Raw genomic sequence first — 288,358 nt, 5'->3', positions numbered from 1 at the left:
ACATCCTATCCAGATCCACCATCTCTATCCTGTTACCCTGCATTTCCCATGAATAATCCACTTAAGTCTGCACAATCCTGGATACTATGGGATGATTTAGCATGACCAATCTACCTAACCTGCATATCCCTAGAGTCTGGGAAGAAACTGGAGCAAGGCCACACAGACACGGGGAGAATGTGCAAACTAAACACAGACAGTCCCCCAAGGCTAGATTTGAATCCAGGTCCCTGGCTCTGTGAGGCAGTAGTGCTAACGACTGAGCCACCACGCTGCCCTCACTTTGTCTGTTCTGCATAATTCAGTGCTATTTGCACCATTCTTATTCCAGTTTGGCCTTTACATTCTTTTTCAGCTTCTCAGTTTTTGTTGCTAGCCTTCTTTTCTCCATTTTGACAGTACATGGAATATTCCCAGGCTTCCTAATACAGTATCAGTGCCAAAACTCCTGCTATCTCAGGAAGGCTGGAAATGATACTTTTCTGAGATCTTGAAGTTTTAAGGACTCTTTGGCTTGAAACAAGAGGAGTGCCAATTTTCTTGTACCAGCATCCATTCTGATTGATAAACAGGCATTGACATGTCGACCAGGTATCCTGGTCTGAACTTGTCCCTTTTGCCTGCATTTGGGCCAGATCCTTCTAAACCTTCCTGTTCATGTACCTACCCTTTAAATGTTGTAAATGTACCAGTCTCCACCACTTCCTCTGGCAGCTCATTCCATACACGCACCTCACTCTGCATGAAAAATTTGCCCTTAGATCACTTTTAAATCTTTCCCCTTTCACCTTAAACCTATGCCTTCTAATTTTGGACTCGCCTACCCTGGGGAAAAGACCTGGTCTATTTACCCTATCCACATCCCTCATGATTTTGTAAACTTCTATAAGGTCACCCGTTAGCCTCCAAAGTTCCAATTCAGTTTTAACAAAGCCCCAGCCAATTTGACATTTTTCTTTCTAATTTAAAAAAAAATTCTCCTTAGATGTTTCAAGTTATTAGTCTGAATGTTTTGAAAAGGAACATAATCTGTTGTGAAGAAGGGTCATTGGACCGAAACGTTAACTTATGACTTCTCTCCACAGATGCTGCTGGGCCTGTTGAGGTTTTCACACAACTTCTGTTTTTGGCTCTCGATTTAACCTGTTGGGGGTCAGGCTGAGGTTTTCCAGCAATTTGTGTTTTCACTTCATGATCTGAATGCTGACTGTCTTATTAAGATGAATAAAATGAATATTTTAGAACATGAAGTTCAGGGAAATTAGCAATGGTATGAATAAGGATTAAAGGCTTTAGCAGCGGATACCATGGTTTCCATTTGTCATGGGAATTATTTTCTAATCCCTGATTTATTAAACTGTAGACTATTAGCATGAAGATTTTGCATAATAAACAGTTGATGGTTTTATTACATTCAACAAGAACATTTTGTTGAATTGCACAGCAAGTCAGGGTGATTTACCTTTTCACTAGAGTTTTAGCTAGCCTGAGGTCAGCCCGGTTATTTTTGTGGCATGTAAAATAAGATGATTATGTGAGAAATTTCAAGTTAATTTTCAACAGGTTAACACTCAAGCAACATATACATTGTCTACCAAACACACTCAACATCCTTTGATCCCACTTTTTCAGCAAGATCTATTTATGTTAAAATGTGTCCATGGGCTTTCCTGTAGGGGCATTCAGCACTCCTTGGTATTTGTTGGCACCCCTAATGGTAAATGCATTTTGTTCCTCCCATCTTCATCAGACATAATCAGGATGGATTTACAAAAGGAAATTCATGCTTGATAAATCTACTGGAATTCTTTGAGGATGTAATTAGTAAAGTTGATCAGCTGGAGCCAAAAGATGTGTTTCATTTGGACTTTCAGAAGGCTTTCAACAAAGTCCAAAATCAGAGATTAATGTGTAAAATTAAAGAGCATGGGATAAGGGGTGGTGTATCAAAATGGATAGAAAATTGTCTAGCAGACGGGAAGCTAAGAGGAAGAATAAAAGAGTCTTTATGTGAATGAAAGTAGTGACTAGCGGAGCATTGCAGGGATCTGTGCTAGTGAGTGTGAGTGATTTAGATGAGAGAGCGAAATGTAATAACTCAAAATTTGCAGATGACACAAAGTTGGATGGGAGGGCGAACTGAGAGATGATGCAGAGATGTTTTAGTGTGATTTGGATGAGCTGAGTGAGAGGACTGATGCAGTGTAATGTGGACAAAAATAGGAAGGCAGACTATTACTTGAATGGCTATAAATTGAGAGACAGAAGTGTTCAATGAGACCTGGGTGTCCTTGTACACCAGTTTCTGAAAGTAAGTGTGCAGGTGTGGCAGGCACTAAATAAGGTACACTGTAGTTGACCTTCATAGCAACAGGATTCAAGTACAGGAACAATAATGCCTTACTGCAATTATACAGGACATAGGTGAGGCCACACCTAGAAATATAGCATGCATTTTTGGTCTCCTTATCTGACGAAGGATGCTCTGGCTACAGAGTAAGTGCAGTGAAGATTCACCTAATTGATGCCTGGGATGGCAGGACTAACATCTGAGTTAGCCAGTTTGGACTATATTCACTGGGCTTTGGAAAAATGAGAGGGAATCTCATGCAAATCTACAAAGTTCTAACAAGGCTATACAGGATAGATGCAGGAAGAATATTCCCGACGCAGAGTCTAGAACCAGGGGTCATAGTTAAAGGATATAGAGCAAATACTTTTGGACTGAGATGAGGAGAAATTTCTTCACCCAGAGAGTGGTGAGCCTGTGGAATTCACTGCCACATGAAGCAGTTGAGGCCAACATTAAGTTTCCAAGAAGGAGGTAGATCTAGCTCTTGAGGCATCATGAGGCATCTCTAGGCGCTCAAGCACTTTGTGGGAAAGGCAATGATCAGAATATTGAGCTCAATGATCGGCCATGATCATAATGAATGGCACAGGAGACTCAAAGGGTCGAATGGCCTACCCCTGCTCCTATCTTCTGTGTTTCTATGTTTCTCTTCTGTGTTTGATGCACAATTGGCTGAACTTTACAGGAAAAAGCATGTGCAGGACACACTAAAAGTTGGAATAGATGCTAATGGTATTACATGACAGATCGTTATATGTTCACCCCACAGGTTGTCCTTACGCAGTTCAGAACTGACCATCTCTTTGTAGCCCATGAATTAAAAAAATAGTTATGCTGTAGTTTGTTACCTTTGCTCATAAGAAGTTGCTTATTCATAGAATCCCTTCAGTGTGGAAACAGGCCCTTCGGCCCAACAAGTCCACACCGACCCTTGGAGCATCCCACCCAGTGCCATCCCTCTGTAACCCATCCCTGAACACTACGGGCAATTTAGCATGGACAATCCACCTAGCCTGTGCATCTTTGGATTGTGGGAGGAAACCGACACAGTCACGGGGAAAATGTGCAGGCTCCACACAGACAGTTGCTCAAGGGTGGAACTGAACCCAGGTCCCTGGTGCTGTGAGACAACAATGCTAGCCGCTGAGACACCTTATGGAGCTCCCAATCTATGCACTCAAAGGACGCTAGGTATATGTAGGACAGAGGAAGATCAGTTCACTCTCTCTCACTCACCCAAGCACACAGAAACAAGTTATACCTCTCCATATGAATTAACAAAATAGAAAAGAACAGGAATTCTTGCGTTAAATACGGATAATACCTGAACATCTGTTATTCAATTTCATGGTTGGTGTATTTTACTCCAGTTAAGTACAATCCAATGATTACAACCAAGTAATTGTTTGCCAATGTAATTTATATTGGATACTAAGAAATAAGGACAAGATTTATTGCAAGATAATTACAGATGAGAGAATCATTCAACCTTTCTTAATACATCCATCCAGAATATTTGAAAATCTTCATGTTTGCGTATGAAATTGGCTGATAATGTCTCCGTGGTTTTCGTCTTTCCCATTCTATCTGATAGCCTGCTTGACACTGATTTTTTTTTATGAGGAAACCTCACTGCTACCAGTTCTAAACATTCCCTTTTTCCAGTCAGAACCAGTATCATGTGTCCAGTTATATCTTAGTAATCTTTCACATTTCTCTTTCCATGCCTTTAACCATCTTGCCTAAGGTCACTTCTTAATTATTTCCCTACATGGCTGCATACCTTAACTTCTTTTGATCCATTCTCAGATCTCTAACACTTGGAGGGTGTTTTAGGTACCTTCATCTGGAAGAAATTGGATGGGATGAGTTTTAAGGTCAAAACTATACGTTCAAAACTTACCACTCATTTTTCAGTCCACAGCTATTTGACTATCAGTATTTTCTTCAGCAATTGAAAAATGCTGATCGATGTTGAAATGCCTTTTGCACTATTTCATGTGAAATGAATTCAAGTATCTAACCAGGTAAGTTGGGATCAAACTTAATTTACTTGGGGATAAATCTACTGTTCATCTATGTGGCCAAGCTCCCTTGTCATTTAAAATTGTAATAACGTACACAATCTGCAAGGTCTGGTTTCCAAGAGTTCTAGAGAAATATAATGATAGTGAGGCAGTTATAATGATAGAAGTTTGCTGGTGAGTTGAAAGATCCATCTATTTTGTGCAAAATTTGCATCTATCTTCAATAACATTAGCAACTGGATGTGAGTTTGCTCGCTGAGCTGGACGGTTAGTTTTCAGACGTTTCGTCACCATTCTAGGTAACATCATCAGTGAGCCTCCGACGAAGCCCTGGTGTTATGTCCTGCTTTCTATTTATCTGTTTAGGTTTCCTTGGGTTGGTGATGTCATTTCCTATGTTGGTGATGTCATTTCCTGTTCTTTTTGTCAGGGGATGGTAGATTGGCTCCAAATCAATGTGTTTGTGGATGGAGTTCTGGTTGGAATGCCATGCTTCTAGGAATTCTCGTGACAAACACTACATTGGACAAACAGGCAGAAAGCTAGCCACCAGGATACATGAACATCAACTAGCCACAAAACGACATGACCCACTATTACTCGTATCCTTACATACAGATGAGGAAGGACACCACTTTGATTGGGACAACACATCCATCCTAGGACAAGCCAAACAGAGACACGCACAAGAATTCCTAGAAGCATTGCATCCCAACCAGAACTCCATCAACAAACACATTGATTTGGAGCCAATCTACCATCCCCTGAGAAAAAGAACAGGAAATGACATCACCAATGCAGGAAATGACATCACCAACCCAAGGAAACCTAAACAGATAAATAGAAAGCGGGACATAACACCTTCGTCGGAGGCTCACTGATGATATTACCTAGAATGGTGACGAAACGTCTGAAAATTAACCTTCCAGCTCAGCAAGCAAACTCATATCCAGAACCTCAACCTGAGCTACAAATCTTCTCAAAACTCGCTAATATTAACAACAGTGCAGTATTTTCTGAAATTTGCACAACTTGGGTATGTATTTAAAACGAATCCAGAAAGTAATTAACTTAAGTCTTCCATCCATAAAACATATAAGCAGTGGTTTGAAAAATAGATAACTATGAAATTCTCATTCCATTTGTGGAAGCAATTTACTTCTTTCCTACGAGACATCATTCCGTAGCATGCACAGTGACAGATGAGCTTGTAGGTTACCAACTTTAAGGTGCTACCTTGAGTCCAGTATATATCTGCAAGGCTCTTTCCCATTCATCTGGTTTCTTTTCACCTCTCATTGAAGCGTCACCCTCTGAACCTTGTCTCCTCGGTCACAGTGGCTCAGAATGGGAAATCACATGCTGCCACTCTAAGGTTCAGTGTGTCAGTACTTTTAATGTGAAGAAATGTTATAACTAATCTGTACATTTAATCAGTTTACAAATCCTGAAAAAAAAAAGTGAATACTCCAAATCAGTTTTTATTGCGTAGATTTTAAGGCTTTATAAACCCCACTTGTCTACTTGAACTGCTAAAATAGCTTAAGATCTCTTTCCAGTTCTGATAGCCTGGAGCCTGCCAAAACTAAACTGCTTTAGGGGTAGTAAGAACTGCAGATGCTGGAGTCAGAGATAACACAGTGTGGAGCTAGAGGAACACATCAGGCCAGGCAGCATCAGAGGAACAGGAAAGTTGACGTTTTGGGTCAGGACCCATTTCTGAAAAAGGGTCCTGATCCAAAACATTAACTTTCCTGCTCCTCTAATGCTGACTGGTAAACTGCCCTATGGATCTTTACTTCTGAATCCGCTTCCAGCCTCTAGCTTCTCTTTCTATAGGTTATAAGAATTCAACTTGAGAAGCACTTCAGAAATTGTCACAATAGATAGCTTATCTAGTCATTTAGCTTATGTCACGTGATTTCTTGGGAATGCTGTTTTGAGTGACTGGATTCCTACCTTTCAAAGTAAACAAGTCTCCTTCACAGAACAAAAGAACTTTAAAAAGTACTTTATTTTATAACTCAAATTCCCAAACAATAATCATGTAAATTCTCCATCATCATGAAAGGAAGGCAGATCCTCAACCTCATAATAGGAGATTTCCAGGCCTTCTGCATTTACTGCTCTCAGCCCAACAAAGGAAAGCATCTAACATTCCATTGTACCATCACACAAATATCACCTGATTAATTCTGTATGTTTTTGTCCAGAAGAATACCATAAGGATGGAATAGAATTTTTTTCTAAAACAGTTTTCTTTCTTAGTCTTTATTCTGTCATTCAAGTAACAATCCAATTCAGTATATTTCAATCTGAAGTTATACAGGATTCAAATTAGATTAGAGCAGTAACTCCAAACAAACTGTAACCTACACCATCTAAAAATCTCGCCTGGAATATAATTTATTGAAATTATCTCTCTTAAATTTAGTGCAGTGTAAACCTTCTACTCTGAAATTTTACTTGCCTGACAATATTCCATTAAAAGGAGAGGAGTTTTCTGTTTGTAACTGCATTGGGATTTTGAATTGAATTACAAAGGCACACTGTAACTGAGATCATTATAATAAGCTGTCAGCAGCATTGTATTATATACACAATTCTTCCCACACCGATGCGCTAATCAACTGTTGTGTAATTTTGTGAAATTGTTTGGCTCAAACCTGCAATAATTCCTCATCTGAACAAAGACAAAATAGCTGGACTGCCAAACTGAAAGGGATCAATTGTACTTTATTTGTAAAAGATACATGGTCTTATTCCTTTGATTAATGAGCCACCTAGAACTGCAATGAACTAGACTTCAGGGGACCCATTTAAAAAGATTGAATGACTGAGGCTAGAAAATATATCAGCAAAGGTAAGCTGAAATCTAACTTGGTGCTGGCAATCTTTGAAATATTAGCACACAGTATTCCAGCCTCTTTTCGGGTGCCAATCTACCCATGAACTGCTGGTTAGTTTTGGCCAGGGGAGTAAACAGTTTTGTCTGTCTGCATCAAAATGCTACCATTTTTTGTGCATCATAACCAGATGAATGGAGGACTTAAAATTGAAGTGCAAATGGCCCCCTGTAGATGTGACATGAATTTTAGCAAAGTTCTGACATATTTATCAGTAATTACGAGAAGATTTCATAGCAGCAACCATCAGTGATACACTGCAGGCTGTGCAGAGTCACAATTAACAAATCTAACAGTGATTCTCAAAATAAAGTGAATCGGTTGACCAGATTTAATGACATGGAAAGTGATTAGTGAGACGATAATTTTGTTTTTGCCAGTAGTGAAAGACTGAAAGGATGTGTTCTCACTTCCCTGTCTAATTTCTGAACGTTTCATTTTAAGTAACCAGCTTCTAGCATGTACTCAAACACATTCTATAAGAGGAGATACAATCTTTGAATATGTCCAAAATGCTGGTTACATAGACTACACCATCTTGACATAATGGCACCTTCCCACTTTAACTCCATATCTAAAGCATTCAGTATAAGTAGGAACCTCATCTCAGTGAAAATATACAAAGGGACGAAGCACAAGAAGCAAAATGACAGACATCTTTGACTAAATAAGACATTTGAGCTCCTGTCAAACAAGTGATTAATATTTCCTTACCAAAACAATTATTGTAATTTAGTTTTACCCACTAAGCATTTTCATGAAATTTCACATTTAATTGGACAAATTGAGATGAATCTAACTTCTTTGCTGTTGTAATTATGGATTGCAGTTACCATTTTAACCTCTCATAATTACTGACATTTTGAAAGTATCATCATTCATTCTGCATTTCATTTAGTATTATTAGTTTGTAATATCTTACGAAGGAATTTACGATGTCAGGATGGGAGTAAGCACTGACAAAATAAATCAGGGCAGGCGCAATCTCTTGGGGTTATTTCTTTTCCACATGTTGTACTGTAAGAAACAATATAGCTATTAATTCAATAAGGCATTCTCTTTTAAATGCGCTGAAAATTTAAAATGCATCAAAATCACTTCCCGTAACTGAAGCAGTTTCATTTCAACAAAATTCAGAGTGGGTGCATGCAGATTATTTGTGAAATTATTCCATCAAAATGCAAAAGAGAGTTGTCTCTCCCTTGTCAGACCAAACTATAATACGTTTAGACGTAAATATAGTGAATAGTTCAGTAAACTCAATCTGATATATACAAGAACCACTGATAATTCATAAGAGTTTGACACCTTCCAACGTCCGGTTGATAAGGTGAGATCTTTGTACCTAAAACACATCGACTGAAGAAATGTTGTCACCTCTCTAATCGCCAATCCACCTCGATTCTAGATGTACAAAATGGAACTGTGTCATGTGTTGGAAGGTAATAAATCATGAGGCAGATGGCAGAAGAGTTTTCAGGATCAGAAAATAACAACAAGATGAAATTACTTCTTGTACTGATTCCACCAAATGTGTCAGTGGAAAGATTGCAGACCATGTATGAAATGCGCTTATGATCATTTAATCGTCTGTCATATGGAGCACAAGTGTTGGTGATCATATCCATCAGAGAGGATTTCATCTTCAGAGCTTTCAGAGTACCTTTTATGAGTCGATTTTGTAATGATTGTGTCCAAGTTACAGCAGGTAGAAATGCCAAGATCCACCATAATTTGAGAGCATAAAGGATATCAAAGCCTTATGAAAATAAGAACTTACATTTAGTTCTTACTGTGGCAATGATGGGGTGAATGGAATTGATAATCACATGACTCTGAGCTCAGTAAGAGCAGAAAAGACTGTTCAAAGTGAAGATGTGAAGAGTGTGGATTTAGAGATGACATTAGAGAGCTGCATTTGATAACAAACTGCCAACATAAATAAATGGGTTTTACTATAAATAAGGTGTTTAAAAGCCTTACTTGGTGATTAGGAGCAAACAGCCTCAGGAGCAATGGGGGTGCACAACCAGAGGTGCTCCATGTCAAATTCTCAATGCTCAAATAAAACTATTGGCTTAACGTACAAGGTAAAGCACTTATCACATCCTCAGAATATCTCTGAGTCCTCCTGGTCACCCAGTTACTATTTTCAGGGTGAAAAACTGTTCTGCAAGCAATGGTGATGTTAATTTGGGGATGGACTTTGGCCAGCCCACAATTAATCACCTTTCAAAAATTGCAACGGGACCATTACGTCCCAAGGCACGGTGGCTCAGTGGTTAGCACTGCAGCCTCACAGCGCCAGGGACCCGGGTTCAATTCCAGCCTTGGGAGACTGTCTGTGCGGAGCTTGCGCATTCTCCCCGTGTCTGCATGGGTTTCCTCCGGGTGCTCCGGTTTCCTCCCACAGTCCAAAGATGTGCAGGCTAGGTGCATTGGCCGTGGTAAATAGCCCGTAGTGTTCAGGGGTGTGTGGGTTATAGGGGGATGGGTCTGGGTGGGATGCTTCAAGAGGCGGTGTGGACTTGTTGGGCCGATGGGCCTGTTTCCACACTGTAGGGAATCTAATCTAAATGACTGGCATTCAAATGGTTCTGCTGAGTTCAGTTTTTTTTTAATCATCCATGGGATGTGTGCCTCCCTACTTACCCAAAGGACAGTCGAGGCACCATCACATTGGTGTGTGTCTGGAGCCACATGCAGGCCAGACCAGGAAAGGATGGCAGTTTCCCTGCCTAAAGGACACCAGATGGGAATTTCCCAACAATTGACAATGAATTCATCGTCAACATTAGATTCTCAATTCTAGATTTTTTTTTTGAATTCAAATTACACGATCTGCTACGGAGGGATTCGAACCTGGGTCCCCGGAAGGTTACCTGGGTTTCTGGATTAACATTCCAGTGATAATACTGCCAGGTAATCACTTTCCTGAATTCCCCACGACTGATTTGTACAATGGCCCTTCTACTCCATGGGAAAAATATAGCTTCCATCTGCTGGAAACAGAGTTGGGACTTCCACATCAAGTTCCCACCCACTTCTGGTCTTCCAGAGACATTGCTGGGTGAATTGACCCTTTTTATCACCCTTTGTGATTCTGCAACTGCTTTCAGAGATATGAACACAGTTCACAGCTCGGCAGATTGAGCACAAGATTTAGCTGTTAAAGCGAGGAGGGGAGACAGAGACAGTAGGGCAGCAGCTTCTCCTCAGTCCTCTTGCTACAATCAGCTGAAGCGGGTGTGAGTGCGCATGCAGAAGCTTGGTCTTTAAATGCCATTGCAAATTCAAAATTCCAGAGGACAGTGTCAGATAGCGCCAGTTTGCAATCATCTTGGCTGTGATTTTATGACACCAGGTCTCAATGTCCTCTTGTGAATTTTAAATCTTCATTTTTGATAGTGACATATTTTATTCATCTCCAGCAGGTTTACATAGAGAAGCAACTTGAGAGTCGTTTGGAATCTGATGAAGGGTCTATGTCCGAAACGTCAGCTTTTGTGCTCCTGAGATGCTGCTTGGCCTGCTGTGTTCATCCAGCTTCACACTTTGTTATCATGAATTTGAGGATTTGTTTTGGCCAAGTTCAAGCTTTGTCAGTTTATTTTGGCAGGTTTCTCAGAGCAATGATCACCAAGATTTCTCACTGTATCTTACCTAAGCTACCTCATTGATTTAACCCCGTACCCTGTGGCATCTTTCACATCTGATTTCCAGCCCACCTTACCACACACCGTTCCCAGAACAATTCTCCATCTCTAAACGCCAGTTTGTGTACCTGGACAGGTACTGTCAGTGCACAGCTACCCTGCATGCTTCCTCACATTTACCCGAGGCATGGCAGGCAGGGGAGAAAATTGGCGTCCCACTCTGTGGACAGAGATTTGGAGGACTGGATGGACCAACACAGGATTTCCACATCTCCCAGAGCCACTCAATGCCAGTTATCCCGTGAATGCGTTTTTTAAAAAACGATGTAGGTGCTAGGCCAACATTTATTGCCCATGCACAGTTTCCTAAAGAGAAAGTTCAGAGTCAACCACATTGCAGTGGGTCTGGAGTCACATGTAGGCCAGACCTGGTAAGGACAATAGTTTCCCTCCTGCAAGGACATTAGTGAACCAGATGGGTTCCTCCTGACAAATGGCAATGAATTCATGGTCATCATTAGACTCTTAATTCCAGATGTTTATTGAATTCAGACTCCACCATCTGTCATGGTAGGATTTGAACCCAGGTCCCCAGAATATTACAGCATCCAGGGATAGAAAGCAAGCTAATGTTTACAGTCTGGATGACTCTTTGTCAGAGCCCCATCAAGGATCATCTGTGAAAAGTCATCTAGACTCGAAACATTAGCTTGCTCTCCCTCCGTGGATGCTGTCCGACCCGCTGTGATCGCCAGCATTTTTTTGTTTTCAGCACAGGTTCCAGCATCTGCAGTAATTTTCTCTCCAGAATATGACCTGTGTTTCTGGATTAACAGCCGAGCAGTAATATCACTTGGCTATCACCTCCTCTCTTCTCTTTCGTGAGATGCTGCCAGGCCTGTTGAATTTCTCCAGTGTTTTTGGCTTTTGTTTCAGATTTCCAGCATTCGCGGATCTTTGTTGTATTTTAGATTGGAAATTGAATGGTCCTTTGCTACTGTGTAAATTTTGTAGACAGGACTGATTATTGGAGAATTGAAGGCAATGAGGAAGTAACTAGAGACAGAGAACAACTAATAAAAGCCTGGGAACCACGCAGGGAAGATAGGTGGATCCACAGTGCAATCAATTTAAAGACTAGACCGTCAGGGATGAAAACAGTATAGGATGAGGAGGAGGAGAGAGAACAACAAACTGTGACATTTCATGTAAATTGCAGGCACGCATCCTTCTCTGTCGAATCAAGTTTGTTCCAATAGTGTACTTCCTGTTCAATGGCTTGTAAAATATTGTGATAATATTATAGCGCTGCTAATGCCTTGGGGAAATAAATTTCAAAGGAAATACTTAAATTTTTAAACACAATGTAAGGTATAAACTTTGAATAACAGTAGTTATAAACAATTTAGGCTTTTCAATAAAATCGCAGATTGATGATTCAATGCGTAACTGATCACAGTAAACTTTTGAACAGTAAATAAGTCCATGAGCCCCCTAGTGCTCACTGGTGTAATCACACAGAGCCTCGATGTCACTGTTTGGGCACAGCAAATACTATTTTCTTTCATTACATAATTGCTCAGACTTATCTCAATTCTTTTTGTCTGGGTTTTAAAGGGTTTAAGAAGTTAATCCAGGAAAAATATTCAACTATATTTATTTTAACCTTAAATGCTGAGAAATAGTGTAATTAATTATTTAATTTTGGTTTGAAGCCCAGTTTCAAGCTCATGTTCAGGCTAAGTAAAAAAATCAAAAATTGCGAGAGAAACGCAGCAGCATCAGTGGACCCTTCAGTGCTAAAGATGGGTCAGTTGGCTTGAAACATTAACTTTTATTTACTTTGTTTGTTTGTAACTGATTCGAGAATATTACAGCTTAGTGGTTACATGTCTGGTCAGGATGTTTGATATTGGATTCTGAATAAAAAACATCTTACAGCTGAAATACACCATTTGGCCCCAAGCCTCCATGATGGACTGGTGCTATATGTAAGCCTGTAACAGCATGCAATTTATTGCTTCATGGGATGTGAGCATTGTTGAGCAAAATCAGCATTTGTTGGCCATCCCCAATGGCCCTGGAAGTGAGATGCTTGCTGGCACTTTATTGAGGACAGTTAAGAGTCAATCCACATTGCTGTGGATATGGCCTAACCAGGTAAACCCAGGAGATTTCCTTCCCTGAGAGAAGTGAGTTAACCAGATGAGATTTTTTTTTATGACTGCCAGTGTGAGTTGTCATGGTTCCCACAACTGAGACTATCTTTCAATTCCAGAATATGAATCGAATTTAAATTCCACCAGCTGGGATTTGAACCCACACCCCCAGAGCATTGATCTGGGCTTCAGGATTATTCATCACAGAAGTGTTACAGCACTAAAGCAGGCCATTCAGCCCATTGTCTGCCACCTGATCTTCAAATAAGTGTCAACACCTAGTGGCCGTCTCCTCCTTTTTCCCATAATCCTTTCACATTATTTTTCATCCCAGTAACCATCCCAGTTACCATCCAATGCTGGCTTGAATACCTCAATTGAATCAGCCTCCACTATCTCTCCAGTCAGTGCATTCCAGACCCTAGCTACTCACTGAATGAAGATGTTTTCCTCACTTCAACCTTTGCTTCTTTTACAAATCACACTAAACCTCTAGCAATGCAATCATCTCCCTTCAAAATGCCTGCGTTATCGCACTGCCACAGGTATTTCAGTGAACTATGAAAGACATGCAGAACTATGCCAGCAATCCGGGGGGCTGCTGACATAGCTGCATAGGACATCCAAACCTCGAAACCTTAAGATCTTACCAGACGAGCAAAGAGCGAAAATTTGACAGCATCTGCATGAAGTTTGCTATCTCAGTCATTGCTACACCACAGTTCTCTTTTTCCTAGGATGGGGGATTTCAAGGGGTAACATTTTTAAGGTGAGAAGAGAGATTTAAAATAGATATGAAGGGCAAGTATTTTACACAGAGGGTGGTTTGTGTGTGGAATGAACTTCCTGAAGAAGAGGTGGACGTGGGCACAATTACGACATTAAAAGGACATTTGGATAAGTACATGAATAGGAAAGGTTTGGAGGGATATGGGCCAGGAGCAGGCAGGTGGGACTAGCTTAGTTTGGGGTCATTTTTGGCACGGACTGTTTGGGCCGGAGGGTCTGTTTCCATGCTGTATGACTCTATGATTGTATGGCACAAGAATCATCTTAACATTGCATCTACATTTAGCAAGTTTTAAAATGAAAGGTTTCTGTAATCACAAAGTCCCCTTACACATTCTTTGTTAGTGTCCATTAACTCTGCCCTCACTGCAGAAATATTAGAGATAACAAGGTGTGGAGCTGGATGAACACAGCAAGCCAAGCAGCATCTTAGGAACAGGAAAGCTGACGTTTCAGGTCTAGACCTACCTCTTTTGCTCAATAGACACTCCCTCAGTCCTACTGTGTTGCATCTAACTGTCCTCTTATAGAATTCCTAGAGTGTGGAAGCCATTCTGCCCATCAAGACCATACTGACCCTCTGAAGAGCACCCCACCCCTGACCATATCCTGCCCTAGACACGACAGGCAATTTAGTGTGGCCAATCCACCTAACCAGCACATCTTTGGACTGTGAGTGGAAACTGGAAGGAACCCACAGAGACAGAGGGAGAACATGCAAACTCCACACGGACCGAGGGTGGAATTGAACCCAGGTTCCTGGTGCTGTGAGGCAGCTGTGCTAACCACTAAGCCACCATGCTGCCCTGCCTGAATGAGTACCAGGGTCCAGATATTGATTCATTGGAGGCAATTCAGAGAAGATTCACTGCAATGGTCCTGAGTGTCGAGGCAGGGTCTTCTGAGCAAAGCTTAAACAGTTTGGGTATCTGCTTCACAGGAATTGGGAAGAATGAGAGCTTATCTCATGGAGAAATTTAGAATTTTTAAGGGATTTGACAGGGTAAATGTTGAGTGTGATGTGTCTCCTCATGGGAGAGTCTACAATCAGAGGGGCATTGTCTCAGAATAAAGGAGTGTCAATTTAAGACTGAGAGGAGGAGAAATTTCTTCCTTTTCTCAGGCTTATCTGCGATCATATCTCAATGCTTCACCGTTACCCTTCAAAATAAATTATTTCATTGAAGTAAAAGAAGAAATTGCTGGAGAAACTCAGCAGGTCTGGCAGCATCAGTGGAGAGAAAGCAGAGAGAACACTTTGAGTCCAGTGACTCTTCTATAGCAGAGTTCCAGCATCAGTCTCTGTTTTATTTCAGTGAATATTGTGTTGTAAATTGCTACGGTCTATTCTGTATACTGGATTTGCAGATGCTCCCATCTCTTATGCAGCCCTTTAAAATGTTTGTGTTCAATGAAAATAATGCACAACATGTTCAGTAGATAACTTAATATTGACTATTCTAAGTTCTGGTTGTGTCGTTTGGAAACTGCAGCAAGGGAATGCTGCAATACTAAAATAGTTTCTAAAACAGTGTCCTTTAGTGTACAAGATGAATAATAAGTAATGTCTATTTTAAAATTTTGTTTCTGCATGCAGCTATAGCGGCGACCTGCTGGTAGAAGAAACTGAGTCTGCTTCAGCTATGCAGCCAATAGTTCTTAGGCTTGAAAAGATATCTTAGTTTCTTCAGCTCAATGATTTAAGGTACCAGTGAGGTAAAACAACAGAGCTGCAGCTGAAGCAAGGAAGGGAGAGAGAAGTTTGCTGATGTACGCTCTCTGTGCTATAACTCTGCCGATTAAGTTGCTGGGAGATTGTATGAAATCTGAAAAGAGAAATTTCAAGATAATAAAATGTGAGGCTGGATGAACACAGCAGGCCAAGCAGCATCTCAGGAGCACAAAAGCTGACGTTTCGGGCCTAGACCCTTCATCAGAGAGGGGGATGGGGGGAGGGAACTGGAATAAATAGGGAGAGAGGGGGAGGCGGACCGAAGATGGAGACAAGAGAGTTGCAACGGGAGAGAGATTCCCTGAGGTTGGTCCGGAGGGAGGAGGGTAACTTCTTCAGGTTAGGCATCCCTGGAAGAGACTTCGCAGTGAGGTTAAAATAGTATCAGAGATAATGGGAACTGCAGATGCTGGAGATTCCAAGATAATAAAATGTGAGGCTGGATGAACACAGCAGGCCAAGCAGCATCTCAGGAGCACAAAAGCTGACGTTTCGGGCCTAGACCCTTCATCAGAGAGGGGGATGGGGGGAGGGAACTGGAATAAATAGGGAGAGAGGGGGAGGCGGACCGAAGATGGAGACAATTGAGATGCTGCTTGGCCTGCTGTGTTCATCCAGCCTCACATTTTATTATCTTGGAATCTCCAGCATCTGCAGTTCCCATTATCTCTGATACTATTTTAACCTCACTGCGAAGCCTCTTCCAGGGATGCCTAACCTGAAGAAGTTACCCTCCTCCCTCCGGACCAACCTCAGGGAATCTCTCTCCCGTTGCAACTCTCTTGTCTCCATCTTCGGTCCGCCTCCCCCTCTCTCCCTATTTATTCCAGTTCCCTCCCCCCATCCCCCTCTCTGATGAAGGGTCTAGGCCCGAAACGTCAGCTTTTGTGCTCCTGAGATGCTGCTTGGCCTGCTGTGTTCATCCAGCCTCACATTTTATTATCTTGGAATCTCCAGCATCTGCAGTTCCCATTATCTCTGAGAAATTTCAATGTTTGGATTTCCAGAGAAACAAACCTGTGTTCATGGTGCCATCTAGTGGCCCGATGCTTAGTGTGCAGCCAGAAGCCCACGTCCCTGGAAATCTGAAATAAAGCCCGGAGATGTTAGAAATACCCAGAAGAAAAAGCTAACATTGCAAATTGTTAACCTGTTGTAGGTAATCTGTGATGGGAGGTCATCATTTTAGGATAAGGGGTGGCAAGTTTAAAACAGAGATGAGGAGAAATGACATCTCTCAGAGGGCCATGAATCTGATAAGTTCACTACTCTGGAGTGCAATGGATGCTGGGACACTGGATAAATTTACTGGATGAATTTATTTAGATTTTTAATTAACAATGTGTTGAAGGGTGATGGCCAGGGGGCGGGAAAGTGGAGTTGAGGCCAAGATGAGATCAGCTGTGATTGCATTAAATGACAGAGCAGGCCGGAGTCCAAATGACCTACCCTGCTCCTAGTTCTTATGTCCTGATGTGGAAGACATAGGATCAACTGAAATATTCAACACAGCATTGGATAATTATTTACAAGGTTATGGGGAAGAGGCAGGAGATTGGCAGTAGGTGACGAAGCTCATTAGAAGAGCTTGAACAAACACGATGGGCTGAAAGGTCTCTTGCTGCACCTAACAATTTGGTATCAATTCTGTGATAATATAAAAATGAGCATATGTATTTAATAACTTAAAGGATCAGCATTGTTTTACAATCACTCACCGATCACTTTAACTGCAACCATCACCTTGATTCAGAGTTGTCAATTGGAAACAAAAATATTAGTTAGATAGAGCTCACCTTTTGCAATTGAAAATGCGGTTTTCCAATTGTAGAGCCTTTCACCTTGGTGATTTTCTGCAGTGCATCCTGTAGATGGTGCACACAGCTGCTACTGAGGGTCGGTGGTGGAGGGAGTGGATGCTTGTAAATGTGGTGCCAATCAAGTGGGTTGCTTTGTCCTGTATCGTGTCAAGCTTCTGTGCTCCAGTGCAAAACACCACAGCCTATCTAGCTTCTCTTTATAACTCAAACCCTCCATTCCCAGCAATATCCTGGTAAATCTCTTCCAAGCCCTCTCCGGCTAGATAGTATCCTTCCTATAACTGGGTAACCAGAACTGGCTGGACTTCCACTCATCCGGGCAAATCACAATCCTGGCTTCTGCCTTGTAGAGGATGGACAGGCTTTGGGGAGGCAGGAGGTGAGTTACTCCCCGCAGAATTCCTAGCCTCTGATCTGCTGTTGGAGCCATAGAGTCATACAGCACAGAAACAAACCCTTTGGTCCAACTAGTCCACGCTGAACATAAACCCAAACAAAAATCGTCCCACTTGCCTGTTCCTGGCCCATATCCCTCCAAACTTCTCCTATTCATGCACTTAACCAAGTGTCTTTTAAGTATTGTAACTATACCTGTATTCACCACTTCCTCTGGAAGTTCATTCCACACTCTCTGAACTACTCTCTGTGTAAAAAAAGTGCCCATTACATTTTTTTAAATCTTTCTCCTCTCACCATAAAAATATGCCCCCTAGTTTTATAATCCCTCACCTTAGTGAATAAAATAACTACCATTCACCTTATCTATACACCTTATGACTTTCAAAATTTCTATATGTTCAACACCCCCCCCCATGCTCCAGTGAAAAACATGCCAGCCCACCCAGCTTCTCCATATAACTCAAACCCTCCATTCCCAGCAATATCCTGGTAAATCTCTTCTGAACCCTCTCCGGCTAGATAATATCCTTCCTATAACAGGGCAACCAGAACTGTGCACAGTACTCTGGAAGAGGCGTCACCAATATTCTGTACAACATCATCATAATTCCCAACTCCTATACTCAAAGGTTTGAGCAATGACGGCAAATGTGCCCTGTCTGTATGGGAGGCAAATTTCAAAGAATTACCAACATGAATCCTTCGGTCTCTGTTCTGCAGCACCAGACAGGGCCTACTTTTAATTGTATCAATCCTGGCCTTGTTTGTTTTACCAAAATACAATAAATCACATTTATCCCAATTAAACTCCATCTGCCGCTCCTCAGCCCATTGACCCAAGTGATCAAGATCCCTTTGTAATCTTAGATAACCTTCTTCACTGTCCACTATACCTCCAATCTTGGCGTCATCCACAAATTTACCAGCCAAGCCTTCTATATTCTCATCCAAATAATTTAGATAAGTGATAAACTAACGTGGATTCAGCACCATCCCTGCAGAACACCGCTGGTCATGGGCCCCCAGTCTGAATAAATCCCTCCACCACTGCTAAATAAAGGCCGAAAGAACTGCCGTTCAGGAGCAAAAACAGGAATTGCTGAAGAAGCTCAGCAGGTCCGGCAGCATCTGTGAAGAAAAAAACAGAGTTAACGTTTCGGATCCAGTGACCCTTCCTCAGAAGGCCAAGTTGTGGAAGGGTCACCGGATCTGAAACATTAACTCTGTTTTTGCCTTCACAGATGCTGCCGGACCTGCTGAGCTTTTCCAGCAACTTTATTTTTGATCCTGATTTTTCCCTCCACCATCGCTGCCCGTCTTGTGCTGTTAAACCAATCTTGTACCCAACAGGTAAGCTCACCCTGAGACCCTTGTGACCTAATTCTACTAATTAGTCTACAACACAGAACTTTTTCAAAGGCCTTACTAAAGTCCAAATAGATAATGTCTATTGCTGTGCCTCATCAACCTTCTTGGTTACTTCCTCAAAAAACTCATCCCTAAACTATGCCTAAACATTCCCTGCCTTTTCCAAGTACATATTAATCCTATCTTTCAGAATCACCTCCAACAATTTACCCACCACTGAAGTCAGACTCACAAACTCCCAGGCTTCTCCTTCCATCCCTTTTTAAACAAAGGCACAACATTAGCCACTCTCCAACCATCCAGTACATCATCCATGGTTGTAGTTAATACAAATATGGCCTGCAAGGGATCTCACAATTTCCTCCTTAACGTCCCACAAAATCCTGGGAAAAACAAGATCAGGTCTCAGAGATTTATCACACTTTATATTTTCCAAGGCCTCCGTCACTTCCTCTTCTGTAATGTGAACTGTTTTCAAAACATCAGTATTTATTTCCTCGAGTTTTCTCACGCCTATTTCTTTCTCCACAGTAAAAGCTACCCTTGTGGTAACTGTATTTACATGGCGAGTTCAGTTCGGTTTTTGGTCATTAGAACATAGAACATAGAACATAGAAAAGTACAGCACAGTACAGGCCCTTCGGCCCACGATGTTGTGCCGTGGAATAATCCTAATCCAAAAATAAAATAACCTAACCTACATTCCCCTCAATTCACTGCTATCCATGTGCATGCCCAGCAGTCGCTTAAATGTCACTAATGACTCCGCTTCCACGACTACCACTGGCAAACTATTCCATGCGCTCACAACTCTCTGGGTGAAGAACCTCCCCCTGACGTCTCCTCTATACCTTCCTCCTAACACCTTAAAACTATGACCCCTCGTGGCAGTCAATCCTGCCCTGGGGAAAGGTCTGGTAACCCCCCAGGATGTTGATTGTTGGGGATTCAGTGGTTATAACACTATTGACAATCACAGGGTGATGGATCATCTATTGTTGGAAATGGTCATAGCCTGGGACTTGTATGGTGCAAATGTTACTTGCCGCTTACCAGCTCAAGCCTGGATATTGTGCTGGTCTTGCTGCGTTTGGACATGGACAGGATGGACAGGAATATATAACAGGTGAAAGGCTTCAGAGCAGGTTCCGATGACATGCAGCAGATCAGAGGGGTCTGTGCAGGAAACATGACAAGAAAGCATCAGAAAATGTTTACAGGGATATGGGCCAAATATTGGAAAAAGGAACTAGATTAGGATATCTAGTCAGCAAGGACAAGTAGGACTGAAGGATCTGTTTCCGTACTGTACAACTCTATGATGAAATGAAAGGGAATGGGAATTGAATGAAATGGAATTTGAAACAACTCTACTGGAGCATTTTTAAAGTTAATAGCATTGGCTTTACTCAACACAAAGAAAAACAAGCTGTGGAATTTTCCCTTTCTTTTAGCTGAGCGATTGAAGTTTTACATCGCTCAGTCTGCTATCCATGGTGCTTTTTCTCTAACAGTCCTATGTACTTCATCTAACTGATTACGCCACCAGCCTCTTTGGTGTACATTTTGTAGAATCATACAACAGCAGAGCTGGAAGACTTCATTTTTCTGAAGAAGGGTCCAGACCCGAAACGTCAGCCTTCCTGCTCCTCTGATGCTGCTTGGCCTGCTGTGTCCATCCAGCTCTACGCCTTGTTATCTCAGACTCCAGCGTCGGCAGTTCCTGCTGTCTCTGAGACTTCATCACTGCTGGGTCTTGGGAACGTTCACACAATCGGCACTACACCAAAAGCCCAACTCCACAGCACTTCAGGTGCTACAATGCAAGAACTGCCCTCTACACTATGGTACTGCACCGTTATCCCTAAGGAAATGGTACAGGAAAGAAGGCCATTTCTTCATTTGGTGAACGGTTTGGTGGAGAAGTGAGGGCAGTGATGGAGCCTGCAGACGGGTAAAGGAACTTCTGACACTAGGTACGGCCAGTGTGCACTGAGATTGTGAGCCGGGCTCAGTGGTAGGTCCAAAGGTGAAGCAGAATGCCTAGCTCTGCAGGAAGAAGGTCAATGACCTTCTGCGCTCCCCAAGGGTAAGAGCCACCATCTTCTCTATTGCATACTCACTCTGACTGTGCCACATGCATCTTCCCAAGGCTCATCAACTGCAACATTCATTTTTGCTCGCATCATGTCCACTCAACTACTGTCACCCATATCATTCTCCCAAACTACTAACCCATCCTGCCCCCTGCACTTCACCTCAGCTCCCATCTGCCCTACACCTCCTTACTGTCATCATACTCAATCCAACCCTTCGCTAGCGAGTTTTGAGAAGATTTGTAGCTCAAGTTGAGATTCTGGATGTGAGTTTGCTCGCTGAGCTGGAAGGTTAGTTTTCAGACGTTTCGTCACCATTCTAGGTAACATCATCAGTGAGCCTCCGATGAAGCACTGGTGTTATGTCCCGCTTTCTATTTATCTGGTTAGGTTTCCTTGGGTTGGTGATGTCATTTCCTGTTCTTTTTCTCAGGGGATGGTAGATTGGCTCCAAATCAATGTGTTTGTTGATGGAGTTCCGGTTGGAATGCCATGCTTCTAGGAATTCTTGTGCATGTCTCTGTTTGGCCTGTCCTAGGATGGATGTGTTGTCCCAATCAAAGTGGTGTCCTTCCTTATCTGTATGTAAGGATACGAGTGATAGCGTTCATTAACATGAACATCAACTAGCCACAAAACGACATGACCCACTATCACTCGTATCCTTACATACAGATGAGGAAGGACACCACTTTGATTGGGACAACACATCCATCCTAGGACAAGCCAAACAGAGACATGCACGAGAGTTCCTAGAAGCATCGCATTCCAACCGGAACTCCATCAACAAACACATTGATTTGGAGCCAATCTACCATCCCCTGAGAAAAAAGTACAGGAAATGACATCACCAACGCAGGAAATGACATCACCAACCCAAGGAAATCTAACCAGATAAATAGAAAGCGGGACATAACACCAGCGCTTCGTCGGAGGCTCACTGATGATGTTACCTAGAATGGTGACAAAATGTCTGAAAACTAACCTTCCAGCTCAGCGAGCAAACTCACATCCAGAACCCCAACCCTTCGCCTCACTAGACCAATGTCGTTACAGTTGAAATACCCACAATCCCCGAACATGTTGCACTTGACCCTTAGGACTGACTGTGGCCAAATTGGGGGAATACAATGGCCTAGTCATGTTACCACTAGACTATTAATCCAGGTTCAAATCCCACCACAGCAGGTAGTGGAATTTGAATTCAATAAAAAGTATCTGGAATTTTAAGAGTCTAATGATATCCCATGGATCCATAGTCAATGGATGGAAAAACCCATCTGTCTCACTAATGTCCTTTAGGGAAGGAAACTGCCATCCTTACCTGGTCTGGCCTACATGTGACTCCAGACCCACGGGACTGTGGTTGACTCTTGACTGCCCTCTGGGCAACTAGGGATGAGTGAGGTTGCAGACTTGTTCACCGAGCCAGTGTGTTTGATTACAGGCACTTCCATCTCCCTGCTGGGTAACACAGTCAGTGCGCCTCCAGTGAAGCACTGGAGTTCTGATGGTTACTTATATACCTCGGTTTGCTGGGGCGGTTGGCATCACTTCCGGTTCTGTTTATCAGTGGCTTGTACATCGGGTCCAGTTCAATGTGTTTGTTAATGGAATTCCGGTTGGAATCTCTCCAGGAATTCCCTGGCATTGTCTACGTTTGGCTTGTGCTATTATGGATGTGCTGTCCCAGTGAAATGTGTGTCCTTCTTTGTCCATGTGTACTGAGACCAGTGAGAATTGGTCATGTCTCTCGGTGGCGCGTTGGTGTTCATGTATCCTTATTGTCAGTTTCCTCCCAGTTTGCCCTGCGTAATGTTTCTCACAGCCCTTGCATGGTATTTTGTATATTACATTAGTTTTATTGGTTGTGGGAAGAAAACTGCAGTAAGAATGGAGAAAAGGAGGAGGAGAGGGGACCTAATTGAGGTATACAAGATAATGAGAGGCATAGATAGAGTTGATAGCCAGAGACTATTTCCCAGGGCAGAAATGGCTAACACGAGGGGTCATAGTTTTAAGCTGGTTGGAGGAAAGTATAGAAGGGATGTCAGAGGCGGGTTCTTTACACAGAGAGTTGTGAGAGCATGGAATGCGTTGCCAGCAGCAGTTGTGGAAGCAAGGTCATTGGGGTCATTTAAGAGACTGCTGGACATGCATATGGTCACAGAAATTTGAGGGTGCATACATGAGGATCAATGGTTGGCACAACATCGTGGGCTGAAGGGCCTGTTCTGTGCTGTACTCTTCTATGTTCTATGTTCTAATACATGAACACTAACTCGCCACCAAGAGACACAACTAATTCTCTCTGATCTTAACGGCTAAAGAAGGACACAAATTCAACTGGGACAGCACATCTATAATAGCACAAGCCAAACAGAGACTAGCCAGGGAATTCCTTGAAGCCCAGCATTCCAACCGGAATTCCATTAACAAACACATTGAATTGGATCCCATGTACAAACCACTGATAAACAGACCCGGTAGTGATGCCAACCACCCCAGCAAACCGAGGTATATAAATAACAAGCGGGACAGAACACCAACGCCTCACCAGACGTGCACTGACAATTTTACCCAGCAGGGTGACATAAAGTCTGCAACCAAACACACCAGCTCGCCGAGAAGTCCACAACCTCATCCACAACCCAAGCTGCGAATCTTCTCAAAAAATGCTGATCTAGCCAGAGTTGCCCTCATTCAGTGATTGAATAAAAAGGAATCCCCTGACCAACACAGACCCACAGACACAGACAAGGGTGAAGAGTCTATTGGCTATGGCTAACCCTCGAATGTAATCAACGAGCCCCTTGACTGGCTGTGATTCCCCCAAAAAGCACACTAAGGACTGGTCCCTTTGACTTTCACACATGGATATTTCATTGACTTGCTATCAATGGGGGTGGGCATAAGGCACCATTTTATGTAATTATCACACCTTTTGATTGGACATTTGAGTGAAGCACATGCAACGCCTTAGCTGTGTAAGCAGCTGGTCTGAGTGAGTTAGTGTTAAGACCCACAGAGACGCATCAAATCCCAACAGTGCAGTAAGAAGCCATTTAGCCCATCGAGTTTGCACCAACCCTCCGAAGAGCATCCCACCCTGACACACCGCCTATCCCATCCCTGTAGCTTTGCATTCCTCATGGCTAACCCACCCTATCCTGCACATCTTTGGACTGTGGGAGGAAACCAGAGCACCCGGAGGAAACCCACGCAGACACGGGGAGAATGTGCAAACTCCACACAGACAGTCACCCGAGGCTGGAATCGAACCTGGGTCCCCGGCGCTGTGAGGCTGCAGTGAGGTATCACTGTGTCACCATGCCGTCCCCCAGATGCACAAAACGCACGTGCCCCTGTGGGCAAACTGACTCAGTGGAAGTATGCAGGTCGTAGATGTCCCTAAGCGTCAGAGTGAAGTCCTACAGGGCTGAAGCGGAGTGTGAGGCGTGTCCGAGAGCAAGCCTGATGTGGTGCAGTTGGCGATTTGCCAATGCAACAGACTTGGAGAAACCTGGAGGAGGAGGGTGGAACCTGCAGACATGTTGTGAAGAAGACAGAACTGAATGAAGGCCTAGACAAACAAATAGCAAGGCAAGGCAACATGTTGAGAATAGCCACCATTCAGTTTCTCAGGGAAGGAGCAGAAAATTGGAAGCCACTTAGGAATGACGGGGCTGTTATCATCATGTGGATGTAAAGGAATCAGTACTCAGTCACACAAAGATTGGCCAGATGCTTGACATAAGGGTGTTAGGTTATGAGAAGACATGGATGGGTTGATCAGATGGGGAGATCAATGGCAGGTGGAATTTAACCCTGAAGAGTGAGAGGTGATGCACTTTTGAAGAAGTAACGAGACAAGGGAGTACTCAATGAAAGATAGGACGCTAGGAAGCTCAGAGGAGCAGAGGGATCTTATATGCTTGTCCATAGATCCCTGAAGTTAGCTAATAAGGAGGTTCAGAAGGCAGATGAGACACTTGCCTTTATCAGTCACAGCATAGATACTAAGAGCAGAGAGATTATGTTGGAGATGCAGAGAACTTTGGTTAGGCCACAGCTGGAGTAGTGTGTGTGGTTCTGGTCACCATGTGGATGTGCTTGCACAGGACAGAGTGCAGGGAAGGTTCATGTTGCTGAGATGGAGCGCTTCAGCGATGGAGAGAGGCTGGAAAGACTCGGGTTGTTTTCTTTCGAGCAAAAAAGGCTGAGAGGAAATGCTGATGGAGGCGTACAAGACTATGGGCAGGGTTAACCGAAAACAGCTGTCCCCCCAGTCAAAGGGTCAATAACAAGGGGCATGATTTCAGGTTAAAAGCAGGAGGTTTAGCGGGGATTTCAGGAATAGCTTTTTAATCCAGTGGGTAGTGGGGGTTCGAGAATGCATTGCTAATGAGGGCAGTAGAAATTCACAACCTTTAAAAGGCTCTTGAATAAGTATTTGAAATATCATAATATTTAAGGCTGTGGGCCAAATGCTGGGAAGTGCGATTAATGTAGGTTAATGTAGGTGCAGATTTGATGGGCCGAACAAGCTCTTTGTATGTCTCTATTAGTGAGATTCTAAACTTGATGTTTAAACCCTAAGGTGAAAATTAGAAATCTTTGACATCGAGATTATGGATTTATTTTTGCATTTCCTCTGTTCTTTTCTCACAAATTTCTTGACTTTGCACAATTTACTCAAGGGAACAAAAATAAAATTGTCTAATATTTAGAATTATTACATTTCAATTCTACTCCCAGGAAATCAAAGTTAACTTAGATCTTGTTGTTACCTTTATTCAGTCAGTTGCAGGATGTTGGTTATATAGTTTTAAAAAATGCCCTAAACATAGCCTTTAATGTGCACCCCTCTGCTCCAATGAAAAAAGCCCCAGCCTATCGCCCCCTCTCCTTATAATTCTAACCCTCTAGCCCCAGAAAAATCCTTGTAAATCTTCTCTGAATTCTCTCCAATTTAATAACATGCTTCCTATAACAGGGCAACCAGAACTGTACACAATACTCCAAAAGTGGCCTCACCGATGTCCTGTACGACCTTAACAGGACATCCCAATTCCTATACTCAATGATCTGAGCATTGAAGGCAAGCATGTTAAATGTCTTTGTAACGACTTTTGACACAACTTTCAAAGAACCCCTGTACCTGAACCCCTAGGTCTCTCGGCTCAGGTGGGCATGTGGAATGCGCTGCCAGCAGTGGTTGTGGAGTCAGGTACTTTAGAGACTTTTAAGCAACTCCTGGATAGACACATGGAGGATAGTAAAATGCAGAGTATGCTGGTAGATTGAACTTAGTAGGATAATAGGTCAGCGCGACATCACGGGCCGAAGCGCCTGTACTGTGCTGTACTGTTCTACATTCTATGTTCAACCCTACCCAGGGCCCTACCATTAACTGCATAAATCTTTCACTTGTTTGTTTTACGAAAATGCAATTTTACCCAAATTGAACTCCCTCTGCCACTCCACAGCACCTGGCCCAATAAATCAAAATCCCTTTATGATCAAATAGTTTATAAATTAATAATTATAAAATCAAAGACAGGTGTAATGTGGAGGGTGCTTAATATTTTTGCTGTTTGTTAATAATTTCTTCATATCACCAAGATGATGGTATTTCAAAAATACTTAATTTGCTGAAAAGTACATTGAGGTTATTTTTCTTCCTCTCCATCATGTTCCTCGAATTGTGTCATTTCATTACAATCATATTGAGGTGTCACAGCAAGCGCTATTAAATAAAATTTCTGCTTGCTTCCCAATTGGCTAACAGGGATTTCAAAGAGCACGTCTTCCTTCTCAAAGCACCGCGAATCAGCTTTGAATATCTAGCCTGAGCTCCAACTTCATCATTGACATTAAAGTAATGTTTTTACATCTGGCCTGAGCGCAAGAGCAATGGACTGCTTCTTACGCTCCCTTTGTGTCTTTTTCCTCATTCACTCTAAATCCAATCTTTCTTCAGTTCTGAGGAAAGGTCGCTCGACCCAAAATGTTAAGTCAGATTTCTCTCTGCAGATGCTGCCAGACCTGCTGAGCTTTTCCAGCAACTTTGTTTTTGTTCCTGATTTGCAGCATCTGTAGTTCCTTCTGATTTTATTCAGTATTTAACTCACTGCCACTTCTCTCCTAGGCATGCCTACCTTGAAGAAGCTCTGCTCCTCTCTCCGACAAGATTTCCATTCCAAACCTTTCTCTAGCCCATCATCATTAATCTCATGGTCAATCCTGGTGTTTGACAAGGTATTTGCTAATACCTATTTATCCTCCCAGCCAGTTCCTCTGTATGTCCAGCTGTTCTTCTCTCTCTTTAATCTCTATTCACCTCTTATTGTTTAGTCTACACCTCAGCCCCCTCCCCTCACCCTACCTTCTGCATATAAATCGACATTTTCCTTGCTACCATCAATTCTGAGGAAGGTCTCTTGACCCAAAACGTTAACTCTGATTTCACTGATAACAAAATGTGAGGCTGGATGAACACAGCAGGCCAAGCAGCATCTCAGGAGCACAAAAGCTGACGTTTCGGGCCTAGACCCTTCATCAGAGAGGGGGATAGGGTGAGGGTTCTGGAATAAATAGGGAGAGAGGGGGAGGCGGACCGAAGATGGAGAGAAAAGAAGATAGGTGGAGAGGAGAGTATAGGTGAGGAGGTAGGGAGGGGATAGGTCAGTCCAGGGAAGACGGACAGGTCAAGGAGGTGGGATGAGGTTAGTAGGTAGATGGGGGTGCGGCTTGGGTGGGAGGAAGGGATGGGTGAGAGGAAGAACAGGTTAGGGAGGCAGAGACAGGTTGGACTGGTTTTGGGATGCAGTGGGTGGACGGGAAGAGCTGGGCTGGTTGTGTGGTGCAGTGGGGGGAGGGGATGAGCTGGGCTGGTTTTGGGATGCGGTGGGGGAAGGGGAGATTTTGAAACTGGTGAAGTCCACATTGATACCATATGGCTGCAGAGTTCCCAGGCAGAATATGAGTTGCTGTTCCTGCACCCTTCGGGTGGCATCATTGTGGCACTGCAGGAGGCCCATGATGGACATGTCATTTAAAGAATGGGAGGGGGGGTGGAAATGGTTTGCGACTGGGAGGTGCAGTTGTTTGTTGCGAACCGAGTGGAGGTGTTCTGCAAAGCGGTCCCCAAGCCTCCGCTTGGTTTCCCCAATGTAGAGGAAGCCACACCAGGTTCAGTGGATGCAGTACACCACATTGGCTTCCTCTACATTGGGGAAACCAAGCGGAGGCTTGGGGACCGCTTTGCAGAACACCTCCACTCGGTTCGCAACAAACAACTGCACCTCCCAGTCGCAAACCATTTCCACTCCCCCTCCCATTCTTTAGACGACATGTCCATCATGGGCCTCCTGCAGTGCCACAATGATGCCACCCGAAGGTTGCAGGAACAGCAACTCATATTCCGCTTGGGAACGCTGCAGCCTAATGGTATCAATGTGGACTTCACCAGCTTCAAAATCTCCCCTTCCCCCACCGCATCCCAAAACCAGCCCAGCTCATCCCCTCCCCCCACTGCACCACACAACCAGCCCAGCTCTTCCCCTCCACCCACTGCATCCCAAAACCAGTCCAACCTATCTCCGCCTCCCGAACCTGTTCTTCCTCTCACCCATCCCTTCCTCCCACCCCAAGCCGCACCTCCATTTCCTACCTACAAACCTCATCCCACCTCCTTGACCTGTCCGTCTTCCCTGGACTGACTTATCCCCTCCCTACCTCCCCACCTATACTCTCCTCTCCACCTATCTTCTTTTCTCTCCATCTTCGGTCCGCCTCCCCCTCTCTCCCTATTTATTCCAGAACCCTCTCCCCATCCCCCTCTCTGATGAAGGGTCTAGGCCCAAAAAGTCAGCTTTTGTGCTCCTGAGATGCTGCTTGGCCTGCTGTGTTCATCCAGCTCCACACTTTATTACCTTGGATTCTCCAGCATCTGCAGTTCCTATTATCTCTGATTTCTCTTCACAGATGCTGCTGGACCTGCTGAGCTTTTCTAGCAACTTCTGTTTTTGTTTCTGTTTTACAGCATCATTTTTACAGAGCTTTCCATTTTTGTTTCGTATCCAATCTTTCCTTCCATGTTTTATTTCACCTTCTATACCCAATTCAGTTCAAATTCATCACTTTTCCTATTTTGCTATCTTCACACAATACTGTTTAGCATGAATTTTAACAAAGGCTTGAAAGCAACAAAAAACTCTGTTAGAAAGAAAACATCGAAAGTATACCTGTTAATAATTTTTTAATGAATATTCATGATATTCTCTGATTAGTACTAATCTAGCTCCTAATTACTGGCATGTTAGGAAGACAAAAGGAAATGTAAACAATGCAAAGCAGTGTCTTATTAGTTGGAGAGCTGATTAAGGCACAAAGTACATTGAAGTGTATTAATTAGCTCTAAATCCTTACTCCAACACTGAGCATGATGGACCATTCATTACAGTCATTAGTTGGTACATCATCCCTTTATTCAAAATTTCAGACACATTTAGCACATACTGTGGCCTGTGGGCCCTTTGAGAAATCATATTGCATTGTTTCAACTGCAAAGCCCATTTATAAAATGGACAGTTTTAAAATGCATTGAAGGCTACTCCTCTGGAGAATATTGTAGATTAATGAGCAAAGCTAATTCGTTAAGTACAAATGACGTTTATAGATTAAATATCCTTTTTGCATGTAGCAAACTCTACTCCAAACACTGATAGTAATCATCATTTTGTCAATTTTTCCATTTAAACTTTTCCGAAACTCTCCGAAGAACACTTCGAGCAAACTATTTTATTCTTGCTCACGAAATCTAAATTGAGAGAAATTTGTTGCAATTACACCAGAATTCCCACAAGCTCTCGCTCAGCCTGTTTTACAGCTGAAAACAGATTTCACATTTGTAGGCACTTCAATTCTACATTAATGAAGGAACTCATACAGACTTTCGCGGTTCTACCTCAAAGCTGATTCTCCACTTGATATTTTCTTTCTCTTTCCCTCATGCTGCCTTTGCTCACAACCAGAGGTTATCTCTCTCATGATTGATGTTTTCATAGTTGTGTGGCCCCAGATCATGATGCCTCTGTGAATGTTATTGTTTTAGAGAGATACTTTGTAATTCGCCAACTTTAGGTACATTTCAGTCGTCATTGGATAAGCATATGGACGTACATGGAATAGTGTAGGTTAGATGGGCTTGAGATCGGTATGACAGGTCGGCACAACATCGAGGGCCGAAAGGCCTGTACTGTGCTGTAATGTTCTATGTTCTATGTTCTATGTTCTATGAATTCACCACTGTACTCCTGCTTATAATGTGAAGCAATAGATGTCTTTCTGGAGAAACTTGATTGGTGCCCAGAAGAGTACAGAACAGTTGCAAGTTGGTGGGATGCAATGATGGATGTGTGTGTGGAGCATGAACACTATCACAAATTAGCTGGGCTGACTGGCTTATTACTGTTTTAGTCACAGAAAGTAAGCATGCAGGTGCAGTACCCAGTGAAGGCATGGAGTGATATGTTGGCCTCAATTGCAAGAGGGTTTGAGTGCAGGAGCAAGGATATCCAGCTGCAGTTGTACAGGGCTATGCTGAGACCACACCTGGAGTATTGTGTGCAGTTTTAGACGCTTTAACTGAGGATGTTCTATCCACAGGGATAGGCATGATGCTTTATCAGACTGATTCCTGGGATGGCAGGATTGATGCATGAAGAGAGACTTGATTCAGTCGGGAGTATATTCTTTGGAATTTAAAAGAATGAAGGTGAATCTCATAGAAACCTGTAAAATTCAAACAGCATCAGACAGAATAAATGCAGAAAGGATGTTCTCAAAGAGCAGGGATTCCCGAACCAGGTGTAACAATCTAAGGATATGGGATAGGTCACTTAGAACAGAGATAAGGAGAAATATCTTCGCCCAGAGAGTGGTCAGCCTGTGGAATTTTTTGCCACATAACATGTTGCTGGCCAAAACATTGAATGTTTCCAAGAAGGAGTTAGAAATAGTTCTTGGGACTTAAGGGGTCAAAGGGCATGGGGAGAAAGCAGCAGCAGGGTCTTGAGTTGAATGGTCAGCTGTGATCATATTGTATGGCTGAGCTGGCATGAAGGGCCTCCATTTCTATGAGGCAGGTTGGGCTATTAAGTGAAATCTGAATGTACAGAAATAAGATAGTTAGCGCTCAATAGTGAGATTCTGAAATGAAGAGAAAGACCATAAAAAATGTTCTCAATGTCAAGGTTCTGAATTGTTTTTCATCTTTTACACATTTTCGCACATTTCTCACCTTACCCTCACCACGAGCGGAAAATTTGTCTTGTAGATGCTGTTTCTCTAGCTCCTCAGATGATGCATGATTTCTGTTTTGATCATCTGACTGGACTCACTGTCTGCTTACTCCTTCTTAGTGAGTAGCTTTCTTACCTCGCGCATGGAGTACTCTTGTTTTAATTTCTTCACCTGCTTCCCAAGAGCCATAGAGTTCTACAACGCGGAACCAGGCCCTTCGCTCCAACCAGTCCATACTGGACATAATCCCAAACTAAACGAATCCCACCTGCCTGTTCTTGCCCATATCCCTCCAAACACTTTCTATTCATATATCTATCCAAATGTCTTTTAAGTGTTGTAATTGTACCTGTACCACCATTTCATCAGGAAGTTCATTCCACACGCAAACCACCCTCTGTGTAAAAACATTGGTTGTTATGTTTTTTTTAAAATCTCTCTCCAGTCACCTTAAAAATGTTCCCCCTTGTTTTGAAATTCCCCATTTTAGGGTAAAGACAACTACCATCAACTCTATCTATACCTCTCATTATTTTATAAACTTCTATCAGGACACCTCTCAACCTCCTCTACTCCGGTCAAAAAAGTCCCAGCCTATCCAGTCTTTCCTCACAACTCAAACCTTCCATACCTGGCAACATCCTGGTGAATGTTCTCTGAACCCTCACCAGCTTGATAATATCTTTCCTATAACTGGGTGATCAGAACTGGGCACAGTATTCTGGAAGAGGCCTCATCAATGTCCTGTATAACCTCAACGTAATGTCACAACTCCTAAACTCAAAGGACTGAGCAATAAAGGTAAGTGTGCCAAACGTCTCATTAACCACCCTGTCTATTTGTGATGCAAACTTCAAAGAATTATGCACCTGCGCCCCAGGTCCCTTGTTCTACAACACTACCCAAGCCCCTACCATTAGTTGCATAAGCCCAACCCTTGTTTGTTGTACCAAAATGCAACACCTCGCATTTATCCAGATTGAACTCCATCTGCCATTTTTCAGCCCATTGACCCATTTGATCAAGATCCATTTGTAATCCTAGAAAACCTTCTTCACTGTCTACTGTGCCACCAATTTTGGTGTGATCTGTAAAGTTACTAACTATGCCTTCTATATTCTCACCCAAATCATTTATTTAGTTAAAAAAGGACCCAGAACTGATCCCTGTGGAACACCACTGATCACAGGCCTCCAGCCCAAAAAGCAACATTCCACCATTACTCCCTTTCTCCTGCCGTTAAGCCACTTACGTATCTAGTTGACAACGTCATCCTGAATCCCATGTGACCTAACTTTACTAATTAGTCTACCATGTGGAACCTCATCAAAGGCCCTAATGAAATCCAAATAAACAATGTCTACTGCTCTGCCATCTTGAACTTTTTTGGTAACTTCCTCAAAAAACTCTATCAAGTTTGTGAGACATAACATTCCTTGCACAAAACCATTCTGACTATCCTTAATCAATTTCTGCCTCTCTTAATGTGTATAAATCCCACCTTTTATAATCACCTCCAACAATTTACCCACAACCAAAGTCAGACTCACAGGTCTATAGTTCTCTGGTTTATCCTTGCAACCTTTCTTAAACAAAGGTGCAACATTAGCTCCCTCAGGTCATCAGGCACCTCACCCATAGTTATAGATGATGCAAATATTTCTGCAAGAGGTCTCTTACTTCCCTTACTTCCCACAACATTGAGGGACTGAAGAGCTGATGTATTGTTCAGGGATTCAGATTTTTGTACACTTGGAATGTCTTTTGGGATAGAAAAGAACTGTTCAAAATGGATGGGTCTAACCTAAACTGGAAAGGGACCAATATCTTAGCAGGGAGATTTGCTCATTCTATTAAGGGAGACTTTATAATGCTAGAGAAGATGAGTGGTGGAATTTTAAGTAGCAGTGTAAACGGAAGGATTGATGGGGTAGGTTCCAAATGTGGGGAGAGCTCATCAATTATAAAAGAAAGACAAGAAAGAGTCAGATTATGTGGTAATTCTAAAGAACTAAATTGCATTTATTTCAATGCAAGGGGTCTTACAGGTAAGGCTAATGAACTCAATGCACGTTTAAGAGCATGAGATTGGGAGATCATAGCTACTAGAGAAACGTGGCTGAGAGATGGACAAGACTGGCAGTTCCATCTTCCTGGTTTTAGAAGCTGTAAGAAGGATAGAAAAGGAGGCAAAAATGGAGAAGGGTGGTAGTGTTTTTGATTAAGGAATACATTTTTGCTGTAATTAGGGAAGATATTTCAGAAAAATCATCCAGTGAAAATATATGGGTAGAAATTACAAATAAGAAAGGGAAGATCACTTTGATGGGATTGTACTATAGGCTCCCCAATAGTAAGAGAAAATTGAGAAATAAACATGTGGGGCAATCTCAGATATATGTAAGCATATTAAGGCTGTTATAATGGGGGCTTTTAATTTCCCGACCATTGACTGGGACTACTATAGTGCTAAAGGTTTGGGTGGTGAGTTATTTGTCAAACATGCTTCGAAGGATTTTCTTCATCAATATGTGGATGCTTCTACTAGAAAAGGAGCAAAGCTGGACCTTCTTTTGGGCATAAGGCAGGGCAGGTGACCGAAGTAAAAGTGGGGGAATACTTTGGGTCTAGCGACCATAATTCCATTAGTTTCAAAATGGTTATGGAAAAGGATAAGCTTTCCATAAAAGTTATAAAGTTTTTAATTGGAGCAAGGCAAATTTTAATGGTTCAAGACAAGAACTTTCAAAAGTTGATTGGAGTAGATTGTTTGCAGGTAAAAGGACATCTGACAATTGAGAGGTTTTCAAGAGTGTGATGACAAGAGTTCAGAGCCATTTTGTTCCTGTTAGAGGGAAGGATAAAGCTGTTAAGATTAAGAAACAATGGATGGACAAAGATGCTGAGATTCTAGTCAAGAATAAAAGAGAATCTTATTTTAGATGTAGACAACTTGGTTCAATTGAGAGATAGTAGGAACTGCAGATGCTGGAGAATCTGAGATGACAAGTTCTAGAGCTGGATGAACACAGCAGGCCACGCGGCATCAGAGGAGCAGGAAAGCTGATGTTTCAGGCCTAAACCCTTCTTCAGAAATGAAGTTCTTTCCTGAAGAAGAGTCTAGGCCTGAAACATCAGCTTTCCTGATCCTCTGATGCCGCTTGGACTGATGTGTTCATCTAGCTCTACACCTTGTTATCCCTTGGTTCAACTGAATTTCTTAATCAACATGAAGAGTGTAGGGGACCTAGTCAATAATCTTTACACTGGATCATTTTGCTGACTGATCAGCTTTTTGCCCTGCCTTCACACATCAACAACTATATCCAGGGGGAGTCCCAGGAATTGTATCTGACCTTTAACAGAAGTAATATAATTCACTTGCCCTTTAAAAAGCAGCATTGATCACAACTACTTGAGGTATGAAAATGCCCAATACCATATTCAGGGCACATCAAAGACAACACTGTTATTTCGTAATGAGGACAGGGCTCTTGGCACATTCAAATCATGATTAAATTTTAAATAAATCAATCTCGACAGGAAAATACTTGCTGACAGTCCTCTTAGAAGGATAGCCAGCAAGGTAGAAATCAGCTTGAAACCAGTGAAATGGAAAAGTTACTGTAATGATTGTCTAATACCCTGCAGAGAAATCAGTTGTACGGGGGAGACAAATAGTCACAGAGCCATGCAGCACTCAAAAAGACTCTTCAGCCCATCATGTCACACTAGTAAAAATACTCACCTAAATATTCTAATGCTACTTTCCAGAACTTGGCCCATAGCCTTGGATACCTCGACATCACAATTGCCCATCTAAATAATTCTTAAATGGGATGAGGTTTTCTGTCTATCACCCTTCTAGGAAGTGAGTTCTAGATTCCCAATAACCCCTGAATGAAAAGGATTTTCCTCACATCCCCTCTAAACCTTCTGGCTCTTACCTTAAATCTGAGCCCCGCCCCAGTCATTGATCCCTCCACTAAGGGAAAATGTTTCTTCCTGTCTACCCCACATTTTCCCCTCATAATTTTGTCCATCTCAGTCATGTACCCTCTTAATCTCCTTTGTTCTAAAGAAAATAGCCCCATTCTCTTTGTAACTGAAACTCTCCAGCCCTGGTTAACATCCTAGTAAATCTCCTCTGCGTCCTCTGGAGTGCTATCACTTCTCTCCTGTGATGTGGATTCCCAGACAATATTCTAACTCTCATTTTAGTAGTCAGTTTACAAGGAAAAGAAATCAACCATTTTGTTTCTGTGATATGAGTCAAGTCACCACAGCCTTACCAGGCCATAGTGCTGCTCTCTCATTAGAGAGAGAGTGACAACTGGCAGTGATTTAACCCATGTGTCACCAAATGTCAGGGGCAAGGGAACAGGCTGAGAAGCAGAGCTCTTTAAAGGTAACCTCAGCCAGTGTGGGAATCAAACCCACACTGTCAGTTATCTCACTGCTTAACAAACCACCTGAGCTAAACCTACCCCCTGTGATTGGAGTACAGCAGTATTATATCAAATATTTCACTGTGATAGTTTTTTTTAACAGGTTTGAACCCTAGTCAAGGGGATATCATAGAATCCCTACAGTGTGGAAGTAGGCCATTTGGCCCATTGAGTCCACACCAACCCTCCAACAAGCATCCCAACTCCCTACCCTATCCCTATAAACCTGCATTTCCGGCTAATCCACCTAACTGAAACTTCTTTGGACTGTGGAAGGAAACTGGAACACTCAGAGTAAACACACGGGAAGACAGTGCAAACTCTACGCAGACAATAACTGGACGGTGGAATCCAACTCGGATCCCTGGCTCTGTGAGGGAGCAGTGCTAACAATTGAGCCACTGTGCCACCCAAAAACAATCTGAATCGGGATGGTTCACTCATAATTGATTGATTCCTGTTTCAAATATTTCTTATTGTGATTGTTCCAAGAGATATTTTATATGTACAATTGATTTTTTTAGAAATGTTGCTAATTAATCAATTCAGAGATGTTATTACATAACCCTCTAAAGCAGGTGAGACCTGAACGTGGATCTGCCTGGCTTAGAGGGAGTGATACTACCACCATGCCACTAAATCTTGCACCAAGATATTAAAAAGTTATTTGAAGGCATTTACATTTTATTCAAACCAGTTGCCTCCTCTCTAAATGTGGAACTTAGATCAAATGATATTGGATCCTCATTTCAACAACTGGAACCTAATATACCAGAATTACTCTGTTAACTGGTTCCCCATCAGGTTCTCCTTCCACAGCAATAATTTACTTTTAGAGTGCAGTCACTATTGTTATATAGGCCAATTGCACATGGTCATAATCTACAGAGGTCAAGGTGACAGACTAGAATCACTGCAGCATTGAAGAAGTTTATATGCCCCATCATGCTTTGCTCATTCTCTACAACAGCAATTCGACATTTCATTGTGTCATAGACCCATGCAGCATAGAAACACACCCTTTGGTCCAACCTCTGCTTGCTGCACATAATCCCAAACTAAATTAGTCCCACCTGCCAACTTCTGGCCCACTTCCGTCCCAGCAGTTCCTATTCATGTACTTATCCAAAGGCCTTTTAAATGTTGTCACTGTACCATTTCCTCAGGAAATTAATTCCACACACAAACCACCCAGATTGTAAAAATTCAACCCTCATGTCTTTTTAAAAACTCTCTCACCTCTCTGCTTTTTCACCATAGGCCTGCTATTTCGTTTTCTCTTCAGAAAATTATTCAGGAGTGTTTTTTGCAAGCCATGATTGTATCTGCCTCTACCTCGTTCTCCAGTATTCTGGATCCTAACCATTTTCTGCAGTTTCTTTCTTAATCGCATTAAATTAGTCATAGAATGATTCAGCATGGGAACAGACTCTCGATCCACCAGTCCATGCTAATCATGTTCCCAAATTAAACTAGTTCCACCTGCTTGCATTAGCCCCATTTGACTCTAAACCTTTCCTATTCATGTATTTATTCAAATGTCCTTTACACAATAGAACTGTACCTACGTCCACCATTTCCTCTGGCAGTACATGCCATATACACAAATCACACACTGTGTATAAAAGTTGACCCTCACGTACTTTTTAAATCTTTCTTCCCTCACCTTAAGAATATGCTCCCTAATTTTGAACTAGAGAAAAGGGAAAGCCCTTGCTATCCATCTTATATATGCTCCTCATGATTCTAAAAACATCTATAAGGTCACTCTCTAACCTCCTACATTCCAGTGAAAAAAGTCTCAGCCAATCCAGTTTATTTTTATAACTCAAACCCTCCATTCCCAGCAACATCCTGGTAAATCTCTTCTGAATCCTCTCCAATTTAATAGTATCTTTCCTATAGCAGGGTGACCAGAACTGGACACAGTACACCAAAAGGGGCCTCACCAATGTCCTGTACTACCTCAACATGACGTCCTAACACCTGCACTCAAATGAAGGCAAGTGTGCTACATGCCTTCTTAACCACTTGTCCACCTGTGATGCAAATTTCAAAGAATTATGTACCGTAACCTCTGGGTTTTACAACACTACCCTGGGCCCTACCATTAATTGCATAAGTACAATACCTAGTAATTCTTAATTGTTCCTCAAAATAGGAACATAGAAACAGAGTAGTCTCATTCAATGAGATTGTGGCTGATCTGTGACCTAACTTCATATACCTGCCTTTGGCCTATATCCCTTGACATCTTCGCTTGCTAAAAAGTTATCTATCTCAGATTTAAAGTTAACAATTGATCTAGCATCCACACTATTTGTGGAAGAGAGTTCCAAACATCTACCTTTGTGTGTAACGCCTAATTCTTCTCCTATGTCTAATGGTCTTACGATGCCCCCAGTTCTAGAATCCCAAAGCAGTGGAAATAGTTTATATTTATCTACCCAGTCTTTTCCTGTTAATTTTTTGAAGATTTCAAACAGATCACCCTATAAACTTCTAAATTCTCGAGAAAGCAGGCCTAATTTGTAAAAGCTCTCCACATAACCTAAACGCTGAGATCCAATGAGAACAGTTTCTCTCTATCCATCTTGTCTAGCCCCCTCATGATTTTGAACACCTCTATCAAATCTCCTCTGAACACTCTCTTCGAGAAGGAACCTAGATTCATCAGTCTATGTAAGTGAACTTGCTTATCCCTGGCTGGACTCTTGTGAAGCTTTTCTGCACCCACTTGAGTGCCTTCATATTCTCCATGAAAGTGTGGTGCCCAGAACTGAATGCAATACACCAGCTAAGGACAAATCAGCATTTTATACCATAACTTCTTTATGCCCCTATTTAAGAGCCTAGGGTGACATTAGCTTCATCAACCACTCACTGAACCTGACCTGGCATCTTCAATGATTTGTGCACAAAGATCACATGGATCACATGACCCACTGCTCCTGCAGTCCCTTTAGAATAATTCCCTTGATTTTATTTTGCTTCTTGTACTTTCTTACAAAATCACTTCACAATCCCTGTATTTAGTTTCATCTGCCCATTCTGCCAATCTCCCCTTGAAGTTTATCACTGCTCTCCTCACAATTCAGGATACCTACAAGTTTTGTGTCAAAACTTTGAAACTGCACCCTGCAGACCCAAGTCATTAACATATATCAGTAAAAGCAGGGATTCGAGCACAGAGCTTTGGGCAATAACATAGCATGCCTTCCTCTCGCGTGAAAAACAACTGTTAACCAGTACCCTCTGTTTCTGACTACTCAGATTATTTCATATCCAGGTTGATGTTGCTCCTTTTGTTTCATGACAATTTTCTGACAAACCTGTTTTATGACACTTCATCAAATGCTTTTAACAAGTCAATGCATACTGCATCAACCACATTACCTTTATCGATCCTCTGTCTCACCTCATCAAAAAACTCAACTCCGTTAGTTAAATGCAATTTAGCCTGACCAATTCCACGCTGGTTTTACTTTATTGTTCACATTTGTCCAAGTGACTATTAATTTTGACATCAGTTATTGTCCTACCACCAAAGATAAGCCTGTAGTTACTGGGTTTCTCCTTTCTTGAACAAGTGTGTGATATTTGCAATCTCCAATCTGAATGCCTCCAGGCATCCAGATGTAGTTTCCTGGCCGTACCCCACCATATCATACTGATGTCTGTGTTGAGTCACATGTATCAAATGCATACTGATGTTAAATTCCAAAATACCAGTTTATGGCTATATTAAAATTTGCTTTATTTTGTGTTGAATCATTTAATACAGAAACATGGACTAAGCACAACATGTCACATTTGCCAAATTCAATTTGAAGAATATTATCTCTTTGTAAAAACTTTATTCATATTTTACAGTCAACACATTTCCTAAAAACATTTTACCAGAATCGATGTTTAAAGGCTCCTGATAAATTGCATTGTCAGCATTATTATTGAATTGTTATATTTCATATAGCGATGTTGTAACAGCCAGAAAATGTCTCCAAACAAGTGCAAGTCCTCATAAGCACTGGGCAAAGCCAGAGACACAAACCACATGAAGTAGGTTATTAACATTGAGAATGCTTATTATTAGGGAACCTTTGGGAAATGGGTTCAGGTGTCTTTCTTGTGCTGTACAGAATCAGAATGCAGTGCTGTCTCTGACAACTCTTTCTTCACACTCGGCAGTCTGTTCTCAGTAGTCTGGCCATGTTGAGAAGTTGATGTAACTGCGACATATTTGTACATAGACGCTTGTCCCATGTGTGCTGCTTTTCTGTCAGGGATGTTTGGATTAGTGTCGTTCAGGTCAGAAGCCGAAACTGGTTTCGCTTGTAATGTTTGTTCAAACAAACATCCCTGTGTAAGCAGTTCTCTCTCCTTAGTATTTCTCCATTTCATTCTGCGGTTCTGGAACCATATTTTTACCTTTTGAGTTGAAAATGTCAATGACAGCATTACTATCGGTACTGCAAGTAGCAATGGGCAGCTAGCATTTGGCTGTTTAAAATTAAGCTGCATTTTGTACAGACAGTTTAAACAAAACAATAATAAAATTTCATCATTGGTAAGTATTAGGATGGAATGCTTTCTATTGAGAAGTCCGAAATGTCTCTATTAAGAAAGAAACAGATACAACTTTTCATTTTAAATACTGCATTTAAAACGAAGAACTAATTGTAACATATGACAGCATTATAAAATTATGTAGCATTACCCGGAAGAGCCCTTGAAATAGCTTTTGCTTCTGAGGGGTAATGTCATGAACTACAGTCACAAGTATTTCCCTCCATCAGAGATAGACAGAAGAGTTCTGAGGAAGGGTCACCCAACCTGAAACCTTAACTCAGTTTTTTCCTTCACAGATGCTGCCAGACCTGCTGAGCTTTTCCAGCAACTTCTGTTTTTGTTCCTGATTTACAGCATCCGCAGTTCTTTCAGTTTTTATAGACATAATCTTAATGGGCACTGCTCCTCAAGCATAGGGAAGATGAGGACATAGTTCTTCACGATTACAGCCTGTACAGGGATTGAGCCTACTCTTCATGAAGGTAACCAAGCTCATTGAGATCCAAAACTCCTCAATTATGCTCCATACTTCTGACTGACCCCTATAATTCTCACTGACACCCACAGTTTCTGACTGACACCTACAATTCTCACTGACACCCACAGTTTCTGACTGACATCTACAATTCTCACTGACACCCACAGTTTCTGACAGACCCCTATAATTCTCACTGACACCCACAGTTTCTGACTGACATCTACAATTCTCACTGACACCCACAGTTTCTGACAGACCCCTATAATTCTCACTGACACCCACAGTTTCTGACTGACATCTACAATTCTCACTGACACCCACAGTTTCTGACAGACCCCTACAATTCTCACTGACACCCACAGTTTCTGACTGACCCTTACAATGCTCACTGACACCCACAGTTTTTGACTAACCGCTATACACCTCATTGAAGCCACATTATCCTGACACAACATACACTCCTCACCGACCACCCACCACAACTACGGACTCACCCCCTCACTCCCACACTGACCCCACATCCTGACAGACCCCCACATACTTCAGACTGTGAGGGTTATTGTGCAAAGGCTAATTTTTGCTTTCCAAGCCATCTTCATTTTGTTTTGAGTAGAATTTATATTCAAGCAGTGGAAATAAGCATTATTTACTGTTATGAAAGTGAACAAAGATTCTTAAGATATAAATAAAACTCCTAATGTAACGTCATATGCAAATTTTGCTTAGACCATCAGAAAACAGAACTTTTCTACCAAATTCTTGGCAATATTCTTCTGTGATCTCACATCTAAGAGTAATCCATTTGAAGTTTAGCACTGGCAAGTTCTGCAATTTCCTTGCCTTGACTGGGTATCGTTTTCATCATTCGAATGGCTAAGCAAGTTATTGAGAAGTAATGACGCATTCCAGGGGAATTGTAACAATGACTGCTCAGTCCTCTAACCTAAATGAGGATGTTTTGAGGACAAGTTACTGAATGGAAACTAGTAGAGAGCAGAAAAAGTACATATGAAAACTGTAGTAATTATAACAAGGTCAGCCGGGTGAACATCATAGAATATGAGTTCCCTGGACACGAAACATTAACTCAGTTTCTTTTCCCACAGATGCTGCCAGACTTGCTGAGTTCCTCCAGCATGCTCTCTTTTTATTTCAGATCTGCAGCGTCTGCAGAATTTTAAGTTACAAACCAATTTGGTAGCACTGTAAACAGTTGCATACTCTGCAGTTTGGCTATATGATCTGTCGGTATACATTACAGCGGAGTCTTTCCTGTGATCTACGTCCCTGCTGGTTTTACCTTTGGATGTAATGTTTAGATGATATCTCAGTAAATAAGCTCCTTGTCTGCTTCACAATATTGATCAAAACAGAGCAGCTCAGAAATCCACTATTGTTCTCTCCCAGCCTTTTGTTGATTTTCCTTTCATGCTTTCACAATTGAAACTGATGTGAAAAAAATGCCTAGATTTTCCAATTAGGACAAATGTCAAATAAAGGCAGATTTGCACCCATTCTCAACACAGAATCCAATGTCAATATTATATTGGAGACTGACGTTCTGTCCTTCATTGAAATATTTTGCCACAGCGGGCGGCTGAAAAATGTCCATTTTCCCTCTGTATTTGCAGCACTCCCTTCATGATCGCTGAGCACAATGCCATTCTTGTCAAGAATACAAGCTATGACACTGAAATAAACATCTTCAACCACCTTCACAAAATCATCTTAAGGATATGAATGCAAGGCATCCACAGACAAGGGCTCTCCTTTCAATTACATACATACAGGCAAGTATATGTTAAACCAGCATGACTACCCTCCAGATGATGGTGAGGGAGTGAATGATACAGGAGCCAGTTGAGCACATTGTGAATTAGCCTTCAGGCAAGCCAAACCCGCAAAATCTAGCCACACTTTAATGTTCCACGTAATTAATATGAAAATGATCCTGCTGTACACTATTTCTATTGTAAACTTTGCACACGTGAAGTTATATCATGAGATGGAGTTTCCCCTCGTGGGAGAGTCCAGGGCCAAGAAGTCACAGTATCACATTAAGGGCTACCAGTTTAAAAACTGAGATGAGGAGGAATTTCTTTTCTTGGGGCATGCAATTCTTTGGAACTCCTTGTCACAGGGAATTGTGCAGCGGAGTCCTTGTGTATACTTAAGTCAAAAGTCACACGACGCCAGGTTATAGTCCATAGGTTAATTTTAAATCAAATTTGATATCAAATAAAGCTGTTTGACTATAACCTGGCATCATGTGACTTCTGACTTTGTCCACCCCAGTCTAACACTGGCACCTCCAAATAGTGTATATTTAAGGTTGAGATTGATTCTGATCAGTCAGGGAAACAAGGGTTACAGAGAAAGGGCAGCAAAGTGGGTGCGAGGAAAGTAAATCTGCCATGATCCTATTAAATGGAGGAGCAACTCGAGGGGGCAATTGTCCTATTATAGTCTTAAAATGCAAAAAATGACGATAAAGAAAATATCATGATATCAAAGTCATGAGAGGTCTGGGCAGGCTAGACAGGGCAAAGCAGTTTTTGCTTGCGAAAGAAAATAAGGACAAGAGGGCACAGACTCAAAGTGATGTGCAAATGAAACAAAGCTGATGTGGCAAAGAACTTTTTCACCCAGCGAGTAGTTAGGGTCTGGAATACGCTATGGTGGAAGTAGGTTCAACTGAGGCACTCAAGAGGGTCATTGACGGTCATTTGGACAGGAATGGTGCACAGGGAGTTGGAGAAGATATTGAGTTCAATGATCAAAAGCTTGGCCAAAGAGGTAGGTCTCAAGGAGTGCCTTAAAAAGGAATGTGAGGTAGAACAGAATGGTGTGTAGGCAGTGTGCCCCATGTCATGTTGTCTAACGATTGAAAGCCTGAGAAAGAACAATAAATGGGTTTCTGAGCTGCTCCATTTTGATCGATATTATGAATTAGGCAAGGTGCTTAATTACTGAGACATCATCAACGATGGTGGAACATTGATTAAAAGATATCGCAGTGGAAACTGTCACTAGGGACCAAAACTGGTATAGGCACAATGGAGCAAATGGCTCCTTCTGTGCCATAACAATTCTGTGGATCTGTGATATCTTTCAATTATTGCTCTTTCTCAGGCTTTCAATTGTTAGACAACATGACATGGGGCACACTGCCTATACACCACTCTGTTCTACCTTGCTTTCCTTTTTAAGGCACTCCTTGAGACCTACCTCTTTGACCAAGCTTTTGATCATTGAACTCAATGTCTCCTCAGGGAGCTCAGTGTCACATTTTCCTTCCTAATGCCCCTGTGAAGCACTTTGAGATGTTTGACAACCTCAAGGATGCTACAGAAACATTAGTTGTTGCTGCTGTAAGCTGCTCACCTGGCAGCGTAAGATGCTGAAATAAAGGTACTAGAACTCCAAAGGACTGGCCTCTCAGAGAAAGAGAGACATGCAACCAATGGTGAGTTTAACCTAAGGCTCGTCAAACTTGAGGCAAGGGGCAAGGTGAAGAAGGTGGGACCTTCAGTGGGAACTCCAGCTGGTCTGGGAGTTGACCCCATGCTATTGATGTCATTCTGCATTGCAAACCAATCAATTAAACAAACCCCATCAGAGCTGATATATCGTACCTGTGAATCTTTAAGGCCAAGGTGGGTGGCCAGTTTCTTCCTGTCTGTTTTACTGATGTACTTCTGTTTCTGAAAGGTTTTCTCCAATGCTTTCCTTTGTTCCTCAGAAAAGACCACTCTCCGTAGGATTCCTCTTCGCACTTTGCTGTGACTGACTTGGGGCCAAAGTGGGAATTCACAGCTCCTGAAAGAACTGCTAACTGAGGAGCAAAACATGTACATTTAGGGCTGTGGGAAATGTTCAGAACTGACCTGCCAAACTTGCACTTATTAGTTAATCGTCAATATTTGGGGGAGATGGCACAGTCACAATGCCACTGGTCTCGTAATGCAGAGGTCTAGGCTAATACTCTGGGGACACAGTAACTGGTGGAATTTATACTCAATAAAGTTCATCCCAGTAATGATGAAACAACTGTTCTAAAAATATACCTGGTTCACCAACCTGCGTTTACAAACGGAAATTTGTCATCCTTATCCATCTGGTCTACACATCGGTGTCCATGTACACAGATCCTTGAAAGTTGCCACCCAGGTTGTCAGGGCTGTTAAGAAGGCATACAGTGTTTTAGCTTTTATTAATAGAGGGATCGAGTTCCGGAACCAAGAGGTTATAGTGAAGCTGTACAAAACTCTGGTGCGGCCACACTTGGAGTATTGTGTACAGTTCTGCTCACCGCATTATAAGAAGGATGTGGAAGCTTTGGAAAGGGTGCAGAGGAGATTTACCAGGATGTTGCCTGGTCTGGAGGGAAGGTCTTACGAGGAAAGGCTGAGGGACTTGAGGCTGTTTTCATTAGAGAGAAGAAGGTTGAGAGGTGACTTAATTGAAACATATAAAATAATCAGAGGGTTACGTAGGGTGGATAGGGAGAGCCTTTTTCCTAGGATGGTGACGGCGAGCACGAGGGTGCATAGCTTTAAATTGAGGGGTGAAAGATATAGGACAGATGTCAGAGGTAGTTTCTTTTCTCAGAGAGTAGTAAGGGAATGGAACGCTTTGCCTGCAACGGTAGTAGATTCGCCAACTTTAGGTACGTTTAAGTCGTCATTGGATAAGCGTATGGACGTACATGGAATAGTGTAGGTTAGATGGGCTTGAGATCGGTATGACAGGTCGGCACAACATCGAGGGCCGAAGGGCCTGTACTGTGCTGTAATGTTCTATGTTCTATGTTCTATGACTCCAGATTCGTCACTACCTCTGAATTGATTTAGTTACTATTTCTTTCAAGGGCAGTTAGGGACATCAAAAAATGCTAGCTTTGCCAGCAACTTCCACATCTCATGGCAGAATAATAGCCTTATTCTTCAAACACCTCTTTCTCCAGAAACAGCTCCAGCTATATCTTGCTTTCCTTACCATTTCACTGGAGACTGCTCAGAGAAGGTTCACTACAATGACTCGCAGTACGGAGAGATTGACTTATGAACAAAGGTTAAACAGGTTGGGACTCTGTTCATTGGAGTTTAGAAGAATGAGAGGTGATCTCATTGAAGCCTATTGGATTCTTAAGAGGCTTGACAGGGCAAATGCTGAAAGGATGTTTCCCCTCATGGGAGAGTCTAGGACCAGAATCAAAGACAGCCAATTGAAGACTGAGATGAGGAGGGATTTTTTTTCTCTCACAGAGCTGTGGGGACAGAGTCTTCGTCTATATTTAAGGCTGAGGTAGATAGATTCCTGATCAATTGGGGAATCAAGAGTTGTGGGAAAGGGCAGGAAAGTGGATGTGAGGAATGTTGAATGGGCTATGATCCTATTGAATGGTGGAGCAGGTTCGCGGGACCGAACAGTCCACTCCTGTTCCTATTTCTCATGGCCTTACGGTCCTATGGTTTAAACAAATTCCATCAGGAGTAATTGATAATCCATAGTATTTATTGTAGGTAGCCAAGGCAAATTTAAGGGTTTAAAATTTATGAGAAATTGCAGTTTGTCATTTGTGTGCATCCAAGTTGGAATTTGCTTCATGTTCATTGGCTAAATCAACGCCTGTCTTTATTACTCAGTACGTCAGCCATTTGAAGCAACTGTTTTAGGTTCACATTTTGCATAGTCACCTGTTTAAAATAAAATCAATTTCAAAATAAATTCAGCAATGCACAGATGCAAGGTGACATTAAATATTGTGCTGGTGTTCTGTTTTGCAGGAAAATCCATGAACCTTTATAACAACATAAGAACCAGGAGCAGCTGTGAATAATTCAGCCATTCAAACCTGCCCTCTCATTTAAGATGATCATGGTTGATCTTATTCCAGCCTTGACTCCACTTTCCTGCCCATTCTTCATAACTCTTTAACACAATACTAATTAAAAATCTATCTACTTCCTCTTTATTGTTACTCAATGTCACTGAATCCACCGCAGGAGGTCATGAATTCCAAAGATTCACAGCCCTTTGACAGAAGTGATTTCTCCTCACCTCTGTTTTAAATCTGCTACCCCTTAGCCTAAAACTATGGCCTCTCATTCTAGATTGCCCCACCAAGGAAACATCCTTTCAACATCGATGTTATCAATTTTATTCAGCATTTTATAGACCTCAATTAGATCTCCTCTCATTCTTCTAAACTCCTCAATCCTAAACTGCTCAATCGCTCTTCATAAGACAAACCCCAAATCTCTGGAATAGTTGGTTGCATCCAATAATATTATTTAAAATTAATTTTCATATAATCATACAGTACATAAAAGACCCCTCACCCTATCTGCTACAGAAAAGCCTCTTCTGTTGCATGCAATTCTGGTCACCACATTACCAGAAGGATGTGAATATTTTGGAGAGGATTCAGGATGTTGCCTGGAATGGGGAATTTTAGCAATGAAGAAAGGTTGGATAGACTGGGTTTGTTTTCACTGGAAAGCAGGAGATTGAGGGACAACCTGATAGAAGTTTATAAGATTGTGAATGGCATGGATAGAGTGGGAAGTATGAGTCTTTTTCCCAGGGTGGAAGGGTCATATACTAGGGGGACACACGGTCAAGATGCAAGCGGGGGGAGTTTAAAAGAGATGTGTGAGGCAACTTTTTCACATAAAGGTTGGTGAGTGCCTGGAACACGTTGCCAGAGGAGCTGGTGGAAGCAGACACAATAGCAGCGTTCAGGAAGCACCTGGACAAATACATGAACAGGAAGGGAATCGAGGGATACAGATCCTGTAAGTGAAGCCCGTTTTAACATGGAAGGGCAAAATGTATTGGTACAGGCTTGGGGGTCCTATACCGTGTTGTTCTTTGTATCTTCACTCTATCAAGTCTGTGCCACCAAAAAATATACAACAACCTACACTAGTCCCATTTTCCCACATTAGGCCTTTGACCTTGAATGTTGTGACACTTCCAGTGCTCTTCCAAGTCCTTTTTAAAGGTTGTGAGGTTTCCTGCATCAACTACCCTCCCAGCTGGTGTATTCCATGCACCACCTCACCCTCTGGATGAAAATATTTGTCCTCAAATCCCCTCTCAGCCTCCTACCTTTCACCTTAAAATTGTGCCCCCTTGTTATTAACCCTTCAACTGTGGGCAAACCACTGCTTTCTATTCACCCTGTCTATGCCCCTCATAATTGCATACGCAAATTTTCTTCAAAATGCTTACTAACTTTGGGTTTTCAAAATTTGGATGAACTTCATGAATATAACATACCTGCTTACGGTTCATAAATTACTCATGGTTAAAGAACTAAAACATTTTCAATGGAACAATGTATCATTGCTTTAGTCTCTTAAAATACACACTGATTGATAGAATACACCACAACCATCTCTGATGAAGGGTCTAGGCCCGAAACGTCAGCTTTTGTGCTCCTGAGATGCTGCTTGGCCTGCTGTGTTCATCCAGCTCCACACTTGTTATCTTGGATTCTCCAGCATCTGCAGTTCCCATTATCACAACCATCTTTTTGTCTGGTTTCTGTTGGAAGCGATTCTTTTAGAATTATTTCTTTATGCAACATGATAATGTCTATAAATTTTTGACCTGTTCTTGCAGCCACTGTCTTTATACGGCTAGTTATGTTCAGGTTCTTGTCAATGGTAATATAGAACATAGAACAATACAGCGCAGAACAGGCCCTTCGGCCCTCCATGTTGCGCCGACCTGTGCACTAATCTAAGCCCCTCCCCCTATACTATCCCATCATTATCCATGTGCTTATCCAAGGACTGTTTAAATGCCCCTAATGTGGCTGAGTTAACTACATTGGCAGGCAGGGCGTTCCACACCCTTACCACTCTCTGAGTAAAGAACCTGCCTCTGACATCTGTCTTAAATCTATCACCCCTCAATTTGTAGCTATGCCCCCGCGTACAAGCTGAAGTCATCATCCTCGGGAAAAGACTCACTGTCCACCCTATCTAATCCTCTGATTATCTTGTATGTCTCTATTAAATCCCCTCTTAGCCTTCTTCTCTCCAATGAGAACAGACCCAAGTCCCTCAGCCTTTCTTCATAGGGCCTGCGCTCCAGACCAGGCAACATCCTGGTAAATCTCCTCTGCACCTTTTCCAATGCTTCCACATCCTTCTTGTAATGGGGTGACCAGAACTGCACACAATATTCCAAATGAGGCCGCACTAGCGTTTCTCCAGGATGTTGATATTGGGGGGATTCAGTGATGGTAACATCACTAAGTGTCGAGCGGCGGTGATTAGATCGTCTCTTATTGAAGTTGGTCATTGCTTGGCATTTGTGTGACATGAATGTTACTTGCCATTTGTGTATAATTGTCATGAACCATAAGGACAATCCAATCTTGACATTCAATGAAACCTCATTTAAGCATCTGTGCACAAATTAAATATTAATTAAAGCATGATGTGGTCTGCAGCATCAAGCAGATGGAAGTTTTAAATTAAAATATTTTAAGAATATCATAGAGAGATTAAACTTAAAAGAGAAGTTTGGAAAGTAGGTTAATTAGCTAATTGAATGCAAAATATGGATTTAAATAGTTCTTATTCATGAAATTAAGTTTAATATTACTGAAAGTCAAGGTGAAGCACATATTAAATTGTTATCATATTCATAAAGGACTTTAGGAATCATTTGTATGTAGTTATGTCATTACTGAACAGTATAACTAACGTATCCATCATATGTTTGACGTATCTGTATCAACTCTGCAGACAACCCCTAGATAGTCGTAAGTTTTGTAGTCACCTCTGCAATGTGAACATCGCTGACTGAACCAGCATTTAATGTTGAAGTTGGGGGTGAGGGTGGGCTGCCTTCTTGAACTGCTGCAGTCCACCTGCTTTAGGCTAACCCACAATGCCATGAGGACGGAATTCCAGAATTTTGACGGGGCAACAGCGGAGGAACAGCGATATATTTCCAAGTCAGAATAGTTAGTGGCTTGGAGGGGAACTAGCAGATGGTGGTGTTGCCATGTTTCTGCTGCCCGTGGTTTTGTAGTGGTTGTGGATTTGGAAGTTGTTTATTAAGAATCTTTAGTGAATTTCTGCAGTATACCTTGTAGATGGTACACACTGCTGCTACTGAGTGTCTGGTGAAGGGAGTTGATAGTTAGGGATGTGGTGGCAATCAAGTGGGTTGCTTTGTCCTGGATTATGTCAAGTTTCTTTAGTATTGTTGGGGCTGCACCCATCCAGGCAAGTGGGGAGTATTCCATCACACTCCTGACTTGTGCCTTGCAGACGGTGGACAGGCTTTGGGGAGTCAGGAGATGAATTACTCACCAAGGTATTCCCAGCCTCTGATCTGTTCTTGCAGGCACTGTCTTTATATGGCTAGTTAAGTTCGATTTCTTGATGATGGTAATCTCCAGGTTATTGATAGTTGGGGGATTCAGTGATGGTAACATCATTGAGTGTCAAAGGGTGGTGGTTAGATCGTGTCTTATTGAAGATGGTTATTACTTGGCATTTGTGTGACATGAATGTTACTTGCCCCTTGTCAGCCCAAGCCTGGATATTGTCCAGGTCTTGTTGCATTTGAATATGGGCTGTTTCAGTATTTGAGGAGTTGCAAATGGTGCTGAACATTGTGCAATCAGTGAACATCCCCACTTCTGACCTTATGATGAATCGCAGTTTATTGATGAGGCAGCTGAAAATCATTGGACTTCAGACACTACCCTGAGGAACTCAGGTTCATTCAACTACATTAATTTTTCCAAGTTTCATAAATGCAGAAAGATTGACAGTCAACAGAAGATCTTTACCATTCCTACAGCAGCTCTTTTAACAAACTGACCCAACGAGTCAGATTCACACCGCACAGAAACGGATTCTTCAGTCCAACTAGTCCATGCTGACCATAATCCCAAAATAAACTAGTCCCACCCTCCTGCGTCAGGCCCATATCCCTGCAAACATTTCTTAGTCGTGTACTTACCCAAATATAGAACATAGAACATAGAACATAGAACAGTACAGCACAGAACAGGCCCTTCAGCCTACAATGTTGTGCCGACCATTGATCCTCATGTATGCACCCTCAAATTTCTGTGACCATATGCATGTCCAGCAGTCTCTTAAATGACCCCAATGACCTTGCTTCCACAACTGCCGCTGGCAACGCATTCCATGCTCTCACAACTCTCTGCGTAAAGAACCTGCCTCTGACATCCCCTCTATACTTTCCACCAACCAGCTTAAAACTATGACCCCTCGTGCTAGCCATTTCTGCCCTGGGAAATAGTCTCTGGCTATCAACTCTATCTATGCCTCTCATTATCTTGTATACCTCAATTAGGTCCCCTCTCCTCCTCCTTTTCTCCAATGAAAAGAGACCGAGCTCAGTCAACCTCTCTTCATATGATAAGCCCTCCAGTCCAGGCAGCATCCTGGTAAACCTCCTCTGAACCCTCTCCAAAGCATCCACATCTTTCCTATAATAGGGCGCCCAGAACTGGATGCAGTATTCCAAGTGCGGTCTAACCAAAGTTTTATAGAGCTGCAACAAGATCTCACGACTCTTAAACTCAATCCCCCTGTTAATGAAAGCCAAAACACCATATGCTTTCTTAACAACCCTGTCCACTTGGGTGGCCATTTTAAGGGATCCATGTATCTGCACACCAAGATCCCTTTGTTCCTCCACGCTGCCAAGAATCCTATCCTTAATCCTGTACTCAGCTTTCAAATTCGACCTTCCAAAATGCATCACCTCGCATTTATCCAGGTTGAACTCCATCTGCCACCTCTCAGCCCATCTCTGCATCCTGTCAATGTCCCGCTGCAGCCTACAACAGCCCTCTACACTGTCAACGACACCTCCGACCTTTGTGTCGTCTGCAAACTTGCTGACCCATCCTTCAATTCCCTCGTCCAAGTCATTAATAAAAATTACAAACAGTAGTGGCCCAAGGACAGAGCCCTGTGGAACTCCACTCACCACTGACTTCCAGGCAGAATATTTTCCTTCTACTACCACTCGCTGTCTTCTGTTGGCCAGCCAATTCTGTATCCAAGCAGCTAAGTTCCCCTGTATCCCATTCCTCCTGACCTTCTGAATGAGCCTATCATGGGGAACCTTATCAAATGCCTTACTGAAGTCCATATACACCACATCCACAGCTCGACCCTCATCAACTTTTCTAGTCACATCCTCAAAAAACTCGATAAGGTTTGTAAGGCATGACCTACCCCTCACAAAGCCGTGTTGACTGTATTTGATCAAGCCATGCTCTTCCAGATGGTCATAAATCTTATCCCTCAGAATCCTTTCTAACACCTTGCAGACGACAGACGTGAGACTTACCGGTCTATAATTGCCGGGGATTTCCCTATTTCCTTTCTTGAAGAGAGGAATTACATTTGCCTCTCTCCAGTCCTCAGGTACGACTCCAGTGGAGAGCGAGGATGCAAAGATCTTCGCAAGTGGCGAAGCAATTGCATTTCTCGCTTCCAAAAGCAGCCGAGGACAAATCTGATCCAGGCCTGGCGACTTGTCAATCTTAATGTTTGACAAAATTTTCAGCACATCAGCTTCATCTATCTCTATCCATTCCAGCATGCACACCTGCTCTTCAAAGGTTTCATTCACTACAAAGTTGGTTTCTTTCGTAAAGACAGAAGCAAAAAACTCATTTAGGGCTTCCCCTACCTCCTCAGGCTCCACACACAAGTTCCCTATGCTATCCCTGATCGGCCCTACTCTTTCTTTGACCATTCTCTTATTCCTCACGTAAGTGTAAAATGCCTTTGTGTTTTCCCGGATTCCTTCTGCCAAGCCTTTCTCGTGCCCCCTCCTGGCTCTCCTCAGACCATTTTTGAGCTCCTTCCTTGCCTGCGTGTAATCCTCTCTAGCTGAACTTGACCCTAGCTTCCTCCACCTTATGTAAGCTACCTTCTTCCTTTCCACTAGAAGCTCCACCGCTCTCGTCATCCAAGGTTCCTTAATCTTATCCCTTCTTGCCTGTCTCAGAGGGACATATTTACTCATCACTCCCAACAACTGTTCCTTAAACCGTCTCCACATGTCTATAGTTCCCTTACCATGGAACAACTGCTCCCAGTCCATGCTTCCTAACTCATGTCTAATCGCATCATAGTTTCCTCTTCCCCAATTAAATATCCTCCCATTTTGCCTAATCCTCTCCTTCTCCATAGCTATGTAGAATGTGAGGCAGTTATGGTCACTATCACCAAAATGCTCTCCCACCACAAGATCTGATACCTGCCCAGGCTCGTCTCCGAGCACCAAGTCTAGAATGGCCTCTCCCCTCGTCGGCCTGTCAACGTACTGCGTTAGGAAACCCTCCTGAACACACCTTACAAAAACAGCTCCATTCAAATCTTCTGCTCGAAGGAGGTTCCAATCAATATTAGGAAAGTTAAAGTCACCCATTACAACAACCCTACTGCGTGCACACTTTTCCAAAATCTGTCGACCTATGCTTTCTTCAATCTCCCTGCTGCTATTGGGGGGCCTGTAGTAAACCCCTAACGAGGTGGCTACTCCCTTGCTGTTCCTAATTTCCACCCATACTGACTCGGTAGGCAGATCTTCCTCGACAATGGAAGCTTCTGTAGCTGTGATACCCTCTCTGATTAGTAGTGCTACACCCCCTCCTCTTTTTCCCCCCTCCCTTTTCTTTTTAAATGTTCTAAACCCTGGAACATCCAGCAACCATTCCTGCCCATGAGAAACCCATGTCTCTGTTATGGCCACAACATCATAGCACCAGGTACTGATCCATGCTCTAAGTTCTTCTAAACATTGTAACTGTATCCGCACCCACTACCCTCTGTGGTAGCCCCTAGTCTTGAAAACTCCACCCCAGGGAAAACACACCTACCATTCACCTTATGTCTGTCCCTCATGATTTTATAGACTTTGATAAGGTTGCCTCTCAACCGCCTACACTCCAGTGAGAAAAGTCCCAGCCTATCCAGCCTTTCCTTACAATTCAAACCTTCCATATCCAGCAACATCCTGGTAAATCTCTTCTGAACTCTCTCCATCTTGATGATATCCTTCCCTATAATTGGGTGATCAGAACTTGTCACAATACTACAGAAAACACCTCATTAACATTCTGTACAACCTCAACATGACTTCCATCTCCTATACTCAAATGAATGAGCAATAAAGACGAGAATGCCGAACACCCTTTTAATCACCCTCTCTGTATATGATGCAAACTTCAAAGAATTATGTACCCGCACCCCTAGATCCCTCTGTTCTTCAACATTGCCCAAGGTCCTACCATTAATTATATAAGCCCAACCCTTGCTTGTTGTACCAAAATACAACACCTCGCATTTATCTAGATTGAACTCCATTTGCCATTTTTCAACCCATTCATCCATTTGATCAAGATCCTTTTGTAATCTTAGAAAAACTTCTTCACTGTCTACAATGCTATCAATTTTGGTGTCGTCTGCAAACTTACTAACTATACCTGCTATATTCTCATCCAAATATTTATATAAATGACCAACAAAACAGGACCCAGAACCAATCCCCGTGGAACATCACTGGTTACAGGCCTGCAGTCTGAAAAGCAATGCTTCACCATTCCTCTCTGTCTCCTGCTTTTAAGGTATTTATGTATCCAATTGACAAGCTCATCCTGAATCCCATGTGACCTAACTTTACTAATTAGTCTACCATGTGGAATCTTGTCAAAGGCTTTACTAAAATCTAAATAAACAGCAATTACTGCTTGACCCTCATCAACCTTTTTGGTAACTTCTTCAAAAAACTCAATTAAGTTTGTGAGACATAACATTCCTTGCACAAAACCATTCTGACTATCCCTAATCAATTTCTGCCTCTCTAAATGTCCATGAATCCTACCTTTTATAATCACCTCCAACAAATTACTCACAACCAAAGTCAGACTCACAGGTCAATAGTCCCCCATTTATTCCTTACAACTTTTCCTGAACAAAGATACAACATTAGCCACCCTCCAGTCACCAGGCACCTCACCTGTTGTTCTAGATGATACAAATATTCCTGCAAGCGGTCTTGAAATTCCCCCCCTTCATTCCCACAACGTTCTGAGATTAGATCATTAGATCAGATCCTGGAAATTTATCCACCTTCACATTCTCTAAGAATGCCCGAACTTCCTCTTCTGTAATGTGAACTGTTTTTAAAACATTAACGTTTACTTCTTTGCATTCTCTAGACTCCATTTCTTTCTCCACAGTAAAAACTGATATGAAATATTCACTTAGTATCTCTCCCATCTCCTGGGGTTCAAGCACTACTCTGGTGTAGGTCGATTCTAGTTTCCCTGGCTTCCTTGCCAATCATTGGCACACCCTCTCTCCCTTCCCTTTGAAATTACCTCCTAAAATCCTTACCCATTACCTATGCCCATTCTGCTTTTAAGAGCCTGCTCAGCATTTCAACTAATCTTTTAATTCTACGCAATTCTACTTTTTCTTTCCACCCACTTTGTTTTAACTTTCCTCTGCTCCCTGTTATATGTTTGGAAGCATCTTTTCCATGTGAGGAGCCCAGCATAAAAGCAACCTGTTGTCGGGATAGGGGAGTGAGGGTTTTTGGCTGGGTGGAGATTTAATCATATAATCTGAAAAATTATTGATGTCTTTGCTTCTAAGCTCTGTTCAACCTCTGACTTCTATTCAGGTGGACAGAACGGTTTATCCAGACCAGCTAAAGGAAGTCTATAGAAGTTGATTTCATTTCTGTTTCAAAGAACTGGTCTCAATGTTTGTAGTTTGCAGAATTTCCCCAATGGAATGTGACAGACAGAAGCTAAGACTTGCAAACAGAGCTTTATTTATGGCACTACGAAAGGCTGCTTGACCCCCATCCAGTGCTTTCTTAATGTAGGCTGATTTGGAAAGTTCATCTGCACTGTGAAAAATAGTGACGAGGTCGCGTGTGGATGAAGAAAGTGAAAGTAACTATTGGTCATGGTCCTGTTGGCCATTGTATAACGGCCACAGCCATGTAAAACGCTCTGTGGGAAAGTGGCAGCCCCCTGAAAACATCTCAGAGAGTCTCAGCTCATTAAACAGCCAGAATTTGCTGCTTCACTTGTCAAGAAGCATTCAAATTGGCAACACTTCTTTTGAGTTTTTTTTTGAAAAGCCATTTAGCCACTGCAAATCTGAATTCACTTAACAGTCGTTTGATTTAAAGCCTTCAGAAAACCACACCATCACAAAACATATCACTAATGTGTTTAATTCATTTAAAACTTATCAGATATTAACTTTTCCTCTAATTTATTTGGAACGTTTTTGAGTTTAAATAATTTAAAGATAGATTATCTTTTACCCCTCCAGGTTAAATTGAGATATAATTACTAAAGCACAAACACTGGGCTAGACTAAAAGTTAAACAACACACAGGTTGTTTTCATACATTTTAAAAAGATAATGTTTTTGGAATATTACTGTAAGGAATGCACGTCTTCTGAATCAAAAATATCAAGGAGAAGACTGAGTTTTTAATACATTGGCACATTAATTGTGAAGCTGAAACGTGGCATTTGACTTGTAATCATTTTTCAGACCACATGAAATCGTATTGCTACGGTATACAAAACAAATCAAGCATTACTGATGCTGTACAAAAACTTACTCGGAAAAGCAGTGGGGGAGATCGGCTGTTGACAGGACCCACCGCAGCAAGCCAGAAAGACCTGGGGGAAAGTCGGCAGGAAACATTTGGGTAAAGCTATAAATATTAAAGCAGAACAAAACGAGATTAGCGATTTGTTCAGTGTACTTCAGCCAACTTAAATGGTAAAAGCTAAAAACATACTTCCCGAAATGATTAACAGGGAAATATTCTGCACAATTCTTTGTCCCAATATATGCTGTAAAACAAACAGCAAAATGATTTGAGTTTCTTGGCTGAGTTATACCAGGTTGCATTGTGGAAGCCTTTTCATTGTTGCGTGTTTGGTATTCTTAGCACAGATTATTTTTAGAATTAAAGAATGGCTCCAGCACAGAAAGAGACAATTTGACCAATAATGTCACCAGTCTTTTCTTGTAATCCCAGGAAACTGAAGTTCCTCACCCCGGTACCCTGTTTACAAATACTTTTTGCATCTACTCTAACATTTGAGTGTGATGCTCAAAATGAGGCACCACATCCATATTAAGGTAGAACTAGTGTTTTATATTCCAAATACTTTATTAACTTATTTTTATTTGATTTGATTTATTACTGTCACTTGTACCAAGGCACAGTGAAAAGTTTTGTTTTGTGTGCATATCATAATGCACGAAGATCATAGGGTGATTCAATGGAGTTTCTCTAATCCAACGTTCTCTCTATGATACACCGTTGCTCAGGCACTGTAGTTCAATATGCCAACGCATCATTTCTGGTTCTCAAAGTCACTGCCCACGCAGATAAAAGAGAACATTCCAGGCAGCACTGCTCTCAAACCACCCTGCCACTTCAATGATTTGGGCACATTTATCCCCAGGTCCCTTTACTACTGCAGTCTGTTCACAATTGTACCTTTTATTTTGTAGTTTATATCCTCTTTTCCCGTCATGATGCATCATTTCACATTTCTTTGCATTAAATTTTATCTGTCACTTGTCCACACAACCTACGTCCTTTTGAAATTTAACACATTCGTCGTCGCAGTCCTCAATACTTTCAAATATTGTCCCAATCTCAAACTTCGAAATTGTGCTCTATACACACGTCTAGGTCATTGACGTTTTCAGAAGAAGCAGAAATCCGAACGCCAATACACCGCACAACCCCACTATAAGCATCCCTCCAATCCAAACCAAACCATAACTTTTCACTGATATTGTCTAACTTCCCTCACTCAGTAAATTTTATATCCATTCTGTTATTGTTTCTTTTATTCCACAATCTCTAACCTTGTTCACCTTAAATGTATCTTAGAACTTCATGTGCATAACATCATTTACAACCATCCTTTCTCTATCACATCATCAAAAAACTCAAGCAAGTTATTAAACATAATTTGCCTTGGTGGCTTTCCTTAATTAAATCAGTATTCCCCCAACTAGTTGTCAATTCTGTCATAAATCACGATTTCTAAACATTTCTCTATCACCAAGCCAAGATAGAGTTGTTTATAGTTACTGGGTATACCTTTTTGACCCTTTATTGAATAAGGGTGTAACAATTGCAATTCTATAGTCTTCCAGCAGTGCACTGTATCCATTAATGATTGAAAAATTATGGTTGGTGCCTCCACATTTCTTCCCTCACCCTTTCTTCTCTCACTATCCTCGGATGCATCTTGTCTGGTGAATTGATACAGTGACCCACTTGTTTTGTTAATTGTAATGTTTAGCCAGATCTAACAAAACTGACTGAGTATAGAGCATCAGGGTCAGATGAATCCCTATCCATTGGGCTTGAATCTGGAAATTAAAAATTGAGTCCAGGCTCAAAGTAGGCGTCTTCAAAAAATTCAAAATATTTTTAAAGTATGTATAAAAAGTTCTAGAGCAATTAAAAGGTGTTCCCACATTAACTTCTAATTGTAAGAGTCTGATTGGTCTTATATTCCTCGAGGCAAAAGTGATAAATCTACTTATCTGAGGCCATTTGCCAAAGTGCACAGTACTCTTTCATGGGTTCCTTCTCAGAGATTCAGGTACAATCTCAGGGTTCTTTGCTTTTAATTCTTAATATTAAGGTTCTGGAAATGAGTTGAGAGCTGACAGGCTGCATTTCCCAACAAATAAAACTTTTCAATGAAAACTTTAAGAGCATGGGCCATCTTATTATTCTTTAATGTTTGTTCCAAAAAAACACTTGAAATGTGACATTTGAAAGCATTTGAAACCAATACATAATCAACTTGATGGGATCTGGCCCAACAGACAAAATCACTTCCTGTTTAACTTTAGACAACTTAGACCCATGTATTATCTCTTTGCAGCCATTGATGTGGAGTTTGCAGTTTAACTGCAGTCAATTATTCTTCATAATAAAGTTCATAATAAAGTAATCCACAACTTCATTTGAATGATACAGAGGAATATTCTCCTTGGATTGTTTACGGATATTGTACAAAAGATTAGATTAGATTCCCTACAGTGTGGAAACAGGCCCTTCGACCCAACAAGTCCACACCGCCCCTTGAAGCATCCCACCCAGAACCATCCCCCTATAACCCACACATCCCTGAACACTACGGGCAAATTAGCATGGCCGATCCACCTAACCTGCACATCTTTGGACTGTGGGAGGAAACTGGAGCATCCGGAAGAAACCCACACAGACACAGGGAGAACGTGCAAACTCCACACAGACAGTCACCCGAGGTGGGAATTGAACCTGGGTCCCTGGCACTGTGAGGCTGCAGTGCTAACCACTGAGCCACCATGCCGCCCCAAGAGAAGCACATGAAATACTTGAATTTATTGAAAAAGGAAGGCAGCACTGAAAATACACAACAAATTGATCAGTGTCTGGAAAGTTAATGTTTGACAGTAAGACAGCTGATAATGTCCAGCCTGTTATTGTTTCTGTATCTCAGATTTTCTTTATAATTTGTGATAGTGTTTCAATTTTTAGAAATATTTTAAAGCAAAATTTTCTTTAATTGTGAGGAAGAGAGAAGTTTACGCTTTGTAACATAGCTTGTTAATTATTACAAAAGCAACATTAACTAAACAACTTTTATCAGTTAAAGTCTAGTTCCAAGAGAAAGTTTACACTCTGTGTGGGAATGCTGGAGTTGTTTGAATATATTTGTATGAGTTTTCAAGCACCTTCAATGGGAATGATATTTTTAATACAATTTCTGTCCCATTTTTGGTAGAACCTCAGTGTCATTAGGCATTCTGCTCATTCATGTCCTTTTAAAGGTTCTCTAGACCACAAACATTAACTCTATTTCTCTTTCCACAGATGCTGCCAGGGCTGCTGAGTTCCTCCAGCATTCTCCATGTTTGTCTCCAATCTCCAGCATCCACAATATTCTGTTTTATCCGATCAGACATATCTGTGACTTGCAAAATGTACTTTGGAGTTGCTACAGATGGATCCAAGTTATACTGCTGGTTAAGGAAAATGGAGTTTTATGCAAGGGTACAAACAAGTGTCAAGTCTCTTCTCAGCTGAACTTCCATTTCCCCCTCCCAAAACATACTTCATTCATAATATTTATAAATGTCCATTACATGACCTTCCAAAGTTGACATAAAATTACAGAGTAAACCAATTCAGTTTCTTCGAACACTGCATGTTACTGGATTTACAATTACAATTAATGTTTATAATCTTCACTACATGAAACCATACAGCTGGAGCAATTTTACCAACTTTCCAGCCTCTCTGTCACTGAAAGGCCCCAGGAAAGTGGCTTTTCCCAATTTCCCTTTACCATCAGCTGTCCCACATTTTAATCCTTCTATGCATTGTTCCCGACCTTTGAATGTGCCAATCTGCAACACCCTGTTTCATTTATACATAGGTTACCTTAAAACAGAATCTTTCAAGCAGTTGGCTGAATTCCAATATACATTTAACCTCAAACATTGTTACAATGATGATCTTCACAAGGATGCCCTCACATCTCTTGGCGATGTCCCACAGTTTGCATTGATGTGAAGCTGAACATAGTTCTCCAAAACATATTCTTTAGGTAAAACATGTTAGATGCTTTATGTCCTTTTGGTTTCACATATTTTTGTGGTGGATCCAAAAGACATCAGATCAGCTATGTCATTTTAGAAACAAGTTTGAAATGCACAAAATCAAGTTTCAGTTGTGCTGCAGAATGTGACACTGTTGTAAGTCATAGTGACAGAGCTGAGCTCCCCAAGCAACTCATGGCTTAGAGATTATCCTGTTCAGAGAGGTTATTACACACCTCTGGAACCGGTGAGACTTAAACTGGGACCTCCTGGCCCAAAGATAGGGGTGCTACTATTGTGTCATAAAAGACTCCTAACCCATGTTTTGTACAATAACTGATAATGCCCCAGACACACAATAGATTATCCTGTACCTATGGAAATAACAGGTACGTCAATGTGCCAGAGGCACAAACAATACAGTCCCTGCCCTCACTATGGATGCGCTTTTTTAGAAGTTTATTTCTATTTGCAGAAACTACATTTTAATGTTGGGGCAGCCTGGAGTTTTAAATTGTCAGAGGAGGCTTGGCTTTGCGCTGCAATTATATTGCATTTGGCATGAAGACCAATTGGCATGTGCTATGGGATGGTTACCACTTGGATTTAGAATAATTCAACTTTGATTCATACCACTGCTTCTGTGTTAACATTTACCTGCTTCCCATTCAGAACCAAAATGCCAGAGTTTGCAATTTAGCTTTAATTTGTACTGTCAGCTTTAGGAAGTTTATATAGTATTCTTTCAATCTTAACCTGTAAGAACATTTAAACGGTCTGCAATAAAAATACATCAAGCTCTAGCTTAGAATGTGAAGTAAATTGCAAAATTGTCCACGGGTGATTTCCAATTATTATAAGTTAGCCGATTTCAAAGCTTTTTCAAAATTAAATAGCAGCAGCAATGTAAAACAGGGGCATCGGAGTATGGCACGTTTAGAGGTCAGATGCAAACGCAAGATTGAGTTCAGAAATGGCAGCACTGATCGATTGCAGTAACACTGCTGTGGCCTGTTGAATAAATGAAGTGAAATCTTACCTATTTCAGGGTAGGAGGCAGTTTGAGCGCTGAAGGTGGCTGGCGCAGGCGAGGGGTTAACGAGCTGCTGAAAGCAGGGTCTTGTTGGATGGGGACCTCCCGAGGGGCTGATTTGTTCCGCAGTTTGGGGTATTTTCACTGGAACAGGGCTTGCAGGGGTCGGTGCAAGCGGGCGACTCAGGGGGCCATTCACCCGAAGCAAATTGTCAATGAGGAAACTTCTGCCCAAGTTGTGGAACGCGGGCAGCTGTGGTGAGTTCAGAAAAGTGGATGAGGCCGATTCTTCCACTGACGGTGTTGGGATCAGACTGGGGAACATGATGGGGGTGAACTAACACAGGACAACCAGTGTGAACAGACTGCCTCTCCCTCTCACTCCAAGCAGCTACAGACTCAAATGCATCTAAAGGTGCGAGCGACAAGTGACTGTTAATGAATCTTGTAACTTTTTTGGGGGGAGAAAAGTCTGGAGGGAGTATGGCTTTTTCAACACAAACTGCAACGCAATTGGCCCGAAACTTTCCATGTGATTCTTTGGAAAACTATGACTAATGTCATTCTGACGGTCCGGAAGGTGTGTCCCTGTTACAAAGCAACATTTATAACCCAAAGAACGGACCGCTAATGCCTTCTCAAACTAGAAAGCCAACAGGTGACTCAAGTGCTGCTTTATTTGCCTTTTTAACGAACACAAATCTTTTTCTTCGCAAGTTTTGTCCCATCCTGAGGAACATATTTCTCAACAAATCGCGCAAAATAAAATAAAGAACTGCGGCTGCTGGAAATCTGAACTAAAAACAGAGAATTGCTGGAGAAACTCAGCAGGTCTGGCAGCATCAGTGGAGAGAGAAGGAGAGAGAACGCTCACGTCTAGAGTATGAAACAAAGAATGACTGGAGCCCGGAAACAAACCAAAACAGAAATTACTAGAGAAACTGAGCGGGTCTACACTGACACCTGACGAAGAGACTACAGACGCTGTCAAACCTGCTGAATTTCTCTAGTAATTTCTGGGGATTTGATGACGAATGTGGTTATGTATGTGTCACCAAGCAATTCTATGAATGTGCGCTATTTCATCTTCCTGGAAATACTTTATAGATTTGACACCGTGCACTGTAATTTCTGCTTTGGGTGCACTCAGCAAATTAGATTTTTTTAAAAAAAGTTGTTCAAATTGGATTATTTTCTGAAGGAAACTTTTGGTTCAAATTGCCATGCAATTTTATACACATTATCAGAAAACATTTTGTTAACCAGGGCGTATCGACTTACATTCTGAGGAAGGGTCGCCGGACCCGCAATGTCAACTCGGATTTCTCTGCAGAGATGCTGCCCGACCTGCGGAACTTTTCCAGCAATTTCTGTTATTGTTTCTGATTTTCGGTTTTTACCTGCAATAGATTTACGTCATTAGGTGTGATTTTTGAATTTTTTTAAATTTAAAAAAATCCCTTGATGTAACTGGTGCAGACTTATTAACCCAATTGAAAATGGAGTTACCTAAACACGTATTTTAAGGGGCATGTTTATTGTTCCTGTAAGGAGTTCAATTCTCCTCCGGGCTAATATGATAAAACGCCGAAAATGCCTTTAAAATGCCCATGAGGGTTTTTATGAATTTTATTGCAGTACAACAGTCTGTTTCTTTGTCCTTATTTTTAAATATTTAATCACTTTCAAAACGCGTCGACTGCAGACCAATAACAATTAGTTCGGCTGAAATCTTTCCCCAAGGGTATTTGCCAAACGACATTTATTATCAAATTGTGTTTGGCTGGATTCCTAACATCTTTGACGGGTTTATTTCCAGTTATATAGCTGAAACCATTTTCTGTTTGCTGATACGATTTGTAGCGATTAAAATATTAATAATAACGTTACAAACTGGAGTAGAATCCGAACGTTAACTCTCTGTGTGTCACACCGACGATGTTTTCTGTGTGAGCTCATGAAAGTGGATGTTATCTCTGGTGAAACTACACGCTGCCAGTCTGCACTTCAGTGACATTCCAAGCTCTGCTGAAGCGAGGCTCTAGTTATGTTTCGCCTCAAATCGTCACTCGTTCCGAAATCGTCTGAATCGCTGTTTTCGCCCAGTTTAACTGAGACCTCACCAGCCCCGTCAAAAGCCGAGATAACATAATGGGAACTGCAGTTGCTGGAGAATCCCAGATAATAAAATGGGAGGCTGGATGAACACAGCAGGCCCAGCAGCATCTCAGGAGCACAAAAGCTGACGTTTCGGGCCTAGACCCTTCTTCGGAGACATCACTTGTAGCTGGAAATTGGAAATGAAATCGGCTTTTAAGGGAGAATCGTGCATTAAGATATGGCCGGAATAATAACTAGCACAACATTTCGCTGCACGTTATTTCTCATTAAAGTCTCTGTGTATTCGCCTGCCGCACATACTAAAGAAACCGCGCTAATCCATTTGGAATGTTTGGGAAGTGATATCAGTGTTCGTATTATAATTTTTATCTTGGTGCATGACCTGAACGTACTGTCTTTGTATAATGTTTGCGAATAATTTAGTTATTTGAATGATTACAATTTAAAGGTATTTATTTATTCCTTAGGGCGAAAGGGATCAAGGGGTGTGGGGAGAAAGTGGACGGTGAGTTGAAAGATTAGACATCATTATCTTGCGTGGCTGGAGCAGATTTGAGGGGCCGAATGGTCATCTTCTCCTCCTATTTACTAGTTTTCAACTTCTCTACAGTATTCCTCGGGTTAAAGGCGTTCCAGGGTATGGGGAGAAAGTGGGAATAGGGTAATAAGGATGATTAACCATGATTATATTGACCGGCAGAAAGATTGGAGGGGCTGAATGGCCTATTTTCTCTGCAGATGCTTTACCTGATTGACCCACCTTCCTAATGGACTTTTTTTTGTTTGAAAAAGTCGATTTGTATTTTGAAAGATTATGGCGACACAATGCAATGTTATATTCTCCATGTGAATGCCAATTGTGAGAAATCAGAATTTTCTGAAGGGGCTCGACCCGAAACGTCAACTTTCCTGCTCCTCTGATGCTGTTCGATCTGCTGTGTTCATCCAGCTCTACACCTTGTTATCTGATTCTCCAGCATCGGCAGCTCCAACTATCTCAGTGAGAAATGGTGTTAAGTTGGAATAAGGAATCCAGCCTGACCCATCAGCTACTGATATTGCAATGCACTTCTCAGCGGGACGACAGTGGGGTACGGGATGTTATCAGTGCAGGATTCAGATAGTTGGTCAGTACGGGGCAATCCTTACATAACCGTGTTCTCGGCATTTGAACGACCTCTTTGTTTCGTTCAAACCTTCAATATTTGTATTAATTAAGGGAGTGGGCTGAAGGGGAAAACTCCAAAAACAGTGGCGACTTCCACGTCTTCATCACGATGTTTATTTGAACTGTTTTTATAACAAACAACGAAATAAAAAGGAAATCTTAGTAATCATCTTGAGGACCGATGGTCATTGCTACACTTTACGGTAAACCAGCTAGTCATTACTGGGTTTATATCTCCGGGAGAGATTTGGGTTAACTTATTTAAAAGAAAGCTTCACGTTACACAGACTGGAGAAGTGAGCTGACAGTGTATGCTATTTTCTGTTTGAGATTATTAGTCCTTCTGATCGGTTTTACATCGAAGCTAATGTTAATTTGGGATACAGAGCGATGCTATTTTGGGACAATTCACCTTTTATAAACGATGCAGCACCAGCGGGGATGCGTGGAGTTACTGGGGTGAGCACATACCCTTCAGAGAAATCTCACGCTCCCAGGAGCAGACGTTTGTGCCGGGTTGCTGTTTATTCTAGTCCATCCTTTCTAAATTGTCGATGTCAACATTAAACTCTAAGCCCGATAAAAGTGTTCGAGTCGATAGGAAACATTCCGAATATCTCCCAGAGGTAAATTTACCTAGCCAACAGAGTTAACCATTCCCTAAGGAGCAAGAGCAGGTAGTTTATACAGAGATATCCTTAAAATAAACTGATCCCAAGGTAATGTAATGTTCTAATGAGGGGTCAGAAATGTTAACTCTGTTTCTCTCTTCACACATGCTGCCAGACCTGCTGACTTTCTACTGCAATTTCTGTTTTTTTTTGTTTCTGACTTTCAACATCTACAGTTCTTCAGTTAATAACTGTTTTATTTGTTTTGTTAGGGGATAATTTTTAAGCCAGGGAACCAGGTGAACTTATTTGTTCTTTAACGAATAATTCCAAGATTCAGTGGGATTATTTTATGTGCATATGGATAGGTAGATAAAACATCAGTTTAACACTTCCTCTGAAAATTTGTATCTCTCAGTGCTATGTTCAATTAATAGGCTGGGTTTGTGCATTCAAATTATGGAGCGGGCTTGAATCCATAAGTTCCTGAATGAAGAGATTGGATAGCATGCAATGATATGAATGAACTGATAACCAGTATACTGTTGGAGTATATTCTAGTAGGAAATTTTGACAGAATTCCTCAGTTTATAAATATTGCTGCAGATTCAAATCATTTAACAATTCTTTACTGGAACATTACCTTAGTCAATGCAGTACAATACCAGAGCATCTATCTTGAATGTGGACAGTCTATTTCAGTGAGAAGATTGTTATGTAAATGTGTGCCATTTTCTATTCCTGTAGGTACTTCATAGTTTAGACATCATGCATTATAATTTCTGCTTTGGGTTCAATCAGCACATTAGAGGAAAATTGTTGTTCATATTGTATTGTTTTCTGAAGGAAAGTTTTGGTTCAAGTTACCACGCAAATTTATATGCATCGTCACGAACAGAAAACCTTTTGTTAACCAGGACAATGGACTTGCATAATTGAATGTGACGTATAAATTATTCTTGCAATGAAGAAAATCTTTGATGAAATTGGTGCAGGTTTACTAATCCAATGAAAATGGGGTTATCACAAGGGTCACTAGACATGAAACATTAACTCTGCTTTCTCTCCGCAGATGCTGGCAGACCTGTTGAGTTTTTCCAGCAGTTTCTATTTTTTGAAGGGGTGTTTATTGCTCCTGTAAGTGGGTGTAATTCTATTGTAGATAGATAATGCAATATTTAAACACTGAAAATGACTTTATAATTTATATAGAGCAACTTACTAATTTTGTTGGAGTACGTCAGTCTGTTTCTAGTGAATTTTTTTTAAACATCTAACTGTTTTTAAAATTCTATCCACTGTAGGCCAATAAAAATTAATTTAGTTTGAAGTCTCTTCTAAGACGGCCACACAAATGGAAAACTTTGCCTGATTCAGTATTCTGGTTTCAATATGTTGTCCAGGTTCATGGGCAGAACCAGGTTTCAGTCTGAAATTTTTGATGCCAGTATTAAAGATTGTGAAAACTTGATTAAAGCTTACCCCTTCTGAGGGGAGTCGACAGAGTAGATGCAGAGAGGTTGTTTCCCCTTATGGGGGAGCCCAGGACCAGAGGCATCATCTCAGAACAAGGGGTGGAACATTGAAGACAGAGTTTGACGAGGAGTTTCTTCTCTCAGAGGGCAGTGAATCTGTGTAATTCTTTACCACAGAGAGCCGTTAAGGCTAGATCATTGAGTATACCCAAGGCTGAGATAGACAGATTTTTAACCAATAAGAAAATCAAGGGTCAGGGTTTTCTGAGGTTAATGTGTGGCTCAGTTGGCAGTTAGGAGAGTGGTAGGAGAGGTCTTTGATAATGTTGGAGATAACACAGTGTGGACCCTAGGTCCCAACCTGAAACATCAGCTTTACTGCTCCTCTGATGCTGCCCAGCCTGCTGTGTTCCTCCAGCTCCTCACTGTGTTATCTCTGACTCCAGCATCTGCGATGCTTACTGCCTCTGCTCCTTCATCTCTCTTTTGAATGGGTGACAATTTATTTTTCACCTATGACGTGCTGTTCTAGCTTCTTCCACTAGACGAAACATCATTCCCACATCCACATGGCCAACCCCATCAGGACCTTATATGATTCAATTAGTCATTTCAGACTCTTGTAAACTCCAGAGGATTCAAGCCTAGCCTGCCTACCCTCTGAACTGCTTCCAGTAGTCTTTGGTTCTTTTCTTTACAACCATGTGGCAGGAGAGGTAGGACTGGGACCCTGTGGTGTACACGTTGCTGTTGCCATGGTAAAAGCCCTGCTGTCTACCACTTCAGATGCTGTAAGCCAGGAACTTCCTCTCGCTGCACTGCTGGAATATTATCACTGAGAACTTGGCTCACTAAGAAAGTTTCCCTAGCCAAGGACATGGAAGTGCTGGTGGACAGTGTGACAGAGAAGGGGAAGCATCCTTCATCCTGCTGACCATCACAGCTTACCACATCTCCATATATAGCCAGACCTGACCCAGAGAGCAGCCCAGGTCAGTGCTGTGCCTGGATTAAAAGGAACACCCAGCTGAGTGAATCAATTATCTTCCATGCTCTGGGGGTGTACGTACCACTGTCTTCTCCATGCTGCCTCGTGCTCACAGATGTGTTGCTCATTCTCATTTTGGCTCTGCAAACACACTTTTGCAAGACTAATGGTCCCACAACTGCATGCAGCAAGTCCTCTAACAGCTCTCACCCAATACATCCTCAAAAAATGTTAACTCTTTATGTCGTCCAAACTTGCTACTCACACTCTGGACACTCCTCAGCAGCTTTCCTACTCCTGTATCACCACTAACTGTTCTTGCATCCACTTCCACCATACTCAATCCCTCCCTTTGTCTCATTGACCCACCTGTAATCCCCAGGCTGAACAGATTTGATTTGGAAACGCCAGCTCTGGACTGGGGTGGACCAGGTCAGAAATCATACTACACCAGGTTGTAGTACAACAGGTTCATTTGAAAACACAAACTTTCAGAGACTCACCCCTTCTTCAGGTGTCAGACAAAGAGTGGTATCCAGCACAGAATTTATAAGCAAAAGGTCAAAGGGTCACACCACTAAACAGACCTAAGATGCTGTTAAATGTTTAATCAGTTAGAAGGTTTTAATTGATTAATATGTATATGCCAATCCCCAAATTCCTTTCGAGTTTCAGTCCTGAGAGAACTAAAGATTTTATCAATGTAGAGAAGAGGTGACATTTTAGGTCGGACAATGCTTGTTAGGTGTGAGGCCTTGTTTAGAAACTGTTTGTGTTTTGGTTTGGAGTTAGACTGGTTTTATTTCTAAAGTAGGAATTCATGAAATGCCCCATTGATTGACTGTCTATAAATTGTGTGCTTTTTGAACAAAATAGAAGATATCTACCATGACCCAATCCGCAGGTTGAAAGGCATGGTTTCTTTGGAAGGGGTGAGTCTCTGAAAGTTTGTGTTTTCAAATGAACCTGTTGTACTACAACCTGGTGTAGTATGATTTCTGACCTGGTCCACCCCAGTCCAGAGCTGGCGTTTCCAAATCAAATCTGTTCAGCCTGGGGATTACAGGTGGGTCAATGAGACAAAGGGAGGGATTGAGTATGGTGGAAGTGGATGCAAGAACAGTTAGTGGTGATACAGGAGTAGGAAAGCTGCTGAGGAGTGTCCAGAGTGTGAGTAGCAAGTTTGGACGACATAAAGAGTTAACATGGCCTGACTTACTGTAGCCAACACCCTGGACTGGAGTTGGACAGACCTCTGTGGCATTAACCCTGCATGACCTTTCACCCCACTAAAGAGTGCTCCCTTTCATACATGGTGATTTGGTTGAAGAACAGGCCTATGTGTAGGGTACATAAGCTGTTGGCTCTTGCTGTATGTGTGACATTGCTGTAGCCTGGTTCTGTACAGTGTCCGTCCCTTCAGTTCTCCTCAGCCACAAGTTGCCTGCCTCTTACTCCGCATTAAAGATCGATGCAAGATACAGCAGTGGTTGAAAAGCTGTAAGTCAATGAATGTATTTTACAAAAGCAAGCCAAGGCCCATCAGGTGTACCCTGTGTAGATAGGAGCATAAGATTTGGAGCAGAAGTGAGCCATTCATCCCATTGGGTCTGCTTCACTGTTCAATAAGATCATCACTGATCAGGTAGTTTGCAGCTCCATTTTCCTACTTTATCTCTGAAGCCCTTGATTCCCTCACTGATTAAAAAAATGTCTATCTCAGCCTCAAATATGCTTATTGATTTGCCCTCGATAGCCGTCCGCTGTAAAGAATTCCACGGTTTCACTACCCTCTCTGAAAGAAGAAATTCCTTCTCATCTCTGTCTTATAAGTGCTACCCTTCATTCTGAGACGATACCCTCTGGTCCTAGGCTCTCCCATAAAGGAAAACAACCTGTCCACATTGATCTGGTCAAGTTTCCTAAGAATCTTATATGTTTCCATAAGGTCACTCCTCATTCTATGTTCTAATGAGTGCAAGCCCAACCTACTCAACCTCAACTTGTTAGATAGTCACTCTGTCCCTGGTATCAACCAAGTGAACCATCTTTGGACTGTTTCCAATGCCAGTACATCTTTCCTTAGATAAAGGCCCTAAAACTGTTCACAGTATTCCAGAGATAGTGGGAACTGCAGTTGCTGGAGAATCCAAGATAACAAAATGTGAGGCTGGATGAACACAGCAGGCCAAGCAGCATCTCAGGAGCACAAAAGCTGACGTTTCAGGCCTAGACCCTTCATCAGAGAGGGGGATGGGGTGAGGGTTCTGGAATAAATAGGGAGAGAGGGGGAGGCGGACCGAAGATGGAGAGAAAAGAAGATAGGTGGAGAGAGTATAGGTGGGGAGGTAGGGAGGGGATAGGTCAGTCCAGGGAAGATGGACAGGTCAAGGAGGTGGGATGAGGTTAGTAGGTAGATGGGGGTGCGGCTTGGGGTGGGAGGAAGGGATGGGTGAGAGGAAGAACAGGTTGGGGAGGCAGAGACAGGTTGGACTGGTTTTGGGATGCAGTGGGTGGAGGGGAAGAGCTGGGCTGGTTGTGTGGTGCAGTGCGGGGAGGGGACGAACTGGGCTGGTTTAGGGATGCGGTGGGGGAAGGGGAGATTTTGAAGCTGGTGAAGTCCACATTGATACCATATGGCTGCAGGGTTCCCAAGCAGAATATGAGTTGCTGTTCCTGCAACCTTCGGGTGGCATCATTGTGGCACTGCAGGAGGCCCATGATGGACATGTCATCTAAAGAATGGGAGGCGGAGTGGAAATGGTTTGTGACTGGGAGGTGCAGTAGTTTGTTGCGAACTGAGCGGAGGTGTTCTGCAAAGCAGTCCCCAAGCCTCCGCTTGGTTTCCCCAATGTAGAGGAAGCCACACCGGGTACAGTGGATGCAGTATACCACATTGGCAGATGTGCAAGTGAACCTCTGCTTAATGTGGAATGTCATCTTGGGGCCTGGGATAGGGGTGAGGGAGGAGGTGTGGGGGCAAGTGTAGCATTTCCTGCGGTTGCAGGGGAAGGTCCCAGTATTCCAGCTGTGGTGTGACTAATGCGCTGTATAGTTTCAGTAAAACCTCCCCACATTTAGATTCCATTCTCATTGAAAGATTAACATTCCATTTGCCTTCTCTGGTTTTGGATGCCATGCACGAGGACTCCCAAATCCCTCTGTTCTTTCTGCAGTCCTTTTTCGTTTAAATTATATCCCACTCATTCATTTTTCCCGCCAAAGTGTAGCACCGCACATTTCTCTCATTATGTTCCACCGGCCAATTTTTTTTGCCAACTCGCTTCACCTGTCTACATCCCTCTGCAGACTCTTCATGCCATTCTTATCACTTGCCTTCCCACCTATTTTCATGTTATCCACAAATCTGGCTATTGTCCTCATATAGTCCTCCCTCATCTGAGTCAGTAATGTATACGCAATGCATGTGTCTCTCTGTGCAGAAAGTGACTTGGCACGAATACATCCATCTTCCATCCGCCTCCCTCTCTCTCCCTATTTATTTCAGAACCCCCTTCCCCTCCCCCATTTCTGAAGAAGGACCTAGGCCCGAAATCAGCTTTCCTGCTTCTCTGATGCTGCTTGGCCTGCTGTGTTCATCCAGCTCTACACCATGTTATCCATCAAGTATGCATGTTAGCTATCCGTGAGCTTCCAAAGTGAAGCCCTGAAGTGGTCTGAGAGTTGGTCCGTGATCTGGCATGGTAATCCAGCGAGGCTGGTGGTTTGCTGGTGCCAACTTGCATGAATGAAAGGCCCAGGTGGATGGTAACTATTGAGCATCCAGCAATATTGTTCTGAACACACAGATGATGGCCAAGCCAACAATTCAGCAAGTCACAGCTGCTGGGTACCCAGTACGACTTACGCATCAGGAATTTACACTCGACATAGTTTCTCGGGAAGTATTGGAAGTAATTAAAATGAATAGGGCTATCAGTGAGATGTAGATGTATGGAATTATCTACTAACATTCAATAGTGAGATTCTGAGGTTGCCCTTTAAAGCTTAAGGGAAAAATCAAAAACAAAATTCTCTGCATCAAAATTATGACCAGTTTCATTCTCACCATATTTTACTAACTTCCTTACCACTGTCCACACCAGGGGTGGCAAAATCTCAGGTCATGCCGCTGAGACAATCGGGTAGTGGTAATGTCACTGGGCTGGTAATCCAGAAACGTGGGTTAATGTTCTGAGGATGCGAGCTTGAAACCCCATCAGGCCAGGCAGTGATATTTGAATACTATTGTAAAGCTGGCCTGATTAGGAGTAGGAGTATGCAATACAGCCCATTGAACCCATCTTGCTATTTGATATCATCATGGCTGATCTTAATGCTACCTGTTCTCTATAACCGTTTAACCCATTACTAATTAGAAATCTATTCACCTCCTCAAATTCACTCCATGTCCCAACATCCATCACACACTGAGGCAGTAAATTCCACAGATTCATGACCCTTTCAAAGAAATGGTCAGGTCTTCAGCTCCATTTCAGAGATTAGAGATGGGCATCAAAAGGGCAACCCACCCATGAATGCAAAAAAATACTGTTCAACATCTTATCTTTCAAATACTGGTTTTTCTTGCAGTGTTCACAACCTGCTGTTTTGTCAGTTTGATATCATGATGCACTCATAGAGTCATATAGCACAGCCTGTCCATGCTGACCATATCCCAAACCAAATTAACCCCACCTGCCAGCACTTGGCCCATATCCGTCCAACACTTTTTATTTGTGTACTTATCCAAATGCCTTTTAAACATTGTAATTGTGCCCACATCCATCACTTCCTCTGAATGTTCATTCCACACACGAACCACAACCTGCAAAAAAAACCCCTCATATCTTTTTCAAATCCCTCTCCTCTCACCTTAAAAATATACCCCCTTGACTTGAAATTCCCCACCCTGTGGAAGAAACAGAAACCAAAAGAACTGTAGATGCTGTAAATCAGGAACAAAAACAGAAGTTGCTGGAAAAGCTCAGCAGGTCTGGCAACATCTGTGAAGGAGAAAAACAGAGTTAACGTTTCAGGTGCGGTGTTCTGAGGAAGGGTCACCGGACCCAAAACGTTAACTCTGATTTTCTCTTCACAGATGCTGCCAGACCTGCTAAGCTTTTCCAGCAACTTCTATTTTTGTTCCTAGGGAAAAGATTCCTGCCATTCACCTTATCTATACCGCTCATGATTTTATAAATCTCTATAAAGTCACCCCTCAACCTCGTACGCTCCAGTGAAAAAAGCCCCAGCCTATCCAGCACCTCCTTATAATGCTATCATCCAAGAAAAATCTCTTCTGAACACCCTCCACCTTAGTAGTAACTTTCCTATAACAGGGTGACCAGAACTGCACACAGTACACCAGGAGAGACCACAGCAACATTCCGTACAATCTCATCCTGACATCCCGACTCTCATACTCAAAGGTCTGCGCAATGAAGGCAAGGGAGCTAGATGCTTTCTTAACCACTCCCTGACAAATGCAAATAAATTTGATAATAAGGGATAATTTCCCTGAGATTTCATCAAAAAAATGCTTAAACGTTTCTCAACAAAAAATACATAGTATTATCATTCAAAGAAAAATTGGAAATCTGAAAGCAAAACAAAAAATCCTAAAACCACTGGGCAGGTCAGTTCAAATCTGTGGGGAGCAAAACTAAGTTAGCATTACAAGTTAATGAGCTTCCATTTTATGAAAAAAAGACTGAAATGTTTTTAGAGGCTTTCAAAATAATAAGAATCTTAAGCAACTCAAATCATAAGTAAACAGTTGGGGGAAAATAGATAGTTCTTGGATGATCTGGTGAAGGCACAATAAATTAAATATCCTTGTTCTTTTTGTGAAATCATCCTGCTGTGACATATTATGACACAAATATGGAGTGAAGGATATTGTTGCCGTAGTATAGGGCTACAGCGTCCATCGAGAGAATCCTGCAGCAGGACATCAGATCCGAACTTGACCGTCCACCAATGCTGGATGAGGTTCAACCTGCCATCTCTAAGCTGAAACTCCACAAAGCCCCTGGTATCGACGGAATCCCTGCAGAAGTATACAAATTAGGAGGAGCTTCGCTCCTGAATGAACTCACCAACCTATTTGCACTCTGTTGGGAACAAGGTGAGGTGCCACCTGATCTACGTGACTCTGTGATAGTCTCCCTGTATAAGAACAAAGGTGAGAAATCGGACTGTTCAAACTACAGAGGTGTCACTCTGCTGTCTACGGCCGGGAAGATTCTCTCCAGAATCCTTTTGGACAGACTGATCCCCACCATTGCGGAGGACAACCTGACAGAAAGTCAGTGTGGTTTTAGAGCGAACAGAGGCACATCCGACATGATCTTCGCACTACGCCAACTTCAGGAAAAATGCCGTGAGCAGAACGTTGGACTGTATGTGGCATTCATTGACCTCACCAAAGCCTTTGATACTGTCAGCCGCGACGGTCTATGGAAAATCCTGGCGAAGCTCGGATGCTCTCCTAAGTTCTTAACCATCCTACAGCAACTTCATGAAGGTCAGAGCGGCAAGGTGAAATACAACGGTGACCTATCACACCCGTTCCCCATGAGCAACGGCGTGAAGCAGGGCTGCGTCTTGGCACCAAAGCTCTTCGCCATCTTCTTCAACATGATGCTGTGGGAAGTGAAGGAGGGCATCATGAACAGCATCTACATTCGCTTCCGCCCAGACGGCAATATCTTCAATCTGCGCCGCTTCCTCGCTCGCACGAAGACAACATGGGAGCCCATCATGGGGCTGCTGTATGCGGACAACTGCGCCCTACTCACACACACAGAAGATGCGCTACAGACTGCAGTGATGTACTTCTCCGAAGCTGCAAAGGCTTTCGGGATAACGATCAGTCTGAAGAAGACGGAGATCCTGTGCCAGAAGCCACCATGCAGCACATACAACCCACCTCGAATCTCGATCAACAGCCACCCCCTCAACACGGTCGAACGCTTCACGTACCTGGGAAGCATAAACTCCAACGATGCTACAGTCACAGGAGACGTCGACAATTGCTTTGCGAAAGCAAGTCGCGCCTTCGGGCGACTGCGGAAGCGTATATGGGGAAACCACTCGATAAACATGTCGACGGAAATCCAGGTTTACAAGGCCGTGGTCATCATCATACTGCTCTACGGCTCCGAGCCTGGGTTCTGTATCGGAAACAGATGTGGCTGCTGGAACAATTCCACCAACGTTGCCTGCACTCTATATTGGGCATCACCTGGCAGGACCACATCTCTAACAACGAAGCGCTGGAAAAGGCCCGGCTCCCCAGCATCAAAGCGACCCTTCTCCTGAAGCAACTTCGATGGTCAGGTCACGTATCGCGGATGGACAACACCAGAATACCCAAGACAGTGTTCTTCGGGGAACTCTGCGATGGCAAAAGAAACCGCGGTGCCCCGCGCAAGCGCTACAAGGACCAACTGAAGCAACAGCTGTCTCAGGCCAGCATCGCCTCAACGGAATGGCAAAAGCTGGCCTCTGACAGGGATGCATGGCGGAAGAAAACTACGACAGCGACAGAGCAGTTCAAATGTTCGAGGAGAGCAGCTGCAGAGGACAGACGGAAACGCAGGAAGGAGCCCTCATCTTAAGCCCCGCTGTCTGGAACATTCCTCTGCCGACACTGCTCCAGGATCTGCAGGTCTAGGATAGGACTCTACAACCACCAACGGTTGTGCCAGTGAAATTGCTGACGAATCTCTTCCCAACTGATCTTCGTAAGCAAAGAATCTGCCATCACTCAGTATAGGGCTGCTCTCTCAATAGAGAGAGACTGGTGATGTGGGTCACCACACCTTATATGAGGGGAAAGGTTGAGAAGGTGGGACCTTCGTGGTAACGTCAGCTGGTGTGGGAATTGAACCCATAGGATTAGCATTGCTACCTCACAACGCCTGGGACCCAGCTTCAAGTTCACCCTTGGGTTACTCTCCATGCAGAGTTTGCAGATTCTACCCGTGTCTGCTTGGGTTTCCTCTGGATGCTCCAGTTTCCTGCCACAGTACAAAGGTGTGCAGGTTAGTTGGATTGGCCATGCTAAATTGCCCGTAGTGTCTGGGGATCAGCAGGCTAGACGATGGGAAACGCAGGATTACAGGGATAGGCTAAGGGGGGTGGGTCTGGGTGGGATGCTCTTCAGAGGATCAGCATGGACTCTATGGGCCAAATGGCTTGCTTCCACACTGTGGGGTTTCTATGATTCTATGATTCTGTTTGCTGACATTGTCCCACATTGCAAACCAGCTATCCGGCCAACTGCGCTAACCAGCCCTGTGGCAGGTGGAACTTGAACATTGGCTTTTTGACCCAGTGATAGAGACACTCCCACTATGCCACAAGACCCCTAATGCTCTTCTGTACTATTCTATAGTTCTATTTTGCTGTAGTAATTGTTGATGCTGCTGATTTATCTGTGGCCAGTGTGTTGATTATTTACTTAAGCGTGTGAATGAACGCTGGATAAAATAAAGTCTTGAAACTCAAAGGATCCAGAATTAATGACTCTTTTTCACAGGAGTCAGCCAAAATCAAAACTGTCCCAGGTGAAATGATGCAGCTCTGGGACTGGTGGAAAGCAGTAAAATTAATTGCAGGTGACACTGTAAACTCTGAAAGTAAAACTCCTGCAGTTTCTGGCCAATAACTGGCAATGAGACTTGATTTAAAAAACACTTTGTAATCACCGTAGGATATATCAACATTCCAAGTACATGCAATTTTAATTATAGATGTTCTTTAACAATGACTTTATGTGTCTTCGGTATCAGCAAGCAGCTGTCAGTGTGAATGGCTTTACCAATGCACTCGATGTCCCTGTGATGGTCACTGAACAGAACTAATGATTGTAATGTAATTAACACAAAGGTGTTAGGAAATGCCATTTAACTTTATACTCGGAAATGTTCTGTATGGTATCTTTTAAAAAGTATTATTTTTCAGTTTTATTTTTGTTTGAAAGTCAAAGAGAAGTGTAACAATTAATCACCTGAAAAATACCATACTCCTTTATTTGACTGGAAAAGTGAGAGAAAGCAGCTGTTCATATTGACATACCATCTTTCTTCACAACCTAAGCAATTTTTAAAGGGCTATCCTTAATTTGCATTACTGACCTAACTATTATTAAACCTCTGAAGAGCGCCATAAAAAATATAATTCAGCAATCTGTAGGATTAACCTACAACATATTCCATTTACCAGCTTCGATTCCACCCTTGGCAACTGCCTGTGTGGAGTTTCCACATTCTCTCCATGTCTGCGTGGGCTTCCTCCGAGAGCTCCGGTTTCCTCCCACATTCCAAAGATGTGCAGGCAAGAATGGATTAACCTTTCTAAATTGATTATATTGGCAGGGATGCACAGGCTAAGTGGATTAGCCATGGGAAATGTAGGGTTGTAGGGATGGGGTACCAGGATGGGTCTGAGTGAGATGCTGTTCAGAGGGTTGTTGGAGACCCGATGGCCTGAGTGGCCCACTTCCACACTGTAGGCTTTCTACGGTTCCAGGAGCAGAGGGAAATACCATTTTGTTCAGTGGATACTGTCACTGTCAGATGAATGCCATTGTCAATTGGAGGATGCCCTTATTTAAGTAGGCCGATTGGGCTCCCAGCTACCTGTCATATTTATCCCATTCACAAAACATCAGGGAGACAGGAAGGCATCAGTGATGTCACACCTTCTCACACTCCAGTTCCTTCTCTCAACATTTTGTTAGCCGCCCACCTCTGACTAGACTGATTCCTGGGATGGTAGGACTGGAACAGGAAGGCAGACCGGACCGATTAAGACCATATTCATTGGGCTTTAAAAGAATAAAGTGGTTGGGGGTCGGAGATCATATAGAGACCGAGAAAATTCTATCAGAACTAGACAAGGTCAATGCAGGAAGGATGTTCGCGATGACTGGGGATCCCAGAAGTAGGGGTCACATTATGAAGATATGGGGTAGGTTATTTAGGACTGAGACAAAGAAAAATTTCATTACCCAGTGAGTGGTGAGACTGTGGAGCTCTCTGTCACAGAAAGAGTTTGAGACCGTATTGTTGAATGTTTTCAAGAAGGAGTTAGTTATAGTTTCAAGGGCTAAAGAGATCAAAGGGTATTGGGAGAAAGTGGGACCAGGGGACTGAGTTGGATGGTCAGCCGAGATCATATTGAATTGTGAATGAAATAACTGCACAGATCCTGTTAACATGTTACCCTTTACTTCTATGTGCACTGTACATGGGCTGTAACCAGCCGGCTTAAAGCCAGTCCTTAGACTGAGGAGACTTTCTGAATCTCCTGATTATATCTGTTAGCTAGGGCTCCCTGATTGTCCCAGGTTAATAACCCCAATCAAGGATCTCATAGTCAATGGATCCAAATGGTCATGGTTCCAATCACAACAGTGGAACAGACTCAAAGAGCCAAATGGCCTGATCCTGCTCCTGCTTCTATATTCTATGTTATACCCATTGTCCTCAAAGGGCCCAGAAAATCCCACTGTCAGTTATCCTGCCATAGTGTCCACCTAATACGATGAACTGGATAATGTCTTATCTGTGTGCTGCATCAACTACAACATCTAAAAAACTAATACTTTCTGTTTATAATCTCTTAACTGTAAATGTGCCAAGTGATCTTATTTTTCTCTCCATTAAGTTCTTATTTTCATGCTTTGCTTTGCTGCTCTACTGGTCGAATCACCACACTTTACAGTTGCCATCAATGCTGTTCCTTCATAGGAGAAGCACTTTAGTGTGGGCGCTACAGTCTGGATCTCCCACCCTGCCCCCAGAGATCAAATTGTCTGTCAGGTGACCAAGACAGAGAGAAGTGAAATTGTCCAGCTTGAATATTTGACTGTGTTTGTCAATCAAGCCCTGGGTGATAGACCAAGATAATAAAATGTGAGGCTGGATGAACACAGCAGGCCAAGCAGCATCTCAGGAGCACAAAAGCTGACGTTTCGGGCCTAGACCCTTCATCAGAGAGGGGGATGGGGTGAGAGTTCTGGAATAAATAGGGAGAGAGGGGGAGGCGGACCGAAGATGGAGAGTAAAGAAGATAGGTGGAGAGAGTATAGGTGGGGAGGTAGGGAGAGGATAGGTCAGTCCAGGGAAGACGGACAGGTCAAGGAGGTGGGATGAGGTTAGTAGGGAGCTGGGGGTGCGGCTTGGGGTGGGAGGAAGGGATGGGTGAGAGGAAGAACCGGTTAGGGAGGCAGAGACAGGTTGGACTGGTTTTGGGATGCAGTGGGTGGGGGGGAAGAGCTGGGCTGGTTGTGTGGTGCAGTCGGGGGAGGGGACGAACTAGGCTGGTTTAGGGATGCAGTAGGGGAAGGGGAGATTTTGAAACTGGTGAAGTCCACATTGATACCATATGGCTGCAGGGTTCCCAGGCGGAATATGTGTTGCTGTTCCTGCAACCTGTCTCTGCCTCCCTAACCGGTTCTTCCTCTCACCCATCCCTTCCTCCCACCCCAAGCCGCACCCCCAGCTACCTACTAACCTCATCCCACCTCCTTGACCTGTCCGTCTTCCCTGGACTGACCTATCCCCTCCCTACCTCCCCACCTATACTCTCTCCACCTATCTTCTTTACTCTCCATCTTCGGTCCTCCTCCCCTTCTCTCCCTATTTATTCCAGTTCCCTCTCCCCATCCCCCTCTCTGATGAAGGGTCTAGGCCCGAAACGTCAGCTTTTGTGCTCCTGAGATGCTGCTTGGCCTGCTGTGTTCATCCAGCCTCACATTTTATTATCTTGGAATTCTCCAGCATCTGCAGTTCCCATTATCTCTGGGTGATAGACCCACTGTTTGAGATGCCAATTCTCACATAAGGCAAGTTCTGTTTTAAGTGATACATTAATAATGAAGAGATTCATATAATTTATTCGTTACAAAGTTTTATTTTTGTGATTCAGATTGCAAAACATTCATTTGATGCTGCATGAAACATGTATACTCTGCTTAATCTACAACTGGATTATTAATGGTGTTGTATGAACTGGGCAAATCTTTGTCCCATAGAAGTTTTGCCATGAGCAGCCAGTGGCCACATTGTATTGCGAAAAAAAATTGGAAACCACATGCTGTGTTGTAAAATTGTCCTTAACAAATTGCTCTATTGTTAAAGTGATAGGAAGCCAAAGGTTGCTTGTAGGCTCATTTAAAAGTTGCCCACAGCTAAAGATACTGAAAAAAAATAAAGTGACATTGCCCTGCCTAAATTTTTCAACAGGCTACTGCTAATGTGAAAAATCACTTTCCATGCCTATTGCCTGTGGTAGTGCAAGAAGATTTTCTATGGTGCTTTGTTCAGTGGGATCTGTCAGAGGAGTCTTTTTCTAGTGAATGGTGAGCAACTGAGCTCACTAAGTTTGCATCTGAGGCAGGAAAGTAATCATTCTTATTCTAAAAAGGGAAGAAACGGAAGTAAATGGAAACTATTAATTCAAGAAAATTGTAAAATGCACGCGACGCATAATAATTCATAACTGCAAAGTCTATATTATACAGATAAAGTTATTGCCTTTCAGAGTTACAAAGGTCAATGATGGCTAAGTGTGAAGATGTGAACCATAGGCTGGGCTTTCAAGAATAAAGGAATTGAATTGATTAAGACTATAATGTCTCAAAAAGAGTTTTTGTTTCAGATCACCGCTTGCACTTCAGAGAAGAATTTTAAATGGGAATTCATTAGTTTTCTGGCTTTGGCGATTTTAGTTGCATTCGATGTATATGTGTAACTGTTTCAAAAGCAACAAACATTTTTACTGCCAACAAAGAAAAACACATTATTCATTAATGTAAAATAAATTGGTTCACTTTTTGATTAGAATATGTTCAACTAGACTCATTTATTTAACCATATAAAATGTTATGTAAATAACCTGATACCACATCACACTGCCACGAGTATATGATTTCTAAATGAATGACATTTCATGGGATCATGGGGATTTTGCTGGTGTTCAGGACATTACAATCCATCATTCTGTCCCTTAGCTCCATGGAAATTGCACACCTGTGGCCTTTGATATTTCCAATGTTATCATCAACTATCAAAAACAAGTTTCAAACAACTACCCACAAAGCCCTTCTGATATTTTCAAAATATAGCAATGATGATGTATGCAATGGGAAAATAGAAACCCATGCTTCTGCATTTAAAGTCATCTCCTCAAGTCTGTGCCCCTTTCTTTTCTAGCTTATACACATTTGCTTCTGTTTCATCCCTAATTGGAGAGCAAAACGAACAAATTGCATCTGCCCTCTGAAAAAGTGATAATTTTATACCATTGAGTGTACAACACTTATCAACAGATCTGTCAGTCACTTGACTGGTTCACAGTGTGAGATTCAGTAATGGTGTATTGAATTCCCTGTGACACCAGGCTGTTAATCTGGTAAATATTCTCAAGTGTAAGCACTGATAATGTGCAAGTATTTATTGTGTTTAGATGGAGTTCCAATGAGCTCCGAGGGTGAGAGTGAAACCTCTTGCCTTTTCACACTGTGCTCAAGACCCCTGAACTTTATGCACATTCAGTCACAGACTGAGGGTAATGGAGCATGAGCTTAAGCTCAATAGACCTTGCATTAACACAAGGGATGAGAATGTCAGTAAACGCAAAGTTTTTTTAAAAAAAAGAAAACACAAGCATTACCCTGTTTTGGATGCAAACGTTATCCTTTTAGAAAAGGAACATTTCTATTATAACACAGATGACTCCTGTTATTGTCGCTTTCAATTTGCCAGTCAATAAAGAGTCAATAGGCATGAAGTGAAAATAAGAGGGACTCACTCCTATATGAGGCCACTATCCTCAGAGAAACATTCAAAGTAAACCATTTTGCAACATATATTTCATGCTCGCTGCGCTTATCATTAGTTGTCTCAAAATATTTTTAAAATGTAAAGTGGTTGACAGAAAAGTGAGACAATGGTGTAGGATACTATCTGCATGCTATTTCTGTGTAAATTAAGTGCGAATTGACAGTCAGCATGGTACTATAACAAACCAGGTGAATACGTAAAGTTGAGTGCTTAGAAAATGATAAAGTCAATGTGAAGTGCCAGTTTAATAGGGAGAATCTACTTCAAAGCAAAGAAGCACTGTCATACAGCGCAGAAAAAGAATGTCAGCCCGTCATACCCTCACTGGCTCTTTGAGCAAACTAATCACTTAATTCCATCACCTTCCTCTCCATCTGAGCCGTGCATTTCTTTTCCTCTTTTTAACTCTATTCCCCTTTGAGAGAGCTACTATTTAATGTCACCCAGTAGCCTTTCACATAATGGACTTCAGCTCAGCACAACCCGCTGAGTAAGAACATTTTCCTCTGTTCCCCTTTGATCCCTCTTATAACTACCTTGAAACTGATGGGTGACTGAGATTACAGATTATATATATGAGGTGCTGGATGAGAAATTAGACAAAATAACAGGAAACAGAGGGAACTACACAAGAGATATTTGTCCCGAAACGTCCGGGAAAATATAGGGTCACAGAGATGTGTAAAACAGGCCCTTCAGTCCAATTTATCGATGCCAACCACACAACCCAAATTAATCTAATTCCTTTTGCCAGCATTTGGCCCATATACCTCTGAACCCTTCGTATTCATGGCCCCATTCAGACACCTTTTGAATCTTGTAATTGTACCAGCTTCGATCACTTCCTCTGGCAGCTTATTCCATACATGCACCATCATCTGCATGAAAAAGTTGCCCCTTTGGTCCCTTTTAAACTTTTCCCCTCTCACCTTAAATGTATGCTCTCTAGTTTTGGTCTCCCCCACCCTGGGGCAAAGACCTTGTCTATTCACCCTATCCATGCCCCTCAAGATTTTATAAACTTCTACAATGTTACCCTGATGCCCCAGGGAATGTAGCTCCAGCCTATTCAGCCTCTACCTAAAATATAATAGACATATCTGTATTATAAAGTCTTACAGAATTGCTTCTGAGAAAACTGATTTATGCTGAAACATTCCCACACACAAATTTTCTCAATCGTTGGTGTCATGTCTAAGATATCTAACAAATTCCTTTATTTCTCATTCACACAGGTCTGCCTCAAAATATAACACCAGCCGATGAAAATTTCTTGGATTCTCTGAAAGTTATACAATCATGCACTGATTTGGATTTGTGCTCGACAGTCTAGGTGCATCACAGCCTGAAATGTCTGAGTATCAGCATGACTGATATCAAGTCCTTTTAAAAAAACATTCTGGCCAAGTCTTGTGTCGTACCTGACAGAAAGTCCTGTCCATCTCAGCACTTCCTCGACTTTTCCGAGCCTTTTTCTTCTTAAAAAGATGCAGCATTGTCTTTCCTCAGGATATATTCATGTCTTCCATGGAATAATGGAAGAGAAAGAGCTGGGGAGACAGAAGGCTCTGAGAATGAAGTGCCATATCAAAAGAATGCAGCCTGCTCTTCTTCTGATTCATTCATATGATGTGGGCTGCTTCTCCTTCACTGTTCTCGAGGTGCAGTAGTGAGTCCCTTGTTGAACTGTTGGATTTCACATGGTAAATGTATTCGCAGTGCTATTAACTAAGGAGAGATATATAAAGATATATCTGGACAGGTACATGGATAGGCAGGGAGCAAATGGACACAGACCGTTAGAAAATAGATGACAGGTTAGACAGAGGATCTTGATCGGCGCAGGCTTGGAGGGCCGAAGGGCCTGTTCCTGTGCTGTAGGTTTCTTTGTTTCTTTGAGAGAGTTTGGGAATTTTAACCTCACAATGATGAAGGGAAGGTGGCTGATTTTGACATCAGGATGATGTGTGACTTGGGGGAAACTTGTAGGTAAAGTTGTTTCCATTTCCAGATATTGCCATTTGCAAAATTGTGAGATGGAAATAACATAAGAATGCAAGAATTGGAGCAGGGATGTGCTGGCTGATGTGCTGCAGACTTCAACTCCTCTTTTATACCAATTCTCAAAACCCTCAAATCTCTAATATTTCAAGTCAGTCAGTCAGTCTGCCTGTCTATCTCTCTAGCATCGAACCAACCAACCAACCAACCAACCATGAAGCCTTGGTGAGCTGCTTCCCTGCTGCATGCTACACACTGAAACCACAAGGCGCCGATGGTGGAGGGACTGAGGAGATGTGATAGTGGTAGAGGGGATGTAACCACTGCTTTTTGTGGTGGGGCCTCCCAGTGAACCTGCTTGTGTAGTTACCGCTGTGGCGTTGCTACGTAACTTGTCGCCTGCAGTGTTTGATCGATCCTCCATGTGGTTCCCCCCGGTAATGGCAGAAGATGAGGGCACTTGTGTCTTATCTGAGTGTTGGGTCTACCCGCAACTGGTCACCTGTACGGGGCTGGTGGGGTGAGGTCTTTCAGACAGAGGTACAGGTCTTACTCAATACCCTGCCAGCAAATACAACCGGAGACAAGTTAAGAGGTGGCTGTCGACCCATGAGGCTCAGTGTAATGCCCATTAGTGGTGCCAGTGGGAAAAGTATAGAAAGGTTGACATTAGTCTCCCTAAATCCAATTGGGCCGGGGACCATATAAAAAGAAAGTTTACCAGTGGTGGTAGCTTGCCCAGAGAGTAGTAGCCACAATCAGAATAGCACTTCTGTTTCAACACAGACAGACCGTTTGAGGGCCATTGTTCCCTTCCCTATCTTGATCCCCAGATGCATGCTAATGAAGCCAGGCTGTAGGGAGATGATGAGAAGAATTTAGTTGTAAAAACAGCTAACAATGTTAGCCCACCCATTTGGTGAGATTACAATGCAAGTTTTTTATAACAGTAAACTTCAAGATATCAGAGCGCAGAGATGGTGAGAGTGGAGACACATCTGGTAATTATAGGATAGTTTGACCATCTAAGGTAAAGTGTCGAGTGGAGATAGTGCTTCAGTATCCTGTTGATATGCTTTTTTGTGGTAAGTGTCAGCTCACATGCCCCATAATGAGGGCATTACATTCTCATGCAAAGATAGCGCACAGTGTTAAAGCAATTCAGACTAGATGTTCGAAGTGTGGAAAGTTTCATGAGCATCATGCTGTCGCCTGCCATTATTCAAAGTGTAAAGAAGAGAACAAGGGGGATGTTAATGAGACGTTCGAATGCTTGATAAGTAAGTTGAAGTTCAGTACCAGAATAGGTTTGATAAAAAAACAAAAAAAAATGATTGTGGCATATAAGATTATTAAGGGATTGGGCACTCTGGAGGTAGGAAGCATGTTTCCGCTGATAGGTGAGCCCAGAACCAGAGGACACAGTTTAAAAATAAGGGGTAGGCCATTTAGAACAGAGTTGAGGAAAAACGTCTTCACCCAGAGAGTGGTGGATATATGGAATGCCCTGCCCCAGAAGGCAGTGGAGGTCAACTCTCTGGATACTTTCAAGAAAGAGATAGATAGAGCTCTTAAAAATAGTGGAATCAAGGGTTATGGGGATAAGGCAGGAACAGGGTACTGATTGTGGATGATCAGCCACGATCATAATGAATGTTGGTGCTGGCTCGAAGGGCCGAATGGCCTACTCCAGCACCTATTGTCTATTGATACAGTATGAATGATTAGATTCGATTAGATTCTCTACAGTGTGGAAACAGGGCCTTCGGCCCAACAAGTCCACACCGTCCCTTGAAGCATCCCCCCCAGACCCCTTCACCTCTCATCCACATACCCCTGAACACTACGGGCAATTTAGCACGGCCAATCCACCTAGCCTGCACATCTTTGGACGGTGGGAGGAAACCGGAGCACCCGGAAGAAACCCACGCATACATGGGGAGAATGTGCAAACTCCACACAGACAGTCGTCCGAGGCTGGAATTGAACCCGGGTCCCTGGAGCTGTGAGGCTGCAGTGCTAACCACTGAACTACCGTGCCGCCTGATACATGACATAGACATGCTGGGTTAAGGAACCAGCAACCGATAAAGATTATTAGGAAGGAGACAGATAGGAAAAATATGAGGAAAAGGAAAGGGGTTTGGTCAGAAGAAGTGATTAAATTATTGATTTAGTTAGAAGAGGTACATAAAGGAGATAATCAGACTAATAAAGAGATAGCAAGGGTTTTAACTTCTAAAATGCCTGATAAGCTGAGAGTTCTTCTTCAGAATAAGGATAAGGAAATGAGGCTGATCATTTCTGATGATTCCCAAGAAGAAGTGAAGGATATAAGGACTGATGTTAAGGTCATGTTAGATCTGCGATATGCACAAAGGGTGCAGAACAGGGTTGTTTCCCAGGAGGTAGAGCAATGTAGTACTGGGGAATTGTTGGATAAGCCTGAGGAATGCCTTAATAACAAGTAGGAACAAGAAGATTTTTAATTGGTGGATGCCATCACAGGGAGATTGTTCAGGAGGAAGGCGAAAGGGCAGTGTGCTGTTAGTAATAACGATAATAATGGAATTAGAAGGGAGGATAGTAATTAGAAAGGAAACAATAGATTGAAAGGAAGGAATAGAGTTGGGAAGGACAATGGGACGCAGAGGTGGCTTATAAGGAGGAAAGCAAATTTCCGAGCAGCCCAAGTGTAATGTAGAACAAATAGGAGGCAGCTTGAAGAGATTTGTTGGGGGCGCTGTCCAACTATTTATGCCCCTTGGTTGGGAAGAATTGTTCTTAGGATTTACAGAAAAACTTTCAGTGTCCAATGACAAAGCTAATAAAACTAGATTTTCACCATACAGGGGCATCAGACAGTTTGATTGTTTGATAGACCCAATTGGTAGTGAAGAGGTAAATGAGGCCATTAGGGAGGCAGATTCGAAAACGGCTGCAGGACCCATTGGTTGGGCACTGAGGGATGTGTAAGAAATCTATTGGAAGGATGTCACTTGACTCCCACGCTTGTTTACCGCATGGATCAGCGCAGGCATTGTCCCTGCTGTTCTGAAGATCAGTAGAATGGTGTTGTTACCACAGTCAGGCAATAAAGAAAGTTTGAAAGATATCGCCAATTGGCGATCTATTGCCACCAGGCCTTTTCTGCTACATATCTTCACTCAAATTTTGGTGAAGAGGCTTAGCAGGGTAGTGAGGCTAAATCCAAGGCAGAAGGGTTTCCTGGTGACATCATCAGGATGTAATGAGCGCACAATGATTCTCCAGAATATCATAAAGGGAGCTAAGAAACACAGGGTGGATTTGGCCATTGTCTTTGTTGATTTGGTGAAGGCATTTGACTAGGTTGGGCCTAAATTGCTTGCCAAGGCCTTACAAAAAGTGTCCCTACCAAAAGAATTTATTAGATTGGTAGTGAATATATATATGAGTAATTCAATAGTAATGAAGGGAAGCACTTTTAAAACAGTTATATAAAAGTAAGACGTGGTGTTAAGTAAGGGGATCCTCTGTCTCCCATGCTGTTTAACATTGCCATGGATTCTTTGATAGGCACACTGGAGGAAATTGGATCAGGAATGACAATGGGTCTGAATGGAGAGCCTGCCCAATGCATAGCCATGCTGTTTGTGGATGACATTTCCCTAGTAAGTGAATCCAACTCGGGGTGACCACAAACTTGAAAATTGTGCAATGTTTCTGTGAAAACACTGGCTTCACAACTAAAGTTAAGAAGACACTTTGAATGTAGAGGTAAAACATTTTTATACACTCGTTTGAAAGAATGGAGGCTCGGGGTCGGGGGGAGCGCTGTTTAATATAATCACCCCGGATCAGTTGGAGAGCAAGCTGGGTGCTCCAGTTGATCCATGGACAGGAATCAGGTTGGCCAAGTGGGAAAATAAACTCAAAGAATGGGCAGAAAATCTGAGAGGATCGGCTCTCCACCCAATGCAGAAAGTCAAAATTTTTCGGACTTATTGCCAGATTGCATTATCATTTGGTTCTGGCCGAGGTACTCTAAATATTTGATACAGTTTGGACTCTTTTACCCAGGGTTTTATCAAAGAAATTGTACATTTACCTCGTTATATATTTAATGGGGTGTTTTATGTTCGCAATAGAGATGGTGGGCTGGGAGCTTTGCATCCAGAGGTTCAAGTCCTGATAGCCATTTCGAAAAAAATGAACGGCACTGGATATGTCTGAAGATAAACTGTGCATCATTTCAGTCTTGTGACCAAAGTAATGTCCATGCAACTGGGGAATTGACAACACTACTGAAAGTTATGCAAGAAATCTCCTCCCCAGGGGAGGTGGATGTGGATCTCAAGAGCGAAATGGAAGTCCAGGAGAGGACAGAGGTGGTGGCCAGGCTGAGTTGGAATGATAGTGATTGGAGGGGAACAGATTGGGTGAGATGGATGTCTTCACAGTGCCAAGGATTGGGTGTGAAATATTTTAGAAATGACAAGATATCAAATGTGTGGGCCAAAATAGCAACCACCATGAAAACATCAAAGGTATTCAACATCTGCTATTGCGATGCAATATATATCCAACCAAAATGATGTTAACTCACAGAAGACCTTTCAATATTAAAACATGGTGAAAAAGATGTGACGTACACAAGACACTACCGCATATTTCTGGATGGTGTCTAGCTATGAAGAGGGCACAGATCAAAAGGTATAAAAAGATTGTGGAGGGATTATATCAATACGTGGGGAGGTTCAATTGGACAACTGTGGTAGAACCTCAGATAAAGGATGAGGCAGGTAAATTTGTGGAAACTGGATCTGAGTTTTCAAAAAGATCCAGAGGTAGTTGTTGTAGATGTAACGGTGAGATTTGAAATCGATGAAGAGGCCTTAGAAAAAACCTGGGTTGAGAAGACGATCAAGCATGAGAACCTGGCAGATAAGATTTTAGAGAATTAACAAAGCAAGATATGCCCAAGTTTTACGATTTTGTGATGAGTGCGAGAGGAAAATGAGCGACGACAAATAATAAGGTGATGAAATGTGTCAGGATTCGAAGGATTCGTTCTTTCGCTCAGGAATTATCTAGGTTAACTGTCTCATTAACTCTTGAAATGTTACAAATCTTCAAGTTATGATGCAACCCAATGGCTCCGAAAATAATTTTAAATCTTGCATATTTTGGTTTGTTTTAAGAGTTTTAGTGTGTGTTTTAAATTTTAGTGCATTTTAATGTCTTTTTTAGAATTTTCTCTCGGGTTTTTAATTATTAAAGTTGTTTGATTTTATTCACTTGTTAGGGTGGGGGGGTTATGGTGTTTTTGTAGTAAATCTTCATGCATTCACATCAGATGATGCTATAAGGGTGTGTGATTCCACATGCACTGTCCACACTCGGTGTTCTGCTCCATAACAAGAGGATCAGTTTCTCATCTCTGTCAAGTCTAGCTGGTTTAGCTACATAGAGGAGTCTGATGCTGTGTCGATGAGTGATGTTTATAACTCGGCATATGCACTGTTTATTTACTGCGCTTTCAAATAGACCATTCTGCATTGGGTTTTTGGATGTGGTTATCATGCAGGGAAGTAGAGAGTGTTCCATTACATTCCTGAAATATGCTTTGTAAACAGTGCACTTGTGGAAGTCACTTGTGTGTAGCATCTAACCTTCCACCATAGCCACAACATTTCTGAATGGCTTTTATGAATGATTTTGTATTGTCACATATATCTTGAAGATAAAGTGAAACATGTTTTATCACGATAATCCTGTGCAATCTTGAACTACAGAAAGAATAAAAACAAATTACTAAAGTAAGTTATTATTCAAATTGGTGTCTCAGGCATGGTTCCAGGGCTTCACAAGGTCTTTGGAAGATGTTCCAGTCATCATGGAGCCTCCACTCCAGGCACAGGAACAACAACGCTAATGCCCCAGGAGACCTGGCTCTGTTGCCATCTGACACCACCTGGAGACCAGGCCACAGGCCTACTGCCACCAAGATTCCAGGAGCTGGGTACCGCCACCAAAAATCCAGGAACTGGGCACCACCAGCAAGATTCCAGGAGCTGGGCATTGCCACCAAGAATCCAGGCACTGGGCACCACCACCAAGATTCCAGCAGCTGGGCACCACCAGCAAGATTCCAGGAGCTTGGCATTGCCACCAAGAATCCAGGCACTGGGCACCACCACCAAGATTCCAGCAGCTGGGCACCACCAGCAAGATTCCAGGAGCTGGGCATTGCCACCAAGAATCCAGGCACTGGGCACCACCACCAAGATTCCAGCAGCTGGGCACCACCAGCAAGATTCCAGGAGCTTGGCATTGCCACCAAGAATCCAGGCACTGGGCACCACCACCAAGATTCCAGCAGCTGGGCACCACCAGCAAGATTCCAGGAGCTTGGCATTGCCACCAAGAATCCAGGCACTGGGCACCACCAGCAAGATTCCAGCAGCTGGGCACCACCAGCAAGATTCCAGGAGCTTGGCATTGCCACCAAGAATCCAGGCACTGGGCACCACCAGCAAGATTCCAGCAGCTGGGCACCACCAGCAAGATTCCAGGAGCTGGGCATTGCCACCAAGAATCCAGGCACTGGGCACCACCAGCAAGATTCCAGGAGCTGGGCATTGCCACCAAGAATCCAGGCACTGGGCACCACCACCAAGATTCCAGCAGCTGGGCACCACCAGCAAGATTCCAGGAGCTGGGCACCACCAGCAAGATTCCAGGAGCTGGGCACCGCTGCTAGGAGACCTGATCCACGCCACTGATACTGCAGCCACCGCCCAGCCCCGAAAATGAAGAAAGAACAGAGAAAGAAATGTGTCTGGTACAGTTGAGTTTCTGGCAAATATCAATGCCCAGGTTATCGATGATGGACATTTGATTTTGTAAATACTGTTGAAAGTCACATGTAGGCAGAGAGGTTCACTGCATGACCTTTACGGGCAAGTGGCACCAGGTATCATGAAATGTAAATCACAACAGGCCTGGAGTACACCTCCGATAGAGATGACATTAACCTGAGGGTCAAAACACCTCAGACAAGGGTCAAGATTAAGACCTTGGGGCCCTCATGGTGTCTTAGCCACTACAGAAATTGAACCCAATCTGTTGGTATCACTCTGCATCACAAAATAGCTATTCAGATGACTGAGATAACCCACACCATTGAATGTTATCCCGACTTACCAAGAGCAGGTATAGTCCACTTCAATGGAGTTATGAGCTAAACTGAGCATTGTTACCAAAACATCCTGAGATGCTGCTGGGCCTGCTGTGTTCATCCAGCCTCACATTTTATTATCTTGGATTCTCCAGCATCTGCAGTTCCCATTATCACTGCTTACCTAGGATGCAGGAAATGTCATCGCTAAAGTAGCTGCAAATGATTGGCCTGGAGGCAGTCATATTCTAGGACTGAGTGGTTTGGAGTCCAACAATCACAGTCATCTTCCTTTGTGCTGGCTTTGATTCTAAGCCACCCAATTATTCCCCCATCATTCTTGATGCCATACTTGGTGAAATACTTGATGCTAAAGGCTGTAAGTCTTAACTGATCTCTGGAATATAGCTCTTTTATATATGTTTGTCTGTGGCTGTAATGAGGTGAGAAACTAAGTGATCTTTGCAAAACCCAAACTAAACATTGGTGAGTAGATTACTGATTGTATTTGGAGATTGGTTAGCTCACTTGGCTGGATGGCTGGTTAGCAACACAGAGTGACGCTGACAGTATGTTGAGGTTACTGTGAAGATTGCTATGAAGCTCTCTCCTTCACAACCTCTCCCCATCCAGTTGAGGGGACCTCAACCAGTGTGGGAATCAAAGCTATGCTGTTAGAATCGGTCTGTTTTGTTACTAACTCCCTGTATTTTTATGGGAAAACAATGGTAGATGAAATAATTTCTCTCATCTTAGTGTTTACTTGTTTCTTTTATGATACAGAGCAACAGCCATTCAAAGACCTGACAGTTCAATAAGATAATTATAACATCCAGCATTTCATAATTCACCTTTCGTAGTATTTTTGATTGTTCTCATTTCACCTCACAAACCCACAGCTCTACCACTGAGAAGAACAAGGGCAGCAGGCACATTGGAACAACACCACTGTTCAGCTTTTTCTCCAAGCCTCATGTCATTCTGACCTGGAACTATATTGCCATTACTCCATTGTAGTTGGGTTGAAAAAACTTTGGAATTCCTTTCCTGTTGGCACTGTGGATATAACTACACCCCAAGGACTATAGTGGTTCAAGAAAGTAGCTCATCACCAGCACTATCTGCAGGGCTATAATAGACAGACAAAGCAATACGGAGCAGGTGACGATGACTGATGAAGATTCTAAGCAAGGGAACTGGGATTGTTGTAATTTTGCAAATATCCTTGGATCCTGGAGAAATACCAGGGGATTGGAAAACTGCCAATGCGACACCCCTATTCAAAAAGGGATGGAGGCATAAAGCAAGTATAATTGGCCTAAAATCTATTGTTGGAGAAATGTTGAAGTCAATTATTAAGGAAGTAATAGCAAAACATTTGGAAAGCAGTAATCTAATCAAGCAGGAACAAAAACAAAGTTGCTGGAAAAGCTCAGCAGGTCTGGCAGCATCTGTGAAGGTAAAAACAGAGTTAATGTTTCAGGTCCGGTGACCCTTCCTCAGAACATTGTCCAGTGGGAGGGAACACAAGCACCCAGCAAAAAAAGATAACAAAGTGTGAAGCTGGATGAACACAGCAGGCCAAGCAGCATCTCAGGAGATGCTGCTTGGCCTGCTGTGTTCATCCAGCTTCACATTTTGTTATCTTGGATTTTCCAGCATCTGCAGTTCCCATTATCACCCAGCTAAAAAGGTATCTTTCGGGGAAGGAGGTCTTATGTACAGAAGGACCTGACAGACAAAGGATTCTTCAACCCAAGGTAAACCATCAGCCTCATTCCACGTAAATACTTCCCTATTTACCCTCAATTTACCTTCACGTTTGTATTGACATAATGTCAGTGGAATTTTTCTAATTCGTGTGATATGGGCATCACTGGTTGGCCAGAATTTATTGCCCATTCCGAGTAGCCCTTGAGAAGGTGGTGGTGAGTAGCCCTCTTGAATCAGTCCAGTCCTCCTGCTGTGGGTTGACTCACAATACTCTTAGGGAGCGAATTCCAGGATTTTAACCCAGCGACAGTGAAGGAACAGCGATATGTTTCCAAGTCAGGATGGTGTGTGGCTTGGAGGGGAACTTGGATGTGGTGACATTCCCATTTATCTGCTGCCCTTGTCCTTCCAGATGGAAGTGGTTGTGGGTTTGGAAGGTGCTGTTTGAGGATCTTTGGTGAATTTCTGCAGTGCACCTTGTAGTTAGTACACACTGCTGCTACTGAGTGTACTTGGTGGAGGAAGTGGGATGTTTGTGGATGCGGTGCCAATCAAGTGGGCTGCTTTGTCCTGGATGGTGTCAAGCTTCTTGAGTGTTGTTGGAGCTGCACTCATCCAGGCAAGTGGGGAGTATTCCATCACACTCCTGACATGTGCCTTGTAGATGATGGTCAGGCTTTGGTGAGTCAGGAGGTGAGTTACACACCACAGTATTCCCAGCTTATGACCTGCTCTTGTGATGAATGTGCCTATGTGGTGAATCCAGTTGAGCCCCTGGGCAATGGTAACCCCAAAAATATTGTCAGTGGGGTATTGAATGATGGTAACACTATTGAGTGTCAAGGGGCGGTCCCTAAATTGTGTTACTGGTGATAGTCATTGCCTGGAATTTGTGTGGCATTAATGTTACTTGCCATTTGTCAGCCCAAGCCTGGCTATTGTCTGGATCTTGTTGCATTTGAACACAGACTGCTTCAGTATCTGAGGAGTCATGAATACTGCTGAACATTGGCAAACATCCCTGCTTCTGCCCTTATGATGGAGGGAAGGTCATTGGTGAAGCAGCTGAAGATGGTTGGGCCTGTGATGACTGATCTCCAACAACCACAGCCAGATTCCTTGTGCCAGGTATGACTCCAATGTAGACAGCTTGTCTCTAATACCCGGTTTGGTCAGGTCTCCTTGATGCCGCACTCAGTCAAGTGTGGCCTTGATGTCAAGAGCTATAACTGTATCCTGACCTCTGGAATAACCCAACTGCTTCACTAATGTCCTTTAAGAAAGGAAACTGCCATCCTTGCCTGGTCTGGCTACACATGACTCCAGACCGTCAGCAATGTGGTTTACTCTTAACTGCCCTCTGGGGCAATTAGGAATTGGTAATAAACGATGGCCGAGACAGCAATGTCCAGATCCTGTGACTAAGCAAATAAAAAGATTTGTTAGAGCAGAGCCAATGTGCTGTAGTTAGTCTGGGGCTATGGGAAGTGTGTGCAGTGCCAACAAATCTTTGCAAAAACAATCCTCACTGCAGTGGAGTCTGGCAAAGCCGAGGAAACATGAGTCAAATTGAACTGGCATTGACCTCTGTGACCTTACACTAGTTGGGGGGGGGGGGGGGGGGTTGGGTGCGATGTGGAGCACATGTCTGCAGGGTCCTTCTATCCTGTGATCTAATTATCAACTCATCAAGTGAGTTTGATGAATAGGCCAAAGCTATAACTAATTAGCATTACATGTCCCTCTCTGCCCCAGGAGCAAGCTGCTCTTCTCAGCTTTCGCCAGACCATTCATACTGAGAAAAGATAACTGCTCTGTTAGCTGACAGTACACTAGGGAGGAATTAATCTCGGTGAAGAGCAGCAGTTTGTCCAAAACAGAAACAGGTGGAGGCAGGTGTATTAGAAAAACATTTAAAGTCTGAGATGCATTGGCAGCTGGGAATGACCAAAATGAAGAACATTTCCTGAATGTGTGTGTGTGTGTGTGTGTGTGTGTGTGTGTGTGTGTGTGTGTGTGTGTGTGTGTGTGTGTGTGTGTGTGTGTGTGTGTGTGTGTGTGTGTGTGTGTGTGTGTGTGTGTGTGTGAGAGAGAGAGAGAGAGAGAGAGAGAGAGAGAGAGAGAGAGAGAGAGAGAGAGAGAGAGAGTACTTCAAACACTCAGATTCCTCCTTTACATATTAAGAAGATGTTTGAGGAAACTTGGGAGCCAAAATAGTTTCAAAACGAGATATTGTTTTTACATCAAAACAAGCACTTCTAAAAAATCCGAGATAACAAGGTGGTGGATGTGAGTTTGCTCACTGAGCTGGAAGGTTAGTTTTCAGACCTTTCATCACTTGTTTTTAAATTTGAAAAAGTATATTTTATTCATAAGATAAAACAAAAAAAACATTTATACACCTACCCAGTCATGCAAGCCGCTCCGGGTTACCCAGGGGTACGTACACTAACCAAAAGGAAAAAAAAACAAAAAAAAGAAGAAAAAAACAAAAACACAGTAAATACCCCGGCAGTCGTCTCCCCGAACAGTCCCCGTTGGCCCCCTGACCCGTTGGGGAAGGCGCCAGCTGGGCCCAGTTACCAGATAGGGCCGTTTTTCCTATTCTGGATGGGGGGTTTCAGACGGTGGCCTTTCCCCAACGCGCCTTGGCGTCCCTCACAACATAGTCCTGGACCATAGGGTGCGCCAGTCTGCAACACTCGGTCGGGGTCAATTCTTTCAGCTGGCAGACCAGCAAGTTGCAGGCAGACCAAAGAGCGTCTTTCACCGCAATGATGGTCCTCTAGGCGCAGTTGATGTAGGTCTCGGTGTGCGTCCCGGGAAACAGCCCGTAGAGCACGGAGTCCCGTGTCACGGAGCTGCTTGGGACGAACCTCGACAAATACCACTGCATCCCCCTCCAGACCTCCTGCGCATAGGCACACTCCAGAAGGAGGTGATCAACAGTCTCGTCCGCCCCGCAGCCACCTCGAGGGCAGCGTGCGGTGGCGCAGAGATTCCGGGCATGCATAAAAGATCTCACTGGCAGAGCCCCTCTCACCGCCAGCCAAGCAATGTCCTTGTGCTTATTTGAAAGTTCTGGCAATGAGGCATTCTGCCAAATGACTTTGCAGTCTGCATGGGGAACCACACGACGGGATCCACCCTCTCCTTTTCCCAAAGGGTCCCGAGGATACTACGTGCTGACCACTGCCTGATGGCCTTGTGGTCAAAAGGTGTTTCCTTTCAAAAATTTCTCCACGAAGGACAGGTGGTACGGGACCATACAACTACTCTGAGCGTTCCGCGGCAACAAGGCCAGGCCCATGCTTCGCAACACCGGGGACAGGTAGAACCTCAGTAAGTAGTGACACTTGGTGTTTGCGTACTGAGGATCTACGCCCAGCTTGATGCAGCCGCACACAAAGGTAGCCATCAGGGCGAGGGTGGCGTTCGGTACGTCCTTTCCCCCATTTCCCAGGTCTTTCTACATGGTGTCCCTGCGGACCCGGTCCATCAACGACCCCCAAAATGAAGCAGAAGATGGCCCGGGTGACCGCAGCGGCACAGGTCCCGGGAATAGGCCAGGCCTGTGCCACATACAACAGCACCGAAAGCCCCTCGCACCTGACAACCAGGTTCTTAACCGCGATGGAGAGGGACCGGAGCGTCCACCTGCCCAGCTTCTGCTTCAGTTTGGTGATACACTCCTCCCAAGTCTTAGTGCACGCCCCAGCTCCACCAAACCAAACACCCAGCACCTTCAGGTAGTCTGTCCTGACGGTGAAGGGGATGAAGGACCGGTCGTCCGAGTTCCCGAAGAACATGACCTCGCTCTTACCCCTATTGACTTTCGCACCCGAGGCCAGTTCAAACTGGCCGCAGACGTCCAACAGCCTACTCACCGACCGATGATCGGTGCAGAAGACAGCGACGTCGTCCATGGAGAAGGAGGTCTTGACCTGAAGACCTGCACTGCCTGGGATAGTCACGCCTACCAGGCTCACGTCCTTCCTGGTGGATGCAAAGGGCTCTACACAGCACATGAATACGGCAGGAGAGAGCGGGCAGCCCTGCCTGATTCCAGATCTGACGGGAAGACTGTCTGATTCCCACCCGTTGATCGAGACTGCGCTAACGATGTTGGTGTAGAGCAGCCGGATCCAATTGCAGATGCCCTCCCCGAACCCCAATTTGGAGAGGACGTCCCTCATGTAAGCATGAGAGACCCTCTTGAAGGCCTTCTCCAGGTCCAGGCTGACGAGGCAGGTGTCCAGCCGCCTGTCTTGCACGTAGGCGATCGTATCCCTATGAGCTCGAGGCTCTTAGCGTTCTTCCTGCCCGGCACAACACAGGTTTGATCAGGGTGAATCACCGACTCCAGGACAGACCTGACCCGGTTGGCTATGACCTTGGTCAGGATTTTGTAGTCCACGTTCAATAGTGAAATGGGACGCCAATTCTTAATTTCTTCCCTCTTCCCCCTTCCTCTTGTAAATGAGGGTGATGATGCCCTTCCTCATGGACTTGCACATTTCCCCTGCCCGAAGCGCACTATTGTACACCTCCAGCAGGTCCTGGCCGACCAGGCCCCACAGAGCAGAATACAGCTCGACCGGTAAGCCGTTGCTCCCGGGAGTCCAATTCCTCTCAAAGGACTTGAGGGCTCAGGTCAGCTTGTCCAGGGATATCGGCAGCTCCAGCCACTCCCTCGTGCCGTCGTCTAAGACCTCCCTGATAGACGACAGGAACGACTCGGAGGCCGTGCTGTCCGTGGGCTTCGTGTCGTACAGTCCGGCATAGAATGACCTGCTGATCCTCAAAACGTCAGGCCGAGACGACGTCACCGAGCCGTCGTCCTCCTTCAGCCAGCTAAGCACAGAGCTCTGTGCACCTGCTGAAAGAAGAAACGCGAGCACGTCTCGTCCTGCTCCACGGAGCGGACCCTGGACCGGAAGATTATCCTGGAGGTCTCCGCGGCAAAGAGCGAGGCTTGCTGGCCCCTCACCTCGCGGAGGTCCTCCGTGACATCGACCCCCATCAACTGCAGAAGGAGCAGGTTCTGCACCCTTTTCTGGAGTCGCGACAGCTTTCCCCGCCTCTCTCTCTCACCTTCTGAACACCCTTGAGGACAAAGAACCTCTAGATGTTCTCCTTCACCGTCTCCCACCAGTCGCCCGGTGACTCAAAGAGGGGTTTCACAGTTCTCCAACCGGCGTACTCCCTCTTAAGCTCCTTTACGTTCTTTGGGGTCAACAGAGTCGTGTTGAGCTTCCACGTCCCCTTGCCGGCCGGCTGGTCGCCCTGTAAGTGACAGTCGGCCAGCAGGAGGCAGTGGTCAGAGAAGAACACCGGCTCGACGCCAGTGGACCTGACCGAGAACGCCCGTGACACAAACAGGAAGTCTATCCTTGAGCGACTAGACCTGTCTGGCCGCGACCAGGTGTACCTCCACCGCGCTCCGTCTGCAGGGGTGCTGAAGATGTCGAGCAGCTTGGCGTCCTTCACTGTGCCCACCAGGAGTCTGGACGTGACGTCCAGTTGAATCCCCCCACCCGCTGTCCACACGCCGGATCTTCCATCCGCATCAATGATGCAGTTGAAGTCTCCGCCTAGGATGACCGGCCTGGACGTAGCCAGCAGGGGTGGAAGCCGCTGCAGGACGTCCAACCGCTCACTCCGTACCGCTGGGGCGTACACGTTGATCAGCCTCAGGGGAGCATTCCTGTAGGTGATGTCAGCCACTAGGAGGCGCCCCCCCACCACCTCCTGAACTTGAGAGATGGTGAAGTTGTGCCCCCGCAGCAGAATAGCCAGGCCCGAGGAGCGACAGTCGTTACCCCCCGACCAGATCGGAGGCCCACAGGTCCCGGCGCCGGACCATTACCCGTACCTGCCGAGGTGCGGTATCCCGCACTCCTGCAGAAACAGGAGGTCCGCCTTGATGGTGGTCAGGTAGGCCAACGTGGACACACATCTCGCGGTTGACTTGACGCTGCGCACATTAATGCTCGCAATTCGTACCCCCATAGTGGGCAGTGACCGCAGTACCCTCCCCAAGTCCAAGGTCCAGCCCCTCCATCTGTCCCTTCATGCCCATTGCCCGGGCTAACTGCTGGACGCTCTCTGGGCTCAGGAAACCGTCCGTGCTGCCTTCCGGGTGGCATCCCCCCGTCAGGGGCGCGGAGGCTGGAGGGTCCGGCTCCGGGTCAGGCTGGGGATGTGCTGTTTCCTCCTTCCCGCCTGGAAGTTCCGGGGGGCCCTCCAGTGCTCCAGCGGCACTTGACTGGGTGTCGGAGTGAGCCTCAGGACGCCTCCCGTCACCTGGAAGCGGGGTGCTGCTTTCCTTCCCCCTAGAGACCTTTAACTTCTGCTTCGGGTGGGCCCTCTCCGAATCCTCCTCGTCAGAGGAGCTCTTATAGCCCCCCCCTGTAGCTGCTCTTCCCACCTGATTGTTGCGGTTCCTGGGCCCGTTGACGCACCTTCCTCCTCGCTTTCCGGACTGTTGTCCACTCCCCTGGGTCACCTGTCGCCGCCTCCATTGGCTCCGGGTTGTCGGGGGGGATCGGAGTCTGCAGGGGTGCTTTGCTGGTCTCGGGCCCATCCTGCAGGGCTGGGCCCTCCTGCACGGCCTGGCCCTCCTGCACATTAGTGGGGTCCTTGCTGGGCCCTGGTGCCGTCCTCTCCTCCGGGGGGGGCTGGCCCCGCATTTCCCCTGCCGGCGACCTGGGCGTAGGTGGTCCCCCGCCGCGGGCTTGCCCTATAGAAGTGGCCCGCTTCCCCGCAAAGGTTGCAGCTTTTCTCTTGTGGGCAATCCTTTGCCAGGTGTCCCTCCTCCCTGCAGTTCCTGCAGATGGTGGCTTTGCAGTCGGCCGCCATGTGACCTGACCTACCACAGGCATGGCAGACTTTAGGTTGCCCTGCATAGGTCAGGTAGCCCCTGCTCCCGCCGATCGCGAAGCTGGACGGTGGGTGTGCGACATTCCCGTCTGCGCCCATCCTCAGCGTCACCTTGACCTGCCTCTTACTCGTCCAGATGCCAAAGGGGTCCACGATGTCAGTTAGGTCCCCTTCCACCTTCACATACCTTCCGAGGAAGGTCAGGACATCAACTGCTGGCACATGCGGGTTGTACATGTGTACAGTCACCATACAGCTCCTCTGCGCTGGCATCACGAACAGCGGGACAGCGGTCAATACAGAGAGGGGGCCCTCCCCTCCTTTCTCCTTGAAAACCTCCAGGAAGCGCTCGCAAAGCTTGGCACTCCGGAAGGTCACATCGTAAAAACCTCCTCCGGGGAAATCCTGCAGGCAGTAAATGTCCGCAGCAGCAAACCCACAACAGTCCAACAGGGCCCTCTTCACGAAGACGGTGCGGTCCACAGGTGCACCTTCATCCACCTTCTTTACAGAAACACGGATGGTGTTCCGGACCCCCTGACCTGGGGCACGAGCACTTGCCGCAGCCATCGTTGCAGGTTGGCTGCTCCCCTGAACCAGCATTCGGCCATAGCCAGCATTAAGATCCACTGGTCGCAAGGGTGCACAGCCAACCCGACGTCCTCCTTTCACCTCCAAGATAGCACTCTCGTCCTCTCGGTCCACAAGAGAGTGGGTCTTTATTGTGTTCGAGATGTAAGCTGGTTCACTGAGCTGTAAGGTTTGTTCCCAGATGTTTTGCCACCATTCTAGGTAATATCAACAGTGAGCCTCCGATGAAGCACTGGTGCTATGTCCCGCTTTCTATTTATCTGTTGAGGGTTCCTTGGGTTGGTGATGTCATTTCCTGCATTGGTGATGTCATTTCCTGTTCTTTTTCTCAGGGGATGGTAGATTGATTTGGAGCCAATGTGTTTGTTGACGGAGTTCCGGTTGGAATGCCATACGTCTAGGAATTCTCGTGCGTGTCTCTGTTTGGCTTGTCCTAGGATGGATGTGTTGTCCGAATCAAAGTGGTGTCCTTCCTCAATCTACCATCCCCTGAGAAAAAAAACAGGAAATGACATCACCAATGCAGGAAATGACATCACCAACCCAAGGAAACCTCAACAGATAAATAGAAAGTGGGACATAACAACAGCACTTTTTTGGAGGCTCACTGTTGATGTTACCTAGAATGGTGACAAAACATCTGGGAACAAACCTTACAGCTCAGTGAACCAGCTTACATCTGGAACACAATAAAGACCCACTCTCTTGTGGACTGAGAGGACGAGAGTGCTGTCTTGGAGGTGGAAGGAAGACGTCGGGTTGGCTGTTCACCCTTGCGACCAGTGGATCTTAATGCTGGCTTCGGCCTAACAATGGTTCAGGGGAGCAGCCAACCTGCAACGATGGCTGCGGCAAGTGCTCGTGCCCCAGGTCAGGGGGTCCGGAACACCATCTGTGTTTCTGTAAAGAAGGTGGATGAAGGTGCACCTGTGGATCGCACCTTCTTCGTGAAGAGGGTCCTGTTGGACTGTTGTGGGTTTGCTCCTGCGGACATTTACTGCCTGCAGGATTTCCCCGGAGGGGGTTTTTACGATGTGACCTTCAGGAGTGCCAAGCTTTGCGAGCGCTTCCTGGAGGTTTTCAAGGAGAAAGGAGGGGAGGGCCCCCTCTCTGTATTGACCGCTGTCCCACTGTTTGTGATGCCAGCACAGAGGAGCCGTATGGTGACTGTACACATGTACAACCCGCATGTGCCAGCAGTTGATGTCCTGACCTTCCTCGGAAGGTATGTGAAGGTGGAAGGGGACCTAACTGACATCGTGGACCCCTTTGGCATCTGGACGAGTAAGAGGCAGGTCAAGGTGACGCTGAGGATGGGCGCAGACGGGAATGTCGCACACCCACCGTCCAGCTTCGCGATCGGCGGGAGCAGGGGCTACCTGACCTATTTTGGGCAACCTAAAGTCTGCCATGCCTGTGTCAGGTCACGTGGCGGCCGACTGCAAAGCCACCATCTGCAGGGAGGAGGGACACCTTGCAAAGGATTGCCCACGAGAGAGAAGCTGCAACCTTTGCGGGGAAGCGGGCCACTTCTATAGGGCATGCCCGCGGCGGGGTACCACCTACGCCCAGGTCGCCAGCAGGGGAAATGCGGGGCCAGCCCCCCCAGAGGAGAGGAAGGCACCAGGGCCAAGCAAGGACCCCACTAATGTGCAGGAGGGCCCAGCCCTGCAGGATGGGCCCGAGGCCAGCAAAGCACCCCTGCAGGCTCTGATTTTCCCCCCCGACAACCCGGAGCCAATGGAGGTGGCGACAGGCGACCCAGGGGAGCGGACAACAGTCCGGAAAGCGTGGAGGAAGGTGCGTCAACGGGCCCAGGGACCGCAACAATCAGGCGGGAAGAGGCAGCTACAGGGGGGCTATAAGAGCTCCTCTGACGAGGAGGATTCGGAGAGGGCCCACCCGAAGCAGAAGTTAAAGGTCTCGAGGGGGAAGGAAAGCAGCACCCCGCTTCCAGGTGACTGGAGGCGTCCTGAGGCTCACTCCGACACCCAGTCAAGTGCCGCTGGAGCACTGGAGGGCCCCCCGGAACTTCCAGGCAGGAAGGAGGAAACAGCGCGTCCCCAGCCTGACCCGGAGCCGGACCCTCCTGCCTCCGCACCCCTGACGGGGGGATGCCACCCGGAAGGCAGCACGGACGGTTTCCTGAGCACGGAGAGCGTCCAGCAGTTAGCCCGGGCAATGGGCATGAAGGGACAGATGGAGGGGCTGGACCTTGGACTTGGGGAGGGTACTGCGGTCACTGCCCACAATGGGGGTACGAGTTGCGGGCATTAATGTGCGCAGCGTCAAGTCCACCGCAAGATGTGTGTCCACGTTGGCCTACCTGACCACCATCAAGGTGGGCCTCCTGTTTCTGCAGGAGTGCGGGATACTGCACCTCGGCAGGTACGGGAAATGGTCCGGCGCCTGGACCTGTGGGCCTTCGATCTGGTCGGGGGGTAACGACTGTCGCTCCTCGGGCCTGGCTATTCTGCTGCGGGGGCACAACTTCACCATCTCTCAAGTTCAGGAGGTGGTGGGGGGGGCGCCTCCTAGTGGCTGACATCACCTACAGGAACGCTCCCCTGAGGCTGATCAACGTGTACGCCCCAGTGGTACGGAGTGAGCGGTTGGACGTCCTGCAGCGGCTTCCACCCCTGCTGGCTACGTCCAGGCCGGTCATCCTAGGCGGAGACTTCAACTGCATCATTGATGCAGATGGAAGATCCGGCGTGGGGACAGCGGGTGGGGGGATTCAACTGGACGTCACGTCCAGATTCCTGATGGGCACGGTGAAGGACGCCAAGCTGCTCGACGTCTTCAGCACCCCTGCAGGCGGAGCGCAGCAGAGGTACGCCTGGTCGCGGCCAGACGGGTCTATCCGCTCAAGGATAGACTTCCTGTTTGTGTCACGGACGTTCTCGGTCAGGTCCACCGGTGTCGAGCCGGTGTTCTTCTCTGACCACTGCCTCCTGTTGGCCAACTGTCACTTACAGGACGCCAGCCGGCCGGCAAGGGGACGTGGAAGCTCAACACGACTCTGTTGACCCCAGAGAACGTCGAGGAGCTTAAGAGGGAGTACGCCGGTTGGAGAACCGTGAAACCCCTCTTTGAGTCTCCAGGCGACTGGTGGGAGACGGTGAAGGAGAACATCAAGAGGTTCTTTGTCCTCAAGGGTGTTCAGAAGGCAAGAGAGAGGCGGGGAAAGCTGTCGCGACTCCAGAAAAGGGTGCAGAACCTGCTCCTTCTGCAGTTGATGGGGGTCGATGTCACGGAGGACCTCCGCGAGGTGAGGGGCCAGCAAGCCTCGCTCTTCGCCGCGGAGGCCTCCAGGATAATCTTCCGGTCCAGGGTCCGCTCCGTGGAGCAGGACGAGATGTGCTCGCGTTTCTTCCTTCAGAAGGTGCACAAAGAGAGCTCTGTGCTTAGCCGGCTGAAGGAGGACGACGGCTCGGTGACGTCGTCTCGGCCCGACGTTTTGAGGATCAGCAGGTCCTTCTATGCCGGACTGTACGACACGAAGCCCACGGACAGCACGGCCTCCGAGTCATTCCTGTCGTCTATCAGGGAGGTCTTAGACGACGGCACGAGGGAGTGGCTGGACCGGCCGATATCCCTGGACGAGCTGGCCAGAGCCCTCAAGTCCTTGCAGAGGAATAGGACTCCCGGAAGCGACGGCTTACCGGTCGAGCTGTATTCCGCTCTGTGGGGCCTGGTCGGCCAGGACCTGCTGGAGGTGTACGATAGTGCGCTTCGGGCAGGGGAAATGTGCAAGTCCATGAGGAAGGGCATCATCACCCTCATTTACAAGAGGAAGGGGGAGAGGGAAGAAATTAAGAATTGGCGTCCCATTTCACTTTTGAACGTGGACTACAAAATCCTGGCCAAGGTCATAGCCAACCGGGTCAGGTCTGTCCTGGAGTCAGTGATTCACCCTGACCAAACCTGTGCTGTGCCGGGCAGGAAGATCGCTGAGAGCCTTGTGCTCATCAGGGATACGATCGCCTACGTACAGGACAGGCGGCTGGACACCTGCCTCGTCAGCCTGGACCAGGAGAAGGCCTTCGACTTTGTCTCTCATGCCTCCATGAGGGACGTCCTCTCCAAATTGGGGTTCGGGGAGGGCATCCGCAATTGGATCCGGCTGCTCTACGCCAACATCGTTAGCGCAGTCTCGATCAACGGGTGGGAATCAGACAGTTTTCCTGTTAGATCTGGAGTCAGGCAGGGCTGCCCGCTCTCTCCTGCCTTGTTCGTGTGCTGTGTGGAGCCCTTCGCCGCCTCCATCAGGAAGGACGTGAGCCTGAAGGGCGTGACTATCCCACGCAGTGGAGGCCTTCAGGTCAAGACCTCCCTGTACATGGACGATGTCGCCGTCTTCTGCACCAATCGTCGGTCGGTGAGTAGGCTGTTGGACATCTGCGGCCAGGTTGAACTTGCCTCGGGTGCCAAAGTCAATAGGGGTAAGAGCGAGGTCATGTTCTTCGGGAACTGGGACGACCGCTCCTTTATCCCCTTCACCGTCAGCACAGACTACCTGAAGGTGCTGCGAGTTTGGTTTGGTGGAGCTGGGGCGTGCACTAAGACTTGGGAGGAGCGAATCACCAAACTGAAGCAGAAGCTGGGCAGATGGACGCTCCGGTCCCTCTCCATCGCGGGTAAGAACCTGGTTGTCAGGTGCGAGGGGCTTTCGGTGCTGTTGTATGTGGCGCAGGCCTGGCCTATTACCTGGATCTGCGCCGCTGCGGTCACCCGGGCCATCTTCCACTTCATTTGGGGGTCGAGGATGGACCGGGTCCGCAGAGACACCATGTACAAAGACCTGGAAAATGGGGGAAAGGACGTACCGAACGCCACCCTCGCCCTGACGGCTACCTTTGTGTGCGGCTGCATCAAGCTGTGCGTAGATCCTCAGTACGCAAACACCTAGTGTCACTACTTACTGAGGTTCTACCTGTCCCCGGTGTTGCGAAGGATGGGCCTGGCCTCGTTGCCACAGAACGCTCCGAGTAGTTGGACCGTCCCGTACCACCTGTCCTTCATGGAGAAATTTTTGAAGGGAAACACCTTTGACCACAAGGCCATCAGGCAGTGGTCAGCACATTGTATCCTCGAGACCCTTCAGGAAAAGGAGAGGGTGGATCCCGTCGTGTGGTTCCACACGCAGACTGCCAAATAACTTTGGCAGAATGCCACATCTCCAGAACTTTCAAACAAGCACAAGGACATTGCTTGGCTGGTGGTGAGAGGGGCTCTGCCAGTGAGATCCTTTATGCATGCCCGGAATCTCTGCGCCACTGCACGCTGCCCTCGAGGTGGCTGCGGGGTGGACGAGACTGTTGATCACCTCCTTCTGGAGTGTGCCTCTGCGCAGGAGGTCTGGAGGAGGATGCAGTGGTATTTGTCGAGGTTCGTCCCGAGCAGCTCCGTGACACGGGACTCCGTGCACTACGGGCTGTTTCCCGGGACGCACACCGAGACCAACATCAACTGCGCCTGGAGGACCATCAATGCGGTGAAAGACGCTCTTTGGTCTGCCTGCAACTTGCTGGTCTGCCAGCTGAAAGAATTGACCCCGACCGAGTGTTGCAGACTGGCGCACTCCAAGGTCCAGGACTACGTGCTGAGGGACGCGCTAAAGCTTGGGGCAGCCGCCGCCAAGGCGCGGTGGGGAAAGACCACGGTATGAAACGACTCGTCCAGAATAGAGAAAAGTGGCCCTATCTGGTAACTGGGCACAGCTGGCGCCTTCCCCAACTGGTCAGGGGGCCAAATGGGACTGTGCGGGGTGGCGACTGCCGGGGCGGTTTCTTTGCTTTGTTTTTTTTTCTCTGTTTTGTTTTTTTTCCTTTAGTTGGTGTACGTACCCCCTGGGTCACCCGGAGCAGCTTGCATGACTGAGTAGGTGTATAAATATGTTTTATTTTTTGTACATGTTATCAATAAAGTATATTTTTTCAAATTTAAAAAAGTGTCAAAACGTCTGAAAACTAACCTTCCAGCTCAGCGAGCAAACTCACATCCAGAACCTCAACCTGAGCTACAAATCTTCTCAAAACTCGATAACAAGGTGTGGAACTCAATGAACACAGCAGGCCAAGCAGCATCTTAGGAGCGGGAAAGCTGATGTTTCGGACCTAGACTCTGATGAAGGGTCTAGGCCCAAAATGTCAGCTTTCCTGCTCCTAAGATGCTGCTTGGCCTGCTGTGTTTATCCAGCTCTACACCTTGTTATCTCTGATTCTCCGACATCTGCAGTTCCTATTATCTCTGATATGACTTTTAAAAAAATCTCATTCAATTTGTGGTTCTGATTTCATCTAAGTGACTGTTTAACAACACTGTTGGTGTGTTGCCTTGCTGTTTACACGACTGCAGCAAACAACACTGTATGATTGACTGCACACACGTTAAATGGGAAAAATAACACATGTAGTGAGCGTTAAAGTTAGTTTATCCTTCATGCAGCCCTTGAAGATTTTTTCATCTAAAACAGAAATTCTATCCTCAGCATGCAAGCCAAACTTCTATCCACTAACTCCATCTATATTTGTCACTGCCTCAGGAAGGAAGCCAACATGATCAGAGACCACTCCTACCCTGGTTATAATCTCTTCCAACCTCTTCCATTGGGCAGAAGATACAAAAGCTTAAACAAATGTTCCAAAGATTCAAGAACAACTTCTTCCCCCTTGTTATTAGACTTCTGAACAGACCTATCAAATTTTAAATTTAATGTTGATCTTGCTCTTTGTGCGCCTCCTCTACAGCTGTAACATTGTATTCCTCACTCTGTTCGATCACCCTAATACACGTTGTATGGTATGATCTGCCCATACAGCACACAAATCTTTTCACAGTACCCAGGTACATGTGGTAATCATAACTCAAATCATGCCAATTACTGCCTACCCAGGAAAAAATTAAATGTTTCTAGACTTGACGGTACGAGCATGCTCCAGTATTCCCACACATGAAGAAGTGAAGTTTGGAGCAGGGATATCTTGCCACAATTGTACAGTGTTTTGGTAAGAACACACCTCAAGTAGTTGTGTAGTTTTGGTCTCTTCATCTAAGAATAAACCTACTGGCTTTGGAGAGAGTGCAACAAAGGTTTATCAGACTGATTCCTGGGACTGCAGGTATGAGGAGAGATTGGATCAGTTAGGACTATATTAACTGGAGTTTAGAAGAATAGTAGGGGGAATCTCATAGAAACATAAAAGCTTCTAATAGGGCCAGACTGCATAAATGCAAGAAGGATGTCTCCGGTGACTGAGCAGTCCAGAACCAATAGTCACAGTCTAAGGATGTGGGACAGGCCATTTAGGACTGAAATGAGGAGAAACGTCTTCACACAGAGAGTGGTGAGCCTGTGGAATTATCTATCACAGAAAGTGTGTGTGGGCAAAACATTGAATGTTTTCAGGAGGGAATAGTTCTTTGGGTTAAAGGGGTCATATGATATTGGGAGAAAGTGGGAACAGTGTAATAAGTTGGATGATTAGCCATGATCATATTGAATAATAGAACTGGCTCAAAGGGACAAATGATCGACTCTTATGCTATTTTCTAAGTGTCTCTGACTTGATGGAGGCGCACCATCACTTGATTTCACACCAGCCACCAACACAGAAAGTAGGATTGGATGTACGTTTAGCAAATAGCAAAGATGTAGGATTAGATACAGGGCACAAGTGGCCAGCAACAAGGGTAGAAACAGCAAGCAAGCAACAGAAATCAGAGAATGTGTATGGGTTCTTTACATTGTAAACAGTGAAGTGCCATAGGATTCAGCCCTCGAGCCCCAACAGTTTGCCATCTTTATTAATGGTTTTCATGTGGGAATAGAAGGTGCTAAAGCCAAATTTACAGATAACACTAAAATAGGTGGGAAAGTAAGTTGCAATGAAGAAACAAGAAATTGACAAATGGACATTTTTATGGCCCAGACCAAAACCCCTCAAAATATATTAAGAAGGTAGCCTAGACCCTACCTTTTTCTCATAATACCATCACCGCATCATAACATGTGACCTCAGGGCTTGAAGATATCAATCCCATCTTAGACCACTTGAAACATGATACTCTAATAAGAGCATACTCTGCTGTTGTAAACTACTAGCACAGACACTTGTGAGCCTGAAGAATGTAAATGTTGTATTTAATACTTCCTTGCTGTTGTTGTTAATAACGAGTATAATTGTCCACCTAGGAAATTCTGCACCAGTGGCCAAGGCTTCTGTTGACTCTTGCTTGTCTGATGAGCCTGATCCTAGAGCCACATCTCCAGTCACACATTTGGCAGGTGTTCCCTGGAGATGAATTTGAACCTTGGACTCGAGATTACTAGCATTGCTTTCTCCAGTTGCCTTTCCATACTTCCTCTTATTGAAGGATGACCTCAAAGAATTGTGCCCTTTTCATACAGGAAGTTCCTCCAAGTCAGTTTCTCCTGAGTGAGAGTCTCCCAGATGTAGACATCTGTGCTGCATTTCTTGAGGAAAACCTTCAGGGAGTCTTTAAACACTTCCATGATCCTTTTCTTATTTGAGTGTCTTCCTGGAGCTGGGCAAGGAGATTTGCTTTGGCAGTAGGAAGTCAGGCGTACTAGGTATGTGCTTGGCCCAGAGGAGTTGGTTTTGGATTATTACAGCCTGGTGCTTTGCCATTGGGTCCTTCAAGGATGCTGACGTTAATATGCTTGTCATCCAAGCTATTCAGAGAATCCATCTCAAACAACGTTGATGGTACTTCTCAAGGGTCTCGTGCTATGGACTAGACCAGACCACCTATAAATATTTTAAGAAAGTAGCCTAGCCCTTAACTTTTTTTTATTTTAAATGTAGATGTGAAGTGCCATGTTCCAATGTGAAGCACCAGTTATTTAAACACTGCTGTTAAAATACAAACGAAAGAAAGATGAATTTAGAAACTATTGGAAAACTTCACTGAATAATAGTTACAGTAACTCTTACTAATTAACTTACTAATATAGTAACATCCCATTAATGCGGGGTGATGCATAAATGCGAGGTGATGCATTTTGGAAGGTCGAATTTGAAAGCTGAGTACAGGATTAAGGATAGGATTCTTGGCACTGTGGAGGAACAGAGGGATCTTGGTGTGCAGATACGTAGATTCTTTAAAATGGCCACCCAAGTGGACAGGGTTGTTAAGAAAGCATATGGTGTTTTGGCTTTCATTAGCAGCGGGATTGAGTTTAAGAGTCGTGAGATCTTGTTGCAGCTCTATAAAACTTTGGTTAGACCGCACTTGGAATACTGCAGCCAGTTCTGGTCGCCCTATTATAGGAAAGATGTGGATGCTTTGGAGAGGGTTCAGAGGAGGTTTACCAGGATGCTGTCTGGACTGGAGGACTTATCTTATGAAGAGAGGTTGACTGAACTTGGACTTTTTTCATTGGAGAAAAGGAGGAGGAGAGGGGACCTAATTGAGGTATACAAGATAATGAGAGGCATAGATAGAGTTGATAGCCAGAGACTATTTCCCAGGGCAGAAATGGCTAACACGAGTGGTCATAGTTTTAAGCTGGTTGGAGGAAAGTATAGAGGGGATGTCAGAGGCGGGTTCTTTACACAGAGAATTGTGAGAGCATGGAATGCATTGCCAGCAGCAGTTGTGGAAGCAAGGTCATTGGGGACATTTAAGAGACTGCTGGACATGCATATGGTCACAGAAATTTGAGGGTGCATACATGAGGATCAATGGTCGGCACAACATTGTGGGCTGAAGGGCCTGTTCTGTGCTGTACTGTTCTATGTTCTATGTTCTATTAACATACCCTGTGGCAAAATGACAAATTCAGACAGATTCTTACATGCAGTGCTCCAACCCAGAAGGAAGATACATCAAGAGAAGGTTCAAAGAGAACAGCAGCTAGAAATCATTCACTGAAGCTCTTTTGAGACCCCAAAGGCTTCTGATGTTACTGAAAAAACCAAAACCCAGAAATCTGGATCTACAAGAGCTGGCCACACCCATTCAGACTGTTTCCATTGTTCCAATTTTTTTTTAAATCCTCAAGGCCTCACAAGTTATTTACTTAAGTCGCATTCAGTTGCCAATGTTGTACCCCTGCCTTGCAACCTGGCTTCAAAAAAAGACCAGAATAAAACAACCTTTTAAAGTGATAGCATTGTCACACTTGAAATAATATCTATACATAGTCCGGGTTCCAGAGTCAGAATGATGACTGCCTTATACACAGACTCTTTGTACCAGCACGGATGTAGTGGTCATTGAAAACTCTCATCCTTAGACACGCAAAGTTGGCACTCACAGATAAGATGCAGTGTCGTACCTCCACATCAATATCAGCCTTAGATTAGATTCCCTACAGTGTGGAAACAAGCCCTTCATCCCAAGTCCACACCGTCCCTTGAAGCATCCCACCCAGACCCATCCCCCTATAACCCACACACCCCTGAACACCACAGGCAATTTACCATGGCCGATCCACCTAGCATGCACATCTTTGGACTGTGGGAGGAAACCCAAGCACCCAGAGGAAACCCATGCAGACACGGGGAGAATGTGCAAACTCCGCACAGACGGTCGCCCGAGACTGGAATCAAACCCGGGTCCCTGGCTCTGTGAGGCTGCAGTGCTAACCAGTGGGCCATCGTGCCACCCGCAGATGGAAAGTGGTTCCGCAGGTAAGTGAAATGTTCCATTTTTGGGAGGGTTTCTCCATTCAAGTGAATTCGTTATATTTAGTTGCAATAAAATGTATGTTGGTTTCGTAAATGCCAAGATATCCACACCTGGTTTCACATGTTTCAGGAAGTAATATAAACATTGTTGTGTCAGGTATAACAGTCTGTTGGAGGGAGGCTCACATGAAGTATTGTATATTATATTGACCCAAGCCTATGTGATAGCTTACTATTTCCTTATCTACGACTATCATTCTTTGCACACCTTATTCTACTTTCCAATGTTAAATCCTGAATCCCATCTTCTAACAAATTAGTTGAATCTCTCCCCAACAAGCACTAACAAACTGTTCTGTGAAGTCATTAGTCCTGTCTCTTGAGGTACAAACTATGGGACCTACACAAGTCCCATTTGCCCCAGCATTGGTCCCAGTGTCACAGAGAACCAAAGTTTTTCCTCTTACATTATCTTTCAATTGTCATATTAATCTGCTACACCCTCCTGATTCTATACTCGCTAGTGTGTGATACTGAGAGAAATCTCAAAAAAGCCAAGTTATCCCATCTTGATAACATCCTACTTCTCAAGATGTTTTTGGAAGCCCTTCAGGATAATTTCCAAACTCCAGGCTCCCAGGCCTGAATGTTTACAGGTTAGATTTTTGCAATTGGAGAATTCCTTTCTCTCCAATCCTTTGCTACAAGTCTGAATTCTAATGCTTCTTTTCCAAGCCTTTCAAAGGTGGCTAGATAGTCAAGGCTGCAAGACATTCTGTGTCGAGAATTTATCCTCATTTGATGCCTTCATTTTGTCTGTCACTCCCTTTCTTCAACTCTTAAAATTCTCTCCTGATGATTGCGGAATGCAACTTGCGATTTCTGGAGAAAACCTCAAGAAGATGTCCAGAATATCAACATTTCCCAGCTGCTTTGTATCATATCATTTACTTTATATTTTTTTTTAAAAATGCCACTGCACGCTTAAATCTCTGTTTACTCTGGTTGTTTTACGGCACATTTTATTTACTTTGGTGCCACGTTGAGGTAGAATAAAAATTAGCAGCTTATGGAAAGGATGAACAATTAATTCTACTGAAGTGCCATGCAACCCATGTGACCAAGGTGAGAATGTACCCCAAAATTTACTGTGCCCCCTGTAACCCATCACTTTTACACTACTCATTTCATTGTTGAGTTTTTTTCTAGCTACACGTTTAAACATTCTTCTCCTTGCCCTTACTTTCTTATCTGACTTCTGATGAATCTGAAGATCTTTCTGCTTCTATCGACTCCTTTATTACCTATTTAAGCTGGGTCTTATGATACATTGATGTGGAGGTGCAGTGTTGGACTGGAGTGGACAAAGTCAGAAGTCATATATCTCAACGTTACAGTCCAACAAGTTTATTTGAAATCGTAAGCTTTTGAAGCACCACTCCTTTGTCAGATGATGAAGGAGCAGCACTCCAAAAGCTTATGATTTCAAGTAAACCTGTTGGACTCTAACCTCACGCTGTGTGACTTGTGGTCTTATTGTACATTCACAACTGACAGTATTAATTAGAGTTGTAGCTCATGTACCACATATCTAGAAGTTTTTTTCTTTTGTTCATTCACAGGACAAGGGTGTCGTTGGCTGAATCAGCATTTATTGCCCATCCCTAATTGCCCAGAGGGCAGTTAAGAGTCAACCGCACTGCTGTGGGTCTGGAGTCACATGTAGGCCAGTTGAGGTAAGGATGGCAGATTTCCTTCCTTGAAGGACATTAGTGAACCATATGGGTTTTTCCAGCAATTGACAATCGATTTATGGTCATCATTAGACACCCTATTCCAGATTTTTATTGAATTTAAATTCCATCATCTGCCATTGTGAAATTTGAATCCAGGCTCCTAGACATTAGCTGGGTGTCTGAATTAACAGCCAAGCGATAATACTATGAGGTCATGGCCATTCCAATGAGCAAGGTGCCGCTGCTTTTACAAGTTTTGTCCTTCTGATATCAGCTCATTAAACTATTTAATAATTCTCACCAAATCTATCTCCCTAAAGTTAAAAATCTTCAGCATACCTTATTTATCTATAAGGAATCTGAAGCCAACTCAATCCATAAAGATTTATTGGAAGAAGTGGGAGTTTTTTTATTCATTCATGGTATGAAGGCGTCACTGGCTAGGCAGCATTTATTGCCCATCCCTAATTGCCCAGGGGACAGTTAAGTGTCAACCACATTGCTGTTCCAAAATGTTAGCCAACATGAACTTTCTCAAATATTTTTGCTTTCGTTGTTCAAAAATCAAATCTTTTCTCCCTTCATATGCTCTCTAGTCCATTAAACCAAGGTCTCATCTAAGCTATGAGAATACAAAACATCTCATACTACAAATTGAAGAAAAGCTACAGAGTTCACCCACTGTAGAGTTCTGCACAACATTTCTCCCTCAACCCACAAGGCACCCTGGTTATTTATTCCATTGTTGTTTGTAGAAAACCAAAACGTGCAAATTGGCTGCTGTTTTCCCGGTACATAGCAGTGACTTCAAAAGTATAAATGAGCTTCACTGTTATGCAATCTTGAGATAATGGCACTCGAACACTAGAGGGGGTTTTTGATCTCACATTTTCCCAGACGACCAGAATTGCAAATGTTGTGATTAGTGGTTGCCTTGGATTGTGAAAAAGGGTTTGTAAAACTCGAGAGTTTACACACTATAAATATAGGGTATCATTACAAGTGCATGTAGCAAACACACTGGAATTATTCTTGATACTAATGTGGATATAACAGGACACAACCTTGAAGATACGGCTGTAGCACAAGTATCCATTAGTATTCGAATAAACATAAACAAGGGAATTCCAACATTATAGCAAAAAGACATGATGATGTCAATCAGACCAAAAGACCATAAGATAAAAGACCAAGTATAGGCTAATCAGCCCATTGAGCCTGCTCCACTATTCAATAGGATCATGTGTGATCCAACATTCCCCACATCCACTTTTCTGCATTTTCAGACTAATCAAGGATCTAATTCTGCCTAAAATATACAGGAGAACTCTGTTCCCACAGGCCTCTGTGGCCAGGAGCTCCAAAGACTCATGACCCTCTGAGAGAAGAAATTCCTCTTCACCTAATTCCCCTTTTAAATGGAGATCCTAGACAGAAGGATAACAATATTTATTGTTTTTACATCAGCAGGACTTAGGTGACAATCATGACAGGAATATTTTAAAGATGAAATATTAAACAAGACTGGAAGATGTTAAGCAAAAAATTTGGTGAATCTAAAGTGACACTAGAGATTAAAATATTTTCTTCTTTACATCCCAGCTAATCAAAATTCACATTAGCAAGTTTTGAGAAGATTTGTAGCGCAGGTTGAGGTTCTGGATGTGAGTTTGCTCGCTGAGCTGGAAGGTTAGTTTTCAGATGTTTTGTCACTTTTTTTATTTGAAAAAATATACTTTATTCATAAGCTGTACAAAAAACAAAACATATTTATACACCGACCCAGTCATGCAAGCCGCTCCGGGTTACCCAGCGGGTACGTACACCAACTAAAGGAAAAAAACAAAACAGAGGAAAAAAAAACAAAGCAAAGAAAATACCCCGGCAGTCGTCACCCCGCACAGTCCCATTTGGCCCCCTGACCAGTTGGGGAAGGCGCCAGCTGGGCCCAGTTACCAGGTAGGGCCCCTTTTCTCTATTCTGGACGAGTCGTTTCATACCGTGGTCTTTCCCCACTGCGCCTTGGCGGCGGCTGCCCCAAGCTTTAGCGCGTCCCTCAGCACGTAGTCCTGGACCTTGGAGTGTGCCAGTCTGCAACACTCGGTTGGGGTCAATTCTTTCAGCTGGCAGACCAGCAAGTTGCGGGCAGACCAAAGAGCATCTTTCACCGCATTGATGGTCCTCCAGGCGCAGTTGATGTTGGTCTCGGTGTGCGTCCCGGGAAACAGCCCGTAGAGCACGGAGTCCCGTGTCACGGAGCTGCTCGGGATGAACCTCGACAAATACCACTGCATCCCCCTCCAGACCTCCTGCGCATAGGCACACTCCAGAAGGAGGTGCTCAACAGTCTCGTCCGCCCCGCAGCCACCTCGAGGGCAGCGTGCGGTGGCGCAGAGATTCCAGGCATGCATAAAGGATCCCACTGGCAGAGCCCCTCTCACCGCCAGCCAAGCAATGTCCTTGTGCTTGTTTGAAAGTTCTGGCGATGAGGCATTCTGCCAAACGACTTTGGCAGTCTGCATGGGGAACCACACGACGGGATCCACCCTCTCCTTTTCCCGAAGGGTCTCCAGGATACTACATGCTGACCACTGCCTGACGGCCTTGTGGTCAAAGGTGTTTCCCTTCAAAAATTTCTCCACGAAGGACAGGTGGTATGGGACGGTCCAACTACTCAGAGCATTCCGCGGCAACAAGGCCAGGCCCATCCTTCGCAACACCGGGGACAGGTAGAACCTCAGTAAGTAGTGACACTTGGTGTTTGCGTACTGAGGATCTACGCACAGCTTGATGCAGCCACACACAAAGGTAGCCATCAGGGCGAGGGTAGCGTTCGGTACGTCCTTTCCCCCATTTTCCAGTTCTTTGTACATGGTGTCCCTGCGGACCCAGTCCATCCTCGACCCCCAAATGAAGTGGAAGATGGCCGTGCTGTCCGTGGGCTTCGCGTCGTACAGTCCAGCATAGAAGGATCTGATGACTCTCAAAATGTTGGGCCGAGACAACGTCACCGAGCCGTCGTCCTCCTTCAGCCGGCTAAGCACAGAGCTCTCTTTGTGCACCTTCTGAAAGAAGAAACGCAAGCACGTCTCGTCCTGCTCCACGGAGCGGACCCTGGACGGAAGATTATCCTGGAGGCCTCCGCGGTGAAGAGCGAGGCTTGCTGGACCCTCACCTCGTGGAGACTCTCCGTGACATCGACCCCCATCAACTGCAGAAGGAGCAGGTTCTGCTCCCTTTTCTGGAGTCGCGACAGCTTTCCCCGCCTCTCTCTTGCCTTCCGAACACGCTTGAGGACAAAGAACCTCTTGATGTTCTCCTTCACCATCTCCCACCAGTCGCCCGGAGACTCAAAGAGGGATTTCACGGTTCTCCAACCGGCGTACTCCCTCTTAAGCTCCTCGACGTTCTCTGGGGTCAACAGAGTCGTGTTGAGCTTCCACGTCCCCTTGCCGGCCGGCTGGTCCTCCTGTAAGTGACAGTCGGCCAGCAGGAGCCAGTGGACGGAGAAGAACACCGGCTCGACGCTGGTGGACTTGGCCGAGAACACCCGTGACACAAACAGGAAGTCTATCCTTGAGCGGATAGACCCATCTGGCCGCGACCAGGTGAATCTCCACTGCGCTCCGTCTGCAGGGGTGCTGAAGACGTCGAGCAGCTTGGCATCCTTCACCGTGCCCATCAGGAATCTGGACGTGACGTACAGTTGACTCCCCCAACCGGCTGTCCCCACGCCAGATCTTCCATCTGCGTTGATGATGCAGTTGAAGTCTCTGCCTAGGATGACCGGCCTGGACGTAGCCAGCAGGGGCGGAAGCCACTGCAGGACGGCCAACCGCTCACTCCATACCGCTGGGGCGTACACATTGATCAGCCTCAGGGGAGCATTCCTGTAGGTGACATCAGCCAATAGGAGGCGCCCCACACCACCTCCTGAACTTGAGAGATGGTGAAGTTGCGCCCCCGCAGCAGAATAGCCAGGCCCGAGGAGCAAAAGTCATTAACCCCCAACCAGATCGAAGGCCCACAGGTCCAGGCACCGGACCATTTCCCATACCTGCCGAGGTGCGGTATCCCACACTCCTGCAGAAACAGGAGGTCCGCCTTGACGGTGGTCAGGTAGGCCGACGTGGACACACATCTTGCGGTGGACTTGACGCTGCACACATTAAAGCTCGCAACTCATACCCCCATTGTGGGCAGTGACCACAGTACCCTCCCCAAGTCCAAGGTCCAGCCCCTCCCTGTGTCCCTTCATGCCCATTGCCCGGGCTAACTGCTGGACGCTCTCCGGGCTCAGGAAACTGTCCGTGCTGCCTTCCGGGTGGCATCCCCCCGTCAGGGGGTACGGAGGCAGGAGGGTCCGGCTCCGGGTCAGGCTGGGGACAGGCTGTTTTCTCCTTCACGCCTGTAAGTTCCGGGGGTCCCTCCAGGGCACCAGCAGCGCATGGCTGGGTGTTGGAGGGAGCCTCAGGACGCCTCCCGTCACCTAGAAGCGGGGTGCTGCTTTCCTTCTCCCTTGAGATTTTTAGCTTCTGCTTTGGGCGGTCATCCTCCGAATCTCCCTTGTCAGAGGAGCTCTTATAGCCCCCCTGTAGCTGCCTCTTCCCGCCTGATGGTTGCGGTGCCTGCACCTGCCGGCACGCCTTCCTCCTCGCTTTCCGAACCGTCGTCCACTCCCCTGTGTCACTTGTCGCCTCCTCCATCGACTCCGGGTTGTTGGGGGGTGGGAGGAATCAGAGCCTGCAGGGGCGCTTTGCTGGCCTTGGGTCTATCCTGCGGGGCTGGGCCCTCCTGCACGGCCTGGCCCTCCTGCACATTAGTGGGGTCCTTGCAGGGCCCTCGTGCCTTCCTCTCCTCCGGGGGGGGCCTTGCCGCGCATTGCCCCTGCTGGCGGCCTGGGCGTAGGTGGCCTCCTGCCGCGGGCATGCCCTATAGAGGTGGCCCGCTTTCCCACAAAGGTTGCAGCATTTTTCTTGTGGGCAATCCTTTGCAAGGTGTCCCTCCTCCCTACAGTTCCTGCATATGGTGGCTTTGCAGTCGGCCGCCACGTGACCTGACCTACCACAGGCATGGTACACTTTAGGTTGCCCTGCGTAGGTCAGGTAGCCCTTGCTCCCGCCGATCGCGAAGCTGGACGGTGGGTGTGTGATGTTCCCGTCCGCGCCCGTCTTCAGCGTCACCTTGACCTGCTTCTTACTTGTCCAGATCCCGAAGGGGTCCATAATGTCAGTTAGGTCCCCCTCCACCTTCACGTACCTTCTGCTGAAGGTCAGGACATCAACTGCTGGCACATGCGGTTTGTACATGTGTACAGTCACCATACGGCTCCTCTGTGCTGGCATCACGAACAGCGTGACAGCGGTCAATACCGAGAGGGGGCCCTCACCTCCTTTCTCCTTGAAAACCTCCAGGAAACGTTCACAAAGCTTGGCACTCCTGAAGGTTACATCGTAAAAACTGCCTCCGGGGAAATCCTGCAGGCAGTAAATGTCCGCAGCAGCGAACCCACAACAGTCCAACAGGACCCTCTTCACGAAGAAGGTGCGGTCCACAGATGCACCTTCATCCACCTTCTTCACGGAAATGCGGATGGTGTTCCGGACCCCCTGACCTGGGGAACGAGCACTCGCTGCAGCCATCGTTGCAGGTTGGCTGCTCCCCTGAACCAGTGTTAGGCCGAAGCCAGCATTAAGATTCTCCTGTTGCAAGGGTGCACAGCCAACCTGACATCTTCCTTCCACCTCCAACACAGTCGTGCTCTCCTCTTCTCGGTCCACAAAAGAGTGGGTCTTTATTTTGTTCCGGATGTAAGATGGATCACTGAGCCGGAATATTCGTTTTCAGATGTTTCGTCACCATTCTAGGTAACATCATCAGTGAGCCTCCGACGAATCGCTGGTGTTATGTCCCGCTGGTGTTATGACATCACCAACGCAGGAAATGACATCACCAACCCAAGGAACCCTTACCAGATAAATAGAAAGCGGGACATAACACCAGCACTTCATTGGAGGCTCACTGATGACGTTACCTAGAATGGTGACGAAACATCTGAAAACGAACCTTCTAGCTCAGCGAGCAAACTCATATCCAGAACCTCAACCTGAGCTACAAATCTTCTCAAAACTCGCTAGCTTTCCTTGGGTTGGTGATGTCATTTCCTGTTCTTTTTCTCAGAGGATGGTAGATTGGCTCCAAATCAATGTGTTTGTTGATGGAGTTCCGGTTGGAATGCCATGCTTCTAGGAATTCTTGTGCGTGTCTCTGTTTGGCTTGTCCTAGGATGGATGTGTTGTCCCAATGTGGTGTCCTTCCTCATCTGTATGTAAGGATGCTAGTGATAGTGGGTCATGTCGTTTTGTGGCTAGTTGATGTTCATGTATTCTGGTGGCTAGCTTTCTGCCTGTTTGTCCAACCTAGAATGGTGACGAAATGTCTGAAAACTAACCTTCCAGCTCAGCGAGTAAACTCACATCCAAAATTCACATTAACTAGGGCATAAGGGGCAGATATGGTTGGAGTTTTAGTTTAATCGTCCTGTCGTCTTACGCAGTGAAGTTCTCCAAGGTTAGACCTGATATACATTGTGGTTGTCGAGAGCAGGGAGTAATGCTCAGCATTTAAATGTGCTTGATTCTAACACTGCTTACCGGAAATGGAAAGCATGCCATTCCCCACAATCACCTTGATCTCTTTCTGATGTACCTCTGACCATAGATAACAAAGTGTGGAGCTGGATGAACACAGCAGGCCAAGCAGCATCTTAGGAGCACAAAAGCTGACGTTTCAGGCCTCGACCCTTCGTCAGAAAAGGGTTCACATTTCTACCTCTGACCACGCCAGCAGACTGCTAACCTGTTTTGGAGCGCCTTTGCATCTATTGTTTCTAAGGTTGCAATCCCAGGAAAATTTTATTTCAGTTAGCAGGATCACACACTGTACAGTTTATTGATGTACAGTCCTGACACAGAAATAAGAGAACAATATAATAGTGAAGACCTGAGGCAGAGGCAGCAATTTTTCTGCAACACAAAGTACAAAGATTCTAAATCTAAAAACCCTGCAGATTTTCAGCAATTCCACTTTAAACCAAATCCACAAGAAGTCTGAGAACCATAAGGAACAAGTTTTCCCTACTGTGTAGTAGCTGAAATGATCAACTCATCAGTATAAGTAGGCTGAGCAATAGGGCTTTAATGAGCTGTACCGTTTAGGATTTGATTATTATTCTTAAGTAAATTTTGATCTCCAGCAGTTTACCTTAATCAATGGTGCTGATATAGCATAAGCCAGGCATACTTGCCATAGTCATCCCAGACTCTTGGGCTGTTCTCTCACTAGAGAGAGATGACTAGTTGTGGTTTAACCAGAGGGTCACCATAGCTCAGGTGAGGGAAGGAAAGGACAGTGCTGGCGTGTGAATTAGACCCATGCAGTGCTTCACAGAAAGCTAATCAGCCAGCAGCATACACCAAGATATTAATGGATGTTAATATAAGCGGACAAAACCTATAAGCTATAAGGAATGTATTAAAGAAGGAGAGGAGGAAAAGTGCAAAGGTTTGAGGAGTGTAGGGATTAGGTGGCTTAAGGAAGCACAGTATGATTTGATTTACTATTGTCATGTGTGCCTAGGCACAGTGAAAAGTTTTGTTTTGCATACGGTACAGGCAGATCATACCAAGTGCATTATGGTATTAGAACAGAGCGAAGAATACAATGTTATGGCAGCAGAGAAGGTGCACAAAGAGTGAGATCAACATTTAAATTTAAAATTTGAAAGGTTCCTTCAGAAGTTGAATAATAGGGAAGAAACTGTTCTTGAATCTATTCATGCACTTTTACAAACTTTTATATTTTCTGCCTAATGGAAAAGGGTGGAAGAGACTATAACAGTGGTAGGAGAGGTCTTTGATAATGTTAGAGATAACACAGTCTGGACCCTAGTTCCCCACCTGAAACATCAACTTTCCTGCTCCTCTGATGCTGCCTGGCCTGTTGTGTTCCTCCAGCTCCACACTCTGTTATCTCTGACTCTAGCATTGGCAGTTCTTACTATCTCTTTGACAATGTTGGTTGTTTTGCCAAGGCAGTGGGGAGTACTGGTGGAGTCAATGGATGGAAAGCTGGTTTGCTTGATGAACTGTGTTCACAGTTCTGTACTTTCTGGCAGTCTTTGGAAGAGCAATTGCCTACCAAGCTGTGATGCATCCAGATAGGATGCTTTCCATGGTGCATTTATAAAAATTGGTAATATTAATTGTAGACATGCTGAATTTCCTCAGCCTCTTGAGGAAGTAGACAAGATTATTATGCCTTCATGAACACTGTGTTGACATTTGTGGACCAGGGCAGATTATTGGTGATCATCACTCCCAGGAACTTAATACTCTTGACCATCTCCAATTCAACACCATTAGCACAGAGAGAGGCATGCCCTCCACTCCACTTCCTGAAGTCAATGACCAGCTCCTTCATTTTGCTGACGTTGATGGAGAGATTAATGGAAACAGTAGTGGGTGGGGCAACCAGAAGGGGGATATGTGACAGGTAAAAGTGAAGGAATACAGAATTCTCCAAGGTTTGTGGGGCTATATGAACCAGTGTAAACTCAACAGCACTTGGTGAATATGGTCCTTTAATGTTTAAGTTTGGCAATGTACGTTCAACAGGGCCACTTTGGGGAAACAAGCAAACATTGTACTTTTTCCTGGGACGGTGCTAATAATATAACCAAGTGAAGTATAAAAGCATAAACAATGCCTAGTTATTTTGGAAATAGGGAGAGGCTAACAACTTAAGAATGTGAACAAAAATCATTTATTCTCATTTCCTATTCTACTAGAAATATGGTGGAGGCAGGTTTGACTGAATCATTCAAAGAAGCATTGAATGATTATTTGAATAAAAATTGTGTCCAAGGGTAGAGGATAAGAGCAGGAGATTTTCACTCAGTAATGATACTTGTTTGAAGAGATGGTGCAGTCACAACAAGTTGAATGACCTCCTTCTACACTGTAACAATTCTGTGATTGAACCAGTCCCTACAACCTGTAACTGTTAAACTAGAATACTCATTGCCATACTTATTACAGCTTCTCTCTCTTATGTTCCAGTCCGCCCAGGATACATAGAAAGGCAAAATGGTGAAATCTCGAAATGCTCAGGGTTAATTTTTCACACCTATCAGTTCAGAGAAACAGAGTGAATATTTCAAGTCCAGTATGACTCTTTTTCAGAACTAAATATTGAGCTGAACTTCAGTTCTGAATAAGAGTCATATTGGATTTGAAACATATAGCTTTGTTTCTCCCTCTCCACAGATGCTGCCAGACCTGTTGAGTTTCTCCAGTATTGTGTGTGTGTGTGTGTGTGTGTGTGTGTGTGTGTGTGTGTGTGTGTGTGGAACATAACTGTAGTTTGCTACAAGCTTATTGTAGCCCACCAAAAAGACCCCAGTTAACTCTCAAATGGACCCATGTGGAGTCATAGAGTCACAGAGGTATACAGCATGGAAGAAAGACTTTTTGGTCCAACTTGTCCATGCTGTCCAGATATTTTACATTAATCTAGGCCCATTTGCCCACATTTGCCTCATATCCATCTGAGCCCTTCCTGTTCTATATCCATCCAGTTGCCTTTTAAATGTTGTAATTGTACCAGCCTCCACCACCTCTTTCGGCAGCTCATTCAATACACCACCGTATCCATGAAAAAGTTGCCCCTCAGGTCCCTTTTAAATCATTTCCCTCTCACCTTAAACCTATGCTCCATGTCAGAAATCACACAACACCAAGTTATAATCCAACAGGGATTTATTTGAAATCACAAGCTCTTGGAGCCTCAGACCATTTTCAGGCGTTACTGAGAGTGGTAGTTTCAAACACAGAATTTATAAGTAAAAGATTAAAAGATCATACCACTGATGCGAATGTACTAAACAAACCTAAGATGCTGTTAAATCTTTAATCAGTTAGACGGTTTCAATTGATTAATACGTACATGTAAATCCCCAAATTCCTTTCAAGTCATGGTCCTGAGAGACCTAAAAGGTTTATCAGTGTAAAGAAGAGGTGACACTTTAGGTCAGACAATGCATATCAGGTGTGATTTTTCTGAAGAAGGGTCCAGACTCGAAACGTCAAGCTTTCCTGCTCCTCTGATGCTGCTTGGCCTGCTGTGTTCATCCAGCTTCACACCGTGTTATCTCAGATTCTCCAGCATCGGCAGTTCCTACTATCTCTCCCCAGATTCGAAACGTCAGCTTTCCTGCTCCTCTGATGCTGCCTGACCTGCTGTGTTCATCCAGCCCTATACCTTGTTATCTCAGACTCCAGCATCGGAGGATACTACTATCTCCTTTTAGGTGTGAGGCCTTAATTAGAATCTGCATGTGCTTTAGTTTGGAGTCAGACTGGCTCCATCTCCAAAGCAGGAATTTATAAAATGCCATATTGACTGACTGTCTATAAATTGTGTGATTTTTGAACAAAATAAAATGTATCTGCAAATATAAATTCACCCAATACATTTATTTGTGTCTGTTTGAGGGGGGATGAGAAAGTGTGTGTATATGTGTGTGAGTGTGAGAGAGAGAGAGAGAGAGAGTGAGGGGGGAGAGATAGTATGTATGATTGGGTGGGAGTGTGTGTGTGTGTGTGTGTGTGTGTGTGTGTGTGTGTGTGTGTGTGTGTGAGGGTTGTGGGTGACAGACCATGTATGTGCATGTGAGATAGAGTGAGGGGGAAAGAGAGAGTATCGGTGATGGGGGGAGGGGGTGTGTGTGTGATGGGGTGAGAGACAGAGTGTGTGTGAGAGTGTGTGAGCGTGTGTGTGTGAGAGTGTGTGTGCGTGTGTGCGTGCGTGTGCGAGAGGAAGAGAGTGGGAGAGAGAGTGTGTGTGTAACAAGGAGCAGAAGAAATTTGGCAACACCACCAGCAATAACCAAGTCTCCCTGGTGGTACCAACACAGGGAAAATCCAACATCAATGTATCTGACCACACCCATCAACCAGATGGGATCAAAGTTCTCAGCCGAGGACTCAATTTTTGCTCCATCAACAAAATGGGCCCCATTGGACTCGGGGCACACGCAGAAGAATTCATCAGACAAATGAGACTCTGGGAATTCATCCAAGATGTCAGCAACAAGCCCAATGAGACAACCAATGAACCGGATCTGTCGACAGAGAGATTCACGGAGGAGCAGGCACAGAAGGAGTTGGATTGAGCCCCTTTGAGGGCCATTGCCCAGGGTTTGACACGTATACTCAGGCCATCAGAGAAAGCATGAACACCAGATCCATCAGCCACACTCACAAGGTGGCACAAAACTTCACCCGGGCACAACGCAATGCCATCTGTGCACTCAAGACCAATTGCAACATTGTCGTCAAACCAGCAGACGAAGGAGGAGCCATTGTCATATAGAATAGAACAGGCTACTGCAAGAAAGTGTACCGACATCTGAACAACCAGGAACACCACAGACAACTACCTGTTGATCTGACCAAAGAACACACTCGTCAACTGAACAAACTGATCAAGACTTTTGATCCAGTCCTTCAGAGTAACTATACACTCTCATCCCCCATACTTCTCACGAGGGAACCTCTACTGCCTTCTGAAGATAATTAAAGCCAATACACCTGGATGTCCCATCGTATCAGGCAATGGGACCCTGTGTAAGAACCTCTCTGGCTATGTCAAAACGCATTGTATAAGGAACCCCCAGGCAAAACTATGCAGATGCTACGACAACGGATGAAGGGGCACCGTGCAACAATCACTAGACAGGGGCATTTCCCCCCCCAGTGGGGGAACACTTCAGTGGGTCAAGGACATTTGGTCTTGGATCTTCAGGTAAACATCCTTCAAGGTGGACTTCAAGATATACAACAACATAGTCACCAGGCAGAAGCTGATAGCAAAGTTCTATATCCTTCAGCAAAAACAAAGTTGCTGGAAAAGCTCAGCAGGTCTGGCAGCATCTGTGGAGGAGAAAAAAGAGTTAACGTTTCAGGTCCGGTGACCCTTCCTTAGAACTCATGGTGGCTGGGAAAACGTCAGTTTATATGCAGAAAATAGGGAGGTGGGTGGGGTAGGGAGTAAACGATACGATAGAGCCCAAAGACAGAGAAGGACAGTTGGACAGACAAAGGAGTTGCTAATGATCAGGTTGGGAGGGTGAATAGTTGTTAATGGGAACTGTTAGTGACTAATAACAGGGGGTGTGTAATGGCAGGCTACGTGGTAACAAGGCCTGGTGTGTGGGGTAGGGGGCTGAGACATGGGAGAGTTTAGGCCCTAAAATTATTGAACTTAACATTGAGTCCGGAGGACTGTAGGGACCCAAGTGGAAAATGAGGTGTTGTTCCTCCAGCTTGCACTGAGCTTCACTGGAACATTGTAGCAAGCTAGAGACAGAGATGTTGGCCAGGGAGCAGGGTGGTACATTGAAGTGGCAGGCAACAGGTAGTTCAGGGTCTTTTTTGCGAGGAGAACATAGGTGTTCTGCGAAGCGGTCACCAAGTCTGCGCTTCGTTTCCCCAATGTAGAGGAGACCACATTGTGAGCAGTGAATGCAGTAGACTAGATTCTTGGAAGTGCAGATAAAGTGCTGTTTCACCTGGAAGGTATGTTTGGGCCCTTGGATACTGGGGAGGGAGGAGGTAAATGGGCAGGTGTTACACCTTCAACGGTTACACGGGAAGCTGCCGCAGGGCTGTAGGTAGGTGTTGGGGGTGAAAGAGGAATGGACCAGGGTGTCCCAGAGGGAATGGTCCCTGTGGAAGGTGGACAAGGGAGGGGAGGGGAATACACGTCTGGTGGTGGCATCTTGCTGGAGGTGGTGGGAATGGCATCTGACGATCTTCTAGACATGGATGCTGGTGGGATGGTAGGTGAGGATAAGGGGGACCCTATGTGGGAGGGAAGAGAAGGGGTGAGGGCAGAAGTGCATGAGATGGGTCGGGCCTGATTGACCGTCCTGTCAAAAAAGACCCTGAACTACCTGTCGCCTGCCACTTCAATGCACCACCTTGCTCCCTGGCTAATATCTCTGTCTCCGGCTTGCTACAGTGTTCCAGTGAAGCCCAGCCCAGTTCTCCCAGGACCATGGCTTGAAAGGGATTTGGGAATTTACATACACATTTTAATCTAACTGATTAAAGATTTAACAGCATCTCAAGTTTATTTAGCACATCTTCATCAATGGTGTGAACCTTTAATACTTTACTTAGAAATTTCGTGTCTGATACTCCCTCTTGCACTAACATCTGAAGAAGGACTGAGGCTCCAAAAGCTGGTATTTTCAAATAAACCTGTTGGACTATAACCTAGTTTCATGTGATTTCTGACTTGTGCACCCCAGTCCATAACTAGCACCTCCACACTATGCCCTCTAGTTTTGCACTCCCCTACCCTGGGGAGAAAGACCTTGGCTATTCACTCTATAAATCTCTATAAGGTCACTCCCTCGGCCTCCCACAATACAGGGAAAATAGCCCCAACCTATTCAGCCTCTGGGTCAAACCCTCTAACCCTGTCAATCTGTGTAGATTGTAACAAGAACAAAGTTGCTGGAAAAGCTCAGCAGGTCCGGCAGCACCTGTGAAGGAGAAAACAGAGTTAGTGTTTCGGGTCCGGTGACTTCCTCAGAACGGTCCAGAAACATTAACTCTGTTTCCTCCTTCACAGGTGCTGCCGGACCTGCTGAGCTTTTCCAGCAACTTTGTTCTTGTTCCTGATTTACAGCATCGGCAGTTCTTTTGGTTTTTATTTGTGTAAGAGTGTAACCCTGGCAAACTGTGTACAGAGATGCTGCTTGGCCTGCTGTGTTCATCCAGCCTCACATTTTATTATCTTGGAATCTCCAGCATCTGCAGTTCCCATTATCTCTGAAACTGTGTACAGTGTGGATTCGGGGTTACCGTGAAAATGGCAGCTTCGCACTTTATTTTGTTCAAAAAGCACACAACTTATAGACCATCCTGCTCCTAAGATGCTGCTTGTTCATCCAGCTCTACACTTTGTTATCTCAGCTTCACATTGGCTCTGCACAAGACAAAAGTCAATGGGGAAGACCTGAAAAGAGCAAGTGACTCCCGGAGAGACACAGGAATCGTGCGAGGCTTCGGCTTTGGAGTCAGGGGACTATTCTCAGAAGGTTACTCTGTGTTTGCTCTGACGCTAAACTCTTTCCGTTGTTTTGTTGGTTCCTCACATGGGCGGATACAATGCGCGAAAGCAACGCCAAAGCTCAAGAGAAAAGCCACTCAGATGTAGGCAGCGCCTGAGAGATTCCCTCAAACTTGTTTGCGGAAGCTCCCGATCGCCTGAAATTCCTGGCGGAGTGGAACGAGCGAACGAACGGGGTGGGGTCTGGACTGAGTTTGTGTGTCCGCGCGGGGGCTCAGTGTTTTTGTCAGAGACTCTCCACAGAAAAAGAAAGAGAAAAAAGACAATATTATTATTTTAGAGATAGTTTTTTTTTGTTTTGCGGTCTCCCGTTGCTACCTGGAGACAGAAAGATTCCCTTCAGATCGCTTGCTGTCTGAAGGGAGGGAGGACGCTATTTTGGTGCTTGACTTTTTTTTAAAAAAAGAAAATTACTTTTAGCCCAAGCCAAGGACGGTATTTAACAAGAAAAGGAGATTTTTTTTAAAAAAAAGTGTTCAAGATGACGGATGTAGATTCAGACGAGGAACAATTGGAGATGGAAGAATTTCCTGACGGTGAGTCATCAAACATATTTTAAATATGGGGTTTCGTTTTTTTTAAAAAAAATAAAACTTCTGAACACTTAAACCCCAGAAATGATCCAGTTCGTGTCCAATTTTAATTTTTGTTGAGCCGCCTGCCCCCATGCATTTGCCATGTTGAGCCCTACTTGAACAGAATAGTGTTGGAATTTTTAAAAAAATTTACTCGCATTTAATGACTGAAGGTTTGCTTTCTTGTGTTTTGGTATTTTTTGTTCCCAGCCAAAAATCACTGGCTGCCGTTTTCTAAAATCTCCCTACACGATCGAAAAGCTTGACTTGATGAGGAAGTGGGTACTGTCCAACCAAACAGATTGAGAAACTTGGCTTATTAGTTTGTGCGTTTTTCATGAGCCGACCCGCCTTATTGTGTGTGTGTGTGTGTTTTAGAAGTGTCGTATAGAGACGTACAGCACGGGAACAGACCCTTCGGCCCAACTCTCATCCTGAATTAATGTAGTCCCATTTGCCAGCATTTGGCCCATATCTCTCTAAACCCAACCCTAGATGCCTGTTAAATGTTGTAATTGTACCAGCCTCCCGCCACTTCCTCTGGCAGCTCATTCCATGCATGTGCCACCCTCTGCATGGGAATGTTGCCCCTTTGGTTCCTTCTAAATCTTTTCCCTCTCACCTTAAATCCATGCCCTCTGATTTCAGACTCCCCTACCCTGGGGAGATGACCTGGAATATTCACCGTCTATTCTCCACATGATTTTATAAGCTGCCATAAGGCCACCCTTCAGCCTCTGACACTCCAGAGAAAACAGCCCAAGACTACTCAGCCTCTCCCTACAGCTCAACAGAAAATCATAGAAGACAGGAGCATGAGGCGGCCATTCGGCCCTTCGAGCCTGCTCCGTCATTCATCACGATCATGGCTGATCATCCAACTCAACAGCTTAACTCTGCTTTCACCCCATAACCTTTGATCCCATTCATCCAAGTGCTCTCTCGTGTTAAATACATTCAATATTTTGGCATCAACTATTTCCTGTGGTAAAGAATTCCACAGACTCAACATGCTTCAAATGAAGAAATGTCTCGTTATCTCCGTCCTAAATGGTCTACCCCGAATCCTCAGACTGTAACCCCTGGTTCTGGACACACCCACCATCAGGAATGACACAGTGTGGAGCCAGAGGATCGCAGTAGGCCAGGCAGCATCAGAGGAGCAGGAAAGCTGATGTTTTGGGTCTTGACCCTTCTTCAGAAATGGGGGAGGGGAAGGGGAAGGGGTCTCTGAAATAAATGGAGAGAGGAGAGGAGGGGTGGGGCTGGGGAAGGTAGGTGGGATGGTGATAGGCGAGTGCAGATGGGCGGTAGTGGGGATTGGTCAGTGAACATTTATCCTTCACCTGCACATCCGCTAATGTGGTCAACTGCATCCGCTGCTCCGTGTGTGGCCTCCTTTACATCGGTGAGAGGAAGCGGAGGCTTGGAAACTGCTTTGCAGAGCACCAGTGCTCTGTTCACCACAAATGACAACACATTCCAGTTGCGAACCACTTCATCTTCCCCTCCAACTCCCTGGACAATGTGTCCATCCTGGGCCTCCTCCAGCATCACAATGATGCCACCCAGAAACTGGAGGAACAGCACCTCAGATTCCACCTTGGAAGCCTACAACCCAATGGCCTCAATGTGGACTTTACTAGTTTCAAAATCTCCCCACCCTTGGCCTCATCCTGTGACCCTTGCTGTCATCCATGCCTCCTTCACCTGATACAACCTGTTAGTCTTCTCTCTCAATCTGCTCCTCCCACCTCACTGACCAATCTATGAACCACTGCCAACCTGCAATTCACCTAACACCATGCTACCTACTTTCCCCAGCCCCACCCCCTCTTCTTATTTATTTCAGAGCTCCTTTCCCCCTCCCCATTTCTGAAGAAGGGTCCTGACCCAAAAAGCCAGCATTCCTACTCTTCTGTAGCTGCCTGGCCTGCTGTGTTTCTCCAGCTCCACATTGTGTTATCTCTGACTCCAGCATCAGCAGTACTTACTACGGTCACCTTCAGGAACATCCTGCATCTACCCTGTCCAGTCCTGTTAGAATTCTATAAGTCTCTGAGATTTCCCTCATTCATCTGAACTCCAGCGAAAACAATCCTAACTTAACCAATCTCTCCTCGTACGTCAGACCTGCCATCCCCGGAATCAGCCCGGTAAACCTTTGCTGCACTTCCTCGCGAGCAAGAGTATCCTTCCTCAGAAAAGGAGAGAAAAACTGCATACAATATTCCAGGTGTGGCCTCACCAAAGCCAAGCCTTTGTTTGTTTTATTTCAGCACTTGCTTCTGACTGAATTCAGTTTCAGATTACAGAAATAAACCAGTTGGATAATGTTCAAGTGAAGTCCGTTCCACTTTCTGTGAGACTTCTTCAGTTGATTCCTCCCACTGAATGTCACTTAGTTTCTCCTTGCTCCTGGTTAAAGGGCTCAGCTGTCCAAAGAGGATCCAGCAATAATACCCACTAGGCCATCGCCTCCCACCTGTAGCTGCAGTATTTGGCTGGTCTAGTTCACTTTCGGCTTAATGATTACCCTCACTCAGGATATTGATTGTGGGGATTTGGCACTGGCAATGCCATTGACCATACAGGATGATAGTTAGGTTACCTCTTGTTAAGATTTATTGCTTTGCACTTGTGTGGCACAAACATTACTTACTGTGTATCTGCCCAAGCCTAGAGATTGTTCAGGTCTGATGAAGGGTCTAGGCCCGAAACGTCAGCTTTTGTGCTCCTGAGATGCTGCTTGGCCTGCTGTGTTCATCCAGTTTCACACTTTGTTATCTTGTTCAGGTCTTGTTGCATTTGGACAGACACTGCTTTTCTGACTGAGAAGTTACAAATAATTGTGCAATCATTGTGAATATCCCCCACTTCTGATGTTATAATGGAGGGAAAGTTATTGAAGCAGCTGAAAATGGTTTGCCCATGGACAATACCCAAAGGTGCTACAGGTATTGCGTGGTAATGTCCCTGCCTTTGAGTCAGGAGGCCTGGGTTCAAAACCTACCCGCTCCTGAAGTGTGTCTGAGCAAGTTGTTTTAAATTATCTGAAGGAACTACAGGGCTTGTGTGTCACCATGGCAGTGTCCCTACTGTTGTATTTAAATTGCCACAAGCTACCTTTAATTCAACTACTTAAAAAGAAATCTCAAATACTGAAACAATTATTTAAACGTTATTGTATGTAACAATCAAAATACAACCATTCAAGTACGCAAATTAAGCCTCACAACTCAACTTGGTCAGTACCTGATTGATAATGGAATTTAGCTACGATTCCAACCAATCTATCTCTGGATGTGCCCAGGGCTCAGTCCTCATGTAGTGTTGTTCTTTCAAAGTTCTCCTCCTAAGGAATCCTATTTTTACACAGTTTGTTTTGCCCTGCAAATTTGTGGTGTGACATTATTGACGATCCTTTCATCCACAGTTTTCCAATCCGCGACTTGCCTTCTTATCAAAAGGCTGTTTCTTGTTACATTCAGCATTGGCTTGTCTGTTTGTTTTCCTGCAGTTAACACCTTAAATTTTTCTGCCAGCCCACCAGTTGTCCTTGTGCCATAAGGTTGCTGTATCCAGAAGTTGTTAAAATAATTCTGTTTAGCTTCTATTCCCAGGCATGGCTAATTGCTTTCAATTTCTGTACAACAGTTTGTCTTTGTCGCTTGACATTTGTTCCAGACAGAGCTATTGCTGATTCTTTCGATCTATGAACCGTTATTGAAGTTTACACTAGCAGGCTATCTCTGTGCCAGAAGGCTTGGGTTCAATTCCCATCCAGCCCAGAAGTATGTAACCTCGAACAGTTTGATTGGAAATAAATATCTATACAATAAAACCCCTAAGAAACTTGGCGTTTTTGTGGTATAGTGATAGTGTCCCTTCCTATGTACCAAGCAGCCCAGGTTCGACTCCCACTTCCTCCAGGTGTGTGTCATTATGTCTAAACAGCTTGTTTAGGGAAAAAGTACCTACCAAATACCCACAACCATCACCATTCATGCTAGATATGACTGTAACATGTACAGTGCGGATTCCAATTCACATTAGTTTTGTTAGTGCTTTCGATAGCATGCCTGTTTCAAATTCATTCATAGGATGTGGCTGTCACTAACTAGTGCTGGGGTTTAATCATCTATTCCTAATTGTCCAGCGGTTTCATGGTCATCGTTAGACTCTTATTTTCCCAGCTGGTTATTGAATTCAAATTTTGCTGTGGCAGAGATTTGAACTGAAGTCCCACAGAACATTGCCCAATAGTCTTGTGATAATACCACTAGGCCATCCCTTACTCCTGGTTTGCTCAAGCTGTGAAGAGGCCAGGAGCTAACTGGAACTGGCAAAACCCAATTTGAGCATTTGTGTGCCGGATTTTGTTAAGTATTCCTTGACTGTGCTATCAATGATGTCTTCCATTGCTTTGCTAATGATTGACTGGTCGGCCAATTTGGATTTGTCTTGCCTTTTCTGGACAGAATGTATCTGGGAAATGTTTGGGTAGATATCAATGTTGGAACTGTCCTGGAACAGCTTGGCCAGAGGCAGGGCCAGCTCTGGAGGACAGGCCTGCAGGACCATTGCCCTATTTATACTCTCTTTAGATTGTAACGTACTCAGGAGAACTGTCGAACAAACGTTTGATAAAAGTTTGGCTGTGTTACTTTGCAATTCAGTTCTTGCAGAAATAAAACCTGGCACTTGATTTTTTTCATAGTTTTGTTAATCTATGTTGCTACTTTTTAAGGATTTATGTTTTCATTGAAGCAAAACAAAATTCTTTTAAAATTGGTGACAGTAATATTGTTTTGTGAATTAATGTGTGTATAGCAGTGAGGAACTGGTTGCATGTTAATAAAATGTGAGGCTCGATGAACACAGCAGGCCCAGCAGCATCTCAGGAGCACAAAAGATGCTGCTGGGCCTGCTGTGTTCATCCAGCCTCACATTTTATTATCTTGGATTCTCCAGCATCTGCAGTTCCCATTATCACTGATACAACTGGTTGCATGTGTTGTTTTAAGAAACCATCTATCTGAACAACATAATTGTTGAATAAACCAAAATCAATTGGCCTACCTGAAATCAATTTGGGTTAGGAATGCAATTGAGTAAACCCTGTAGTATAGATTCTCAATTTAGCTTCCAAATTAGAGTATTAAGGAATGACAACGTTAGTTCTCAAGATGTTTTTAAGTGATGTATTATTACATTTTTATTTAGCGAGCATGAGTTTGACTTTACGAGTACACACCTTTATTGCAGGCAAAATTATGCAAAATGTGTGTGAAGATACTGGCCCACAAGACTGCAAACAGGATGCTTACCTACTTTGCAAACTACCAAATGTGATCACTGAATCACAAATTTGACTCCAGTTAGCACTACTGTAAGCTGATTGGCTAATTGTATATGTCAGGCAAAGCAGCTGAACTTCTTGTAGGTACCTGCATGTTGCACATAACCAACTAAAAACACATTAGATAACTTGTTGATATTTCCCTAATTAACCTGTTCAGAGATGTTTCTACATGCCTTTGGAGCAGACAGGACTTCAACCCGAAATGTTTAGAAATCACAGGGCAATTAATTTGTTGATGACAGTTATCGATCAAAATCCTTAGTATAACTGAAAACATTTGTAAAAGTTAGAAACAAAATAAGGTGCAATTCTGTCACTTGCTGGTTACTTTCATGTATCTGTAGGAGACTTGAACCACATGTTTGTATGCAATGCCTTTGTATTTTACAAGAAACTAATACATCAAGTGATCAATACCAAATGTATTTACTAAAAAAACACAGTAACTTAACAGCTTTGAACATATTGCAAACAATTGGATTAAAAAAATTGTTAGTGGGATGTGTGTGTTGCTGGCATGACAGTATTTATTAGTGGTTTCTTCTGACTTTTCATAAGGTGTTTTCAGAAGTCACCTCTTGAACTACCGCAGTCCATATGCACTCACAATATCTTTATAAGTATGGAGTTCCAGAATTTTGATCCAGTGGTAGCAAAAGAGTAGTGTTGTATTTGTTGATGGTAGTACTCCCGTGTGCCTGGTGTTTTTCCAAATGTGGAAAACACCAAGAGTTGCTGTGGTGCAATTTTGTAGAGCATATACACTACTGTCACCATGTGTAGGTGATGGAGGGAGTGAATGTTTAAGGTGGTGGATGAAGTGCCGATTAAGTGGCAGCTTTGAAACAAAATCTCAAATTGCTGGAGAAAGCCAGCAGGTCTGGCAACATCTGTGAAGCGAAAGCAGAGTTAACATTTCGGGTCCTGTGACCCTTCTTCAGAACTACTGGTAGCTAGGAAAAACCTGGCATATGTGTTGAAAACAGAAGGTGGGTGTCAAGGGGTGGGAGCAATGGTAAAGGAATAAGCAATAGGTGGATCAGAGCCCAGAGACAGAGAATGAGTTAGGCAAATGAAAGGATTAATAATGGTAAGCCAGGAAGAACACGAAAGTGCTAACGGGGACCATAGGTAGATGAAAATGGTATGGCTATGCTGAAAGCAGCCTCTGTAATGATAAGGCCTAGGGTATGGAGATGGGTAACTGATTATGGAAGGAGGTGTTCAGGCCTTAAAATTGCTGAATTCAAAATTGAGCTCTTAAGCCGATAGAATCCTCAAGCAGAAAATAAGATATTGTTCTACCAGCTTGCACTTAGCTTTGTTGGAGCACTACAGCAAGCCTGGGACAGAGATGCTGGCCAGGGAGCATGGTGGTGTGTTGAAGTGGCAGGTAGCTGGAAGCTTGGGGGGTTTTTTTGCAGAACAGTAGGTTAGGTTATTTTATTTTTGGATTGGGATTATTCCACGGCACAACATCGTGGGCCGAAGGGCTTTTCTATGTTCTATTTATTTTCTGTCTGCAAAGTAGTCACCCAGTCTGCATTTCATCTAAGACGTGCAAGTTGGGTTGAGTGCCGTGCTAAATTGCAGGTAGTGCTGAGGGATGTGCAAGCTAGTGGATTAACCATGGAAAGTGCAGGTTTACAGAAATAATATGGAGGGGGGGGGTTAGGTCTAGTTGGGATACTCTTTGGACAGTCAAGTGGGCTCTGAGTTAAATGGCCTGCTTCCACACTGTCTGATTTCAATGATTGTATGTATTGTGAGCAGCGAATACAGTCGATTGGACCCTAAGTTGCCTTGGGGTAAGAGGTGGAGATGAGTGGGAGGAAGGACCGGTTAGGGATACGGGACGAGCTGGGCTGGTTTTGGTTTGCGGTCGTGGGAGAGCAGATTTTGAAGCTTGTGAAATCCACATTGATACCATTGGGCTACAGGGTTCCATGCATCCTGACTAAGAGGGCTCTTGTGGTATCTCTACCTCTGGGTCAGGAGACTCCGGGTAAAATCCCATCTCTCCTGGGCTGCATAATCATGTCTCTGAACCGTAAGGTTTAAATAAAAACCTGCTGTATCCTAAGCCAACACTTTCATGCTTTGTTGTTTCACAGAAACACTTTCTGTACTTTCTCCATCTGTGTTTTCAGCTTCAGTCTGCAAAAGCGCACTCTGTCTCTGCACTTTCAACTGGGTCAAATTCTCCATGTGGAAATGGCAGTCTAGATACCTAGCCCTATAAACACAACTTCTCAGCGCAATCTATCTGCTTGTCTAGGGAAATGAATATTTGGATAACAGTGAAATGGTAACGGGTGCGCTAATGTATTTTTCACCTCAGATACTCCTTCCTTAGTCATACATTACATGATATTCACATTTCTCTCTTCACAAGCTTGTATGATACAAGGCAGACAAAGTGCACTGGTCTATGTTTGCTTCCAAAGCTAGATTTACCTGGAACGGGTGTGCGAGCGATAGCCCTTCAAGAATTTGCGATGTTTTTGGATTTTAGTGGAACATAATGATAAACAATATACTCGAAAATATTATGCTTCAAGATTAATTACCAAATTGTTTCCACATGCCAAACAAAGCTTCAGGGTCACTTCACATCAAACATGGCTGACCAGGAGATTCTCCTCTTAACCCTGTCCTCAGTGGATTAGAGCAATTTTCAGGTTGATGCTCCATTTGTTTCGCTATTTAATGAAAGCACCTTTCTTGATCTTCAAGTCCTGGAGTGGGACTCAAACCTGGATTTTCTGCATTAGAGGCAAGGAGCTACACTCTGTGCCACAAGTCCTCCATCTGATATTCATATTGATGACCATCAAATCTACCTTTTCCTGTCTTTATCCTTTGCTCTTATTTCACCTGTACAGTCTTGATTATTGTGAAGCTAATTCAATCCTTTGTTTCTCCCCTTCAATACCACACCTTTGACTGCAAAAATGTTAGAGATGAGAGTAATCTCATCATCAGCATGTTCCTGGAATTTTGCATCCTGGCCTCTCTGTAAACCTTTGGCTTACTTCCTTCTGGGTCTTTGCTTTCTATAGTGTTGCCTCTCTCATGATAAAATTGTATGGAGACATCGATTTGTATGGAATACTTCATACTGTGTTACTCTTGGCGTTTCCAAATCTCCTCCCTCTTTTGAGAAGCTTCTTCCAATCTATCCTCTTGACAACACCTTTGTACCATGTGTCGCATCTTTTCCTCAAACTGTTCCCACAACCTTTGCAAAATGCCGTGCAAGAATTTACAAAGTTATCGGATTATCATCGCTGCTTTCAAAAATATTATGCTTCAAGATTAATTGCCAAATTGTTTACACATGTCAAACAAAAAACAAATTATTCTTTTAAATTTTATTTCCCATTATGTTAAGATGTTTATCTTTCCAAGTGGATATATTCAATAATCCTTCCACAAACAACACTCTCAATGTTGACCTATGAATTTTATGATAAATGTTCACGTGAGTTCATAGTTGTGGTGACCACACAGTTGTACCTTGGAATGGTGACAGCAAAATGTTTTTAATTTCTGAGTTTTCATTTGAACCAGTAGAGATGAAATTTCTTGACTAAGAGTTTCTAATAATACTAATGTCTCAGAATTATTATTGAGTAATCCACCCCTTCACTAAACGATGCGACTTAGCTTCTTTAGCAGGCTTTACAAATGTTTATAGTAGAGGAGTCAGGAAAGGGGGTAAAAGGAAGCTTTAATTTATGAAGTGAAACTTAGTCTCTTTGAAATGCACAAAAATGTCACAGACAGTGAATTACTTTTGAAATTCAGACATTATTGATATATAACCACCTTGCGAATAATAAAACCCTGCAGAGGACAGTGATAGGATTAGTTGCCTTAATGTTGGTAGTGGTAAGTCAAGAAGGAAATTTAAGCATGATCCCAGGAAATTTCCCAGACCTTTGAAAATATCATGGGACCTTCAATGGAAAGCTTCCTCAGAAGGATTTTTTAAAAATAATGTACTGAACTATAACAGCCATGGAGAAGAAGGAATCCATGTGAAAGTAGACTGTAGAGATAACAAAGTGTGGAGCTGGATGAAGAGGCTTCGCAGTGAGGTTAAAATTGAGAACTGCAGATACCAGAGAATCCGAGATAACAGTGTGGAGCTGGATGAACACAACAGGCCAAGCAGCATCTTAGGAGCACAAAAACTGATGTTTTGGGCTTAGACACTTCATCAGAAAAGGGGGATGGAGAGACGGTTCTGAAATAAACAGGGAGAGAGGGGAAGGAGGATCAAGGTGGATAGAGGAGAAGCAAGAGAGTTGCAGTGGGAGAGAAAACCCCTGAGGTTTGTCCGGAGGGAGGAGGGTAACGTCTTCACGTTAGGCAGCCTGGCAGAGGCTTCGCAGTGAGGTTAAAATTGTGTCAGAGATAATGGGAACTGCAGATGCTGGAAAATCCGAGATAACAAAGTGTGGAGTTGGATGAACACAACAGGCCAAACAGCATCTTAGGAGCACAAAAACTGATTTCCGGAGTAGACTGTATTTGTCTGTTAGTACAACTATTCGTCAAACGGTTCTGTAAAGTGCTTAAATACTGCGTTTTATCTATCATGCCGAATCAGAATCCTCTGTTTGCCTGAGTCCATTATATGCACTCATAGAAACAATACACTACTCCAGAGTCTAGGACTAAATCTTGTGTTATCTGAGGCTTTTTGTTCGGGGGGCTTGTCACCATGAAGTGGTCTAGTGAGGTGTGTCATTTTATTTTCTCAAACTGTTGTCATTAAGTAGCTACCAAATCCCTATGGTGTTCCTCACATCAGTTCCAACCCTACCTTACCATGTGCTGTTTCCAGCACACATCTCCACTCAGCTGATATCCTGGAACTCACTGGCATTTTTTGAACCCGCACCATCTTTAAAAGCTTCTTTTAAGTCTGGCGTTGCCCTGCACCATTCCTAACATTTGCCCTGGACAAAGCAGACATGGGAAAATCCTCATTAATAATGTGAACTGCAGATGCTGGAGAATCCAAGATAATAAAGTGTGAAGCTGGATGAACACAGCAGGCCAAGCAGCATCTCAGGAGCACAAAAGCTGACATTTCGGGCTTAGACCCTTCATCAGAGACTCCTCACTCCACTTTGAAGGGAATGTCCTGAAGCTCCTGTTGGACAGGGAGGTACAGGGGCAGGACTTTCACTTTTCCTCTTCTTCCCTGACCACCACCCACCCAGGACCAGTAGGTGAAAGCCACAACACCAGACAATGCCAACCCAGTATGAAATTGCACTGGCCTGGGATCCAATCTGATTCTCCCTGAAGGAAAGCCTGGCAGTTAACGATGAAGATCAATTTCCTCCTTCACTGTGCAAGGACAAGTACCATCATCTTCTCTCTGGTACCTCCCCATTGTTGCATCGGACTTCGACCAAGGCTCATGCTGCTTCACACTCTCTGTTGCCTTCAACATCTTCCCTCACTTGCTGTTACCACTCCAACCCCCGCCCACCAGCATCACCTAACCCTTGCATGCCTTCTGTGCTGCCTAAGCGCTCACTCAGAACACCTCACCACCTGCACCAACAGTGACAGCTTTGTCACCCACTTACATTTCCTTTAATACATGCCTGTCTCTCATTCCAAGAGGAAAGCAGCCCACAGTAGGGCAAAAAGAGTCAAGATGGGCATTGTATCCTTCCCAAAATTAGTCAAGAAAATCCACAAACCTGTCTGCCCTGGTCGACCCATAGCTTTTGTGCTCCTGAGATGCTGCTGGGCCTGCTGTGTTCATCCAGCCTCACATTTTATTATCTTGGATTCTCCAGCATCTGCAGTTCCCATTATCACTGACCCATTGTCTCAGCCTGTTCCTGCCCCACCGAACTCATCTCCACCTATCTGGACTCCATTTTCTCCCCTTTGGTCCAGGAACTCCCCACCTACGTCCGTGACACCACCCACGCCCTCCACCTCCTTCAGGACTTCCAATTCCCTGGCCCCCAACACCTCAGTTTCACCGTGGACATCCAGTCCCTATACACCTGTATTTCTCATGCAGATGGCCTCAAGGCCCTCCGCTTCTTCCAGTCCCGCAGGCCCAACCAATCCCCCCCACCGACACCCTCATCCGCCTAGCCGAACTCATCCTCACCTTCAACAACTTCTCTTTCGATTCCTCCCACTTCCTACAGACAAAGGGGATGGCCATGGGCACCCGCATGGGCCCCAGCTATGCCTGCCTCTTTGTAGGTTACGTGGAACAGTCCCTCTTCTGCACCTACACAGGCCCCAAACCCCACCTCTTCCTTTGTTACATTGATCGGCGACGCCTCTTGCTCCTCAGAGGAGCTCAAACAGTTCATCCACTTTACCAACGCCTTCCACCCCAACCTCAAGTTCACCTGGGCCATCTCCAACACATCCCTCACCTTCCTGGACACCTCAGTCTCCATCTCAGGTAACCAGCTAGAGATTGATGTCCATTTCAAGCACACTGACTCCCACAGCTACCTAGAATACACCTCCTCCCACCCACCCTCCTGCAAAAATTCCATCCCCTATTCCCAATTCCTCCACCTCCGCCGCATCTGCTCCCAGGATGAGGCATTCCATTCCCGCACATCCCAGATGTCCACGTTCTTCAAGGACCACAACTTTCCCCCTGCAGTGGTCGAGAACGCCCTTGACCACGTCTCCCACATTTCCCGCAACACATCCCTCACACCCCGCCCCCGCCATAACCGGCCCCAGAGGGTCCCCCTCGTTCTCACACACCACCCCACCAACCTCCGGATACAACGTATCATCCTCCGACACTTCCGCCATCTACAATCCAACCCCACCACCCAAGCTATTTTTCCATCCCCACCCTTGTCTGCCTGCCGGAGAGACCACTCTCTCCGCGACTCCCTTGTCCACTCCACACTCCCCTCCAACCCCACTACACCTGGCACCTTCCCCTGCAACTGCAGGAAGTGCGACATTTGCCCCCGCACCTCCTCCCTCACCCCTAACCCAGGCCTCAAGATGACCTTCCATATCACGCAGATGTTCACCTGCACATCTGCCAATGTGGTATATTGTATCCATTGCACCCGGTGTGGCTTCCTCTACATTGGGGAAACCAAGCAGAGGCTTGGGGACCACTTTGCAGAACACCTCCGCTCGGTTCGCAACGAACAACTGCACCTCCCAGTCGCGAACCATTTCAACTCCCCCTCCCATTCCTCAGACGACATGTCCATCATGGGCCTCCTGCAGTCCCACAATGATGCCACCCGAAGGTTGTTGGAACAGCAACTCTCATGCCGCTTGGGAACCCTGCAGCCCAATGGTATCAATGTGGACTTCACAAGCTTCAAAATCTCCCCTTCCCCCACCGCATCCCAAAACCAGCCCAGTTCTTCCCCTCCCCCCACTGCATCCCAAAACCAGCCCAGCCTGTCTCTGCTTCCCTAACCTGTTCTTCCTCTCACCCATCCCTTCCTCCCACCTCAAGCCGCACCTCCATTTCCTACCTCCCACCTCATCCCGCCTCCTTGACCTGTCCATCTTCCCTGGACTGACCTATCCCCTCCCTACCTCCTCACCTATACTCTCCTCTGTACCTATCTTGTTTTCTCTCCATCTTCGGTCTGCCTCCCCCTCTCTCCCTATTTATTCCAGTTCCCTCTCCCCGTCCCCCTCTCTGATGAAGGGTCTAGGCCCGAAACGTCAGCTTTTGTGCTCCTGAGATGCTGTTTGGCCTGCTGTGTTCATCCAGCTCCACACTTTGTTATCCAATATGGGCATTGTTGGCTTTCTGCCTGGAGAGGCTCCTGAATCTGATTGTGGGAAATGGAGGCTACATTTGACTTACTGTGCTGGCATCTATCAAGTAAAGGCTATACCCTCTTGTCTTAATCAAGGCTGCTGACAAATACTTATGTTTCTGTGTTAAATGCTGAAATAAGCGTAAATAGTATGAGCCTGTTGTCACTGATGGAGGAGCCAAAGAACAAAAAGGTTAAGACAGTGCAATGCAAGGCAGGGATGCTGTAAGCATCCAGTAGGGTTCAGAGGAAGTGTGTGCTATATGACAGCAAGTGAGGAGCCAGGAGATGCAGCCTGCTCCACTCCATGAGTGGGGTGCGTGTCGCTGAGAGCACAGTGTTTTCGCTGCAGCACTAAAACAATAATTCCTGATACAACCCGATGTGTGGCATTGAAATGCAGAAGCATCTTACAGGTGGATCAAGATGTGCCATGAGGATTGTTAGAGGCTAGCCTGTGTCCAGTGCCCTTGAATGTGGGCTGCGTGTGCCCTGAGATGTTGATGTCCAATTTCCAACATGAAGATTGTTCAGAGCAAGCAGCAAACTGAACCTTGCTTATGGCTTTGGTCTCCCTGTTGAACTGATTTTACAAGATGTTAAGATAGTAGGCTGAAAATTAATGAGCCAAGTTTGGTTGTTAACAAAACATTTAACAGCCAACAATGACCACCCATTTGCAACTTAATTCCTACTGAGAATCTCACTATATCACTTGTGAAAAGCACAAAAGGTGGGATGAGTTGGCCCTGATGTTGAGGTGGGGCTCATTGTATTGTGCAGGCAGGTGCAGTTTAATCCCTCTCGTGAAAAGCCTGGCATTTTAGGATGAAGATCAATTTCTTTGCCCACTCTGCCAGGATAAGCACCACTATCTTCTCTCTGCAGCCTCACATTCACTCTGCCTCTACTACTGAACCCACCTCTCACCAAGGCTCATTCTCCATCGCTCTCTTTGTTGCCTTCAACATCTTCCTTCACTCGCTGTCATCTCACCGTAGCCCATGTCGCTCTGACTCCTGTAAGATTCTGACCAATGCGCGTTAGAAAGATACACCTGGCCTGCCATATGGAGCAGCCTCATGGTATAAGTGTATGTTCTGAATTCTGGGAACATAAAATTTGCAACTGCAGTACAACACTGTATTGATGTTAAGTGAAAATATCCCCATGAGATATTACAAAGCTTTTCTGCCACATTCTTCAGCTGTGGAATTTTTTTGTAACCTTTTCTGTTCTAAGGAGCTCCGTCCTCTGATATATGCAACGGTTTATTTACAAAATGAGCTAGCCATTGTTTAATGGGCCACAATTCCTGAGTGATCTAGTAAAGGATGATGCAGTAGACCTTGTGTGTTGAAACCGTAATAAATTTCCTGCATGTCTTTCTCTGCTTAGAAGATCCATAAGCTTTGAAACATTTTTCCCTGTTGTTGTGGAACTTGAAATTATGTTCCCTATTGTCACTATTCTACGCAACATGCTCAATAATAAACAAAATGCTCCAATCGAGAAGAGATTTCTTTTCTTTGAAAAGTTTAAAAATCAGCTTATTTTTACAGCGAGTACTTTGTGTTAAGTGTCTAACATTGTGAAGTTTTGTGATTTGAGCTTTGCAGCCACGCCTTGGCCCAACATTGTAAAGGGAAGTTTCACAATAGATTACACATCTGGAATGATTTAAGCAATGTAACTATCATATTACAAAATCCTTAAGCATTTGCAAACTGCTTTATTGTGGAGTTAAAATGTACTTCGCAATTAATTAGCTGTGCACTCTGAATGCCTTTTGTAATTTTGGGAAGTGAGTTATATGCTACATGTAGTCATGTAGCTTATTTTATTTTACTAATCAACAGTTTTGCTGTGGCAGCCAGAAAAAAATGTCTGTCTTCTCTGGACACTTATGTGGAAAGTTTTTGAATGCACTGGTCATATGACTTATTAGTATTAAGCTCAAGCCATTTGTGATGTTACGTACTTTAATTAATTCCATATTGCTGGAGGATCCAACAAAAGTATTTACTAGTTGGTAACTGTAAACACCCTATCCGCAGTAACTTAGCGTGACAATATTATTAACTATTTGGATTCCTCCCTCAATTAATTATATGTCCTTACTTTAATATCAGGTTAAGTTGCCATAGTCCCAAACTCTTATCTCAGTCTGCGATAACTTGTGATTTAGCTTGAGGGTTACCATGCATCACTCTGCATTGCAAACTAACTATCCAGCCAACTGACCTAAAGGACCCTCCTTTTAATATAGCTTTTTGTGCATTCACAAATAAATTTCCGGCACTATTTCTTGTCCTATAAATTTTGGATCTCCCATAGGTATGTTGAGCTTGTCTGGCCGCTTTTTAAACTGAACATTACATTTGATTTATGCATAGAATATTGAACGCTGTAGTGGAATATGCTGATTGTTTGCTGTTTCAGAGCCATTTTATTCAATGAAGGAATAAGTGATCTGTTTTTAAATAGTCTTTTAGTGGTCCAGAAGGCAGGAAAGTCGACGATTAGGTTCTGGACCCTTCTGGTCCCCGTTCTCTAGGAGTGGGTGGCACGGTGGCTCAGTAGATAGCACTGCAGCCTCACAGCACCAGGGACCCAGGTTCGATTCCAGCCTCGGGTGACTGTCTGTGCGGAGTTTGAACATTCTCCCCGTGTCTGCATGGGTTTCATCCTGGTGCTCCGCTTTTCTCCCACAGTCCAAAGATGTGCAGGCTAGGTGGATCGGCCGTGCTAAATTTCCCGTAGTGTTCAGGGATGTGTGGGTTATGGGGGAATGGGTCTGGGTGGGATGCTTCAAGGGGCGGTGTAGACTTGTTGGGCTGAAGGGCCTGTTTCCAAACTATACGGATTCTAAAAATCTATAAAAAATTTGAACATGGCTGAAAAAATTACATTTTGTTAAAGCTTTTTGCCTTTCATTCCTTGGGATATTCACCAAGAAAACCCAAGGTACTACCAATATTTAATCTGCATGGGAGGAGACTGCGATTGGTTGGCTAATCTGATTGATAGAATTTTGCTATGGAGAGTGCACCAGTTATATGATAAGTGACAGTTAACTGGGAAAATGGGCAAATCTTAAGCCAGGCAGGCAGACTGATTTGTCAAGACATTACCTAGAGAAATGAAACAACATGCTTTGGGTTGAAACAGGCATAGTGTGTGTACAGAGATAATGGGAACTGCAGATGCTGGAGAATCCGAGAAAACAAAGTGTGGGGCTGGATGAACACAGCAGGCCAAGCAGCATCTTAGGAGCACAAAAGCTGACGTTTCGGGCTCTTTCCGTCTACAAACATTTTAGGGCAGCATGATGGCTCATTGGTTAGCACTGCATCCTCACAGCGCCGGGAACCCGGGTTCAATTCCATCCTTGGGTGACCATATGGAGTTAGTACATTCTTCCCATGTCTGCGTGGGTTTCCTCTGGTGCTCTAGTTTCCACCCACAATCCAAAAAGATGTGCTGGTTAGGGTAGATTGGTCATGCTGAATTGCATTACTGTTCAGGGATTTGTAAGTAAGATGGATTCGCCATGGGAATGCAGGGTTACAGGGATAAGTCTGCATAGGATACTCTTTGGAGAGTCAGTATGGACCTGTTGGGCCAAATGGCCTGTTGCCATACTGCAGGGATTCTATGATTTGTATTAACAAAAGTAGCTTCCAGGATGTGAAAGTGCACCACACTCCCAGCCCAAATGACAATCCTTAGTTGGGTGTCAGAGTGATTGTTTGCACATTTGGGATCATCCAGCAAATGTTGTCCAATTGCAGAATGGCATCTTATGTTTGAATTCTGTAAGCATGAGCTGGTTGGATATTTCTAGAAAGCATTCAGTGTTCTACGTCAAACATAATGTTCAGACTGAAGAGAGGTGAGACAAAGTCAGGTGCTGCAAACGACTGAAGGAATATACTGCGTGATATGGTCTTTAGGATTTAAGGATGATTCACCCAGAATCACTGACATTCACATGCTAGGTTACTCGTTTATAGGATGATAAGTCATTTTGACTTGTTCACAGTGTCCTGTTATCGACAGACAGAACTGTTGTTTGTAATATGTACATAAATGATTAGGAGGAGAATTATGTGGTCTGACTATGTTCACCAATTTAATAAAGATTTGGGGCGTTGCAGACAGTGAGGAGGATTGCCACAGGATACGTAGATAAATTGGAAGGTCAGGCAGAGAAATTGCAAATATTCCAGATAAACGAGAAGTGATGCATTTTTAAAGGTCTAATGCAGGAAAGTATACAGTAAATGACAGAACCCTTAGAAGCATTAACACCCAGGGGGATCTTGGCGTACAGACCCACAGTTCCCTGAGAAAGTGGCAACACAAGTGGTTAAGGTGGCCAAGAAGGCGAATGGTATGCTTGCCTTTATCATTCAGAGCACAGAGTGTAAAAATTGGCAAGCCATGTTGCAACTGTATAGAACTTTCAGTTAGGCCACGTTTGGAGTTCTGTTCGGGACTCAATAGGAAGTATGTAGAGGCTTTGGAGAGAGTGCAGAAAAGGTTTGCCAGGATATTTGCCTGGTTTGGATTGTATTAGCTACGAGAGAAATTGGACAAACTTAGTTTCCTTTCACTTGAACGTCAAAGGCCGAGGGGAGACCTGATGGAACTTTACAAAATTAAGAGAGGCATGGATAGGATGGATAGTTGGAGTCTTTTCCCATGGTGGAAATGTCAATTACCAGGGGACGCAGGTTTAACGTAAAAGGGGGAAAGTTTAAAGGAGATGTGAGAGACTGGTTTTTTTCACATAAAGGATGGTAAATGCCTGTAATGTGCTGCCAGAGGTGGATAGAATTGGAATGTTTAAGAGACATTTTGACAGATTCATGAATAGACAGAGAATAGAGGCCTGCGTAGGGGCAAAACGTTTTTAGTTTATAAAGGAATCATGTGTTGGCGCAGACTTAGTCCTAAGAAGGTAGCTCCCCACCACCTTCATATTTCAGTCAGACTCCGTAACCTTCTACAGGACTGCTAAAAACGTAACTAACTAAGGTTAAACTTTAAATAAAAATTGTAGTGTCCGCCTTGCGGTACTGCAAGTGTTAATGGCGTGAACCAGAGAAAGCAGTAACCCGCATCCAATTTTTTTCATTGCCAGCCATTCAGCAAAATCACACATTAAAACACCATCGGAAATTGCTGAAAAAGCTCAGCATGTATGGCAGCATCTGTAGAAGCTGTTCTTTGTACTGCAGTGACTTGCTCAGGCTCCTTTAGCAGCACCTTCCAAATCTGCCTCAATTGTTTTTTATTAAATTCACTCATGAGTCTGAGGTATCACTGGCTGGACCAGCATTTATCGCTTGTCAGAAGATGGTGATGGTGGTCTTCTTGAACTAATGCAGTCCATGTGCTGAAGCCTTAATGTCCTCTGAAGTGTTTGTGTGCATTTTGTTGTTTTGATTGTGATCTTCAATTCCAAGTTGTTGTGCGTCACAATTTCTGTGAAGTACCTTGGGATAGTTGGCTGTGTTAAAGGTGCTACATCAATTCATATTATTGTTATATCAACTGATTGGAATGCTGGTTAAACTACAGCCGTACAGAGATGATTGATTTGGCTGAGTGTACACCATTTTGCCATGAACAGATCTCAGTGTGATGTAAGAAAGATCTAGGTTAGCATTTAATTGTGTGTCCAAGAGATAGATCATGAAGGTTAAGATAATTCTTGGTTGCAGCACTCTCTTTATCACATCACATCACATCAGTGGCACACCACTAATGTTAGCTCTGTTTCCTGTTGACTTAAAAGGGTAGTTTCACAACGGAAATGAGATACTTTACCGTTGTCAATAAATAGAAAACCAGGCATTCAAGGTGTGGTTACATTTTCTAGCATACGTTCCAACATGGACAAGGCTCTTGTGGTGCAATGGTAGTGTCCCTATTCCTGAGCCAGGAGTCCTGCCGACTCCAGAGCTGAGTACTGACACCCCTGAAACAGGTTGACTAGAAAATAATTCCAATCCAGTTTTAACCAGATAAAACCATGAAGGTCACCAGACCCAAAATGTTAACTCTGAATTCTTTCTACAGATGCTGCCAGGCATGCTGAACTTTTTCAGCAATTTCCGATGATGTTATAATGTGTGATTTTGCTGAATGGCTGGCAATGAAAAAAATTGGATGCGGGTTACTGCTTTCTCTGGTTCACGCCATTAACACTTGCAGTACCGCAAGCCGGACACTACAATTTTTATTTAAAGTTTAACCTTAGTTAGTTACGTTTTTAGCAGTCCTGTAGAAGGTTAAGGAGTGTGACTGAAATATGTATCACATCAAAATTTGGTTCAGTTACATAATGTGGCACAAATCCATTCTTAATAAGGTGACTACCAAGTTAAATGCTGTCTGCTGTTTTTCACACAAAGATAAGAAATTGATGACCTTTCATTTACTTTTTCTAGTTGCCTTGTGGGATGTGGACATCGCTAACTGGTCACATTTGTAGTGCCCATCCTTAGTTGCCTTTGAGAAGGTAGTGAGGAGCTACCTTTTTGCACCACTGCAGTCCACATGTTGTAGGTTGACCCCACAATTCCTCGAGGGTGGAAATTCTGGGAAAGGTACTTAATATTGTTACTACTAAGTATTTTAATATTTAATGTTTCAGATGTCAGCTGTGACTCTTTTGGTGGCTCTCTCATCTCTGAATCACAAAGTTCTGAGTTCCAGTCCCATTCTAGGGTTTAGACTTTGTCAAGACTACACCCGTGTGTTAGTGTTAAAGGAGTACCGCATTGTTGAGTCACTGTGCTGAGGCCCTATCTGCCTTGTTGTGGAGATGTAAAAGATACCATGGCTGTATGTTGGAGAAATTTAGGAGATGTATTGGCCAGGATGACAGGAATATTTGTACCTCAATTAGTGTTGCAAAATCAGATTTCCTGGTTGTTATTGTAAAAGTGTTTCAGCCTATAAGGGGGCCAGTTGGCCCATTGTGCTGTAACCAGCTCTTCAGGTGAGTATCATTAACATGTATCAATCTGCTACCTTTCCCTTTCCCATTGCACCTTTTATCCAAATAATCCTCCAAGTTCCCTCCTGAACACCTCAGCTGAACCTGCCTCAACCTTTCCCAACAATGCATTCTAGTGTCTGTCACTGTTGGAAAAAGTCTTTCACACATCTCTTTAAATCAATGCTGCCTTGTTCTTGTTCCTTTTACAAGTGGGAGCAGATTTTTGTTTTATTTTGTGGTGGGTTATTGTACACAAAGTGGCAGCCACATTTCCTAGACTGCAGTGGTGAGTGCACTTCAAAAATACTGCATTGACTGTGAAGTGCTTTGAGATATCCTGATGGTTATGAAACGGTCCAAGTAAATGTAAGTCTTTTTAAGTATCATCTCAAAGGAACGCAGTGTTCCTGTAATATAAATAGGAAAAAGAGTTTTATCCAGTTTCAAGTAACAACAATTATTGCTGGTTATGCACAAAAGCTGTTATCAGAACAAGATGAAATATGAGGATGGATTTAGCAACTTAAATATTTAATGTTACAATTTGTTTTCCTTCATTTATGAGTGTATTGACTACTCAAGGCAAACAAGTACAAGAATTCATTAAAAGCTGAGGCTAGACAGATGATTATTTTTCATTTATCTATCATGTAACAGAGGTGGGGCTAGACAGAAAACACAGTTTTACTCCTCCATGGTTAACCCCATTCATTGTCCCCACTTCTGTTACATGATAGATAAATGAAAAATAATCATCTGTTATGATTATAGCTAAAGTCAATACTGGACAAGATAGATCTTAAGAGTGAAACCTGTCCTGAAAGAGTGTAAGTTTATTTTTTACAGTTGGTAAATTTACCATGATTAGCCTCTGAACAATTCACACAAGGTTTCTAATGTTCCTAAACATGAGTGCACATTTATTACAAAAAAACTGTAAGCATGACAGTGTAGAAAGATCTTAACATTAACAGCAAGACAAAATTTCAATCTGTTTCTTGGCAATATCCTTTACAGTTACTCAACCTCAATGAAGTGTCATTTACATCTTAGTTCGTCAGTTTCTTACTTAACAGATTCTTCCCAGATTTGATGGTCTGGAAACCCGTTTAGCATCCTCACAGCTTGAAACCGTCTATTCATCTATATCTCTGCCATCTCACAGCTTGGAGAACATACAAACTTAACTGTTCTGCTAGCATGAAACTGAACTGAAAAACTGATCATATTGCTAGGGTGAAACCTGAAACCTATTTCTTGTGAAGTGAGTTCATACTAAATTACTAGTGTCCGTTGACCCTTTTTTTCCTGTGTGTCATACACTCAGCAGTGTAAACACTTCTTCAGTTAACATGAAAGGTATCTGGATATTTGCTTACTAAGTCACATGCCATCTTGGAAACTTTGTGTGTAAGTCATTTTTACAAATGATATTCTGACCTCAATTGAAAAAAACTTCTCAGAACTGTAACCTAAACCTATCTGCCTCTATTTTTAAAAAACTCTCATTAAAATAAGATTGCTTATCTTTTCTCTTGTTACATTTGTGACAATACTGTGCCTTTAAGAGATGCATTCTGTCCTGTTTCTCTTGCAGAGGTGTGTTGCCACAGTGGTACTGAAGTGTCTCCTTCAAACAGGTAGTTGGTAAACAGGTTTGCTTTCTCCCTGGTGAATCATGAATGGTGGGTCACACAGGAGCCTGAAAGGATTGTAGTTTTCCTTTCAGTTAGTTAAAGGGTTTGGTCGGTTGTTGGAGCTGAAGTTCTCTGCTGCTTGAGTGAAGTCTTAGACAGAGAGGCTTCCTCTTTAAAAAATCAGAAGGGGCAGATTGTTTATTTCAGTGTTTCTTTCTACTGGACTTGAAAGAGACAAAACGTGAGAATAATAGAGATAATGGGAACTGCAGATGCTGGAGAATCGAAGATAACAAAGTGTGAAGGTGGATGAACACAGCAGGCCAAGCAGCATCTCAGGAGCACAAAAGCTGACGGTTCGGGCCTAGACCCTTCATCACATTACTGTGCCCTGCAAGGGAAGTAGAATATCAAAGTATGAATGTTGTGATGAAGCTGCACCAGGCATTAGCTAGAGCACATCTGGAGTACCATGAGATAACAAGGTGTGGAGCAGGATGAACACAGCAGGCCAAGCAGCATCAGAGGGGCAGGAAAGCTGACGTTTCGGGCCTAGACCCTTCATCAGAGAGGGGGATGGGGAGAAGGTTCTGAAATAAATAGGGAGAGAGGGGTTGCACCTCCCAGTCGCAAACCATTTTAACTCCCCCTCCCATTCCTTAAACGACATGTCCATCATGGGCTTCCTGCAGTGCCACAATGATGCCACCCAAAGGTTGCGGGAACAGCAACTCATATTCCGCTTTGATACCACTGGGCTGCAGGGTTCCCATGTGGACTTCACAAGCTTCAAAATCCCCCCCTCCCCCACTGCATCCTAAAACCAACCCAGCTCGTCCCCGCCTCCCTAACCTGTTCTTCCTCTCACCTATCCCCTCCTCCCATCTCATGCCGCACCTCCATTTCCCACCTACCAACCTCATCCCACCTCCTTGACCTGTCCGTCCTCCCCGGACTGACCTATCCCCTCCCCACCTATACTCGCCTCTGCACCTAGCTTCTCCTCTGTCCATCTTCAGACCGCTTCCCCCTCTCTCCCTATTTATTTCAGAACCCTCTCCCCATCCCCGTCTCTGATGATGGGTCTGGGACTGAAATGTCAGCTTCTGTCCTCCTGAGATGCTGCTTGGCCTGCTGTGTTCATCCAGCCTCACATTTTGTTATGTTATGTGAGAATAATAACTGCGTTGCTGAATTGCCTTTGCCAAGAGTGTGTTTACGGATGCTGCCTATATTGCTACAGTTGATGATACATTATAACCTCAACACTACATGTTAAGTATTTCAGTAAAGTAAAGTTATGCCAGTTCTTCTTATTGTTACATTTTAATGGTTTTGTAAGAATAAGGTGTGCTTTGATTGAAACTTATTGCAGGACAAATCAAATTATATCTGGAGCACAATGCCTTAATATACTTGTTTTTCTAGGCTATCTTCATAATACACTTTGGGGCATGATCTGGCCCATTATATTTTTTTGCTGTTTCTTAGATCTTTTGATTAGAGTGGTTTTAGGTACAGGATCTAAAGTACAGTTGGCCTGGGGGTCACTGTGATTAAGTTTCTGCTCAGCATTGAGACAGGATTCATACTAACCGTATGGGGAACCTTGATTGAACATATCTTTATATCAAAAAGTACTCAACTTGTTGGTATTTCACATAGAACTGAATCAGAATCTGAGTGGAAATGGGAAGCAATGTTAGGAAGATGAAGACTTTAGGTTTTGAGGAGACTTTTGCATTTGGAAGAGATGTAACAAGGAGAGACGTTTGGGGAGGGAATTCCAAATGACAGTGATATGGTGGAGCAATTTTGTGCTAATGTTGTCACAGGAGAGGGAGACTTAGTAGACGAGGGTTTTTGGGAGCAATGGGTTAGAATGTGATCTGTGGGTCATGGATTGAGCAAGCATATATTGAATTTTTAAGTGAGAAATAAGATTGTTTTAAAAAAACAAAAGTAGCTTGTTAGTAAAACAAAATGTAACAAAATGTCCTAAAGGTGTTTTCCAGGAGCATTAGCAAACAATGTGATTGACTCTTAACTGCCCTCTGGGCAAGTAGAGTTGGACAATAAATGCTGGTCTAGCCAGTGATGCCCTCATCCTGTGAATGAGTTTAAAAAAGAATTGACAAGGGTCTAGGCCCAAAACATCAGCTTTTGTGCTCATAAGATGCTGCTTGGCCTGCTGTGTTCATCCAGCTCCACACTTTGTTATCTCGGATTCTCCAGCATCTGCAGTTCCCATTATCTCTTGACAGTTGGTCATGTTGGGACAGGGGGAAAAAACGGAGTTTTAAAGCATCCTAGAGCATAAAAGCACACTTGGAAGACTGAGTGGTGTCGGGGGAATTTCAGATTTTGAGATCTAGGTCGCTGAAGGCATAGCTGCCAAATAGTAGAGTCATTAAAATTGATAATACAGACAAACCCAGAAAGGAAGGAGCAGGGAATCCCTGGTAGATGTAGAGCTGAGAAGTTCCTAGATTAATGTTGGGCTGGGGAGTAAAGATGGAGGATGGATGAATAGGATCTGGTAGGATGCAGGTATCTGAGTTCTGAATGAGGTACAACTTGTGAAGTTTGCCTGAACAGATGTTGGAAAGGGTCTGCCTAATATGATTTTAGAGGCTGATGGTTTTTATTTTAGCCACAATAGATGAGATAGTAACAAGATGGGGTCGAGGTCTATTGTCAAAAATAGGCAGTGTTGGTAATAAGACTGGCTGTGGGGTTAAGGTGCAATAATTTCACACAATTGGGTTCAGCCTGCATAAGCAACTTGGCAGGAAATTAATCAGGATTAAAATTAGAATTTCAGGCCTAGAACAAAATGATATTAACAAGGAACAAGAGTCAGCCACTTACCTCATTGAGCCTGCCCTCCCATTCAAAAAGATGCTGGCTGACCTGATTTTAACCTCAACACTACATTCCTGTGTATTCCCCATAATCTTTAGTCCCCTTTAAACACCAAGAATCCATTTACCTGTGTCTTAAAAATATCTAATGATGTTCATGTAATGAGTTGAAACTGGTTTTCTGCTTCCTCTTACTTCTGCTGACTATCTCCATGAAAAATAAACAAATTAATATCTGTATCTAACGTTTAAAATTGGAAGTAATACACTGAAATGGATAGGAATAGACACAATTTTCACTTGGGGTACACTGAAAAGTTGTCAATTATTAAAATCTCGAGGACATTGTTATGCTTGTGACAACTGCAAAGGTGATGGAATTAATACAGTGTGCATTCCAGTATAACAATGAGAATGTGTGTTGATGATTCCACGCTTTGAGTCTCCCTTAAATATATCAGAACGCTGCTGGATGACGATGTCACCATCACTCTAAGCTCTCTGAGAGCAGCACACAGCTCTGAACAAGTCGCCAGACTCTAACCTGCATGTAAGTCCTGCTCTTCTGATGCTGCCTGGCCTGCTGTGTTCCTCCAGCTCCACAAATGTGTTATCTCAGACTCCAGCATTAGCAGTTCTTACCATCTCTAATCTACATGTTCCTCCTTGCTCACCACCTATCCACCAATTACAAGTTGCAAGTAAGGAGTGTGATGAAATACTTGCCTAGATGAATGCAGCTCCAGCAACATTCAAGAAGCTTCTCAGCATCCAGGACAAAACTTCCTGTTAGATTGGCTGGCACCCTACTTCTCTCCTTCAATGTTCACTCATTTCAGCATAATTGCGTAGTGGCAAGTGTGTACCTTCGACAAGATTCTTTGTAATAACTCACCAATTGTCCTTTGTCATCAGCTTCCAAAACCAATTGCTACAACTTCTACCACTTGGACAGACAAGGGCAGCAGATGCATGAGAACGTGAGCTGCTAAAGATCCCCTCCAAACCACATACTTTGCTGGCTTTTAAAAAAAAAGCCTTTCTTCACAGTCCAGAAGCCCCTTTGCAATAGGCTTATGGGTGCACCTACAGATCAGGAGTTTAGTATCTCAGAAAGGTAGATGTTCATCAACACATCCAGAGCAGTTCGGCATCAGTCGTAAATAATAGCCACCAATCCTCACAGCCCAAGAATAAATAGAAAAAAACCTGAATGGTTTTCTAACTTAAGCAGTTTCACATGGTTGAATTAGCGAGATAACACTGGAAAAAAAAATCCATTTCCTATGAACAGCTTGCACAGTGGAAGCTTAAACTTTCTTTGGCAGAAGTTCACATTTTCTACCAAAGTCAAATACTTGGCAGAAAGCGTTGACCTATATTCCAGTTTCCGTTGTTGTCTTTTACTCTTGTTTTTATACAATATTGTTGCAGAAATGTGCAACATTTTGTGAATTAAGCAGAAGATTAGATCAGTAAAATTGATTTAGATGGTGAGGCTGCATGGAACATAGGCAAAGAGAGTGCAAAAAGTAATACAGGAGTGATAAAGCTGAAGACGAGATTATTTTTTCTTTTTGAGGGCATTGCTGGCTGGGCAACATTTATTGCCCATCTGTAATTGCCCAGAGGGCAGATAAGAGTCAACCACAATGCTGTGGGTCTGGAGTCACACGTAGGCCAGACCATGTAAGGATGGCAGTTTCCATCCCTAAAGGACTTTAGCGAACTGTGGGTTTTTCCCAACAATTGGCAATAAATTCATAGTCATCATTAGACTGCTAATTCCAGATATTTATTGAATTCAAATTCCACCATCTGCCATGGCAGGATTCGAACCCAGGTATCCAGAACATCAGCTGGGTCTCTCGATTAACAGCCCAGCGATAATACCACTAGGCCATTGCTAATAACAGAAAATAGGTTGGCTCTGCTGGAAGCAAATCTGTGCTAACAAGACATGGGGTAAGGGGGAAGGAAGTGTACACTTTGCAGCGTAGAGTGTTGAAGTTGTTGAATTCAATGTTGAGTCCTAAGGGCAGTAAGAAGAACAGATGCATAGACTGTTTTCTAAATCAGACAATGCTTCAGAGATCTGTAACACAAAGAGACTTGGGAATCCTAGTTCAGGATTCTCTTAAGGTCAACATTCAGTTTCTGTTGACAGTTATGGCTACAATACAAGAGCAAAAATTTACTGCTGAGCCTGTACAAGGTTCTGGTCAGATCACATTTGGAATATTATGAGCAGTTTTAGGTGTCATATCTAAGGAAGGATGCACTGGCATTAGAGGGGGTGCAGAGGAGGTTGACAAGAATGATCCTGGGCATGAAGGACTTGTCATATGAGGAGCAATTGAGGACTCTGCATCTGTATCAGTGGAGTTCAGAAGGATGAGGGCAGACCTGATTGAAACACTCAGCCTCAGAGTGAAGGGATGAACCTTTAGAACCGAGATGAGAAGGAATTTCTTCAAACAAAGCATGGTGAATCTATGAAACTCTTTGCCACAGAGGGCTGTGGAGGCCAAGTCATTGAGTGAATTTAAGACAGAGATAGATAGATTCTTGATTGGTCAGGGGATCAGGGTCACAGGGAGAAGGCAGGATAATGAGGTTGAGAAATGTACCTGCCGTTATCGAAGAGTTGGGCAGACTCAGCGGGCCGAATGGCTTAATTCTGCTGTATCTCTAGGTCTAATGGAGGAACAGAGAGTGTTGCAGAGAGAACAGTCAGTGTGGGATGCTGACAAGGGAGTTGAGAGGAAGATGTATTTAGTGCTGGTATCTGACTGGAGGTAGCAGAAATGGCGAGGATGATCCTTCAGATAGAGAGGACGGGGTTGGGTGAAAAGTGAGGATAGGAAGGGAACGGGGTAAAGGGGTGAGGGTGCTGAAATGTAGGAAATGTGTTGGACATTCATAAGATTCCTATCAAACAGGGGAAGGAGGGCATGTCAGATGCACCCCTGTGGAAAATGGCATCATCAGAGCAGATGCAGCAGCAACTGAGAGACTGAGAGAAAGGAAGGGAGTTCTTGCAGGGACCAGAGCATGAGAAAATGTAGTCATGGTAACTGTGGGAGTCAGTGGGTTTGAATTGGATGTTGGTGAACAGCCTATCCCCAGAAATGGAAACAGAGAAGTCAGAGAAGGAAAGGCAAGAAACCAAAACCAACATTGTTGGACAAACGCAGCAGGTCTGGCAGCATCTTTGGGAACAAAACAGCGTTAATGTTTAGAATCTGGTGACATTTCATCAGAAGAGCCTCATCTGATGGAGAGTCACAGTCTCATCTGATGAAGTGCCACCGTTCTCAAACCTTAACTTTGGTTTCTTCCAACAGATGCTGCCAGACCTGCTGAATTTCTCCAGCAATTTTCTGTTTTTGTTTCAGGTCTCTGGCTTCCGCAGTTTTTTGTTTTATTTATATAAGGAAAAGGAAAAGTCAGAGATGGACCAGGTGAAGAGGAAAAAGAATGAAATTGGAAACAAAACTGATTTAATTTGTCAAACTCTAGGTGAGATTAGGAAGGAGCAACAATGATGTAACTGTAGTCCTGGCGAAAGAGTTATGGGAGGTGGCTGGAGTAGGACTGAATCAGGAAATGCTCCACGTACACCCCCCACCCCACCCCCCCACCCCAAAAGAGACAGGAATAACTGGGACTTGTAATGCTGCACATAACCACACTTGGCACCTGGAGAAAGTGAGAGGACTTAAAAGATGTTCAGTGATGGTTTCATGAGCCATGGGTAGAAGGGATGAAGTGTCTCTGATTTGGTGCTCAGTCTTTGTGATCTGGAGGTCAGCATGTCAGATGACAACAGCGCCACCAGACAAGCAGTGAAGCCTAGTAACTGCGATCATTTTTTTCTTAAATTCACTACGAAATGTGGATGTCACTGAGAATGCCAGCACTTCTTATCAATCCCTAAAAACTCGGGAAAAGGTAATGCCGAACTGTTTTGTTAAAACATAGTCAGTAGGACTATAGGTATGCCCACAGTGCTATTATTAATGGAAATATATAAGGCTATCCACGTGTGGATTTAATCTAATAATTTCTGTTACTGCACACTTCTGATTCAGGTGGACTTCAGTCTGGGCCTCCTGTTTCAGTGGTAGGGGTGCTGCCACTGTTCCACAAGAGCTCTTTGCTATCAATTTTGTACAATCGTTTATGAGAAATAGACTTCACTGGCACAACAAACATTTGTTGCTTCTTCCTAGTTGATTTTGAGACAATGTAGCTGAGCTGCTCTCTTGAATTACAGTAAAACCATCTCTCCATCTTTGGTCCGCCTCCCCCTCTCTCCCTATTTATTCCAGAACCCTCACCCCATCCCCCTCTCTGATGAAGGGTCTAGGCCCAAAACATCAGCTTTTGTGCTCCTGAGATGCTGCTGGGCCTGCTGTGTTCATCCAGCCTCACATTTTATTATCTTGGATTCTCCAGCATCTGCAGTTCCCATTATCACTGCTACAGGCATGCCCACAGTGTTGTTAGCAGTGAAGCACCAGGACCCAGTGGCAGTGAAGGAACTGCAAGAAGTTTCTCTTAGAATGGCGAGTGGCTTGTAGGAGAACTTTCAGGTGGTGATGCCCCACACATCTGCCCTTAACCTTCGAGGTGGTAGAGCTTGTCTGCGAAGCCTTGGTGTGTTGTTGCAGTGAATCTTGTAAATAGTACATGCTGTCGCTACTGTGTATTGGTGCTGGAGTGTTTATGCTTGGCGTTGTCTATAGTAATTTGCTTCCTATTATCTCGTCATGTTATTCTTCTATTATTAACTCAGACAGATACTATATAGAAATTTGATAAGAGGTATCACTGGAAATGTAAAGTATTCAGGAGAGCTCAGTTTCATTTTAGTGGGAGTTTTTCAGTACTGATTTTGTAACTCCAATTATGCCACCTCTTGTTTTATAAATACATTTTGAAAGTTGTGTTAGCAAATGTCCAGTGTTGTCAGTAATTAAGAACTGCACCAGCTTTCATATTAGCAGACACGCAATTTGTGAATGTAGTCACTAGTAACTATGTGGTGTGACCTTAAGGACAAACATTCAGGAAGTTAATACAACATATAAAATAAGAAGTAATAGTCAGGGACAGGGAGCAGATGTAGCCCCATGCAGTCATTAAGCCTGCTCTGCTATTAAATGAGATCATGGTTGATCTGATAATCCTCAACTCTACTTTCCTGCCTTGTTGCCCATAACCCTTGATTTCCTCTCTAATTAAAAATCTATCTCTGCCTTGAATTTACTTAATAAGACAGCCTCTACAGCCCTTTGTGGAAAAGGATTCCACTGATTCACTACTCTGAGAGAAGAAATTAGTCCTAATCTCTGCCTCAAATATGCAACTAGCCCTGAGATTATGCTTGTCCTACACTGTCCCGTAAGAGGAAAGAGCCTTTCTGCGTCTATCCTGTCAAGTCCCTAAGAATCTAGTGTGTTTCAAAAAAGTTGCATCTCTTCCTTCTAAATTCCAATATGTAAAGGCTCAACCTAATCAACATCTCCTGTTAAGACATACCTGGTATCAGCCTTGTGAGCGTTCTCGGAACTCCCTCCAATGCCAGTATATCTAGCCTTAGACAAGGGGTCAGAACTGTTCATAATATTCTAGCTGCTTTGCCAACAGCCAGAACTGATTGCTTAAGCTTTCAGAATTACGCACTTAAAACTGACAGTAAAAGGGTTAATCCTCATGTTTCTCTGAGTATTCAATCAACTCATTAGAACTACATCGCTGCAATTCACAGAATTGTCCTTGAATCATCAATTAATTTAATTGTGTGCGAAGCGAATTTAAGGTTTGCAGTTTAAACTAAGATAAAAGTATGCCCGATCACAGGATGCTTGAACTGCCAGATAACAACCCACAATAAAAGAAAGGCACTGAATGCTGGAAAACTGCAGGAAAAAGAAAGTGCTGGAGTAACTCAACAGGTGTGGCAGCATCTGTTGAAAGAGAAACAGAGTTAAAGATTCGGGCATGATATGGCTCTTCAGAAGTCAAGTCAAACTTGAAATGTTAACTTTTTTTCTCTCTTCACAAATAACAATCTGTATTTGGTCATAGTGCATATAGACTTTTAAGTCTATATTTATAAAAATCGAGATTGATCTAATAATATCATCTACGATTAAGTTGCCGTATACTTTCTACCTTCTGTTCTAAATGTCAATCTTTGCCTGTAACATTCAGACAAGCAAAGATGACAAGTTGTTTACTTGGCACAACTTTACATTTCCTGTAGTACATTTATAATTTTGATCAATTTATTAGATCAACTTGACAGAGTAACAATTCGCTCAGTAACATGTGGTAACAAGCTTTCATTTTATTGTTAGTGATAATTAAAGGGTTTTTAAAATGGGATCTGCATCATTATACCTGAACAGAAAGATGAAAATTTACCTCAGTGAGGTAAATACAGGTTGCTGCATGGTTTTATCAAAAGAACAATCTTCCCTTGGTCTTGTTCAGGTTTTGACCAACACACGAATACACAAGAATAAACCTGTACAGACAAATCAACTGTTTAATACTGTGTTTATATGAAAGCAATAATCCGTCATTGATGTTGAAGTCTGATAATCCAACGTGAAAAACTGTTAGCTGCAGTAAAACTCTGAGCTGGATTCAATCTACTTTACGTTTATTAGTGATTAACATATGCCCTATTTAGAGCCAAACCCTAATGCTATGAGGAAGTAGTAACATTTTCTGTTACAACAAGCCATCCTCTCTGCGTTGCCTCCTATTTCCATGCTTTCCCCACGTGCAATGTTCTGAGGATGAACGTTATTTAAATGTGCCTACTCCCTATTTCACCGAGAGCTAATCACAGCACCAGTTTTATACCTTCAAAATCCATCACGTATGTCGACTGAAATCACAACACGTTTGAAAACATTTTGCTGAAAAGCTTCAGGAGGAATCCTTCACAAACTAGTACAAAGCAAACCCAAAACAAAACAGAAATTGCTGGAGTCATTCAGCAGGTCGGGCAGCATCTGTGAAGAGAAAAAACAGTCCCATGACCTTTCCTCAGAACAAAGCAAATCCGTAAGGGCAAATCATCTCTCTTGTAATTTTGCCGTAACACTTGCCCTCCCCTCCCTCCATCCTCTCCAATGCCCAAAACCTCTTTGTTTCTGTTTATTTTGCTATTGTTATTTGATATTTCTTTTATATAAGCTAGAGAGGGTTCAGAGAGATTTACAAGGATGTTGCTGGGCATGGAAGGTTGTAAAATCATGAGGCGTATTGAGAGGGTTAATGGTAGGTGTCTTTTCCGTAGAATGGGCGATTTCAAGACTAGGAGACATATTTTTACGGTGAGAGGAGAGAAGTTTAAAAAAGACATGACAGGAAAATGTTTTACACAGAAGATGATTCATATGTAGAACGAAGTTTCTGAGGAAGTGGTGGATGCAGGCACAGTTATGTTTACAAGACATTTAGATAAGTACGTGAATAGGGAAGATTTGGAGGGATATGTGCCTGGAGCGGGCCGTGGGACTAGTTTAGTTTGGGATAGTGGCCAACAGGGACGGAAGGTTTTGTTTCCATCCTGTAGGACTGCATGCACCCCTTAGTTTATTCTCTGTGTCAGGTTTACAGTGATCAGTGCACCCAAGTCTCTATTTTCTTGTCTTTGTCTCTGTCTTTCTAATAGTTATACTGAAAGAGATTTGTCATTTCAAGAAGCATTTTAATTCAGTTTTGATCTTTCCTGAAATGAAGATCAATGGGCAGTCAGTTTAACTGTGATCTAGCTGGAGTTGTGTCAGGACTGTGCAGAATCTTTGGGAATTGACTGAGAAGTTGACAAGTCTGATGGACAGTTCCACTGTGTCTGGAGCCCTCTGAAAATGTCCACGAAAGTCAGAAAATTTGGAGGGTTCCACTCCTATTTAGCTGATATAGTTACTTTAGGATAGCTAGAGGACTTAAACAAACCCAGGGCAGGATCTAATAGAGCCCTGAATGATGTGGGATACAGCGGGAAACTTGGGAGAATGCTGCTGTACTTCACAGCTGCAGTTCGGGATACACGAGAAACCAGCAATGAAATGTAGCTGCAAGGACACTCAGTGAGCAGGGACAGGCTTGGGAAGGTTGCAGCTCAGGGCTGCTCGCTTGCTGTCTTTTTGCTCACTCACCTAGAGCCTGCCTGGATATTCACAGCATCCCTTAACTCTGACAGCAGTCACAGAGTCAGGCAGCTTGTCAGTGCTGGTCAGCTGGCCTCAGTCAAGGGGTCAGGTGGCACATTCGAACATCAGTCTCACTGCAGCATGTGCAGCAAGGAAATGACCACGCCTCAAAGTCTAAGTGGAACAGACCCCAGTGAGGAATCAGTCAGTCAGGGGACTGCAGGACAGCAGGTCTAAGGTGGCCTCCAATTCCAGTGCAACAGCTTGGCAACAATCAAGTGTCTTGTTTGGGGTGATCTTGGTCAAGGGGTCTGTACCTCTGCCATATGGTGAGTGGGTCATGCTCAAGCCTGTGGCTCCATAGTGACCATTCTGGAGGTTAGCGCGAGCACAGTCTGGGATTTGTCTGTGTGTCAGTCAGGGGTCTGAGCATTTCTCCTCTTGGGACTCAGGTTACTGAAGGACGATTGGGCCTTGATCAGTCCCTTAGGTCTGTCCAGTAAAAGCAAAGGCTAGAGGGGAGAGTGAGGAGAAAATGTGCTGCAGCTGCTGCTGCAGGAGGGAGGCCAGGGAACCCCTTCATGGGGATTAGGAGCTGCAGGCTGTCTATCTAAGAGGGGGGATAATGCAGTGAAGCATGGAAGGAGATGATATCATGTGGGAGAGGTGTGTTTGTCCACAGTAAGGATCATCCTAGCTTCCATGGAGAACAGTGTGTGATCACATCTGTCATGATCACTTCAGATGTTGGGACTCAATGGGAAAGCTGGGTTAGGTACAGGCTCATACAGACAGGTCAGGTAGGGACCTGAAGAGGTGCAAAGTCTATTGGTTTGAAGAAGATTTTAATGTTTGAGACTTCCCCAACACTTAAAGGCAGAGCCTGGAAATTACTGTCCAAGGCTTTGTCACCATCCATCGTCCTGGAAGTTGCACCTGTACACTGGTAAAGAAAGTGACCACAGCCACATGCAGAGTGCTTTGATTTGTGAGGGAAGGGGCTGTATATTCAGCCAAGTGAAGTCCTTCAGGGGTAGCAACCCTCTGTACAGACCCTTTCATTGCAGGAACACACACCTGCCACTCCCAATCCCATGGTGACCCTTATACTTCCCCTCACTGCGTGTAGTACACCTCCTAGCTCCAAACATTGCTAATGCAAGACCAATGCATTTGGCCAGTGACGCCATTCTAATGTCTGCTCCAACACGGAGAAGTTGTGTCTAGTTGCTGGAGTCCCATCTAAATGTGATGTTCACCTTGTCCATACTGAGTGCAGCAACATCTCAAATTAGACATTGCTCGATGGAACCTGATTTCTAACCTCACTGCGCAACAATTACCGGAGGGATAACCAGGTGTAGAGCTGGATGAACACAGCAGACCAAACAGCATCAGAGGAGCAGGAAAGCTGATGTTTCAGGCCTAGACCCTTCTACAGAGGCACAAATAAATAGATTTAGTGGCATTGTGAGCAAGTTTAAACAAATGTGAAACTTTATTTGCAGTGAAATGTCACCAATATGCTTTTCAGACTTTTTTCCTTCCTTTCCCATCACATCTAAATGCAATCCTAGAATGAAAGAGAATGAGTGAGATGAAAGTGGGTGGGCACAGCTGTTAGTGCTGGTGCAGGAGGGCGAAAGCTGGTGGGTTGTCATTGAGGGTGTGAGTAGGCAGCGCAGAGGGTTGGGTTGTTGAGGTGGATGAAGGAAGATGTTGCATGCCACACTGAGAGTGGGAGAGCATTAATCTTGTTGGGGGGTAGGTACAATAAGCAGAGATGGTGAGAGTGTCAGGTAGCCAAGTCTCATGGAGAGAAACCTTCCATGAAACTGATCCTTAATCAAAATATGACATAATTCACCTCTTAGCCTAACCCCTGGGTAACTGTGAATCTGATTCTTCCAATTATCAATTGACCCCTTCCTACAAAATTCCACTCATTTCCACTGCCTGGGACCCAACAACCCGACTGAATCTTAGATCTGATTCCCCTTCCTTCCCGTCCTGGCCTGACCATCTCCCCTGTTGCCGGAATTGACAATCTCCTCTAACTTAATCTGAGCACACCATCATTTTCTTGGTTCTTTACACATTAGGCACCCTAACCATCTGGAAGCCTATCCCCTGAACCAACTGTTACCCTCACTGCACACTTAGCAACATTCTGACCCTTTTACGGGAGCTATCAATGTGAAGCTGGACACTAAATCACAGATTGTGGCATGTACTGCTGTGGGAAAGGGAGCATGGTTTGACTTTCCTCCACTTACCCTGCACTACAAGGGAACCTGTGGATTTTGGGTATGCTGTATATTTCCGAAAGAGCTAGGATCAGTATTGTTCATCAGAAATGCAGAGGTCAGTTCTCAGGCAATAAAAGTAGGAATGGAGTGGCAATCTGACTTTGAAAAATCCAGTTAGCCAAACCCATAATTCCTACCACACCGTGAAACACGAGCTCACTCATGGTAATAGGGCCATAGAGATGTACAGCACAGAAACAGACCCTTTGGTCCAACTCGTGCATACCAACCAGTTTTCATAAATTACTCTAGTCCCATGCTTCTGCATTTGGCCCCTATCTCTCTTAAACCTTTCCTATTCATACACCCATCCAGATGCCTTTAAATATTGTAATTATACCAGTCTACACTACTTCCTCTGGCAGTTTATTCCATAGATGCAGTTCTGTCTGTGTGAAAATGGTACCCCTTAGCTCACTTTTAAATCTTGTCCCTCTCACCTTAAACCTGTGCCCTTTAGTTTTGGACTCCCCCACCCTGGGGAAAAGACTTTGCCTACCACCCTATCCATTCCCCTCATGATTTTATAAGCTTCTATAAGGTCACCCCTCAGCCTCTGACACTCCAGGGAAAATAGGTCCAGCCCTTTCAGCCCCTCCCTGTAGCTCAAACCGTCCACCCTTGGCAACATCCTTGTAAATCGTTTCCAAACCCTTTCAAGTTTAACGACTTCTTTCCAATAGCTGGGAGACCAGGATTGCACGCAGTATTTCCAGAAGTGGCCTAAACAGTGTCCTGTACAGCCGCAACATGACCTTCCTACTGCTATACATAATACACTGACCAATAAAGGCAAATGTTCCAAATAACTTCTTCATTTCCCTGTCTACCTGAAACTCCACTTTCAAGGAAATATGAACCTGCACTTCAAGGTCTCTTTGTTAGGCGACACAGCCCAGGACCTTACCGTTAAGTGTATTAGTCCTGCCCTGTTTTGCCTTTCCAAAATGTAGCACCTCGCATTTACCTGGACCTTGAAAGCTAAGAATTTTATGGATTGTAACATGGCAATATTGTTGCAAAATTACACCAAAATGCAACAAAAATGAACAGGGGACCACTTGCAGTTCAATAATCCACTGTTTTGCAAATGCGTGAGTAATGTGCATCTGATATCAATTACTCTCGTTAGAAAGTCCCATGTAGTCTGCGTTGTTTTTCTACAATGAGCTTGGAATTATCCCAATAAAACAAAATTGGAACTGTTTTCTCAACATCCCTGTAGTTAAACAATGTCCTGTAGAAAAAAACTGGAAACTAGAGGATTAATATTCGAAGGTCCCTTGCCCTAAAGAATGTCCTCAACAAAGTTAGTTACATTGCTTTGGAAATAATCAACTACTTGTGTTAATTAGTTCTGAAATTCCAGTGGGCAGTGTCAGCTTTCTCGCCATTTTTGCTGTGCAGGACTGGACAAAGAGAGGTTCAGATAATGTGTCTATATTCCTCTGCTTCAGCCATCATCCAAATCAATTTTTTTTACCAAATCCACAGCAAACAATGAGACTTTGGCTCAGATTTTGTAGTTGGCTGCAGTTATGCTCGCTGTTGTCCACAGACATTTTGTAGCATTTGCTCTGGTGTTTTGTGGTAATTAGGAACCCATTTCTACATGGCCAGTTTACAGGATCAATGGGATTCCTGAGGAAGACAGGCAACCTGAAGAACATACCCACCCGCCCCCTTGTTAATGCCATGTATACTTGCTTTATTCTTTCACTGAATGTGGGTGTCACTTGGCTGGACCAGCATTTATTACCCACCCCTAATGGCCTTTGAGATGGCTGTGGTGAACTAGCCTCTTGATACCTGCAATCCATATGATGCAGGACTCACCGACAATTTGGGTCTAGACCCAAAACGTCAGCCTTCCTGCTCCTCTGATGCTGCTTGGCCTGCTGTGTTCATCCAGCCCCACGCTTTATTACCTCGGATTCTCCAGCATCTGCAATTCCCATTATCTCTGACACCAACAATGCTGTTGGGAGAGAGATAGGAACTGCAGATGCTGGAGAATCTGAGATAACAAGGTGTAGAGCCAGATGAACACAGCAGGCCAGGCAGCATCAGAGGAGCAGGAAGGCTGACGTTTCGGGCCTAGACCCTTCTTCAGAAAAATGCTGTTAGGAAGTGAGTTCCAGGATTTTCCCAGAGTGTCTCAGAATTGTCACAGTGCAAACAGGAGGCCATTCAGCCATTGTTCCTGCACCATGAATCTTCAAATGAGCTGCATTTTGATGCAGCTACACTGAAGGAATAACAACACATAGTATAATGATATGTGATTTGGACAGGACTTGCAAGTGGTTGTGCTCCTATGCTTTTAATCAAAAATTTCTTGCATAAAATGGGCAGGTCTGAAACCCTGTCTGTTAGGGAGTGCTCCATCAGGGATCCTGTAGTTGTGTTGTTAGGAAGTGAGATGAGTTTAGATCTGATTCTGTCTTATCCCCATCTCCCTGCTGTGAGGAGGATAGAGTTAGCTGATATGGAAGAAAACTAGTTTAGTCAGCTGAAGGGAAACATGGATTCATAGAACCCTTGCAGTGTGAAAACAGGCCTCTCGGCCCAACAACTCCATACTGGCTCTCTGAGGAGCATCCGACCCAGACTCACTCTACTAACCTAATTTGTATGCCTCTGGCTAATCCACTTACAGTACACATCCCTAGACAATATGGGCAATTTTTAAGTATGGCCAATCCAACTAGTTTGCAAATCTTTTGACCTTGGGAGGAATCACGCACAGACATGGGGAGAATGTGCAAACACCACACAGACAGTTGCCCGAGGCTGGAATTGAGCCTGGGTCCCTGACGCTGTGAGGTAGCAGTGCTAACCACTGAGCCACCGGATGCCAGAGGCTTGCACTTGTTTTTTGATCTTTCACATTTTCCATTTTGACCAACCTCCAAGCTCACGAGGGATTAGAATTACACCTCTTCCTCCAGAGTCTGAACTAGCAAGTGTGAGTTAGCAGGTTTAATTCAAAGAAAACTCATGCCCAGGAAACAGAGGGAGAGAAAGAAGAGATTAAATAGGGCTAAGAGTCAGAAAAAAGTTGTTTGTTAATAAGCATGGGGGCTTAAGGTTTGCAGTGTTCACTTACAGTTGAATTATCAATTTCTATTTTTTCTGATGTGTTTAATACAAATTTACACCTTTCACGCTTTTGAATGCTGAGTGCCTCAGTGATATTTGATTTGAGTTCCAATGCTTCATAATAAAGGCTTGCATATAGGGTACTCATTTTCAATCACTCTTGGCTACGCTGCAGCTGGAGTATTGTGTTCAGTTCTGGAATCGGCATTATGGGAGGGATGTGTTTTCATTGAAGATAATGCAGGGCAAATTCAACCAGAACCTTGCCTGGCCTGGAGAACTTCAGTTATGAAATGAGATAGGCTTTTGTTTTCCTTGCAGCAAAGGAGCTAGGAGTGGGGTGGGGAGAGTAGGGTCACAATTGATTTCATCCAGAGGGTGGTGGATATCTGGAATTCACTGTCTGTTAGGGTGGTAGAGGCAGAACTGCTCAGCACATTGAAGAAGTATTTAGATGAGCACTTAGAATGCCAAGTCATACAAGGCTGTGGACCAAGTGGTGGTAAATGGGATCAGAACAGTTTTGGTTGTTTTTGAACAGCACGGATGCAGTGGGAGGAACGGCCTTTTTCCGTGCTGTAGATCTCTATGACACACTCGCTGTATTAACATTTCCGGTAATTTTGTTTCAGATTATCATTGTTATTATTTCACCATGACAAATGTTTGCACTTCTTCCACAGGGTAATCCCGAAGTGTCAACTTTATATTTCATAATTTGTCACAGTAAATCTGTGAACACTGAGAAGACCGTTCTCGAATACATGGACGGAATTATAGTAAATCTGTGCTGAAAAATGTAGGGTCATAGCCATTTACAATGATGTTTACTAGTCATCATGACACAAATTTAAAATAAAATTGTTTAATGTTGTTGTGGGCACAAAAAAATGTTTCTTGTTAGTTGTAAATTGCAGTGCTTAAAAAAAAATTCTTGCTGTAACCAGTCCACATCTGTACATATGAATTTTGGTGTACATACAATAATAGCTGGTTTACCCTAGTGTAGGAATTACTTTGACCAATGTAGCTAAACTGTATAATTTTTAAACCACATTAACAAAGATTTAGCCATAATTTGCAAGAGTTTGGTTTGTTCTTTTGATACAGTGGAACTTTATTTTACAGGGACTTGCCTTGCTCCAATTCCTGATCCTTATTTAGACCCACTACTTACTGTCCATGTGTGTTTTCTATCCCTCTGTTCACTTACTATTTGGGTGTCCATTGAGATAACCTTAAACATTACTAACATGCCTGCTTCCACCACCTCCACTGGCAGTACATTCCGTGCACCCAACACCCTCTGAGTGCACAAATGATCCTTACCCTCCACCTTTCCAGTGAAAACCATCTGAGTTTATCCAAGCTCTCCTCATAACTAAAAGCCTCCAGACCCGGCAACGTCCTGGTAAACCTTCTCTGAACCCTCTCCAAACCATCCATGACCTTCTGGTGGTGTGGTGACCAAAACTGCACACGATGTTTCAAAGATGGCTTTCCTAAAGTTTTATACAGTTGCAACGTAACTTCACCACATTTATATTTAATGCCCCAGCCGAAAGAATTCTAACAGATTTGTCAGGCATGACCTCCCCTTGATGAAGCTGTGCTGACTCATTCCCATTTTACCATGCATTTCCAACTACTCCAGTAATTCATCCCTTCATAATAGACTCCAGAAACTTACCAAGACCAAGGCCAGGCTAACTGTCCTATTGTTTCCTGTCTTTTGCCCCTCTCCCTTCTTAAACAGAGGTGTTACGTTAGACATTTCCCAGTTCTCTTCGACCCTCCCTGAGATTCCTGAAAGATCACCACCAATGCCTCTGCAATCTCCTCAACTATCTCCTTCAGAACTCTGGGGTGTAGTCCATCTGGCCCTAGTGGTTTATCTGTCTTTAAACCTTCCCCAGAACCATCTCCTTATTGATGGCCACTACACTCATCTCTGCCTTCTGACTCTTGTGAAGTAATATTATGCTGCTTGTATCTTTCATTGTGAAAACTGATGTAATGTACATATTCAGTTCCTCTACCATTTCTAACTTAACCATTCCGATTTCTCCAGCCTTGTTTTCCAGTGGTCCAATGTCCAGACTTGCCTGTCTCCTACCTTTTAACATATCTTAGCCCTACTAATTGTCTTTAATATTACAAACACTCTTACTCTCAGATTTAACCTTCTTCCCCCTTATTGCTTTTTTAACTGTCCTCTGCTTGTTTTTAAAGACCTCCCAATCCTTTGGCTTCCCACTAATCTTCACCATATTGGATGCTTTTTCCTTTGCTTTTATGCTGTGCCTGATTTCCCCTGTCAGCCATGGTTGTCTCATCGTCCCCTTAGTTTGCTTCTTCCTTGGGATGAATTTCTGCTGTACCTCCTGAATTATCCCCAGAAACGCATAGAGCCATACAGTCAGACATCACTAAAACAGATCTCAGTCCAACTAGTCCATGCCGACCAAGTTTCCCAAACTAAACTTGTTCCATTTGCCTGTGTTTGGCCCGTAGCCCTCTAAACTTTTCCTGTTCATGTATCTATCTAAATGTCTTTTAAGTATTGTAACTGTATCTGCATCTATCACTTTCACTGGCAGTTCCTTCCATGTGTGAAAAAATTGCCCCTCAGGCTCCTTTTTAAATTTTTCTCCGCTCACCTTAAAAATATGCCCTCCATTTTGAACTCCCCCAATCCAGGGGAAAAAAACCTTTGCTATTTACCTTATCTAAGCTCCTCATGAATCTCAAACTCGTTAGACAAACTCAAGGGCTGAGGCTGTTTTAACACTACCTTCTGGACCCTCCTACCTGCTTTGCTCGTCATTATACCCTCCTAACCCTGGCCGTTAACCAAATTTGAAGTAGTTAATCTAAGAGAAACCAAAGGAACTGCCAATGCTGTAAATCAGGAACAAAAACAGAAGTTGCTGGAAAAGCTCAGCAAGTCTGGTAGCATCTGTGAAGAAAAATAAGAGTTAACATTTTGGGTCAGAACTGAGGAAGGATCACTGGAGCCGAAATGTTAACTCTTTCTTTTTCGTCACAGATGCTGCCAGACCTGCTGAGCTTTTCCAGCAACTTCTGTTTTGGTAGCTAATCTAAGGGTTTGACTACCTCTTGAAATACAGTGTCCAGGTTATTCTCCCTGTCCTTGCTGAGTCACAATGTTCAAAGCTCAGACTGCAGCTCGTCAGCTCTAAGCCAGAATTCCTTAAGCAACCAACACTTCCCGCACATGCGGTCACTATGAACCACAGTGGTGTCCACCAGCTCCCATTACTATGCAGTACAGCACATCGCTTGGCCTGGCATCTCGATATTAATTACTTGATTCTTAATTTGATATTTAAAAATTTTGTACTGGTCTTTCAGTTTGTAGCTTGCAAAATTCTCCTATTTACCTTCAATCTGAAAGTAACCTGTAATGTACGGTCAGATTAGTAGTAATAACCAGCCAATGGACTAGCAGTTTACCTGTGATGTCACTCACTTGTGCTGGGCCCCCAATCCTGGGCTTTAAAATTATGAGCCAAAAGAACATGCGAAAAGCACCCCTTCCCCCCCTACACCGAAATCCAACACTGCCTCAAAATTCCCTGAACAATATGTTCATTCAAGCTGCATTTCACTCTGGATGTGATGTCTCCTTCCAGTCCACGTGAAGCTTGCTGATCAAGTTAACATTGATCACACCGTTATTTGTGTATGGTTACACATGAGCTTGTAGTAGTCTCAAATACTATTTATCCCTAAGTGAATGCATAAGTTGAATAATTACAACATTTAGTTCATTCCTTGAGCTGGCAAGGTAGATTAACTATCAGTAGGATTGAGGACTTCATTAATATGCTGCCTTTGTTTTATTTGTTAGGAGATGAGGAGCTTTTTCAACAAGCCTGCATCCCCAACTATGGAACAATACCAGGCGAGCAAGAACATCTAGCAACTGAGTTGGTAAGTCCGCTTAGAGTCTGTTCGTAGAAATGACGATTGAGTCCCTGGATTTGATTCCATTACTTTAGTGAAGATTTAGTGAAGTACGCTAAACAAAACCTGTACATTTTAAAATAATGTGCAGATATCTTAATCATTCTGGTCTTAACTGCCTCTTTTTAAAATTGGGTTTCAATGTGTGCTCCTCATAAATGTGAGGAGCTCCCCAACATTGGCTCTCGACTGATAAATGGAGACCCTCACAAGGAAACCAGTTAACCCAGCAAGCAGATCTGTTTTCATTTTATCACAGGTGTAATATCAACGCAGAACTCAATTTCTTCTGTTTTTCAATCCCAAGAAAAATGAGCCACTGGTGTGTTTCCACTCCTATTCCAGTAAGTAATTGCAGATGGATACTATTGGAAATGGGTAAAAGGGATAATGTGAACATCGTATATGCAATTTCCTACTTCCCAAAATTCTAGATGGATTGATGCTAATATTATCTCCTCTGCAAAAGCACTTGGCAGGTTTCCAACATCTGTGAACTGGAGAAGAAAAGAGTGAATGTGAATCTTTTTTTACAATATGCTAAAGAAATGGCCTATGTCCCTCCCAGTGCATAATTTTTAATTTTTGTTTTTAAAGACCTCTGCAGTATTTAAAGGCTCTTTGATGGATATTTATGAATATCACCTGCAAAGACAATGATACACTTTTTTTCACTCTTGGTAATTCTTCTCAGATTTACAACAATGTGAATCTTAAAATTATCTATGGTTAAATTTAAGGAGGTTTTATGGTATCCATATCAAATAAAAATGTACATGAATCAGCAGAATATGAGCAGTACTGTTTAATGAACAGTGTGTGGTCTTGCAGTTGTTAGTTTGCTCACCGAGCCAGTTGTTCTGTGATGTGGTAGATGTTTTGTTACTGTTCCAGACAACAACATCGGTGCAACCTCGAGTTGATACGTTGGTTTTCTGCTCTGTTCCCAATTTATACAATCCTCTGTGTTGGGTGTCTTTTCACTTCCGCTACTGTTTTTTCAGCAGCGATCTGTATTTCTACGTGCTTGTTAATGGCTCCCCGTGTTGAGAAACATGCATCCAGAAATTCCTTTGCATGCCTGTTGTTAGCTTGCTAGAGAGATCACTAGCACCAGAATGAAACCTGATGGCTCAAACACCACCCCCCAGCTTCTACGGACTCACCAAGGTACACGATCCCACTCATACCAATAGTCTCCTTACCAGACACACCCACACATAAGCTAGCAAGGGAATTACAACAGAGACTTAAATTTCTGATTAGCAGATCCTTATACTCAATCCGTTTGGCCCAAGAATTTCTCACACAGCTCAGGGTCGCAGAAATTGACAAGAACAAAATTATAATCTCCTTCGGTGTTATAGCACCATTTACATCCATTGACATGACATTAGCAAGAGAAAGACTAGCTGTACTACTAGAAAGACTGGCAGCACTGACCCTGAACACCGGCAACAACGTCAGCAAGGACAGCTTACTGAAACTACTAGATTTATGGCTCACAACAGGCTTCACATTTAATGGACAGATATACAAATAAATCAACAACACACCGATGGGGTCACCCATCTCAGGTCTCATTGCAGAAGCAGTGATGCAGAGACTGGAACACACAGCCCTTCCTATAATCCAGCCGAAACTGTAGATCAGATATGTGGACAACCCGTTCAGTACAAAAGTAGGAAAAAAACCCACCAACTTGTTAACAATACCTTCGCAAGCATTAAATTCACTAGAGAAGAAGAAAACAGCTCCCATTCTTGGACTTAATAGTAGAGAGAAGGACAAACGGCAAATTCCAGACCCGAGTGTACAGGAAGGCCACACAAATGGACCGGTTTTTAACTTTAATAGCAACCACCCCAGCATACACAAACAGAGCTGCACTAAAACACTATTTAAATGAGCCATATCACATTGCAACATCCCAGAACTTTGGACAATGGAAGAGGAGCATCTGTGCAAATTATTTACTGACAGCGGATACCCGAGAAATTTCGAACGCCGATGCATACCAAACAAATGGCAGTCAGAGGACACAGTACAACAGAAGATACTGGAGACACTACCCTACATCAAAAATGTATCAGAAATGACAACCAGATTCCTTGGACTGCATAAGATCATGATTGCACACAAACCTGTGTTTGTGTGCAGTCAAAGATTAAAGACCCCATACCGACAGGATTAAATACCATGCTGTAAGTGCAATAGACATCACATTGGACAAATGGGAAGAAAAACCGACGACCAGGATACACAAATGCCAGCTGGCAGTACAAAAACACAACTAATATCCACTTATATTGATACATCCAGACAGTGAGGACCATCAATTTGACTGGGATGACGTGACTATACTGGGACAAGCGAACAACAAACAAGGGAATCTCTGGAGGCCTGGTTCTCAACACGGGACTCCATTAACACACTCATAGAAATAGACCCCGTATACAGACCTCTGCTGAAAAACAGAACCAGAAGTGTTAAGACCTACTACACCAGAGGATTGTACAAAGTTCGAAATGAAGCAGAACACCAACATTTCGATTAGAGATCGCACTGATGATGTTGCCTAGAATGGGAACAAAACATCTGCACACCATGGAACAACCACATCGGTGAGAAAACAAACAACTGCATCCACAGCCCAAGCTATGAATTTTTGCTAAGACCTTAAAAAGTGTGTAATAATGTTTTTAGTAATGTTTTGATGTAATTGATGAATCCATGTAACCTTTCCATTACCATTAACAGAGTCCGTATAGAAAAGAGGCAACTTACTTATTTGGTCCATTGTCTAGGGTAAGATGGTGCAACATACACACAAATCGTAGGGTGGAAGTTTCTGGGGAATGGTGTCCTTGGTTGCACAATAGATTACACACTGAATCCACATATCCCGGTGTGCTAAGCAGTTGCAAAGCAAACACTGTGCTTACTGAAAATTCCCAATTGGCCTTTTGCTCTGCCATTCAATACGGTCATGGCTGATCATCCAACTCTCCACCTTTCTCCTGCTTTCTTCTCATGTTCTTCGACCCCTTTAGCCCTCAGAACTATATCTAGCTTCTTCTTGAAAACATTCAATGTTTTGGCCTTAACCGCTTTCTGGGGCAGAGAGTTCCACAGCCCCATACACTCGAGGTGAAAAAATTTCTTCTCATCTCAATCCTAAATGAACCCCCCATATCCTTCGACTGTGACTCCACAGATTGACTCCCTGGTCATTGGAGCACCATGGATTCACCACACCTAGTCCTTTGAGAATTTTATAGGTTTCCTCGAGATCTGATTTCTGATTGCCTGTGTCAGATGTTGTACCTAGAAACAAACCGATTGCTCCCAGCAATAATTCTGTATTCTGAAGAAGTTGAATAAAACAAACAATCAAAGACAGAGTAGCAGACTTAATCAACTTCCACCATTTGTTCATCCCAGAAAAATACCAGTGTTTAGGATCAGCCTGACCACCAGTTGAGAGGAAAGATTTCTTTCTTTTTTTTTCAAGTGAAATCTTCAATCTACACACAAACAGTAAAAAGAGAAAATTTTACCTCTGCATTTCAAACTTGTGATAAAAGACTGCTGAATTGGTTGACACCACTTCAGTATTGCAGATCCTGCATCCAAGATAAGCTACAGTGCTTCAGAAGTAAGAAAATATGATATTTTCTGAAAAATTTGAAAATAATTTGTTGACACTCTACAGTTTCAACCAGGCTGAGTCAACCAGTCTTAGATGAGCAGAGAGAAAGGGCACCTAATCCTGCTTTCATGAGATAGGGAGTGGAGAAGTAAGAGATTCCCCTCCTAATTTGCTATCAAGTCATTCCTAATGGACATGTTGTTCTGTCAAAGTAGAGTCATCATTGTCCTACGAGACCAGAGGGCTGGTCTCTCATTAAAGAGAGACACCTGGTGGTGGGTTCACATGAGGACCACTTGTGCAGACTCCTTTACAACATAAGTATTCTCTTTGGCTTTTGCTTTGGGCACCTTGCCATCTGTTCAACTCACTCCTCCTCCTCCTCTGTCAACAATTTAAAAACAACCATTTTCCAGCCCCTTTCATTTCTGAAGAAGTTATATTGGATTCAAAATGTCAACTTTATTTTTACCACCAGACCTGCTGAGTTTCTCCAGCATTTTCTATTTTTGCTTTGGATTGCCAGCATCTACAGGATTTTGGTTTTATTTCATTTACAACATGGTGTACTGCAGAGTGATATCAGCTGAGCAAGTACAGAAGTACATTTATCTTAATTGTAATGTTTGCTTCCATTAGATGGGCACGGTGTGACTAAACCTTAACTGATCCATCCTAAATGTGCAAATAAACCCACAACGGTTTAGTTCTGTTTCTCAGAGTTTGGCATCCAATCCCAGCATGTCCACATTTAGGCTGCTTTGTGACACAGATGAGTAATTCCACAGGAGTGTACAGTACAGTTCCTTTATAACTACATGAAAGAAAACTCAGGCACTGTTATCTACAGCATAAGTGAAGTAGCATCAACAACTGACAGAGTAATTGTGCAGTCTAATTGAACTCCATCAGAAGCCTGAGTCCCTCAGCAATTCCACCCCTCCCCCTTAATTTTATAAAAAACCCACTTCTATTTAAAAATGTTTTTGTTAACACTGCAAGATGGATCAGAACCACGTAATTGGCGGTTTAATAATATTAATTAGATCTCTTGACTAAATTCCCATGACTTGTGATTCTTGAACACTGGACACAAAGATTTGACATTTTACATAGACCAGATGCTTACACTATGTTCAGTTACCTGTTCCTGCGAATATGAAATATTTACCAGATCCTTTCCTGAACTACTAAGTTTCTTAACGCAGCATTTCACAAAATGTGCCTTCCAACATTGACAAAATCAAAGGCGACTGATGCCAACATTGCATGCCAATTTCCCACAACAGCTGCATTTACCACGAAGGGCTCTCTCCTTCTCAAACTCTCCCTTCATCTGAGGCATGGTGACCCTCAGGTTAAACCACTCCTAATCATCCCTTTCTGTAATGAGAGAGCAGCCCTATGGGACTATGGCATTAATGTTTTACTGCAGATGCTGGAAATTTGAAATAAACATAGAAAATATTGGAAATGAACTTATTTGAAAAACTTTACAGGCTGTTTCAAAAGGAAATGGAAAGCAACAAGAAGCACAGAGCTCTGATGTGTTAATGAAGTTTAATTTTAATATTAAACTAAAAGAATTTTAAATATGTTAAAGACTTGTGTATAACTATGCACATGGGACCCTTCAAAGTGCAGTCTTGATTTGCTTAGCAACTGCTATGCTTCAGCACCCTGGTAATGCATCGAGGAAATTGTAAAATAGTAATGAGCGAAACCTGTTACAAATGAAAATCAACGAAATGCATGAAAATTATTGTGTAAGAATCATTCGCCTTCAAAAATGTATGAAGGACTTGACCACTTCACCAATTTTGCAATGGAATGTACAATTTTGCCAGAAGTCTTTAGGCCATCAAAAATATCACATTGCAACCTTAGACTCTAGCTTAATGTAATAAAATGCACACAGAATGATACAGTCATGGGTACCTTATTCCCAAGACAAGGTCATCTTTTGAGGGAATTTATAGCACTTGCTGAAATTTTGCCAATGTGATTTTGTTTACATTCACATCTGGTTCAATGCAGAAAACCTAGAAACATCGAAGGAATAGGAAAAAAAATGTCATGTAAATAAGGAAATGTTCCAATTGCATTATCATCTGAAAAACTCACCTGCAATTTTGTGCTATAGGGCTGTGGTTGAATCATTTTAGCCCAGAATTATAACAGTACAATTATTATGAATTTATGTTTAAAACAAAAAATAATAACTGTGACACCTGCCTTAATGAAAATATTAGGAGGAAGAGGACCCTGCTGGCCTAAACTGTATTTTAAAAATGAATTGCACAGTTAACACTAATCAATTTCTCTCATCTGAAAAGTCTCAATCACAGAGAACGGCGAAAATAGTCAGTGAAGCCTTTTCTTGAAGGGAGGGTCCATCGAAAGGTCCAGCAACTGTAAAATGTTTCTCAAATAAATCTGCAGAGTTTCAACAAACCATTAGATCATTTTGTCTTCCTGTCACTATAACAGATCCTCCTCATTGTGTGCTGTAGTTACGCTCTTCATTCTTTCCTCTTTCATCCCAGGAGTGTCTTTTTGATGTTCGTACCCAGTCTCTGTCCAAGTTACAACATGATATTGTTGTTCTCCTATTTTGTCTTTTTTTTAGTGCAAGAGATTACAGCACACAAAATATTAGATGTCAAGGCAGAAACATTTCACTCTTAAATGAATGACCTCAAGGCAAGAAATAAGCAGATTTTTATACTTCCTGTTGTCCTGTTTCATGGGCACTGTAACATCGCCTTATTTAAATGAGCTTTACTGAAAGAAATGTATTTACTGAGTTGCTGCTGACCTTATCAGACAGAACATGGGGTTAGGGTAAAGTTTGAAAAGTGGTGAGGAGTCAGTTCTTAATGTTCTAAATATTGTAGCTTGGTGATTTGGGATCTTATGTCAGCTGATGTACTTAATTATGGCAACTTTCCAGTGATCTTTTAGGCTTAGTTTTTTTTCCCTTCCCACTATTACTTTAACTGTGTCTGGGGTGGCACGTGGCTTAGTGGTTAACACTGCTGCCTCAGAGGACTAGGGACCCAGGTTCAATTCCACCCTCAGGGTGTTCAGGGGTTATAGGGGAATGGGTTTGGGTGAAACGCTCTGAGGGTCGGTGTGGCCTTCTAGGGAATTTATGCTTAGGAAGGGACTGCACTTCATCTTTTCCTCCTCCTCCTCCCAGTTTCCCATCGGCCAGTACCTCAGGGATGTGTGTGTGTGTGTGTGTGTGTGACTGAACACACCCATGTTCAAAACAGATCATGTCACATGAAGAACTAAATGAGACAAATATAGTGTTGGCATCCAGCTACATGGATCAATGAGAAAGGCTTCCGGGAACTGGTTGATGTGAGATCTGTACAAACATTCCACCAGCTGTGCATGAGTCCCACTGTTTCCAGTGGCCAGATACTCATTATTTCAGTGGAGAAGGGCCTGAAAGAGCCATAGAGTCGTGCAGCGTCTGAACAGGCCCTTCGGCCCAACCCATGCTGACCAGATGTCCTAGATTAGTATATTCCCATTTGCCAGCATTTGGCCCATTATCCCTCTAAACCCTCCCTATTCACGTACGCATCCAGTTGCCTTTTAAATGTTGTAATTGTACCAGCTCCCACCACTTCCTCTGGCAGCTTATACCATGCATGTGCCACCCTCTGTGTGGGAATGTTGCCCCTTCAGTCCCTTCTAAATCTTTTCCCTCTCATCTTAAATCTATGCCCTTTAGTTTTAGACTCCCCTACCCTGGCTTTTTGCCCTATCTATACTCCTCATTACCTTATAAACTTCTATGAAGTCATCCCTCAGTGTTGGACACACGAGGGAAAATTGATTACAGTCCCATTGTACTCTGAGGTAGCCTTTTTCACTGTCCATTTTTGGTGCTGTCTGCAGACATGCTAGCCATGCCCCCATTGTTCACATCCAAATTACTTATATAAATGATAAAAGGCAGTGGACCAACACTGATTGTTGCAGCATACTGCTGGTCACTGCTTGTGTAGGAGATCCTGCAGACTCTGAACACATTGCCTGGAAAATTAAAGGTTCCCCTTATCAATTTTTCTATGCCTGGAGTCTTTCAAAGTACTCCTTTTCAGTCTGAGAACTCAGAGGGTTCCAATGAAATTAAATACGTTCTTCCTCATGAAAAGTCACACTATTAAATATATAGTTTGACTGTTGAGTAACTATTCAAGTTACCCCATACTTATCTCACTAACCCCAAATGTGCTTTACTCCAGACTATTTAGCTGACACACCCAGGATCCACAGCCCTCCTCTCCTGCTCCAAACTTGACTTCCCTACATTCCTGACTTGCCATCAACTCCTGGGACCTGATCTCTCTGCAGATCTGACTCCTCTACACTCCTGGGATACACCGTCTTTCGCTTCCCGTGCTCAGGACCCGATCTGTCTCCACCTCCCCTGGGATTTAGCCCCTTTGGCCCGCTTGGATCCTTCTGCATCTGCCCACCGTAGTACCTGCCCATCTGGCACCTGCCCCATGGTATTTGCATACAGCCTACCCGGCACTCTAACCTCACGGTAATGTGTGTGCCATTTGACAGCAACTGTCAAAGTGTCAGTGGTTTTGGAAAATACAACAGCTGACTGCTGTGAAAAGAGAGTGTGGTTTGCCATCCTCTGCCAGTTCTGCATGGCAAGAGGAGTCTCAGAACAGAAGTAGGACTCCATATTTCTGAAGGAACCCTGGTCAGAACCATATTGCAGGAAATTGCCACTCCTTGGAAAATCTAGCCAATTAAAATACTTACAACTATACCGTCTTCTGATGACGTGACTTTCCTGCATCTCCCTACTTGCTCAACTGAATGATAAAGCCCATTTCCCACATGTAGCTCACACACCAGCTTAGAAAATAAGTTCCAAATGAACTGGGCATATCAGAAACAAATAAATGGTCCACTGCAATCAAGTGAAGGTTCAGAGAGCGCTAGCTAGCATTTGATGAATTCAAGTACTCACTAAGACATTTCAGGGAGAACAGTTGAAATTTTTATCCTAAGGACATGCAGGATTCAAAATTAAATAAAAATATGTGCGTAGATCTCATTACTGGGAACCAGATCCTTCTCATATCCTTTCATTGCTTTTGTTTGCAAATTAGATTTCCTAATGTATCAGTTCACATGTCACACATGTGCTGAATACAATCTCATGTGCACTGGTAAGTAGCAGTGTACTAAACAACCAGTGATTGTTCAAAACGAAATGTTTATCAGTTGATACTATGTCAGAACTGCAGTATGCATCCTGAATGAGCCATAATAAGGAAAACAATTAATATGCGGAATTGGATGTAGGCACTGCTGCGTACCTAAGACACTGGATGGTATAACCACACGTCTCCAGGTGTGGATATACATAACAGCTCAAAAATACAAACATGTTGCAAAATTACGGCTGTACAGTACTTTGGTTTGGCCACTTTTGGAACATAAGTGTCGGAGGCTGAGATAGAGGTTTGTAAAGTCATGAGGGGCATGGATAGGGTAAATAGTCAAGCTGTTTTCTCTGGTGTGGGGGAGTCCAAAAATAGAAGGCATAGGTTTTAAGTGAGAGAGGAAAGATATAAAAGGGACCTAAGGGGCAATTTTGTCACACAGAGGGTGTTGCATATGTGGAATGAGCTGCCAGAGAAAGTAGTGGAGGCTAGTACAGTTAAAAGGCATCTGGGTAGGTATATAAGTAGGAAGGATTTAGAGGAATATCGGCTAAATGCTGGCAAATGGGACTAGATTAATGTAGGATATCTGGTCAACATGGACAAATTGGACCGAAGGGTCTGTTTCTGTGAAATATGTCTCTATGACTCTATAAAAATTTAAAACGCTCTGAAGTAAATTCAAAACATACAACCCATTAAACATAACCTCTGCTTTTAAAATAATATAAGCTGCTATTCCGAAAGCCACTTTATTAAAATAAATTGGATTTGATAAACCACAAAATTACAGCATAATTATGGACAGGAAGACCATTTAACTTTTCTTTCTTCATTCACACAATGTGGGTATCACGGGCTAAGCCAACATTTATTGTTGATCCTTAATTGCCAAGGGAGCAGTCAAGTGTCAACCACCTTGCTTGCATCTGGAGTCATGTATAGTCCAGGTCAGGCATCTCCCTTCCCTAAAGGGCATTGGTGAGCCAGATGTTTTGTTTCTCCCAACAATTAGCAATGGTTTCATGATTGTCATTGGAGAGCTAATTCCAAATTTATATCAAAATCAAATTTGGCCATTCGCTGAGGTGTGATTGATACTTGGGTCCCCAGACCAATACTGACGTCTCTGAATTAATAATCTGGGGATGGTGTCACTAGGCCATTGCCTCTTCACATTATTGACAACGTTAACTAAGTGAAATGGAAATTTTTGTCTGATTCAATGCAAATACCAGAAACTCAAAAGGAGTGTGCATAAAACCTGTTCAACCTGATAACTACTCTGGAGTGCTTTTATTTTAAGTTTTAATTTAAACAGGAAGATTAATGAAGGGCCTAGGCCCGAAATGTCAGCTTTTCTGCTCCTAAGATGCTGCTTGGCCTGCTGTGTTCATCCAGCTCCACACTTTGTTAATGCCTATGACAGAAATTTGGAGTAATTGCAATAAATTGGCAAGGTGGTCAAAAACTACACATGAGCTAACAATACAAGAAATCATAATTACTCATTCAGATAAGGCCAGATAAAATTTGTCAACCTTCATGGAGCAGTGAGGAAAAGAGTCACTGTAAGATATGGAACACTGCCCATGGTTAACAAGTATTTCTGTTTATGCTATTTGACCATAGTTAAACTGCTTTAAGAGCAGTGATAATGACTGCCTAAGTTCTAGTGTATGCTATTGCAAATTTAGAGAAAATTTAAATAACGCTGCAGTAGACACTGTAGAACTGAGAAATTTTTAAGATATATCTGGCCTTATTCTATTTCTTGTGATCAGTACTAACCAGTTTCTTCTAAACCATAGTCTGATTACTCTTGAGCTGTTTATTGGTTTACTTACTATCCTTGAAAGATGTGAAGAAAAATGTAAAAGTCACTTAGCTGCAGATTGTATCTTGTTTTGTGTAAATACCAAAAATTTGGTCAACTTTGTGCTTCTAAATGTTTTGATATTAAAAGCTAATGCATCATCTCTAATGTATAAAAATGCGTTTCATTAATGGTCTGCAAACCTGATGTAGCAACAATTTGTTCATATCTTGCAAGCCAGAACTGAGCTGTTCTATTTAAAAATCAGAAGTATTGTCCAAGTTTTGACTTGTTGCCGGTTCTGGAGCACTTTCTGAATGAAAATCCTCTGTTGACAGATGGAATGGAATGCTGTTTGTTTCCATGTTTTCTGATAATCTGTTTCTAACTATCCCACAGCTGCTCACTGCGAATGGTGCAGGATTTATGAGCAAATTCATGGTATGCTGCTGACTGCTGAGAGAATTGACCTTCAACTTGTAATTTCTGTTTGCTTGATGCCATAATTGAAGCTTTAATGGTGTCTCCTGTTGTTTACAGCCATTTGCGTTGCCTTTGGAAGGAAATGTAAATGTTGAGGTTTAGTTGGTAATCATCTAAAGTGGCTTACCTAATTAAATTAATCTGTGCAAAAGATACAGGTGAAGTAAAGATAAAGTAATAAGCCTGCAAGTGACCAGCAAACTCTTTCTGCTAAAACTGTACAAGGCACTAGTTGGTACGCTGCTGGAAAACTGTGAAGTTTTGAGGCACCTCTATAAGGAAAGACATACTGGCATTGGAGACAGCCCAGAGAAGGTTCACTAGGCTAATACAGGGTATGGAGAGACTGTACTGTGAGGAAAAGTTGAATACATTGAGCCTGTACTCATTTGAATTTAGAAGAATGATAGGCAGCCTTATTGAAACACAAAAGATTCCTATAGAACTTAAGCGGGTAGGTGCGCAGAAGTTATTTTTCCTTGTGGGAGTATCTAGGATCAGAAGGCCCTCAAAAGAAGGGGATTCTAAGTCAGAAATGAGGAAGAATTTCTTCTCAGAGGGTAATGAGCTATGAAATTCTTTATTGCTGAAGTTGGGTCGTTAAATTTATGCAAGGCTGACATAGACGTATGTAAATATTTGTTATATTACACTAATGTTGCAAACTTATGCTGTACTGAGAGAAATATTGCTGAAAGCGATGATACCACTAGGCCATAACCTCCCTGAGAGTGTTGAAAATTTGTCAGCTGAAAACAAATTTTAAGGGCACACCAGTCCACTCTGTTCACTGTTAATTTACAAAGTGATCCACTTCATAATTCTGACTTACCTTCATTGATAAGTATAACAGTGTGAGGAAAATAACAACCTTTAAAGCATAATTTCTCACACGAACATTTATGTATTCAAATATAAATGTCAACGTGAAAGGAGTAAATTAGCTATATTGGTCAGCAACAACAGTTCCCCTAAGAGCATTTAAACAGTTGCAACTTGCCAAAATTGTAGTGTCGTAGCAAGGTAAATGTTTTTGGTTTTTGTTAGTAGGTGTGCTAGGAAGCTTGAACCCACTTTGAGAAAGAGATAAATGTCTGTTTCCTGTAGCTTATTATGACTTACTCTGTGGTAATTACGAAATGCAGCTCAGTAGTGATATAACAGCTTGTATTGGTGGTGCTATGCATTTCTATTCTCAGAGTAAACTGCTGGCCGCTCCCTCCATCAACTGAGAATTTATGCATGGCATCAGGCCATTTGAAATCTTGGTGTCCTCTGAATCCCCAAAAAGAATGGGTGGAAGTTTCTTCATTTGAGATTACGTGTGGAGGCAGGCATAAAAGTGATAGGAACCTTTGTTTGGGGGTTGTTTGGAAGTGTGTTCCCATGTTATTATGTTCTTCTCAGCTTATTACATAATAGTGGGAACATTGGTGCAAAGAAACAACTTACTAATGGAGGAACTGAAGAAGTGGGTACTTTGCAGAGCTGGGTCAAGGAAGTCTAGATCACCGTGTACTTGCCTCATCTGTATATTTGGTTCTGGAAACATGTTTCCCATTTTTGCCCAGCAAGATTCTGCCAGTGAATATAATTCCAAAGGGCAGAGCTGTTAATTCATATTTATGATAGGCTAATAAATACAAAACGAGTTACTGACCATGAATGTTGGGGACCTGAAAGTATGAGAACTTAATTGTAAAACTTGAACTTGCTGACCAAATAAGATCAGCCACCTTCCTTTCTGCAAGAGTCAGTCACGCCTGGATAGATATGTCCAAAATATCTGCCCCTCCTTCAATCTCTCCACCACTAGGACTCCATGCTGATTTAGTCATCTTGAGTTCATTTGCACCAACACTCTTCCTTATGCCTTCATCATTTTTGAACAACACAATTACATCAGGTCTCTGACAAAGTTCATCGCACTAACCCATTATTCTCAACAACACTGGGCTCTCAACATGATTTATTGAAGAAACCTCTCCCTCAGCTTCAGACTTATTTAGATATTACCATACCTTATTTCTGCAACTACTCCACCCTAATATCTCCTGCTGTACCTTTTCGTTTATTGACATTGCACATTTATAAAATCTCCACTCCACTTTCTTCACCAATTGTAAGATCTTCTTCACCATGTAACTTCTCACGCTTCATTTTTCTCCTGTTTCAGAAACATTCTCCAACCCATCTTTTTGACTCAGTTTTTGGTCAATCTTTGTAAATTCCCATGGGCCGACCACTAACACAATATTTTCTTGCTTTTCATCCTACTCATACTCACCCTTAGAATAGTCTGTTTTATGAGTTGCTTCAAAGACTTTACTCCTTATCTTAGGACAACTCTGGACATAGCATTGTTTGCAGTAGAGTCATAGAGTTGTACAGCATGGAAACACACCCTTATCCATGCCAACCAGATATCCTAAATTAATCTAGTCCAATTTGCCAGAATTTGGCCCATATCCCTCTATTCATGTACACATCCAGACACCTTTAAATGTTGTAATTGTATCAGCTTCTACCACTTCCTCTGGAACTACATATTAACTTTGTGGGTCTACCTACAGCGCATGGACTGCAGTGATTCAAGAAGGCAGTTTACTCAAGGCACAACTAGGGATGGGCAATAAATGCTGTCCCAGCCTGCGTCATCCATGTACCACAAGTGAATTAAAAAAGAAACTATTTCCCATGGACTTTTAGGACTCATTCGTTGTTGGCTACCGTCTCAAATATACATTTTTGTTTGATTTGGAAATCTATTAAATGTACAATTCCTTTCAAAATATCTTTCAACCACTCTATTTTTATATGGTAGCCATGATTAGAGCCTCCTTACACTCTGAGTTTCAGTAATCATGGAATCTTACATTCTCCATATCACAGCAGAGCTGCTGACATGTCCTGTTTGTTACCTAAAAAGGATTGTCTCTCTAAAAAAATTTTGTGGCAGCAACCATGTTTACAAAAAGTGAGTCATTGCTTCAAGATTGAAGACCTGTTAAAACCAAAAGTCTGTCCATTAGCAAGATTTCTGTTCAATATAATTATTTAAATGGGAGTGCAAACTCCAGAATTTCTAGATTGAATTTCTTTGGCCTTTTATAATCTTTCAAACTCCTAGATAAGTTCTTCCATGGATTGATTGCCATGTTGTTAAATTTCTCAAATTTTGACTAGGCCTTGGTGATTTCCAACATCCTTTTAGTAAATTAAACCCATAATTGTATCAGAATATAAAATCCTACTTTGATATTTAGGTCTGTTACATTCTATTGGAAAAAAAAACTTTATTTCTAATTTTACTCCTTCCTGGTAAGGATAAAGCTAAAGCCATACCTTGCTTGTCTTCTGCATCAGGTGAGATTTGAACCTGGTGATCCTACTGGCTTGAAGGTAGGAACACTGCCACTGCACCATGAGAACCCAAAATTTACAAGTTGATAGTCAACTTTGATTGGCCATCAACTCTTGATGTGGAGCTTGAACCTAGAGATTCTGGCTTACAGCCAAGAATGGAACCACTGCACCACATGACCTTTGTGAATTTTTAAATTTATCCATTGAGACAGTTCTAAGGCAGGTGGGAATTGAACACAGACCTTCTCATAAGAGGTGGGATTATTGCCCTTTCACCACCTGATTCTTCCACGAATGCAGCTCTTAAATATACAAACCCAATGAGCATTGCTTATTCTCAGTCAACTCGGGACTTCACCTGTTTGAGCTTTAGTCTGCATTTCTAAGTGAAAACCTGCATTTCCAGCCCTGACATGCTTGGGTACCTGAAGAGTCACAAATAGTGCTGATCGTCGTGCAAACATTAGTGAATGTCCCCATTTCTGACCATGTTTTGGGGGGAAGTTATCAATGAAGCAGCTGACCTGCAAACGCAAGTTACACCATAATTCCTTAATTCTGCACCACTTTGCTTATCAGCAGTACTTGATTTAGCATGGCAGACCAAAGGCTAGCTACCAGGCAACAATGATTATCCACTTTTAGTGTATCTGGCTCAGAACCAATGCACAAAGGAAGACCAAGCCTCCAAGGAGGGGAATGCATCCTCAAGGTTCTACAGACTGTACCAAAAACAACAAAGTGTAGAGCTGGATGAACACAGCAGGCCAAGCAGCATCCCAGGAGCACAAAAGCTGACGTTTCGGGCCTAGACCCTTCATCAGATTTTTCAGCTTTTGTGCTCCTGTGATGTTGCTTGGCCTGCTGTGTTCATCCAGCTCTATACTTTGTTGTCTCGGATTCTCCAGCATCTGCAGTTCCCATTATCCCTGTACCAAAAACAAAGTTGCTGGAAAAGCTCAGCAGGTCTGGCAGCATCTGTGGAGGAGAAAACAGAGTTAACATTTCGGGTCCGGTGACCCTTCCTCAGAAATGATGGTGGCTGGGAAAATGTCAGTTTATATGCAGAAATATATGCAGTTTACATACAGACTGTACCATTCTGGTCAAGCTCTCTGGTACTCAGCTGAGTTGGGATCGATCATTGTGACATAATGCTGGAACAACCTTTGTCACCCGAGGTGGAAGGTGCTAAAGAACGTTTTTAGTTGTTACTTTCCCTTCCTCCACTGATCATTTTGATGTCAGTTCTCGGGAACAAAAGGTGAATGAGTAGCACAAGAGTTGGGGATGGGAGAGAAGGAAGTAAGAAGTGCATGTTCACACCCACTTCACCTTCTCATTCAAAACACATTAAAGGATGAGGTAGAAGTGCAGTAAGAGGAGGAGGGTAAGGTATGCCTATACTCCTATCATTATCTTTCTCACTGCAATGAATGACCACAGGTTCAACAATACCCTTCACCTTAAAGAAAAAACAAAAGAATTGTGGATGCTGTAAATCAGGAACAAAAACAGAAGTTGCATTTCAAGTCTCTTCTGCAGGTTTCGCAGCATCTGTGAAGAAAAAAGTCAGAGTTAACGTTTTAGGTCTGGTGGTCTTTCCTCAGATCTGAACCTTGGTGGCTAGCAGTGTCTCCTCCATGAGGATTAAAAGATACAGACACTTGACTGTGCAGCTCTTTCCTGTTGTTTGCTAACATGTACTACCTTTTGCAAGAGAGAGGGAAATACTTCATTGAATGTGTTGCTATATGTCTTGTTGTGGTTCTCCTGGTTGGATAGTTTCCAGTTTGTGGTGGGTGTGAAGTTGCAACAGTGCTAAGTCTTGTGAGTGCAAAGGAATGTGATGCTTGAGACCTGATTCATTGATATTGTTCAAAAACAAAAGTCATTGGAAAAGCTCCGCAGGCCTGACAGCATCTGTGAAGAAAAATGAGATTTCATGTTTCAGGTCCAGTGGCTCTTCCTCAGAATACATATTGTTATGGGTGAGTGATGGAGGTGTGGTGAATTGAGCCACGGTGAGCCTCTTGGTCCAGATTGTAAAATATGCCATGAGCAGTTGAACTTGAAAGTCTTCACAGCGCACACAAGGCCGTTAAATTCTTTCAACACTGCATTCACATTTGAGAAGTATGCACCTGAGGTGGAAGTCCCTCCGGGCACTTCCCACTGCCTCCTGAGCCTGTACCCGGAGGGTCCTTCGGCAACCACTACAACCCCGTCATGGACACAGGATATCTGTCCATCCTTCCACCAACACTTCCACAAACCATGTTGGAAAAACTGTTTGTGCTCAGCCACAATTCACACTTTTGCTGGATAAAGGCACTTCTGAGACAATTCCAGTCACTTTTCCAGCCACGCAGTAGCTCCCTTTCAGAGGTGTAGGCGTCCTGTAAGTAATCCTAGGCTTTTGTGAGGTTGGGCTCCCAGCCGCAGCTGCCTGCAGTGCAGACAGTAAGCTGTGCACAGCAGTCATTAACGCAGCAAGTGACATAAATTTGACATACTTCCCGCACCACAGTAAACTGTTAGGGGTGAGAAGCACTTTGGGAACCCTGTGCCCGTTTTTGGAGTTTGTACAATATATTTTCACCAACAGCAAAATCTTTCTGTCATTTTGAGCTATTGTTTGCAGAGCTGGAGACTCTATGACCAGAGCCACAAAACGTTGCTCTACTTAGCGCCAGGTCTGCAGCATAAATTTTTGATTCCCCAGTTGATGTACAAGATTACATCATGAGATAATGGCATCGTTTAGTGTGCAGAGTACTCAATTGCAAGATATTGATCCAGATTTTCCCATTTCCATACAGTTGAAAACTGGATGCACTGTGAAAGATGTACATTAGGGTCCCTTGGAAGTCCTGAAACACTGACTGCACAGTAATTGCCTAGAAAGTTTAAACTTCAGATAAACAATTGTTTTCTCTAGAACTATCTGAAAAGGTCTAAAACTCCGAGCTAGAGTCACACAATTCAAAGGGTTCTAACTTACTTAACTTGACACCTACCCAGGAAAAGTTAGGGAAATTAAAAACCTGTTCCAACTTCTTGGTGACTATGAACTGCACCCCTATATTCCTCTACAATCCAACCACCCTCCCCTGATCCGACATACCCCTCCACCCCAACTCATCCTTAAACTGCCACCCACTTCTTTGTAGCTGGACTTACCCACCTGCCACCCATTTGCCACCTTAGTCTCCTACCCACCTACCTGCCGTCTTACTCCCCACCCCCCCCTTCATTTATCTTAACTCCATGCCAACGCTCCAGACCTTAAACCCCAGTATATTGCAGCTACTGCCTTGCCCTCCAGTACTGTTCCTACAGCTGGAAGGTGTTCCTGGACAGGAAAGCTTTGGGTTTCACGAGGCACAGATCAGACCAGAAATATAGAGCTCTGAGATAGGGGAAGTGAAAAGAGCAAAGCTACAATCTGACTATGATCACTATTCCTCGAAATATTGGGCCAAAATGTGATATTTTAATGGATTGAAAAACCGTTACTTTTCTCTGCACTGAAGAATACTCAACCTTATCTTGTGGAGCTCAATTGAGATAACTCGGGGGGAAATAAATGTTTTTAACACCAAAGGAATAAAAGTAAGAGGTTTCTCAAAATAAATATGTACACGGATCACACTTATTAATCTGCACCCTTGTTCCATATCAGTCCATATGTAGCTTACTGTTAAATGTTGCAAAACATAATTGGGAAATAAGACATTATTGCAATGTATCTTTATATGCTAATCTGTAATTTCAAAAATATTTTCTCACCTATCAAGTGTGTGGCAAAGATCTAGAGATGAAGTAAACATATAATAAAATGAGATTGCAGTTATTTGTGTGCAGTGTGGTTTGCATTGCTTAAGAGCACTTTGGTTCAGCACTCCTAAAACTAGTCACACTTCCTCCTGTTCTAAGAACAGAATATTGTGTTTTAAGTCTCTTCTGTGGGTCTAGCTGTAAAAGTGTGAGCTGTGTTAAATCAACAGTAACATAAGCAAAAACGGTTTCATTACAGCACTCATGGTGAACCAACATCACTACTAGCCTCCATTGTGAAGCTTGTACAATGATTGAGAGTCAAGCAAATGCACCAAGACAGGCAGTGAATATTCCCCAGGAGACAGTAGAAACTGCAGATGCTGGAGAATCTGAGATAACAAGGTGTAGAGCTGGATGAACACAGCAGGCCAAGCAGCATCAGAGGAGCAGGAAAGCTGACGTTTCAGGCCTAGATCCTTCTTCAGAAAAGACGAAGGGTCTAGGCCCAAAATGTCAGCTTTCCTGCTCCTCTGATGCTGCTTGGCCTGCTGTGTTCATCCAGCTCTACACCTTGTTATCTCATTATTCCCCAGGAATTGGCTACAGCATCAACTCCGAGGTGACTTCTGCTTTATTATCCTTTTTATCAGTTATAGCTCGATAGTGGAGCCTGGGTCACTGTCAAAATTGAAATGGGCTTATTTTGATGTTGTTCTTTGCTGTGCAATATCCTGTCCAAGAACAGTATTTTAAAATCACTTGTCCCTGGGATGTGAACAATGCTGGCTAGGCCAGAATATGTTGACCATTTCTGGCTACCCTGGAGAAGGTGGTGATGAACTGTCTTCTTAAATCACTGTGGCCCAGATTTACTGTTAGAAAGAGAATACCAGGATTTTGACCCAGCAATACTGAAGGAATAGCAACATACTGCTATCCCAGTACCTACTGCCCTTCTACTTCAAAGTGGGAGCGGCGTGGCTTTAGAAGTTGCTGCTAAAGCTGTTTAATGGAAATAATAATTATCTTTCCTTCATTTTTCAACCAATGTGTCTTTTCTTATTAAAACATTTCCTAAATCTGCTAAAAGTACAGTTACTTTTCTAATAGCTTGAGGAAAGCAAACTCCTTATCCCTGTGCTGTTCAGTAGAGCTGGGATTGGACCTCACCCTCTGTTGTTTTCTAGATATTTTAATCAACCTGGTCAGAGGCATTCTGACACACCTCTGGAGCAGAACGGACTTAACCCCAAGCCTCCTGGCCAAGAATAGAATTGAATGGAATAGCCTTTATTGTCATCTGCAGTGGAATAAATGCAGTGAAACGTTTGTAATGTTGTCTCTTGGTGCCATGTTAAGTACAGAGTACTGAGGTACAGCTATTTTAAGGGTTATCACTGTATTGAAATAGTAAAAAAAAGATTAACATGGGAAAGCAGAGATTAGAAAAAGGCCAGAATGAAAATAAAATGTTACTATATAGGTTCTGGTCCTTTTCCAACATGAATCCGTGCCTGCCAGGCTTCAGAACATGAGGCCACACTGCCTCCACGCGCTGGTCTCCATCCACCACTCGCTGTGCTGCCACTCTGGGACCGGGCCCGTGCTCGCCCCGCTCCCGCCCCGGGACCGGGCCCGTGCTCGCCCCGCTCCCGCTCCGGGACCGAGCCCGCGCTCGCCCCGCTCCCGCTCCGAGACTAGGACCATGTGTTTTGCTGCTGCACCCGCTCTGGCTGTGATTCGATCTGCTCTCTGGTCCAGGAGTTGAGGTAGGGACCCTACCACAATGCCACATGAGCCTCTGTTGTGTAAGATCTTGGGTTGTCCCTGCTACTCATATCTACTGCTGCTCACTTATGCTGGGTATCTCACTCCTCTGTGTCACTAGTTTTCCCATGGAGAGAGCTACAGACAGTTGAGAAGGATAAATTTCTTCTCAGTAGAATTGTCTTGATGTAATGTTTTGCTGTGTTCTGTTGTCTACTCGTTACGCACAATGACTATTCAACTTCTAAGCAAGAGTTGCACAGTTAGCAGGTCCAAGCTGGTTGTTCCTTGATATATTCTGTGCATACAAGACTGACCATTAAATTTCCTTTGGCTTCATCTTTGGTTTTGAAAGACAAGAAGTCAGAAAATTGTGAAGCTTAACACATTCATGATGATAATTGCTCTATCTCAGATTCTTAAGTGCTTCAACAAGATAATTTCAAAAGAGTTGAGTATTTATTGGTCCTCTAGCCAAACTGAAATAGTTTAATATTAGAAAAAAGATCTTATATCTGTGCTGTAGAACATTCCAAAGTGCTTTGCTGCCAACAAATTTCAGCAAACAGTTTAAACACAGGCCAACCTGACAAATAGAAAAGGACGAAATGATTCTCTAATGTCATTGCGAGGGGCAACACAGAGAAGATATATGAAGAAGTTCTAAAGAAGTCATACCAGTCTTGAAAAGTTGACACTGTTTCTGCCTTCACAGATGCTCCCAGAGTCTTGCTGAGTTTCTCCACCGTACTCTGAATTTGTTTCACATTTCCAACATCTGCAGTATTTTGCTTTTGTATGGGGACGTTGCCAGGAATAGAGAATGTTAGCTGTGAGGAGAATTAGATAAAGTGGGGTTATTTCCTTTGGAACAGGGGGTTCTGAGGGAAAATTCACTTGAACTGTTTGAGGGACCTAGATAAACTGGATCGAGGTCTCAGTTTCCCATAGAGTAGACTGAATAAATTTAACGTAAGTGGCAGAAGTATTAGCAGGAAATTGAGAAATATACTCTGAAAGAAATCAAATGGTGCTTCTTGTTTCGTTATACAACCAGCGAGTAATTTTCTGATGTAAAAGTGCCCGAAGACATAAAATATGACGTATTTCATTCAATATCATTTTTAACATTGCAATGAAAAGCAACTAGCTGTTTGGGATTCGACAAAGCAATTAACAGAGTCCTGATGTAGCTAATTCAAGCATAAAGGAAAATTGGCCATTTCTGCATTCAAATTGCACCTATAATCTATAAAAATCATAAATAAATTGCAGTTGCAGTAACAATTAATTAACAATGCAACATTTAGGGCATATCGTTCCAACATATAGTCATCTCGTAGCTCTTACTTTGTTTTAGGTGGACCAACTTAGCATTGTAGTGAACCAGCCAGAGAACCTGGAAATTCACAAGTCAGCTCATTATATACCAATTCTTTTGATCTATTAATGGGATGTGGGCTTTGCTACCTGGACCATCATTTAATGTCCAACCGATATTGCCCTGGAGAAAGTCACAGTGAACTACATTCTTGAATGTCACGGGGCAATGGTTAGATTATTTCTTGTTGGAGATGGCCATTGCCTCATATTTGTGTAGCTCAAATATGATTTGCTGCTTGATATTGTCCAGGCATTTGGACATGGACTACTTCAGTATTGTGTTTGATGCTGAATGAACATGGTGCAGTCATTGGTGGACATCCCCACTTAAGATCTTATGATAGAGAGTACGTCTCAAATGAACTTACATTGAATCTTCTGTACAATGAAGCTCTTGGGAATTCTGGTGAGTGAGCATCCTGCAGACACATTAGCAGATCAGCAATTTATCAGTGTCAGAATAGGTGCAAAACCCAGTAAGTATTGGAAGTAGCAATTTTCTAGCAGCCATTGTAAAATTAGTTAGAACACATAGACTATAATGGATTGTCTCAAATGTGAAAATAATTACAATTCTATCTAAATATACATAAAAATAATTGTAAACTTTTCAGCCTTTCTCTGTAGAGAGATATTCTATCATAAGAAGCAACTGTGAACTTTTAATCAAAAGTCTTCATCTTTCAAAGGAATGTTTACAAGCTAAAGTTCTCTAAGTTCAGGGAAGATTATGGGTTTTGTAATTTGGGAAAGCTGAGAGAAAATGTGTTAGAGTGTCATTTCATTCGGATTCATGTTATGTCACAACTTAGCATTAACACTTCAGGCCATACCACATTTGTTTCTAAGGTATTAACATTCCTGTTTTCTAAATGGTGAGAGGATGCTTGTGATCTGTCCTTTACAAAGATACTAAAAGTAACCTACATAGATAGAACATAGAACATAGAACAGTACAGCACAGAACAGGCCCTTCAGCCCACAATGTTGTGCCGACCATTGATCCTCATGTATGCACCCTCAAATTTCTGTGACCATATACATGTCCAGCAGTCTCTTAAATGACCCCAATGACCTTGCTTCCACAACTGCTGCTGGCAACGCATTCCATGCTCTCACAACTCTCTGCGTAAAGAACCTGCCTCTGACATCCCCTCTATACTTTCCTGTACCTTAAAAGTGCATCCTGTTGTATGGCTGTTTAATAGTTGTAAAGTAACCACAAGAAATGGGCTTGTACACACAAAAATTGGTTGTGCATGTATATGTAGATTCAAGTACGTTGCCTGCCCCAGTATGTCTCATGTCGGAAAATCTGTTGCTTGAACAGGAGGCCAGTAAATGAGAAAACTGAAGTGGCTGTACATACTCCTGGCAGGTATACCCCTTCATAAAATGTTAATAAAGTGATATAAGAGAAGGAATATGTCACAAACTGTTATGATTTTTAATGCTTTCATCACCACCTGTTAATTTCCTGTAGATTAACTCAGACACCGATAAAGCACCTTCCATAATGTTGCATATCTTGAAAAGCTGAAGTGAAGAAATTCATGGTTAACACAACATTTATTGAGCTATTTTTGCTGTAGACTTTCCAATATGATTAAAAACTGAAAGGACTTCGGATGCTGTACTCCAGGAACAGTAGGATTTTCAACTTGATTATTTGGCCAAGTACTTTTTTCTAATTATCAATTGGACCTCTTGGGTGTTCACAACGTAGTATGGGAGGCTCAATATTTTTACATTAATTTCTCTGGTATGTGAAACCATAAACCAGATATTCCTGACCGTGAGATGATTGCATTGCTCATGCTTAACCATTTGCTGCCTCTGTTGTTGTGCTTTCTTTCTTGCAAAGTCCAAAAGTCATTGTTGTGCATTTGGGATTGCAAGACCTCTCCCTGCCCTTTACATGTATTGTTATCATAGGAAAGCAAAAAAAAAAAGAAAAGCTTTGAATTGAAATATGCTTGGTTTATTCAACACAGGTTGAGTTTGATGGGAATGAAGACTCTGTCTTTTTTGCTGATGGCCAACGTCGAATCGATTTTGTGTTGGTTTACGAGGAGGAGCACAGAAAACCGGGAGACAAAAAGAGAATGAGATCAATTCTAAGCAGAAAGGTATTATCTGTTAATGCATTAGATATTTTCCTTCGGATTCAGATGCAGGATGATTCTAATTTTCCTCGATTCTTTAGTGAATAGTGATGTGGAGAGTTGGAATAGTTCTTGCATAAACAGCATTGTTCGTCAACCTCTTTACTGCAGTTTATGACAGTTTCTGCCCCTGCTTAAATCTGAATGCAGCCTCCTGTACTTCCTCATTTTTAGAGTGACTCACCATAAGAAAAAATAGCTGCCATTCTGATAGGAAGATCTGCTATTTCTTTACATTTAATGCCATCCTGGTGCTGTAAGATTTGAAGATTGATGTGAGAATTGATCAATAAAAAATTGGACTTGAGCACTTCCAAAAAAAACACAAGATAATTGGGAAGAGTCGGCATGGTTTTAGAAACATCAAAAATAGGAGCAGGAGTAGGCATTTGGCCTTTCAAATCTGCTCCACCATTCAAAATGATCATGGCTGATCATCCAACTTTATACCCGTTTCCACTTTCTCCCCATATCCTTTGGGTTCCTTTAGCCCCAAGAACTATATCTAACTCCTCCTTGAAAATATTTAATGCTTTGGCTTCAACTACTTTCTGTGGAAAAGAATTCCATAAGCTTATAACTTTGGGTGTAGAAGTTTATCTTCATCTTAGTCCAGTTGGGGTACCCCCCATTCTTAGATCGCAACCCCTGGTTCTGGACTGCTTTGTAATCAGGAACATCCTGTTAGAATTTTATCGATCTCTATGAGATCACCCCACATTCTCCTAAACCAGCCCCGATCTAGTGTCTCCTCATGTATCAATCTTGCTATCCCAGGAATCAATCTGGTAAATGCTTTGCTGCATTCCCTCAGTAGCCAGAACTTACCTCCTAAGAACTGAACTGCATACAATATTCCAGTTGTGGTCTCACCAAGGCCCTGTATAACTGCAGCAAGACATCCCTGCTCCTGTATTCCAATCCTCTTGAAATGAAGGCCAACATACAATTTGCCTCCTTCATAGACAGCTGCAGCTGCACCCAGATCTCATCGCATCTTCTCCTTTTCCAAATCTCTATCACAATTTAGATAAAAATCTGTCTTCCTCTTTTTGCTACCAAAGTGGGTAATATCACATTTACCCACATTACATTTCATCTGATATGCATTTGCCTGCTCACTGTACATATCCAGATCACATTTACAGCGTCTCTACATCCTTCTCACAGTTCGCCCTCCCACCCACTTTGTATCATCTAAAAACTTGGGAGATATTACATTTAGTTTCCTCATCTGAATGATGAATGTAAATTGTGGACAACTGGGCTCCAATCTGTGATCTCTGCAGTACCACACTAGTCATTGCCTGCCACTTGGAAAAGTACTTTTTTTAAACCCCCTATCTGCCATCCAATTCCCTATCCATGTCTGTACACCACCTTCCACCTCATGCACTTTAATTTTAATTGCTAACCTCTTAAGTGGGATCTTACTGAAAACATTCTGTAAGTGCGGTGGTATTAGATCTTTTATAATGGTCTCCAGCATTTCCCCAATTACCGATGTCGGGCTAACTAATCTATAATTCCCTGTTTTCACTTTACCTCCTTTTTTAAAATCGTGGGGTTACATTAACTACTCACCAATCTATATGAACTGATCTGGAGTCTATAAATTCTTGTAAAATGACATATCTATGCATCCACTATGTCTACAGCCATTTCCTTATGTGCTCTAGGATGTAGTTTTTCAGGCACTGAGGATTTATTTGCCTTTAATCCCATCAATATTCCCAACATCATTTCCGTACTAATACTGATTTCCTTCACTTAAGACCAAAAGATACGGGAGCAGCATAATGCCACTTGACCCATTGAATCTGCTCCACCATTCAATCATGGCTGATAGATTTTCTCAATTCTGTTCTCCTGCCTTCACGCAGTAACCCTGATTCCCTTACTGATCAGAAACCTATCTATCTCTGTCTCTTGTATTCTAGCTCTTTTGAAATGATTGCTAAATTGCATTTGCTTCCTAACTGCCAACTGAGCCTGCATGTTAACCTTAAGAGAATCCTAAACTAGCACTCCCAAGTCCTTTTGTGCTTCAGATTTCTGCAGCCTTTCCCCGTTTAGAAAATAGTTTATGTCTCTATTCTTCTGACCAAGGTGCGTAAAAAACACTTTCCCAAATTTTTTTCCATCTGCCACTTTGCCCATTCTACTGGCCTGTCCAAAACCTTCTGCTTTCTTAACATTGCCTGTGCCTCCAACTATCTTTGTGTTATCTGCAAACATAGCAGCAGTGCTCTAAATTCCTTCATCCAGATCATGAATATATGAGGTGAATAGTTGAGGTCGCAGCACTGAACAGAAATCCACTAGTCACTGACTGTTTCCAATCTCTTTCTCTGTAAACCATTCATTTCCCAACATTTTTGGGATGTTATTTGTGTCTTCTTTTGTGAAAACAAAATTGAAATATGTACTTGAGAGATAATGGGAACTGCAGATGCTGGAGAATCCAAGGCAACAAAATGTGAGGCTGGATGAACACAGCAGGCCCAGCAGCATCTCAGGAGCACAAAAGCTGACATTTCAGGCCTAGACCCTTCATCAGAGAGCTGTATGTACTTAATTGGTTTGCCATCACTTTCTCCCCCATTAAAGCTTCCCCTATTTCTGATTGTAAAGGACCTACATTTGTCTTCACTAAATTTTTTCTCTTCACATACCTACAGTAGCTCTTCATAAGAGTTTGCACGTTTCCCACAAGTTTACTCTTATACTGTATTTCCCTCCACTGTCGTCTTTGCTGAAATCTAAATTGCTGCCAATTCTCAGATCTGCTGAGTTTTGTTGGCCAATTTTTATGGCTGTTCCTTGGATCCAATGCAGTTCCTAATTTCCTTTATTAGTCATGGTCAGGTTACCTTTCCTGTTTGATTTTTGTGCCACTCAGGAATGACCAATCGGTGCAATTTTTAAAAAATGCTTCCATTTATTATGGTTCCTTACCTTGTTTTAACGACTTTGGCAGAGGCCTGTTCCCCTGAACCAGGCTCAGCGATGAGATGGCTTCCTGAGGCCCAGAACAGTGGTGTACACCTGGCACCTGGTGGGGTCATCTCTGGGTGTGACGGTCTTGACCTGGCATGGTGGTCTTGACCTAGCATGGAGGTCTTCGATGCCTTTGGGGTATTCCAGCAGTCTAGTGTGGAGGTATCATCTCAGCCCTGTTTTCCAGCATATACCAAACCCGTGAAGTTCTTTCTTTGTCTTCTTACTGATGATTTCTGTCATTAATTTAGGTGTCATGGTATGATGAATTATAAAACTTAAAAGTACACAGTAATAAATTACTCTTCCACAATTGCCCTTGAATTCTCTGATTTTTCTTATTTCCCATTCTGTCTTTTTATTTTGCCATGTTTCCCTCTTTTCTATCTCTCTCTACATGTAGACCTATTCCTCTTCTCCCATGCAGCAGAGCCAATTGTGCTGCTACAAATTTTGTTATTGCTACTTTCCTCTGGGAGATTATGCTCCCTTGCAGAGTCCAAAACTGTTTTGCAGGGGACTCATGCCCTGCATCCCTAGTCCCCTTACAGTGCTTGTTGGCTATCTAGACCCTTGCTGACTCTGTGGTCTAAACGTGTGGAGTGACCACTTCTTTTAACATACTATCCACTAGTCTCTTAGCCCCATTGGCTCTCCAGCTCAGAAACTTGGGTTTCTAGGAGCAACAGCTAGAGACACTTCCTGCACACATTCTGGTCCTGGGCATTGGAAGAGTATCAAGTATTAGGAGTGACTGCACTAAAAGCATCTGAAAGTTCATTCTTCAGCACAGGACAATATATTCTTATTTTCAATTTCTTTGCTCAGGTTTGTGTGAAGATAGAAATTGAAGGTAGATATTTTAAAGCTGAGCCTAAGTGTGTAGTTCAGTCTGGAATCAGTTAAGAATATTGTCTTTTTTTCTAAAGCTGTCTCTTAAAATTTCTTTATTTGGCATGCAGAGAAAAAGAGCATTCTTTCAAGAAAACTTAATGAAAGAAGGCGTACAGATTGAAGCAACAAAATCGGTGAGTGCATTTTTTGACCTTTATGTACTTTCCATTGATCAGTTAATGTTGTAGAAATCTGGTCAAAGTTATTGTAATCAGACTGTGTGTCATCCAATGTCCAATTTTTAACTTCAAATCTCTTCAATACTGTTCCAAATTCTTGAGGCATAAATTCCTGCAACCAAACAAATATTAGTTCTTCTTAATCATTTTCCTTTAGGAATTTCCTTCTGTTTCTTGTCCGCACCTCAGCTAAAAGCAGCATTGTTCCTGTGGCATAATTTCATGCAATTCATTGTCCTCCACTATCAGGCTTTTCAATCCTCACGTGTAACCTTAAAAGAGTAAATGATAGCACACTGATCTGTCGTGAGGTGCCAAATCCAGAATACATATCCATTCTGCAACACAGGGCATATGGCAATGGCCAACAGTGGGAGAATGGATTAATAGTAGTGGTATCTGGAGCAAAATCTAAGTGCTATGCCATGGAAAGGATCAATTTCACGAACAAACCTTTTATCCTCATAATAGCAAATATTGCAGATCCACCTGGACTGTTTCAGTGTACCAACTGATGTAGCTCAAGCCCACCTTTGTCGCATATTATGCTTCGTGGTCAAGCTAGCTTGTTTTACCCCTGGGGTATTTTTATTTGTGATCAACACTAAATCTCCTACAGCTGTCTATGGACTTCTAAATGCCTCCTCAGTGACATGTTCTCCATTCCATTGATGTGCCTTGTTACTTACCGAATGGGGAGAAACTTGTATTTTTACTCTTTGAAATTGGAATTTATAAGGTCTTTACATTACTTTAGCATGTAAAATGCCTGTTTTCTGTGATTCTAGGATGTCAATGCAAACTTTGTAGTAGATTCCTTCAACAATGATAACGCTACAAGGAAGTAAATGGAAAAAGGCTGAAGATGGATGAGCATGAAGGGAGGTAGAGCATCAGTTCAAGGGACAGCAAAGCATAAGGAGGAAAGCTTTGGGGATCTGAAATGAATTTATTGGAGCAGTAATAATGGAATTGGAAGGCAGAAGGACAATTGTAAATTGAAGCAAAAGAAGTCAAGCAATGAAAAGATATTTGGGGAAGCCTAACAGACACAAAAGAGATTAAACAAAGGAAGGATGGGGAGATCATCAATAAAATTGAAACAGTCTCTATGACTCTGTATAGGTACATGGATAGGAATGATTTGGAGAGATATGGGCCAAATGCAGGCAAATGGGACTAGTTCAGCTTAGGAAACTTCATTAGCATGGACGAGTTGGATCACAGTGTCTATTTCCATGCTGTATGACTCTATGCAGGAACAGAAAAGTACATCATAAATGCCTACCAGAGTTTAAAGTGAAATAGACGGCCCATATTTTGTGGTGTTGTCAGAATTCTGCATAGTTATTCCACTGAAATTGACAGTAACTTCACGAATCCGTGCTGGGAAAGTATAATTTCAGGTATTGCTATCAGTGATTCGGCACTCCTTCAGGGATGCGCTGTTGCAGTGTAACAGGTTTTTAATGGCATTCTAAGTTCATAATTACTGTTAAATAGCCTTGCCGGCCTGAAAAACTAATTCTATTTCTGGAAAATTTCAGACATCTCCATCATTACAAAATCCACATTTTGAAGTAGTGTTTTTAGAATCATTTATAATATTTTATCTCTTAAGTTAAACCATCATTGTCATTTATTTTGCTATCTGAGAAGTACAAAGTGAAGTGATTCAAGGCATTAATCATTCTCGTTTGCAGTCTGAAAATAATTCAGTGTGATTGAGCATTGTGCTGGCTGATATCTGATCATAATGAACAAGGACCAGAAATAGGCCGTTTAGCCCCTTGAGCCTGCTCAGCTAAGCACTGAGCTTATGGGTGATCTATTAGTGTTTCAAATTCTATATTTACCATCTAGACTTTGGTAACCTTTTATCCCATTGCTTAACAACAGTTTATCTACATCCGCCTTATAAATATTCAGTGCCTACGCTGCTTTCTGATTCCAAGAATTATAAAGTTGCACAGCCATATAAGAGAAAAGAATTTTTCTCAAACTCTGTTCTAAAAGAGCAATCCCTAATCTTTAAATAGTGCCTATTAGCCCTGGGCTCCCCAGAAGAGGTTACACCCTTTCCATTTCCACTTTGTCGAGACCATTCAGGATTTTGTGTTTTTCAATCTAGTCACTCCTCACCTTTCTAAACATCTCAGAAACAAGCCCAGTCTGTCCAATCATTCCTCAAATGACACCCATTCATTCCAGATATCAAACCAGTGAATCTTCCCTGAACTGCCTCCACTGTTTCTTAAATTAGGTGATCAGTACTCCACACAGTGTCCCAGATGTAGTGTCATCAGTGCCCTCAATCATAGAACATAGAAAATTACAGCACAGTACAGGCTCTGTGGCCTTCGATGTTGAGCCGACCTGTCATACCAACCTGAAGCCCATCTAACCTACACTATTCCATGTACGTCCATATGCGTGTCCAATGACAACTTAAATGTACCTAAAGTTGGCGAATCTACTACCGTTGCAGGCCAAGCATTCCATTCCCTTACTACTCTCTGAGTAAAGAAACTACTTCTGACATCTGTCCTGTATCTTTCACCCCTCAATTTAAAGCTATGCCCCCTCGTGCTTGCCGTCACCATCCTAGGAAAAAGGCTCTCCCTATCCACCCTATGTAACCCTCTGATTATTTTATATGTTTCAGTTAAGTCACCTCTCAAACTTCTTCTCTCTAACGAAAACAGCCTCAAGTCCCTCAGCCTTTCCTCGTAAGACCTTCCCTCCATACCAGGCAACATCCTGGTAAATCTCCCCTGCACCCTTTCCAAAGCTTCCACATCCTTCTTATAATGCGGTGAGCAGAACTGTACACAATACTCCAAGTGCGGCCACACCAGAGTTTTGTACAGCTGCAGCATAATCACATCTCATCAATTATATTACTGACATAAACATCCTTAATTTGTGTTCATTTCCTCTCATAATAGAGGATGCCGCCTTAATTACTTGCTGTGCAAGTATATTAACTTTTAGTGGCTCGTGCAGTAGAACACTTAGATCTCTCTCTGCACTTCAGAACCTGCAGACATTTTCCATTTAAAAAAACACTTTATTCCTCCTGCCAACATGAACATCACTGCTGCTGAACACCTGGAGATCCCCTTAACCATGTGCCGGATTTAAATTGCCACTGGGGAAAGAGCAGTGCATGCCACAGAGATTGCTAAACTGTTGTGGGCAGTGGTGAACTGCACTTCGCTGCCGATTTCAAAATCCAGTCAGTCTGCTGGATGCAAAAGAACATTGCAAAATAAGCATGGAAAAACCAGACATCAAACACCAGAGGACCTGCCACAATGAAGTAGAAAGAAAGTAGAAGTGGACAGTAAAAGTACAGCAAAAAAGGGAAATGTAACATTCTGATCAACAATATGAATGGGTCAGCATATATGTTGTTCAGTATACTGTTGGCAGTAACTCTATGATGATGTATTAGCTATCTCCTGCTTTCAAACACACAATGAATGCACACTTCCTACAATACTTCCCTTATCAGAGGTATCCTGTATCTAAAATGACACCAAAGCAACAATATTATAAACTTTTCACTGCACCCATTCAGATGGATATGACAATAAAGCCAATTCAAATTCTAATTCTGATCTTAATAAATCATTTATTGGAAGAATGCAAATTTTTGACTCATTACAATTAACGCAACTGGGGATTGTTCTCTTTATATAAAAGCCTTAATTGTTGCTTTCGTTTATGTTTACGCTACATGATGAAATGTGTCACTGGAAGCTGTAATGTTTCTTGTTATTTGTTACAATTAACAGTCACAGTATATTTCCATGCTTTAGAGGGGAAAGATTTAGAAGGGACCTAAGCAGCAATTTTTGAGAAGGTGGTGCATGTATGGAATGAACTGCCAGAGGAAGTGGTGGAGGCTGGTACAATGACAACATTTAAAAGGCATCTTGGTGGGTACATGAATAGGAAGGGTTTAGAGGGATGTGGGCCAAATGCTGGCAAATGGGACCAAGTTAATTTAGGATATTTGGGTAGCTTGGATGAGTTGGACTAAAGGATCTGTTACCATGCTGTACATCTCTATGTTTAAACTATGGTAATATGCCTTAAGCTTTTGGTTACTTTATCATTCAATATCAGCTTTTATTTTTTGGTAGATTGCCCATGACGTGTAGTCCCTTCTAAGACAGACTTCTTCAACTGTTAGACATTTCTGTGAAATAGTGCAGCACTCTGCTATAATTGCTACAGTGGGCAAAATATTCTTGTGCTAGATTTTGTGGTCAGCAGTGAAGCAATGGAACATGCTGTCAATCTCAAAAAAAAATCAACCAATCTCCTTAGTGTGAATTTCCTTTTCCTGATACCAGTTCACATCTGGATGACAGGGTTTATAGAAGCATTGATGCCTGCAAACAGAGCATGGAGGTACTAACACTGGAGTATTCTCCCAGACATCAAATCAGAAAATTAAAAATACTTGTGTCTTCAAATTTTAAACTTTCAGATAGTAATATTAATTATCAAGGTACAGGTTATAGTACCATAAGCAAACCATGAAAACAATTAAAAGTGTGTGGAATTTATCATGATTAAAAGAAATTGACATTGCGCAAAGATAAAATTAGATTGGGACCAATGAGCGGGTTCAGCAATGATTATAAATATAGGACTCTGTTTAAAATAAAAACAAGTTAAACCCTAATTGAACAAAGTACAACATTTTAAATTAACAGCGAGACAGAGTAAAATGAAACTTTTTGTCAGTTCACTAATTGCTTCAGGATTAAACTCTGAGGGATCGTCAACAGTGCAGTTTGTGGAAGAGCATAGTATTACTGATAGCAACTGCTATCTGTGGTATTTTGCACATGTACGGACTTGTAAAGTCACTGCCAGTTTCATTAGAGTAAAGATTATAAATGCGGGCAGTTTTGCTGTTATCATCAGTACCTGGTGAACAGTGTTGCCCCTGAAAATTGCAAAATGTGGCTAGCTGCTTTCCTTCTGTGTTATCCTTCAACATGAAAGCAGAAGTTTGCACTTATTGTCCACCTGTATTTCATAAATTTACTATAATTACATATTAATTATCAATTAGATGGGACTAGATTAATTCAGGATATCTGGTCAGCATGGACAAGTTGGACTGAAGGGCCTGTTTCCAAGTGTACACGTCTGACTCTTTGACTGTAAACCTGCACAGATAGCTAAATCTAGTGACTAACAGCACAGGTACCGTCAATAATTTATCACTTACTGCCACTCAAATTCCAGAAGTTAACAATTAAAGCCTTTTTCCTGTAAGTTAGAATTTTTAAATATATGTCAAGTATGGATGAGTTTGCTTGCTGAGCTGGAAGGTTAGTTTTCAGACGTTTCATCACTTTTTTTTAATTTGAAAAAAATACTTTATTCATAGAATGTACAAAACAATAAAAAATTTATACACCTACCCAGTCATGCAAGCTGCTCTGGGTTACCCAGGGGGTACGTACACCAACTAAAGGAAAAAAACAAGACAAAGAAAAATAAAACAAAGCAAAGAAAATACTCCGGCAGTCGTCACCCCGCACAGTCCCAGTTGGCCCCCTGACCAGTTGGGGAAGGCGCCAGCTGGGCCCAGTTACCAGATAGGGCCCTTTTTTCTATTCTGGACTAGGGATTTCATACGGTGGTCTTTCCCCACCGCGCCTTGGCGGCAGCTGCCCCAACCCTTAGTGCGTCCTTCAGCACGTAGTCCTGGACCTTGGAGTGCGCCAGTCTGCAACACTCATTCGGGGTCAGTTCTTTCAGCTGGCAGACCAGCAAGTTTCGGGCAGACCAAAGAGCGTCTTTCACCGCATTGATGGTCCTCCAGGCGCAGTTGATGTTGGTCTTCATGTGCTTCCCGGGAAACAGCCCGTATAGCACAGAGCTGCTCGGGACGAACCTCGACAGATACCGCTGCATCCCTCTCCAGACCTCCTGCGCATAGGCACACTCGAGAAGGAGGTGATCGACAGTCTCGACCCCCCACAGCCGCCTCGAGGGCAGCGTGCGGTGGCGCAGAGATTCCGGGTGTGCATAAAGGATCTCACTGGCAAAGCCCCTCTCCCCACCAGCCAAGCAATGTCCTTGTGATTGTTTGAAAGTTCTGGCGATGAGGCATTCTGCCAAACGACTTTGGCAGTCTGCGTGGGGAACCACACAATGGGATCCACCCTCTCCTTTTCCCGAAGGGTCTCGAGGATACTACGTGCTGACCACTGCCTGATGGCCTTGTGGTCAAAAGTGTTTCCCTTCAAAAATTTCTCCACGAAGGACAGGTGGTACGGGACCGTCCAACTACTCGGAACGTTCTGTGGCAACGAGGCCAGGCCCATCCTTCGCAACACCGGGGACAGGTAGAACCTCAGTAAGTAGTGACACTTGGTGTTTGCGTACTGAGGATCTACGCACAGCTTGATGCAGCCGCACACAAAGGTAGCCACCAGGGCGAGGGTGGCGTTCGGTACGCCCTTTTCCCCCATTTTCCAGGTCTTTGTACATGGTGTCCCTGCGGACCCGGTCCATCCTCGACCCCCAAATGAAGTGGAAGATGGCCCAGGTGACCGCAGTGGTGCAGGTCCAGGGAATAGGCCAGGCCTGCGCCACATACAACAGTACCAAAAGCCCCTCACACCTGACAACCAGGTTCTTAACCGCGATGGAGAGGGTCCAGACCATCCACCTGCCCAGCTTCTGCTTCAGTTTGGTGATACGCTCCTCCCAAGTCTTAGTGCATGCCCCAGCTCCACCGAACCAAACACCCAGCACTTTCAGGTAGTCTGTCCTGAAGGTGAAGGGGATGAAGGAGCGGTCATCCCAGTTCCCAAAGAATATGGCCACGCTCTTACCCCTATTGACTTGGGCATCCGAGGCCAGTTCAAACTGGCCGCAGATCTCCAACAGCCTACTCACCGACCGACGATCGGTGCAGAAGACGGCGACGTCGTCCATGTACAGGGAGGTCTTGACCTGCAGGCCTGCACTGCCTGGGATAGTCACGCCCTTCAGGCTCACGTCCTTCCTGATGGATGCGGTGAAGGGCTCCATACAGCACATGAACAAGGCAGGAGAGAGTGGGCAGCCCTGTCTGACTCCAGATCTGACGGGAAAACTGTCCGATTCCCACCCGTTGATCGAGACTGCGCTAACGATGTTGGTGTAGTGCAGCCGGATCCTATTGCGGATGCCCTCCCCGAACCCCAATTTGGAGAGGACGTCCCTCATGTAAGCATGAGAGACCCTGTCGAAGGCCGTCTCCTGGTCCAGGGTGACGAGGCAGGCGTCCACCCTCCTGTCCTGCACATAGGCGATCGTATCCCTGATAAGCGCAAGGCTCTCAGTGATCTTCCTGCCCGGCACAACACAGGTCTGGTCAGGGTGAATCACCGACTCCAGGACAGACCTGACCCGTGTGGCTATGACCTTGGTCAGGATTGTGTAGTCCATGTTCAATAATGAAATGGGACGCCAATTCTTAATTTCTTCCCTCTCCCCCTTCCTCTTGTAAATGAGGGTGATGATGCCCTTCCTCATGGACTTGCATGTTTCCCCTGCCCGAAGCGCACTATCGGGTGGGGGAGCGGAGTCTGCAGAGGCACTTTGCTGGCCTCGGGTCCATCCTGCAGGCCTGGGCCCTCCTGCACGACAAGGCCCTCCTAAACACTAGGGGACTCCTTGTAGGGGCCTTGTGCCTTCCTCTCCTCCGGGGGGGCTTGCCCCGCATTGCCCCTGCCGGCGACCTGGGTGTAGGTGGTCCCCCGCTGCGGGCATGCCCTATAGAGGTGGCCCACTTCCCCGCAAAGGTTGCAGCTTTTTTCTTTTGGGCAATCCTTTGCAAGGTGTCCCTCCTCCCTGCAGTTCCTGCAGATGGTGGCTTTGCAGTCGGCCGCCACATGACCTGACCTACCACAGGCATGGCAGACTTTGGGTTGCCCTGCGTAGGTCAGGTAGCCCTTGCTCCCGCCGATCGCAAAGCTGGACAGTGGGTGTACAATGTTCCCGTCCGCGCTCGTCCTCAGCGTCACCCTGACCTGCCTCTTACTGGTCCAGATCCCGAAGGGGTCCATGATGTTGGTTAGGTCCCCCTCCACCTTCACGTACCTTCCGCTGAAGGTCAGGACATCAACTGCTGGCACATGCGGGTTGTACATGTGTACAGTCACCATACGGCTCCTCTGTGCTGGCATCACGAACAGCGGGACAGCGGTCAATACAGAGAGGGGGCCCTCACCTCCTTTTTCCTTGAAAACCTCCAGGAAGCGCCCACAAAGCTTGGCACTCCTGAAGGTTACATCGTAAAATCCTCCTCCGGGGAAATCCTGCAGGCAGTAAATGTCCGCAGCAGCGAACCCACAACAGTCCAACAAGACCCTCTTCACGAAGAAGGTGCGGTCCACAGGTGCACCTTCATCCACCTTCATCACGGAAACACGGATGGTGTTCCGGACCCCCTGACCTGGGGCACGAGCACTTGCCGCAGCCATCGTTGCAGGTTGGCTGCTCCCCTGAACCAGCGTTAGGCCGAAGCCAGCATTAAGATCCACCGGTTGCAAGGGTGCGCAGCCAACTCGACGTCTTCCTTCCACCTCCAACACAGCGCTGTCCTCCTCTCAGTCCACTGAAGAGTGTGTCTTTATTTTGTTCCAGATGTAAGCTGGTTCACTGAGCTGGAAGGTTTGTTCCCAGACGTTTCGTCACCATTCTAGGTAACATCATCAGTGAGCCTCCGACGAAGCGCTGGTGTTATGTCTCGCTTTCTATTTATCTGTTGAGGTTTCCTTGGGTTGGTGATGTCATTTCCTGTTCTTTTTCTCAGAGGATGGTAGATTGGCTCCAAATCAATGTGTTTGTTGATGGAGTTCCGGTTGGAATGCCATGCTTCTAGGAATTCTTGCGTGTGTCTCTGTTTGGCTTGTCCTACGATGGATGTGTTGTCCCAATCAAAGTGGTGTCCTTCCTCATCTGTATGTAAGGGTACGAGTGATAGTGGGTCATGTCGTTTTGTGGCTAGTTGATTGTCATGTATACTAGTGGCTAGCTTTCTGTCTGTTTGTCCAATGTAGTGTTTGTCACAGTTCTTGCAAGGTATTTTGTAGATGACGTTCATTTTGCTTGTTGTCTGTATAGGGTCGTTTAAGTTCATTAGCTGCTGTTTTAGTGTGTTGGTGGGTTTATGGGCTACCTCTTGGCATCAGCGTAGCCCACAAAAGTGACAAACACTAGGTTGGACAAACAGGCAGAAAGCTAGCCACCAGGATACATGAACATCAACTAGCCACAAAAAGACATGACCCACTATCACTAGCATCCTTACATACAGACGAGGAAGGACACCACTTTGATTGGGACAACACATCCATCCTAGGACAAGCCAAACAGAGACACGCACGAGAATTCCTAGAAGCATGGCATTCCAACCGGAACTCCGTCAACAAACACATTGATTTGGAGCCCATCTACCATCCCCTGAGAAAAAGAACAGGAAATGACATCACCAACCCAAGGAAACCTAAACAGATAAATAGAAAGCGGGACATAACACCAGCGCTTCATCGGAGGCTCACTGATGATGTTACCTAGAATGGTGACGAAACGTCTGAAAACTAACCTTCCAGCTCAGCGAGCAAACTCGCATCCAGAACCTCAACCTGAGCTACAAATCTTCTCAAAACTCGATATGTCAAGTATAGCAAAATATTAATAACAAAATGAAAGTCAGACTTGCCCGTAGGACTAATGATATGCAAATGCATTGGTGTTAATTTTCCAAAGTCTACTGGATGCTGGAAGATCTCCATTAGATTAGAAGGAAGCAAAAAAATCCATTTATTTAAGAAGGAAGGGAGGCAGAAAACAGGAACTATAAGCCAGTTAGCTTGATACCTGCTATTGAAAAGTTTTTAGAATTGATCATTAGGGAAGTTACAAGCAGGCATTTGAAAAACCTCAAAGTGATTGAAGAGACAGTATGGGTTGAGAAAGCGATATCCTGTTTAACCAACTTATTAGAATCTTTGAAGGAGTAATATGTGGATAAAGGGGAACCTACTGATGTACTTGGATTTCCAGAAGGTATTTGACCAGGTTCCACAAAAACGGTTACAAAACAAAGTCAGAGCTTGTGATGTAGTGGGTTACATACAAGCATGAACAGTGGATTAGCTGACAGGAATCAGATTGTACAGAAATGAGCCCTTTTTCTGGACTGATGTGACAAATAGGGTCCTTCAAGGTTCTGCACTGAGCCGTCAACTTCTCAACAATTCATATCAATGTCTTAAGTGAGATTAAAAAAGGCACGATAGCTGAATTTGCAGATGGCACAAAGATAGGTAAGAAAGTATGTTGTGATAGTAACACAACAAAGATTGCAGACCGACATGGGTAAGTGAATGGGCTAAAATCTGGAAGTTGGATTGTGATGTGGGAAAATGTAAAGTTGTTCAGTTTGGCAGGAAAAATTGAGTAGCAGTATATTATTTAAACAAAGAACAAATGCAGAATTCTGAGGTGCAGAGTGACTTCAATATTGTGACGCATGAATCATTAAAACTGAGTACGCAGATAAAGCAGATGACCAGGAAGGCTGAGTTCACAAGAGAAAGGGATGATTTGATTGTCATTTATAAGATCCTTGAATGGTCTTGACAAGCCAGACATGGTAAGGCTGTTTTCTCTTGTGGATGAGTCCTGATCTAGGGGCATACTCTGTAGGATAGAGATTGAAGGGTTTTTTCCCCTGAGGTTGCACACTTTTGGCCCTCTCCACCTCTGAAGATGGTGGAGATAGTGTCAGCAGGTATTTTAAAGTAGAGGTAGATTCTTCTTAGGCAAGGGTCTCAAAGGTTACTGGGGATAGATGGGAATGTGCAATTTGAAATGTGAACAGATCAAGGATGATTTATTGAATGATGGAACAGGCTTGAAGTACCAAATAGCTTATTTCTGTTCCTAATTCATATGTTCTTCATGTTAATATTCCTCTTAATTCAATGTCTCTCTCTCTCCTGTCATTCCCTTCCTCTACCTTTTCACATTGACTTTGCTCACTTTAATTCATCTTCCGTGTCCATTGGCTCAGTGGCTCAGTGGTTAGCATCGCTGCCTCACAGCACCAGGAATCTGGGATTGTTTCCACCCTCAAGTGACTGTCTGATGTGTAGATTAGGTGGATTGGTCATGCTGAACTGCCCATAGCATCCAGTGATGTGCAGGTCAAGTAGGTTGGCCGTTGGGGTTACAGGAATAGAGTAGGGGATTGGTCTGGGTAGGATGCTCTTTGGAGGGTCAGAGTGGACTTGATGAACTGCTTCCATACCATTCATTTTGCAGTCCTTCTAGCTGATTTCTTAAGGAGATGTACTGAAGGGGTCATTGTTCACCGAGATCACAAGTGTCTTATAATCCTTGCTGTGCTTACATTTAAAGGACAAATTAATCCTATAGAGAGAGAAAGACAGTTAATATTTCAGGATGATGACTCCAAGGTTTAATTCTGTTTCTCCCTACACAGGTGCAGCCTTCTGGCCTAGTATTAACATTTTCCATTTTTATTTCAGATTTCCAGCCTTCATGAAATTTTGCTTTTGTATTATTCAAAAAGTGTAATTGTCACAACTTTTCTCATTGTAAAATTATATTTATAGGTTATGGATCGCAACCTTATTTTTCTGAAACTCCACGCACCGTGGGAACTGCTCTGTCGTTATGCTGAACTCCTTCATATCAAACTGCCTCTACATTCCAATGACATGAAACAGAAACCCTCCACATTCAACTGCATCACTAAGATTTTCTCAGTGGATGAAGACAAAATTCCACCAGAGCCTGAATATTTCACTGCGCCTTTTGAGATGGATCGTATTAAAAGTTTCCAAATTGACGATCGTGATTCTTTCTTCCCACCAGCTACTCGAAGCAGAATAGTAAGATAATATCAGACTACGTTACTACTCTCTTTTGGACTGTATTGGTATTAAGATATAGCGAGAGTGATTAAGTACAGAATGAATGTATCTCTCTTATGACCAGATGAGGAGGCGCAGAACAGTTTCTCTTTATGCCCACTTCTTTACAGAATCCCTACAGTGTGGAAGCAGGCCATTCAGCCCACACTGACCCTCAAAAGAGCATCTCACCCTATAACACTGTATCCCCTATGGCTAATCCACCTAGCCTACACTTCCCTGGACACTACAGCAATTTAATATGGCCAGTCCCTCTGATGTACACAGGTTTGGACTGTGGGCGGAAACCCACATAGATACAGGAAGAGTGTGCAACCTCCACAGAGACAGTCACCCAAAGGTGGAATTGAACCCAGGTCCCTGGCGCTGCAAGAAAATTGTGCCAACCACTGAGCCACCATGCCACCCCAACTGTGAAAGTTATGCATGGTCAGGTTTACCTCCAGTTTTTCTTTTATGAATAGTTTATATAAATAATAAAGAAAAAGAATTTTTAACTGGGTCTGAGTACATTAGGTATTTTTCAGGAAAAGCTCCAGCTTTCTCTCCCTCTGTTCTGTCTTTCTCAGGTGCACGCACACTGTCCATCATAATGCACACATACGTTCACAGTTCTCTCTCTCTCTCTCTCATACAATCACATGCAACCACAAAGAGATTAAACTGTGCTGATATGGATGAAGCAGCTTAAAGTCCAGTAATGTTAAAGGGCTTAAAGATGCTGGAGGTTGGTGGCCTGACTGCCTTCAGGATGAAGTAGGTGGTTTTCCTGAATTCACTGTTGAGGGTGATCACTCTGTGCATCATTTATTATTATCACATTTCCAAAGACAGCCACAGCTAGATTGTTCAGTCACTGTCTGCAAACATAAGAACAGTCCGACACCAGCCAACATTCTCAACCTGTGGAGTGAAAAGTAACTAACTCTGGGCTTTAGAGACAATAAGAACTGCAGATGCTGGAGAATCCAAGATAACAAGGTGTGGAGCTGGATGAACACAGCAGGCCAAGCAGCATCACAGGCTGATGTTTTGGGCCAAGACAGGCTTTGCTTCTTCACTTGTTTTAGCCAGTTTGTAGAAGAAACAGATGCCTAAACACAAGAGTTAGCTAGATTATCACATGACCCTCTCCCTTCAACGATCCATTGACCAAAATATGTTCTTGGGCTACTTGATTATTGTTTTTCTGGGTTATATGACTAGAATATACATGGGCACAATCCTTTCATAGAGTCATGCTGTCCAAATAATTAAATCTAATGGATTTATTTAATTTCTAATACCACAGGCTCAGGCTAGAAAGTGGTTCCTGTAATAGTTTGATTTCTAAAACTTAGTTTCCAATCTTTGCATCAACTCGTCAGCTCTTCGTGCTTTCTGCTTCACGAGATCTGTTGCACTCCCTGTAATGCAACTTGAAGCTTGTCCCTTTCCATACCTGTAAATCTGCAAACTCGATAAAACTGAGTGACTTTTGTGCAGGGAAGAAGGGGCTATTAGGTTTATCTCTATGTCCTCCCACTTGTTTCTATTTAAGTTTTTGTTTTGTATGTGTTTATTAAGAGTATTTTCATCCCTTGTTTGGAAATTGAACTTCCATGTGGTGAGTGAGGCTTGTTATCTGCAAAAATACAGGCGAGTGAACTGTTAACCTTTATTTCAAGGGGAATAGAGTACGAGAGTAGGGAAGTCTGATGAATGCTATGTAAGGCACAAGCCAGACTATAAATGGAAAATAGTGAGCAGTTTTGATCCCCTTGGCTAAGGAAGGAAAATTGATGTAGTAGGCAGTCCAAATTGGCCTGCGGTGTTCATCCAGCTCTACTCCATGTCATCTCAGATTCTGCAGCATCTGCAGTTCTTACTATCTCTGAAACAATTTTAACCCCATTGCGAAGCCCCTCCTAAGGATGCCTACCTTTAAGAAGTTACCCTCCTGCATCTGGATTTCAGAACCCCCTTCCCCTCCCCCATTTCTGAAGAAGGGTCTCGGCCCGAAACATCAGCCTTCCTGCTCCTCTGATGCTGCTTGGCCTGCTGTGTTCATCCAGCTCTACACTTTATTATCTCAGATTCTCCAACATCTGCAGTTCCTACTATCTCTGCACTAAGTTCATCCTGGGTATGAAGGGATTTTCTTAAGCAGAGTGATTGAAAAGGCACAGTTTGTACTTATTGGTCTTTAGAAGAATGCGAGGAGACCATATTGAAACATAGGAGATGTTTAGGAACTTGACAGGAGGTTGTTTCTCCTTGTGGGAGAGCCTTTGACCAGAGGGCGTCACGGTGGAATAAGGCACCACACAATTTAGACTGAGATGAGGAGGATTTTTATTTGCAGGATAGTGATTCAGAAACAGAAATTGCTGGAGACATGCAGCAGGTCTTTCTTGTCCAACCTTTCTAAATAGCTAATTCACTTCAATCCAGGCAATATCCTGGTAAACCTCTTCTGCCCCTTCTGCAAAGCCTCAACATCCTTCCTGAAGTTTGACGACCAGAACTGCACACAAAACTCCAAATGTGGCCTAACAAAAGCTTTATACAGCTGCAACATGTTGCTAACTTTTAAACTCAGTGCCCCAAGACAAGTATACCCTAGGCTGCCTTAACACCTATCCACTTGTGTTGCCACTTTCAGAGAGCTATGGACTTGGTCCCAAGATCCCGCTGCACATTAATACACCTGAGAGTCCTGCCATTTACTACATACTTCCTGTTGCATTTGACCTTCCATAATGTATCTCCTCGCACTTGTCCATATTGAATTCTGTCTGCCATTTCTCAGCACAACTTTCCAGCTGAACTATATCCTGCTGTATCCACACTATTCCTCACTATTCACACCTCTATCAATTTTTGTGTTGTTTGAAAACTTCCTAATCTGGATCAGAATCTCTTTGCATACGTAAAGAAACTTTTACAATTAATTTGCACGTTTCCCATATATTTACTATTGTACTCTATTTTCCCTCTCTTAATTAACCCCTTTGTCCTCCTTTTCTGAAATCTAAACTCCCAATCCTCATGTCCACTGCTTTTTATTTTGGCCAATTTGTATGGCATTTCTTTGATCTAATACACGCTCTAAGGTACCTTGTTCACCACAGCTGAGCTGCATTTCCCATTTTACTTTTGCGTCAGACAGGAATAAACAATAGTTGCAGTTCCTTCATGCAACCTTTGAATGCTTGCCATTCCTTATCCACCGTCATCCCTTTGAGTAATGTTCTACAATCGATCATAGCCAACTGTGCCTCAAACTATCACAGTTTCCTTTAATTAGATTCAGAATCAACTACACCACTCTTAATGAAGAATTTTGTCATGTTGTAGTTATTCATCTTGCATGGGCTTCACACAGCTAGTTTACCAATTATTCCTTTCTTAACTCCTTTGCAATTTTAAATTGAACACTGTCTTTATGAGTAATCACTTTTTAATGTTTTTCTGCAGGTCAAGTACATTTTGAATCGCTGCGAATATAAAAGAGGAAGTCCAAACAAATTTGGCATTACCAAACTTTTGGACTCAAAGACATACAGTGCAGCTTACACTCTCCATGACGTAAGTATCATAGAATGTTAATTGGTCCTTGAAACTTGCCAAGCAATAATTACTGGATGAGGTGAATATATAAATATTATAAAGAGAAAATATTGTTAAGCAACATTAGACACTTATTTTGTGGACAGAATAGAGGTGGTTCTGTTGCCGTAAAGAGGTATAGGGTAGATTTAGTGTGGCCAGTGCAGCATCAAGTATTGCACCTAGGTCCACCTCACCTGTGAGAGATATCACAAGTTAGTTTTCCAGCAGTGGGAAATCCTGAAGTGATTAAGCTGTGGGTGAGAAGTTGCTAATCTTGCACAAGTAACAGATGCCTTTGGTTTGTTTGTTGGATCGAGTCAAACACGCATTTTTTTTGTTTCCTTGATATGCTACTGGACAGAATGGAGCTGTTTGTGACTATATATATTTATGACTAAAGTATATTTTTGAAATAAAATGTTGTCAATTAAGCTCATTATTGATATCAGCTAACCCAGAGCCTGCCAGAATTTAATGGTGCTCACATATTAGGTGTAATTGATGCAGCCCTCCTGTGTTTGCAGAAGGTCACCAGCCACTGCAGCTTTCCTGGAAATGGGGCTGGTCCCTTCATTGAGCAACATTTAGAGTCTGCCTAAGGAATCTGCCATTCAGCAGGGACTAGCTACCTCCTAACTTTGCCACTGATTACCCCTTCCCCCACCACACAGTCCTGCGAACCCAATCCCATGAGCTCCATTCTGCCGTCACTCACTTCTGGTATAGTGACGCTCCAAGATCCTGCCTAGCAGATGCATTACCAGCAGCCATCGTTGCCCCCACTAACAACATTGAGAAGCTGCTAGCTTTAGATGGGCTGGGAGCTCTGGGTGCGTTGGATTTTTAATCCCCGGATCCTGTGAGCTGAGTAGGGCCAAAAGGTTGCTGGTTAAGGGCAATTAAATCCACTGGGCTTCTTTTGACAGCTGTTCAAATTCAGTTCACCAATCAATAACCACAACCTCTTTACCATTAAAACATAGGAACAGATGTAGGTCATTCACCCCATTGACCCATCATTCAATGAGATCATGGATGTTCTCTGCAACTCCACTTCCATGCCTTTTCCCCATAACCCTTAATTCCCCTATTGATTAAAAATCCCTCTATCTAGAATGAGAGATGATCTAATTGAAACCTACTGGATTCTTAAGGGGCCAGACAGGGTAGATGCCGAGAAAATGTTTCCTCTCATGGGAGATCCCAGGGCCAAACAACGTCAATTTAAGACTGAGATGAGGACAAGTTCCTTCTGTCAAAGGATTGAGAGTCTTTGGAACTCCTTGTCACAGAGAGCTGTGGGGCAGAGTCCTTGTGTACATTTAATGCTGAGATAGATTCATGAAGAGTCATTGGAATTAAGGGTTGTAGGGAAAGGGCAGGAAAGTGGACATGAGGAACGTTGGAACAACCATGATCCTATTGAATGGCAAACCAGGCTTGAAGGGCTGAATAGCCTACTCCTATTCCTAGTTCTTAAGATCTTAAAGAATTGAGTGATTGAAATGTAAGGGTTTTTCTAAGATACCTTAATTATTTTAAAATTGTAGGCATTTAGAGATATTTATTTTAACAAAAGAAACACTCATTTTGTCCCTTCTTGTAAAAATACTGGCAGCTATTGGGATACTGTTCTTCCCTCATGCAAGAGACCTAAGTATCTGTTGTTAATATGTTAACTAGATAATAAGGGTGATTTTTATCTAACACTTGGATGTGAATATGCAGTTGTACAGTCCAAAAGCAGAAATTGCTGGAGAAACCCAGCAGGTCTGACATTATCTATGGGACAAAAGCAGAGTTAATGTTTTGAGTCTGGTGACTGTTTAGAACTATTTCGCGGGGAATTTCTGTTCAGCTTCAGGTCTCCAGCATCTGCAGTTCTTTGTTTTGCAGTCGTACAGTGCACATAGAAGTCAGTGATTTGGTGGTTGAGAGGTTAAGATGATGTGCTGCTGATCCATTGAGTTCTGCACACAACTACTGTTGCAATGCAATGTTAGTGTCCCTATCCCTATGCTAGGAGACCCAAATTCAAGTCCCACTGCTCCAGAGGCATGTAAATGCATCACTGGACAGGCTGATTGCAAAATGTATAGTTATTTGCCAATAGAAGTGTTCTCCCCATTATCTGTCAATTAAAGTCTGTCCTTAAATATCAGCAAGGAATTTAACAGTGGACCACTATCGTCTGGCCAATCCCATTCTTGTACAGTTGGATATCATGCAGAAAATTTCAGAAGAATGTGACCACAAACTCGACAGAATATAAATTCTGGTATATGAATAAAGTCTGATATTTACCTGTCTCTTTTTCAGTGTAAATTCAATCAGAAATCATCAGATCCATTATGCCCCAATGAGAGATACCTTCTGTATGAGGAGTGGGGTCACCCCAAGAATTTTTACAAGCTGCAGCCTCTGGATCTCATCAGGTACTACTTATAATAATTCAGTCATGCTCACCAGCTAACTCCCCCTAATTTCCATATGCTGTGCATAACCCAGTTGATGCATACAACACAAAAGTGTGAGCATGGTCTGTTTGGCCCCTGCGCAAACGATTGCAAATTGAAATGAATTTTACTCACTAGGAACTGTTCCGAAGCTGTTCAAATTGAATTTGTGCAATAAAGAAAGAAAACAAGGACTCAAAGCTGAAGGAGCAATCTGCTTTTGGTGCTTTCTCCACAGATTATTGCTATCACATACATCCAGGGTTCTGCATCAGTTGATTCCAGAATTGAGGGGGTTGGATTATGAAGAGAGACTGAATAGACTGGGATTCTACTCACTGGAATTCAGAAGAATGAGAGGAGATCTTAGAGAATCATATAAGATTATGAAGGGAATAGATAAGGTGGAGGCAGGAAGGTTGTTTCTGCTAGCAGGTGAAACTAGGACTAGAGGGCATCGCCTCAAAATAAAGGAAAGCAGATGTAGGACTGAGGTCAAGAGGAACTTCTTCACCCAAAAGGTTGTGAATCTGTATAATTCCCTGCCCAGTGAAGCGGTTGAAGCTATCTCACTGAATGTTTTTAAGGCAAGGCTAGATAAATTTTTGGACAGTAAAGGAAGTAAGGATTATGGTGAATAGGCAGGTAAGTGGAGCTGAGTCTCAAAAAGATCAGCCACGATCTTATTAAATGGCGGGGCAGGCTCAAAGGACCAGATGGCCTACGCCTGCTCCTAGTTCTTACGTTCTTATCACATGTAACCGTTATCAGTACAATATTTGGACTTATGCACGAATGTCTGGAATTGGATTCATCTGCCATCATCACTTACATATCCATTGGCTTGATAGGATGCGACATCATTGTTTGTTAAATTAAGTGCAATGTAGTGCCTGTGTTAAATCGAGGAGTTTGTACGACATTTTAGTATAGTGGAGAGAGATAAAAATCTTAGGGAAAATCACAAGACTTCTAATATGAGCAAGAGAAAAAAAAATCAAAGCCTAATCTGTGGCTTCTACCATAGTTCATTCCTAATAACATGAGATCCAGGTTTGGGATGAGACTTTGCGACCGGATTGGCAACATATAATCTGAGGTATTTGCATTGATATGAGTTGGTCATTGGTTTACCTGAAAATTCAAGACTAGCTAATTTTTGATATAAATTTAAGAATGAAAATGCAGCGCTTCACTATTTTATGGAAATTTAAATATATTCATGTTCGACTCATGTTACATTTCAACAAGTTTTAGCACACTAATTAAGAATATGGGAAACTTGAGTGCATGTGAGTTATGTAATTAATTTTTTTCTAAGCTACGAAAGATTTTCAGAGCTTCCCAGCACTGCTTCCTGGAAATCACCAGGAACCACCCCTACATTTCTTCATTCTCATTTGTCACTCTTTAGCTCTTAGATGTGGCGGACTCTGCTTACTCCTAAAATGCTGCTTGGCCGGCTGTGTTCATCCAGCACCACACTTTGTTATCTCTGTTTAACACCTTCCTGCTGAGATGATGACTCAGAGAGTGAAACTGTGGGCACACTCACCACAGCGTTGAAAAGCCTCAGTGGGAAAAAAAACTTGTTTGACCTGTTTCAATGGGGAGGAAGAATTTAAGCCCACCCAGAATGAGCCAGAGAGGATTAACAATGTAAACTAAAAAAAAGAGTGCCAATCTCCTCTGTACTTTCTAGCTGCTATATTTGAGAAATAAGTTGGGAAACTTATTTGTAAATTTAATGCCCATTGGGCTGAATTTCCCAGGACTTGTAAAACCACTGGCTGACTTTAATAGGCCTGCAGGAGCAAGATAGGAAACAGGATATGCCTGAAAATCAGGAGAGGGTACAGTTTTTGTGGGCCCCTGATATCTGCAATTTGCAACTATCAGGAAAGATAGTAGACTGCTTAGCAAGGTTAGATCACACGGAATACAGAGAGAACTAACCATTTGGATACAGAACTACCTCAAAAGTAGAAGACAGGGGTTGGTGGTGGAGGGTTGCTTTTCATACTGGAGGCGTGTGGCCAATGGTGTACCACAAGGATTGGTGCTAGGTCCACTGCTTTATCATTTATATAAACGATTTGGATGTGAACATAGGAGGTACGTTTAGTAAGTTTGCAGATGACACTAAAGTTGGAGATGTAGTTGACAGCAAGGAAGATGACCTCAAAGTACAATGAGATCTTGATCAGATAAGCCAATGGGCTGAGGAGTGGCAGATGGAGTTTAACTTAGATAAATGTGAGGTGCTGTTTTTTAGAAAGACACACCAGGGCAGGACTTCTACACTTAATGGTAAGATCCTGGGGAGTGCTGCTGAACGAAGAGACCTTGGAGTGCATGTTCATAGTTCTTTGAAAATGGAGTCACAGGTAGATAGGATTGTGAAGAAGGCGTTTGGTATGTTTGCCTTTATTGGTCAGTGCATTGAGTATAGGACATGGGAGGTCATGTTGTGGATGTGCATGACATTGGTTCATCCACTTTTGAAGTATTGTCTGCAATTCTGCTCTCCTGCTTTTAGGAGTGACTGAGGGTGCTGAGAAAGGGTCACTAGACCCAAAACGTTAACTCTGATTTCTCTCTACAGATGCTGCCAGGCCTGCTGAGCTTTTCCAGCAATTTTTGTTTTTGTTGTTAATTAAACTTGTTGATAAAGTTATTAAGGTGAGTTTTGTTGCAACCAAATGCAATTTTACGCTGATGTTTGAATTCAACAAATGACATGTGCGGCCTTTGATTCTGCAAAATGGTTAAATCTATCGTCAGTGAAACGAGGTCACCATGCTGCCCCTGGAGTTCACTTATTGCGAGATTGTTCATTGGCTTAAAAAGTGGAGAGTTGTGGCAGAGGTTATTGCTAGCCAGTGGTAGAAGACTTCAAACACTGGAGCTGCCGAGGGTCCAGGGCTATTTGTAAGGGAGAAAAGAGCCATCAGTGGGGAGTAGCAAAGGAAATGTTCTGCTTCTACTTTTAACGTCATTTACTCATCTCATTTCTAATGATATGCTGGGTCTTAAAATCAAGTTAGTGACTGACCGTTTATCTGCTTTTTTTATCCCATCGCATTATCCCACAACATTTCATCATTTTAAAACACAAACAAACTTCACTTCTTTGCTTACTTTTATACACAGTAGTCTTAAAACTGTAAATCTATGTCTGTTGTGCATTTAGTTTTATGCTGTACTATCTCTGAGCCTTTTCCACACAAGAAAATTTTTTTAGTTATTTACTCCTGTATGTATTGCAAAAAATATTACAGTTCTGTTTAATTCCCCTCAGCTATGGTTGTTCTAAGAGGTAGAAGTTTATTTTACAGTTTCTTGTATGTGGAATCCTCCGTCCCTTGCTATGAGTACATGTTCCGATTATTCTTACAACCCTTGCAAGATAAAAGAAGCGTAGCAAATAGGAGCAGAAGTAGGCCATTCAGCCCTTCGAGTCTTCTCCATCATTCAGTATAGTTGTCTTTGATCCAATTTCGTAACTGCTCCAGCTTTCTCCCCATTCCTTTTGATCCCTTTCGTCCTAAAAATCATAACTAACTCCTTTTCGAAAAAGTAAATGTTTTGGCTTTAACTGCTTCCTTTATCAGAGAATTCTACAGGCTCCCCACTCACTGGGTGAAGAAATAACACCTCATCTGAGTCCTAAATGGCCTACCCCATATCCTTGGACTGTGACCCCCTGGTCTGGACTTCCCAGTCATTGGGAACATTATTCCAGCAATTACCCTGTCTAACCCTGGTAGAATTTTATAGGATCCTACTTTGTTTGTCTTTAAACTCCAGCGAATATAGCCTTGACCTATCCAGTCTCTCTTCATATGCTGGTTCTGCCAATCCAGGGATCAGTCTGGTACACTTTTGTTGCAATCCCTCCGTAGCCATCCTTCCTCAGATAAGAGAGCCAAAATGGCATACAGTACTCCAGGTGTGGTCTCACCAAAGCCTTGTACAATTGCAACAATACATCCCTGCTCCTGTACGCAAATCTTTTCACGGTGAAGGCCAACATATCATTTAACTTCCTCACCAATCCTAATAAATAAGAATCTAACCATATCCCAGTGACAGATATTAAGTTAACTGTGTATATCTTTCTGCTTTTTTTTTCTAGAACATAGGTGTTACATGTGTGATGTTTCAATAATCTGCTTGCATGTTGCCAGATTATACCAGTTCATTCATTATCTTGGCAGCTACTTGCTGTTAAGACCCAGGAGGCATCAAGCTCAGGAAACATGTCAAGCTTAAATCAATGGGAATAGTACTGTGACTTATCTCTAGTCTATCAGTGCCCCAATACTGCTTTGCTGACTGGCACAGACATTTTTGAGGCCACTTGAAGAAAAATGATCATAGTTCAAGTCTTTTGGCAGAATATTCAATATTCACCATACTAATATCAAAATCAGTAGTGCTTTGACAATAAATGATATTGTAAATATTTTAGGACTATTGCTTAATAGGAGACTAATTAAAGGAACAGACTTCGTGCTCCTTCAGCCTGTGTCTAACAATCTGTTGAATAACCTTAGTAATTGGGAAATTCAGAATTCACGTGATTACACAAAGAATCTGCAGAGGGATATAGAAAGGTTAAGTGAGTGGGTAAAAACTCGGCAGATAGAATATAATGTGGGAAAATGTGAGATTACACACTTTGGCAAGAACAATAGAAAACTAGTGAGTGCTAATTAATTATTATCAATAATGAATGTTATTTAAATGGAGAAAGACTACAGAAGGTTACAACACAGAAGGATTTGGGATTTCTGCAAAAATCACTAAAAGGTAGGACACAATTTCAGCAGGTGTAATAGGGATTACAAAGGAAATGGGTTATAAACGCAGAGAGGTCTTGCTAAAACTACACAAGGCACTAGTCAGACCACAACTGGAATAATGGAACAGTTTTGGGTCCCTTATCTAAGTTAAGAAATATTGGCATTGATGCAATCCAGACGAGATTTAGTAGGATAATCTCAGGTGTGGAGGGATTGCCCTGTGAGGAGAGGTTAAGTGGGTTGAGTTTGTACTCATTGGAATTTAGAAGATTGAGAGGTGAATTTGAAACGTACAAGATTTTTAGGGGACTTACAAGGATAATTGCAGACAGGTTGTTTTCTCTTTTTGAACTAGAGGACATAATCTCAAACTAAGGAGTTGCATATTTAGAACAGAGATGAGGAGGAATTTCTTCCCTCAGAGGGTAGAGGATCTATCGAATTCTTTACCATAGAGCCTTGTGGAGTCTGGAGCATTACACATATTCAACGCCGAGACAGAAAATTTTAATCAGTAAGGGAGTCAAGAGTAATGGGGAAATGGCAGGAAAGTGGAGTTGAGGATGATCAGATCAGCCGTGATCTCATTGAATGGTGTAGAAGGCTCAATGGGCTGAATAGTCTACATATGCCCCTGCATCTTATGGTCTTAATCTCCAGGCCCAGAACTATATCATTGCGTGATCACGCTGTGAATTAGAACGAGCAAAATCTACCATTACAAATTCTAGTTCCACCATTTTGTCAAATACTTTTTGCAATATTTATAATTGGTAAGTTGCCTTTGTAATTTTGAACATTGTTATCTTTGCCAAAAGTTGTTTTTCATTTCAATTTCACATTGCAGGAGGTATTTTGGTGAGAAGATTGGAATCTACTTTGCTTGGCTTGGCTTCTATACGGGAATGCTGGCCATTGCTGGATTTGCAGGACTCGTCTGTTTTATTTTTGGAATACTGACTCTGGATTACAACACATGGAGGTATGTGGAAAAATATAACATGCCACCTCAGTGACATCCAAATAACTCCTCATACTGATGTGTGCAGTGTTCTCATCAGTGCATAGATTGCAACTTTCTGCTGGCACACCCATTTCATGACCCATTTGCAGCCTGCGCAGTGACTCCGTGGTTATCATTGCTGCCTCACAGTGCCAGGGACCAGATTCAATCCCAGCCTCGAGTGACAGTCTGTATGGAGTTTTCCTGTTCTCCCCGTGTCTGCATGGGTTTACTCTGGGTGCTCTGGTTTCCTCCCACAGTCCAAAGATGTGCAGGTTAGGTGGATTGGCTGTGCTAAGTTGTCCACAGTGTCAAGGGATGTACAAGCTAGGGTTAGCCATGGGAAATGCAGAGTTATGCGGGTGGATCTGGAAGGAGCGCTCTTCGGAGGTTTGGTGTGGACTCAGTGGGCTAAATGACCTGCTTCTACGCTGTAGGGATTCTGTGACTATTGTCAAAGCATTTTCACAAATTTATTCTGTAGTGAACATTTCGAATCCAACCCTCATCTTTTGCTGTGCTAGTGACTAGAGCCTGATCACCTGTAAATCTCACCAGATTAACTGATTGACCTCCTACTTTGATAGCTTTCTGTACCTGTTTGAGGTGCTTCTTCCAACTTGGCTCCTGCAGAGATGTTAGCAATAGTGATAACAGGCAATGATGTCTCACCCTATGCCTGATTGCAAAAGTTACGTTTCACCAGATACCGTTCAGATTCAAGCAGTCTATCCTGCACAGAGCAATTATGCACAGGATGGTAAAGGAGTAAAGGTGATTAGTGTGTTTCTTCAAGGAACAACAAGAAGGTTGGACTGCCTGTATTATTTTAAGGCATGACAATTTTGTTAAATGAAATTGTTGAAGGAAGAATTGAGGGGTGTAGGCCAAGAAGAAGAGAGAGAAAATAATTGTTAGACGTCATGAAATTGAAAATACGAGGCTCCTACAGCAATTGAGCAGGAAAATACAAGGCTGAAAAGTATTGGAGAAATGAGCTGAGAAAATGAGAAATGAGCCTTGGGTAGATCACCACTTCCACTGGCAGTAACATCGAATAAAATCTAACAGGGATCTGAGTGATGGGGAGATGTGTGGCAGAGTCGGACATCTCAGTGTCAGGAGCATAGTACAGAGAGATTCTCACTAAGCAGCAGCAATAACTAGTGATAATGGGAACTGCAGATACTGGAGAATCCAAGATAATGAAATGTGAGGCTGGATCACAGCAGGCCCAGCAGCAATAACTAATTGTGCCTTGCTGGTGGCACAACTCACCTCATCAGTATTCAGCTTTCTAACTGACTTTACAAGCTAGACATCAAGAAAACTCAACATGGAAAGTATAGGGTGTGGCTGCATACACACACACACACACACACACACACACACACACACACACACACACACACACACACACACACACACACACACACACACGACATTGGCGTGTGACTTGTGCCTGCCCCTAATACAGCTCATGGCATATTTTCAATCCACCTACATTCCTGTATTCAGTGCTGCATCTTGGACTGCACCAGTTTGAAACTATAACCTGGTATCGTGTGACTTATGACTTTGTCAACATCAACACCTCTACCACTTGGACTGCATCAGCAGGTATTACTGTAATGCTGCAGCAAGGACACACTCAGCTCAGGGCTATTCCAAGCTATTCACTCAACCTATACCTGGATGCTCCCGGCCATGCATTGCCTTGCCCTTTTGTGCTTTGCCCCCTCGACCTGAGATACCAGGCTCCCATTACTTCTCTCTTACCATGCCGTTTAGCGCAAACATAAAAGAAAGGAGCTTGCCATTATTGTCAGCAGGTCTCAGTCAAAACAGGGGAGATACCTTACAGTAGTGGGTACCGGCACACAAAGCCAAGGATAGCCTCTGATACCAGTAGCTTGGGCATGGTAAGTCAATCACTCAGGGTGGTCAGAGTCAAGATCCTGTCCTCTCTGCTTGTTAGGCAGATCACTTTTCGCAACCTTGTGTCTTTCTGGCCTCATGCAGGCTGTTTTGCTGCTGGAATGAGAAAGGGGCAGGTATTGCAGGAGATGAAAGTGGGTGATAGAGCTGTTATTTATGATGCAGGTGGAGAGTTGACCTGAGTGAGTGAGTAGGCAGTGCAGAGGGCATGCAGGGTTAGTGGTGTCAGGGTCTCGAGCGGGTGACAGACAGTGACGGAACACATTTCAGGCGTAGTGAGAATGGTGGAGCATAAGCCTTGGTGCAAGGTGGGTGCAGTAACAGAGAAAGAGAGAGTGAGTGTGAGACATCAGAGAGAAAATAGTGGAACGTATCCTGACTGTGAAGAAGGTCATTGACCTCCTCCCTACACTCCCAGACATTCCCCCAGATGGCTGAGACTGTTCCAACCTGGATGGCAACTTGAACAAGTCTGGCCTGCTCTGGTCTCATGGCCTCTACAGCTGGTCCTAGGGGAGGAGGAAATCTCACATTTGCATCACCTTGTCCAGCAGGACCTCCAGGCCACCATTCACCCTACCTGCCGTGTCCAGGGCAAACATCAGAAACAGTGCAGGGCACCTTTGAATGGACAGTGTTCGTCTGGGTGCACAACAAGCTTTCAAAGATGGCACGGGGTCGAGGGATACCAGTGAATTCCAGCATATCCATTGAGTGATGAGTTGCTCCAGGAAATGGGAAGTGGTAAGATGGGACCAGAATCGTATATGACGACTATCAAAGGGGCTGGGTAAGTAGAAGTAGAATTAGCTTTATTAGCCCACATACTCAAACGAGTTGAGCAAAAAGTTTACAAGTCACCATGGCACCATCTTAGGTACAAATTCTTAAGTACAAATGGTTAGGGGGAAAGAAATTGGAAAAAAAAAGAAATAAAAAGCCCAGCTTTACAGATCATGGAATAAATTAGAAAAATAAAGAAATTGAAAGTTCAAAATAACAGTCCTTTCAATTCAGTCTGCTCTGGCTGCTCGACACCAGGCCATGACTCCAGACTGTGGTGGGCTTCACTTAAGGTTTTCAAGGCCAGGAGACTGCTCTAGAATCACTGTGAGTCTGGAAGCCCATGCTGAGACCACACCAGGGCCACGGTGAGACCGCTATGTCGGGACGAGAGATCCGGATCCACGCTGAGGCCGAGAGCCCAAGTCTGCACCAGGGCCGGTAGTTCAGGACATCGCCAAGAACAAAGACAGAGAGAAAAACATGAGAGGGAAAGAAAGCAAAGAACCGGACGGAGTGGAAAAGCTGGGGCCGAGGACTCCTGCCCCGCTGCCATTTTGGATCTGATTACTGAGTGATTATTGAGGTGACAGAGACAGAAGTCGCTGAGAAAGCTCAGCAGGTTGGGCAACATCTGTGAAGCAAAGTCAAGAGTTAGTGTTTCAGGTCCAGCTCTGAGGAAGGGTCACCGGACCTGAAACATTAACTCTGAATTTTCTTCACAGATGTTCTGAACCTCCTGAACTTTTCCAGCAACGTTTGTTTATGTTCCTGATTTACATCATCTGCAGTTCTTTCGATTATTGAGGTGAGTTTGGTATGACATAGTGAAAACAAATGCTGGGTCTCACACTAAAAAAAATCCAAAAATCTCGCCACCACTTGGATTTAGTCAAAAGACATAAGATTGAGTCCATTGAAATAGCTACAAATTCATTAACTGTAATCCTGCAGCTAAACTTAATTGTTCAATGGTGGATTAGCCTTATTGTGTTGCTGCTGATTGACTAGTCTGGCAGTAATTTTTTTTATCCATCATTATAAATATAGTTTAAAGATTTAAGATGTTATGAGACCACAATGTGCTGAATTTTACCATAAGTCAGTTTCGTGTGAATTTCAGAGCGTTTCACCAGGATTTATGTCTGTGAGCCTTAACAAATTTGCTCAAACAATTCTCCACAACTCACTTTATTATGTATGCACCATACCTCTACAGAATGCTATTCATTGCAATTGTGCACTCAAAATTGATTGAAAGAAAAAAACCCTGTGGATGTTGGAGGTCTGGACTGAAAATAAGAAGAGTTATAAAAACTCAAGTCTGACAGTATCTGCAGAGGAAGAATTAAGGTTTTGAGTTCAATATAACTCTACTCATAACTTCATCTACGTCTGGACAAATTGAAATGTTAACTCTGTCTCACTCTCTCCAGAAATGCTGTCAGACCTGCTGAGTTTTTTTCTAGCGCTTTCTATTTTTATTTACAAAAAATCAAACTCTCCTGACCGTGGCTTTGGGCAGACACTGCAATCTCTACTTTACAGCTGCTTTGGGCATTGGTTGAACATCTCTGCCATTTATTTCAATTCAGCTTTTGGTCAAGTTTGTGACCTCTTCAAAGTGTCAAAAGTGAAAGGTTTGTTGAATTTTATAGTAATTCATGATTTTTAGAATCACTTGTAGCAATTCACGTGTGGTTAGATTAGATTAGATTCCCTACAGTGTGGAAACAGGCCCTTTGGCCCAACAAGTTTACATTGCTCCTTGAAGCATCCCACCCAGACCCATCCCCCTATAACCCACACACCCCTGAGCACTACAGGCAATTTAGCATGGCCGACCCACCTAACCTGCACATCTTTGGACTGTGGGAGGAAACTGGAGCACCTGGAGGAAACCCATGCAGACATGGGGAGAATGTGCAAACTCTACACAGACAGGTTGCCTGAGGCTGGAATTGAACCCAGATCCCTGGTGCTGTGAGGCTGCAGTGCTAACCACTGAGCCACTGTGCCGCTCCATTATGTCACCACTTCACTTACTATATTATCACAGTTCATCATCAGACAGAATACATGAAATTATAAGCTTTCATGTTGCAAATAACTACATTGCAGCTAAGTTGTTGGACTATATTACAACAATTACAATTTTGCTTTCATTTTACAGTCAGGAAGTGTGTGATCCTGAGATTGGAGGTCGTATGATCATGTGTCCCCAGTGTGACCGAGATTGTACTTATTGGAGACTCAATGTTACATGTGAATCATCAAGGGTAAGTGCACCAAAGTGTATATATTATACGCAGTCACACAGCACAGAAGAGGCCCTTTGGCCCATCAGGCCTGTGCCAACGTATCTACACTAATCCCACTTTCCAGCGCCTGCCCCATGGGCTTAAATGTTACGACATTTCAAGTCTTCATCACATACATTTTAAAGCTTGTGTTGTTTCCTGGCTCACCATCCTCCCAGGCAATGCATTCCAGATCCCCAGCACTCTGTGATTTTGCTTCAGAGTGACGATAACACATGACCTATCCTGGACTTCCCATGTAAATGCAACAGTTAAGCAGTTACAACAATGCCCCTTCTTCCTCAGGCAGCTCAGGAAATTTGGCATGTCCATAAGGTCCCTCACCAACTTCTGCAGATGCACCATTCAAAGTATACTGCCCACGTGCATAACGGCCTGGTACGACAACTGCTCTGCCCAGGACTGTAAGAAACTACAGAAGGTGATGTGCATAGCCCAGATCATCACAGAAGCCAACCTTCCATCCATGGACTCCATTTACACGGCTCGCTCCCGCAGAAAGGTGGACAACGTCATCAAAGACCCAAAACACCCATCTCCTACAATCTCTTCCATCAAGACAAAAGAAGTAGAATCCTGAAAACACGTACAAGCAGGTTCAAGAACAGCTTCTTTCTGGCTGTTACTGAATGGGCTCTAGCCTCAAATAATGTAACCTGCACGCCTCTAAGTCTTTTTGATCTGTACACCCTTTGCTTGCTGTGATCTGCCTGTACCGCACGTCAATGAAGCTTTTCATTGTATTTCAGTACACGTGACAATAAAATCAACCAATCAATCAAATCTCCTCTAAACCACCTGCCCTTCACCTTAACATTGTGTCCCCTTGCCATTGACCCTTCAACTAAGGGGAACAGCTGCTTCCTGTCTACCCTGTTAATGCCCCTCATAATCATGTACATCTTTATCAGAACTCCCCTCAACCTTCTCTGCTCTAAAGAAAATAACACAAGCCTATCCAGCCCCTCTTTATCACAGAAATGCCCTAAGATAATATAACATAGAATCACTACAGTGTGTTTACAGGCCATTTGGCCCAACAAGTCACACTGACCCTTGGAGCACCCAGACCCATCCCCTTTAACCCACCTATGCTACACATCCTTGAATGCTACAGGACAATTTAGCATGGCCAATCCACCTAGCCCTCACATCTTTAGACTGTGGGAGGAAACCCACACAGACATGTGGAGAATGTGCAAACTCAAACAGACAGTCACCCAAGAATGGAATAGAACCTCGGTCTCTGGCCCTGTGAGGCAGCAGTGCTAACCACTTAGCCACCGTGCCACCCCAGATTGCCTCTTGAGTCTTCTCTGCATCCCTTCCAGTGCAAATTACATCCTTCTACCCGTATGACAACGAGAACTGCAACCTAACCAACATTTAAGTATAATTCTTAAAATGACCAATGCTCCAAATTTAATTACAGTTTAAAGAAAAGTCATTACCAGATTCAGAACATTAACTGTTTCTTTCTTTGTGGATGCTGCCAGACCTGCTGAGCTTTTTACACCATCCTCTGTGTTTATCTCATATTTTCAGCATCTACAGTATTTTGCTTTTAATCACTATGTGGTTCTTATTGCAAGATAGTTTTGGGTACCTGAAATGAAAAAAAAAGCAATAAATGACTTATAATTCATCCAGAACAGCAACTGAATTTAATTCCTTGGTAGATTTATGAATGAATATACAAATTAGGAGGTTTATTGCAAAGAGGAACGGAGACAAAAAAATGTTTTTCTTTTGCTTAATACATCTGAAAAATATAACGTACATATGTTGTTACTCATTCTCATAATATTTCAGTCTAGTTAGGTTGGGGTGTCATGCAAATTAAATGCTTCAAAACAGAATTGTTGGAAGTATTTGAATGATAAAATCTTAAGAAAAAAGAGCAAGAGAAGGAAATTCAGCCTGTTGAACCTGCTGCACCATTTGACAAGATTCTGGTTGATCTGATTGTGGCTTTAACTCCAGTTTCCACTTTGTTATCTTAACCTTTGACTCCCTTAAAGATTGATAATCTGTCTAAATCAGTCTTGACTGATTTGTCTTGACTGATTCTGTACACAGATCCTTGAAAGTTGCCACCCAGGTTGACAGGGCTGTTAAGAAGGCGTACAGTGTTTTAGCTTTTATTAATAGAGGGATCGAGTTCCAGAACCAAGAGGTTATGGTGAAGCTGTACAAAACTCTGGTGCGGCCGCACTTGGAGTATTGTGTACAGTTCTGCTCACCGCATTATAAGAAGGATGTGGAAGCTTTGGAAAGGGTGCAGAGGACAGTTGCTAGGATGTTGCCTGGTATGGAGGGAAGGTCTTACGAGGAAAGGCTGAGGGACTTGAGGCTGTTTTCGTTAGAGAGAAGAAGGTTGAGAGGTGACTTAATTGAAACATATAAAATAATCAGAGGGTTAGATAGGGTGGATAGGGAGAGCCTTTTTCCTAGGATGGTGACGACGAGCACGAGGGTGCATAGCTTTAAATTGAGGGGTGAAAGATATAGGACAGATGTCAGAGGTAGTTTCTTTACTCAGAGAATTGTAAGGGAATGGAATGCTTTGCCTGCAATGGTAGTAGATTCACCAACTTTAGGTACTAGCGAGTTTTGAGAAGATTTGTAGCTCAGGTTGAGGTTCTGGATGTGAGTTTGCTCGCTGAGCTGGAAGGGTAGTTTTCAGACGTTTCGTCACCATTCTAGGTAACATCATCAGTGAGCCTCCGACGAAGCTTCGTCGGAGGCTCACTGATGATGTTACCTAGAATGGTGACGAAACGTCTGAAAACTACCCTTCCAGCTCAGCGAGCAAACTCACATCCAGAACTTTAGGTACATTTAAGTCGTCATTGGATAAGCATATGGACGTACATGAAATATTGTAGGTTAGATGGGCTTGAGATCGGGGGCCTGTACTGTGCTGTAATATTCTATGTTCTATGTTGACTCTATTCAAATACCCAATTCCTATTGCTTTCTTGGGAAGAGAATTCTAAGGAATAATAATCATTGGAGAATAAACTCCTCCTTGTCTTTGCCTTAAATGGGAGTCTTCTTAGTTTTAGTTTCTGTCCCCCAGTCTAGATTCCCTTAGGAAGGGAAACACCCACTCAGCATCTACCTTGTCAACCACCACACCAGTCCCATCTTGGCATCTTGTGTGTTTTAATAAAATGTACCTTTCGAACTCCTAAACTCCAATTACTGTATGCCCACATCGATCAAGTTTTCCACTTAAAATAAACCTCTAATTTCAGAAATTAGCCTAATGAACTTTCTCTCAATTGCTTCCCATGCAAGTCTGTTCCTCCTTTATTCAAGCCACCTGACTCTATATTGCACTGTAAATGCCATTTCACCAAAGCTCTTCAAAAAAAAACCTTCTTACTTTTATGCTCCATTCCCCTTGAAATAAAGATCAGCATTCTATTTGTTTTCCCAATTACTTGGTTCAATTAGAGACACTCAGATTCCTCCTTACTGCAGCATTCTGCAGTCTTTTGCCATTGAAATAATATTCTGCTTTTCCATACTTCTCGTGTTAGTGGAAAACTTCACATTTTTGCAAATGATACTCCATCTGCTAAATTTTGTGCCACTTATTTAACCTATCTGTGTCACTTTGCAAGCTCTCTGTATCCTTTTCACAGCTTTCCTTATCTATATATGTTTCCTCTGCAAATTTCACTGTAATGTGGTTGGTCACTTCATCTAAGTCGTTAACATAAGCCACAAATAACATTTAAATAGGACCCTAAATGCTCTGTTTGATGTTCTACTAGTTGCAGTTTGCCCATCTGAACAGTATCAATTTATTCTGACTCTGTTTTCTTTTAGTCACCCAATCCCCAATGGTAGTATATCGTCCTCAACACTATGTGCTCTTGCGATGAAAAACAATTTGTGTGGCACTTGGCAAATGCCTTTTGACAATCCTAATGCATCACATCTACTCTATTTTAAAAATCCAGAAAAAAAATTCTATCACAGAATCCATACAGTGTGGAAGCAGGCCATTCAGTCCATCAGTCCACACCAACTCTTTGAAGAGGATCCCACCCACCCACCTTATCCCTATAACCCTGCATTTCCCATGCTAACTCACCACTGAAACTATGGGCAAGTTAACCTGGCCAATCCATCTAACCTGTACATCTGTGGAAGGAAACCATAGCACTCAGAGGAAACCCGTGCAGACACGGGGAGAATGTGCAAACTCTACACAGACAGTCCCCAAGGTTGGAATTGAACCTGGTTCCCTAGTATCGTGAGACAGGAGCTTTAACCACTGAGCCACGGGCTTTTAAATGGGGATCAAATTCTGCAGATGTGTTCCGAGTTGAGCTATAGAATGGGCGGTGACCTCTGAGATCATCTCTCTTAGTAAGCATTACAGAGAAATTATGTCTCCGAGTCAAACCCAGGAGGGATAAAGTGCAGTGTTAAAAATTAGATTTGCATGCCTGTGTGTCATTGATACTTTCAGTCGATTGCAAGTATCCCTTAAAGCAAGCATCTTTTGTAGATTGAGTCACCTTTGCAAACTTTTCATTTTGCAGGAAGTGCAAAAATAAAAACACTTATAATTATACCTTAATTTCAATTTCAAAATATTGTCAATGGAAATTGAGTACAATGTAATTAGATTTTCACTTAAATTCCTTATCTCTGACATTCCCTTCCGTTATCTGTTCTTTTGAGAAGGGCAAACTCATAATTTGTGCCAAATGTTGAGCTTTGTCAAAACCCAGTGTATTCACCTTTATAAATGCCAGTGATTCCATATTGTGTTGGGTATTGTGTGAAATTAAATATGGCATTACACATTCTACATAAAAATAAAATACTTTATAAGAATAGCACTAAACATTTAAAGTCCAGTTCATATTTAGCATTATATTAATCAGAGGTTACTTATGTTTTTATGCATCTTCCACAGAAATTGTCTGTATTTGACAACTATGGAACTCTAGCCTACGCAGTGTTTATGGGAATTTGGGGTAAGTAAATGGCAGCTGTTTTGGTTTCAAAACTGTCATTATGTTTACATTGTTTCTGATTGTTGCTTTCTGCAAAATGAAACGCTAAAAAGATCTATTAAGCAACTCCTTAGATAAGCATCCACCACTGACACAGTAGCAGCAGTGTGTACCATCCACAAGGTGCACTGCAGAAATTCACCAGAGATTCGCAGACAGCACCTTCCAAACCCAAGACCACTTCCATCTCGAAGCACAAGGACGGGAAGTACATGGAACACCACCATCTTTGAGTTCCCCTCCAAGCCAGCCACAATCCTGACTTGGAAATATATCGCCGTTCCTTCACTGTTGCTGGCATTCTGGGTCAACACACAGTAGATGGACTGTGGCGGTTCAAGAAGGCAGCTCACCACCATCTTCTCAAGGGCAGCTAGGGCAAGGCAATAAATGCTGGCCCAGCTAGTAATGCCCATTTCTCAGAAATGAATGCATTTTGAAACAACAATGGGCTGGAAGGGAGAAAGTACAGCCAGCTATAGAAGAACCCTGAAAAGAATTTTTGGAACCCTGTCTTTCTGCCACTCCCTCCCAAGGCAACTATGCAGTGCCGTAGGAAATGGTGATGTTCCATTTCTCAATATCATGCCAACTGGCTAATCACTTTTCTGCTATATGTTCCTGAAAGAGTGCAGCAAATCCGTATTCTATTATGTTCACTGATCTGTCCTAGATGATTTAATAGAAACAACCATCTGGTGATATCTAAGTAAGCAAATGATATGGATCCCATCTAGTCCCATAATCCCAATCCATCACAAATAATCTGTCTAAACTGAACTGGATTCTAGGCCCGAAACGTCAGCTTTTGTGCTCCTGAGATGCTGCTTTGCCTGCTGTGTTCATCCAGCCTCACATTTTATTATCTTGGATTCTAATAAGGTTAAATGGCAGAGAAAGGTCATTATGAAAATTGTCATCATTTTACAACTGTATTTCACTCTTGTGCTGTGAACTACTTTCGCCATGCAGCATTAATAGCTGCTTCTTGTGACGCATTAATAATCAATTTATTCAAAATCACAGCAAGTAACCTTCCAAACAATTTAGCTTTGCTGCTGGATTTCATTTCCGTTTGACTTGTTTCTAAGTGAAATCCTGCAATAATTCATTACTGATGTTTGGAAGCTATTATAACACCACATGATATTTGGCAGTGACTGTGTTTTTGGAGTTCTGGAAACGCCGTCAGGCAACATTGGAGTATGAGTGGGACACGGTGGAACTGGAGCAGGAAGAACCACGACGACCAGAATATGAAGCAAAATGCACTATTCCAAAAAAAAATCCGATCACACAGGTAAATGAGTGGATTGAGTATGCCTGTCAATACTTGTTAAAATGCATACAAGGTGACTTTCTGACAAGATTTTGCTTTCCCTTTTCATTTAAGTTTATATCAGATGCACAAATCACACTGTAGGTTCACATAAAAATGAAAATCTCTGCTTTGTGGCTTTTTCAAAACCGGAAAGGAAAACTGAGAGACGGCACCGATATATTGTAGATTGAAGAAAATTCCAATCTGTGCAATTATTTTTCCATCCAAAGTTGGCAATGCAATCATGTTGAACGGAACAATTTACATTCTTTTGATTTTGCTTGTGGTAACTTGCACTGCATTTTTCAAGTTGCACTTCGGTAAAAGAAGAGTCATTTTTATATAGTCAGTCCAAGTTTAATGAGATCCATCCAAACCTGAAATATAGATCCATACCATTGACTCATCTTCAATGTGGAGAGCTGAGGCTTCAAATCAAGTCTCTCATCTGAGTGACAGGCTAGAAAGTTGCATGTTTTTAACTTTATAAAACACTTGATAATAGTTATGATTTCTTTATTTACAGGAAGAAGAGTTGGTTCCTTACACAGCCTGTGGAAAATGTATGCGACTGGTTTGCGGTGGAAGCACAGTTCTTTTTTGGGTAGGTCCAGTGTTGATATTATTTATTACTTTGTTAATTTATTCCAAGGAGATGGGGATGGTTCAGTCAATGCAGAGCATGATTATTTTAAAAGGAAAATGCTTGGAAATTGCCCCTGAAGGAAGCGGGTGATGTAGCCACAAACTTCAGGATTTTTCAGTGAGGAAAATAGGAAGCAGTTGAGCATGTTTGCTACAGTGTGCCAAAAGTTAATTTGAGCAATGCTAAGAGTGTTGAACAGCAGAAACTGATCATATGGCAGAGAGGGGAAAACCCCATCATGGCTGGGCTTGTGAAAGCACTAATTCTTCTACAGGAGCCATATATATTTTAATAATCATTCTTTTGCATGGATTTAATCTAAGTTCTCAATAACGCTGTAGCAACAGTTACAGCTGAGGTGAAGATTTTCAAGTTCTGTGAAATACCTTGGCATTCAATTGTTAGGTTGGCTAGATAGCTAGCATGATTGATGTAGAGATGGATATGGTTCTTCGGATTAAAGGGATCAAAGGGTCGAGAAAGAAAGTGGGAACAAGATATTCAGTTGGATGATCAGCCATGGAGCCAGCTTGAAGGGCCGAATGTTCTATTCCTGCTCCTGTTTTCTCTGTTTCAATGGTTAGAGTATGCATTAAGTACTGCCGACAGTGCACATTCAGTCACCATAACAGCTGAGAAAGCAGCAACTGCCGATGCTAGAGAATCTGAGACAACAAGGCAGAGAGCTAGATGAACACAGCAGGCCAAGCAGGTGTCCTCTGATGCTGCTTGGCCTGCTGTGTTCATCCAACTCTACACCTTGTTGTGCCAGAACAGCTGAGATAGTTCTTGAAGTCTCCCTGATCACCTTTCCTCAAAGTGATACTGAAGCATGAGCTGTGATTAGCAACTCTGGAATGTTGAGGACAGCCTGTACAGAAAGAGTGTGAGACAAGAAGGTAAACATTTGAGTGAAAATGTTCTGTATTTTCTCTCATCTTCTAAATAAGTGTATTGCACTCCAAGTTTTAAAGAATCTCTTTTTCCTCGCACAGCAATTCACTTTGACTGTTCATTTTTGTTTCGCAGAAATAGGTAATGTTCCAAATACTCCAAATAGGTAACTAGACAATATTGATATGAAAGAGGCAGATTGAAGAAACTGAAAGTAAAAGTGAAGAGACAGGAGAGAAAACGGGAGTAAGCTTGAGAAGAAGGAAAGAAAACTTCAAATCAGGAATAAGCCCAAACCCTATTGCAAGCCTGCACTAACACACGACACCTTTCTAAAGGCATATAAAGGTGTCACCAAGGCAGCAGAGTGGCTCAGTGGTTAGCACTGCTGCTTCACAGCACCAGGGACCTGGGTTCAATTCCAGCCTCAGGCAACTGTCTGTGTAGAGTTTACATAATCTCCCCAAGCCTGCGTAGGTTTCCTCCCACAGTCCAAAGATGTGCAGGTTATATGGATTCACTATGCTAAATTTCCCATTGTGTTCATGAATGTGCAGACTAGGTAGATTAGCCATGGGAGATGCAGGGTCAGTTTGAATGGGATGTTCTTTGAGGGGGCAGTGTAGACTTGATGGGCTGAATAGCCTTCTTCTAATTTGTAGGGACCCTGTGATAAACTGAAAACCTTTTGCCTCCTTGGAGGAAGAGCAGAAACATCACTCTGTTGGTGTGTGTCTGTGTGTGTGTGTCTGTGTCTGTGTCTATGTGTGTGAGAGAGAGAGAGACAGACTATGTGCACATATCATGGATTGTTCAACAATAACACGTTTCAACCAAGAATTTGCACATTTCACTATGTTGGAATCCTGTGATATGGCATTGCCTTATTGCCACCCGCTAGCTGTGCACTGAAGTTGTGTGCTATCTTCCCATGACCACACGTCAACATCAGTATTAGTTTTCTAATCTGACGTTACTTAACCAAATTTTGAACATTGTGAATGTTTAATCATAGTGCTGTCTACAAAGAAGAATTAAAGATTGTCAGTGAAAGCTTTAGAGGGGGAAGGATAAGAGCATAAAATGGGGTAAGAAGCGAATTGTAAAAAAAAGTAAAATCAAAACAGGAAGCAAGAAGAACATGGTGAATAATTGACAGAAATAAAAGATATTAAAATTATTTGTTAGGAAAGAAATTAAAGATTGAGCAATTTTGAGACACTAAGTGACTTGAAAGTTAAATAAAAAGCAAGGAATCAAAATGTTGTTTTGCTGATGGTAGGTAATCACCTTATGGTCATTCAATAAATGTGTGCTAAGAGATGCAAAACTACTGATCTTCTTGGAGCTCTCCTTTTATTTAACCCACTGTCTGTTCATTGAATTTGTATTCTTGAGGTAGTCTGTTCTTGTATTTGCTGCATCTCTGTAAACTCCAAGTGCATATTGGAGAGAGTTTTTCTTTTCTGTCTATAAAACAGAAATATGTATTGTTTAAAAGTTAAAAATATCAAGAATGTCTGTTAAATTTAATGGATTTTAAATTAATTTTCTTTGGATTTCATGATACTTAAATGCTTTGTCTCATACTCTTCCAGATCTCATTAATTATTGCCACAGTAATTGCTATTATTGTCTATCGGTTGGCTGCCTTTTTTAACTTCTCTGCCAAGCTGCCAGAAGCAATAGATGAAAATCTGGAACCTCTCAAAGACTACCTGACCCCACAGATGGCAACTTCTGTAACAGCATCTCTCATTAACTTTTTGTTCATTATGATTTTGAATATTCTTTATGAAAGAGTGGCAATATGGATCACGGACTTTGGTAAGTTCACTTTTCAAATTCAGTCAGAATGGATCAAAATATGACGTTTTAAATGTCAGGAAAGGTGATAGCTTAGTGGTTTTGTCACTAGACTATTAATACAGAGACCCAGGTAAATGATCTGGGGACCTGAGTTCAAACCCTGCCTAAGCTGATGATGTACTGATGTCTGGAATTAAGAATCTACGAATGACTATGAAATCTGTTGGTTTCTTTAAGGCCCTTTAAGAAGGAAACTGCTGTTATTACATGGTCTGACCTACATGTGACTTTGGACTCACAGTAATGTGGTTGACTCTTATTTGCCATCTGTGTAATTAGAAATGGGCAATAAATTCTGGTCAGTGGTGCCACATCCTGTGAATGACAAAAAAATCCTAGGAGAAATCCATCTTGTGATTGATAATGTCAGTAGTTTATAAATGGACTCCTTATTAAATGCTTAAATTAATCAATAATATCCTAACCTTGTGCATATATTGCAGTAACTAAACATGTGCCATTCAAGACACAATGCTCCTGGACTCAATTTGCTTGATACTGTAAACAGAATTGTATATCTACATCCTCATTACAATGGGATATCCAACTTGGTCCCATTGAATATCTGCTTGACTTTGTTTGTAGCTTTTGTCCCAGAAGGCACTAAGTTCAGGCCCCTCATCAGAATGTTTGTGGAGGATATAGTCAGGCACTTCAGAGCATTACTGAATTTCTGGATTGCTATACAGATGCATGTTATTGCTTGTTAAAAATTGCAGTGGGAACATGATGAGTTTGACACTGTGAAAGATTACAAATAGATTTGCTGATCATCTGAACTCTTCTCTCTTTTACATTATTTTCTCATACAAACATTATTTATTTTTTAAGTTTAGTTATTTATGATTGAATTCCTCCCTTTTTACACAGAGCTTCCAAGAACACAGACAGACTATGAAAACAGTCTAACTGTGAAGATGTTTCTCTTCCAATTTGTCAACTACTATTCCTCTTGCTTCTACATTGCTTTCTTCAAAGGCAAGATTGTGGGTTATCCTGGAGATCCAGTTTACTGGTTGGGGAGATTCAGAAATGAAGAGGTACTGTGAATAAACACAGAAAATGTTTAATTAGCTTGCCAATCACACATTTAATATTTACATTTTTATAGTTGTGTTATGTGACTGTGGCTTTGTTACTGAATTAGAAATCCACAGGTAACGAGATGATAGTCAGGGAAGATGAATTCATATCCCATAGTAACATTGAGGTTATTAACTCCGTTTTTAAAAACTCAGGAGATAAAATGCTGGTAGCATTTAAAATGAATTGAGGCTGTTGGATTGCCGTGAAAATCTCAACTGGCTCAATTTTGTCCTTTTAGAGAAGCAATCCTGCCATGCTTTCCCTGTTCTAGCCAATAGAATAGAATAATAGAATCCCTACAGTGTGGAAACAGGCCCTTTGGCCCAACAAGTCCACACTAAACATCAGAGCCCAGACCTGTCCCCTTGTAACCCACCTAATCTACACATCCCTGAACCGCACAGGCAATATAGAATGGCTAATCCACCTAACGTGCGCATCTTTGCACTGCGGGAGGAAACTGGAGCACCCGGAGGAAACCCACACAGACACGGGGAGAATGTGCAAACTCCACACAGACAGTTGCCCGAGGGTGGAATCGAACCCAGGTCCCTGGCAGCAGTGCTAACCACTGAGCCACCGTGCCGCCCCTAATATTTGGCGAAAGAGAGTCCGAACAAAGGGTTTCTGCCTGAAATGTTGACTTTCCTGCGCCTCGGATGCTGTCTGACCTGCTGTGCTTTTCCAACCTCACACCCAGAGACACTATATTTGACTGAAGTTCCACAGCAATTAGGTTGACTCTTAACTGCCCTCTAAAGCAGCCCAGAAAACCACCAACTTGTATCAAAACCGTTATCAGTTCCAAAAAGAGGTCTGTCTTTCAGCTAACTATGAATTGGCAATGAATGCTGACCTCCCCAGCAATGTGCATGTTCCAAAAATAAATCACAAAGTTCAGTGATAAAGGCAAAATATTGTGGTTGCTAGAAATCTGAAACAAACCCAGAGAATGCTGGAGAAACTCAGCAGGTCTGGCAGACTTAACAGAGTTAATGTTTGAAGCCCACAACGACTCTTCATCAGAACATTGAATGAAGGAATGATTAAATGATTTATTGTCATATATACCTAGGGAAATACAGTGAATAGTGTTCTGTGGCCACAGTCCACTGCCAGTTTAAGATAAAAAAGAATAAAGAGGAAGTATTTAAATAGAGCTCACTTCCATTGGCTGGGTTCTAAGCATGGTTCCAGGATTTCACTACAAGGTCCTCGCTCTGGGCCTACTGCAGTCAAGAGCCCTCGGTATGGGCACTGGCCGCTGCAGTTGACAGTCCATTGCACCCATAAATCATCACCTTCTAAACCGGTATTTTGATAAACTGGAAAAAATTATATACCTTAAATACCAGACGTTTGCTGTATTATCACATTCTCCTCAATGTCGGAGTAGTCAGTTGAGAGTGCAAGTGAGAAGGCTATCTGCCAGTAAGTTTTATTTAAGGCAAAGTTGCATTATAATTTCATAATTTATGCTGTAAGTAAAGTATAACAGTGATGTGTATACCCCTCATTACATTTCTGTTACTAAGTGTGTGTTTTTACGTTTGTTATGTGGGCCTCTTGATCAAGCAGAATATTTAATCAACAGGCTCCTCCTGTAGATGCTGGTTAATAAAACATCTGCTGTAGTTCAGTGCGCTCAGTTGGCTGAATGGCAGGTTTGTGGTGCACATGTTGCCAGCAGTGTGGGTTCAATTCCCACACCCGCTGATGGTACCGTGAAGGACTCTCCTTCTGAACCTCTTCCCTCCACAGAGGCATGGTGGAACTCCAGGTGAACCACGACCAGTTGACTCTCTTTATTGAGAGAGCAGCCCTGTGGTCTAAGATAACAAGATATGGAGCTGGATGAACGCAGCAGGCCGAGCAGCATTTTAGGATCAGGAAAGCTGACGTTTCGGGCCTAGATCCTTCATCGGAAATGGGGGGAGGGAGGGAGAGGGTTCTGAAATAAATAGGGAGAGAGGGGGATGCGGATCAAAGATGGATAGAGGAGAAGATAGGTGGAGAGGAGACAGACAAGTTAAAGAGGTGGGAATGGAGCCAGTAAAGGTGAGTGTAGGTGGGGAGGTAGGGAGGAGATAGGTCAATCCAGGGAGGGTGGACAGGTCAAGAGGGTGAGATGAGGTTATTAGGTAGGAAATGGGATTGCGGCTTGAGGTGGGAGGAGGGGATAGGTGAGAAGAAGAACAGGTTAGGGAGGTGGAGACGAGCTGTACTGGTTTTGGGATGTGATAGGGGGAGGGGAGATTTTGAAGCTTATGAAATCCACATTGATACCATGGGCTGCAGGGCTCCCATGTGGAATATGAATTGCTGTTCCTGCAACCTTCAGGTGGCATCGTTGTGGCACTGCAGGAGGACCAGGATGGACATGTCTAAGGAATGGGAGAGGGAGTTGAAATGGTTTGCGACTGGGAGGTGCAGCTGTTTATTGTAAACTGAGGGTAGGTGTTCTGTAAAGCGGTCCCCAAGCCTCCACTTGGTTTCCCCAATGTAGAGGAGGCAACAACGGGAACAGCGGATGCAGTATACCACATTAGCAGATGTGCAGGTGAACCTCTGCTTGATGTGGGAAGTCTTCTTAGGGCCTGAGATGGGGTTGAGGGAGGAGGTGTGGGTCAGGTGTAGCACTTGCTGCGGTTGCAGGGAAAGGTGCCGGGTGTGGTGCGGCTGGAGGGGAGTGTGGAGAGGACAAGGGAATCATGGAGAGAGTGGTCCTTCCAGAAAGCAGATAAGGGTGGGGAGGGAAAAACGTCTTTGTTGATGGGATCAGATTGCAGATGGTGGAAGTGTCGGAAGATGATGCATTGGATCTGGAGGTTGGTGGGGTGGTATGTGAGGACGAGGGGGATTCTTTTTTAGTTGTTATTGCGGAGAGGGGGTGTGAGGAATGAGTTATGGGAAATGTGGGAGACACAGTCGAGGGCGTTCTTGACCATTGCCGGGGAGAAATTGCGGTCCTTGAAAAACGAGGACGAGATGTACGGGAGTGGAATACCTCAACCTGGGAGCAGATGCGATGGAGGCGAAAAAATTGGGAATAGGGGATGGCATTTTTGCAGGAAGGTGGATAGGAGGAGATGTATTTAGGTAGCTGTGGGAGTTAGTGGACTTGAAATGGATATCGGTTTCTAGGTGGTTGCCCGAGATGGAGACAGAGAGGTCCAGGAATGAGAGAGAGGTATTAGAGATAGTCCAGGTGAACTTGAGGTTGAGGTGGAAGGTGTTGCTGAAGTGGATGAACTGTTCGAGCTCCTCGTGGGAGCACTAAGCGGCGCCGATACAGTCATCAATGTAACGGAGGAAAAGGTGGGGTTTAGGGCCAATGTAGGTGCGGAAGAGGGACTGTTCCACGTAACCTACAAAGAGGCAGGCATAGCCTAGGTCCAAGTAACCTACAAAGAGGCAGGCATAGCTTGGGACAAAGAGACAGGCATAGCTTAGGTCCAAGTAACCTACAAAGAGGCAGGCATAGCCTAGGTCCAAGTAACCTACAAAGAGGCAGGCATAGCTTGGGACAAAGAGACAGGCATAGCTTAGGTCCTAGTAACCTACAAAGAGGCAGGCATAGCATAAGACTGTGGTGACTTTAACTTTTACTAGTTCAGATGTGACCAGTTTCATCAACACAGCTCCTTTCTATCCCAGAACTGATGCCTATGTCCCTGCTGCACCAGATTGGTGCCCCTTTAGCTGCATGTTAATTTTCCAGATCTGCTGTCTCTTCCAATTTGTGTGTGTCTTGGACAATAAAGGAAAAATTATTACCTAACTTTTGGTTTTAGAAACTAATTCCTCTAATAGCATTTACTCCTTTTCCTCACCATTCTTGTTCTTTGTCATGTTCTTCCAACATGTGCTAGGGTTCCCAGGTATAGGATCTCTAGGCAGCACATGAGAAGCGTTGGAGTTAGATTGTTAATTAATGGGTCAATTACTGCAGTAAGGAGGGACAATATCTTGGAAGGGTCAGCAAATGAGACTTGGTGCGTAGAGTTTAGGAATAACACGTAAGTTTTATGGAAAAAGAAGAAGATCTGCTAAAAAGCAAAACTGAATTTTATTAAAATATGCAGGTCTGGCTAAAGTAGATACGCAGCAGATACTTGGTAAGTCTACAGCAGAACTGTGGGAGCAGACGGGTATGTGGAACTGAGTCTCAAAAAGATCAGCCATGATTTTATTAAATGGTAGGGCAGGCTCAAGGGGCCGGATGGCCGCCTCCTGCTCCTAGTTCTTACTTTCTTATGTAGGTGGTAGAATCTGTTTGTATGACTGGGGGCCAGTGTCCAGTGGTGTACCATAGGGCTTAGTGCTGGGCCCCTTATTGTTCATGATATACATAAACAACGCAGGTGAAAGGAGGACTGGGGCGAGATGATAAATAAGTTTGCAGATGACGGGAAGTTTGGCCGGGCGGTTGACAGTGAGGAAGAAAGTCTTCGGTTATGAGAAGTTATGAATGGTTTGGTCACATGGGTGGATCAGTGGTCGGTGGAATTTAATCCTTAAAAGCGAGAGGTGATGCATTTTGGAAAAAGTAACAAGAAAAGGAGTATTTAGTAAATGGCAGGACACTAGGAAACTCAGAAGAACAGAGGAATTATGGGGTGTTGTCCACAAATCTCTGAAGGCGGTTGGGCAGATTAATAGGATACTTAAGAAGGCATAGGGACACTTCCCCTTATCAGTTGAGGCATTCTGATCTCTGCACTATAGGCAGGATGTGATTGCACTGGAATGGGTGCAAAAGAGATTCACCAGGGTTTTTCCAGGGATGGAGCATTTTAGCTATGAAGAGAAGCTGTAAGTTCACGTTGTTTTCTTTTCAGCAGAAAAGGTTGAGGGAAGGTCTGATAGAAATGTATTAGATTATGAGGGGCATGGACAGGGTGAATGGATAATAGCTGTTTCCCTTAGCCAAAGGGCCACTAACTAGGATACATAACTTTAAAGTGAAAGGCAGGAGGTTTCGAGGAAATGCAAGGAGAAACCTTTTCACCCAGAGGGTGGTAGGGCTCTCGAATGCATGCCTGGTTGAGGCAGGTAATCAAAAAACATTTACAGTGTACTTGGATGAATAATTGAAATGTTATAACATTCAAGGCTGTGGGCCTAGCACCAGAACGTGGGACTGGGATAGATTTAGCGTTGCATTGGCAGTATGGACTTGATGGGCTGAAGAGTCTCCTCTGTACTGTATGATTCAATGTTTGTACCTAGTTACCACTTTTCAAATTCCTCTCTAGCTGTCATTTCTTTACTCTGGCAAACTAGGTGGGTAATTCATCATTTGGCACCCTTGTCCATAGATACATATACCCATAATTATCGAGTCCCTTACTAGGACTATATTTTGTCTCCTCCCCATTGCAGTCCATCTGGTGCCATTGGGAATATTTTCCTATTGTCTTTGAGTTGTCACAACTCCCTCAACTTAGTGTCTTTGACTGCATGAAGCATTATTATCTTAAACTTGGGTCATTTATTTGTAACAGCATTTTGTTTGAACTTAAATTTCTCCAGCAATTTCTATTTATGTTTCTGATTTCCAACTTCTGCAGTTCTTTGATTTTTATTAAAGGTTAACTTCTGTTTGTGAAATTTATAGTGTGACCCAGGCGGCTGCCTTATAGAGCTGTCAACTCAGCTGCTGATTATAATGGGAGGAAAAGCAATATGGAACAACGTTCAAGAAGTTCTCATTCCGTAAGTTAATAAATTCCCAAGTGTAAAAGATTCTAGAAATTTACAAGGTAATACGCTGTAACAACAATGTCAACTTATATTTGTTTTATGCCTTTGAGGGCCGAAGGGCCTGTTCTGAGCTGTATTCTTCTATGTTCTATGTGATAGAATCTCTTAAGGAATTTCACAGGAGCATCATAAAGCAATATAGAACAGTAAGATGTATAAGATACTGGATCAGATGACCAAACGTGCTCTTGAGGTAGGTTTAAGAAATAACTTAAAGAAGAAATGTGAACTAGAGGAGAGGGAAGAGTGTTCTGGAGCTTAGAGGTTAAGCATCTCAAGGCACAAGACCATGAGACACCAGAGTAGAAGCAGGCCATTTTGCCCATCAGATCTGTTCTGCCATTCAATGAGGTAACAGCTGATTTGATAATGCTCCACTCTGCTTTCTTGCCTTTCCCCTATAACCCTTGATTTCTGATTTAAAGATCTGTCTCAGTCTTTAATATACTTAACAACCCATCTACAGCAGCCAGCCTACAGTAAAGGATTCCATGGATTTACTTTCCTCTGAGAGAAGAGATTTCTCTTCATCTCTGTCATAAATGTGCAACCCTTACTTTTGAGATTATGGCCTCTGGTCTTAGATTCTCCGAGAACAGAGGACAACTTGGTCACCAATGAATTGGGATGCTCAAGGGTACAGAGTAAAGAGAAGTGCAAATATTTCAAGGGTTGTAGAGCTGAAGGAGATTGTATAGATATAGAGGGTCAGGGCCATGAAGGCAATTGAAAGTATTGGTGCGACTTTTAAAATTAGTGTGTGTTTGTCCAGGAACTACCATAGCTCACCAAGGCAAAAATAGCAATCTGTTTTAACTCTGATTACTAAAAAAAAGTGGACGAATGGATAAGGTTAAAAGTTTTGACCATTGAAGGCATGTATGATTCAACATTTGCATTTATTTCCTGACATTCCACCTTACTCTGGGAGTTTATTGACCTGCTGTAAATCCTATACTATGGTCTATTTTGGATTTTCCACTAATGCGCCTTGCTCTCAGACTCCTGGTATCCACTCCCTGTGAATGCACAATGTCAGTACCACATAGAACGCCAAAATCAAACTCGCCCATCGATGATTAATGAATGAGTCTCATATCTGATCGTGGACATGATTTGAATAATTTGGTGGGAATAGGAAGTAGTTCATCTTTTATTGTGAGTGTGAATGGCAGTTACTTCTGTTATTAAGTTCAGAGTTGGTTTCCCCAATTTGTTAGCAAATTTAAGCAATGAGTCACTGGTGCATTCCTGAGTAGAAGGCTCACAGGTTTGATGACGAGTCCATGTTGAGCTCACTGAATTTTTTATGCATTGGTAAACTGGCTTAATTTGCCTCAGGACATTGGCTTAGACAGGGAAAATTATTGAGTGAAGGCAGGACTCTGTTTGATTGTCTTTTCAACAATAGAAAGTTTGCCTACGTTCATTGTCATGTCGTGCACATAAATAGTAGTATCAAGAAGATATCCAACACTGGTGCAACTAATCATAGAATCCCTACAGTGTGGAAGCAGGTTGTTCAGCCCATCGAGTCCGCACCAACTTTCTGAAGAGCATCCTACACGGACCCAACCCCTCCACCCTATCCTTGTAACTTTGCATTTCCCATGATTAATCCACCTAACCTGCACGTCCCTGGACACTATGGGGCAATTTAGCATGGCCACTCCACCTAACCTGCACATCTTCAGACTGGGAAGAAATCGGAGCACCTGGTGGAAACCTGCACAGGCACGGGGAGAATGTCCACACTCCACACAGACAGCTGCCTGAGGCTGAAATCAAACCCAGGACCCTGGCACTGTGAAGCAGCAGTGTTAACTGCTGAGCCACCAAGCTGCCCTTAAATGAGTTAGATGGAATGAAGAACAGCAACATCGTGAATTGCCAGAAACAGCGACAAGAGTGGCTGGGTAATGAAAAACAAACAATTTCTGTAAGAATCAGATGATCAATTCCAAAAATTCATAGTCCAAGTGACGGTCATAAGAACTGTCCCCAGTATTCCTGGAGAAACCTAGGAAGCAATTGAGTATTTCCACAGTATGGTCCATATGAGATGTGTTTTTTTCAGCATCTTAAACTAAAAATCTAGCTTTTAAAATTAGTCTTTTGAGTATTGTATTTATTATAATTATATTACATGTGCATAATCATGTTGGAATGATACTGAATTGACCATTCTTCTATCTTAGATCATTTGCTTTTTCCTTTAGGCAAAGTCTTTTGCATTTCCCTCCCTGAACAACAAACTCATCAGAACTGAAGATGGCTGACCAAAACCACACTTGTGTTTCCTCTTCCCTGCTATCTTCACATTTTGTGATGGAATTATCTACATTTGTGTATTTTTAATAGTTTTGACAGATGAAATTGTATGAAATGGCATTCTATTAAATGACAGAAAGCTACAGTCACTCTCTCTGGAATGCATTCAAACTTGTATTCAGGACATAAAATACTTAACAATGTGCTCCACCTCGTCCCCTAAAATTAACACTCAGTCAAATCAATTGATCCATGAAGGAGGAAGTAGGTTAAAATTTACTTTGTGTAAATATGCAAATTAATACTTATGAATATTCATAAGATACCTGTACATTCCTGTTCACAACTGAGAATACAAAAATAGAACAAGGCACTGCTATTTGACTCACTCACCTAACTATTCCCACATAGTATTCAATCCATCACGGAATCTACTAAACCAAAATTTTGAATCATCTAATCTGGTCTTTTTAAAATCTTGTTTCTGATCATTTGCATTGTTGTTTTTCTAACTTCCTTGACATGTTCATTTTGATCTGCCATCCTCTGGTTCTGTACTCAAATCCGATACATTTATGTACCGGAACTGAGGAAGGGTCACTTGACCTGAAATGCTAACAGTAATTTCTCTCCGCAGGTGCTGCCTGACCAGCTGAACTTTTCTAGCAATTTCTATTTTTGTTTCTGGTTTACTGCATCCGCAGTTCTTTCGGGTTTCATTTATATACTGGACCTTATATCATAGTAAACTACAACATCCAGTGCTAGACTAGAGTTGGATGGAGATACGCGGAGATTGCTGAAGTAGTGATTAAAGAGGAAAGTTTCAAGAGGTGTTTAAAGGCGGCCCGTGGATGTAGCAACATTTTTTCAACAGTATTCTAGAAACTGAGGGAGTTCAGCAGTACAGTTGAGGCAGATGGCAAGGGAAATCTCCACATACCTAAGTAGAAAAATGAAGAGTGAGAGAAGCCAATGAGATTAATGCCAAATGATGTGGAACCTTAAGGCAGCAAGCAAAGGATAATTTTAAAAAATGTAGACTTCCTGGAGAAGAGAATGCATCGCTCTATTTTTCTGAATGAGTTTAAGTTTATGTATGTTGGAACGTCAGATAAATGTACCCATGCTCAAACGGTCATCAATAATCCACGTTTAGATCATTCAGCAATTTCTCAGCCTCGTTGCTTAATTAGTCCCATTCTTTTTGCTCTCTCCAATTCGGCAGATGGCGCCTCAGGGCAATGATTCATCCAAAATTTGACACCTCCAACAATGTAGCACTGTTTCAATACTACACGTGTGTGTCAGTCTTGATTTTCGTTTTCAAAACCCTGAAGTGGTCTAAAACCAGGAACCTTGTGATTCAGAGATGAGAGAGCCACCAAGAGTCTGGCTGACATCAGAAATATAAATAAAGCAGAAAACACAAATAAGAAACCCAGGGCACAGCTTGCAGTTGTGCGGGCAGGTTCAATTGAAGCATTCCAGAGGGGATTAGTTTGATAGAAACTGTATGCAGGAGCATCGGGGAATAAAGCAGGAATAGGTTGTAGGCAATGATGCGTGTTTGAAGAGCAGGTGCAGGCACCTTGGGCTGAATGGCCGCCTTCTGCACCATAATCATTTTGTGATCTGTGGACTGCAGAAGCCCATTAACTTTCTTCCCGCACTGTGTGAATGTTCCTTCTAACTGTGGATATCACAGTGACCTGGTTGATAATTTAAGACCAAGCTGGCAGAGTCTGGTAACAAAGTATGAAGCTGGATGTACACAGTAGGCCAAGCAGCATCTCAGGAGCACAAAAGCTGACGTTTCGGGCCAGACCCTTCATCAGAACAGGGGGTTGGGGAGAGGGTTCTGAAATAAATAGGGAGAGAGGGGGAGGCGGACCAAAGATGGATAGAGAAGATAAGTGGAGAGGAGAGTATAGGTGGGGAGGGGACAGGTCAGTCCGGGGAGGACGGACAGGTCAAGGAGACGGGATGAGGTTAGTAGGTGGGAAATGGAGGTGCGGCTTGAGGTGGGAGGAGGGGATCAGTGAGAAGAAGAACAGGTTAGGGAGGCAGGGACGTGGTGGGCTGGCTTTGGGATGCAGTGGGAGGAGGGGATGAGCTGGGCTGGTTTTGGGATGCAGTGGAGGAAGGGGAGATTTTGAAGCTTGTGAAGTTGACATTGATACCATTGGGCTGCAGGGTTCCCAAGCGGAATATGAGTTGCTGTTCCTGCAACCTTTGGGTGGCGTCATTGTGGCAGTGCAGGAGGCCCATGATGGACACGTCATCTAAAGAATGGGAGGGGGAGTTAAAATGGTTCGCGACTGGGAGGTGCAGTTGCTTATTGCGAACCGAGCGGAGGTGTTCTGCAAAGCGGTCCCAAAGCCTCCGCTTGGTTTCCCCAATGTAGAGGAATCCATAACCTGCCGGTGGGACAATCGGAAGGTCCTGTCAGTGGGAAAATCAGAAGGTCCTGCGGGTGGGACAGTCGGAAGGTCCTGTCAGTGGGACACTCAGAAGGCCCTGTCGGGACAATGGGAAGGTCCTGTCAGTGGGACAGTTGGAAGGCCTTGTTGGGACAGTCGGGAGATCCTGTCAGTGGGACAGTGGGAAGGTCCTGTCAGTGGAACAGTGGGAAGGTCCTGTCAGTGGGAAAATTGGAATGTCCTGCGGGTGGGACAGTCGGAAGGTCCTGTCAGTGAGACAGTCGGAAGGTCCTGTCGGTGGGACAGTCGGAAGGTCCTGTCAGGGCAATGGGAAGGTCCTGCGGGTGGGACAGTCGGAAGGTCCTGCGGGTGGGACAGTCGGAAGGTCCTGTCAGTGAGACAGTCAGAAGGTCCTGTCGGTGGGACAGTCGGAAGGTCCTGTCAGGACAATGGGAAGGTCCTGCGGGTGGGACAGTCGGAAGGTCCTGCGGGTGGGACAGTCGGAAGGTCCTGTCAGTGAGACATTCGGAAGTTCCTGTCAGTGGGACAATCGGAAAGCCTTGTCGGGACAGTCGGAAGGTCCCGTCGGTGGGGCAGTCGGAAGGTCCCGTCAGTGGGACAATGGGAAGGTCCTGTCGGTGGGACGGTTGGAAGGTCCTGTCGGTGGGACAGTTGGAAGGTCCTGTCAGTGGGATAATCGGAACGTCTTGGCAGTGGTGAATACTGCTGCTGGCGAGAACTAAATAGTGTGATAGTGACACCATAGAGATGTAGTCTATTTGTAATTACATGAACTTTGTGAAATTGTGTGAGAAGACCCAGTAGAGCTTAATAAGAGAAACCCTTGGTGACAATTGATACTTATTCAATTTTTTGGGAAAATGCAGCCCGATTGCATTGGCTTAGAGACGGATGTTGGGCTGAATTCTGGAAGATCTGTTACTTTTTTTCTGTATAACACCGCAATATCTTATACATCCATCTAAACAGGAAGGCAGAACTGTGATATACCATTTCATGCAAAAGTTAGCATCCCCATGTGACGATGCTGTCACTTTAAAAAGGTTATTTTGTCCTGGGATTTTTGAAGAGAGATTGTAAAGACAGAGGCGCTGAAGTGGCTACGGGATCTGGCCTACATCAATAGGTTAAGAGGCCTTTAGGTGTTTTTTTAAGCAGTCATAACAATGGAAGGGGAGTGACCGGTTCTCCCAGATCAGGCGTTCTAGTATATTTTAGCTGTAGCAGTGAGACAGTTGTTAGGGTCTCAGAAGAGTTGGAGCTTCAGTTAATGATACTTAACTGTAACTTTCTCTGAAATCTCTCTCGATGTTGAGTGGTGTGTCAGAGTCTGCCTGAATTTACCTTCTTGTGAAGAGGTGTGCCAATGGGATTTTGCTATGTTGCAACTGTTAATTAGTAATAGGCACTGCATCTGTTATTCAATTAAGTTTTCCAATAGTTAATATAAATTCCTTGTTTTTTTGTATTTTAACCCTAGTATTTTAATAAATTGTGTTTGCTTAACATCAAGTGGTCTGGCTAGTTTCATCACATCTGGAACACATACTTCACATCTACCTTAAAAATCAGAAAAGTTAGGGTCTAGGCTACTTTCTTAAAATATTTTGAGGGGGTCTTATCTGGTTCATAACAAACCAGGGATTCTTGCCAGGAAGTAATTTTCTAATTCCAATTTGGGCTGAGGGTTGGACTCAAAGGCAGCAAGTGGTAGGTGTTAGTGTGTTTTGTTTCAGGTGCTGAATCGGTTGGTGTAAACAGGGCATCCTTTGTGTAGTAACGGCTGTTTCAGCCACGAAGAGTTTTCTGGGGGTGGTAGAAGTGACTTCAGGAATTTTACAAAATGTGGGCAAGGCAAGGCTGTCGGAATTGGCAGACAAACTGGAGTTGTGATTGCTTTTGTTTATTCATTCATGGGCTGAGGGCATCGCTGGCAGGACCAGCATTTATTGCCCATCCCAAATTGCCCAGAGGGTAGTTGAGAATCAGCCACATTGCTGTGGGCCTGGAATCACAAGTAGGCCCAGACCAGGTAAGGACAGTAGTTTCCTTCCCTAAAGGACATTAGTGAGCCAGATGGGATTTTTCTGACAATTGACAGTGGATTCATGGTCATCATTAGAATCTTAATTCCAAATTTTTATTGAATGCAAATCCCACCATCTGCCGTGGTAGAATTCGAACCTTGGTCCCCAGAATGTTACCTGGGTCTCTGGATTAACAGTCCAGCGATAATACCACTAGGCCATCACCTCCCTTTGATTTAATTACCTCCCTTTTTGTCAGAAAGGGGGAGGTAATTAAAGCAATACCTAGACATTTAAATTTGCTAGAAATAGCTCGAATTCAATTGCAGATGAAGAGGCTTGAAGGTGAAAAGAAACTGAAACCGTTTGAATTACAGCTAAAATCAGAGGAAAGAATAACCCTGGCAGAACATAAAGAAAATGAAAGGATGGCTATCACAGAAGGAAAGGAGAAAGAGACAGAGAAGAAAAGCAGAAAGAGAGTTTGAACTTCAGAAGTGGGCAAGTGTACAGGAAGCTTGACTTAAAAGAGTGGAGGTGAAGGTAGATGGTGGGCTTAGTGAGGAGGATAGTGAGGATGAGCAAACTGATTGTAGCCAAAGGCCTGGTGGGCATCTGTTTAAACATGCCCAAGAATTACCTAAATTTGACAAGGAGGATGTAGAAGTATTTTTCCTTTCATTTGAGAAATTGACTAAACAAATGAAGTGGCCAGTGACTAACTGGGTTTTGTTGATCCAACAAGTTGGTAGGTCGAGCTAGTGGGGTGTTTGCATCACTATCAGAGGAGGTATCTGGAGAGTATGAGGATGTGAAGAAAGGCATCTTAAGTGCTTATGAGCTAGTGCTAGAAACCTACAGACAATGTTTCAGGAATCTAAGGAGATAACCTGGTCAAATGTACATTGAGTTTCAACGGATCAAATGAAGTAATTTTGATAGGTGGATTAAAATTAGTCAATCATATGACACTCTTAGAGAGAGAATTATTTTGGAAGAGTTCAAAAATTCCCTTCCTGAAGAAGTGACAAATCATGTAGTTTTAACTCTTTGCTCTTCCACATGATTAGCAGCTGAAATGGCTGATGATTAATAGTTGGTTTGTAATCAACTTCTGACTTCCAACATCAGTTTCAATCTGCGAGGGATAGAAATTGGGGAAAGAGAAATCCTCAGGTGGTATGGGAAAGTAGATCTCATTGAAGATAAGAAAGATAGTTTACCACAGGGTAAAAAGGAAATCCATGAAGGGGATAGAGAAGTTAAAAAGCTCAGGTGGTTTCATGCAATAAAGTAGGCCATGTGAAGTCACAGTGTTGGTGGTTTGGAAGAAGTACTGGGAATATCGGTGTAGGGAAACTGGATAAGCCACTGACTTTTGTTAAAACGGAAAAGGAAAACACACTGGAGGCTAAAATGCTGGACCAGAAAGTACAACCTGGTTGGAGGTTTCTTGAGAAGCAAGTGCCAGATCTTCTTTAAACCATTTACTGGCAAGGGTAAGGTTTACTGACATATGCCAGGAGGAGCACATAAAGAAATTACTGATTTAAGAGGTACAGGAGCAAGTCAATCTTTGATGACGAGAGATGAAGAGATGTGTAATTCAGAAGGACTATTGCCGGAAGAAGTGCTAATGTATGAAATTTGTGGTGAGACGAGAAATGTTCAATTAGATAGCATGAGATTGGAGTGTCTGGTGAAAAGTGTAGAAGTGGTGGTAGGAGCACTGGAGGAACTCTTGGTTCCAGGAATACAGTTTGTCCTTGATAATAATATAGCTGGATTACAGGTAGGAGTGCTGCCTACTGTCATTGAAAATCCAGTAGATAATCAGGCAACTGAGGTATTGCAGGAAGTTTATCCTGGGAATTTTCCTGATTCTGTGATAACAAGGTCACAAAGCCAGCAGTTGAAGCAGGAGGAAAAATCAAAGAGTAAAGGAAAGGAACTCAAAGTAGAATAATCAGAAACCATGTTTGAATGACTGGTTGAGACAAAGCAAGAACAGGTGGAGGACAAAGTGGATATTTTTAGTTAAGAGAAATCAACTGAACTACAACAGAAAGATGAAACACTGAAGCAATTGTATCCAAAAGTGTACGCAGAAGAAGAATCTGAGTGTATTCCAGAATATTGCTATCTTAAAAATGATGTCTCTTGATGAGGTAATGAAGACCATCACATGTTCAGGTGGATGAGAAGTGGGCAGAAGTTCATCAAGTTGTATCACCAGTTGATTATAGAAAGGAGGTGTTGCGGGTAGCAGAATGAATTACCAGTAGGACATCTTCCATGAGTAAGAAAAGCTACAGCCTTAATACAAAAACATTTTTACTGGCCTGGACAGCATAAGGATGTAGCGGAATTTTGCCAGACATGTCAAACATGTCAGATAATTGGAAAATCTCAGGAAGAGATAAAACCAGCATCTTCAATACCCATGAGATAATGGGAACTGCAGATGCTGGAGAATTCCAAGATAATAAAATGTGAGGCTGGATGAACACAGCAGGCCAAGCAGCATCTCAGGAGCACAAAAGCTGACGTTTCGGGCCTAGACCCTTCATCAGAGAGGGGGATGGGGAGAGGGAACTGGAATAAATAGGGAGAGAGGGGGAGGCGGACCGAAGATGGAGAGTAAAGAAGATAGGTGGAGAGAGTATAGGTGGGGAGGTAGGGAGGGGATAGGTCAGTCCAGGGAAGACGGACAGGTCAAGGAGGTGGGATGAGGTTAGTAGGTAGATGTGGGTGCGGCTTGGGGTGGGAGGAAGGGATGGGTGAGAGGAAGAACCGGTTAGGGAGGCAGAGACAGGTTGGACTGGTTTTGGGATGCAGTGGGTGGAGGGGAAGAACTGGGCTGGTTGTGTGGTGCGGTGGGGGGAGGGGACGAACTGGGCTGGTTTGGGGATGCAGTTGGGGAGGGGGAGATTTTGAAACTGGTGAAGTCCACATTGATACCATTAGGCTGCAGGGTTCCCAGGCGGAATATGAGTTGCTGTCCCTGCAACCTTCGGGTGGCATCATTGTGGCACTGCAGGAGGCCCATGATGGACATGTCATCTAAAGAATGGGAGGGGGAGTGGAAATGGTTTGCGACTGGGAGGTGCAGTAGTTTGTTGCGAACTCAACTGCATTTGAGGAACTTAAGGGTCTTAACTGATTGCATTGGACCCCTACTTAAAGGAAAAAGTGGGAATCTGCATTTGTTTACAATAATGAATGTGTCCACTAGATTTCCAGATTCCATCACAGCTAAAAGGATTGTTGAAGACTCATAAAATTTTTCACTAGATATGGACTACCCACAGAGATATAATTAGATCGGGGGTCAAATATTACGTCGCAATTATTCAGGGAAGTTATGGATACTTTAGGAATAAAACAATTCGAATCACTGCATACCATCCAGAATTGCAGGGAGTGTTGGAATAATGGCATCAAATTTCAAAAACTGTGTTGAGGGCTTATCGACTATCCAGATGACTGGGATAGAGAAATTCCATTTGTACTTCTTATAACTAAGGATGCACCAAATGAATCGACCAAATTCAGTCCATTTGAAGAAGTTTTTGGGCATGAGGTTGAGAGAACTACTAAAATTAATTAAAGAGAAATTGGCAAGCCAGAGTTCAGAGACACATATTTGGACTACGTGTCAAATTTTGGGGAACAGTTCAAGACACAAGGGGAGTTGACTAGACAGTATTTAAAAGCAGCACAACATATGGTGAAATAGGAAGTAGACAAGAAATCAAAACTTTACAATTTTGCTAATGGAGATAAAATGGTACTGTTACTTTTAGTGATAGATGAACCTTTAAAAGTAAGGCTTAGTGGAACTTATCAAATTGAAAGGAGTTTGAGTGTGATGAATTATTTGCTAAGACCTCCAGATAGAAAAAAATCGCTTACAGTGTGCCATGTGAAAAATGTTCAGAACGTATTTTGATGGGGAAGGAAAGTAAATGGAGAATGTTACTGGCTACAACACGGAGCGAAGAACCAAGTTCAGAGGATTCTGAAGTAGGCATTCCTCAATTTAAATTGGACAATGAAGAAGGTCTCAAAAGTTGGGATAAATTATTGAGTTACCTTCCCGAGGAAAATGAAAATGACCTGAAAGCATTATTACTATTGCATGGGAAGATATGTGCGAATAAGCTCGGAATTACTCGTTTAATTATGCATGATGTAGATATAGGAAATGTTGTTCCATTTAAGCAACATCCTTACAGACCTAACCCTCTAGAGTTGGCACAGGTTCAAAAAGAAATTGAATGCATGCACAAAGGTAACGTAATCAAAGTGAGTTGTAGTGACTGCAGCTCACCCATAGCGGTGGTACCAAAACTGGACAGCGCCCAAGAATTATGTGTGGACTATCGCAAAGTCAGTGCAGTTACAAAGTCTGATTCATTGTTGATTACATGTTTGGAAGACTGTATTGAGAAGGTGGGACAAGCAACTAATATTTCTAAGTTGGACTTACTCAGAGGGTACTGGCAGGTTCCTTTATCCGAAAGGGCGAAGATAATTTTGGTTTTGGAACACCAAATGGACTATATCAATTTAAACTCATTCCATTTGTATGAAAAATTTGATAGCCACATTTCAAAGACTAACCAATAAAGTTATTTCTCAATTACCCAATTGTGTGGTGTGCATTAACAACTTGGTGAGTTTTAGTCACACATGGAAGGAACATTGGCAGCATTTATTGGAATTATTCAATTGCCTTCAAGGGGCAGGGTTGGTGATAAACCTAGCTAAGAGTAAATTCATAAAAGCCCAAGTTGTGTTCCTGGGTCATGTTATCAGACATGGACAGATGGCCCATGGAATGTGAAAAGAAAACTTATTGGGAAGTTTCCCATACCATCGATGAAGAGAGCAGTACTACGATTCTTGAGATTGAGTGGGTGTTATTGGAAATTTGTAACAAATTACAGCAGTACGGTTGCTGCATTGACTGACCTGTTGATAAACTTCAGAAAGTTTCAGTGGATGGCAGACTGTCAGAAGGTATTTGACCGCCTGAAAGCCGTGTTAACCACTGCCTCTGTACTAGCCACATCTGATTATGCAAAGCCATTTAAAGTGGCCATCAATGCAAGTGATGTGGGTGTTGGTGCTGTACTTTTACAAGAAGACAACAAGGAGATAGAAAGACCTATCAGGTATTTGTCCAGAAAGCTGAATGCTCATCAATAGAAATATTCCACGATTGAGAAGGAGACCTTGAGCTTGGAGTTGGCTTTAGAACATTTCAACATTTATATTGCCAGTAATGTGTCTGAGACAATTGTGTGTAATGATCATAACCCATTAAAGTTTTTGGAGCAACTTAAGGACAAAAGTTCCAGATTGTCCAGGTGGAGCTGCTTATTGTAGCCATTCAGTTTGAACATTATATGCGTGGCAGGATGAGAAAACATAGTTGCTGATGCGTTGTTGTGACTTGGATGAAGAAAGATGGATGCATTCAGTGGCAGGAGTGAATAAACTGAAATACAATGTAGTAATGAACATTTGCATGCTTAAGAATCAACTTTATGCATATGTGTTCTAGTGCACTAATAGAATAAGACCAAGGGATTTAAAATGAAGCCATTTTTGTATATTGATGGTTCACTTCTTTTAAGGCGGGAGGTGTGATGCCGCTGTCGCTTTAAAATGGTTATTTTTCCTGGGTTTTTTTGAAGAGGGGTTGTAGAGGCAGAGGTGCTGAAATGGCTACAGGAGCCAGCCTAAATTAAGAGGCCTTTAAGTCTTTTTTTAAAGCAGCCATAACAATGGAAAGGGAGTGGTCAGTTCTCCCAGGTCAGGCTGTCTAGATTTTTTTTGCTGTAGCAATTGAGAAGCTGTTTGGGCCCCAGAAGAGTTGGAGCTTCAGTAAATGATTCCTAACGATGATTTTCTCTGAAATTTCTCTTGATGTTGAACGGCATGTAAGTATCTATGTCGGATTTTACCTTTTTGCCAAGGGGCGTGTTTATGGGATCTTGCTATATTGGAAGAGTTAATTAGTTATAGGTGCTGTATCTATTATTCGGTCAAGTTTTCCAATAGTTAAGCTATTCTAAATTACTCTTTCTTTTGGATAGTTTAGCTATAGTGTTTAAATAAATTGTGTTTTGCTTAACTTCGAGTCGTTTGACCAGTTGTCTGGATTTACATTCATCTGAATACAAAACCTCGCCATTATTTACCAAATGTCAGTTGTTCTTGTTGTACAGGTGGTTAAAGAACCTTATTGCTCGGTGTCGTGAAAAATCAGAAGAGAAGCTTCCCCGATGGGAGCAAGACTATCAGCTGCAATCCATATCAAAGTTGGGCTTATTTTATGAATACCTGGAAATGGGTATGTTTTTATGTGTGCAAGTGCATCTTCTATTATATTCATCTCTTGCTAATAAAGCTGTTTCAGCTCTGATGAGAGAATGACTAACATTGACTGTCATTTGAATTTTCCTGTGTAATGCACACTTTATTAATTAAAACTATTCCATAATGCTGTACATTGCTTCACATTTATAAAGCAGATTCGTTATGTGTTACTATATGAGTCCTGAGTTCAGATACCTTGAATACCTGAGTAGGAGACTAGATTTAACAAGCACTTTGCCATGCCTCTATCTAAGAACTATATCCTCCAAAGGATAGCAGTTCGGTTCAAAATAAATTATCTGTTGTTCCTGTTGCCCTATCATAAGGTAAGATATTCAAACCATCAGGAAATTTGAACTGATTCCTTTTTGTATATTGACAATTACTTAGAAAGGTTAGTGCTCTCGTGTTCATTCTGTGATTCAGACTTTCAGTTTAGTGTGTACAGAGTCTTACTGATGTAAGGAAATTTTCTGCTTCTGTGTTCCTGATGCACATTGACAAACTGCACCCCTTAAGTCCATGTTTCAGAGATAGTAGGAAGTGCAGATGCTGGAGAATCTGAGCTAAGAAGGTGTAGAGCTGGATGAACACAACAGGCCAAGCAGCATCAGAGGAGCAGCAAAGCTGCCATTTTGGGCCTTTCTGAAGTAGGGTCTAGGTCCGTAATGTCAGCTTTCCTGCTCCTCTGATGCTGCTTGGCCTGCTGTGTTCACCCAGCTCTACACCTTGTTACCTTAAGTCCATAATGCTTCATCCATTCGTTTCAGAGGACTTGAGCCTGATATGGACAATTCTTGCACATGCAGAGAACATTCAAGTAGACAACCTCACCTATATTCTATTATACTATAAACGAAACAAATGATGTATAATAAAGAATGAGATGAGAAGTAGAAACTCACTTCCCTTGCCCACTTGGGCCACATTTCACTTATTCAATCAATGATTTGAGTTCTATGTTTCCACTAACTGATAAAATTATTGATTTAAAAATAATAGTTTGTGGAACTGTTTCAGAAATAGTTGTGTCACCACTGGGTGTCATCATTGAGGCAGAGTGAAGGAGGGAATAAATATGTTCAGATGCTTTCCGTGTGAAAGTAATTCGTAATTGAATTGAAATATCCCAGTGAAATTACTAAATAAAAACCAAAACTGCAGATGCTGTAAATCAAAGACAAAAGTGGAAATTTCTGGGAAAGCTTAGCAAGTCTGACAGCGACTGTGGACATAAAGCAGAGTTAGCGTTTCAGGTTGAGTGACCTTTCCTTAGAACTCAGGGAGGAAGGGTTTGAGGAAGGGTCATTCGACTGACATTAACTCTGATTTCTATCTGTACATCCTGCCAGTCCCACTGAGCTTTTCCAGCAACTTCTATTTTTGTCAATGAAATTACCATTGCTGTTAACCAATATTGTTGGATTCTGTAATAATAAAATTAAAATTGTGCTGTATACTTTTGCTTATTCTTAAATAAATATGTCTATTTAAATTTCTATATTAGGACAATATTAAAAAAAATACATAACCACAGAATGCCACTTTTAAGCTACAAGTAAGCAATTTCTGGGTATCCTGGTTTTTGTTTCATTTTAAGTTAAATTGCTGGTCTCACCTGCAACACTTTGCTTATTTAGATCTAATTGCATGGGAGTGTACCTTCTTACTGTATGCTAGAATTGTTTCTGAAAATTGTAAAGCTTCATAATTATCCTCTTGGTAATATCTGACTAATTTTGAAAAATGTTGTGGATACCACTTTTACTACTGTATTCCCTTGAAGGCAACAGGTGATGTTTTTGTGGTGTTAATATAAAATTGGATATGCATCACTTCTTCCTGAATATTACATCTCCTTATGAATATGGGAGAGGCATGTTAGACCTATTGATATTACTTAAGTGAGCTTGAGAGATTTATGATACGAGATGGTTAAATAGCGTGCTGAAATCAAGCTAATGATCATAGTGGGCTAGCTGACCTCACTTGGATGGATGCTTCATGTAGTTGCAGTGTTACATGCCAGAAATTCTTGTTTGTAATACGGAGTTGATACTAATGTGATATATGGATGAACGACATGGCAGTCTGTTCAACTGTATAATTTGTGAAGTCAAATTGCACAAGCTTCATTTGGAAGATTCTCTGTAAGGACAGATATATTGTACAGCAACTTGAAACAGATTGGATGCTATCTGCTGGCCATACTAGATTTGCACAGTGGCTATTTATATCAGCACATTCCTTTAGTACTGAGTAAAAGAGTCATAGAGATGTACAGCATGGAAACAGACCCTTCAGTCTAACTTGCCCATACCGACCAGATTTCCTAAATTAATAGTCCATTTGCCAGCATTTGGCCCATACCTGTCTAAACCCTTCCTATTCATATACCCATCCAAATGCCTTTTAAATGTTGTAATTGTACCAGTCTACACTACCTTCTGTGGCAGCTTTTTCCATATAGCCTCTTGTCATATGTTTCTCCCTGGATCATTCCAAGCTTAGCAAGAGTAAGTGATGTGACACGGATTTGTTAGCCAAAATCTGAGTTGTTAAAACGTTTGTTTGTGACCCGCTGTAGCAGCTGTAGACCAGTTGAAGCTGTGACCCTGATAACGCACAGACGATATGATGCGCAAAGATTTCACTTTATGTTTTTCTGTTCATTTCACAGTTATACAGTTTGGTTTTGCCACCATCTTTGTAGCATCATTCCCTCTGGCACCGCTGTTGGCACTGATTAATAACATCATTGAAATACGAGTAGATGGTTGGAAAATGACCACACAGTTTCGACGGATTCTGGCAGCCAAAGCACAAGATATTGGAGCCTGGCTGCCAATCCTGCATGGAGTGGCTGTTTTTGCAGCTGTGACAAATGTGAGTGCAGCCTTTGAAATTAACAGCAGCAATGATGTATTGCTGTGTGGTTTATCTAGTTTACTCATTCCCAATAGAGTGTCATAATTGCATAATTGCAAATGAGGAATTCTAAATAGATTTTTTAAAAACAACTGAGTGAAAATGTATATTGTGCACCAAATGGTATTCCAGGGTTTATTTGCCACAGTATCAGATTTATCAATTTTTTTTTGTCAGCTTGCCAGATATAGAGAACAATAAGAGGCACATAAAACCAATGCAAGATTCAGATGAGCTGACCCATTCAAGTTGTTGTTATTGCAAGTATTTTTGTACTTTTTTGCTTCATCTTCTTGGCTGACACCAAATGCAGCCTAATCCCAGCCTAATACCTTTGTCCAATTGGGTCTGTTCAATGTGATCCTTCCACCTTCAGGTGATGTCAGTCTCTGCTCAATACCTAACAACTCATATCACCCCAGGTTTGGTAACTAGATGAGGTGGAACCTAGTTGTGCATCCATTCCAATCTGCACCGATAACTGTTGGCACATTACTGAAGAACTGCCTAATTTTTCACACTGAAGTCACAAAATGCACCCTGCTGACCTGAGCTGTTGTCTCTGCATCCATTAAAGCTGGTGATCCAGTGATATTGGTAGGATTGGAAAACTGTTCATTGATTAAGATTGATCTTTGTTTTTGATTGACAGTATTGTATATGATTAGTGTATCGTTTTCCTGAAAAAATATTGTAAAAATTAGACACCAAGAACTAATATTAGGGGCATTTTTCTGCTTTAGAAACAGTTGTGGATCTGTGCGTTATTGTAGTTAAATTGCCTCTGTTTTGAAAAGTATGTTTCTCTCTTGAGTATTTGCTCAGTTGTTTAATATTGCCAAATTAAAAACTTGAGCTGACCCTGTGTGACCAAACAGCATTCTAAATGTAATTTAAAATAATTTTAACTTGCATTGTATTTAAGGGTGATAACTTATTGCACTTTGATTAACAGAACTGAAAATGGATTTATTTTAAAACACATTTTAATCAGTATCAGTTTATTACCTTTGAACAATTTGATTTTAAAATGCAGCAAATGACTTTTTAAGCAGAAGTACAGATATACGTATCAGTTGCGTGGTGGTAAAGTAAATGGTTTCTTTGCATGTTTGGATTCAAAAGCTTTTAAAATGCTCCTTGTAGTTTTGTTGCATACAAAAGAACCAGCAAATGAAAGTAACTGGCAGAAATTCCCAGTGGTGGTTAGTTTTTCCTAGGAAATGGCCAATTCTGTGGGTAAGGCTGTCGTTTAAGTGCTATGGATATTGAGTTTACACTGACCACAATTTGCATTTGAGATCCCATAAGCATTTGCACAGATTACATTAATTTTGGCTGAATTTTTTTAAAAAAATCCAACACAAACAAGCAGAAGATCTTCCCTGATAAAGGTAAAATAAAGTGCATACTGAACATGTGAAACAGACACAATACTAGAGAAACCTGGGAGGTATGGCAGCATTTATGGTGAGAAATACAGACTTAATATTCTGAGTTTAGTCTGACTCTTCTTCATAACTGGAAGGTGTTGGTAAGGGCTCATATTACAAAGGACCTGTTCAGTTTCTGATACTCGCCACATAAGTTCATTGGAAGTGTAACTAATTGATCCAGCCGCAGCAAGGGATCATTGTTGCTGTGGCCACAATTAATCAAAGGCATAGAAAAATAGAAGGATAACATGTATCACTAGCAACTCCAGAACCTACAGCAACTTCATGTGGCTACCAAGCAGTCTCCATGTGAAGACGTTGAGGCTAAACATCCCCTCAGGATTTGGAAGTGATACCGAAGGCTGAGAATATACCATCCTCAATGCTATTTCCTCCAGATGTACAAAATGCAATGCTGCCACAAACTGAGGATGTCTGTGCCAACGACTGAACTGTTTCATCTGCTGGAGCTGGACATGTGATCTAATGAGGTTGATGGCAGTCCTATCCCAGTTCTGGTAAATTTCCATGCCATTGGCCGTTTTTTGAGAATCCAGCGGGGTCCTGTGCGAGATCTCTCAGTCTTCAATGCACAAATGTGTTGAGGCTGTTACTGGTGAATCACTTGATCTTGTTTCACAATGACAAGGTCAGCGCTGCACCCAAGACTCTGGAGTTTGTCACCGTGGCTGAACTCCCCCAGATGCAGGACTACAGACTTGTATATACATTAAGTTGAGAACAACATATCACAATGTGCCTGACTTCATCAATAGAAAATGCTTCCATTCAGTAAATGTACAGCCATCCGTGATCATAGGGATCTGTTACAAATAGTTTGGAAGTTGCCATGATGTGCATATATTCTTGAGAAATCGCAGGTCCCTGCCTGATTTCAAGGGCTGGATGCCTAATAAGGATGGCTGCAGGGAAATAAGTGGCACCCTCTGGAGGCATGGCTGACAACTCCATGATTCAAGTCTCTTACTGACGCTGAGCATAGATACAATGCAGCCCAATCTTCAACCATCATGTAGCAGACAACGAGTCTTCTGAAGTTTGGATTAGTTTTGAGGGTCCTTGCAGTACACTCTGACAGAGGGGCATTGAAGAGCTAGGCGAGCAGCAGCAGTCTTCCCAGCAGGAAGATGAGGACTTTAGGCAGGGTGAACAGGGGTGGCATGCTGGCTCAGTGGTTAGCACTGAAGCCTCACAGCACCAGTGACCCGGGTTCGATTCCAGCCTCGGGTAACTGTCTCTGCAGAGTTCGCACATTCTCCCCGTGTCTGCGTGGGTTTCCTCCGGGTGCTCCGGTTTCCTCCCACTGTCCAAAGATGTGCAGGCTAGGTGGATTGGCCATGCTAAATTGCCCGTAGTGTTCAGGGGTGTGTGGGTTATAGGGGGATGGGGCAGTGTGGACTTGTTGGGCCGAAGGGCCTGTTTCCACACTGTAGGGAATCTAGTCTAATCTAATCTAATCACCTTTAGAACCAAAAACAGAAATTGGTGGAGAAACTCAGCAAGTCTGGCAACTAAGAGACCCTCCTCTGGACTCAAACATTAACTCTGTTTTCTCTCCACAGATGCTGCCAGACCTGTTCAGTTTTTCGAGCAATTTTGTTTTTAATTTCAGATTTCCAGCACCAGCAGTTCCCTTTTCTATCACCTTTAGAATGGAATGGTGTACCAAGCCGGAGAGCCACTTTGAATAGAAACAACACAACATTAAACAACAGAAAAGCTGAAGGATAAAACAAAAGTTGAATTTACTTCTGGGAATACACAGGGCCTGCTTGCTTTTTGAACAACAACTTTGCAATGAATGATGACTTCACCTAAGTGACATAGATCATTCTATGATCTCCTATGATCTATGCAACTTGGGTGAAGTCATCATTCATTGCTTTTTGTACAACAAGTTTACAATCAGGCCCTATATGTTCCCAGAGCTAAATACAACTTCTGTTTTTTTCTTTAGTTGTTCTTTTGTTCAGTAAAAGATAACATAATCAATTGTTTGAAGACTTTCCAACAGGTAATTCACCCACATTGAATGATGAGGAGATGTTATGCAATGCAGTTACAATGACAGGCAATCAGACAGGTGATGTAAAGTGGCAGAATGTTTATGACTGACATTCTACCATCACTCCGTCACTCATGTTCCTAAGTGCCTTCAGAAACTTTTCTTTTTTGTTACCCTCCCACTCAATCTCCTGTGAAGGGCTATTTATGCTTCGCAGCATTTAGCCTGGTGCATAGCCAGACTGTAACTATGGCAGTTGTGGGAATCCTAGTTGGTCATAGCAGTGGCGAGTATTCCTGCCACTGCTGAGCACAAGCCGGGGCAAGGTTAACACATGGGGCGGTGAGTAGCGGAGAATTGCATACAGAACTTGCTAGAGCTCATGGAGAAAAACCCTCCATGAAACTCCCTGAAATAGGACATTTTGGTAGCACTGAGCTCCTTGGAATGTTCTGCTTTTATTCTCTGTATAAATACATTCCATCTCACACACTGTCACCTGTATAAAAACAAAACATTAATAATTCTTGTTTCTGTTCTGAAGAAGGGTCACTCGACCCAAACATTAAATCTAATTTCTCTCCACAGATGCTGCCAGACCTGCTGCGCTTTTCCAGCAACTTCTGTTTTTGTTAATAGTTCCTAGCCAGATTGTAACATAATTTTGTTAGTCTGACCTAGAACATCATAACTTTTCCGTTGAGGCACTGGTGACCCTAAAATCTCCTTTTGGATCACAGCCCACAGTTTGCAGAAACCCTGTCCTATGAAATGAAACTGGTGATTGTACTTCAGATTGTGAATTGCTGAGATATTTACTGTTACGTAGTTAATATAAGTAAATTCAAATGTTACAGAGAAATCGACTATCCAATTATATTTTGCATGCTTTTTTGTTTTCTTAGTTGAGCTTTTAAAATGTCTCTTGTCTTTTCTGCCTCTTCTTTATAGGCACTGATCATTGCGTTTACATCTGATATGATTCCCAGGCTTGTTTACTATTGGGCACTGTCCGTGCAACCTTTTGGAACACACAACAGCCCGACCATGCAAGGTTACATCAATACGACTCTCTCTGTTTTCAGAGTAGCTGACTTCAAAAATCTCAGCAAGCCCAGGATTGTCCCCTCCTGGTTTGACCATGAAACTGATACCACCTGCAGGTTAGTGGTGCGCTGCTTTAGGGGGCAGTGGCCCAGAAAGTGCCAGAATACTGCGTCTCTGAGTGAGCACAGTGTTTCTTCCAACCTTCAGATCTGGCTGTTTTTGTGCAGCAAATTGTTTGAATAAATGGATAAGCACTTCTGTCTTGCTCCACCTCCAGTCAAGCATCGAAATGTGCAGATTGAGTTTCTGCTTTAAATTTTTAACTGTATCATTCCAAGATAGTTAATAATCAGTTAACCATTGTCATTTCATAATTGAATCTGGGGTATGACTCTATTACGGTTAATGGCCACTGAAATTTCAATAACCCCAAAGGCTCTACTCTTCATAGGTGAAGAAGATCCTGTAGGTTACCATTGATCAGGAACTGAAGTGGACTGCCATCCAAATACAGAGGCTACAAGGTCAGCAACTGAAATCCTATGTGTGTAACTCACCTCTAGAATCCTGAAAACCTGACCATCATCTACAAGGCATGAGTCTGCCTGCCTGGATGAGTGCAGCTCCAGCAACACTTCAGAAGCTTGACCCAATCCAGAACAAAGCAACCTGCTTGACTGGCCCTCCATCCACACTCACTCACTCCCTCTGTCATCAATGTAGAGTAGCAGCAGTGTACTATCCACAAAATGCAGTACACAAGTTCACTAGGGCTTTTTAGATAGCACTTTCCAAAACCACGACCACTACTAGCTATAAGACCATAAACAAATAGAAGCGGGTTCAGGACATTTGGCCCCCTCAGGCCTGCTCTATTCAATCGGATTCTCTATATTCCTCATGCCCACTTTCCTGCCTTTACCTCAGTGTTCTTGATTACCTGACTGATCACGGTGGCACAGTAGCTCAGTGGTTAGCACTGCCTCCTCATAGCGCCAGCAACCTGGGCTCATTTCCACCCTCAGGTAACTGTCTGTGTGGAGTTTGCACATTCTTCCCATGCCTGCGTGGGTTTCCTCCAGGTGCTCTAGTTTCCTCCCACAGTCCAGAGATGTACAGGCTAGGTGGATTAGCTATGCTAAATTGTCCCATAGTGTTTGAGGATGTGTAGATTAGGTGGGTTATAGGGGGAATAGGTCTGGGTGAGATGCTCTGATGGTCAGTGTGGACTTGTTGGGCCAAAGGGCCTGTTTCCACAATATTGGTATTCTATGATCTAAGAATGTATTTGTCTCAGCCTTAAATATACACATGGGCTCTGGCCCTAACAGCTCCCTGTAGCAAGGAGTTCCAAAGACTCTCCACCCTCTGATAGAAGAAATGTCTTCTCATCTCAGTCTTAAATTGGCACCCCTTTATTTTGAGACTATATCCTCTGGTCCTAGGTTCTCCCGTGAGGGGAAACATCCGCTGAGCATTTGCCCTGTAAAGCCCCTTAAGAATCTGATATGTTTCAATGAGATCATCTCTCATTTTTCTAAATTGCAGTCAGTAGAGTCTGAACCTATTTAATCTTTGCTCTTAAGGCAGTCCCTCTGTATCGAGAAACATTCTAGTGACCTTCTCTGAATGGCTTCTCATGAAATAACATCCTTCCTTAAATAAGGGGACCAAAACTGCTCACAATACTCCAAATGTAGTCTCACCAGCACCTTGTACCAGATGCAGTAAGACTTCCCAACTGAATACACCGACCCACTTGAAATAAGGGCCAACATTCCATTAGACTCTTTGATAAACTGCTAACTTTCTGTGTTTCATGCAGAAGTACCTCCGAGTTACCTCAAAAACATTGGTGGAGTTGTGAATAGTGAGCAACGCTATCAAAGGATGCAGTAGGATATAGATCAGCTGGAAAATTGGGTGGAGAAATGGCAGATGGAGTTTAATCTGGACAAGTCTGAAGTGCTGCATTTTGGGAGGTCAAATGCAAGAGGAAAGTTTACAGTACAGGGCAAGACCCTTGAGAGCATTGATATACAGATGGATCTTGGGGTGAAAGCCATAGCTACCTGAAAGTGGTAGCATAAATAAAAAAGGTGGTAAAGAAGATGTACGGTATGCTTGCCTTCGTTGTTTGGGACGTTGAGTATAACTGTTGGCAAGTCATGTTGCAGCTGCATAAAACTTTAGTTAGGCCACATATGGTACATTGTGTGCAGTTCTGATTGCCATGCCAAAGGAGGGATGTGGAGTCTTCGGAGATGATGCAAAAGAGGTTTACCACTATGTTGCCTGGATTGGAGTGTAGCTATATGGAGAGGTTGGACCAACTTTGATTGTTTTTGCTAGAGCATCGGAGGCTGAGGGACAACCTGATATAATTTTCTATACTACTAAGAGGTATGGATAGGGTGGATAGATAGAGCTATTTTTCCCTAGAGTGGAAATGAATGTCAAATTGTAAGGAACATAGGTTTAAAGTGAGAGAGGGAAAGTTGAAAGGAGATATCCAAGGAAGTTTTTTTTTACACAGAGGCTGGTAGATGCTTGGAACATGCTGCCAGGCGAGGTGATAGAAGCTGATACAATAGTAATGTTTAAGAGGCATTTCAACATTATACATGACCAAGTAGACCATAGAGGGATGCGGACCATGTGCAGGCAGGCAGGATTAGTTTAGATTGGCATCATGGTTAGCGCAGACATCTTGAGCCAAAGGGCCTGTTCTTGTGAACAAGGAACAAAACAGCATTTTGCCCTTCCATACTAAAACGGGCTTCACTTACAGGATCTGTATCCCTCGATTCCCGTCCTGTTCATGTATTTGTCCAGGTGCTTCCTGAACGCTGCTATTGTGTCTGCTTCCACCAGCTCCTCTGGCAACGTGTTCCAGGCACTCACTACCATTTGTGTGAAAAACTTGCCTCGCACCTACCCCCCGCCTCACACCTTAAACCTGTGTCCCCTGTGCCATACTGGTCTATGTTCTAAATAAGTCCCTTGTGTTGCAGATTTTCTCCATTCAAAGGACAAGGGCAGCAAATATATGGGACATCACCAACTGCAGGTTCCCATCCAAACAACAAACTGTACTGAATTGGAACCACATCATCATTCTTCAGTGTTGCTGAGTGAAAATCCTGAAACTTGCCCTTCCCACCCCACCCCCCTGTCCCTTCCAATCAGCATTGTGGGTCTACCAATAATAAATGGACTGGAACAGTTCAAGAAGGCAGCTCACTGCCACCCACTCAAGGGCAACTCAGGACAGGCAATAAATCCTGGACCAATCAGTGATGCCCACATCCCACTAACAAATTAAAGAGAAAGGAAGATTAACAGAGATCTAGTTCACTATCTCTAGAAAACAGGATACTGGTCATGTCACATCAACTGTAAACCCATAACCAATGCCATTTTCAGCAGCAATAACTATTCTGTATTTTTTTGAAAGATGCATTTTCAGTACATCACCATTCTGGCAAGGCATTTATTGTGAATCTCTTGTTATTCTAGTAAGGTGATTGAGAACCAACTTCTTGAAAGCTCACATGACCACTTAGTTAAAAAATTCAAGCAAAATGTGGGATTTGGATCAGAGGCATTATAACAATCCACCTTCTTTTTACGAATGACAAGAAGGTAAACTTACCTTCCGCATTCTCATTAATCTCCAACAAGGTCCATTTGAGAAGATCGATAACATTATCTTACTTTCACACGCAAATTAAATTTCTGTCTCACCTCAGCAAACATCTACAGGTCTGTATCTTGGTAATAGTAACAATTTTGCTTTGTAATATGTACCCAAGTAGACCTGTTCAAAAATATCTAAATTGATGCATTGCAGTATTTTAAAAGATATTATCTATGTAACTGACTCCTGTGTGAAATTGTTGCTTTTGTATTAAACTAATACAGCCACTAATGGTGCTGTTACATTCTTGCCTCGAATTTTATCTCCTTGGTGCTCCCATCTAAGTGATTGCAAATAATACAAAGACAGGTAGCAGCATGATGTAGTCATTCTTCACGTTTGAATGTCAGTAGTTGATTCAAATATGTATTTAACGCTTACATCCAGTTTTACTTGTTATAATGTGCATTCAGCCATGAATAACAATGCAGTATGATGGGCTGAATGATGTTTCTCCTTCCAAACAAATTTCCGACAGGATATTAGGATTAATTTTGCAAATTAAAAAGAGTTGATGTTCATACAACATAAGCACATGCCAATTAATTGGATCAATACACGAATATGAAATTGTGTTTACCTCCATGTCAGACTTCGCATTGTCCACTTGCAACATTTAGATTAAAATTGCTTCTTTGTAGCCCTGCTATTATCAAGATATTACTGTATTTGTAACCTTCAGGGTATTGCTTGATTAAGTCAGGACAGTTGATTTTGTTTACTTTCCAACACAATTTGATTGTGGTATTTATTCCTGTCATTCTGATTCCTTTTATTACTCATGTTTCTTGTTAGTATATATGTCCAATGTGAAGATATTTTCTGTAATTTTTTGTGATTATGTGAAGTTGGAATGATATGGTAATTTTCGTTTTGTGTTAGGTACCGAGATTTGAGATATCCTCCTGGTCACCCTCTACAGTATAATCACAGCCTTTATTTCTGGCACGTGATGGCAGCCAAACTGGCTTTTATTATTATTATGGAGGTGAGAAATATGTCTTAATTATTTTTGCATATGTAATATTTGGAGTTTGTGATGACTGATATTGCTCCTGTGATGTTCGAATAGATGACAAATAAAGAGTCTTCCAAATAAAAGCAGGAGTATTATGAAAACATACTTCATTTTTCATTCACATGTGGGACGTTGGTGTCACTGGTGGGCCTGCATTTATTTTCTACCCCTAACGCAATCTAAGGGCAATGAGTCCCTGGAACATCATATATGTGTCTTTAAATGATTTCAGGAATACCGTCTTTCTTTGAGCAACAAATCTTATTTTATATTGAATAATTTTTGGACCTTCATGTGCACAATAATCATACTTCGGTAACCGTGTGCTGTGTCGGATATATGGTGGGCTACTTCATTTTAGAATTGACCTAATGTGTATCAAAAATCAAATATCATTTGATAAATCTATAATTGTAATTTGAAAATGGCAATATTAAGAGTAAAGTCTTAGTAAGAATTGCCGACGCTGGAGTCTGAGATAACACAGCGTGGAGCTGGAGAAGCACTGCAAACCAGGCAGCATCAGAGGAGCAGTAAAGCTGACATTTCGGATCAGGATCCTTCTTCAGGAATCATTTCTGAAGAAGGGCCGACCCAAACTGTCAGCTTTCTCTTTCCTCTGATGCTGCCTGGCCTGCTGTGTTACTCTAGCTCCACACTATGTTATCTTACATTACGGATAAACTTCTTTTAGCATAGAAATGGAAACAAACATTGTGGGAGATGCTGTGTGAATGGGATTAGTTTTCTTCAGCCCACTAATCAGGACTGCAGTTAATTAAGTGCAGAGATTTCTCTAATGTAGAGAGTTTCCTAACTATCTACAGGCATTGTAAGTTGCCAGTTTAATAGGTTGTTGTTTGAATATTGTACGAAAACATGCGTGTGTTTTTTTGCTGAGCTATATTTGATACACTAAGAATATATTCAACAATAATTAGGTTTTCTGAAAGGAAGAGAAGTAATCTAAAGGTGGATATGCTGATGCAATATTTACAATTTTTTTGCAAGTTTGATGATTTTAATACATAAGTTTTGGGAACTTGGGAGACAGACACTTTGGCATCAGAATGGTAAATAATTTGCCATAGTACTTTGAGGGAGAACAGCACTGCTGAAGATGAAGAACCTGGGGACTCATGATTGGGTACAGCTTTGTTCCTAGAAATTGCTATTTAGCTTCTGTATATAGAGTCATCACAGTTTTATTGCTTCAATGGCAACCTTCTCCCCGATGAAACCCATCTAGAGTGCAACAGATAAAAGAAAAATAAGTAGGAGAGAAAGAAATGATGGCACCAAAACTGGAGAAAGTACAGCAGAAGTAAGAGTGTGCCTTAAAAATAGCAACAGGACATTGTAAAAATGGACAGGCAAGAAAATGTCATACAGAAGCCAGAAAGTAAACTATGAAGATGAGAAACAGGGAAGTGCAAAACAATGAAATAGGAGTGAACAAAAGAAAGCAAGAGTGTTGCAAAGAAATTGAATATGATAGAGAGGCAAACGAGAGGGGATAAAGCAGTAATGAAACATGTCACTCCTCGTACCCTTGTCAGATAGTAGGCATACTTGAAAAATCTACTTCACTTTCTCTTATCATCTCTGAGCATATCTCTGAGACTTTCTCTCGTTGGGTGATGCATTTTTCTCCCCTCAGTTTCTTTTCTGCTCTTCTACTTTGTTGTATTTCACAACATCTTCAGTTGGATAGAATGTAGAACATGAGTGAGGGTGTGGACCTACCTGTTGGATAGAAAAAAATGTTGGGAAATGAAAACATTTTTACGAATCACAAAGTGGAAAGCAAGAATTTCTGCTCCTGTGTCTTATGGTCTAATTGAAAGGTAGCATAAATTATTGGAAATTAGGTACTGAAGATTAAAATAATTAAGAGCTACAGATTAAAAGAGCAAAAGTTTAAGGTATCTACCTTGCTTATAATGTGGAATTAGGTGGCTCTGGTTATTACTCGATCTCAGGATTATTTCATACCATTTGGCAATGTAGAAAACAATTTTTAATGTTGTATTCTTAGAGAAATGGGCACAAAGTTTTTAATAGCAATTTGTTTTATTTTTTTCAGCACGTTGTATTTACAGTGAGTTTCCTTGTCTCTTACTGCATTCCTGATGTGCCAAAACACATTAAAGAGCAAATTAAGCGGGAGAGGTATCTGACACAGAAGCTTCTGCATGAATCTCAACTTACAGACTGGCATAATAAAATGGCAGAGAATGCCAACGTTATAATGAAGGGTCCAATGAGCATGAAATCTGCAGACGTTGACATATAAACACTTGTGACACACATCTGTAATTTTTTTGACTAATATTTTTTAAAAGGGGGTTTGGAGTTTATTTGATTTCTAGGACATGTTTTATACAAACCTGCAAAATGAATTGTCATGTATTTTGTTTGTCATTTGACCCAGTTCATTTTGTAATATCAATAATGATGGTCAATCCAAGAGGTTTCAGGATTTCATACAAATGGTCACTTGTTATATCTACAAAGTGTTGACAAATAAGACACTTTAAAAATATCATGATGTATCTTGGACCTTTTTAAAAAATGAAAAAAATTGTACTGACAAAAAAGCTGGGAGCAAAGAAGTGATAGCCTTGATTTTTAGATTATTTTCAGCTGAAAATTGAGCAAAATTGCTGCTGCACCAGCTTGTAGCCCACTGCTGATGTGATGTTACATATTTGTGTCGTTCAGCGATGTAACTTGGGAGGATTGCTTTGCGCTGATTTTACAAGTAAGTGAAAGGCTCCAGCACCAGTAATGTTTAAAATACCCTGCTGTTTCATAGTATTCATGGCAGAGAAAGTATTCAGTGTATGGGTGAAGGATAATTGCAAACATTTAATATGTTGAATGAAATATAGTTGTCTCTCTTGTGGTGACTGAAATTGATTTTAATCTTCTGACAGAACAATTCTCATGGCATTAATGCTGGCAGTTCCCTCCTCCCATTTTAGATGTCAGTTTGCCAGGGGTTTGAGCTGGAAGAAATCCTCCCCCCCTTCAACCTCCTGTGCCTCACCTAAAATTACCTTGTAGATGTTGTGAAAACTTGTTGCCTTGAAAAGAAAGACTTCAGTTTATGAAGTGACTGTCATGTCCTTAGGTCAACCCAACGCACTTTACAGCCAATGAACACTTAAACTGTTGTAATTAAAGAAATTCCAGAAACTGGACTGTTTGCCACTTCTAAACTGCTGCAGTCTCTAAATCTGATAATGTCATCTGAATAGCTGACATGCAATAGGAAAACTCACTATTAACACTGAGAGCTCAAATGGTAATAAGGCAGGCCTTGGAATCATGTAGTCATTGTACTAAAGATCAAGTATATGCTTTTCCTGTAACTTGCAGCCAGATTTGTTCATAGTCATAAGAACATAAATAAAAGCAGTGGTGGGTCATAATGCTCATTCCATTATATAATAAAAACAGATCTTCAACCTCAATTACCCACCCAAACCCCACATTCCTTGATTTCCACAGTGTCCAAAAATATATTAATCTTAAACTCAAATATACTCAAGGACTGAGCATCCACAGTCTTCTGGAGTAGACAATTCCAAAATTTCTCATTCCTCTGTATGAAAAAATTACTTCTCATCTTCTTAAATGACGGACTCTTTCCAATCTCCTTATTAATCTAATTGAGTGTGTCTTGGTTAAACCATTCATTGACCATTACTGACCATCCTAGTGTTTCTCAAATGCTGTTAAAATGAAACAATACTTTTGTAAATAGTGAAAAATACATTTAATATGAAATATTTCATTCCAAGCACTATTTTTGAAATACATATGTAACTTGTTCTGCAGCTTTTCAAAATACGAAACAATACATTTGAACAAAAATAAAACATAGCATGATTGAGATGTGAAATAAAATCAGAACAGTACTGGAGAAACTTGTCAAGTTGAGCAGCATCTGAAGGGAGAGAAACAGAATCAATGTTTTGAGTCCAGAATGACACTTTGAGTTCCAAAGGCAAATCATATGGGGCTTGACATGTTAACATTATTTATTTCTCCACAGTTGCTGCCAGACCTGTTGTGTTTCTTCAGCACTTTGTGTTTCTACCCCAAATTGTTAAGCTGTGCATCAATTCTTGTTCAGACATCTTAGCAGGGATCAGGAATCTCAACAGGTTTGCCTGTCAGTCTGTTTTATGACTGTATCGCGGTAAGAGTTCAGTATTTGCCTGGTATCTCATTAATTTGCAGCCAACTTGATAACATTTGGAACTGAATTAAAGGTCATATTGTCCTTTATCTGTAAAGCTTCTAGAAAAAGCAAAAACAAAGGAAAATTGTAATAATTTGCTTTTTGTTACTGCTACTCCCAAGTTCTATTCACTCATATAAAATTCTGTTTATGGAATGCAGAGTCACCTACTAAGAGCTGCTAAAACATTTTTTAAAAGACCTATCATGGAAAAGTTTATCAAAATTGGACAGATGGGTGCAAGTAATAATGTGAGATATTATCGTCTGTATTCACATCTGGGTAGTTGTGTAACCAGAAAGAATTTTAGTTAATAGATAAGCCCATAAAATTTTCTTTACAGAGAAATAACTGAATTCCAATAGCTAGTTAAAGAGTAGAAATAGATTTCTGAGAGGGTCTGAAACCAATCTTTCATAACTGACAAGGATCCACAGATAAATCATACTGTTCATGGTTTGTGTAGGTCATCTGCTGATATTTAAGTGGATCCTCCATGTTCATTCACCACCGCAGCCAACCCCCCTCTGGCGCCACTCCCATATTTTTCCCCTCAAGAGAATTTAAAGAGCTTTTCAATAATACACTACCCATGGTGTTTGATACATCTCTCATTTGTGTAACACTTACTTCAAACTTTTCAGTGTAAGATTAGTAACTGTGATGGAAACCGAATTCTGACATGCATAATCACTAAACAGCTCAAATCCATTGTAAAGAACACAGGGCCTGTCTCTTGACATGCACCTGTTTGGGCATAGAATACCAGCTATCAGTTAGTGTAATGTGACGTACGTTTAGTTTCTGTCAGAATAAGATTGAGATTCCATCCAAAATAATTAAAAGTATGTGCCTCCTATGCTCCTATAGGTTGAATGCTATTCAAGAAAATGGAAACTTCTTCAAAGAGTGCAATGTATTAAAGGCTGCTTGTCCATGGTAATTTGGCAGCCATCTTCCTCCTCTACAGGGCTTAGACAGCTCATGTGCATCGGGTCTAGGCCTGAAACGTCAGCTTTTGTGCTCCTGAGATGCTGCTTGGCCTGCTGTGTTCATCCAGCTTCACACTTTATTATCTTGGATTCTCCAGCATCTGCAGTTCCCATTATCTCATGTGCATCTGTTGGCACTCACAGTTAGTTGTATGTGTAATATGTGTCATAAGGTGTCACACATTGCCTGTCATGTAAGTGAGAAATTATTTTATCTGAAATATATAAAATATAATTCTGTCATCTTGATGTGTTTTTTGAATTTCAAGATGCTGTACTAATAAATTTGCACAATCTTTGTGCCTGTAAAGCTTTATATAATTATTCTCCCACCTAGAGACATTTTCTAAAGAACTAGTGATAATGTTTTTCCTTTATGATTATTATGACATACCCGGAGCATTAAGTAATGAAAACAGTTAATTAAGACAAAATGATATAGGAGCAAAGCATGTCTAATTAAAAATATCATGGCATGAATATATTTGCCATTAATGACTAAATGTTACTTGATTTCCTGTTAAACACTAACAGCATTCTAAAGTATATTTTTGTACAACGTTTCTGCATGCTATTTTAAAATTTAAAGGACTTCTTCCCATTGGAACAGATTTTACCCTGTCATGGACTGAGTGAGCTGAATACCAATTGAGCTGATTGAAACACTCACTGATAGGTACCATCGGTTTGACAGATATATGTTTTCCACTATAGCTTTGTGCTGAAGGTTGAGTTTTCATTGACAATTTGTTTGGTTCAGTCTAATTTGTTTTGAAAAACTATTTGAATGCCTTATAAGTTAAAATCTCTACTGATTGGAGTCAGACCTGGTGGTTGCGGTATGACAGTTGTGGTTGGTGGAAGTCAATTGTCTCAACTCAAAGACCTTTCTGCAGAAGTTCCTCAGATAGTGTCTTAGGCCTAGCCATCTTTTGCTGTTTCATAAATGACCTTCCTTCCATCCTAATGTCAGATGTGGGGATATTTGCTAATGAAAGCAGAATGTTCAGCATCATTCGTGACTCCTCAGATACTGAAGCTATCTGTATCCAAACACCGCAAGACTGAATCAATGCTTAGTCTCTAATTTATGGTAAGTAACATTTGTGCTACATGAGCGCCAAGCAACAGCTATTTCTGATGAAAGAATGCAGCCATTATCTCTTGATATTTAATAGTGTTACCATCATTGAATTCCCTAAATATTATTCATAGATGCAAGAGCAGGTCATAGACTAGGAATTCTGCAGCAAGTAACTCACCTCCTGACTCTTTAGGTCTTGTCCACTATCCACAAGGCATAAGTCTGATGGAATACTTCCCAATTGCTTGGCACCTCAAATAACACCTTCATGTGCCATCTATAAGTTGCGCTGCAACTCACCAAGATTTCTTAAACAACACTTTTCAAACCCATGACCACAATCATTTTGAACGGACACGTTGGAACACCAGCACGTGCAAATTTTCATCCAAGCTGTACAGTATCTTGAGTTGGAACTATATTGCTGTTCCTTTTCTGTTGTTGGGTCAAAATCCTGGACCTCCACCCTACACTGCACCATCTCCAGGGCAATTAGAGATGGATGATAAAACTGCCACAATTTGTTTACTGTTGTCTGTAAAATCTGACACGACTTTGTTTTCTGATGGGCCATGTTTCTTTCATTCCTATATTAATATTGCATAAAGGCAGTTTATATATCATTTACATTTTCATTCTTTTCATTTGGATCCATTAAAATCAACAAAGCAGGGTAAAAGTGGAGGGATGGTTTCATCCCTAAGTAAATTATAACCCTATATTATGTCCTCCCTTGAATTTTCAATAGCATTTCTAATTAATAAAAGAACTTTTTAAAATCTGAGACGTAGCTGTTTTTAATCAAAAACCTGGAACATCATAGCAGAAAAGGAGGAAGTTGTATTATTTTACAATGAAAAAAATCTCTCGCAAATAAATATGGTCTGTCTTATTTTGTCTGGTCCCAGAAATTATGGTGATGAATTCTAAAATGGGATGAAATTGGTTATTTACTGAGAGGAAGCAATGATACAATGAATAGCTCAATCTTTCTCACTTTAGAAACCAGTGAACCTTGATGTGTTTAGAGAATATTGGGAAGTAAATACATTTAATTAGTAAACAACTCAACCAATATTGCTTTGCTCTAAGCTCTGGTTAGGATGAAATGAGCATTTTTGCCAAAATATTGATTACATTCATTTAGCTCTAATAGGCTTATCACATTTATTTCTCAACCGAGATAACAGATATTCAGTCACAACCACAACTTGGTCAGGAGGGTGTATTTTATTTAACTCGATATTAGTGGAAAAGTTAAGAGTTCATTATGTGGCTGAGCAAATGTATCATTTACACATTTTATGTTAAGCATATACAACATGTTTAGTATTTTCTTTACTTTTAGAGCTTGTAATGAAGCCACAATGTGGATCGTATCATGCAATTCTCTAACATGCAATTAGAACATAGAACATAGAACATAGAACAGTACAGCACAGAACAGGCCCTTCAGCCCACAATGTTGTGCCGACCATTGATCCTCATGGATGCACCCTCAAATTTCTGTGACCATATGCATGTCCAGCAGTCTCTTAAATGACCCCAATGACCTTGCTTCCACAACTGCTGCTGGCAACGCATTCCATGCTCTCACAACTCTCTGTGTAAAGAACCTGCCTCTGACATCCCCTCTATACTTTCCTCCAACCAGCTTAAAACTATGACCCCTCGTGCTAGCCATTTCTGCCCTGGGAAATAGTCTCTGGCTATTGAGCATACAACCATCTCTACCAAAGAACACCAATAATTTGGAATAAAATATTAGTTTTTAATTTTTGTTTTTTTCTTGAAAGCACTTGATATATTAAATTGTATTGTAACTGTGAATATGGTTAATTGCAATCATCAAAATTTACTTTGTTGGAATTCATTAACTAAATTGTATTGATTGTTACTTTGTAATTAAAAATATCTCCCATGTTTCTATACAAAAATAACTGACTTGCATTCATTTAACAACCTCTGTACTGGAGATGTCTAAAATTATTTCCTGATATGGGACCAATCAAAATATGTGGAGTTATATGTATGAATATTGTGTTTTAGTTATATTAATTCTGTTCAATAAAATGGAAAGCCCATTCTCACAGATCTATGTACAAGAGACATATTCATGACATAATCTGACAGTAGGAATTTATATATCTCATTCAGACAAGAGAAACATGGAAATAGTAAGTTTTGTGAGGGATCCAAATAGATAGGCATTTGTAGGCAAGGGGACGGAAGGACATTTTCAATCCTGACTTTTCCATAGCAGGAAAACTATGGTGATGATTGTTCAAATTTAGCTCACTTTTGAAAAAGGCTCAACCATTCCCTGCTTCCCAATAAGGTTGTAAGAATAACTCATAGTAATAGACAACGTAATAGTGATATCATCACTGAACTGCTAATTCAGACACTCGGGCAATGTTCTAAGGACCTGAGTTTGAATTCTACTTCGGCAGAATTGAATTCACTAAAAAATCTGGAATGAAAAGTCTAATGATACCCATGAAAGCATTGTCATTAATCAGAAAAACCCATCTAATTCACTAACACCCCTTAAGGAAGGAAACTGCCATCCTTACATGGTCCGGTCTACATGTGGCGCCAGACCCACAGCAATGCGGTTGATCTTAATTGCCCTCTGGGCAATTAGGGATGGGAATTAAATGCTGGCCCACCCAGGAACACATTCATTCCATGTATGAACTTAAAAAAAACCCAGAACTTGAACACTCTCCTTAAACTGATAATCTAGTGCACTACTGGTGACCAAATATAATCAGAAACACAGCCTGGATATCTAACACAAACATTTGCAAATGTGCACAAGACACTCACCCAATTGCCAGAAAGTTTGCTTTCTCCCACCACTGATTGTCAGCCTCCTGCTCACCAACTTTTTCCACTGAGCCCACCTCCTCCCACTCATTGCCCTTGCTGCCTTTCTTGAATTGTTTTTTATTCATTCATGGGATGGGCACCTTGCTGACCAGGCAGCATTTATTGCCCATCCCTCATTCCCCACAGGGCACTTAAGAGTCAACCACATAGCTGTGGGTTTAGAGTCACACGTAGGCTGGACCAGTGAAGGATGGCAGTTTCCTTCCTTAAAAGACATTAGTGAACCTAATGGGTTTTCTCAACAATTGACAATAGATTCATGGTCATCATTAGATCCTTAATTCCAGATATTTTTATTGAATTCAAATTCCACCATCTTCTGTCGCAGGATTGAACCTGGGTCCCCAGAATGTTATCTGCGTCTCTGGATTAATACTCCAGCAATAATACTACCAGGTCATTGCTTCCCTAGGAGATAAATGGTTAACTCAGAACCATTTTTCAATTTCATGCCATCATTACCCGATATACAATCTGCTTGAATATTACTATTTTTGCTGAAGTGTCTTCTGAAAAGAAGAGCATGTCACTATTTTCAGCTGAAGGTATAGCTCTTCTTCAGCTGTTTGGTCTTCACCTCATTTGGTGAAATTCAAATGATAATTTTGACAAAAATGCTGGATTTGCTCAGCAGATGTGATAGGTTCTGTGGAGACAGCAGTTAATTTTCTAGTTCCATGACCTTTTGTCAATGCTGCCAGACCTTTTGAGAATTTCTAGAATTCTCTGTTTATATTCCAGATTGCCCACATCAACCGTACCTTTCCTCCGCTATCAACTGTTTCATTTCAGGAGGTGCCATGAATTAGAAAAAAGGTTCAACTGTCTGGCCATTTGGTTGGACCAGATTGAGAGCAAATTTCTATATGCATTAGAGTTACTTTTTTAATATTGAAAAATGCCTTGAGTCATTTCAAAGGACAGTCAAAAACCAGAGATCTAACCAATAAAACAGGACATGTCAGGTGGGTTGAACAAGAACTTACTGTTATGACTAAATTTTGATAAGCACCTTCAAAGAGGATCTTCCTTTCAAAGGCAGAGGTGTTTAGACTGGAATTTCCAAATTGCAGAGACCAGGCAGCTGAATGTGTAACCATTGCTGTGGAACTGGCATATGGACTACTGGACAAGTCAGATCCCAGAAATAAATCTGACCTGATAGATCATTTTCTTAAAAAAATGTTAATGTGCACATTCACTGAAACATGGTCACATGATGTGCAAAGGTTTTTCTTGGCAACAGAAGTATATTACACTAAAGTGTCTGTCTAAATACTTCTTGAACATTGCTATCATATCTGCTACTGCCTCCACTGGCAGAGCATTCCAGGCACCTACTACTCTGTGTTAATACAACCTGCCTCACACATCTCCTTTAAAGCTTCCTGTTCTCACTTTAAACACATACCTACTAGTATTTGACATTTATACCCTGGGAAAAAGACTCTGACTATTCACCCTATCCATGCCTCTCATAATTTTATATACTTCTATCAGGTCATCGCCCAGCCTCTGATGCACTCACAAAAACAACTGAAGTTTGTCAAACCTCTCCTTATAGCTGGCACACCCAAATCCAGGCAACATCATCGTAAAGACAACAAAGTGTGAAGCATCAGATGAAGGGTCGAGGCCCGAAACGTCAGCTTTTGTGCTCCTGAGATGCTGCTTGGCCTGCTGTGTTCATCCAGCTCCACACTTTGTTATCTTGGATTCTCCAGCATCTGCAGTTCCCATTATTTCTAACATCATGGCAAACCTGTTTTGCACTCTCTCCAACACTCACCCCACATTCTCCCTACAGTGTGGCAACCGGAACTGCGCACAATATTCCAAATTTCACCTGACTAAAGTTTTATATGACTGCAACATGACTCACCAACTTACATACTCGATGCCCTGATCAATAAAGGCAAACATGCTGTACAAGATAACAAAGTGTGGAGCTGGATAAACACAGCAGGCCAAGCAGCATCTCAGGAGCACAAAAGCTGACGTTTCGGGCCTAGACCCTTCATCAGAGAGGGGGATGGGGTGAGGGTTCTGGAATAAATAGGGAGAGAGGGGGAGGCGGACCGAAGATGGAGAGAAAAGAAGATAGGTAGAGAGGAGAGTATAGGTGAGGAGGTAGGGAGGGGATAGGTCAGTCCAGGGAAGACGGACACGTCAAGGAGGCGGGATGAGGTGGTAGGTAGGAAATGGAGGTGCGGCTTGAGGTGGGAGGAAGGGATGGGTGAGAGGAAGAACAGGTTAGGGAAGTGGAGACAGGCTTCACCAAACATGCTGTATGTCTTCTTTACCAGCTTATCCACTAGTGTTGCCACTTTTAGGGAGCTATGGACTTGCATCCCAAGATCTCTTTGTGTACCCTGTTGCTTCTAAGGGTCCTGTCATTTACTCCACACTTTACTCTTGGACTTCCCAAAATGCATCACCTCATACTTGTTCGGATTAAACTCCATGTGCCACTCCTCTGCTCTTCTTTCCAGCTGATCTATATCCCTGTTGTATCCTTTGACAACCTTCCTCACTATCCGTAACTCCACCAACTTTCATATCATCTGCAAATTTACTAATAGGCCACTTACATTTTTATTCAAAGCATTTCTACATATTACAAGCACTAATCCTTGTGGAATACACTGGTCACAGAACTCCAGTCAGAAAAATACCCATCTACAACTATCCTCTGTCTCCTTTGATCAAACTAATTTTGTACCAATCTTAACACAACGTGGATCCCGAGTGACTTAATCTTCAGGGCCAGCCTTCCATAAGGGACTTTGGCAAACACTTTGGTTAAGTTCATGTAGACAGCATCCACTGCCGTACCTTCATTTGCCATCTTCGTCACTCCCTCAAAGAGCTCAACCAGATTTGTGAGTCAAGAACTCCATTGCACACAGCCATGGTGACTATCCCAAATAAGTTATGATTTTCCAAATGGAAGTAAATCCTGTCTTCTAAGAATTTTCTTCAATAATTTCCCTTATACTATTGTCTCACCAATCTATAATTTCCTAGAATATCCCTGTTGCCCTTCTTAAACAAAGAAAAATCATTAGCTATTCTCCAGTCTTCTGGGATTTCATCCTTGTCAAAGAGGATACAGAGGTCTCTGTCATGGCTCCAGTAATCTTTCCTTCATTCATTATCCTTGAACAGATCCCATCAGGCCCTGGGAATTTAACTACCTTAAGGAATTTCAAGATAACCAACACCACCTCTTTATAAATTCCCTCTTCTGTCCTGAAGTGGACCTATCCTTTCCCTAGCTACTCTCTTGCTTCTAATATACATAAAAATGCCCTGGGATTCCCCTAATCTTAGTTAGCCAAGGCCATTTCATGGTCTCTTTTAAATCTTCTAATTCATAGTTTAAGTTCTTACCTGCTTTCTTTGTAAAGCTCAAGGGCCTTGTCTGATTCAGTTTCATGAATCTTACAGATGCTCCCTTTCTCTTTTAGAATAGACTTTCAATGTCTCTTGTCATCTAGGGTGCCTGAATCTTGCAATCCTTGATTTTCATCCTCTCAGGAACATGCTGGTCCTGAACTCTTGATCAACTCGCCTTTAAAAGACTCCCAGATGTGGATTTGCCCTCAAACGACTGCTCCCTAATGAAAAAATGGTGATGGCTTATTGATATTATTGCTGTCCTGTTATTCCAAAAACAAATTTTGCCCCATATAAACTCCTTGAACTTCTGTTGTTTTTACATCTTTCCATGACCTGTCTCAATATCTGTTCCTCTATCTCCCACTTGCTATTGGAAATCCCATGCTATAATCCCATCATAGTTATCACTCCTTTCTTACTCCTGAGTTCTACCCATGTGGCCTCGCTGAATGAGCCCCCCAAGATGTCTTCTCTTGGTGCAGTTGTGACAAGCTCCTTAATTCGTAATCCAACTCCCCCTTCCTGCTTACATCCCTCTCTATCTTACCTCAAACATCTAAATCCTGAAATGTTCAGCTGCCAGTCCTTCCCAAGTTTTTGTAATGGCTACCACCTCATAGTTCCATCCACTAATCCAGGCTCCAAACTCATCGGCTTTACTTCTTACATTCCTTGCATTTAAATATATTTCAGATCCCCAGTCCCCTGGATTAATCTGGCCCTGTCTGTTTTACCTGTTAGACTTACCTAACCTCTAACTTCTCAATCACTCCATGTGCTGACCTATTGCTCTGGTTCCCGAGCTCCTGCCACACTAGTTTAAACCCTCCCCAGTGTCACTAACAAGTCTCCTTGCCAGGATGTTGGTGCCTTGGTGCCCCTCCAGTTTAGGTGTAACCCGTCCTTCTGGTACAGGTCCTTCCTGCCCTGGAAAAGATCCCAATGATCCGGATATCTCAAAACCTCCCTCCTACATTGCTCTTTATCCATGTATTCAATTGTACTATCTCCCTATTTCTGGCCCCTGACCCTAACAGTGGTGCTATGTGGAGCTATTTAGTTAACAAGTTAGGTTAAAAGTCTGTCAAGACTTTTTCTCTAATGCAATTTCTAAGATCTTAAGTATTGGTACTAATTTTGTATCACTATTAAATAAGCTCCAGTGAAATTACTGTCTCTTATGCTCGAGGGTATCAGAGAAAAGGTATCTACCTGTCAACTGTTCAGTACTGCAAACTGTGGTAAGTAGCCTATCTCTTCCTCTGCACTAGAAAGCAGTGCAAACCGACAGGCTGGTGCCCTGTAAGTTAGGACTGAGGCGTCTAAGAACTGAACAGCAGTGCAGAGCCTCGAAAACAGTGCAAAGTGCATGATAGTAAAAAGCAAGCCCACAGCCATATGCTGCATAATGTGCTGATGCATATGCAGTGTGTATGTTTGGAAGGGGACGGTGTCTGTAGAGCAGACAGAGAGAAATGGTGGTGACACCCAGCTGGGCAAAGGTTCAGAGATAAGCAGTAAGCTACTGCTACTACACCACATAACCACAGTGACATTCATGCTGGGAATTAGCACATTCTTGGTGAAGGAGGACAGAATCAGGAACAGCACAAATATGAGGTGAGATAGGCTAATAATGCAGTTTGAAACATTAGAAATAAGGTCCGTACCAATTATTTAGTGACAACAGAACTTTTTGTTTAAACTCCAAGAGGAAAACTGAAAAAATAATTCTGCTAGTTAGAATCTGAATTTTCATTCTCATCCTATTTTACTAATGTTCTTGCTATTGCCTGTGGGGAGCAGTAAACGTCACCCTGTGGCAAGATGACCATGCACAGGGAGTATCTGAGAAACACAGGAGATAGTCAATAATAGCTTTTCTTCCAGCATATTTTTAAAACTAACTCAAATTCTATATTTAATGATACACTGTTTCGGCAATCCTATTCAGGCTTTCAATTCACTGTTGTATTCCCTTATCCTAAGATCATCAGTTCCACCTTTTGGTTGCAATAGGCATTACAGTCCTTTAGTCTCTCAATTACTGATTAATTTTAGGAAACGGGTTTGGTATGACAGAATGTCAGCACTTATCAAAATATTTACAAGAACTTTGGTGATACCCTAATCTGTTCATATTAAGACAAACTAATTAACATGCAAGGTAAAAATGCTCAATGCATTTAGTGTAGGTACTATGCCTTTTTCTCATATAATGTAGGAAAGTGTTTTTTTTTCCTAATTCATTCCTGGGATAAGGGCATCACTGGCTAGGCAGCATTTATTGCCCATCCCTAATTGCCCAGAGGGCAGTTAGGAGTCAACCACATGGCTGTGGGTCTGGAGTCACATGTAGGCTTGACCAGGTAAGGATGGCAGTTTCCTTCCCTAAAGGGCATGAGGGAACCAGAGGGGTTTTTCCTGACAATTGACAATGGATCTATGGTCATCATTGGATTCCTAATTCCAGATATTTTTTGTTGAACTCAAATTCTAACATCTGTTGTGGCAGGATTTGAACCTGGGTCCCCAGAACAGTATGTGGGTCTCTGGATTAGCATCCAGCAATAATACCACTAGGCTATTGCCTCCCTGTGCATGGTCATCTTGCCACAGGGTGAAGTTTACTGCTGCCCACAGGCAATAGCAAGAACATTAGTAAAATAGGATGAGAATGAAAATTCAGATTCTGACTCCCAGAATTATTTTTTCAGTTTTCCTCGGAGTTTAAACAAAAAGTTCTGTTGTCACTAAATAATTGGTACGGACCTTATTTCTAATGTTTCAAACTGCATTATTAGCCTATCTCACCTCATATTTGTGCTGTTCCTGATTCTGTCCTCCTTCACCAAGAATGTGCTAATTCCCAGCATGAATGTCACTGTGGTTATGTGGTGTAGTAGCAGTAGCTTACTGCTTATCTCTGAACCTTTGCCCAGCTGGGTGTCACCACCATTTCTCTCTGTCTGCTCTACAGACACCGTCCCCTTCCAAACATACACACTGCATATGCATCAGCACATTATGCAGCGTATGGCTGTGGGCTTGCTTTTTACTATCATGCACTTTGCACTGTTTTCGAGGCTCTGCACTGCTGTTCAGTTCTTAGGCGCCTCAGTCCTAACTTACAGGGCACCAGCCTGTCGGTTTGCACTGCTTTCTAGTGCAGAGGAAGAGATAGGCTACTTACCACAGTTTGGAGCACTGAACAGTTGACAGTTAGACATATTGCTAGGCAGACCACAGGGTCCATTGATGTTCCACCTGCAACAATGTGCAAGTGGCTTACACAGCAATAACACAACATATGCTCCAAACAAATGACCATGTCTGAAAGTCAAAGGAGACCAGTCCTTTGCGGACTGAAGAGGGGCTGCATTCAGTCTGGTGATGCTACTTCACTCAGTCAAAGGGCTAATCTGATTCCGGCCCAGGTTAGCTATGGTCAGCCATGTACTTGGTCTGACTGGAGTCTAGGGATTCCTGTCTACGCAGTTTCAGGGTGGGTCTACACCCAGTGCTACAGGTCGAGTGCAACCTGCCCAGGGATTACAGGTAGGTCAAGAGGGTAGCTACTATGAATACATTTGTCCATGAGCTGTGTCATGCTCGCTGGGGATGTGCTCATAAGACAAAGCAGGACAGGCCACTGTCTGTCTTGAGCTTTGGAAGTTAATGTTTAAGGAGCTTATCGGAGGGCAATACATGGAGTCCTGGGGAAAGCTGTAAGTTCAAGCCTGGATTTGAAGTTCATTGGACTAGATCGCTGTGTTAATGCTTACAGTGAAGGAGAACAATTGACCACAGAAGGGTGGGATTTCATAGATCAAAGGGGTGAATAGCAGGGAGGATTCTCACGAGTTACAATCACTGTGGCCTCAAAGTGAGGAGAATGAATAGTCAGCATGGACATGGAAGTTTTCAAAACCATGGATCTCGGGGTTAAATTGGCAAATGTAAAATTTCTGTTAATGGGATGAACATAATCGGGGAGGCTGAAAAGACAGAGGATGCAAGAGTAAAAATAAAAAGGAAGATGGTGAGTTGAGGATCAACATTCATCTCAGATGGAAAGGTACTCACAAGTACACAAGTTGGATGCTTGTCATCTTCCCCGCAAGATCACAAATGTCATAGCATCCAGAGTGGTCAGAGTTAAGTTCCTGTTTTTCTCTTTGAGAGCTGGGCACAATTCTTTGAAGATAAGATGTCTCAGCAGCAACTGTAATAATGCATCCATTGATTCAATAATGCCACTCATTTGGAAGCCAATTGTAATTTATTGTGGGTCAATGGTGTAGCAAAAATGAATGCTAAAAGTTATAGCCTTAAGAAATTGTGACCATTACATAGTTTGCATCGATCACCATTTTGCCATGTCATGTGTTTCCTCTTGTGGCTTCTGGCTGCCACATCTACATACCTAACTGTAAGAATGCAAGGACATGGTCTATAATGTTAAAGGTAGCTTTAAGTACCTAATGTTCACTCCCCCAGTATAGAATTAGCATTTTGGTTTTTCAACATACTTCTGGACAAGGTCAAACAACTCAGAGCTCTTAATGGAGATTGGCTTTCTTATGAACCTCCAAAACATTCTGTGACAGGGCATAGCATGACATTTCATAGCGATTGATCTGCGGGTTCAGGAGTGGCATTAATAGGCTTCCAATCCACCAATGTCCAACGTATTTGTGACCGCTGGTGCTGGATTTCGGAGGCGCTCACCAAGTATCCTGGGAGTTGCAATGACATGTCGTAGCAGAGAACTCACAGGTTCCTGCCTTTTTCCAAGATCCTCAGGTCATACAAGGTTGCTGAAAACAAGAGTTACCTTTGCATGTTTGATTACACTCTTACAAAACACTTAGATAGAGGAAGAATGAGGATACAATACTGCCCATGCTTCGACCAGGGCCACAGACCATTGACCTCAAGATAACGTTTCGACGTCTGGACAGCTCAGGTGGTGTAGCCCAGAAAGGGTATTCTGCATCGTTCTTCACAAATGAAGCCAGAGGTGAAGTTGTCCAGGATGACAAGGAGATGATAGATTTGGGAACAGTCACTGGAGGAACAAGATAAGAATAAGGACATTGTCCTGGAGGGACATCTAGGAGACTAGGATGAAGCTCTGGCCGCGGAGTGTGAATGGCCAGACAGAACCTAACTGAAATTAATTACACAATAAATGATGTCCAAAGACATGAAGGTTAGGTGGAATGGCCATACTAAATTGCCCATAGTATCCAGGGATATGCAGGATAGGTGAATTAGTCATGGGACTTGCAAGGTCACAGGGCTGGGGTATATGGGTGGATCTGAGTAGGATGTTCTTTGGAGGATCATTGTGGACGCGATGGGCTGAATAGCCTATTTTCACATGAATTCTACAAATGAGCTAGGCACAATGTTTCATTGCGTACCGTTGATTACATGGCAAGCAGCCCCGGGTCAGTCCAAATTATATGTGGATCAGGTTATTTCTGTGCTCCTAGGACTTTTCTGTTGCTGAATAAATGCTTTCTTACCCATATGTTTCCATGTATGTTGTCTTTGTCCCCTTCATCTTTTGGGAGAAAGCAGCAATCAGTGAGCAAGGACAGTAATTGTGCATGTTGCCAAAGACGGATGGCTCTTAAGGCTTCATACGGGTGCATAATATCCAAGTGTTGTGCAGAGAAACTTCTCATGATAAGAAACAGGTTGGCAGTGATCCCAGGGCACCTCTTTTCTATTAGCACATCCACAGCACTACCAGTGGACACTTCGAGAACTGCCAGAAACCAGGCAAATGCTTGATCCCAAGATAATAAAATGTGAGGCTGGATGAACACAGCAGGCCAAGCAGCATCTCAGGAGCACAAAAGCTGACGTTTCGGGCCTAGACCCTTCATCAGAGAGGGGGGTGGGGGGAGGGAACTGGAATAAATAGGGAGAGAGGGGGAGGCGGACCGAAGATGGAGAGTAAAGAAGATAGGTGGAGAGGGTGTAGGTGGGGAGGTAGGGAGGGGATAGGTCAGTCCAGGGAAGACGGACAGGTCAAGGAGGTGGGATGAGGTTAGTAGGTAGCTGGGGGTGCGGCTTGGGGTGGGAGGAAGGGATGGGTGAGAGGAAGAACCGGTTAGGGAGGCAGAGACAGGTTGGACTGGTTTTGGGATGCAGTGGGTGGGGGGGAAGAGCTGGGCTGGTTGTGTGGTGCAGTGCTTGATCCCAGACAGATGATGATCACATGGTCTTGACCATTAATGACTGACAAAATGCACATACAGACACAAGAACAGCAGGAAAATCTGTCAGAGGCAGTAAATGAACTGGATCAAATGAGGAAAAATCCACTGACATTAGCCATAGCACATGACTTCAGTATGCATTCATCTGGCTGCCTCCACAGATTGGCTGGTCACCACCACAGAGACCCAGGTGCAGCGCACTCAAGTGTCAACTGGATACACAGACTGAGCCTCCATCATTCTAGCTGTAAGTGTTGCGTCACTTGTAAAGTAAGAGAGGGAACTTGATCTCATGCCATTGATCTCAAGGAGTCACAGTAGTGTCTGCAAGCATTCATTGGGAGGACCAGTGATACACAGAACTCCCAGAAACATTCCGCCCAGATCGAAACATAGAACAAAGGAGCAGAAGGAGGCCATTCGGTCCTTTGAGCCTACTCCACCATTCTTCATGATCATGGCTGATCGTCCAATTCAATTGCATAATTTTGCTTTCTCCCCATAACCTTTGAACCCATGTGGTCCAAGTGCTATATCTAGCCTTGTCTTGAATCCTCAGACTGTGGCTCACGATTCTGGACACACCCACCGTCAGGAACACCCTCCCTGAATCTACCCTGTTCAGTCCTGTTAGAATTTTAAAAGTTTCTATGAGATTCCCCCCATATTTGTCCAAACTCCAGTGAAAACAATCCTAACCTAGTCAATCTCTCCTCATGCATCAGACCTACCATCCCCATAATCAGCCTGGTAAACCTTCACTGCACTCCCTCAAGAGCAAGTGCATCCTTCCTCAGAAAAGGAGACCAAAACTGCACACAATATTCCAGGTGTAGTCTCACGACGGCCCTGTACAACTGCAACAACACATCCCTGCTCCTGTAGTCGAAACCTCCCGCAATGAAGGCCAACATACCATTTATCTTCTTTACCGCCTGCTGCACATGCAAGCTTACCTTCAGTGACTGGTGCACAAGGACACCCAGGTCCTGCTGCATACTCCCCTCTCCCAATTTACAGCCGTTCAGGTAGTAATCTGCCTTGTTGCTTTTGGTTCCTATCGCAGGTTATGAAGTGAATAACCTCACATTTATCTGAATTATACTGTACCTGCCATTGATTTGCCCATTCGCCCAACCTGTTGAGAT

The 288,358-nt window shown here is 42.9% G+C and overlaps 2 protein-coding genes across 5 annotated transcripts; one reads left to right on the top strand and one right to left on the bottom strand.

Moving 5' to 3' along the window:
• Positions 1 to 40,006: 40,006 nt before the first annotated feature.
• On the bottom strand, positions 40,007 to 62,199 carry LOC125461113 (homeobox protein DBX2-like). The gene is made up of 4 exons (XM_048549515.2): positions 61,836 to 62,199; positions 56,787 to 56,882; positions 44,744 to 44,943; positions 40,007 to 40,489 (listed from the first exon to the last, which is right to left on the bottom strand). The coding sequence occupies exons 1-4, from the start codon at positions 62,152 to 62,154 to the stop codon at positions 40,175 to 40,177; spliced, it is 930 nt and encodes a 309-aa protein (XP_048405472.2). The 5' UTR covers positions 62,155 to 62,199; the 3' UTR covers positions 40,007 to 40,174.
• Positions 62,200 to 127,033: 64,834 nt separating this feature from the next.
• ano6 (anoctamin 6) lies at positions 127,034 to 276,713 on the top strand. 4 transcript variants are annotated; one of them, XM_048549480.2, is made up of 23 exons: positions 127,034 to 127,532; positions 169,732 to 169,814; positions 172,608 to 172,655; positions 180,925 to 180,966; positions 193,302 to 193,436; positions 197,435 to 197,500; positions 209,215 to 209,493; positions 212,995 to 213,105; positions 215,449 to 215,564; positions 221,241 to 221,375; positions 226,291 to 226,396; positions 231,381 to 231,441; positions 232,638 to 232,780; positions 233,328 to 233,405; positions 235,940 to 236,168; positions 237,081 to 237,250; positions 242,917 to 243,014; positions 256,044 to 256,168; positions 258,875 to 259,080; positions 263,536 to 263,747; positions 268,214 to 268,319; positions 270,436 to 270,450; positions 273,472 to 276,713. In XM_048549480.2, the coding sequence occupies exons 1-23, from the start codon at positions 127,478 to 127,480 to the stop codon at positions 273,739 to 273,741; spliced, it is 2,889 nt and encodes a 962-aa protein (XP_048405437.1). In that variant the 5' UTR covers positions 127,034 to 127,477; the 3' UTR covers positions 273,742 to 276,713. The 4 variants fall into 4 exon arrangements, with proteins under 4 accessions (XP_048405437.1, XP_048405438.1, XP_048405440.1 ...); XM_048549481.2 differs by lacking the exon at positions 180,925 to 180,966 and having other exon boundaries at positions 127,035 to 127,532; XM_048549482.2 differs by having other exon boundaries at positions 127,036 to 127,532; positions 270,436 to 273,591.
• The last annotated feature ends 11,645 nt before the right edge of the window (positions 276,714 to 288,358 follow it).

Source organism: Stegostoma tigrinum, chromosome 18 (genome assembly GCF_030684315.1).
Source record: "Stegostoma tigrinum isolate sSteTig4 chromosome 18, sSteTig4.hap1, whole genome shotgun sequence".
In the NCBI taxonomy this organism is placed as follows: domain Eukaryota; kingdom Metazoa; phylum Chordata; class Chondrichthyes; order Orectolobiformes; family Stegostomatidae; genus Stegostoma; species Stegostoma tigrinum.
The sequence above is the reverse complement of the archived record's forward strand: the minus strand, read 5'-3'. Positions and strand labels throughout refer to the sequence as shown.

Coding starts and splice junctions, on each gene's coding strand:
- LOC125461113 (XM_048549515.2), bottom strand. CDS start 62,154: ATGTTCCCCAGTCTGATCCCAACACCGTCAGTGGAAGAATCGGCCTCA. Junction 44,944..56,786: donor CTCCCCCACTGCTTTTCCGA/GTAAGTTTTTGT, acceptor TTTGCTCCTCAG/TTAGCAGTTCTTTCAGGAGC. Junction 40,490..44,743: donor TTGGCCTTAAAGATTCACAG/GTACGATATATC, acceptor TCAACTCAAAAG/GTAAAAATATGGTTCCAGAA.
- ano6 (XM_048549480.2), top strand. CDS start 127,478: ATGACGGATGTAGATTCAGACGAGGAACAATTGGAGATGGAAGAATTT. Junction 197,501..209,214: donor AGATTGAAGCAACAAAATCG/GTGAGTGCATTT, acceptor TTATATTTATAG/GTTATGGATCGCAACCTTAT. Junction 263,748..268,213: donor GAAACTGATACCACCTGCAG/GTTAGTGGTGCG, acceptor GTTTTGTGTTAG/GTACCGAGATTTGAGATATC.